Below are 288,358 nucleotides of genomic sequence, written 5' to 3' on the forward strand. Positions count from 1 at the left end.
AGCTCCCACTCCTCTCGTCTAACTGCAGTGCAAAGGGAAGTACGAAAGAGACCCAGAAAGACAGAACATAGAGCTGACAGTGAAATGGGAGGAAGGACACATAGTTGATTCAAAAACAGCTGCAGCCGTAGCACCAGACAGCTAACACCTTCAGAAAATTAAGACCCCAGATATGGAGAGAAGATGAATGAAGGGATAACTTGGGGGAGAGGGAAGAAGACAGAGAGCTGAGGTCCTTAAGGAAGACAGCACAAAGAAGGAGTGATAGGAAGGGAATTAAAGAGACTGGAAGTTTGGAAAGAGGAAGGAAAGAATAATGAGTGGAAAGGAAACACTGGAAGGACCAGCGACTGTAAGAATTTTTGGGGAGGCTAGAGTGTGTGTAGAGTCTTGTGAAACTGGAAGGAGGTACCAGAATCTGAAAAAAGGGATACAGAAAAATAGGATTTGGAACATCAGCCAAGGACTGCTACTGGAGACACCTGGAAAACAACAGAAACTGAGAAGTTCAAAGATTGTTAAGAACACTAGAAGAAGCCCAAGCAGAACATTCAGACTCAATGAAAGGAGGAGGGAACTCAATGCACAGCTTGGGAGCCTGTTAGTTTCCCATTCTTGCTTCCCCAGCCATATGGAGCGTTCCTGGATCTCAGGAAACTGAAAACAAGGAAAAACAATGAGGAGTCCTTGTGGCACCTTAGAGAGACTAACTAATTTATTTGGGCATAAATTTTTGTGGGCTAGAATCCACTCCATCAGATGCATGGAGTGAAAATACAGGAGCAGGTATAAATGCATGAGAAGATGGGAGTTGCCTTACCAAGTGTGAGGTCAGTCTAACAAGACAATTCAATTAACAGAAAATTAGTATTAATTTGCAAACTGGACACCATCAAATTAGGCCTGAATAAAGACTGGGAGTGGTCGGGTCATTACAAAACCTAAACCTAATTTCCCCCATACTTATTTCTCCCTACTGGTACTCCCATCTTCTTGTCAACTGTTTGAAATGGGCCACTCTCATTACCAGTACAAAAGTTATTTTTCCTCCCTTGGTATCCTACTGTTAATTGAATTGTCTCATTAGACTGACCTCACACTTGGTAAGGCAACTCCCTTCTGCCCATCTGAGCTGGCAGCAACAAGGGCCAGGTTCAGTATCTAGGGGTTCCGTTTCAATAATGCAATGCAAAACCGGCTTGAGCCTCCACCCAGTGACCTAGGACAATTACATACCATCCCCAGGCGCCTTTAGGAGGCAATACTTCCCCTCTTGCAAGCACGGAGTCTGAGTGTAGCAAAATCCTTTTAATAAAGGAGGGAAACAATGTGGCATTATGTTGGGGAAACATCGCAAACAGGATTCATAACACAAACCATGAGCAAAAGACCCACCCCAAGTAAGTTTGGTGGTATCCTTTTCCCCTCAGGGTCTTAAGTCCAACACCCCAAAAGTCTCTTGAGTCCAGCAACTCAAAAGTCACCCAAAAGTCCAACCCAAAAGTTTCTGCCCCTGGTCAGTGCAGCCCCTGAGTTTGAAAGTTTATCTGCAGGTTTTACATACACCTCCAGGCTGGGTGGAAATGGGGTGGGGAAAGGGGCATATAGGGTGTTAAGGGGGCACCTTACATGGTCCGAGGCCGGCTGCAGCAGAACCGCATGGAGAGCCGCTCCACTCCACCAGCCATCCCACAAACTGCTCCGCTCTGTTATCCACTTAGCAATATATCTTCAGGCTCCCACAGTAGTTAACACAGCACTCAGTGATCTCAGCTCTTAGTAATTTTAGCTCTTTAGTCATTTCAGCTCTTAGTAGGGGAGCCCTAGTGCTGGTGCACCATTGGCCCAAAGTGAATTCAGCACAGCAGCCTCTAACTAGACTCTTAATGGAATAAAAATTAGCTCTGCTATTCAACAGTGGAGAGAGGAGGAGCAGGAGGAGGTAGTGGTGGTACAGCTGGCGTTTCAGGCCCTCAAAAGGGATCCATACCATAAGATAAAAATACCTGTCCCCAGCCTCTCTCAATTCACTGGGTTTTGGAACCCATATCCCTTGTCTAGCGAGTGCTACTTAGTTGATGGTGAGTCCCTCTGTCATAAAACAGTTCCATTGGCCTTGATTCACATAATCAGGGTAAGAACACTTTATTCTTCCTGCCCCAATAACAGAGAAACTAGGGATCCCACAGCAGCCAAAGTTACCATTTGGGTGGCTATGGGCTCATGCTAGGCGGGATGGGTGTGCCTATACAAACAAGACTAGCCCCTGACGGTCTTTTCCACAACTCGCCACAATTCACCACCAGATGTCAGGGTAGAGCTCATCCTGACTCTGCTTACACATATAAATCAAAGAAAGTTTAAGAAAATTTACACAGAACAACATGAGTTTACAAATATCAGAGAGCACTGCAATGAAGTATGGTTTATCATAACTAGTCTGTCCTTCACACTTAATACTTCAAGGCTAAGATTTTTAAAAATGAGACTCTACAGTAAAACTACAACTTCCATATTTTAGCACCTAACTAAGCAGCCTGATTTTCAGACGTGACGAGCACCTAACAGATCCCTCTGACATCAACGGGTCATTTAGGTCAAATACTCCATATATCATTATTGATCCCCTGAGTCATCCAGTTCCCCAAAATGCTGTATAAAAAAAAAGTATGGTAATTATAGTTCCATTCAAAGCAGGCTGGAAAATGTGTGAAGTGCTGAAGTTCATATAGTGTGGTTTTTAGGCAGACTAACTTATTAAACAATTATCTGACATTAAAATAAAAATCATGTGTAATTCTTACCATGGAATTTTCTCCTTCTCAAGCATACAATCATGCTGCAAACATAAAAGATAAATTTTACTAAGGCATCTTGGTCAAATGCATGTTTTCTAATGTAAAAGGTCACTAAACTTTACATTGCAAGAGGGCCATGTCAATGTACATAAACATGAATTTGTTTTTACCTGCTTTAAAAATAATTATAGCTAATGTGTCTTTGGAACTGTGTAGATCTCAAATATATATGGACTCTAACATCCTTTCAGTTAAATAAGATAAACGATAACCAACCCTAAATAAGAGCCTTTTTAAAAAAAACTTCTATTAATAGCTGTTCCATACCACACCAAAAATTATGAATAAATAATGTTAGTACTCAAAAACAGTCTTTGTCAATACAAAGGAATACCAATATAGATGCCATTTTATACACATTATCTATTACCCAATTTTGTAATGTACCTTTCACACAGTTTCTCCACTTTCTTCAAAAACATGAAGCAGACAGGGTAGGTTCTCCCTTTAACTTTGCTAATTGCTATTTGAAAAACCTCCTCATATAAGAGTATATTCTCTCAATGACCCTGATCATGTTCACAGAGAAGTGTGTGGCAAATTTCCTATACACACACATATGCATTTTACCTTTCTTCTACCTATCTGCCAGTATGTTTCACTTCCGTCATGTCTTCTTTTCTCCCAACTTACCTTCCCTACTCATATTCTTTTTCAAAATGTATATGCCTGCTGCAAGTCACCTTCCAATCCTCCTGCAAAGTCTCCCAAAGTCTGGGAAATCCAACATACCAAGCTCCAGGAAAAGAAGATGCATAAGTCTTAATTCTACCAACATATAACCAGGTAAGAGAAAATTTATCAACTCATGCTTTTTAGTGGACATTAGAATAAAGAAACACTGCCTTTTATTTTTAAATCAAACAACTATTAAATGCTGCTAAAAAAACAAAATCACTTATTAGAAATGACACAGAGGTGCATAGATCAATTTACTTATCTAGTTGATTTAGTGTCAAAAAAAGTTTTTTGAATACCATGCAATATACTGGAACAATCTGGCTTAGGAAAATCAAGATGTCCTCTATGTGCTTTTGGATGATGATGTGTGAAACAGATAGAGGACAGCTTGATTTTAATGAGGTAGTTTGACCCTCCAGGACTGTACATAGCTAAAACCTGTACATACCTTGACTGATAAATGAACTAGCTTGACACTGGTTTAGAAATAGTATACTACTTTCCATTATTATAAAAAAGAGTAATCCTTTTCAAAGATACAATCTGGTTATCTATTCAGACCCAAGATTCTATTCATATTTGACAATTTTCAGTCATACAGTACCTGTTGAAAGGAGCTTTCTATCTTTACTTCCAGCTCTTGAATGTGATGAATAGCTTTGTTAACACATGGAGATGGAGTATTTACCAAAGCACAACTGCGACGCCTGGTGGGGTAACCTAGGAGCATCTCTTTATTCTTATCTGAAAAGAAAATACACACCAAAAGCCACATGAAATTTAACTGAAAAAATGCTGACATTTGTAAGTAATACATTTTGGTTTTATGATTAAGAAGACATAGCAACTAGCTCTAACAATGTGATTGCATTTTGCACAAAGTTCTAGCCATTGTCATTTACAACAGCAAACATCACATTTCAGATTTTAAGAAACTGCAAGCAGAAGTTGGCAGAGGATTAAAAATACAATCTAAAAGATGAAAGGAGAAACTCAAGAAAGTATAGAAAAATACAAAGAGGAAGAAACTAAAAAAAAAGAGAGAGAGAGAGAGAGACAAACAGACAGACAAGACAAAGGAGTTTGAGGCCAAAAAGCAATTTAATGCGTTCCTCCATCTACAGCCCATTACAAGTGAAATGAGTTTGATGGTTTATTTCTTGCTCTTAGTGGATAATTGTCCAAATAAGGAAAATGACAATGACAAGTAACAGGAAACAAGTGCCAGCTTCTGCTCTAGAAAGGCCCAAAGTGGAACAGAAAAGGTGAAAGAATATCTCTGGTGGACCTGCTTGGCAGCTTTGCATATACTACCCCTAGCTCTAGCCAGTGTATACTTTTACTTTTTGGAGGAATGAAAGCATAGAACAATCCTTTTTCATAAGGGGAATTAGCTCAAATGGTACAGCGCTCACTTAGCATGTGAGAGGTAGCAAGATCAATGCCCGCATTCTCCAGAAGACTTTTGTGGGGAGGGATAGCTCAGTGGTTTGAGCACTGGCTTGTTAAACCCAGGGTTATGAGTTCAATCCTTGAGGGGGTCATTTAGGGAACTGGGGTAAAAATCTGTATGGGGATTGGTCCTGCTTTGAGCAGGGGGTGGGACTAGATGATCGCCCAAGGTCCCTTCCAACCCTGATATTCTATGATTTTCATTTTGGGGCAGTGAAACTATCCCAGGAATAAATCATTTTAAGCAAACATATTAAAAAACTATAAGGTTTCCCTGAGTCCCCTACTAAATTCAAATGCAGCAGTACCTTATCAACCTGCTGAGTAAGGGTACATCTACACTACACACTGGATCGGCGGGTAGTGATCGATCTATCGGGGATCGATTTGTCACGCGTAGTGTAGATGTGATAAATCGATCCCTGATCGCTGTCCCGTCGACTGCTGAACTCCAGCAGTGTGAGAGGCAGAAGCAAAGTAAACGGGGGAGACGCGGCCATCGATCCAGCGCTGCGAGAATGCAAAGTAAGTAATTTTAATTCGATTTAAGATATGTCGACTTCAGCTACGCTATTCTCATAGCTGAAGTTGCATATCTTAGATCGATCCCCCTCCCTCGCAGTGTAGACCAGGCCTAAGAGACTGTACAACTTAAGGAAGGGTATCAGATTCTGACCCAAAATGTCATCTATTGAAGAAACCAGGAATCATGCCAAGCTGCTGAATCTAAATGAGAGTTTTGAAGAAAATATAGAGAATGCCATGTGGCTGTCCTGCAGGACTCCTGGATATAAACTGATGTAAGGCTAGCTACTGTCACTGATGTACCTGAGACTACATATACCTTCATATGCTCCGAAGATTCAATAAATCAATAAATCAGATTAAGATGCAACAATGAATATGATACAAGACAGCCATTTATATATAATTCTCTTGGAGTAAGTTTCACTTAATCTCTTGGTGTCAAATGAAACAAAAATGTTATAGACTTTTCTAATGACTGTAACCCATTCCAGATAAAAACCAAGGACCTTTTAACCAAAATTTGTGGTGAAGGGCATTATCAGGATAGGAATGATACCCTGCAGAAAATGTTGACATTATAATTGACTACAATAAACATCCAACACTGCCTCTGGAAGGAAACACAGATGACTGTATCTGGAGATAGCTAGCTAGCCATACCCCTACCGCACTCTCCTAACCAGTAACGCAGCAGTTGCTCTCCCTCTATGCTCTGAGGCACAATCTCTCTTGCAGGTCCCTCTGAAGTACTGCAGTTCTACATCATGCATAATGTGGGCCAGTACCTAAAAGGCATTATCTGGCTCAAAGGCTGCACAATTAAAATGGAAAAATACCAGGAAATGCAAGAGTTAAGAGTCCTAGAACAACATTATTTCTAATTTATTGTAAATACATAGAATCTTCTATTCCCAATTTCTTTATTAAAACTGTACTAGATTAATCTTTTTGAAATATATTTCCAAAGACATGAAGGATATGGCCAAATTAATATTGCTGTGAGCGTTGCAGTTCCTAATTTTCTTCATATCACTAGTTTAACTGAGCAAGCTCACTTTTCCTTCTTATTTTTTAAAAATTGGATTCTTAAATTCTTTTATTTTATTAGATAAAGAAAATTACCCTCTAACTGCTCAATTTTCTCTTCAATAGATTGTAACCATGGGTTACAAGCAAGACTTCACAAATCCACTCACTGGTGGCAAGTAGGAAATGTACCTTGGTGAAAGGCGTCCCACTCATCATTTTCTGCAGAATTTAAAATTTAATTTAAAAGGACACAATCTCAAATCTAATCAATTTCAGTTTTTCCAGACAGAAGAACTGAACTCTAACTTCAGGGGAAGAAGAGCTAAGAGTAGGTAGTAGCTTGAGTTTAGGCGTTCTATAGCACTCCCTCCACAACAGGATTGTGAAGCAGCACTGTGGGCATAAGGAGAGCTAAGCAAGCAAAAAACATATTAAGTACAGTTAAAAAAAAATAAAATAAAGCAATTACTTAAATCTTGTTTGAAGGCTTAAAGTCTGAACCAACTGAAAACTGTACAATACAAAGTATTTATAGGAAACTTACCACGTGATGGCTGACTACCATCCTCAGAAGAGCAGGAAAGTGACTCCATTGCAAGCACTGTTGCCAATATTACTTTGCAGCCTAATTTAAAAATTATATATTATTTATTAAAAACAAATACATTTATGTCATCAGTACAAAATTTATTTCATTCATATTAACTAGACATAATGTTGCTCAAAACCACCAAGAGATTTTTATTATGGGTTCAAATCTTCTGCCAATAGAAAAGCATGTGTGAGACAGCTGATGATATTACAAAGCAGCAGATTAAACCATTTTAATTAACAAAGTTTATTAAAAATAGTTATAAAGTTTGTGAATAAAGACCAAACTATTAACTCATTATTTATATGACCTGACTTTCTAAGCTGTGCATGCTATTTTGCATTCAGACATGATAACAAAAATTATCAAGGACTGTAAAGCTTTAAGAAACCAAATGGATGACCTACAATATAAATTCAATCCAAAGAACAGACAGTTGATGATGGTGCCTAACTGTGTAAAGTCAGAAACAACTGAAGAATTGTTGTCTGGATGAATAAAAGACACTCAAAAGAAAAAACTACTTACTTAATCCCATACAAGTTTATAGTTAAAGGTTACTACAATAAATAATATATACATTTTAAAAATAGCAAGAATTGAAAATAACTCAAATGACCAGTTAAAGTAACGTATTTCAATATTTTGTTACACTTACAGTTAATATATTCAGTTGAATAATATCAACATGTGAAAATTCACCTTATCTATTCCAAGAACAACCCATTAAACAAATAAATAAAAAGGCTAAAGAATGCCATCACACATACACATAAAACGGATATATATTATTATATTATATAAAAGTAGAGGGAATCTCAGAACGTTAGAGAAAGAAGAATCAGACCACTATGAGCTAAATACTGGACAACATTATGCAACTGAGTTCCAGGCTCAAAACTCTTTAGTTGTTCTCCTGCAGACTTTCTGCACACACAGGGCACAGTGATATAAATAATGGAAAAATGCAGTTACAGTTCACAGTTTGCTATTTGTTGTAAACTGCATGGTAACTTTTTATACAAACACCCCTTATTAGCCATTTGTGCAGATACTTCATTTGCCCATTCACAGATTTACTCATCTAATATTTTTGAAATCCCTGAAAGGATTATCTCCAACAATGGGCCTCAGTGTTTCTCAAAGGAAATTGTCAATTTGACTAAAGCACAAAATTTTAAATACATTTCTGACAGGACCTGAACAGCAGCTCTGTGGGTATGTCTACACAGCAAGGAAAAAACAGTGACTTGTCTCCTGCCAGCCACTAGGGTTTGCGGGGCTCGGGCTCTGTTTCATTGCTGTGTAGACTTATAGGCTCAAACTGGAGGCCAAGCTCTGGGACTCTTACACCCTACAGGGTCCTAGCCCAAGCCCTTTGAAGTCTACACAGCAATGAAGTCCCACAGCCCTAGCCTTGCAAGACCAAGCTGGCTAGCACCGGCTACCTGTGAGTGTCTAATTGCTGTGTAAACATACCTTGTGTGGCTCGAAAGATTCTCTCTCTCATTGACAGAAGTTGGTCCAAAAAAAGGTATTACCTCACCCACCTTGTCCCTCTGACAGCTGCTGGAATCCTACAAAGTGATGCAGAGCTATTCTGCTAGCTAACTCTGGCAGACAGACCAAGTTGTCCAGACTGAGGCCATGTCTATAAATCTGGCAAGGACACGCTATGCAAACAAGAGAGAGCTCTCCCATTAGCATAAAAAAAAACATCTCCACAAGCAGCATAAGCTATGTCATGCAGGAAAAGCTCTCCTGCCAACCAGGGCCAGCTTTAGGCCGATTCCCCTGATTCACTCTGTGGAAATACAGAAAAAGCTGACATGGATTTGTAGGGGATCTTAATGCATGACAGTCTCTGTTACCCAGAGTTAGGCTAGCTGTAACCCTAATAACGCGAGATTTGTAAAAGCAAGGATGTGTGAGGCAAGTGGAAAAGAACTGTGTGAGAAGTTGTTTTTCGACCTTGTGTAGATAATACAAATATGCAGACTGGCGTCTCTTAAGTGAGAAAAACAAGATATCAGGATGACCTATGTATAAACAAAATGCAGCTGTTGCTTATTATTGTCTATAACAAAAGTATAAATGCTTGCTGTAATTGTTTACCTGTTGAGAGACCTGTCTAGGAAGGGGAGACCCTATGTTCTAGTGCACTCTCTCCCTGTTGTAGCTGCTAAACAGAATAAAGTATCTGACTCTGCTGCACCCAAACAAAAAGCGAGAACTGAGTTTTTCTCTGACAACTCGAATCGGGCCCTGAGCCTAAAAGGGCCCTGCGCCCTAAAGAAGAGTGCCTAACTTTTTAATTTTTACTCACCTGGCGGCGGTCCCGGTCTTTGGCAGCACTTTGGAGACAGATCCTTCACTCGCTCCGGGTCTTCGGTGGCATTTCAGTGGCGGGCCCTTCAGTGCCACGGAAGACCCAGAGCGAGTGAAGGATCTGCTGCCAAAGTGCTGCCAAAGACCCAGACCGCTGCCTGGTATTCGAATGGGGCTCTGCACTTCCTAAAGCCGGCCCTGCTACCAATGTAACACTTATGTCACTCGGGGGGGGGGGGTGAGGGGGGAGGTAGAATATAGTGTAATGTAATGGAATATAGTGGAATACAGTGTAGTGTAGACAGCCTGAGTGTCTCTCTGACTCAAAGACAATTAGGAGTAGGGGCAGAAGGGATCACTCACGGTAAAGCAAACCAAGGGATAGCTAAATTCAGGACACAGTTTAAATTGCCGCTGTTTCTTGCTATTAAAGATAACATTAAAGGCAAAACACAGAAAAGGGGTGGGGGTGAGACACTATGTGTACACTGTGTTAGGAGCAGGGTTTGAATTTTTGAATTCCAGGTACTAACAGAAAGAACAGGAATACTCTTATCCTCAAAACAATGGCCTTATTGAAACAACTGTAAAAGTGCCCCAACTGTAAAATTCATATTTGATAAATCCAAGGGGGTTGACAAAAACTATTATCTCGCTCTGAGATTTTCAAAGGAGCCTAAGGAAGTTAGCCACATAACTCTTTTAGGCACCTCTGAAAATCCCAACCTCAGTCTATTCAAGAACTGGAATACACACGTTCACGAGTGTAACTGACCAGCTACTTCTGAGCTGCCTTCTCTTAATACTACCATGCACAAAGAAATAACTAAAACTTGAAGCAGAAAATCTCGGCCAGATATATGCTAGTATGAGAGGCAAATCAGCAACAAAAGAAGTATTACTATACAAATCTGTTAAATCGCTCAATACTTAACACTTCTACTTCTGTATGAGACAACACTACATGATTTGCAGAGACTCAAGGCAATTTGTGTTACAATATTCATTGAAGTGACACATGAAGACAAACACCACATTGTAGCTATTACCACAATATATCTTTCTGAAGTCACTGTATATTACTCCACAAAAAAAAGTAAAAATAATGGAAAACCACTGTGGATGCTTAGCTTCATCAGGTATACCATGTGTAAATTCTTCTACATTCTATTTCACAGCTTATTAAATATGTCTGAAGCTGCAGTTCACATATTCAACTTTTTAATTACTTTGTTGGTACTTTAAACTACAGTAACAGAAATAATAATTTATCAGGATAGCTATTAAAGACATCAAATTTATTACAGCAACATCTTAAATGAAAGGACCAGAAATTCCTCATGAAGAACAAGGACATCATTTTACACACTTGAGTAAAATTTAAAGTCAATTTTTTTAAAAAAAAATTAAAATTAAAGAAATTAGAACTCTAGTAATTATAATTACTATCCACGTAATGCAAATAATGATTAACACTTTCCATTATAAATCCCACCCACATCAAGGCTCTAGGATGCTCTATAGTTCATTTATATTATATATGTGGGTGGGATTTATAATGGAAAGTGTTAATCATTATTTGCATTACGTGGATAGTAATTATAATTACTAGAGTTCTAATTTCTTTAATTTTAATTTTTTTTTAAAAAAATTGACTTTAAATTTTACTCAAGTGTGTAAAATGATGTCCTTGTTCTTCATGAGGAATTTCTGGTCCTTTCATTTAAGATGTTGCTGTAATAAATTTATTTTTATACATACATTATAGATATATATATATATAACATTTTAAAAAAATAGTAAAGTTGCAAATAGCAAATACAAAATTCAACAAATGCTTCTTTATTCACTACATTCCCTTTCTGTCTTATACTACATACCAAACCACTACGCTCTGGTCCATTGGAGGTCCACACATGTCCTTAGTTAAAGCAGTGTAAATCTCTCTATGTGGTAGGTAAAACAGAATTTGGCCAAAATTAAGGAAAACATCAGCAAAACTATCTTCTCATTCTCAACATATTCCTGCCTCATTCATTGTGTACCATCCAACCAGCACTGTGAATGAGATATGATCTTGAGCAAAAACAAATATGTGGTCATGTAATTAAAAGACTCTCTAATAATGCATACAGAAAAGGATGTAGAGTTGAGACAACCATCATTTGTTAATGTGGGTATTTCCTGACTTTTGAGTGCTTCATTTTTCAATTTCAGCATTTAACCTCATTTTTAGTAGAGTCCAGGATTTATTGAAAGAAAAAATGTGCACTCAACTGAGGCAGAAATGCCTTTTATACATTGAATGAAGCAAGGCTCCAGCTCATTTAAAAAATATTAACAGATCATATAGCATGAGACAAGGATCCTCTGGGGTTATTTCCATAAACTTCAAATAAACTAGCTGTTATGAAGAATTACTTAGTCCTGTTTAGACAGTAACTCATGGCCCTCTTAATATGTGAACAGGGTAGCCAAACTTCCACTGACAGAGAATGAGGCTTGGGGGAAATGATAAAGGTATGGCTTGGTTGAAGAGAAAAATAGGGATAATCTTTGACAAATATCTGAGCTGTTAGCAAGAAGACCACCTTGTACTTATGGAATGATATATATAATGGGTGTGCTATTAATACCTGAATCTCGGAGACACTCAAGATTATGTGATCCCAATGAGACATGCTGCATCAAACATGCTGACAATACTTCAAACAGTCGTTCCATTAATTTGTTGAGTACTACATTTAAAGTCCAAGGACAGAGGCTGCTTCCGAGCAGGAGGCAATAAGTGAAATAGGCCTTTTAAAATTATTGTCATTGTAGGCTGAAGGAACATAGTCAAACTGATGGGTGAAAGGCCAAAACTGTAGCCAGATGCACTCTTATGGAACTGAAGAAGAGACAATACTGTTTGAGATACAGCTGGTAATCCAGAACAAAGAAAATGGAAAAGTGTTAAGAATCAGCTCCTTTCTGTCATCTAAATGGAAAACCATTTCCATTTTACAGAGAAGTTTTCCTGCTTTTCCATCAGAATCATCTAGCATTCTACAGAGCAATTGTGATCCAAATACATCAACCAGCCAGCATTCAGACTATCAGAATAACAAACTTAGAATCAGTAAGCAGAATCTGACTGTGCCTTAGGGACATTAGATCCAGAAAATGGAGAATCTGCTGCCAGGTTCGACAAGCCAAGGAATCAAAGCTGACAGGCCCAAATTGGGGCTAGGGATAAGGGACCTGGAGGGAACACACAAGAATGTTTGGCTCAACTCCAAGAGAAATGGATCTTTCCATCAGTTGTCCTGTACACAGATTCTGAAGAGAGGGGTCCTTTAATCAAGTAATGCTTTGCTGAATGAAATGAAGGGGACACCTCTACCAGCACATTCTGGTTTTGTCCACCACAGACAAATGAACAAGCACAGGAGGCAAAGATGTCTGAATATCCATATTGTTTAGAGGGGGAAAATTCACTGTTCTTCAGCTTTGAGTCTGAGGATGGGAATGACATATGCAAAAATAAATAAATAAATAAAAATTTAAAAAATTGACCTAGCAGTCAGAGACAAAATCTGATAGCTTGTCATCATCCTCTATTGCATGGGGCACAGAGTCATTTGCTGGTTTGAACTACAGTAAATGCTGGTTTCTCTGTAACTTTAAAAATCAAGATTTGAGGACTTCAGTAACGTAGCCAGAGGTTATGGGCCTAAAACAGGAGTGGGCGGGTGAGGTTCTGTGGATGGCAATGTGCAGGAGGTCAGACTAGATGATCCTAATGTTCCCTTCTGGTCTTAAAATATATGAGCTGTCTGAGGGTTTGATTGAGAAAGAGAAATTAAAAGACAGAAAAAGATGTATTAAGTCATCTGCGATATTTCATCACCTTGACAAAGGCAAGAGAGTTCCCTCCAGGATATGCTCCATTAAAATTGTGCATTCTACCTTCAAATGCCTCATACTACGGGGCTTCCATCTCTTTCTTTGAAAGAATATTCTGGGTGTGAAAGAGTAGAATTTTAATCAACTTCCCCAATGAACAATTTCACAAATAGAGGGAACAGCAATGCTCTCTAACAGATCTTTTACAGTCCAGTGTAAAGGATCTCTACATATGTAACCTGACAACAAAAGGGCAAAAACTCTTTTGAACATTTTATATTTCTTGAGGTTCAAAACAAGTGCAGTGTTGATCTTTAGACAGCTCAACATGAAGGAAGTCAACATCTAGAATATAAGATTTCAAAGTACATGCTGAAATCACTTACTGAAATGTATTAATGTAAACCTGTGTAAAGTAATGCCTGGTCTACACTATGGGGTTAGGTCGAATTTAGCCGCATTAGGTCGATTTTAAAATCCAATACATCCACACAACCAACTCTGTTCTGTTGACTTGAAGGGCTCTTAAAATCGACTTCTGTACTCTTCCCTGGTGAGGGGAATAGCACTAAAATCAACCTTGCTGGGTTGAATTTGGGGTAGTGTGGATGCAAAAAAAAGCTACTGGCCTCCAGGATCTATCCCAGAGTGCTCCAATGTGACCACTCTGGAGAGCACTTTGAACTCCAATACACTAGCCAGATACACAGGAAAAGCTCCGAGAACTTTTGAATTTAATTTCCTGTTTGGTCAGCTTGGCAAATTCAGCAGCACAGTGACCATGCAGTCCCCCCAGAATTGTAGAGCGTAGAATGTTTCCTCTCAATCTCTCACACGGCATGAGCAGGCCAGCTTCCAAAAACAAAGATTTGGCAGATTCAGTATAAAGCTTTTTGTAAACAATCAGCACAGAACAGAGGAATAAAGCAATAAAGAAGTTATAAGTAAGGCTACGATTTAGTCACGGGGGTCACGGAAGTCATGGAATCTGTGACTTCCAGAGACCTCCATGACTTCAGCCTGCAGTGGTAGGGAGCTGCAGGGTCCCCTGCCACCCAGGAGGGCAGGGAGATGCATGGTACCCCCGCCACTTCTGGGGCCTCTGGAGCTCCAAGCTGCCGCAGGCAGTGGGGAGACCCCGGAGCTCCCAGCTCCAGCAGGTGGCAGGGAACCCCACAGCTCCTGGCTGCTGCTGGCAGCGGGGAAACCTCTGAGCTCTGGGATGCCATAGGCCTGCAGAGCTGAAAACAGCGGGGGAACCCCGCAGCTCCCAGCTGCCACGGCTTGCAGGGGACTCACGGAGCTGTGGACCACGGGGGTACCCCGCAGCCCCCAGATACTGCAGGCAATGGGGGCCCTGCAGCTCCCAGCCCTGGATGCCAGGGGACCCTGGAGCTCTGACATCCAACTCATGGTGGCGGCCCCTGGAGTTCCTAGTCACCGCGCAGCTGCCCTGCTGCAGGCGGTGTGGAGACCTGCAAATTCCCATTTTGTCTCAGATATTTTTATTAAAAGTCGGGTACAGGTCACGGCTTCTGTGAATTTTTCATTATTGCCTGTGACCTGTCTGTGGCTTTTACTAAAAATATCCGACACAAAAATCTTAGCCTTAATGATAAGTAATAGCTGGAGAAATAAGTTTAAGTATTTTGTCTTTTTCCCCACTCTCTTTGACTGTTTTCTATTTAAGATTGTAAATTCTCAGATGATGTGCTTCAGGCATGTCACCTGAGACAGAATCACCACCTTATAGTGTGATGCTGGCAGACCAAGAGCCAGCTCACGTTAAGGCCCATACGCCTCACTGAATATTGATAAATGCATAGCTGGAAACCAGACTGACTCACCTGTGTGTTAGTATTGTTAAAACAGGTACTAGATTTATAAAGAAGTGTTTTAATGCTTGTAATTTATTAAATGCTTGTGAGTTGCTGCATGCATTAATCTTACTTATAATATCAGTATTCCATGTCATAGGGTAATATGTAACTTTGCTTTATAACTATAAAAGTGCCTGCTATGAAACTGGAAAGCTTCAGAGTCAGGATATTAGCATTACTAAGTGTGAAATAGTAATTTACCATTAGAGATATCATCTCCTGTCCAACAAAAAAAGGCCTGTAGACACCAGATGAACCATTGTGGAACATCAACTGACAAAATATTGTATTAATTGCTCCCCCATATCCATTAAAAAAGGACATGCACAAAGCTTCACCCCATCACCGTTTGAACTCTGGGGGAAGCAAATAAAAATCCCTGACCTGAATGATCTATATCACTATACTGCTTGGAATTTGGAGAGGGCAGTATTTCTAAGCATAAGAAAGGGATCCCCAAGCTGCTTAGCTTGGGTTAGCCCTAAAGGACATAAAGAGCTTGAATATTACAGCAGCTTCTATTACTTTTGGAAACCTATGACTGTAACTCATTTGTGTGTGTGTATGTTCACCTGCTTTAACCTTGTAAATAACTCTTTTCTTTTTCCTAATAAACCTTTAGTAAGTTTAACATAGGATTGGCTACAACCATTGTCTTTGGTGAGATCTAAGGTACAACTGACCTGGAGTAAGTGATTGGTCCTTTGGTTTGGTAGTAACCTGAATACTGTTGTGATTTTTGGTGTAAGGGGCCATCTGACACAAAAGCAGGCTTGCCTGGATGGCAAGATAAACTGAAGTGCCCAAGGGGACTGTCTGTGATTCCATGTTAAGGCTATTATAGTGCTTGAGGAGTTCACACTTAATACTTGGCTGGTGACTTCTAATTATAGAACACACAACCAGTTTCAGGTTTGTGCCCTGATTTGTAACAGTCTGCCTTGAGATTGGCACCCACGTTGGTGAGCCACTCCAGAAAGCGTGACAACCAGACAGAGCTATTTTGACACCATTTGTTAGGAAGACAGGAAAGCTTATGAATCACAAACCCTAGAACACAGCAAAGCCTTTGTATTACCCAGAGACAAGCATGGAGTTATGTACAACAGGGGTGTACTTTTGTGTATCCCTTAGAGTTTCACATTGTGTCACACAGCAAACACTAAATCCAAATCCCATTAAGACATTTGGGACAGGAATCTACGTCAGTTTAGCAGCATAATCTAGAGAAGACGACCAGCCAAATGATTAGGGTGTTAGCATGGAACTCCAGTGATCTCAGTTTAATTCCCTTCTTTTGTCACAGGCTTCCTATGTGACCTTAGATAAGATACTTAATCTCACTGTGGCTCAATTCCCCACCCCTAAAATGGGGATAATAGTACTTATCTAGCACACAGGGATGTTGGCAGGATAAACACATTAAAGACTCTGAGGCACTTGGATATTGTGGTAATGGGGACCATTTAAGTACCTAAGGTATATAAATAACATTGGGGTAAAGATGCTACTGCAGTACCTGTCTTCATTTCCTTCCCAGGAGTCCTGAGGCCAGAACAATAGCACCAGGGTTATTATTCTCTTCTCTGTTCCTCTGAGGTCAGGAAGTCCTAGCCGGTAGAAGAGCACTGGAGCTACCTCAATTCTATTGTTGGTATTGGATAGTCAAATATCCTAGTACTCTAAGACTCAACCAAAAATATTTTTAAAAGGATGAGTACAGCTGATGTTCATTCTCTCAGGCACACTGATTATCTGATCTTCCTCCCTACATGTGATTAAAAATAAACATCATGTAATTATTAGAGAGACTAGGTGGGTTAGGTAATATCTTTCATCTGACCAACTTCTGTTCGTGAGAGAGACAAGCTTGTCTCTCTAACATCCTGCAATCAACACAGCTACAACTCCACTACATATCATGTAACATTTCTATTGAGTAGAACAGCAAATCTTAAACTGACTCTTTCCATTCTATTTTATATGTCTAAACGAAATACAGTGAATACCGGTTACCATAGTAACGACAGAATTGAGGAAACTTAGTTTCAGTATAATTGCTCCATATGTTTGTACAAATCACATCTCTTACTCTGAGCATTAAAACTGAAGAGCGCTTTTGACCTCAATTTTTTAAAAAGAAATAATGGTGAAACACCATTACAATAGTTTATATACCTGGAAGATGATACACTGTTATCTTTCATTGATATATTGTTTTATATTACTGTATAATTTTTGTAACCTGCCCCATTCAATTATTTTTCTATTTGTTTATTGTAAGCAAGCCAAAGTCTGATAAAGTTGCAATTTCAACATAATAAAGTATGAGAGCAAGGCCTATTGAGTTTCTTTTCATTTAATTTGGATGAGGTTTATTTTGGATGCTGGACAATTTGTTTATTTAGATTTAAGTAATAGGGAAAAAGATGACAAAAGTTCTAAGCTTCCGGACACTCACCTAATCTTACAACAGCATGATTTACCCAGCAGCATAAAAAACAGGCATCCAGCAGGAACGAATTAACTCAACTCAACCAGCTAGTGAATCAGCTACACCAAACCTCTTTTCCACCCCCCTCACCACATCATCTCCTGGAACATGCCATAAATCTTCTCCAAAACCCGATATTAAATGAATGGCAGAATATTGAGATTTTTATAGCTGCAGTCTAATGCTGGACTTCATTCAACTATACTGCTTTATTTGCTAAACATTTTTAGGTCATTTTTGTTGCTGCAGAGATCCGAGTGGCTCTTTGGCATCTCCCATCAATTATAAGTTATTATATTATAACAACGATGGCCATGATATCAAAACAAAACAAAAAAGCAATTTACTACGTCTAAATATTAAAGCAATGTTGGTCCTGTATAAAAAGGACCCCAATTTAGTGAATAGTGTTATATACCTTTGGCGGTTCTATCAATGTTGATTACATGAAAATATATAGTGCTCAGCTTCTCACCATCTAAGCAAGTATAATGATTTCCTAATAGTTTTAGGAATAGGGTAGTAGCAGGCTGGCATCCCTATAAATTCCTTGAGTCTCACAACAAAGGGGAATAAACCATTTCCCTTCCCCCTCCTCCCTCCCCTCCAGGTATTCCCTCCCTGGGCTCCTGGAGAGATATACAGATTCAAGCTCCATGAATCTAAACAAAAGGATTCTCCCTTCTCCTTTCTTCCTCCCAGATCTTTCCCGCCCTGGGTACACTAGGACATCACCGTGATTCAAACTCCTTGAATCACAACACAGAGAAATCAGGTGGGTTCCCCCCCATTTCTCTCCCCCTCCCTTCTCCTTCCCTGTTAAGTACAGACTCAATTCCCTTGAGCCTCAACAGGGGGAAAAATCAGACAGGTCTTCAAACCAAAACTTTTAATAAAAAAAAAAGAATAAAGAAAATCACTGTAAATTCAAGATGGAATATTACAGGGTCTGTCAGCTTATAGACACTAGAAAGAAGCCTCCCCCCCCCCCGCCAGCAAAATACAATTTAAAATACTTCCAGCAAACTACACATTTGCAAATAAAGGAAAACAAATAAAAAGACTATACCGCCTTTCTACCTTTGGTGCTCACAAAATTGGAATAGAAGATTAGAGATCCTGTAGGTACGTGTGGTCACTCTCAGAGCCCAGAGAGAACAAAGCCAAACCCAAAAAACACAAACAAAGGCTTCCCTCCACCGAGATTTGAAAGTATCTTGTTTTCTGATTGGTCCTCTGGTCAGGTGTTTGGTTCCCTGTTTGTTAACACTTTACAGGTAAAAGAGACATTAACCCTTAACTATCTGTTTATGACAGGCACTCCTAGCAGCATGGGGGAGATCCTACCCACTTTCACCTCCTGGAACATCCTCTAATTGCAGGAAGCTTGGAGGCTGCTGCCTAGGCAGCACAGAAGTGAGGGTGGCAATGTTGGGACCCGACCCTACAACAACTTTGCAATCCCCTCCCCCCACAATCCCATTTTGGGTCTGGACCCCCAGGGTCACACCACCATGAAATTTCAGACGTCAACATCTGAAATCAGGAAACTGACCAATTTTACAATCCTCTGGCCATGAAATTGACCAGAATGGACCTTGAATTTGATAGGACCCTAGTGATATGTCCTGGCTCCACTGAAGTCAATGGCCAGACTCCCACTGACTACAATGGAGCCAGGATTTAATTCACTGTGACTTACAAAATACATATACTTTACATTTTATAACTCTATCAACCAACATCACCCTAGAAAACCCAACAAATCAGCAACAAACTGTGTATCACAAGACTGAAAACAACTAAGCTTTCATTTTAATCTTACAATTTTTTCATATTAAACACTTTGACAATGTTTTCAGCTGGCATTTTAGGTGTCATTTAAAGGGTCTGTGTGGTGTTATACTTTGCTAAAAGTAGTTCCTAGCCACAACTGGCCTAATTGTGGTGTGCTGAAAGGCTAAAATCTTCCTAATATGATTGTCCTTCAAAAGTGAATGAAGGACAATCTTTACAGACCTATTTATTCTATAAAGCAAGACTTCATTTTAAGGCATTGATCTTGCAAACACTAGCTTGCTTAACTTTAAATATGGGAGTAGTCTCATTAAACAAGTCATCCCATTGAACTTTAAGTTAAGCACCTGCACAAATCTTTGCAGGATTTAGATCTAAAAAAATATGTTTGTTGTTCAGACAAAAACAGTTCTTTTCAAGAATATTATAGTTTAAACAGAGTCCTTGTTTCCCTTTTATGAAGATACCAGTATTGTTTTCTAGTTCTGAATGAAGCATGATTATTGCAGAACGTTATGTACTATAATACAATACTGTTCTAAATAAACAAATCAATGAAAATCAATATTTTAAATACAGAGCCATCTCTATTTTAATTTCCCATTTTAATTTTATTTTGTATTTTAAAACTTCTATGTGGTTTGACAGAATAGGCATAACTTATTTTTACATGTGTTATAGTTACTTAAATTGAGTTTAGCTGCAAAAATTACAAAAATTAAATGAGATAAAAGTTTGGCAGGAACACAAGATATTTTAAAAACAAAAAAGAAACAGATCACACTACTAAACAGCATGAAGTTGCATCTCTGTGTGTTATACTAAGTTTAATTGAACATCCTTAGCCAAAGACCACATCAAGTGTTGAGTAACTATAAACATATTTCTGACTCCAGCTGAACATGAATATTTTGTAGCAGTATTCAGATCTCGGAAACTAATTATTTCCTGATGCTGTGTGAAATTGTTACATTAGAAAATAATTTTAAAAAAAATTTTTTATTCTTCTATTAAATATTAAATTATGATACTGGCTTTTGCATCATGAGCCGTAGCAAGGTAGAGAGTAACTCAGGCTGTTCAGTACAACTAATGTCGAAGAATAGTATTATTTGACATCGACTAAATTATACTCTTAGAGCAGGGGTGGGCAAACCACAGCTCGTGGGCCAGATCCGGCCTGTCAGGGCTTTCAATCCAGCCTGTGTGATTGCCAGCCCCGTGGCAAAGAGGGGCTAAGGCAGGCTCCCTGCCTGCCCTGACCCCAAGCTGCTGGTTGAAGTGGCCAGCACCACATCCCTGCAGCCCCTGGGGGAGGGAAGGGGCAGAGGACTCTGCACACTGCCCTTGCCGGCAGGAACCACCCCCTGCAGCTCTCATTGGCCGGCAACGGGGAACCGCGGCCAATGGGAGCTTCAGGGGAGGTACCCAAAGGCAAGGGCAGCACACGGACTCCTCTGCTAGCCCCCCTCAGGGACATGGTGCTGGCCACATCCAGGAACAGCGTGGGGCCAGGGAGCCTGCCTTAGCCCTACTGCGCACCGCAGCCACTGCGGAGCCACTCAAGGTAAGCAGCACCAGGCCAGATCCTGCACCCCAAAACCCTCCTTCACTCTGCACCCCAACCCCCTGCCCTGAGCCCCTCCTGCATGTGACCCTCAGGCCAAAAAATTTGCCCACCCCTATCTTAGAGGATAGAGGAGCAAGGCGGATGAGATAATATTTTTTACTGAACCAACTTCTGTTGGTGAGAGAGACAAGCTTTCAAGCCACACTGAGGTCTTCTTCAGATCTAGGAAAGGTACTCCAAGCCTCACAGCTAAATTCAGAGTTATGTTAGCACATATTTTAAGGACCATTCAAGGCAACTACACTGCATACTCTTACAGGAGGGAAGCTGTAAACAGGGCTTTGAAGGGGCGGGGCAGGATTAAAACAGGGAAGATAGTGGAGGAAATAATCAGTATCTCAATAATGACTGGAGCAGCTGAAGGCAACAAGCTAACACTTCCTTCTCTTTCCCACATAAAGCCTGCCCCCAAAAAACAACATAGGCACATGCGCACACACCACCTCCCCCCTAGTTACAGCATAAAATGCAGCAAGAAGAAATGTTGGGTTTACTGTGTTTGTGCTCCACAGCTCAATAATTCAAATTAAATAACTATTTTCAACTGCATTCAAATAAAAGCACTTTGGATAGTTTATTGAAAACATCCAGAAAGTTTTATTTGATTAATTTAAAACGTATCATTTATGAGTGCAGGAAAAGGAGATTGTTTTTAAATTGTTAGATTTACAGGGTTCTACATAACAATACTTATATTGAACACTAATGGACTCTTGGTACTATACAAAAAAACAGTCAATGCCACAAGGAGCCTATATACATTACTAAATCAAACAAAGACAACACAGTTCAGACACACAATAAAAAGAGTTCCGTATTTAGGCCTGGTGTGCACACCATTTTTGTATTGGCATAACTATGTCGGTTAGGGGTTTGATTTTTTTTTTTTTTTTTACACAATATAGTTATCCTGGTATAATACTCCAATCTCCTTCCTGTGAGTCAATAGCTAAAAGAGTAAAAAACACCTTTGTATACTGGTATAAATACCAGTATAATAATAATGCTTTAATTATATCAATATAGTTAAAATGGTAGACAAACCACTTTGGAAGTAACATTTTGTGCAGACAAGCCCTTCGGTATGGTGAGCTTAAAAGAAGCATACTATTATCGATATTCAATACTAATTGTTTCTTGCTCATACTTCTTAAGGCAGAAGGTCTAGAAATCTAGAAATTTTATGTAAAATTATGCAATACCCTACATTGGTGCATATGCTTTTTTCCAATGAACAAAACTGTTTCTATTTTCTATTCCTACCCCTAAGCCCTACATGAGGCAAACTATAAAAGTCAATAAAAATAATTTATTATGACATTTAAGTCACTTTAAATCCTAGTAAAATTGGATATTAAATACAAACTAAAGTTAAATGTTTGGGTTTACCATTGTCAAAAATATACTTTTACAAATTTTATCTAGTATGAAGGACCCCAAACTACAGGAACTACTTAAGGCAGATGAATCCAGATACCAAAACAAGAGGGGGAAGTACTCTGTCCCACTCAAACCAAGAAAAATGTTACAAGTCTGTCTCATCTTACGCTGGGGTTACGTTCCGCAGTCAGCACATAAAGTGAAAATCGCGTATAGTCAAAATTACATTGAGTGTAATGGTGGGCGGAATCACCCGCACTACAGAAACAGTATTTAAAATTGCTATTTTTCTTTTTTTTTCTTGTTTTTGCTGACCGCGTAAAACTGAAATCGTGCATGTTAAATGCGCCTAAGATGCGACAGACCTGTACACAGTCTACAGGACCCCAGGCAACAGGAGCCCTGGAGCTTCCAATTCCTTCAAGGGGAGACATTCACACATTGACTCTTTTTCTGGGGGGCTATTTCAGACCTGCCTACTCAGGTCTGTGATGAGACATTGAGATTGAAGTCCATCCCCAAACAGTACTCTGCCATTGCTGCCAGTCATGCCCTGTTCCTCCTCTCCCACTTAACTCCGCTTTGAAAACCCCCCTGTGCACAAGGTGTGAGAGACACTTTACTTCAAACCTATAGTCTCTATGTGCATTTTTTCTGACCAGAAAGAGGGATCATAGGACTGGAAGTGACTTCCAGCCCAGGGGAACGATGGGATGCAGAGCTAGGACAGAGCAGTGGGATGGGTGCAGAGCCTGATCCAAAGAAGGAGTGCAGGTGCAGCAAAGTGGGGTAGAAGCAGTGGGGCAGATGCAGTGCTGGCGGATGGGAGCAGAGGGGGAGGACGGGGAGTTCAAACCTGGCAGGAGAAGCGGTAGGATGGGTGCAGTGTTGGGGAGGGGGGCAGAGGAGCAGCACAGCCTGGCTAGGGAAGGGGGGTGCATGCAGAGCCAGGAGTAGGAGCAATGTCAGGTACAGCGCTGAGGGGTAGGAGGCGGTGCAGAGCTGGGACACAGCAATGTGGCGAGGGTGCAAGGCGGGGACGAAGCGGAGCCTGCCTGGGCGAGAGGGGCGCGGCGCGAGAGACCGGGAAGTTACCTCCCAGCCCAGCCAAGTCCTCCGCGCGGACGCCAGAGGGCTAGTCACGGGGTGCTGCCCCGACCCGAGCCGCTTGAAGCCCGCGGCCACCAGTCACCTGCGCCCGAGGCTCCGTCTCTGTTCAGGGATCCGCCCATTCCCGCTACTCACGTGCTGAGTCCTCCCAGCGGCAAGGCAGAGCAGGGCCGGGCTCCGGGCTCCGGGCCCCGCCCGTTCCCGGGCCGCGGACGATTCCTGCTCCCCCTGTGGCGGTTGCGGGCGTTGAATTCTCCTCTCGGAGTTCGTTAGTGCCGTCTCCAGGCAACGGCAGCCAGGGAGCGTCTGCAAATCCCCCCTCCCTGCCAGGAGGTGACCCCCTGCGCGCCGAGGGCGGCCCAGCCCCATGTCCGGGGAGCGGGGTCATTGGCAGCTCAGCGCCGAGCCTCCCTTCCTCCTCCAGCGGGACATTTGTTGTCATCCCAGCCCTACTGGGCTCGGGAGGGGCCCAGGGCACTGTCCCCATGCGGGCTCCCGTCGCTGCCTGTCCCTTGCTGGGCTGCCCCTGCCCTGGGATGGCTGCGTGATGTTGCTAGTGCCTAGTGCCTCATGTTGCCAAGGCGGGAGGGCCAACATGAGGCACTAGGGCCCCAAATTCCTCTCCACCAACCTGCACCAGCTACGGTGGCCAACATTCTAATCGCACAAAACCAAACATCCCTGTCTTACCCCTTCCCCGAGGCCCAAGGGTGCAGGAGGGGGCTCCAGGTAGGGGTGCAGGCTCCGAGATGGGGCTGGGGGTGACGGGTTTGGGATCCAGGAAGGGGCGGAGGATTGGGTTGTGGGGGGATGGGGGCTCCAGGACAGAGTTTAGGTGGAGGAGGGGACTCTCAGGTGGGGCAGGAGGTTGAGGGGGCAGGATCCCAGTGGTGCTTACTGTGGCTATAAGGAAGCAGCCGCCATCCACTGCCCCTGCAGCTCCCATGGGTTGTGATTCCCAGCCAATGGGAGCTGCGGAGCTGGTGCTGGGGACAGGACACAGAGCTTCCCTGGCCACCCATGCCCCAGGGAATACAGGGACCTGGTGGCCGCTTCTGGGACCCTGTGGTGCACGGGGAGACTTTGGCAAACCAGTGAAGTGCCTGAAACCACTATGGCTTATTGTTAAAGACAGCCTAGTGAGCAAGCTGTTAAAAGCAAGTCTCAGCTTGACCAAGGCAGGAGGGGAGGGGGATTTAGGGTGCCACCAAAAAAGCAGCTTGACCCCACGTCCTTCCTGATAAGAATTGGGTCAAAATTTGCTTATACATGCATTGTCAAAGAGTAGGATATGCCCCAGGAATGTCTATTGAGATCTCAAGGCTGCAAGTTCTGGAAAAACCCATGCCTGGTTAATCAATAATCAGAAGGAACCTCTTGCTTGAAACAGCTTACGTAACAAGGTTTCTTTAATTACTAATGTATAAATAAGGGGGAAAAACTTGAAACAGGTGGGACTCGTTTCAGGACTGGCCTCTCTCTCTGGATACATCTTGTGTTCCCCAGCGGCAGACGGACTGCCGCTGTATTACTCAAAAGCTACACTCAGCTTTGGTAATTATCAAAGGTTGGGGGTGTTTTACTAACTTGTTGCGGACGTGTGTAAGTGCTTGAGACTAAGTAAAGTTTAGCTTTAAGTGAAAGCACTCTTGTGTTGTCCTGTTTGTGCCAGCCATCTATCAGTCGGACGGCCGTGTCTCCCCAGATTTATTTCCTGACACCTCCTCGCACAGAGTATAGTTACCAAGAGCTTTGGGTTGAAAGAACCCCAGGTAACAGCAGGGGCAGGCACAGAGCCTGCCTGAGCCCTGGGCCCCCACTGCGCCGCCAACCTTACTTTTAACAGCCTGGTCAGTTGTGCCAACTGGAGCCGCCAGGGGCCCTTTTCGACCGGGCATTCTGGTCGAAAACGACGCCTGGCAACCCTAGCACCAGCCTAAGCATCAGGACTCCAGGGTTCTCTTCCTAGCTCTGCCACTGATCTCTGAGGCTCTCAGGTTTTTCAACTGGGGATAATGATACTGACCCATCTTTGTAAGGCACTTAGAATTCCAGGGCTGTAAAGCACTATACTGTGCAAGTACTAAATACTGTTATTTTACATCTCTGTGTCCAGCATTTGACACACACGCTTTGTATCACCTGCTTGTCACTCTGCGTGTTTGTGTCCCTCCCTTGCCTGCTGTGCTGCCAATGCACAGCCTTTCCAAATAGCAGAGTTATGTCTAAAACTTGGTGCTCCAGGAATAGAAAGAGATTAATGTTATCTTTATCATATTGAAACAGAATTGATTTTAAATAGGCACAGTAATACTGCCACTGCAAGTGATCAAAAGATCATGAGTCCCCCTCCCACCCCTGCAATTCAACAGATTGATTTAAAAATCATGAGGTTTAAAAAATAGTGTATTTTGAGTCCTTTTTATTTGCCCTTTGGTTCTTCAGCCTTTAGGGTTTGTGGTTTCAAGCTTTTTTGCCACAACTATGAGGCTAGAAATCTGCTTTAAAAAAAAAAAAAAGGAAAGCTGAGTGTCTTGGGTACTCAAATGACTCCTGAAGCTGCAACTTTTAAGAAAATGTGAAATATTGTGAGACTTAGAATAAAACTGTGAGAGTTGGTAACACTGGCAAATCAACTTACAAATAATTTAGATAACTTAGTTTCCTTGCCTATGTTGTTTATAACACTTTATATTGTTAAACATGATCTATCCTGGTTTTTAGAGGTAGTGAAGGGGATTTCTAAAAGTGCAAATACTGGTTTAACTCTGCTCCCACTAAAGCCTTTTTTTGATGAACTTAAAAGTTTGGTTGATAAAGATGGATGTAATATCCTCAACCTTCTAGAGCATCAAGCAGGTGGGTGTAACGTGCTCCCCAGCCCTGGAGCACCTGGTGGGCAGCGCACGCTCCCCAGCCCTGGAGCATGAGATAGACAGTGGGAGCCCCCGCCCCAGAGCACTGGGTGGTGTGGCACCAGCATCTCCAGCCCTGGAGCGCTGGGCGGCATGGCCCCAGCCACCCCAAGTCCCAGCCACTCTAGCTCCAGAGTCCAGCCTCAGCAGGCTTCCCGGAACTTGGATCAGCCTTCCTGGGCTGGGACCAACTAGCGGCAAACAGGAGGGGGTCTCAGGGGCAGGGCCACACAAAGCTGTTTGAGGAGGCACAGCCTTCCGCAGCCTATTATATGTACCACCCATGGAGAGGTCACTGATACAGAGCATTATGCTGGTAAACTGGGCACAAGCAAACAATATGTATTTAAATATAATCAGATGTAAAATTACACATCTATGAACAAAGAATACAGACCATACTTACACGTGGGGGGACTCCATCTTGGGAAGCAGTGACTCTGGAAAGGACTTGCGGGTTGTGATGCTACTCCCCATATTCTTCATAAAATATGATACGAATATGGCATATCTAAGATGTATTTTATGCAAGATGAGTCATCTGAGATATCATTGGAAAGGTTATGATTTACTGAATATGATTATCCTATTTACATGCATGTATCATTTCTGTATCTGAAGTTAGGAATATGGACTATGTATCAATTACAGAAGTGTTTGCATTTTTTCTGGTGGGCATTCCCCAGGTGCAATCAGTCTGGCTGGTTAGTCAATGGCCTATCAGTTAGAACAATCAGACTTTGAAGATGCTCATCTCCCACCTTCCTGAGTAGCTTCCTGGAATGCTGCTTTGACACTGCAGTGTCATGTGATCATATCACCTGGTATTGGACCCTATCTTGGCCTACTAGTATTTTTCCACTAATGGGGGGGTTGGGACCAAACTGGGAAACAAAGAATTCCCGCTATATGAAAATCCAATATAAGGCAGGGAAGTGAGTTGATCTAGGTCAGTTCTTCACTGAATCCCTGCTCAAGAGGACTACTGAAAACACCTAAGACTGATCTGGGGAAGAAAGGACTAGACCCAGGCTAGAAGGTGTCTGGCCTGTGAAAGGAATATTTGGAGTTCTAAGCTGCAAGCAAGAGCAGTTTGTCTTCAAGAAACTCAGCAACCTGCTTAAAACAACATTTAGGGTGAGAAATTATTACTTGTAGCCAGTTTCTTTAGTGTATTAAGTTTAGTTTGTGTGTTTGCTTTGTAACTTTAGCGCCCTCGTGGCCAAGATGGAGTCTGCTCTGAAGGCAGCTCTGGCCAAGAGAAGGTGCACGCAGGAATGCAGCAGGAGAAATCCCTTCCAACCCAGGGGCATCTATTCCAAACCCCCCAGAGTGAACACACCCACCCACAGGAAAAGTACAATGGATATAACAAAGGGAGGTATTTATTTACAGAGGGATGAGAGGAGAAAAACAAGGGGAAATATAGGGGAGCAGTAAAACAGGGCTGCATCCAAGCCAAGGCCCAACGGGCCCAGTGGTAGCACAGTCTGGAAGGGCAGACACTGAGCAATGTGTCTGTACACAGAGTTCAGGAGTCCTGAGCAAAGTTCCAGTCTAGTGGTGAGTCTTGGGTGCTCCTGGTCATCTTTGGCACCAGTGAACTCTCCCCAGCAAACTCCTGTGGTGCCCTCTTCTGCTGCCCTCTGCAAAGCCACACAGCGCAACCACCTCCCCACTTAACTAGTTACAGCCTCCCTCCTTGTTCACAGTGCAGAGTCACAAGCCCCAGTACTCGCAGCTCTGAGCAGCCGTGATACGGGGTCCAGCTCTGGCCTGTCCTTCTTGGTCGATTCCTCCCTGGCATGGGGCTCCTGTCCTGGGCTGTCCCCGATTGAGCCTGTCCTGCTCAGACCTCTGGCAGGTTCTCCCTGCTTCACCTTTCCAGGGCCTGATGACTACCTCTCTCCCTCCCTGGAGCTCCAGTGCTGCCCCCTGGAGTTTCCCTCCTTTTTTCTCACTCTCCCCCTCCCCCGTAGGAAAAAGATTTAAAGGGGGCATGCTCTCTAAACCCCAAAGGGATTACAACTTTATTTGCTCAGTAATCTGCTTTGATCTGTTTGCTATCCCTTATAATCACTGAAAATATATTGTTTCTAGTTAATAAACTTGTTTTGTTTTCTCTTAACTAGTTTGTGCATGTCAAGGTTTTTTTCCCACTCTGAACTTTAGGGTACAGATGTGGGGGACCTGCATGGACCCTTCTAAGCTTAATTACTAGCTTAGATCTGGTAACACTGCCACCACCCAGAATTTCAGTGTCTGGGGCACTTTCAATCCCCACAAAACTTTCCCCTCCCTGGGTTGCCTTGAGAGGCTTCACCACGTCCCTGGTGAAGACAGATCCAAACCCCTTGGATCTTAAAATAAGGAGGAATTAACCATCCCCCCTCCTTTCCCCCCACCAATCCCCGGTGAGTCCAGACCCAATCCCCTTGGATCTTAAAACAAGGAAAAATCAGATTCTTAAAAAAAGAAAGCTTTCAATTAAAGAAAGAAAGATAAAAATCATCTCTGTAAAATCAGGATGGAAAATGCTTTACAGGGTAATCAGATTCCTATAGACCAGAGGGACCCCCCGCCCCAGCCTTAGGTTCAAAGTTACAGCAAACAGAGGTAAAAATCCTTCCAGCAAAAAGAAACATTTACAAGTTGAGAAAACAAACATAAAACTAACACACCTTGCCTGGCTAATTACTTACAAGTTTGAAACATGAGAGACTGATTCAGAAAGATTTGGAGAGCTTGGATTGATGTCCCGTCCCTCTCAGTCCTGAGAGCGAACAACAACACAAAGAGCACAAACAAAAGACTTCCCCCCACCAAGATTTGAAAGTATCTTGTCCCCCTATTGGTCTTCTGGTCAGGTGTCAGCCAGGTTTACTGAGCTTCTTAACCCTTTACAGGTAAAGGAGACATTAACCCTTAACCATCTGTTTATGACAGTGCAATTCATAGGGTGGGGGGGGCAAAAAGCTGTGCATACCGTTCTCCACGTTGAGGGAGGGAGCAAATTTCATAAGCTTACGCTGTACAATTTTCTGTGCAGTGCAAGACAAGACAATTTTGTGTTTACACTCCAGAGGGGGTGTGCACTTTGAGTGCTAGGCAATTCCCGAGCTGAGTCTTCCTACATAAAGCTGATCTCAGTGTCTGTGTGTTTCTGCAGCTGGGTGTGGCCCTACCTGCATGCGTGCTGGAGGAGGCTTGAGGGCCTGGCTCAGCAGGGCAGCGTAAGGGAACCCAGACTGGTGAAACCGGCGAGCTCAGTGGTACCCCAGTACATCAGATGGCATCCCAAAGGAGGGGGAGGTAACCCATCACTGTGGGGTCATGATGGATAATCAGCTGAACATGAGCTCTCAGTGGGGCACTGCAGCCAAAAGAGCTAATATGATGCTTGGATGTATTAACAGGAATATTGAGAGTATGAATAGGGATGTTATACTTGGGGGGTCACACACTTGGTATCTTGTGTAGGTGAGCTTATTGCACACATCTGGGGCTCCTTGGATCCCTCCATTTTCCCACTTCTCTTATAAGCTTCCTTTGTGCCACCCTTCCATCCCCTTCTATTTCAGGTACTCCCTTGAGGTCCCCCCATTCCCATCCTGCCAGGGGTTCAGAATATCCCCCATTCTTCCTCTCCATACCAAGGCTGCCTATTCTCTGCCCGCCCCCAATCCCCCACACTTGCCAGAGGCTGTGTGCCCATCCTTCTCCCAATCTCCTCATTCAAGGGTGCCCCCATTCACCTCCCCATGACAGGACCTCTTTGTGTGCCTCTATTGCCCTTTTTCCCTCCATGCCCACCCCTTCTTGAACTGTGGACACCAGAACTGAACGCAGTATTCCAGTAGCAGTCACACCAGTGCCAAATGCAGAGATAAAATAACGTCTCTCTTCCGATGTGAGATTCCCCTGTTTATGCATCTAAGGATCACATTAACCCTTTTGACCACAGCACTGCACTGGGAATTTATGTTCAGCTAATTATCCATCACGACCCCCAAATCTTTTTCTGAGTCACTGCTTCCCAGAAAAGAGTCCTCCATCCTGTAAGTTGGGCCTACAGTCTTTGTTCCTAGATGTGAACATTTACATTTAGCCATATTAAAATGCATAGTGTTTGCTTTCACCCAGTTTACCAGCCAATTCAGATTGCTCTGTATCAGTGACTTGTCCTCTTCATTATTTATCGCTCCCCCAATTTTTGTGTCATCTGCAAACTTTATCAGTGATTATTTTCTTTCTTTTTGGTCATTGAAAAAAAAAAGTTAAACAGTGTAGGTCAAGGACTAATCCCGATGGGACCCCACCAGAAACAAACCTTTGGTTTTGTGGAACCTTGTTTTTTCAATATTTAAATTTTGGTTTACATTAGAATTGACATTTGCCTTTGACTTCTGAAGTGCTGTGCATAAAACATGGGGCCCTGGTCCTGTAATCAGATCCACATGGTGGATCTTTGCAGTCATACAGAGATTTAAGTCAATGGAGCTCTGCACAGCTGCAGAAGTCCACTTAGACATGTCCAGTTGCAGGATCATGCCCATAGTTATATGATCCCCATATCAAATTGTGATGAAATTAAAAGTAGCTATGCCTACATTATTTAGTTTTCAAAGCATTGAGTTTCTATATTTCTTAAATTCTACATGCGCCTCTTAAGTTAGGCCAAAGTTACATGATTGTGGCTTCCAACAGAGCCCCAGTTGCATGACACTCTTTGCAATAACTGTTATCTTCTATTTAATTGCCTGTAAAACTTGCTGCTAATAGAACATTAAATATTACTATAAATTATAGTCTGAATTACAATTTAAAACACTACTAAGTATAATCTTCCTATTTAGCTGTCAATTTTCAAATTTAATTGTCTTCAAACCAAAGTCAAACATATGGGATTAGGGTTGCCAGGCATCCATTTTTCAACCAGAATGCCCAGTTAAAAAGGGACCCTTGTGACTCCAGTCAGCACTGTTGACTGACCTGCTAAAAGTCCAGTCAGCGGTGCAGCAGAACTAAGGCAGGTTCACTGCCTGCCCTGGCTCCGCGTGGCTCCTGGAAGCATCTGGCACATCCAGCTCCTAGGCGCAGGAGTCAGAGGGCTCCGTGCGCTTTCCCCGCCCCAAGCACTGGCTCCGCAGCTCCCATTGGCCAGGAACCATCTGAGGTAAGCGCCACCAGGCCAGAGCCCAAACCTCCTCCGGTACCCCAACACCTTGCTCCAGCCCTGATCCCCCTCCTGCACTCTGAAACCCTCAACCCAGAGTCCCTTCCTGCACCCTGAGCCCCCCATCCTTGGCCCCACCCCAGAGCCCACACCACCAGCTGGAGCCCTCACCCCTTACCACACCCCAAACCCCTGTCCCAGGCCTGTGAAAGTGAGTGAGAGTGGGGGTTAGGGAAGAGCAAGCGATGGAGGGGAGGGATGGAGTGAGAAGGTGTGGAAAAAGGTGTGGCTTTGGGGAAGGAGTGGGGCCTTTGGGAAAGGGCGTGACAGGGCCCAGGGCAAGGTTGTTTGGTTTTTATGCAATTAGAAAGTTGGCAACCGTATATGGGATAAATGCCTAAAATGTCCAAGTTTTAAAAGTTAGCCATTTTCCTTCTGAGTTCAACAGATCAAACATAAACAAATTTGTTGGTCTAGTCCAGTGGTTCTCAAACTAGGGCTGCCACTTGTTCAGGGAAAGCCCCTGGCAGGCCAGGCTGGTTTGTTGACCTGCCACGTCCGCAGGTTCGTCCAATCATAGCTCCCACTGACCGTGGTTTGCCGCTCCAGGCCATTGGGGGCTGCAGGAAGCGGCGCAGGCCAAGGGATGTGCTGACCGCCCTTCCTGCAGCCCCCAATTGGCCTGGAGCGGTGAACTGCCGCGATCAGCCAAACCTGCAGACACGGCAAGTAAACTGGCCTGGCCCGCCAGGGGCTTTTCTGGAACAAGCAGTGGCCCTAGTTTGAGAACCACTGGTCTAGTCTAAGAAGCTAAACAGCTAAAACAAATCCAATTAAATACTGCAAAAAAATTAAATTTTAAACATTTACTCCTACACTGGCAGTTTATATGCCATGTTTCACCCCAGAGTTAATTTTTTATGACCAAGTTGCAAACCCTCAAAAGGAGAATTTATAGTAAGTGTAAGTCACTGTTTCAGGATGTTGGACAGCAGCTGTCAAGACTTTTCCCACATTATTTCCATTTATAATCTGGAGGCTGAAAATAAGTGTCACTTGATTGTTAATATGCCATGTCATTTGTCTTACTCTTTTTTTTATTCTGCTATCTCAGTACACTTTGCTTACTTGCCCTTTAACCTAACTGCAAGATTTACTGCATCTAGAGAAAAACATTAATTGACAGAAGCAGTGCCTTGGAGACTAACTGGCACAGTAGGTTAGTGCCCAAGCCTTTCACATCTGGAAACCTACAGTAAGTTCAAATTCTGCTGGGGTCACAAGTGACAATAAACTTGACTGAATATTTGTCACATCACACACTCAACACACAAGTCGCTATAAGTGGCCAGAATAGGACTGGAATACTAAGTTGCATTGCCAACCTGTTTTGAAAAGAAGCAAGAATAGCACCTGGCTGCGCCTTTCTTGACCTTTTTATTCAGTCACAGATTAAGTAGGATTTAATAATAATCACAGTGCACATTAAAAATTTATATGAAGAAAAGGTTAATAATTAAATTCTAGTCCAAGCACTTGTCGTCTTGAGTATGTTCCTGCAATGCTCTCAAAATCATTTCGTCACACTTCATTCAAGTCCAAAATCACGTAGCTTATTCTTCTAGCTTTGCCTTATTTGCAATGTCTTTCACAGCATTTTGTACCAAAGTTGCTAAATATAAATTGAGGGGGAGGGGGAATCTTGTGCCAATTTCTAAGCAGTCAAGAAGGGTTTGGACTCCTGGAGTAGGGTAATTCTTCACTGGATAGGAAATGGCACTGACTCAGGTCTTTCCTAATGTCCTTACAATATATAAATAGGTTTTATTAGTACTTTAAGCAAAAGTGGAAAAGCCAAGTATCTCACTCATTTTTCTCATACAGAAGTTGAAACTGAACAAACACACGTAAAATATCATTTTCAACATTCTAAAAGAAATTATATTAGTCAGCATGTCAGAGGAAGATTTACGATATTTCTCACCTTTTCTTTGCTGCTTTTGGCAAGAAGTCAGGGTAATTAATTACTACAGCTTTTCAAAAACAGTAAAAGCTGTGTTATCTGGCCCTTTACCAACAGGAAAGCTCTAGAAACTGAAGATTTGTATTGGGAGATATCAGAAATGCCAATCTAGTAACCAGGACTAATGCTGAAGTTATTTGGGACCTGAGTATTTCCAAGAGCAGTCGGACTACGCTCGAGTTAGTCAAGAACAGAATGCTGTTCTTTGTTTATATCTGCCATTGTGATTGGTGGTTTATTACTCAGTGTATTGTCATGTTTTTATCATAAAATATCAACACCACCATACCAAAATACCAACGAAAAGCAAAGGAGAAACACATAAGAGTTATGTTGACATTAAAACAGAAAATAAAAAGATATATACATCCTGAAAAAGGCAAGAATATGAATGTTTATTGATTTTATTGTATTCTAATTCTTTGAAAATTGGTAATCCATTGGTAAGTATAACTCTTAGTTAACTTGAATTTTTGACTAACTGGCACCCCCTATTCCCCCAACATGCCGGATAACAAAGCATTTACTGTATTGGTTTACACAAGCTTGGATTATTTTATAGCTATGGTAAAACTATGAACATAATCATGTCCAGTGGTAAATAGTTTCTACTCTGGTCTTTGATGAACTATTCCATTTGCTAGTTACCTTGCAATGTACTCTGATTACCTGCTTCTGAGAGAGTATCTTGGGAGTTAAACTAGAAGATTTTGTGAAAGTGATCAGTGTAAAGGTTATTTTGTTTCACCATCTTAAGTGAAATGTTTTAATGTTTTTCAAAAATTGGCATGAAAAAGACCAGTTTTAACCAACTTTATTAAATACTCCAAATGGTTTATACCAACCAAGTGGGTATTTTACCAGTAAAGTAATGTCTATCCCTAAGAGGGAGGAAAGCCCTATATATAAAGACTTCAGTTCCTGCCTGCCTCCAAGGAGACTATTTCCCAGAGCAGTTATGAGCCAGCACCTAGCTTCTTTCATGCTCTGTATCTTCTAGGGCAGCCGTTCTCAACCTTTTTCTTTCTGGGGCCCACCTCAACATGCTATGAAAACTCCATGGCTTGTCTGTGCCACAACAACTGTTCTGCATATCCAGTAGATTAAAAGCCACGACTGGCATTGGGGGTAGCAAACAGGGCAATGGCCCTGCAATGCTAAGTTGCTCATGCTTTGGCTTCAGACCCATGTGGCAGGGTTCAGGCGTCAGCCCACGCAGCGTGGCTCAGGCTTTGGCTTCCTACCCTGGGCCCCAGTGACTAACACTGGCCCTGCTCTATGGTTTATTTTGGTGGACCCCCTGAAACATGCTTGTGGCCCCTCAGGGGGCCTCGGACTCCTGTTTGAGAACTGCTATTTTAGGGGTCGAGTCCAATCCTTCCCACCTTAGTTCATTAGAAGGGACCTAATTTTATACAGTTAACTTCCTATTCACTAAACTGGCCTCCAGCACCCTCCAAGTTTGCTGTCAACTCAGATTATTAAGGTCTTGATCCTACACGTTCTTGCACAAAGCATATAATGGTGTGCAAGGTTGTTGTGCTCAGGTGTATGTAGGACTACTTGTAGACATAAGTGAGGTTAAGTGTAGGCTTAGTCCTCCATGCTGAGAGGTAGTAAGCATCCTGTATGCCCACTCCCCTACTTTCAAGTACATATAGTAAAAGTGGATTGCATATGTAGAGAACAGGTGACTCAGAAGAGACCTGGGTGTATATGTAATCCTCAGTTATCCCTTTTTCCCCCTCGTAGGTCTTATGCCTGCTGCTAGGCAACAGAATTTTGGCAGCCAAGTAATAGCTCATTTAGTAATGAAGAATCAATTTCTTCTGTGCTCCTTGTCCACCTCCTCATTATTTACCTTTTGTTTACATGCACAGCACTCTATACTTACACTGTGCAGGTTCAGACCTTTAGGCTATGTCTTCACTGCAAAAGAAAAAAAAATGTTTACATCAAGATAGCCATCTCAAATTAGCTATTACAATGTGAAACCTTACTGAAGAAAAGTGGAGGGCATAGAGTTGACCTTTACTAGCCACATCAAGGTAAAAACTACCTGTGCCTTCTTTCCACTAGGACTTTGCATCAAGACAGCTATCTCACTGTAAAAACAAAAAAGCCACATCTTTTTAGCAGTGAAGATAAAGTCTGAGTGATTGAGAAGTTCCTAAGCAACAACTGACAGAAGATGCAATGCCACATTCTTAGCAGTATTGTAGGCTTATAATTCACAATCTAATACTGATTTTACAAATTAAACATAACTGAAGAGCAGATATAGCTTTGTAAAAGACATTCCTTCTTTACTCTTATTGACTACTTTCAGGTCCTGAAGTCCCCACCTGTATGATCTCTTCGCTCCTTTGGATTTGTCAATACTTTTTGGCAACATATGAGCTTCAAATTCTTCTTGGCACCTAAGCAGAAGAGATTAAGAGCGGAGGCAGTGAAGAGGGCTCTTTTCTGTCAGAAACTCTAGTTTGTGACAAGTTATAATGTTACTTGATATTTTACGTGTTTGAATATATGTTTATATATTGGTCTCGGCAACTATTGTGAGGCAAAGAGGACAGCGACAAGTGTAATCTTTTAACTACCATCATGGAAATTCCATGTTTCCCACTAAGATCATAACATTTCTTTAAACTGGTTGTTATAAATGCATTTAGCTTCAAATATACTGGTAGATTTACCATTCTTTTAGGGGTGATAGTAAAAACTTACTTACCAAAAGGTTGAGTATCTGTTGTAGTTAACATTACAATTTATTCATGAGTCTGAATAAAAGATGTTATAATAAAATGGATTCATGAATATTTTAATAAATTTCAGTAGAAAGTGGCTGAAGTCTGATGTAAGTGTTTTTAGAATATCATTTAGATTATTCTTCTTGTTAAATACTTGCAAACATAGAATCCAATTCTGCACCCATTAAATCAATTGGAATTCAGAGGGATTCTGTGTGATTTCCACACATACATGAATATAGATGTAAGTTTTTTTTTAAACCTATAGAATTATATGCTTATATGACCAAGCAAGTTGTGTAGATTCTCTGATCTCCATGCTGTCTAGAGATCATCAGCTCCTAGTGTGCTACCCCACAAGTGTCTCTGGTGAAAACAGTACAGCCACCACAGAGCTCCAAGAGACAGGAGCTTATAAGCGTAAAATAATTCTTGGAGATTTTATTCCATATTTCAATTTTGATTAGTTTTTACATATTTATTTTTATATCTATGGGATATAAAATGAGACTATTTGAGAAAATGTTGCAAAGTACACTGTACTCTAAAATGGGAATTTTTATTGTCCTATAGGCTGGGTCCAGTGTCCAAAAGTGCTCTGTGTTTTCTCTGTTCTTACCAACAGAAAGCATCACATACAGTAGAACCCCTATTTTATGAACTAATTGGGATTGAGGAGTTCATAAAATTGAACATATCAGAATTACAGTAGGTACAGTGCACAATTTAATTATCCAATGTGTACATACTGATTGGAAACAAGTGTATACAGTGAGCTAGTACAATTTTGCCAATATACTGCATTACATCCTACAGTGCTATAGGTGCGTAATATGCTATAGTGTCACAGTAGTCACTGTGAAATAAATAACTGATTTTCTTTTGTTTGAGACAGCTGCATCAATTAGTCTGATACTTTTCTTGTCTGATACTGAGGCACTTTCACCAGAGCATGGGATGGTTGATACACCCATGTACTGAGTTTGTGTGGCCTCTGCTCACTGATTACATTATTGATTCAGAGATTAAAATGGTTCATATAACTGGTTGTTCATAAAATCAGAATTCTACTGTAAAGCAAGAACAGATGACCTGCAACAGGTGTACATGTTGTAGAAGCGTCAAAACCAGAAAATAGTGGGAACTTTTCTTCCTTCTGCTCCAGCCCCTATACACTGCTTCACTGGATTCAAGAAATGTAAATGAGCTGCAAGAGTCCAGGGGAGAATGCCCCCCCAATGCAGAAGCAGCTTAAGGCTGATGTAAGCAATAGCATAAAGCATGGCAGTGGGAATAGCCAAAGTTCTCAGCACTACAGAGATTCTGGGCTGCAGTTGCATGCTCTGAGGGAAGGTACATTTATTTGACTTTGCATTCTGTAACATAAACATATTGCAAAATGTCGGTTGTGATGGGGTGTTTACCTCACACGTGCCATGAAAGGGTTAATATGGACCTGACAGGGTGGGCAGACCTACTTAGAAATAAAGCCCAGCTGGGGGAAAGCTGGGCCTATTTCCATAAAGAGCTGAGTAAGCACAGTTGGGAGAGAAGAAATTCAGAGAGTAGAGGTACTCTTTCTTGGAGGAGCTGGATGGAGGAAGGTTGAGAAGGGGAAAAAAACAAACAGCTCTTCCAGAGGTGAACTGGAGACCTAGCTGGAGCTTTCCTGCAGTAAAGGGAGAAGTGGGCTGGAACCTACAAGGTAGGGTTGATTAAGATACAGGATAGTCTAAAGAAGTAGAGGCATGCTTGCAGTGTGGAGGCTGCTAGCTACCCCAGTTGGGCTGAAGATTTGGTTTAAGTACATGTTACTTAAGACTTTGGTGTCTGGAGGGCGAAGACACACCTTTGGCTGTACTACCCCCAAAAGAATGTGGGGATGATGTGAGCCAAAGTGTTGCACTGCCCCCTTCAGCTAGGAGGAGGGCATTGAGGTGTTCTTCCACAGTAACTCTCTAAGGCACGCAATTATTCTCCTAGTAGAGGATGAAAGAACACTCGTGACTGTTGATCACATTGGTTGAGACATTAGAGAAAGGCACACCGTGATGGATATAGTACCACATGCTGAAATAATAGGCAGCAAGGGAAAGGCTGCTACAAGTTAGAGCAGCCATGAGAAATGTTGTAACTTACACTGATGTCCATTTCAGGTTTCAGCCCATTCTGAAGGCTGGGTGGCACAAAGATTGAATAAAGCCTCCTTCTTGGGGCTACATCTCTGTGCTGCATCTCTCAGGCAATAGAGCACAGACTCTGATCCATTATGCTTTCAATACAAGGCTAGATGTGCCCTATGTCAAAGATGTTAATAACTGAAGACACCCTTTATTTTGTTTTCTTTCATATCATCACCAATAATAGAGGCAGGCCAAATTATGTCCGTAATTAAACATGTGCACAGGTGCAACTGCTTGGAACTTATAAACACTTCTTCATGATGTACTAGGAAAAATGGGATCTTTCCCTCTCTGCAATAACAATATGAATGAAAAGCAGAAAAATTTAGTCTTGAGACATCCCATATGCCTCAGTACATACAAGGTAAAAAGCTGTGTGTTTGTTTTGAAACAGGGGTGCTGGAACAATTTTTATAGTGGGGGTGCTGAGAGTCATTGTAAATCCTGTGTATAATGGAAACCACATCAAGCCAGGGTGTGCTGCTGAACCCTCAGCACCTCTAATTCCAGCACCTATGTTTTGATATGCATTTTTCAGAATACAATGGTCCTGTCTTAGCAACTACACAGAAAAATAAACAATGAGCAAGATTCACCTACCCAAGTCTGCTTTCCACTATTCAAGTACTGCAAAACAGACTCAATTCCAGCTTAAGCAGCTATCTAAGAATTTCTCTGCCAGGGGTATGGTGCTGTTGAAATGGCTTCTATACCATGCTTACCTTACAGCCACCATTTAGGAGGATGTTTTGGGGAAAAGCAAGCATATCCTAGCAGTTGTTACAGTTACCATAATGACTTAATGGGGCATTAGGCAGCCTGAGTAAGCTGGCACAGTCTTTGGATCCTAAAGAGCCCTATAGTAAAAGCCTAAAAGTTTTTAATAAAAGCTCATAGAAGGCTGCAAAACAGGATTTTTCCCCCTGGAAACCTAATCAGCAAATTAATCTATGCTACAAAGTGGTTTTGCCAGTTCTGTAGTGAAATTCTGTAAAGATTCAAAAACTCATTAAACCTGATTAAACACAATTAAAACTACATTTTACATTGTTGTAGAAGCCTTTCTTAAATTTTCATGCAAGCCAGTATACAGTAGTAGTGTGGAATAACTTTTGAAAGGCAGCAGTTATGATATTCCTGGCTAGTATTCTTTCTCTCAACACAAGGACATTTGATCTTCAGACATGGTGTCTTGGCTGCCTACACTCTCAGCCATGCATTAGGATGGTAGTATATTCGGTCAGAAAGTGAAATTGACAGTTTCTAGGGCACAAGTGTCCAGCAGAGACATGTTTAGACAGACTGCATAATGCTGCAAATGATAGCTTTTCTGCAATATCTGTCTATAATAGCCATTCTGTATGGTTACCATGTGCCCCTTCACTCCTAATCAATTGTTGTTGATTCCTGTAAGCCTAAAAGTAATGAATTGTCAATAAAGAAAAATAGTACTTATAATAGCCAAGTCAGATTGTACTGCAGTGGGCATTTGAGAAATACATTAAGACTATATGACTGATATAATGACAGACATTGTTTTCCTTCTATTGTGAGTTATTCCTGTGATGAGGTTGTAAATAACACAAAAGCTGTTTTGAATTTTTTTTTAAATTTCCAGACCAGAAAAACAAGGTGAAGTATGTGAAGACAAGACACACAAATATATCAGAGGCATACCGTATACCAGTTGTTTTCAAGCTCTTTACCATGGTGGGCTGCATACACAGCTCTCTATGTATTATGTAGGCCACATTGACAATACATATACTACGTGTATGGCCCTGAGGATGTCACATGGGCTGCAGCTGTGTGTTGACTTGTCCACAAGCAGCCCAAGGGCCGGAGGTTGAGAACCACTGCTGTATACAAAGTAACTTAAAATAGACAATAACAACCAGGGTATCAATAACTGATATTAAGTTTATCCACATGTGCCCAGGAAAGGATTATTTACAAAACCATGAGTAATCCTCTACCTATCTAAAGGTATGCTGCCTGGATTTTGGCAAACTCTGTCTGGGCCTTTAATGTGAAGCAAAAGTCAAAGTAAGTCTATGCATGTAAAAGAAGTCAATGGAGCAACACCAACTTACATGAGTTGAGGGTCTGACTCATTGTTTCTGCCTTAGAAACATCTGTGTGGAGAATAAGAAATATTAAAAATACATGTGTCCCAGCTACATAATTTAGAAATAAGTAGGTCAATGTGTGATTGTTAACACCATGAGCTAGAAATTATCCATTAGTAATTGACCCAGTGTTGTCTAATTACCTTTTTAAAGATGTCTATTCCACAGCAATATAATACCAATTTTCTATATGAACAATAGCAAAGTTTCCATTGATTCAATTAGCTTTGGCTCAGGCCTTATGAATGTATATACATACATGTGGGCAAAGAGAAAGTTCCTTTGAATTTTATTTAAGTGATTCTGTAAAACTTAATATAGCACAACGTAAATGTTCTGTTCTATTTCCTTCCACTGTAAGAAATAGCACATTGCAGTGGGACAACTGCCCCACACCCTGACAGTGTGGGCTACAGCGGGCCTGTGCAGATGGGCAGCCAATTAGAGAAGAGCTTATTGGGAGCCAATTGGGGCCCAGATTGGAGGCAGCCAATCAGGGCCAGGCTCATCCCTATAAAAAGGCTGCTCAGGGAGGGAGCAGGCAGTCTGTCCCAGGCCTTTAATATGGGAAAGTATGTTGCCAGAGCTAGAAGACTAGCACCTGGGACAGTGCAGTGCTGGGCAGGCCCGGGGGGAGCAGAAGGGAACTCCAGCCTGGTGTCTGCCAGGCTGCAGGCCCTTAGGGGAAGGGCCTAGCCAGTGTGAGGGGCCGAAGGGGACGTGGCCCAGGGATGTGGACAGATGGAGGTAGAGAGGAGGGCAGGAGGGCTGCCTCTAGAGAGTCCCTGGGTTGGGACCCAGAGTAGTGGGCGGGCCTGTTACACACATGTACAGGAAAAGACACCTTGCTGAACAGTGACATCTAACCTGTTTTCTTCTAAACAGCAGCTGACTTTGCTAGCCATCAATAAACCTCAGTGCTGAAAGAGCCCCCCTGCCTGCCATTAAATGCTAGTGCTCTCAGTGTCACATCACCTACCCTTACAAATGGTTGAAATTATTTGAGTAAAAATGTTTGTCAAATAACAGCCTTTTTGCTAAATCAAAAATCTTTTAATATTTTAATTTAATTTTTTTAATAAAAGGAGAAACACAAGTAAAATCAGCCTGTTTGATTTTTTGGGGGAGGTTGAGTTTTCATATGGGAGGCATTTGATTTTCTTTCTTCTGGCTTCTCCTTTTAAAAAGGGATGAAAAATACTATTTCCCCCGCTTCCCCCCAAATAAAAAATTTTAATTTTCCAAAAATCTAAAATGTTAATAGTTCCTGAAAAAATTGAAAATAACAAAGTTAGTCCATTTAAAATCTGTGAAATGAAAATAATTTAAACTTTTTGACTTATTTTTGCTTTTTAAACCAACTTCACTATCCACCATCTGCTTTGCCTGCCACACTATTGTGTGGAATTTTGCCCTTCCCTTCGCTCCAATTCAACAGTATCAGTATATGAAACAGCCTAAGGTACAGTAGAGAGAGAGCACAGTGGAATTGTCCCTGCCACTGAAGCAAGGGGTGGTGGACAAACACAAAAACATATGCCTCATCACATCCCAAATACAGAGTATCGTAATTTAGCATTAAAGTATTTCCAAAATACACAAAAGTACTATTCAGTCAATCAGAACTAGTGTAAACAAAATACATATTGGAACACACAAGAAACCAGCCTCCTTACCTGTGGTCTTCAGACATGGACTCCCAGAATGCTCCGGCTTCCAGCATCTTCTGGGAGCATCTCCTTTTTCTTTCTCTTCCCCTCAGTGCAGAGAATTCTGCCTTCACTCCTTTCCCAGTGGTATTGAAGAGGGTCCTATGGGGTGAAAGAGAAGAGACTTCCTACTCACCCTTGTTTTGCAACAGGGTTACCAGAACTGCATTATATGAACTTGGCCACCTGGAGGGATTACATTTCCCAGAAACCTGCTTTCTTGGCTAGAGCCCAGTTGGGGACTGCCACAAACCAGCAGTTTCCATTCCAGCTCAATGTGCTAATGCAACTCTAGCCTTGACCTCTGAAGTCAGTAAAGAACATAGACCCTCTCACTAACCTCAGAATGCTCCCTCAGTGCTGCTACTTCTCATCAGTGACCCTGTCCCAGGAAAACTTGGAACAAAGTAGTACTGGACAGGAGTTGTTCCCTCGTATAACCTACCTAAAGAGCTGGTATCATGGGCACCAACTCTGTGGGTGCTCTGGGGCTGGAGCACTCGTGGGACAAAATAGTGGGTGCTCAAACCCATCAGCAGCCCTGTGGTTCAGCTTCTCCCCTTTCTCCCCAGTGCCACACACCCACTGGGATCAGCTGTTCAGTGGTGTGCAGGAGGTGCTGGGGGGGTGAGAGGGAGGATTGAGGGCAGGAAGAGGCAGGGGGAGATGGCAAGAAGGGACGGAGGGTTGTGGAAGGGGTGGAGTGGGGCAGGACCTGGGGCATACTGGGGGGTCAAGCACCCCCCAGGAAATCAGGAAGTCAGCACCTCTGGCTGGTATATTCAATCACAGTCCAGGATATGGTAAATGGTTGTAAGAAAAGCCTCTGCAAAAAACTAAGAAAAACTTGAAGACTCTGTCTGTACTAGTCTTCAAGTTTAAATCAAACATGACAATGGAGAACTAACAGACTTGGATATCTTCTGAGGTATAGTTCTGTGGGTGGGGTCTGTAAAAAAAAAAAAAAGTTCTGTAGTTTATAATTTGTCTAAGAGTTGTAAAATTATCCAGAATCTTTTACCTTATGCCCAAACCTATGATGAGCAAATAACATTTTAATTTTTATTTCTTTGCTATATGGTTGGGGAAAAAAAATTCAGTGTTATCATTAGGAATGTACTGAGACAGGATAAAGAGAACAAACAACTTTAGAAAATTATTGTAATACTGCAAGGGGCAGTTGATGTATCTGAATATGAGTCTTCTCTTTTTAAAGTGCTGTTAGAAACTTTGCACAAGGTCTCTGGTTTAAAAATGTTATATCTTTGATGGAGTTCAGTACTGGAAAACAGATTAAAGATCTCACTCTTTACTGTCCCGTAAGAAAACAATCTTGTCTTTAGACCATAAGCATCTCAGCTATAGAGTGAAAAGATTTTTGTTTTAATCAAATGAATACTGACATAAGCACAACTGCAACACAAGTACTCATGGTAGAGGTTCTCATATATCCTTGATCATACATTATAGAGTGAACTCTTATTAAAATAACCTTCCAAGGAAAAGTGAGAAGAAATCCAATAAAGAGAGAGATTATTTTTCAGAATATCAGAGATCTCTATCATAGCATCTAAATTAATCTTTAATCTAGTTAAATCTAGTCTAAGATTCATGTTGTTCTCTTGATAAAATTTGTTTTCAGTGGGAAAAATTTATTTATTACTTCTTCACATTATTGCTGTCAAAGATTATTGAATAAAGAAACTGTGAAGTTTTTACTTATAGCATATTCTGATACAAGAGCATTTGATTAGTGGGAAGAACTAAATAATATATATGTAACAGATTTTGGTAAAGCATTCTGAAAGTTCTCATGCCATTATAGAAGAAATTACTTCAGAAAATTCTTTGCTTTATATGTCTGTTTTATTCATGAATGATTTTACCAAGTACCTAAATTCTCCAGTGAAAATACATGTACTCAAAGAGGAAATGTGGGCCCCTTTACCAAGTCAGTAAGTACCAGAATATGCCCCATGGTATAAACTCTTACTTTGCTATGATTATTTTTAATCATTGCTAATCCTGTACAGAAAGTGCCAGTTAAATAAGTTTAACTTTATAAAATGAAAATGTGGCAATGTACATGTGATCAAAACCAGTACACTACACATTTTACAGAGATATTTTGTTTTTGTCAGTTACAGAATTAGAGATGCACTGATATTTGGCTATATGGACGTTACCATTTTCAATATCCTCCAATCTTCCTTTTTATGGTTAAGAAGGTCTTGGTGTAAAACCACCTCAGGACATCTGGTTGTAAAAAACACTGCAGCAAATGTAGATTAACACAACAGTTGTTCTAATGTATAATTTAAATAAGACAGAACTAACTGGCTCAACATTTGGAAATTACACAAACTGTTCATACTAAATACAGTTTGACAATGGAAATATTTTCTGTAACCTGTCTACTGGTGTGTGTGGAATTTTCAACTAGAGTAAAATGCAGTATCTTATCACTTGGATTTCTTCTCAATTCTCTTGGAGGTTGAGTAAGAAGGATTAATCTGCAGGAAGCACTGATGGGTCACCTGCAGTAGTACATGACTGGTGAAAGAGTTACCTGAAAAGATGCCTGATGTCAGAACTTATTGTAAATCAGAATTACCGTTCTTGGGAAATATCAGCATTAAACAAAAATATTCCAAATCAGAGCAAAAAGTCAAAATTTTGAAGCTTGCTGTGAAACAAAAAAACTCTGAAAAAATTCTGTTTGGAACCACTGAAATATTTAATTTCAATAAAGTACAAACATTTAGTTTCAACTTTATCATTACATTTAGTTTTAGCCTTTATAGTGTATTAAAATATTGAATAGACTATTAATATTAATTAATAACCCCCTCAGTTTCTTCTAACTGCCCTTCAGCAGAGTCAGAATTGATTTGTGTTCTCCTTAGCTAGTTACAGTTTTCCATATAAATTATTTAATTCATGGGTAATCTATTTTTGTCAAAGTCCAAATTTCTTGGTCAAGGTATAGTCAAGGTCCAGACTTCAGAAAAAAGAACAACAATAATGATAATAAGTAAATAAAAAGATTTCAGGGTCCATTCAAAAACATCTGACAGTCAAGATTTGGCCTGCAGTCTGCCTATTGACTACCCCTGATTCTTCTTCGAGTGATGTCCCTGTGGGTGCGCCACTTGAGGTGTCAGTGTGTCCTGGCGCCGTTAATCGAGTTTTATGGTAGCAGTGTCCGTGTGGGTCACGCCTGTGAGTAGGTGTCTCATGGTGCCATTGGTGTCTCATCTAGCGTGTGCACGACCTGACCCCTCTAGTTCCTTCTCAACCATCCTCTGTCTGAGAGGGAGCTCTGGGGTAGTGTTCACTGCTCTTCACAAAAAATTTAAAGATACATTTAAAAGATAGTCACTTAGAAAGCAATAGTTACCATTAATTTTGTTTAGATAGTAAAAAAAAAATAGTTCTTAATCCCGGTTTTCCCTTAGTTTCCCCACGGGGGGGGGGGGGGGGGGGCTGTCTGTTTAACCATTGAATGATGCCTGGCTTCCCAGACTTTAAGAGATGTGGCTCATGCCACGAAGTAGTGCCCATTTCTGATGGACACTCGTTATGTGTCCAATGTTTCAGTGAGGCGCATATCCCACAAAAATGCACCCACTGTAGTAATTTGAAAGCAAGCAGGCAAGACCAGGATCTTTGCTTGAAAATGATCCTGATGGAGAAATCTCTCCAACTGGAGACGAACAATGAACCACCTCTTTGGGCCCCTCCTGTCAGCAAAAGCGGACGTGCCTTCCTCTAAAAGATCGAGAGAGGAGAGCACAAACACTGCCACAGAGAGCACTACAGAAACAACAGCTGTCTCCTGCCAGGTAACTACCCCCAATGCCAACACACGCTCGGGTGATTCACCTATGATGTTCTGGGCACCTCCGCCACCACCAGTCCTGAGATAAGGAGACAGAGTCGAGGCATAGAAAGAGGCATGCTTCCTCCATGGCATCGATCTCACCTGTGAGGGACTCAATGCCGAGATTCTCCCCAAGCACCATGTCTCCGCCTCTGGCACCGACATCGCAGTGGGCACCAATAGAGAAAGCCAAATCAGCACTGACTGCACCAATTAAAACACCATAGCATTTTCCGGTGCCAGCACCAGCACTGAAAAAAGCACCTCCATCAGCATCAGCGGTACCAACACACTATGCCACAAAAACAACTCATGTATGTGTTCCCACCAATTCCCTGGATACCACATATAATACACAAGATACAAATAGACAAGGCCAAGGTCATCCTGATAGTTCTGACAAGGCCCAGACAAGCCTGGTACTCTTACTTGATGCGAATGGTGATACGCACACCTCGAATTCTCCCTCGCCGACTGGACGTGCTTTCACAGAACAATGGTCACGCTCTTCACCAAAGTCCGGAGAAACTCCACCTGCAAGCGTGGCTCCTGCATGATTCTATCATGGCAAACTAGCCTGCTCAGAACAAATCAAACATGTACAGTATTACTAAACAACAGGAAATTGACCACACATAATACTTACCTTCAAAAATGGAAGAGATTCGCCTCATGGTGTCAAGAGAAATATTTGATGGCCATTACAACACTGTTACTGATAGTGCTGGAATAACTATTGGAGCTAAAATGCTTGGTTTGGCAAAAAGATTGATCAAAGTACATCTCACGGCCATTACAGCATTCTGTCAAGTGATCGAAGGGACCTTGATCTTCACACACCCAACTACTAGACATTCCTCACTGGCCTCCAGAACATTTACCCAGAGGTTCACCCACCTATTCCAGTCTTGGATCTAAACCTGGTTCTGAAATGCCTCACCAGACCACCATTCAAACCTTTATCCACCTGTTCCTTACTACGTTTGTCCATGAAAGTGGTATTTTTGGTTGCTATCACTTCCACCTGATGTGTGAGTGAAATGGGGCCCTCATGGCTGATCCCTTCTACACAATATTTTTCAAGGACAAGGTCATGTTACGACCACAGCCAAAATTCCTACTGAAAATATAATCCTTTCATATGAACCAACCAATTCATCTTCCCATATTTTACCTAAAACCACACAGAACTCCAAGAGAAACTGTCTTGACATAGTCACTTAGAAAGTAATAGTTATAGTTAATTTTGTTTAGATAGTAAAAAAAAAAAAAGAAGTATTTAATCCCAGTTTTCCCTTCCCCATAGTTGGGTCTGTTTAACCATTGAATGACCGAGAGACGTTACACATGCATTAGCATTCTACTTAGAAAAGACCAAGCCTTTCTGAAACTCCCCAAAACTTTGTATCTACTACCAAGCATTCAAAAGGACACCATCTAAATGGATCTCCACATGTATTCAATAATGCTATCGAATTCAGAATACTGAACCTCCTGAGACCATCAGAGCTCATTCCACAAGCTCATTATCAACCTCGGCAGCATTCCTAAACAATGTACCTATAATAGAAATATGTAGAGCGGCCACTTGGGCCTCTGTCCATACATTCACTGATCACTATGCAATCACTCAAGGTTCCAGATCTGATGCCATAGTCGGCCTAACCATACTTGCCTCTACAGCACAAATGAACTTGAAGTCCCTCCTAGCCTCTGAGAGGCACTGATCTACAATCATCTGTAGTGGAGCACCCACAGGGACATCACTTGCAGAAGAAGAGAGTTACTTACCTTGTGCAGTAACAGAGATTCTTCGAGATGCGTGTCCCTGTGGGTGCTTCATTACCCATCCTCCTCCCCTCTACGTCAGAGGTTGCAGTAAGGACTCTACAGTAGAAAAGGAACTGGAGGGGTTCGTGCATGTGCTATATGAGGCACCAACGGCACCACGAGACACCTACCGTGCACACACGACCACATAGACATTGCTACCATAAATCTCTGATTGCACTGGGACGCACTAACACCTTAAGTGGAGCACCCAGAGGGACACACATCTGGAAGAACCTCAGTTACAGCACAAGGTGAGTAACCCTCTCTTTAGTCTTTCATTAGTTAGTTACTTAGTTTATTTAGTTACTTTAGTTTCGACTGTTGACCCATTGGCTTTACTAAAATTATATATAATGTAGAGCTTCAGAACAGGATTGAAATCCCATCTACAGCCTTAATGTCAGATTGTCAATCACCAAGGTTTAAATTATGCCCTTTGTGTCAGAGAGTTATTCCCCTCACAAATGGACACTATCTCTGCCTATTTCATTTAGGAAAATAGTTCCTTCAAGGTGTGCTATTTGCAGAACTTTTTTAAAAAGTCAAGTGAGCGAGACCAATGCTATTTCTGATGGAGAAATCAGTGAGATCTCAATCTGATGCTGAACATCAACTGTGGGAATCCTCAGGATCAATAATTGGGGCCTAGCTTGTCAGTGCCTCACAAATTATTGAGGTAACTCCAATTGCTATATCCCCTAAGAGGCACTGTTCTTCAAAGAGCTCTAAGACTTGTTTGTTAGAACCATCAATTACCCCTGCTGGCCATGAAGATAAGACCTGATCTGTTAAACCTTCTGACCAGAGCTGGTCACCTTCCCGAGTACTGCGAGAGAAGAGAGCAGAATCCCACAGATCAAAGCAGCTGGAAGTAGGCAAGTCTGCTCTCCAAAGGAATGTGGTACTGGAGGGATCTGCCTCTGCAACAGCCCCAAGCCTCAAAGAATCCTTCAACATGGGCTTAAATGATACTGTGGCAACAGTCTCATCATACCCCAGCATTGACAAACTCTGGCACCAGGATGCTTACAGCCAGCTTCCTCAGTCCTGACTCAGACAGAGTTGGAGATATCAGCCTCTGTAGTACTGAGAGTACTTCCTACTGATAAAAAAGCAGCTAGCAGATATGGCACTGAGCCTTTCCCCCTCAAAAGTGTAGTACCCAGAAACTCTTCAGCCATCTCCTTTAGGGACACAGCGGATATCAGGATAATCCCTGAACTGCTGTCTCCTTTGTTGGAGAAACAAGATGGGCAAGATAATATCTTTTATTGGACCAACTTCTGTTGGTGAGAGAGACAAGCTTTTGAGCTTACACAGAGCTCTTCTTCAGGTCTGCGAAAAATGCTCAGTGTCACAGCTAAATACAAGGGTGAAACAGATAACGGATATTGCAAGAAACTATTCAAGGTGAAGTGACTATTCTCTTCTCTTAGCTAATCAAAGTCACCATCAGGGCAACCCAGGCACTTATCATGAAAATTTCACTAGACTCCCATATACATAGACATCACTTTCACCTCTGTTGATTACAGCAGTGAATGAATAATTCAAGCAGGTTTACAAGTCAAAAGAACCAAAGAAACTGGATTTGCTTGGCCATAAGATTTATTTCTCTGCATCTCTTCAGGTCATAACTGCAAGCTACTTGATTATGCTGGCCAAATACAATTACATATAATGGGATAAAAATGCATATTTTCATGTTGTGATATATCATGTACACAAGATATTTCTTCATTTCCAAGTGCTACATGATCATTATCAGTGCATGGTCCTTCTGTCTTGCCTCTTGACTGCACCTCAAGTGTTTAATCACAGTGCTTGATTGGCAGTAGGATCAGCAATCTGATTTTTAAACCCAACAGCAACAGAGCTGAGACAGAGCCAAAGCCAGGAATTGGAGCCAGGGGTCAGAACCAGATTGCTTGGAGTCAGGGAAAGCAGAAGCAGAGCTGGCTCTGAGGTAGGAATGAGGCTGAGAGAACTTGAACAGGGCCAGATATAGGGCAAGGTCTAGGCTGGAACAGAGCTAGAAGAAAGGTGAGCACAGGAAGATAGAGAATCCACAGGTTTGTGTGTGTTGAGCAGCCAGTGCTCTGCTGTTGCTGCTGGTTTATAACTCAGATTGCTGGTCCTGCAGCCAGTCAGGCACTGTGATTAATCATGCTGTTGCAGGGCAGTGCAGCTGAGTCTATTAATTTACTACCAGTAAAGTTAGCAGAGGAGCAGGCTAGCGGCTGGTCTTAGCTGGCCTTACCTCTGACAGGGAGTACATCTGGGTTGATTCCAGATCTGTGGACTCCTGCTTATCATTCAGATTGCATAAATATGTTGGAACTGAGAGAAATTCATTTGTCCTGCAAATTTTCTTCCTCTAATAAATCATACAGTACAAATGGCAGACATTTCAATGATGTATTATATAAATCGACAGGGGGAGCAAAATCAAGCCCTCTCTGTCAAGAGACCATATTGCAATGGGAGTGAAGCCTCAAGCATAACATAGATCTGATAGCCGTACATCTACCAGGGGAATCCAATGCATTAGCAGACTACCTAAGCAAGACAGTGTCCTCTTCTCATGAATGGTCCCTAAAGGATACAGTACAGCAAAACTATTTCAAACTTGGGGATCCCAAAAATAGATTTTTGCAGCCAAGGACAACAAAATGTCCCTGGTTTTGGTTCTCAAAGAGGTTGGAATCAAGGTGCTCTAATAGATGTCTTTCTAATCCCTTGGTTGGCTCATCTGCTCTGTGCATTTCTTCCTTTGCCCCTAATCCTCCAGGTGCTCAAGAAAGTGAGACAAGACTGGGCTGAGATGATCCCAGTGGCTCCAGCATAGCCATGGAAACTTTGGTATCAAGACCTACTGCAACTCTCCATTCAATAACATATAACTCCTACTCCTGCCAGACAATCTCTCAGCTTCTGGCAACATATTCCATCTGGATCCAATGTCTCTTCACCTCATGACATAGAGGCTTTCTGTCTAACTTCCACAGACAGAAAATGTCTTGATGAGGTCCAGAGATTTATTATGGAACATAGAAAGCTATCAACCAGGAAAGCATATGCTGCTAATTGGAAAGTATTTTCCTTATGGATGAAGGTGAAACAGATCAATCCCCTACAAGCATCTGTTCCATTAATTCTGGATTATTTACTATAATTTAAATCATTCAGTACTCTTGTTTAGTTCAGCCAAAGTTCATCTAGACTTTCCTCCTCCTCTTCAAGGTTCTTTGGTAATTTCCCATCCTACAGTCACAAAATTTCTTAAAGGATTGTTGCACACCTTTCCACCAATTAGGGATATGCTACCTTCGTGGAAATTGATCTTAGTTCTCTAATCATTAATGGCACCTCCATTTGAACCTCTTTCACTTTGCTCCCTCCACCATTTTTAAATTAAAGGGCATTTTTGGTAGCTATCACTTCTGCGCACAGAGTGAGTGAGATGCAAGACTTATGTCCAATCCTCTGAACAGTTTTCCACACAGAGTAACTATGTGATCACATCCCAAATTTATCTGAAATGACATTTCAGACTTTCACATTAACCAGTATATATACTTACCTGTGTTTTTCCCCCCCAAGATCTCATTAATCCCTGATGAAGTAGATTTGCAAACACTGAATGGCAGGGGGTCTCTCTCATACTATCTTAGGAGCACAAGACAATTGAGGAAGTCCCCTAGACTCTTTATTGCATATGGCAGTGTTTCAAAGGGCAAACCAGTCTCCTCTCAAAGATTATCAAGATGTATTACAGACTGTCTAAAAATGTCTTAAATAACCCTTTTGTCAAGTGGAGTTAGCCGCAACAAGCATAATCCAATAGCCCAGCTCAGAAACGCTTTCAGACACTGGATGACAAGAAGGAATTGAGAGAGTGAATGAGGTTGTGCTGTCCTTCATACTCTTAGGGTGATGGTGCAAAGAAATGCCCAAAGAGATCATTTTGGCAAAGAGAAATGCCCAAAGAGATCATTTTGGCAAAGCAGCTCCATCATGCTGCTCACCTCCGCAGAATAGGCATGTCTACACAAACATGATTTGTTTCTGAAGTCTTTTTCCCCAGCTCATTGCTAGATGGCAGGGGACAGCTCAGTCAGACCCTGCTTACACTTTGTCAATAATCTACAGCAGGGGTCAGCAACCTATGGCACGTCTGCCAAAGATGGCACGTGAGCCGATTTTTAATGGCGTGCTGTTGCCTGCCAGGGTCCCAGCTGCCAGCCCAGCTCAGTCCACTGCTAAACCCAGGCCGGCAGCGGGCTGGGTGGGACCGGTGTCCAGGACCCCGGCAGGCAGCAGCGTGCCATTAAAAATCCTGCCCGGTCCAGCTTGCTCTTCTTCACCCCCCGCCAACCACTCTCTCCTGCGGGGGCAGGGGGCAGAAGCTTGGTCCTGCCGGCTGCTGCAGCAGGGCAGCATCCACCAGCAGCCAAGCTCCCTCCTCCCCCACCTCTTCCTCCAGCGTGCTGGGTTCTTGCCCCTCCTCCTCTCCATTCCTGCGGCAGAACAGCTGATGGCCCTGGAGAGGGAAGGGGAGAAGCAGAACCGGAAGCGGAGCTGCAGCATGCTTGCTGCTCCGGAGAAGAGGCGGGGACGGGGCCTTGGAGAAGGAGGGTGGAATCAGGGCATATGCCCTCCAGCCCTCTGCCATGAGCTGCTCAGGGCAAGGGGCTGGAAGCATCCCCACGACTCCATGCCCCCTGCCCTGACTCCTGAACCCTCTCTGCCCTGAGCCCTGCACCTCACCCCACCCCCCAGGCTCCTGCCCTGACACCCTCACACATAGCCCACTGCCCTGACCCCTGCACCCCCCCACGACCCCAGCCCTGACTCCAGCACCCCCCCACATGTCCCCAGCCCTCTTCCCTGACTCCTGCACCCTCCTCACACACCTCCATCCCCCTGCCCTGACTCATGCACCCCCACACATACCCAGCCCCCACCACTTCATGCCCTGACTCTTGCACCCCCCACATCCCCACCCCCACCCTGAGCACCAAACGGAAGCTCCTGCAGCCCCCCCCCCCACATTCCCACCTGCAGCCCTCACACCAAATGGGAGCTGCCCAGGTAAGTGCTCCACACCCAAACCTCCTTCTCCAACCCTGAGCCTCCTCCTTCATTCTAGCTCTTGGCCAGACCCTACACCCCAACCCCCAGCCTGCTCCTTCACCTCCAGCCCTCCCCCAGCCCAGTGAACTCCCACCCTGAGCTCAGTGCAGAGATAGAGGAAGAGAATGGGCTAAAACCAGGGAGAAGGTAGGTACCCACTCTATACGGGCAGGGCTGGACCCCAGACTGGCAGCGGGCTGAGCGGGACCGGGACCCTGGCTGGCAGGAGCTGGTGGACGGAACCCCATACCAGCAGTGGGCTGAGCCCCCCCACTGCCGCTCTGGGGTCCTGGCCGCCGTTCCCGTTCAGTCCACTGCCGGTCTGGGGTTCTGGCTGCTGGCTCCTTGCCAGCTGGGGTCCTGGCCGCAGGCACCACTCAGCCTGCTGCCAGCCTAGGTGAATGGAACCCAGGCCAGCAGCGGGCTGAGCAGGCTGGTGGGGTAAGATCATCATTTTAATGTAATTTTAAATGAAACTTCTTAAACATTTTAAAAACCTTATTTACTTTACATACGACAATAGTTTAGTTATATAATATATAGACTTATAGAGAGACCTTCTAAAAAACGTTAAAATGTATTACTGGCTTCAAAACCTTACATTAAGGTGAATAAATGAAGACTCGGCACACCACTACTGAAAGGTTGCCAAACCCTGATCTACAGCCTCCAGTTTGAGTAACTGCTCATTCCACTAGATCACAAGCAGTCTCAGCAACATACTTTAGCAGGATACCAATTGCCGAAATTTGCAGAGCAGTGATTTGGTCTTCAGTGCCCACATTTATTAACCATTATTCCTTAGTATCAGCCTCCAGAGCAGATGCACAAGTGGGAAGAACATTCCTACAATCTCTATTTAAATGAGCTTCTAGCTCCCACCACCTGAATCACCACATTGCTTGTTAATATCTGTGAGTGGGAGCCACATAAACAGAAACATGAAGAAGAAAGAACAGTTACTTACCTTATAGTTGGTTTTCTAGATGTTCTGTGCATGTGGATCCCATAACCCACCCTCCATTCCCACAGCTCAGAAACGCTTTCAGACACTGGATGACAAGAAGGAATTGAGAGAGTGAATGAGGTTGTGCTGTGCTTCATAATCTTGGGGTGATGGTGCAAGGAAATGAAGGTCATGTGCTTTTGAAGCTTCTGGATGCTTGTGCTAGAGGGGTAATCATACCATGAGTGGGATCCCCAGGCACAAAACATCTCAAAGAACCAGTTATTGTAACATAAATAGCTATTCTTTTTGACAGGTTTCAGAGTAGCAGCAGTGTTAATCTGTAACGGCAAAAAGAACAGAGTACTTGTGGCACTTTAGAGACTAACAAATTTATTTCAGCAGAAGCTTTCGTGGGCTACAGCCCAGTTCATCGGATGCATAGAATGGAACATACAGTGAGAAGATATTTATACATACAGAGAACATGAAAAGGTGGAAATACCCATACCAACTGTAAGAGGCTAATTAATTAAGAGAAGCTATTATCAGCAAGGGAGAAAAACTTTAGAAGTGATAATCAAGATGGCCGCTTTTGGACAGTTGACACGAAGGTGTGAGGATACTTTAACATGGGGAAATAGATTCAATTAGTGTAATGACTGAGCCATTCCCAGTCTCTGTTCAAACCTAAGTTAATGATATCTAGTATGCATATTAATTCAAGTTCAGCAGCTTCTCGTTGGAGTCTGTTTTTGAAGCTTTTCTGTTGCAAAATTGCTATCTTAACGTCTGTCACTGAGTGATTAGATTTCAAAGTAGCAGCCATGTTAGTCTGTATCCGCAAAAAGAACAGGAGTACTTGTGGCACCTTAGAGATTAACAAATTTATTTGAGCATAAGTCCACGAAAGCTTATGCTCAAATAAATGTTAGTCTCTAAGGTGCCACAAGTACTCCTATTCTTTTTGAGTGATTAGAGAGGTTGAAGTGTTCTCTCACTGGTTTTTGAATGTTATGATTCCTGATGTCAGATTTGTGTGTTTATTCTTTTTCATAGAGACTGTCTGGTTTGGTCAATGTACATGGCAGAGGGGCATTGCTGGCAAATAATGGCATATATCACATTAGTAAATGTGCAGGTGAACGAGCCCCTGATGGCATGGCTGATGTGATTAGGTCCTATGATGGTGTCACTTGAATAGATATGTGGACAGAGTCGGCAACGGGCTTTGTTGCAAGGATAGGTTCCTGAGTTAGTGTTTTTATAGCATGGTGTGTAGTTGCTGGTGAGTATTTGCTTCAGGTTGCGGGGCTGTCTGTAAGCGAGGACAGGTCTGTCTCGCAAGATCTGTGAGGGTGAGGGATCATCTTTCAGGATGTCTTTTTGACAATGTTGAAACATTTTATTTAAATTTTGACCTTTTTAATTAAAAAAATTAAAATAAATTAACTTAAATTTCTTAAATAAATTGTTTCTAACAGAATATTTGAACATATTTTGAAAATATCAAAATGAGACTTGACAAATACAAAACTTTTTTCAGTTTTTCCAAATGGGAAATTCATCAGAACCAATCTTTTCCTCAAAAATGTTTCAATTCTGACAAATCAGAATTTTTTTATGGATAAATATTTTGTGAAAAGAATCCTGACCAGCTCTAGTCATTAGTATCTTCTTGACAACAGGAACTGTGACATGACTTAGGGATTGTCTATATGGCACATTATTGCATAGCAACCAGAGCGTAACTCTACAGCGCACCAGCTGGCCACACAGTAACATCCCAGTGCTACAGCATAGTGAAAGTCCCGGAGTGTGGCTTAACACACTGTAGTAAGATGAGACCCTGAAACATAAAATCTTGTACCAGAGGCCCTGAGGCCTGATGCCTGAACTAGAGTAATAGTCAAGACATTGTTAAGCAAAGCTGGGCTGTGAGCCAAAGGCAGGTCCTGCTCATAGAAGTTGGCAAGAAGAGCGCTGCTAGAAGTACATATTATTCACTAATAAAATGAACATGGAGCAAGACGGCACCAGAACAGCTGGGTACGAACACATCCCGCACATCCCACACAGATAAAGAACAGGTATACTTAGCCTAAAGACAGCATAAAAGGACAATATGATGGATAGACAATATGAAAGAACAATACGACGGACAGACAGGATGATGGATGAATAGTTTGTTCAAACCAACCTGTGTCAAGGGAAAGGCAACCCTCTAATAGAGGGGCTGTACCTCAGTACGTTCAATGATGCGTAACCTGTTTGTACCTGCGTATAAAAATACATCCCTGAGTGGATGTCTTTGTCCAGTCTAGAGGTTAGTGGAAAGTCCTGCCACTGACTGAGCTGTCCATTGTCAGGGGGAACATATTCGTAGTATGTCCTGTAGAGTCTATAGGAAACTATTACTGTGCTTCGTTTGACAATAAACCTGGCCTGGGTGCCTTTGTATCTTATTAGAGTCTGTGGTCATTGGGGGTTCTCTCAGGGTCTGCTGTGCCAGTGATCTGCAGAGCCAGGGCAGCACACAGAGGGAACACATGCATGTAGCCAACTGATATCAACACTGAACAGAGCAGAGCATCACACTGGTAGCATCTGACAACACATAATACTATTTCAAAGTTTGCTTGGAGTGGCGAACGGCGGAAAGGCTAACAGAGGGATTTTGACTGGGAGTTTGCCTGGGGAGAGCCCACTGAGGCTTTCATCTTGCAGGCTTTTCTTAGTAGTTAATGCAACAGCTGAGGAAGCTCTTAGGAGGAAGGTAATATGGATGGTGAGCGATCAGCTGCTGTGACCTGCACAGGATGTGCCATGAAGAGAGGTGAAGAGCATCTTTGCAAGCAGGCTGGCTAACCTAGTGAGGAGGGCTTTAAACTAGGTTCACCAGAGGAAGGAGACCAAAGCCCTGAGGTAAGTGGGGAACTGGGATACTGAGAGGAAGATACTGGGATACTGGGAGCAAGACGGGAGGACTCCTGCCTCATACTGAGAAAGCAGGACGATCAGCAAGTTATCTTAAATGCCTATACACAAATGCAAGAAGCCTAGGAAACAAGCAGGGAGAACTGGAAATCCTGGCATAGTTAAAGAACTATGATGTGATTGGAATAACAAAGACTTGGTGGGAAAACTCACATGACTAGAGTACTGTCATGGATGGATTTAAACTGTTCAGGAAGGACAGGCAGGACAGAAAAGGTGGGGGAGTTGCATTGTATGTAAGAGAGCAGTATGACTGCTCAGAGCTCCAGTATGAAACTGCAGAAAAACCTGAGAGTCTCTGGATTAAGTTTAGAAGTGTGAACAACAAGGATGATGTCGTGGTGGGAGATTGCTACAGACCACCAGACCAGGGGGATGAGGTGGACGAGGCCTTCTTCCGGCAACTAACAGAAGTTACTAGATCACAGGCCCTGGTTCTCATGGGAGACTTTAATCACCCCGATATCTGCTGGGAGAGCAAAACAGTGGTGCACAGACAATCCAGGAAGTTTTTGGGAAGTGTAGGGTAAAATTTCCCGGTGCAAGTGCTGGAGGAACCAACTAGGGGCAGAGCTCTTCTTGACATGCTGCCCACAAACAGGGAAGAATTAGTAGGGGAAGCAAAAGTGGATGGGAACCTGGGAGGCAGTGACCATGAAAATTTGCACTCTGGACTTCAGAAAAGCAGACTTTGACTCCCTCAGGGAACTGATGGGCAGGATCCCGTGAGAGAATAACATGAGGGGGTAAGGAGTCCAAGAGAGCTAGCTGTATTTTAAAGAATCCTTATTGAGGTTGCAGGAACAAACCATCCCGATGGAATAGAAAGAATAGTAAATAAGGCAGGCGACCAGCTTGGCTTAACAGTGAAATCCTTGCTGATCTTAGACACAAAAAAGAAGTTTACAAGAAGACTGGACAAATGACCAGGGAGGAGTATAAAAATATTGCTCAGGCATGCAGGAGAGAAATCAGAAAGGCCAAATCGCACTTGGAGTTGCAGCTAGCGAGAGATGTTAAGAGTAACAAGAAGGGTTTCTTCAGGTATATTAGCAACAAGAAGAAAGTCAAGGAAAGTGAGGGCCCCTTACTGAATGAGGGAGGCAACCTAGTGACAGAGGATGTGGAAAAAGCTAATGTACTCAACGTTTTTTTTTGTCTCTGTGTTCATGAGCAAGGTCAGCTCCCAGACTGCTGCACTGGGCAGCACAGCATGGGGAGGAGGTGACCAGCCCTCTGTGGAGAAAGAAATGGTTCAGGACAGCTTGGAAAAGCTGGACAAGCACAAGTCCATGGGGCTGAGGGTGCTAAAGGAGTTGGCGGATGTAATTGCAGAGCTATTGGCCATTATCTTTGAAAACTCATGGAGATACAGACTAGAAAAAGGCTAATGTAGTGCCCATCTTTAAAAAAGGGAAGGAGGATCTGGGGAACTACAGGTCAGTCAATCTCACCTCAGTCCCTGGAAAAATCATGGAGCAGGTCCTTAAGGAATCAATTCTGAAGCACTTGGAGGAGAGAAAAGTGATCAGGAACAGTCAGCATGGATTCATCAAGGTCAAGTCATGCCTGACTACCGTAATTGCCTTCTATAACGAGATAACTGGCTCTGTGGATGTGGGAAAAGCAGTGGATGTGTTATTCCTTGACTTTAGCAAAGCTTTTGATATGGTCTCCCACAGTATTCTTGCCAGCAAGTTAAAGAAGTATGGGCTGGATGAATGGACTATAAGGTGTATAGAAAGCTGGCTAGATCAGGCTCAACGGGTAGTGATCAATGGCTCCATGTCTAGTTGGCAGCCTGTTTCAAGAAGAGTGCCCCAAGGGTTGGTCCTGGGGCTGGTTTTGTTCAATATCGTAATTAATGATCTGGAGGATGCCGTGGACTGCACCCTCCGCAAGTTTGCAGATGACACTAAACAGGGAGGAGTGGTAGATATGCTGGAGGGTAGGGATAGGATACAGAGGGACCTAGACAAATTAGGGGATTGGGCCAAAAGAAATCTGATGAGGTTCAACAAGGACAAGTGCAGAGTCCTGCACTTAGGATAGAAGAATCCCATATATTGCTACAGAATAGGGACTGAATGGCTAGGCAGCAGTTCTGCAGAAAAGGACCTAGGAGTTACAGTGGATGAGAAGCTGGATATGAGTCAGTAGTGTGCCCTTGTTGTCAAGAAGGCTAATGGCATTTTGGGCTGTATAAGTAGGGGCATTGCCAGCAGATCAAGGGAAGTGATCATTCCCCTCTATTCGACGTCGGTGAGGCCTCATCTGGAATAGCGTGTCCAGTTTTGGGCCCCACGCTACAACAAAGATGTTGAAAAATTGGAAAGAGTCCAGCAGAGGGCAATAAAAATTATTAGGGGGCTGGAGCACATGACTTATGAGGAGAGGCTGAAGGAACTGGGATTGTTTAGTCTTCAGAAGAGAAGAATGAGGGGGGATTTGATAGCTGCTTTCAACTACCTGAAAGGGGGTTCCAAAGAGGCTGGATCTAGACTGTTCTCAGTGGTAGCAAATGACAGAACCAGGAGTAATGGTCTCAAGTTTCAGCAGGGGAGGTTTAGGTTGGATATTAGGAAAAACTTTTTCACTAGGAGGGTGGTGAAGCACTGGAATGGGTTACCTAGGGAGGTGATGGAATCTCCTTCCTTAGAGGTTTTTAAGATCAGGCTTGACAAAGTTGGTGATTGGCCCGGCTTTGAACAGGGAGTTGGACTAGATGACTTCCTGACGTCCCTTCCAACCCTGAGATTCTATGATTTGCTGTAGAGTCACTTGCTGGCTTGCAGCATAGTAACTTGCCCTGAAAACAAGCCTGTAGCAGAGTGGTATGTTCAGTCCACATGCCTAGTGTGCTGGGTCTCTGATTCCAGTCTCTGTTAGTTCAAGGTGTCCCTGTCCTCTGGATATGAGGTCTTAGCTCAGGGGTGAGCAAACTTTTTGGCCTGAGGCTGGGTATGGAAATTATATGGTGAGCCATGAATGCTTATTAAATTGGGGATTGGGGTTTGGGAAGGGATGAGGGCTCCAGCTGGGGGTACGGGCTCTAGAGTGGGGCCAGAAATGAGAAGATTGGGGTGTGGGAGGAGGCTCTGGGCTGGGGCAGGAGATTGGGGTGTAGGGGGGGAGTGAGAGCTGGGAATAAGGAGTTGGGGGTGCAGAAGAGTGCTCTGGGCTGGGACCAAGGGGTTCAGAGGGTGGGAGGGGGACCAGGGCTGGAGCGTGGGAGGGGGTTAGTGATGCAGGCTCTAGGCAGCGCTTACCTCTAGAAGCTCCCAGAAGCAGTGGCATGTCCCCCCTCCAACTCTTACGCAGTGACACGGCCAGTTGGCTCTGCGCTCTGCCCTGTCTGCAGGCACCGCCCCTTCAGTTCCTATTGGCCACAGTTCCTGGCCAATGGGAGTTGCGGAGGTGGCGGGGGCAGCGTGCAGAGCCCCCTGGCTTCTCCTATGCATAGGAGCCAGAGGGGGGACATGCCGCTGCTTCCGGGAGCCACGGCACACACGGAGCAGGCCAGGCCCCGCAACCCCACTCCCTGGCGGGAACTTGAGGACCGGATTAAAATGTCTGAAGGGCTGGAAGCGGCTTCCAGGCTATAATTTGCCCACCTCATCTTAGTTAGTCTCACCTGTTTGATGGTAAGCCCTAACTCTGCCCTTCTTGGAGTTAGGAACATAGCTCCAAGGTAGATAGGAAGCTTGGGCCCTCCCTCTCCACCAGATCCTGGTTCAGGGCCCTGAGAGTCAAGTTGTGTGCACCAGCCCAAGTTCAGCCAGCCAACTTCCTACCACCACTGCATCTCAGTTTGGGGCATGGTCACAGTGGGCTTGGAGTCTTTACTTCCAAACCCCCACAGTCTAGGGCCAATGCCTGTTGACTTCTTGAGCCCTTTCCCACAGTTCTCCCTCCTGTGGAGTGTTTGAGTGAGAGGGAAGACACTCAGCCAGGTCCTTTTGGTAGAATCTTCCACTCCTGTTGCTGCAAAGCAGTATTCCTCCAGAAAATGGCTTCTTTCTCATCCACCACCCCAGGGTCACTGAAGTTCGCTTTATCCTGGTCTTCTCCCAGGAGCATGCTCAGCAGTGCTGGAGGGGCAGGGCCTCCCTGGCCTGGTACTGCTCTAGCCCTCCCCATCTCTGCCATAGAGTGGGATTTATAAATCCTGTTGCAATGCCCTTAGGATATTAACTTATTTGATCCATGCATAATTCAATAGCTGAATGCAAATGGAAAGAATTTTAAGTAATCACAGGAACAGGGTGTGTGTGTGTGTGCGTCGATGATCTCAAGATTCATGTGTCTGAGGGTACAATACAGATGGATACAGAGTATAAATCTATAGCTTGGTTAAACTTAAATCAAATGGGCAGAGAAACAGAGTGTATTATAACAATTTCCTATGAAAGAATTTCATGATCAAAGACACACAAGAATTTATAACTGTCTTACTGAGTGAATAATTATTATAACAAAGTTTTTCAAATGTCCATATCCTGTTATTGTCTGATTGTAACATTGGTTTTACTTACTGAAAGGTAGCTAATCACTGCATTGTTCTACATCTCATTTTTCAGATGTAGAACAATGTGCTGCCTGATAGTCATATTATTTTAATCAAAATACAGAGAACACAGGAAGTAATCACTTAAGTGTGGCAGATACATTTTAGCAATACTGAAGATCTTAGAACACTTATGTTATTCATTGAAATATTGTCTTATTAATCACTGTTAATGATATTTTGTTCATTTCTGATGAAGAAAAATGAGCAATTACACTAAAGTTGAAACTATCAATCTCTGTGTTTGCCTCTGATACACATTTTTCTGTGGTAACATTATGAAGAAACAATTTAGCAATTGACACTCAATTTAAATGAGGAATTAGTTTAAATAAATTATCTGTGTTCTCCTAAAACAAAATTGTCCATCTAAATAAAAGGGGATCTGTTAATTATGTTTACTGCTCTCAAAAACCTCAATAGTTATTTTTAATTATATTTTTAGCCACTCATTTCAGAGAAACACAAATATGTTGATTTTTGCTGATATTTTTAAATGAACTACTTTTCCAAAGTGATTAGTCATGTCGCTTCTGAGAGAATACTGGTCTTAGATGATGAACCACAAAATACAATTAGACACATAAACCATTTTACATTGGTGGTGACATGCATTAATTGTGATTTCATTTGCTGATATTGCTACCACTAGCAAATTCTAAGAATCATGCAACAGTGACTGTACATTATGGAAAAAGTGAATTACAACAACATGTTTGAGAACAAAAATCTCAGATCTGAATGTGGATCTTAGATGAAATTGGAATTCCATTGAAGTTAATGGCAAAACTCTCCCTAATAAAACCAAGATTTTGCCCCTTGAGTCTGATATTCTGTTATCTTCTTTTTGTGATGATTTCAGTTTAAAATTCCTTGTGATGTCCTTTTAGTACTTTGCCCATGTTTCCAGTATAAGTGGCATTTCTTCTTAATTTAAAAGCATTTCATGAATAAAAATTATTCAGAAATCATGAAGGAGAAAATTTATATATATAATGAACAAATTCCTAAGAGACTTATCCAAAAATAGTCAAAGACTCAGCCTTACTTAACATCCATTGCCTCATGGGCAAGGGAGAAAAGGTGGGCCTTAAAGTGTGCCCTGAATACTAATATATATACTAATATATATATGCACTATAAGTGTGCAACTGAATTTGTATATAAATATATATTATTTATTTTTCCTGTCTCAGCAGCAAAAGAGAAAAAAAGAGAGTGAGAACACTTGCAAAATGAAGTAAACTTTGTGATCAAACCGGATGGTCATAAAAAGATAACATTTTAAAAAGATGATGTATTGTCACTTTCAACCATCATTTTTTCACATTTTGTGGAATGTTATTCTTTTTAATTCAAAATCTCAATATTACTTCAACACTGTCAGTAAAAATCCCTCTAACATTTTGGATTTTCCACTTAGAGAGTAATATTCCATCTGGAACTTACAAGTTTTGACCTTTTTACTAAAGGTCAGCTTTCAATAACTTTCAATGGTCCTATAATCCTCATGGTATATTTCTTCCACATTTTAACAGCTTCAGTGTGTTCCATAATTGGTTGATTAAAAATGTAGGCGGCTGTGATTCAGAGCAGTCATACACCTATGGTATTTATACTTCAAAGTCAAGAAGTTTCCTGACATATTTTATTGGGAAAGTGACATGTTCTCCTCCCAAAGAAGCAATACAGGCAATGTATTACAATCTTGTAAGTTCAAAAATGAAAGGCATTACTATTCATAGAGCTGTTGTTATGCCTGGTAGCAATTTATGGATTGATTATGACCATATCTGAGGTAGTACTATCTGTTTCTTAGAACTCTAATTTGGGCTCATCCTTAACATCCTGACAATGCTGTAATTCACACATACTGTACAGACTGAAAACATTCAAAGCCAGGCAATTCAGTCCAGATGATTAAACATACCAAAAAATAACATAACTTTGGAGCTCACTTCCTCCCCAGATCTATAGCAGTCCACGTTTTGTTAGTATTCAGGGCACACTTTAAGGCCCACTTTTTCTTCCTTGCCCATGAGCAATGGATGTTAAGTAAGGCTAAATCTTTGAATATTTTCTGGGTAAGTCACTGAGGAATTTCTCTCTCTGGTTCTCTCTTTCATTTATATATATATATAGAAACTGAATGGTTTGTACCTCTCATTGGAATCACATGTTAAAAATATAATGTAAACCCATTCTTTACCTCTAGACTTTCTAATCAGCATGTGTGGTCTTAATACTACAAGGCCAAGAGCACACTACATTGGGCCCATAATATCCTACTAATGAAGTGAGAGTTAAAGATGAGGATGAATTTTTGTACAATAACCCTATTTTCAACCAGTTTTAACTTTGACAAAGTAACAGTTTCAAGTTAAAACTTTGCAGGTTGGTCTGAATTTGGTGTCTGTGTGGTTTTGTTTGTTTGTTTTTTTGCCAAATTTAAGAATGTTTGGTTTGGTTGTTTTGAGTTACAAAAATGTAACAAATGAAAGAGTTTGCGTATAAGACAATGGGGCAGATCTTGAGGTGGTGTAAGTTGTCATAGTTCCATTGAATTCAATGAAGCTATGACAATTTACATCATCTAATGATCTGTCCCTGTGTTCTTAATGATCAAGTAACTGAAAAATGGCTTTGTTTTAAAAACTGACACTGGACGTGTTCTTAGTTCTTTTATTTAAGAAAACAATATAAAATACTATGATGGAGGCTACAAACCCCACACTGGGCTGGAAGGGGTTAAAGGATAGTACTGGCACCAGGAAGACCCACCCTTCCTACCCTGAAGAGCTTGCTCCAACTGGAGACAGAGTTGACAAGGGAACAACCCAGCTTAGAAAGTGGGAGGCTGGGGAGATGTACAGACATACCCAGAAGGCTCCTGAGAAAGTCTCCCTAAGGGACTAGAACTTTATGCTGAGCCCCACTGATGTTGGTGGTTTGGTTTCTTCTCTCCCGCATCACCCACCCTTTATCTGTGACCAGAAGCTGAAGGAGGAAAGCAGTGGTAGGAAGTAACCCAGAGAGGGTAAATCAGAAGGGCCTCTAGGACTGACCCTCTGTTGACCATCTTAGGATACTGGATTGGAGCCCAGTGGAGTGGGTGGGCTTGGGCTCCCCTACCACTGCCCCTATTACTGGGTGGGTGCTAACCACTGGGCCACCAGGGATCCTTTTACATTTGGTGGAGAAGGAGGGCATGACAGTGACCCAGGCCTGATAGTAGGCCATAAAAAGAGAAAAACACACACAGAGAACACCAGGGATGGATAGTAAGAAACTGCTAACATGGGTTCTCAAAAACCAACAGCAGCAGGCTGCCCAGCAGCAGCAACAGCAGAGACAGCTGCTGCAGTAGCTCATCACCCAACAGCAGCAACAGGTGGCAAAGCAGCAGCAACAACAGCATTCGATTAAAGAAGTGATAGCACAACACCAGGGGCAACAACAGTGGCTCATTCAGCAGATGGCAACACTCCTACAACCACCCTGAGCAACTTGAGTCTAACCATTGGAGGAGGGGGAGACAGATCCAACCCCACCCATCCCAGTAAAGCTGACCAAAATGGGACCTGCAGATGACCTTGAGATGTTACTTGTCACTTTCAAGCAGGTTGCTGTCAGACCGATGGCCCAAAGGGAGCTGGGCCACCTTATCAGCCCTTTACTTGACCCGCCACATCTTGGAGTCTTGATGTGATGAGTGTCCTAGACTACACGCATGTCAAAGTAGCCATCTTAGACACCTTCAGCATCTCACCAGAAACCTAACAACACCAATTCTGCCTTGAGAAATTTACCCCTGGTACATGGCTATGGGTGGTTGCTCAGAGCTTGAAAGAACACAGGCGGTAGTGGCTCCAGCCAGAGGTACGTACCGGGATTCAGGTGGCAAAAAAGATCATCATGGAATGAGTCACTCAAATCCTTCCAGCAGGGCGATGCAATCCTTCCAGTGGTTGGTGAGACATCAGCCAGAAGCAGTAGCAGAGGCAGTGTCATTTGCAGAAAACTACCTGATGTCCCTCAGGCTAGTGGCTGAAACACTAGAAGTTGGGCCTGTGTGCCCTGGGTCCCTGTGGAGCACAGACACTCGAACACCAACAAGGGTAACTGGGAGTACTTGGACACAACTCTAGTGGGATGGAACACAAAGGCCAAGAAAAGAACCTGGAAATGCCCCCTCCCAACCATCATGGCCCTTCCTGGCCCAGCCAAGTGACTTTATTCAAAGGGATTCGATCCCTTGGGAGAACTTACTAAGAGACCAACTCCTCCCACCAGGAGCTGTTTTGTGTGTGGCCAGCAAGGTCATTTCAGAAAGGACTCCTTATTCATGGACTGTAATTACAGGCAGACCTGGACAGCCGATAATAGGGCTTGAAGGAGGTACCCCGGGAAGATGTTGATCCCAGTGCAGGTGAATGGAGTAGCTGTACAAGGGCTGATAGATTCAGGTTGTAGTCTGGGAAAGGCTGGTGGAGTCAGGAGATAAAGCTGGGGACATAATCTACTTCCAGTGTATCCACAGGGACATACAGCCCCATCCAATGAAAGGAGTATGACTGACCGTGCAAGAACACATGGAAATGGTACAGGCTGGAATGGCAAAAAACCTGGCCTACCCAGTCATACTTGGGTGTGCCTGGAAGCTCTTTGAGAAAGCAGTTAAAGGGCAGCAGAGCCCTCCTGTGGAGAAAGCAGAGCTGGGGCCAGAAGCCCCAGGAAATCAAGATATGGCCGCAGTAGCTGAGAGGGAGCCTCAGACAGAAGGGGGCTCAAAGGAAGAAGACGACTTAGGAGAAGGACCTTCCTCATGGGTGAAGGATCCATTGTCTGAACCTGCCCAGGGCCATAGTGGCTTGCCACCACCTGTCAAAATATACTTGCTGTACAACAAGGAGAACTTTGTGGAAGAACAAAGAAACAATTCCACCCTGAGCAGGGTTTATGAGCTGCTTGCCTATGCAGATGATAAAGTACTGGAACCCTAGTAGATGAAACAGTGACCCCGTTTTGAACTAATAGGGGAGAGGGCATACTGGCTGATGAAGAATTTTGGGATGGGAGAGGTAAGAATGCAACTTCTAGTTCCTAGGAAGTTCTGAAGGGTGGTACTACAATTTGCTCATACAGTCCAGTATGGGGTTCACTTGAGGAGAGAGAAGACACTTGACAGGGTGACCCTGAGGTTCTACTGGCTGGGCATCCACCCGGAGGTATGAGATTATTGTGCCAAATGTCCCGAATGCCCGTGCACAGGCCACAAGAAGGTTCCAAAGGCACCTTGGTACAATTACACATTGCACAAGTTCTCTTCAAGCAAAGAAGTGTAGGCATATGGGTCCACTAGAGAAGTCGACAGCAGGGCACAAATACATCCTGGTAACCTTGGACTATGGCACCAGATACTCCAAGTCCATTCCCATCCAGTCAGCAACGGTGACTATTGTTGCTAGTGAACTCATAAAAATATTTTCCTGGGTGGGGATACCTAGAGAAATATTGACAGATCAAGGGATGAATTTCACCTAACAACTGATGAAGAAGCTATGTGGCCTACTGAAGGTCAAGTCCTTAAAGATGTCAGTTAATTCCCCCTCCCAAAAAAACAAACAAACAATGGGCTGGTCAAGTGGTTTAGCAAAACGTTGATGAGCATGTTGAAAACATTTGTGACCACTGAACTCTGACACTGGGATGTGCTTTGTATGCCTGACTCCCCTGTCTCTTGTTCGCCATCCACGAGGTGACTCAGGCATCTATAGGGTTCTCCCCATTTGAATTACTATACAGGAAGCAGCCAAGGGGGCTTCTAGACCTCCTCCGGGAAAAATAGGAAGAGCAAAACACCAGGACAAACATTGTAGTGAGGTATGTTATACAGCTGCAGGAGAAATTGAAAATTCAGGGGGAGCTCGCAAGAGAAAACCTACAGAAGGCAGAACATGTCCAGAAACAAGCTTATAAAAGAGGCCCCCACCTACATGGGTTCCAGCCCAGAGGCCAAGCGTTACACCTACCACCACCTGGAATCCAAGTTGTTGGCTTGCTAGCAAGGTACTTTTGTGGTGGTGAAATGGGTAGCGGAGGCAAAAGGGTAGGGAAAAGGCAGTCTACCCAGGTGTATCATGTCAAATTATTGAAGACCTGGAAAGGAAAACAGGGCTTCCTCGTCACCCTGTTTCCCCGCGATCCAGAACTCGGACCTCAGGCCTCAGCACCACAAGGATATGCATCAGTACTAACAGGGAAAGATCTGTAGTCTAAACAAGAGCAACAAACACACCAGCTGGTTGAATAATTCCCGAGCTGTTTTCAGCAGTACTCAGATGGACCTACCTGATGTTCCACCATGAAGACACCAAACAAAGGCGGAAGGTACACAAGAGCCTACAGGCACTCCTGAGCAAGATGTTGAAGATGGAACAGGAACTCCAGGCCATGATAGAACTAGGAGTTGTCAAAGAGTCACACAACAAGTGGAGAAACCCTGTTGTGCTTGTGCCTAAGCCAGATGGGTTGATGTGCTTCTGTACTGACTTCTAGAAGATGAACACCATTTCAAAATTTAACACCTACCCCATGCCTAGGGTCAACAAACTGCTGGAAAGACTGGGGGCTGCTAAGTATATATCCATCCTCGACTTGACGAAGGGAAACTGGCAAATCCTCTTGATGACTGAATCTAAAGAAAAAAATAATTTCTTCACACCGTGGGGGCTATACTAGCTTAAAACCATATCTTTTGGACTTCATAGGGCTGGTGCCACTTTGCAGAGAACAGAATACTACGGCCACACCAGACATATGCAGCCACCTACATTGGCAATAATGTAATCTACAGCAAGAGCTGGGCTGAACATATGAGCATGTGGCTGCAAGGGGGCTTTCAGGGGGCAGGTTTGACAGTGAACACCGTCAAGTTCCAAATGGGCACCCAGAAGTCACCTGCCTAGGGTATGCCATGAGGGGGCAGGGCCAACTACAACCTTTGGTGGACAAAGTCCATGCCCTAGCAGGCTGCCCTATCTCTTCCACAAAAAGGCAAATTTGGCAGCTTTGGGGATTAGCGAGGTACTATTGACAGTTCATCCCTAACTTCACCACTATCACTGCCCCTTTGACAGACCTGATAAACCACACAGCACCCAAAAGGGTCCGGTGGACAAAAAGCTGTGCATCGGGGCATTAAAAGACTAATTGATCTGGGAACAAATACTATTCCACCCAGACTTCTTGTAGCCCTTTATTCTCTGAACAGATGCCTCTGATGTTGACTCAGATCAGTGTTATCTGAGGAATTTGGATGAGGAGAAAAAAACCCTGTTCTCCATTGTAATAAGAAGTTATTCCCACAGGCAGTAGCATACTCAGTCATTGAGAAGGAGGCCCTGGCAGTGAAATGGACTGTAAATGCCCTACGATATTACTTGTGGGGGCAGTCCTTTTGCCTTGTAATTGATTATGCACCACTCCACAGGCTGAATTCAATGAAGGCCCATAGCCAACACATTATGCAGTGGTATCTCTTGCTCCAGCCATATAGCTTTCAGGTGATGCATCGAACAGGCATAAAAAATAATTACACAGCTTTATATTCATGGGATGGCGGGGACATGGACAGATCACAGAACACCACAACCCAGGGTCGAGGGGGAGGGTGTGTGATGAGTATAGAAATCCTACACTGGGCTGAAAGTGATTAAAGAATGGTACTGAGCCCAGATAACCCTGCCCCTCCAGTCCTCCAGAGCATGCTCCAACTTGAGAAGGGACCAACTCAGCTCAGAAAGTGGGAGGCTAGGAAGCAAGACAGAGCTACCCATAAGGCTCCTGGCAAAGGTGCTGAAGACGTCTCCCTGAGGGAATAGGATTATATGCCTATGGGGCTGACAGTTTGGTTTCTTTTTTCCCTTATCTGGGACCAGAAGCGGAAGCGGTGGAGGACTTCTGTGCCCCTTCTCAGTTGACGGGCAGGCCTTTAGTTTTAGATGAGCTTAGGTCTGCCCACCCATGATACAAATATTCGCCTTGTCTCTGCATGATCAGTAAACACCACATGGAAAAGGAGTAAAAAGAAATTAAGAAAATACCCTGAGTGGAAGAAATGAGCAGTTAAAAGCTCCACCAGAGCTGAAACTCTCTAGATATGTGGAAGACAACTGGAAGTTAAAACAGCATTTCACTCTGTATCTTCAAGATAAAAAGTAAAAAGTGAGTAAAAAGGAAGTCATTCAAAAGGTAGCCTTATTTTTGACAGTATTTTTATTTAGCATGTGCATAGTCACCTAGCCAAGCAATGGCATCTTCAGTGGCATGATGCAGTTCTAGGCCACCGCTGGACCTAGTCAGCAGGCATTCCTCGACGACGTGCGTCATCGTCTGTGTTGTTCCGCAGCTGCACAAAGGAGTGTAACAAAATCCCCAGCGATACTGGTTGGCTGCACAGAGACCTTGCCCAGTCTGGAACCTGTTTAACAGGGACCTTTGGTGAAGGGGCAGGTCAAAACCAGGTGGGCAAATTGTGGGGTTGGCAACGAGGTGCTGGTTGGGGATTATAACAATATCCATTCCTCTCACCAGAGTGTTTCCGCCCTAACATCCTGGCGTGGTGGATGAGACCATAATGGGTGATGTGACGGCAAATGTGCAGCTGCTGCTTTAAAAAAGGTCATTGTGCAGTGGCAGGCTTGGGTTGGCATCAGGGCCATCCCTAGCCATTTGGGTGCCCTACACAGCCCCTCTGTGGGGGGGGGGGGCGGGGAGGCTGTGCGAGGCCCCAGGACTCCCTGCCCTAGGGTCTGGGAGGCAGGAGCTGGGGGGGGCACTTTTGGGGGCTCCACAGGCCCAGAGTGGCCTGGGGAATTAGAAGGGGGCTGGGAGCAGCCCACTTAGCTTCCCTCGTCCTGGCCCCAGCCGTGTCGCTTGGGGAGAGGGGACTTGGGGGAAGGGATCCTCCATGCAGTGGCAGGAAGCAGAGCAGCCCGCCCCAGCCTGCTCTACTCTGCCATCTCCCAGCCACGGCACTCTGCTTCCTGCCGCCGATGAGAGCTGGGGGTGGTCCTTTCCCCAACCCGAATGACATGGCTGGGGCCAGGGCAAGGGAAGTGGACCGGGGTGGGGGCAGAGCAGGGGGGAAGGGTAAGAGGCAGGGCGAAGGGAGTTTTCTGGGGCCCCACACCCCCCTAGGGATGGCCCTGCCCCTTTCAGGGGGGGCGGACCGAGGGATAGGGCTGGTTGCCGGGGCTAATGCTGCTGCGTATGCAGCATGCAGCTGCCCAGGGCACCATGAAATTTGGAGCAATCTGGTGGTGCCCTAAATTTCATGGTGCCCTATGTAGCTGTGTATGAGGCGTATGCCTAAGGACGGCTCCGGTCGGCGTATACTTTCTCCAGTAACTTGCCAGTGGCAACCTCTCGTCTGATATGAGGAGCAGCAATATTGCTCAGAATTTTTGATAGTGACTGATTCTGAAGGATTTAATGTATTCATTTTCAGTTAACTGAGGTAGTTGCATGCAGAAATCTGAGACAGCATGCCAGCTAGGCAAGTCTATTGATAGGGAGACTGGGCCCAGGGAGTCTAACTGGGTGACTTTGTTTGAAGACAGAACCTGAAGACAAGGATGGAGTCCTGCCAAAAACTTGCCAGACAACACTCTTTTTAGTACCTTGTTTTCTTTTGTTTTGGGACTTTTATACAGAAGAAGGGATGGAACTGGAGAATGGCTTAGTTGGAAGGCTTGGGTTCCACAGTACTGGACCCTGCAAGAGGCAGTGGCCAACCATTAGAGAACCACTGGAGCAGTATGAGTAGTGTCATACTGGGCTGAAAGGGGGTGCTGCGTATGCCATTTGGTGGTATGGGAAGTGCATGAAGAGATCAGAGGCATAAAGGCACATAGAGCTTAGAGGCAAAGTCAAACAAGAACAGCACAAGGAGCTGCAGCTGCTGTGGCAACCAATGCAAGCTAGGATAATGCCCACCATATGTAAAAATGCAAGAATTACAATGGATTACATCACTTTGAAAGAGTTTGCAAGTACCTGCAGTCTGTGCATAGTGTGGACAAAGGGTATCATGATAGCACCATTAGCTCAGCGGCGTAATGGACTATGCTGAAGCACAAGATGAATGAACTATCGATCTGAAAACAAATGGGACATTTATTATTTTTAAATTGGACACCAGTCCGACAGTAGAAATACTGCTAGTAACTCTCAAAGAAAAGCCACAGACAGTGAAGGTATATGGCTAAAACATGTGGTCTTCAGTGGTGAGTTTATTCCCACTAGAGGAGTATGTGAACTTCATGTACAGGTAAATAACAAACTGAAAAAGATACAATCTGTAATAGTACCAGGGGAAAGAGTATCCATTGTTGGGCTCAAGATGGGTCAAGCCCTTGGTTAATTCTTGTTAATTCTTTTAGGAGAATTTATATAAAGGATGTGTTTAATTTCATTTGCTTTTTAAAATATATATATATATATATATATATATATATATATATATAAACTTTAAGACAGAGTTGGAAAGTTATGAACATACAATACAATGAATTTAATTAGAATGTTGTAGTTTGAAAAATAAAATTGAAAACCAGACAATTCAGAAATAAAATGCTCCAAACAATTTCTATACCTTACTATCATGTATACTGTCCACATAACATCATTATGGGTATATGGTAAGCATCATAGCTACTTTTCAATTTTTAAATGACTAAGGGAAAATACTGTATTACACTGTAAGCTTATCCATTCAGTCCCCTGTGTGGAATAAGCAATCCAGGAGAATATTTCCTACCATGAGCATTACTGGTTATGATTAGTAATTCCAGGATTAAGTTCCCCTGATTCTGCAGATACTCAACTATTTGTTTAACCCTCACTGCAAGTAGTTCCATTGTTTTCAAAGGGATTATTCACATACTTAGAATTAAGCTTGTGTGGAAATCTTTACAGGATAAAGGCTTTTGTTTATCGCCTGTTTTAGTATGAGATACTTTGGGACCAGAATGTGTAGCTTAGATGGGTTAGGGTGGATATCAGTCCTGTGTGTGAGTGGTAGAGTGAATAATAAATTTATAGTGATGTTGCTAGGCTATTGAGAGGATGGGGCAATATATAAAGTAAGACATGAAAATGTTGTGGTATCAACTATTGTGGGAAGATTTATGCAAGGTAAGAGGTGAGATGTTATCGTCTCTGCCTTGTAAAGGGCAGGTGAATAGAAAGACAGTATTTGATTGAGGAGGTGGTGAGACTGCTGATGGTTCATACATTGGGAGATAGAACATAGGATGGCAGAATGGAGGTATGGTTGTGCTAGGGGAAGTGCAGCAGAGCTACACTGTGTGGATGTAAGTGTGTCTCAGGGATCTACATGGATGGAGGCTGTGGATGCAGATTTTAATTTTTGTAACCTACACTGTTCTGATTCTTTAAAATGTATATATTGCTTGGCAATAGCCCTAATAGGTTTGGTGGGATTTAAAAATAAACATTTTATTTTATAATTGAAAGCGCAGCAAGCCAGCTCTAATAGGCATCACCTTTAAATAACCACATTGTCATAGTGCCTAGCAGTCCCCCCCCCACATTATAATAACCGAGCGCTGCCCCTCCTATGACAGACGCGTATACAAGTTTCTGGCTTTGCCTAGCAATTTTGACAACAGCGCGCAGCGGGTTGCCACGCTGCCTAGGGGAGACTACACTTCCCATGGGGCAGTGCTCCAGCTCGCTCCGCCGGCTGGCTGCGCACTGCACCCTGGGATGTGTAGTCTCCGCTTAGCGCCTCTCCCCCCCTCCCATTGGGCAGGGGCAGCCGCCCACACAGCTCTCGCGAGGTTTTTGAATCGCTCTGGTGTCGCGCGCGGTTTCCTCGCGAGGGCGGCCGCCTTGGCTGGGATGTTTGGTGCGGTCGCCATTCCCCTGTGTGACGTCATAGTGCATTGTTGTGAGAGTAGCGGAGCATCCCTCAAGCTGTCAGCTGTGCTGCTGCTGCTGCGGGAGCCCGAGCCCGAGCCGGCCCAGCCCCCTTCTCCTCCCCCCGCCCCGGGGGCTCCGGAGCTCCGCGCCCGTGTAGCCGTGTCTGTGTGGAGCCCCTCCGGGCCCCCCGCCCCCCGCACGCTCCAGTCCGCCCTCCCCCCTCCCCCCTAGAACCATCTCAATGAGATGCAAACATGAAAGACAAGAGGAAGAAGAAGGACCGCACCTGGGCCGAGGCTGCCCGCCTGGTAGGTGCCGCGTTCGCATAGTGCGGGCGGGCGAGCCCCCGGCGAGTGGAGGGGGCGGTCAGCCCCGTACAGACCCTCCTCCCCGGCTTTGTTGCAGTCAGTAGGGGATGTTGGAGTGAGCGTGCAGGGCTGGGTGAGCGAAGCGATTGACTCTTCGGGCGGTAGCGGGTGTAAGTGGCTGTCCCCCCCCCCTTACGTGGGAGTGTGAGGGGCTAAGGGGCTAGCCAGGTGAATCCGCCCCCCCGCCCCACACTGCGTGTGAAGTTCCCTCATCCCCTGGGGGCGCCTCCTTTCCCCTGGTGTGCGTGTGTGTGAAATTACCAGGGTAGCCCCTCTTGTAGTGTGTATATGTGAGAGAGACATAGCTCTCCCTTTTCCTTGTAATGTGTGGGGATATAGCTGCACCTTTCTTCAGTGTGTGTCGAAAAATATCCTCTGTGTGTGTGTGTGAGAGAGAAATTCCCTTCTCCTTCTCCCGTGTATTTGTTTCAAATATCCCAGAAAAGTCCTCCCTCCCCCTTTAAAATATATGTAAGTGAAAGATCCAAGGATTTCCCATCACTCCATTAGTGTGTGTAGGAGAGAGAATTATCCAGGGATTCCTCTCCACCCATCTGTGTAGAGAAATAGCCCAAGCAATCAATCCCACCCCTCAGGAAGCTATCTGGCTTTAAAGACTTAATGTGTTCCCAGAGGGCTGGGGAATTATTTGTCGCCTTCTCAGTATCTGTTTTATGTGACTTTGTTTTATTGTTCACTAAGTGTGTTAGGACACATCATTTACTTTGTGCTTCAGGACCCTTTTGTGTGAGTTCTCTCCATTCTAGGAATTTCACAGTGTGTGTGTACAATACAGCATGTGTGGTTGTACACTATAGTGCGTATGCCTTCCCTGAAGATGGGGTTGTTTCATGATTAAATGCGGTTATAGAAAGAGGACAGCTAGAAAGATCTGCTGCTGTTTATATTGAGTGGGTTTTTTTGGTTATTCATATCAATTTCATATTTTACTGATTGTTTCAACAATTAAATTAGTATCAAAAGAATGTGATCCTTTTCTTATGGTGCTAGTGCATGTCTGTTTTATTTATTTTTTGTTCTTAGAATGGCTGTGACGCACAGTCCTTCTTGAAAGGATGTGTCTTGTGGGACTATGGAGCATTACATAGGAATTTCAGCCTTTCAGTCCTTCCACTGCATAATTTATATCAAAATAAGAGGCAGTCCTAACTATAGATGTCACTGCCAGTGCCTCATAGGAGTCTTGCATTGATTGAACATATAAGGTTCATTGGACATGTGGCAAAAAATTACTACAGTTAGTTCAGCTTTAGCAAGGGTGGTCTGATGTAGGCACTTTTAGAGTTGAAAAATATGCCTGTCTAAAACAGGAAATGTGCCAGGCCCAAGGTTCTTACTTTCTCACTATTGTTTTTCCTTAACTCTGTGGATCCTGGTAAAGGAGTAAGAGTATTAAGAAGGCACTCTCTTCCCCAAACTAATGACTGGAATAGATGTTCCCAAACTCATTAACTTTATAGCTCTTTATGGTTGTTTGTGACTGTGGCTTGTGGCTGGCTTTTGTTGTATTGTAAGCTGGTAAACTTCATTAAAAGACGTTTAAAATACTTGGAATTCTATCCTAACATTAGTTTTGCATGTAAGCAATTGCTGTAGCTGCCACAGGGAATATAAGCCATCATGAATGGGAAAGGAGGTGGTCTGTGTAAGCAAGGAAAATCTCTGTTAAGGTGTAGTCAACTCTGTGGAAAAGTTCAATAGCTTCTAGAACATAGATTGATCTGATGTAAATAGGGAAACTCTCTCTGTTTGAGTCGCATTCTTTTTCTTACTCGGAACAGCCTTGATTGTGTAAACCTACTAGGACTGGTAGTTACTTTATATGAAGAGTGAGTGATGAAGCACGTTGCCTGTTGTACAAAATGTTGTTCAGCCTCCCAAAGTTACTAAATTATCCAGAAGCTTGTCTATAATCTGTTTTCTATATTACTTATTCACAGACTGCGTGCTTTGACCCTGATTATGCATCTGGATCTACTAGTGCAGGGATTCATGCTCGCAGATCTTTATTGAGGCCAAATCTGTGGAGTACTTATAGTATTTTATGTAAAGGACCTGATGGTTCATTATGATTCCATTTTCTTGGAATACATCAATAATGTATTACTGCAAGGCTTGATTAAATCAATTTCTTTCCAACGACAAGTAAAGAATGAAGTGATTGATACATACTCACAAGTAATGACTCAGGAGCTAGCTAGATCAATATATGTGTTATACAATTGATTGGCTTCTGAATTTCTTTATTTTTAAGAATAGGAAGGTTGAATTAATAAGTTATAAATACTGATACCCATTTTTTATATTTCCTATAAAAAGACTACAAGTGTGTTAAGCTTGTAAAGTGAATTACTCCCAAGTTATGAAATAACAAAGTTAAGATTGTAAGATAACCTTAACTCTGCTCCCTTGTGTGTGTTTATGCATTACAGTACAGTCTCAAAATGATATGTTCATGCACTATTTTTTCCATAGTACCTCTAGCTGACACAATACAGAATGGGGACAGTGCTCAGTGAATGAAATAGCTGTTGAGTTTTTCACTTTGTCCTCTTTGTTCCTCCCATGTGTGGCCTCATGCTTCATGTACTGCACATTTTCCAAACTGTGGACTAACTAAAATGTTTTTTCTCTTATTTGCTTTTATTTGACACTCATCACTGTAGTACCTGAGAGCCTTGCAAATGTAAATTGATTTAGCCTTACAACACGCTTGTGAAGTTAAGTATTATTATTATTTATTATTTTACCTATGCAGAACCAAAGCACAGAGAGATTAAATGTGTTGTGCCAGTTTGCATAGGAAGTCTCTGAAAGAGGCAGAAAAAGAATGCAAATTCCCTGGGTTGCAATCTAGTTCCTTAGCCCTAAGCTATACACTAGTCATGGTAGAAGTGGATATAGTGGTGTCCTTAGCATCCTCACTTCAGACTCATATGTCCCATACAACAGTTACATAGAATAAAGCAGGGTTAATCTGGATCCTGAACCCATATCATTACACAGCCCTGTCTTATTCCTTGTTCAGCATGCACAATGAAAGAGGCAACAGTTCTGCAGAAAAAATTGTAAATTACTTTATAATAAGACTGTTTTGTAATGCATATATCCAAGTGATCAGGCTTAAGTTTGATAGGCAACCTTACATTTATCATTTCTTGATACTTGAATAAATCGTCTTTGTCATCTTGACATTCTTGTAATGTTTTCTGTATAGAGTCTTAATGGAAGAAGAAACTAACAAATGCGACTATAGTGAGCTGTTCTCTATATCACATTAAAATGTTTTATACTGTGCAGTCAATAAGGCAGGAACCCTGGAGACATTCCTTGACCTGTATTTTTTGGAGGATGGCAGGGTTCCTTTGAGGTCTAACTTCTTTCCATATGTAGCACCCCACCTCTTTCCTCACTCACCTCCACTAATCAGAGAGAAAAACATAGCACTTTATAAATGAGGGAGGGAGGACAGAGGAGGACAGTACAGCTGAACTGTTTTGGCTCATATATTCTTTAAACTTAGTTGTTTGTTTGCTCAGAGAGAGCAAACCTGCCAAATTTCAGGAAAAAGCTTAAAAAGAGTGAAAAAGTTAAGGCAACCGAAAATGACACCATTGAATGGAAAAGCTTGTGCCTCCTCAGTTGTAGGTGTTCTTAAGACCAATATTATAAGTCTTGTAATATTAATTTCTGTCCTATACTAATTTGGTGCCTTGAGTTGGATTTTCCAAGTTCATTGGTTGCACAAGACATACGCAGTACAGATGCATCACAAAAGAATTGATTGTAGACCAGCTGTTAATATGTTTAGTAGATGTCATAAGCCATCAGTTCTGGTAACTTTTGTCTCTATGTAGTTTCACATTCTGACTTCATCAGTCACTTTAAAATTGAGGAAGACTCTAAAATAATGAAATGAATGTAGATTTATAAATGCGTGGCTGTTGGGAATGAATGGATCACTTGGAAAGTTTCAACACAAATTTGAAGTTAAACTGAAGGGGTTTGTTCTTTTGAGGTTCAGTCCTTCAGTGGTATAGATCGGAGTTGTCATAGAACAACACTCAGCCATTAGTTATGGCTGCCAGGCATACTGCTTTACTTAAGACCCAGATAAGTAAAATAGGCTTGAAGGGAGCAGATGCTGCAGGCCGGTAAACCCTCAAGACCAGTGTGGCCAGTATATTTCATGAGGCATTGAGCATCTGCCTATAAAGGATGGTGTTTTACCAGAACTGTTTGAAAGAATTTCTGTGAATAACTTGCCCTCATCACTGTCCTTTTTGTCTTTATTCTAAGCTCAGCTCTAAAGCATACTTAAACTATAATTTCCACTTGATAGTGGGAGTATCTGAAAATTCTGAAACTGGTAGATATTCACATCACTTACGTTCACTAGATTACCCTCTGCATGCCTGCTTTTCCTCCTCCAAGCCCTATTCATAATTAAATGAATGTAGAGGTTTGCTCCAATTGCTTAGCATTGTGCCTGTTTTGCTGTATTATGCAGAATCTTCTTGGTGCAGGGGATGAGCGAACTGGGGTGTTCTAGTGTTTCGGTTCTGAGTATTTCTTTTTGTGGCTTCCTGGCACTACAGGTCTTAGTTAAGAATAAATTATTGTTCCTACGTAATAGTTGAAATTAAAAGACTTAAAAAAGAAGTAGCAAGTTTGTATGCCAATTAAAGAATTTGCTATTTTAAAAAATAACTACTTTGGAGATGTGGTTGTTAGCCTGTGTGTTTACATTTAATGTGGCTGCCTGTCCAAATCTGCTTACTGGTCACTTGTCCTCTGTTCTACTGAGAATGTGTAGTTGAAGTAGCTCATACAGTGATATGGAATTATATTGCAGTGTGTCTTTATATTTGAAGCCCACAAATGGGACCAAAAATCAGAATAGTAACATGTAATAATGTCTTTTGATTTTTGTCTCCAGTCTTCACTCTTGTTACTATAAACACAGTTTAAAACGTTACGAAAGGAAGTTCATGCATTTCTAAAAATGGGGATTTGACATGACTTTGTTTTACTACACTAAGGGTTTCTTTGTTGTTGGCTTAACAGAGACCTACTGTTATTTCCATATTTCTTCTAAGTTCATTCTTTTTTAGACATGCAGAAATATTGCTGCTTCGGGAGGTTTTGATGGCCTTTCACTTTGATCCACAATCAATGTTGCTTTGAAGATCTGTGGGTTTTTTTAATGTTATTTATTTGCCCTAGAGCTTTCTCGGATTTCTTTTTTTTTTATTCAAAGCAACTGCTGCACTTGTTAGGTAGCACAACTCCTCCATCTATTTCTTTACCTTCTGTGGTTGCATGTACATAGCAGCACCACTTTTTGTTAGTATTGAGTATTCTAGAGATTAGTAGATTAAAAAAAAGATTTAAAAAGGTGAACTGCAAATAAGATGTAAATTTAATGTTCTTGTCCAATATGTGGACAGTGATCCTATTAATTAGAATGAGAGACATTAATCTTATAAACAACTAAGCCTTACCTTTTTCTCTGAGATGTTCTGAAGACATGTCTATCTTAATCAACTGTGTTGCCTCAGGTACCAATGAGGTACTCTAGAGCCTGGAGCCAAACCTCTGAATATAGATATTGAAGGAAAGAGGAATATGTTATATGATTTTAAAGTAATTTGGAAAAGTACACAAAGCCCTTGAAAGAGCCTCAGCTCCCTATAGATGGGTTCAGTGCTCCAGAAAGCTTCCTTAGTAGTTGTAAAAAGAACAAGAGTACTTGTGGCACCTTAGAGACAAACAAATTTATTTCAGCATGAGCTTTCGTGAGCTACAGCTTACTTCTTCAGATGCACAGAATGGAACACAGAGACAGGAGATATTTATACATCCTGTCTGTGTGTTCCATTCTGTGCATCTGAAGAAGTGAGCTGTAGCTCATGAAAGCTCATGCTGAAATAAATTTGTTAGTCTCTAAGGTGCCACAAGTACTCTTGTTCTTTTTGCGGATACAGACTAACACGGCTGCTACTCTGAAACCTTAGTAGTTGTGATATCAGAGCATGGGGTCCAATGGAGTATTGTAGAGAATCAGGAGCCAGATGTCTGTGAATTCACAAGACTCATAGACTTTAAGGTCAGAAAGACCTGAAATAAGAACAGAAAAGGGCAAATTTGGATTGTGTATGGGTGCAATCCTGCAAGATGCTGAGTTCCTGTCTGGAGTGCTTTCAGTTTCCTTTGTTGTGATTTGGAGTGGAGCCTGCTCAGCATCTCCCAGGAGGTCCTCTGCACATAGTCTGATCTGGCCTTACATGCTGAATGCCTATCTTTGCCTTTTCAGTGAGGGCATTCAATCAATATGTATTACTGAAGTCAATGGAATTTACTTTTTATGTTTGCAGGTCACCTTCAGATAACACCCATGCGCTAAACTATTTCCTGTTACATACAGCATCTCATTTCCTCTTCTAGTTTTCTGACTTAAAATCTAGTAATGTCATCTCGCATTATGTAAGGATAAACATACTTTTATAAGCAGTTGTCTACTCCCCCATCCCAGATGTTGCATTCTGAGAATTTTATATATATATATATTTATATATATAATAAATATATATATATATAAAATTCTCAGAATGCAACATCTGGGATGGGGGAGTAGACAACTGCTTATAAAAGTATGTTTATCCATATATATATATATATGCTATTTGATAGCAAGGCAACAAGAAAATTGTTTTTTTTTTTTAAATTTTGTCTGTGTTGTGTGATTCCCTGAAGGCCCCAGTCAGTATCAGGGCTGTATTGTCTAAATGAAGGCGTGATCCCTGACCCGAAAAGGTTAAAACTTAAATTGAAAGGAGGCACAGGTGAGTGTTTTATAAAACAATCAATGAGGGAAGGAGGATGAAGTAACATTGGCTAACTGTGAACAGCTTGATGATTCTGAATCATTTGGATATTTTTAGTAAACAAGCTAATATTAGCCATCCATGATGTAAGTGGTCGATAGCAAAAGATGGTTTTGAGGTAGATGTTGTAAAATTGTTCTGGTTAGTTCTGGGAAGGCTTTCCTTGCACAAAGAGTAGTGTGTAAGAAAGCAGAAACGTGGAAGAAGTAAACAAATGGGTGGTTTGTGGACTGGCATAACTAGTGAAATAGGAGGGCAGGATACAATATAAGTGATGAGGAACAAACAATAGGTAGAGATGGATAGAGTGAAGGGCATGAGGATTAAATCAAGGTATAAATGTAATGCAGTTGAAGATAAGACAGAGGACAGGTTAAAAAAAGGATGTGATATAGAGCAATGGGTTAGAAGATTTTAGTGGCTACGTTTTGTATGGATTGGAAGGTGATCAGCACATATCTGAGCCAATGTATTTATCATTTGATGAGCTGATTTTTTTGGAAAAAAAAGAACTTCAAGCTGCTTTCTTCTTTTCACTTTAGTTGGCTCTCTAAAAATGGATCTTCTTAATTGTTTTTCTTCAGGCATCTGTTACAGTTAGTGTATTTTGGAGTTACTGTCTAATGATAAGAGTAGATGTGTTTGAAAAAGAACAAAGATCCCGTCCACCCATTCATGAGGTTTTCTGCCATGCTTAGGTGCCGCTTCTGTCTAATATACCACCATCAAGATTCTTTATATTACTAACATTTTAAGTGATTAAAATGTGGGTTATATTTAAAAATATTTTTCACCATCTATACATTTTTCTGTTTTTATTTTGGTTAGTTGGGCTATGAAAATAAACTGGTTAAGTTCACTGTTGTTCACATGCACTAGCAGAGTACTGCAATGTCTGAGTTGCAAGGCCTTTAGGCCAATGTTTAAATCTGGAAAACAAAACAAAAGAAAAAAAATCCCTACTGTCTAAACTTTGGGCCTGACCTACATAAATGTCCCTGTAACAGAAAATGAAGTTTGATGCCTGATGTGTGTGTTAGGAAGTGCTCCTGAAAGTCACAGATGCAGAGAGAACTATTGGTTTAAATTTAAAAGAACACTGCACCTATCTGCTCTTCTCAGCATTCTTAAAGCTTGCATGTTAAGAAACCCCTTATGTATTACTTGAAGTGCCATTAAAGGCTGAAGTTACTCAGATATTGAAGTAAGTGTGTGTGTGTGAGAGAGAGAGAGAGAGCGCTCTGGGAAGTCTAGAAAACTTCCGTAAGTACTAATGTTCCAAAAACCTGCATTTAGACATATATTCATACAGAATTTGTTTGTGGTAGGCATATTATAAAACCTGTTTAAAGTATTCTGTATTGTTGTATTCTGCCACATACCTATCTCTTATCTCTTGAACTTTAAAATGAAAACTAGCATGCCTCTTCTGTGTGGGAGCAGAAGTATTGGCAAAGGGTCAGGGAAAAGTGGCAGAGAGGACTTGGAGAACTGCAGTGGGGGAAAAGATGCAGAGGTGTGCACACACAGTATGAAGTGGAACAAAAAAAAATAATTTCCCAGGAGGAAACCAAAATTCCATGATAAGCGAGGGAGAGAAATGGAAAGAGAGCGAGAAATTAATTCTCATAATTTTGGGAAGACACTTTTTTGGACTGTCAGCTACTTATTTAAGTGAAGTAGTAACACAATGATCTCAAATAAGACTTCCCTGCTAACTTTTTGTTTTCTTCAGGTATTTGGTATTATGAAGTATGGAGATTAAAACAAGAATCCTGTCCTCTGTAGAAACTATTGTGACACTCTGTACCTCAGGGGAACACGCTGCACCCCCATGTTCATCCTTATAAAATGATTGTGTGGTATCCAATGTAAAGTTTGTCATGTCGGGTGTCTTTGGAAGGCTCATGATGCACTGAGCATTGTTGTTTTAGTAATGTTATAGGTTGTAATTTCATGTATATAGTTATGAGGCTCAAAATGTCTTCTCATGTCTTAAAACAAGCCCAGGCAAAAACTCCCCCAGAGCAGAGGGGCAGTTCACACCTCATCAGGGCATGTGTGGAACAAACTCAGCCCAGCCTCACAGGAACAAAGCCAAGAGGGAAGAAAGAACATGATAAAAAGGGAGAGGGACATTTGCCATACTCTCCCTCTCTTTCACCTCCATCTACAGACACCACCACCAAGTGACTGAAGGGCTGCTCGAACGGGAGAGTCTGGCTGAAGAGCAACCAGTTAGCCTGTGGTGAGACGCATCCAAGTTTGTAAGGGCACTGAAAGTGTTAAGATCAGCTTACAATGCGTTTTGCTTTTATTTCATTTGATCAGATCTGACTTGTTGGGCTTTGGCTTATAATCGCTTAAAATCTATCTTCATAGTTAATAAATCTGTTTATTCTACCTGAAGCAGTGAGTTTGGTTTGAAGTGTGTCAAAGACTTCCTTTGGGATAATAAGTCTGGTACATATCAATTTCTTTGTTAAATTGACAAACTCATATAAGCTTGCAGTGTCCAGCAGGCATAACTGGACACTGCAAGACAAAGGTTTCTAGGGCTGTGTCTGGGACCGGAGATATTGGCTAGTGTCATTCAGTTGCAGAATCCATGCAGCGGCTGGCCAAAAGTGCTCACTCACATAGCTGGGAGCAGCTTACATGCCAGAGGCTGTGTGTGAACAGCCTAGGAGTGAGGGTTCTCACAGCAGAGCAGGGTAAGGCTAGCTCCCAGAGTCAAGGGTTGGAGTGACCTAGTAGATCACAGGTCCAGATAACACCAGGGGAACGTCACAACTGTAATTAGAACTTTTTTCTGGGAAATGAACTACTGTGTTTCTTATTACATCACATTCCAAGTAATTTTAGGATAATTTGCCTTATCCATTTCAACTAAGAGGAGATTGGAAAAGTAAAAAAAGAAAATCAACCAGCCCTTTAGAAATAAATGAAAAGACCCACTTGTCTTATGAAATATTTTCCTCTCCTTTGAGTGATAGGCAATCCTTTCTACTAATGGAATTTTCAGAGTTGGTGTCACCTGATCTTGTTCAGATTGCTTCTAGAAAAGCAATGCTTATATGTGTACCTGTCTTGGAATCTCTTTTGCAGGATGAGACTACTGCTGATTTTTGTTTAATAACCAGAAATACTGATGTATTTTCTTACCGTTGAAGAATATAACATCGAAATGTTCCACAAATATATTTGTATTTATGGGTCACAATATCTGGAACAGTTTAAGGTAAAAGGCTCATCTAGCCACTGCATTTTACTGCCTTATAGACAGAAGATGAACTGGATAGCTACACTGGAGGCCAGTGCTGATGCATCATAACCTTTGTGCAAAGTGACCTTTCATCTTTTTGTTAACAGGATTTTTTAAGGAAACATGGTTTTCTACAACCACAGTCATTGGAACTAAGACTGCAGGCTGTTGGGGAGTCTGTGTAACTTGCATGGGATTTTGGTAATGAATGTTTTGACTCTATAGCTCTGATGCATGTTAGAATTCTTTTCAGAGCTTTTGTGAATAGGCAGGGGCCTTTTCTTTTCTTTTCTTTTCTTTTCGGATACCAATTTTACAATAGTGTTCCATATCCTTAAAATAAAAATATTCTGAGATTGCTCCATTGAGCAAGAGAGTTCATTTTGTGGTAGAGCACCAATAGAATTGAAGGATAAAAGACAGTTAAATTTTTTCCTGTGGACTGCAGTTGATTTTAAATCATCATCCTTCCCATGCTATCATATGTCACTTAGGGCCTGAGCAAGGCTCCTCTATAACTGTCTATCCTGAGCCACACTGTGTATGTTCTCTATGTTGTTAGGTCCCGTAGATTTCCTGCTTTGAGTAGTGTTCGATGAAGGTATTCTTTCACTTAGCCCCTTTTGCATGTTCTTTCAGCTGCCCAATGGCACGCTTGCCATGGCAGATGCTCTGACTTTATTCTTAACACATGTCCTTTGTATTTCCATCTTTTCCCCCCCCGGATAACTTTAGAAATCAGGAGGTGTTAAACTCTTGACAAATTTTGGCATATGGTATTTCATTTACTATCTTATATTTTTCTAAGGTATTTGCTTTCAAAGACATGTAGACATCTGTCTCTGGTGACTTTCCAGCTTTCACATCTGTATGTTAAGATGGAAATAACTCAATAATTTTGAATTGAAGAGTCATAGTTTGGTTGATAAGATAAAATCTATAAGTTATCAGATGTTGTGGAAATTGGTGAATGCAGTTGCTATTTTGCCAGTTGGTGATATTATTTCCTTCTGGATATCCCCCTAGGCTTTCAGGTTACTGAGCTGACTCATTTGTTTAACCCCCAACTTGTAGGACCAGTGGGCTGCTTTTAATCTGAACCTTACCCTTTGACCTGTATGGCTTGGATGGCCCTACCAGGAGTAACTCCTCCTGGCAAACTTCTCAGGGTCATCAAAACACTCAAGTCTTCCACCATGTCACAGTGTAGTATCCAGGTAAGGCCACATTATTGAATCCACCAGAGAAATTCCTTGATTTCCTGGGACTATGAAAAAATAAAAATTCATACTGAGCATTCAGAAAAGTCTTAATTAAAATGTGAAAAGACTAGTGCTGTGCTGAGAGTAGGAGCTGCTAATGTTTACCTCTGTGGTTCCAAAAAAGGGCTTACTTTAGGATAAAACTCCCCTCACAAAAGGCAGATGTATAGTTCAAGTAGGGCAGAATGAATCTGCTATTGAGTAAATCATATGTTAATTACCTAATGGACGTGTTTTGCCCTTTCTTGGTTTGCTTTTCTTTGATGCTTTCACCTGCCAGAAAACAAAAAAGGCCTTCGCTGTTCAAAGTAGAATGAAGATAGGACATTGAGAGATAAGGCAGTAAACTAGGAGAGCCCTAAAATAAAGCTCATCTCTTGGTTGAGCAGGAAACCCAGTTGTGTGAAAATGATGTACCTATAACCTTCCCGGCCGTAAAAGAAAATCCTACGTACCCCCTCATCTACAAATTAAAATATCTACCTTGTTTGTGATTCATAGTTTTGTGGCATGCAGGCTGATTTATTGCACCTCAAATTTCCCATTAGTGTGTGCCGAGTTCTTGTTTGATCTGATTTTCGAGTTGAAGCAGGCTTATGGCCTATGCGAAGAGTAATCCTTCCTGGAGCTCATGGCTGCCGACAACTTGTGACCTATCCTGAGTGCTTTCAGGTTTTACTCAGATAGGTAGACAAAATGTGCATCTTAATTTTGGGCTTAGGGTTACAAACTGTTGGTATAAGAATCACATCTTTATCTCTGTCTCACTATCACCTCTGTAATTCTGAAGTCAGAGTTCATCTTTGTTCCTTGTCCATGAGGCCCTATTTAATTGTTCTGGCTATTGAAGATTGATAGCTTTTATTGAGTTTAAATCTCTAAGGGAAACTTCTGTTCAGCTGGTAAACCAGTCTGTTGATTTTGCTTTGTCAGCTATGTCAATGCAATGTCTCCCAACCATACTGTCATGGTACATCCTCCTCACAGTAATGTTGCCTTGTTATATGGCTGATCTGTGTAAGTTACTGATCACATCAGAGAATTTTTGAAAACTTTATGCTTGAGCTTCCTGAGGCCCTTATCGAGGATAGTGTGGATAAAGATATGCTCCCTGTGGAAAACTGGTAATGCTTATCATTTCGTGTGTCCCAAAGGCAAAAAATTATTTCCTAGAATTATTTTTTGAGCCACAGATTAAATGATAGGTGTGGTCTAGCAGTAACCAGAGAAGGAGAACTTCTCCAAAAGAACCCGGCAATTCACCTCCACAAAACAAATCTGCTCCCCTTCATCCAACCTTGTGATTACCCATGCATTCCAAGCACTTACAAGTCACCACAATTGTAATCAAAAGGATTTTCTGCCGTGAGGAAGAGTGGGAATGGGAAAATACCATACTCTTTGTGTGTATTATAAACAACAATCAGCCCAGAATGAACGAACAAACAAACAGAATAACTGCTGGTATAAGGTGCCATGAAAGGTTTTGTTTTTTTTTTAATTGCCAGCAGTTTGGGATGGTCAGATTAGGGTTGCAAACCCTCCAGGATTGTCCTGGAGTCTCCAGGAATTAAAGATGAGTCTTTAATTAAAGATTGTCATGTGCTGAAACCTCCAGGAATCCCTCCAGCCAAAATTGGCAACCCTAGGTCAGATTGTTCTCAAATAGAAAAGTTGTAAGTTATGCAGGTCTTCCCAATAAAACCTTTAGGGCATTTCCCTGTTATATAGACACACCATCATGTGTTCTATCTGATCTATTGGTACCTTGCCAAACTCTTGTTCGTAATGGGTTTGAAACAACACATTATTTGCCAAACTTTATACGAACATCCCTAGGTTCCACCCAAATAGAGCCCGTTTCTGTTACAGCTAGTATACTTTAAAGCCAGGTGGGGGAAGACAGTAGGAAGATTAGAATTAAAAATGAACAAGGTATGTGACTCGAACAAAATAATCATGGTTTGGTGTGGTACAAAATACTGATTCTCCCTTGCTTGAGAACCTTGCATGAGTAACTGACAGCTGTACCATCTGCGAGTAAGATGATGTTCCCCAACTCATGGCAATTAAAACGTCATAGCATCCCACACCGTCATGTATTTTATTTTATATCCAGCTGGTATTGATGACTAATCTCTTAAGACTTTAATTGTCTCATGAGGAGAGGTGGAATAATTCACAGTAGCCCTTTCCTTTCCTCACTCATAAAGATAAATGTCATAAAATGATGGCTGATCATTGTTATGACACTAACCATTTTATATTTAACAAAGATAGCAAAATCCCACTGGCAGCTAACAAAAGAATTCTCTCTATATATGTGGCGCGAGAAGGCTATATTTCTCTAATTCAAAAATGTGACTTTCTTGTCTACTTTTGGAGCATTTAAAGTATTATAATTTGATTGTACCAGTGAATTGACTAAATACAGGGATATGATATCACAATTCAAATTGATTTCAAGTCAGTTTTGAACATTGTTATCTTGAAAACCCCCAAAGTCCCTTTCATTTGTAATATCAGCTCCCTCGAAAATTGAATAATTCCCCCCTGAATAAAACCAGATGATGGCTTTCATTTCACTTTTCTTTGGAGGGATTTTCCTGATGAGGGAATTCAGATGCTTTATTTTTTTGGTGGGGGGAAAAGTCACTTCTTCCATCCTGGTTTTAGGGTATGTCTACATCTACAATTTTGCAGCGCTGGTTGTTACAGCTGTATTAGTACAGCTGTATAGGGCCAGCGCTGCAGAGTGGCCACACTTACAGCAACCAGCGCTGCAAGTGGTGTTAGATGTGGCCACACTGCAGCGCTGTTGGGCGGCTTCAAGGGGGGTTCGGGGAACGCGAGAGCAAACCGGGGAAGGAGACCAGCTTCGCCGCGGTTTGCTCTCGCGTTCCCCGAACCCCCCTGCAAACCGCAGGGAAGGAGACCTGCTTGCTCGGGGGTTCGGGGAACGCGAGAGCAAACTGGGGAAGGAGACCAGCTTCACCGCGGTTTGCTCTCGCGTTCCCCGAACCCCCCTGCAAACCGCAGGGAAGGAGACCTGCTTGCTCGGGGGTTCGGGGAACGCGAGTGCAAACCGGGGAAGGAGACCAGCTTCGCCGCGGTTTGCTCTCGCGTTCCCCGAACCCCCCCTGCAAACCGCAGGGAAGGAGACCTGCTTGCATGGGGGTTCGGGGAACGCGAGAGCAAACCGCAGGGAAGGAGACCTGCTTGCTCGGGGGTTCGGGGAACGCGAGAGCAAACCGCAGGGAAGGAGACCTGCTTGATTACCAGAGGCTTCCTCAGGTATGCTGGGATACCTGCTTATTCCACGGAGGTCAAGAAAAGCGCTGGTAAGTGTCTACACTTGATTACCAGCGCTGGATCACCAGCGCTGGATCCTCTACACCCGAGACAAAACGGGAGTACGGCCAGCGCTGCAAACAGGGAGTTGCAGCGCTGGTGATGCCCTGCAGATGTGTACACCTCCTAAGTTGCAGCGCTGTAACCCCCTCACCAGCGCTGCAACTTTGTGATGTAGACAAGCCCTTAGTTTTCCTTGTCCTGACCTTCTGTGTTGCACCTCAGCCATCCATCCTCCAGGCACACACACTTTGGTCATCCTTATAAGGATAAAACCTACCAAAGCATGAACAAAGGTTCACTCTCTACATCAGTAACAACAGTTTAGCTCCCCATCTTTTCATGTTAGCCGACAGGCAGCAATACAGGGAACTGTACTGTGTAGCTGGCGATGGGAGAGAAAGAGAGAAAACACTAAGTCTTGCAAGGATAAGGAATCTCTTTACAAAGACTGAGAGAATGTAAATAAACTTTTCATCCAGGCATCAAAATCCTGTACAATGAGGATAAATATTATATCTGTTTTACAGATGGGAGAACTGAGTCACAGAGAGGCTATGTGATTTGTTAACGGTCACGCAGTACCTCTTTCTATATTATTATTATTTATTATTATTATTTATTAATAGATGTGGTATAATGTAACAATCCTATTATTTATAAATAAAACCTTGTTATAATCAGCCCAGACCATGGCTATAAATCCTTAATTGTATTCATGCCTCACAATGTACCCATATTAGTCACAACACAAAATCTGCTTGTTTTATTAATTTCTTGGATAACCCTGATCTAGGAAAAGTATTTTAAAAGCTGATAGGAAGTACGTGTTTAGCTGCAGTATGTACCCCTAAACATATTTTATTCTTAATCCTATATGTTATAGTTTAGTATTTTTTCTCTCTGAAATCCTAGGTCTGTATCTGTAGGACACCATCTAACAAGATAACTCCTTGTAGGAGAGGAGTGGAAAGAAAACTGGCATAACTGTCTCCTCTTGTTAAATCTGGTACATTTAGAGAGCAGCCAGTAGGAATTCTGTTACTCACTTTGAAAGTACTCCTTAAACATTACATTTGCCTGAGGAAAGTAAGTGATGGAAGTGCGTGCACACGCACACGATTTCAGAAGACTCCCTCTTCACGTGTTTTGATTCTGACCATGTTGAAACATCAGTAGTACAGTAAACCTTTCAGTGTCTGAAAAAAAATCTATATTAGTTTGCGTTAGAGTGATATAACATATACAAAAAGTGAATATATTTAGGCTTTTGCGTGCTATTTTTCTCTCCATCACTCACATAGCAATCAATGTTAAGTCCCAAGCAGCCTGCGAAGATCTGCAAAAGGATCTCACAAAACTGGCTGACAGGGCAACAAAATGGTAGATGAAATTCATTGTTGATAAATGCAATGTTTAAATGCACATTGGAAAACATAATCCCAACTATACATATAAAACAGTGGGGTCTAAATTAGCTGTTACCGCTCAAGAAAGAGATCTTGGAGTCATTGTGGATAGTTCTCTGAAAACATCTGCTCAATGTGCAGTGGTAGTCAAAAAAGTGAACAGAATGCTGGGAATCATTAAGAAAGGGGTAAATAATATGACAGAAAATATCATATTGCTTCTATACAAATCCAAGGTACATCCACATCTTGAATACTGCGTGCAGATGTGGTCGGCCCCATCTCAAAAAAGATATAGTGGAATTGGAAAAGGTTCAGAAAAGGACAACAAAAATGATTAGGGATATGGAATGGGTTCTGAATGAGGAGCGATTAATAAGGCTGGGACTTTTCACCTTGGAAAAGAGACGACAAAGGGGGGATATGATAGAGGTCTATAAACTCATGACTGGTGTGGAGAAAGTAAATAAAGAAGTGTTGTTTACTACTTCTCATAACACAAGTACTAGAGATCACCAAATAAAAATAATAAGCAGCAGGTTTAAAACAAACAAAAGGAAGTATGTCTTTACACAATGCACAGTCAGACTGTGGAACTCCTTGCCAGAGGATATTGAGAAGGCCAAGACTACAACGCAGTTCAAAAAAGAACTAGATAAGTTCACAGAGGATAGGTCTATCAATGCTATTAGCCAGGATGGCAGGGATGGTGTCCCTAGCCTCTTTGCCAGAAGCTGGGAATGGGCGATGGGATGGATCACTTGATGATTACCAGTTCTGTTCATTCCCTCTGGGGCACCTGGAATTGGCCACGCTCAGAAGACAGGATACTGGGCTAGATGGACTTTTGGTCTGACTCAGTATAGCTGTTCTGATGTTCTTAATTTGTTCATAGTGTTTCTTTAGATAACAGAGGGGAAACAATATACAGCATAAAATACTGGCAGCTGATGCAGGACACAAGCTGTTGGAGTGGAAAGGAACAGTCTCAGTCACCTAAGCATGGTCGCTTTCTCCCCTTGTACAGGGTGTCTGCTCCAAAGAGGCATTCACCTCCCTTATGGATGCAGTTAAAGATCATGGCCATGAATTCAGGGCAGTTTTTAACCAATCTCTGATATGGTGGTGGGGTAGGAGGGCTATCTTTTTCTCTTTGCTCTCTCCACAGCAGAGCTTCATCCCAATGTAATGATTCATAGCCACAAACTGCATAGCACCCATGTTTGTCAGCTAACCGCATGCATATGTCACAGACTAGAACTCCCATCCTAAAACTCTAAACTCATAGCCCTCTGTCACTGGAACTAAAGGAACTCTCTGGAATAGTAACAGAGCTCATGCTATAGTAGAAATGGAAACAAAGCTCAGTGTTCATCAAGATATTTGCCTTTGACCCTGATCTTGCAAAGCAATCTGGTAGCATGGACCCTCTGCCTATGCAAAATCCTGTTATAGTCAGTGGGATGTGCCAGGGTCTGTGATAGCTCATCCCAATGCTGGTTCAGGATCTTAGTCATTTAGATACTTATCTTGTCTTACTAAGTAATAAAATAGGAAATGTACCCTCTACCTACTAGCCTGAGGGTTGATTTTACTCATTATGACAAAAAATTTTACTTGCCACAGCCTCTGCAATTTAAATGAATAAAACAGTTGTGCTGTTCCATTGTATATTGTATTTAATTGTGACATTTATTTATTTTGAATTCTAAATGCAAGTATGCCATTTATTTTGATTTTTCAAAGAGCCCTAGCTTCCATTACATGAGTTAAAGTGTGGCATTATAGAAAAAACATTATACTCAAAACTGATCCAGTTATCCCAGTCCCCCCAAAAAACATTAAACCAGCCAATCAAAGCAGCAGAACAGAGAAATCATCCATCCTACCGGAGAGCTTCATTCTCTGTCTTCACCTTCATCAAATGCCTAAGAAATTGGACAGGCCTTCCATGGCCTGAGGGTCAGAATACTGGAGCAGTTTCAGACCAAGATGGGGAGTACGTTCCACAGTTGATATTCTGACAGAAAACTATCTGCCAGCTGTTTGCCCCCAGGGCAACTGAAGGGATTGCAGCTCATGTGTCTCTGCCGACTATGGTGTTGTCTGTCTGAGCTTTTAGGGTGGCGTATCCTAAGTCACTAGGTCTTTATAGAAACCAATAGGGAGCCATAGTGGATCACGATATGTATGTGCAATGTACCAATCAGTTGTTAAACTTTGTGTTTGATATACTTGGAAACCTGAATGTACTATATATATATCTCTCTATCTAATTATGTTTTTATTACATCTTCATACTCTTCTTGGCTTCATTCTACTTTTTCATTTCTTTCCTATAATAATACAGGATTTCTCAATTTTTTTCACAGTATAGATCACATCCTTTTAAAAAAAAAAAAGAGTCTCTCAGGGACACTTCCCTTCCCATTCACAATTGTGTAACATCCCTATGGTAATTATAATTGTCCTTATGGAAAAGTAATACTAGGAAAGTTATTAATATATTTTTAGTGTCTTTTAATGCAGTTTAGCAGCTGGAAATGAAGAGAGCTAATATCATGTGACCAGTCAGCTATCTGTAAACCACCAGCAAGCAAGTAATCGTGGTGTACCTTCCTTTGTTGTCTTCATTCATCTTTTCCTCCTTTTACCTTTCACTCTGTTACATTCTTTTTTTCACATATTGTGTCCTCTATTTCTTCCCCTTTGTCTGTCTCTTCTTGCTTCTCTTATCCTCAATTCCAGCCCAAAATATTTCTCAAAATCTCTCTTCTAATCAATTTACTCATCAGTCCTCCCCTCACAACAGAAGGCTTTGAAGTTTTAGCAGAAACCTAATAGCCAGAAGGCTAAATCTGCTGACCAAAAACCAAAATGAAAGATTTGTGTGGGGCCTTCCTCCCTCCCCTACCCCCCACACCGCCGCCTGTGGCTGTTTAGAAAAAGGGCTAGGTAGTATCACTTCTACCTCCCTCCCAGCCTGTGGTGTTTGGGTTTTTTGGATGGTCTTTCCTAGTGTGTTGCTCTATTGTCATTGTGGTTTCTTGGACTGTAGCTTTGCCAAGCAGCAGCAATGAAATATATCTGATTCTTTTCAGTTTAGCTGCTGTTCACAGGGATCTGGATGTATCAGTGGAAAGCTTGACAAAGCTATGAGCAGCAGCAGAGCCGTGGGAACAACCTTGTCTGCTAGTTTAGGAGGACAGCACTGTATCGGTGTACGTTGGCTTCATGTTAAGAAATCTTTTTTCTGCAAACATAATGGCTGGATTCTACAGAAGTGGATGGTACTTGTCTGCGAAAGCTTCCTGCTTGCCACTGGAGAATAGTGTTCTTGAGTTCTGTGATTGCTAAAACTGTAGTTTGCACCACTGTCTGTTTTCTCTGTTTGTGTTGCTCCGTAATGGTTGAATTGCAAACAGTTGAGCAGATTTGATTATGTGCATTGAGGGCCAATTTTACACATACATTTAAAAAAACCTGGTGATATGTTACATACAGAGATTATCTCCCGGTTTCATTACTGCCAAACAGATTATAATGGTACAAAGTTGGGAGGCATTGTTAATACAGAGAAAGATTGGAGCTTTATACAGGAAGAACTAGATGATCCTGAAGACTGAGTAACAGAAATGGAATGAAATTTAATACTACAAAGTGAAGGGTCAGGCACTTAGGGTCTAATAAGAATTTTTGCTAAAAGATGGAGGTTTGTCAGTTGGAATTGACAGAGGGAGAGAGACCTAAGTGTGTGGTTGAGCACAGGATGTCCGAGAGTCACCAATGTAATGCAAAGAATGCAAATTCTATCCTAGGATGTATCAGGCAAGGCATTTCCAGTAGAGATAGAGAATTATTAAAGACATTGTGCAAGGCTCTGATAAGATCTCATTTGGAATATTGTGTACAGATTCTGTTTACTGTTATTCAAGAAAGACTAATTCAAACGGGAATAGGTGCAAAGAAGAGCTAGTAGTGAGGTTTGCTTGCTAGGATCATGTAGGTATCTCATACTTAATTCCCTGCCATTGCAGCAGCCTCAAGTATTGGTGCACTGTTATCCCTCCTATTCTGTGCCTTTGGCAAATAATAGTTTAATCTCCTTTGGGCTATGATACTTTAGTCTAAATTTGGTTGTTGGGTTTAGTGTGTGGGTGCTCTGACTGTTGGTCAATAGTATACAGGAGCATAGGTGCTGACTCTCTGGGTGCTCTGGGGCTGGAGCACCCCTGGGGAAAAAATTCAAAAGTGCCAATTTGTCTTCTGGACCATTAATGTTTATTAATAAGTCTGTTTTCTACTAGTATCTCTCAGAAGTGCTATGTGATAGAACCTGGGTTTGGTTCAGAGTCCTGGTCTCTTCACTCTCCAGATCAGCAGGGTATGGGTAGACTACTCAAGTATCTTGGTGACCTCTGTACTGAACCTTCAGTGATCTTAAGGATCTTCTTAGTAAGGGGTGAGCAACCTGCGGGCTGCACATGGTCCGTCAGGGTAATCTACTGGCGGGCCGCGAGACAATTGGTTTACATTGACCATCCATGGGCATGGCTGCCCACAGCTCCCAGTGGCCGCCATTTGCCATTCCTTGCCAATGGGAGCTGCACGTCCCTGTGGCCCGCGCTACTTCCTGCAGCTCCCGTTGGCTGGGAACGGTGAACTGTGGCCACTTGAAGCTGCGGGCAGCCATGACTTCGGATGGCCAGTGTAAACAAACTCGCAGCCTGTGGGCCGCACATTGCCCACCACTTTTCTTAGTCCTGCTTAGATGGTGAATTTCATTGCTAGTTATGCCTAATGTGGAAGAACAAAGGTAGGATACTCAAGGATACAGTGCAAATCATTTCCTTACTTCCGCGCCCTTAAGAAAATATGTTGGGTATATCCCAAAGAACTAGGGACAGGAAGACTCCTATTTTTCATGACTGTAATTTGACTTGCTCTGGGGTCCTAACTATTAACTATAATCCCAGCATTACACGTCATTGCCTAGGTCTAAGTAAATTCCCATTCAGAGGATATGAATGTTGGAGAATGGAGTTGGGAAATAGGAGAAAGATTTAAAACAGGTAAGGCTTCCTCCCTTGCCCTTCATTACCTTGTCTTATCAAGGTGTTCATAACTGCATTAAGCTATTGTCTTTTATTATTTTACATGTCTTAGTGGACAATTACTAGTTCAATTTTAATCTTTAGCATTATTGTGAAAAATCATGGAAATAGAATTTTTTTGTGGGGTGGTGGGTGCGCCGTGGAGGTATGCATTGTTGGTGCATGTATAAGTTCAGCCTGTTTGTTAGCTCACAAGCTTCTTGATAATATTGCTGTATGTGTGGTGTTCTGTACTGTCACCTCATCCTGTTTTCCACAGGTAGGTGGGGGAAATCATAAACCTTCATTGAACTGTTTCTTCAACTAATCACTTTTACTTTCTTCAAATAAGGTACTTTAATTAAGCCTGCTTAGTTTTTTTTCCTTACACAAGAAATACAGCCTAGTTACTGTATTTAGCTAAAATAGTCTTCTTAATAGTTATAAAAAACCCCAGACATACAGAAGACTGACATCTCATTCAATAGTATTCTAAATCAGGAATGTTTGCTCTTCACTTAAGGTAACTTTTGTGGTGTGTGTGTGTGTGTGGGTATTTGGGTGTGTGTGTGTGTGTGTGGGTGTGTACGCGTGCTTATAATATAGATCTGTTCTAAATGGCTAGATGAATACAGTTACACTTGTCAGGATATATGAAACCACAGCCCACACTGTGCATCCAGCGATTAAACCATTTCACACAATGGGCAATTGTTCATTCCAGCACATTCAGCCTTTCTAACATATTCTCCATTTTAGTATGTCGTTATATCCAGAATGTATTTGCTTCATACTTTGGTGTTTAAAAGCTGTCTTGTGAGGTTAATTAAAATCTCTGTAGTGTTATACATATTGCTTTGTCAGTTCCTTTTTTGTTTTGTTTGTTTTGTTTTGTGAAGATGATCTTCTGTATCCATGTGTCTGGCTATTGTTTCCACAATCCGTTCAGTGCAGCTTCCTCAGCACATACTGCTCTCTCTTATCCCACTTCCCCAGACAGGGTGATTTCTGATGTTTTGCGTAGCTTTATTGTTTCCTTCCCACTGTCATCAAATTCACACTGTAATACTTGGCACTTTTACTTCCTTTATAGAGTAGGATGTGATGTCATAGAGAAGGGGACAGGGCTACCCAAATTTTCTCAATTGCAGGGAGGAGCTGCCCAGGTGTGCTGAGGGGCCTGTACTCAGGAAGAGAAACAGGGAATCCTCCACAGTGAGTAACCCCACTTTCAAGTGCACCCAGTTTCCTTCATAGCCATGTCCAGTACAGTGTAGTTTCCTCTTCTGCCCTTTCCAGTTTTACCCAGTTTGCCCTCTGGAGTGTTCCCAGTTCAGTTCAGTTTCCCTTTTTCCCCTCCATTTTACTGCATATTCATTTTACTTCATCTTTTTCTGTTAACTCGCCTCTCTTCCTTATTCCAAAGGTTATATTTTCCCTTTTTGCCTTTTGATGTTGTTAACTTCCATCATTCTAGTCTTAATCTTCACTCACGTTGTCCTCTTTCCAGTGAATTAGACTCTCCTGTTGCTACTATTTCCTGTTTTGTCTATAGTTCCTCTCCTCTCCCTTGTAATAATCTCTTTCCGAGATCCCTCTTCGCTGATCCCTTTTGCATCTTTTAATTTCTTTCCTCTCTACTTTTCCCCCTTTCAGGTCACCATTCTATTTTCCTTTCCTGAAAATTCCATGTATAATCTTTCCTATTTATGTACACATTGTTATAAGCTCAGTTCAGCTCCCAAACCTTTGTAGTGCAGCCCTCATTTCTGCATTTTTCTTTTGTAGAACTAAAAGGTAAAGAATAAGCTTGTCTGATATGGAAAACAATATGGGGCAAGGGATTTGGTAAATAGTGTTCTGAATTGGAAAGAGGAGAACAGGAAGCTACCAGAACTGTAAAGTGGCAGGAGGGGTCTGGGGAGCTCAAGGGATTGGTAGAGGGTATGGAGGCTTTGGCTCCTCTAGGTCACCTGCTTGAATTACAGCCCTGATTAGTAGTGATTGAAAATATTCACCATCCAGTCTTCGGTGACTTACGTGATATGTTTTGGTGGTATGTTTCTAGTTCCTAGTGGACAGGTGTCCACGTTACAGTAGCAACCATCACAATTGGCATTAATTGGTAACTAGTAAAGAGAGGCAAAGGATTGAATGAGCATGGAGACCAAACTAATTTCTCATTTGCCAGAGGTGGAAGTCCAAGTTGTTACTGAGTCATGTTGGAAAGACACTGTGGGGAAGCTTGCATTGCCATTGCCTGTGCTGTACCTTTTCTGTTGTAAAGGATTTCAGTTTCCAGGGCTGTCAATCTGGCACCTTACATGAGCAAAAAAATGGCAGAAAGAGTTAACTGGCTAAAACTGAAAAGGGACAAAAAGCAAACGACAAACTAGAAAATTCCATGTCAATTGGTCTGAATTGGAATGAGGAGTGTATTAATTTGGGCTCAATTGGAAAAGGCAAAAAAGTGGAAAACTGAGCTGAACTGGAAAACATACTGCACTTGAGTGAGTCATGTGGCATCTTGTGTGCTTCTGTGAGTTTTGACCACTTAATTTTTCGTCTTTTTAAAAACAAAAAGCATTTAAAATTTGAAACCTATCATGTCACTTCTGACAGTGGCTCCTCCTTTGCAAACAGAAGTTTTTAGACTTCTTTTGTTTCTGAGGTCCTCATAAAATGTAAGCACAGTACTTCAGTGACCTCATACTGTTTTTAAAGTAGTGAGCAAAAACTGGCAATCTCTCTTGCTCCTCTCCCCCGCCCCACACACCTCAGAGAAACTGTACTGCCGTATTGGTCTCCTCAAATAGGTTTCATATTTTAACTCTTTTTAGTTTATTTTGTATCTTTGGAAGACTCTTCCCATGCATTTCAGCAGATGATGCACACAAGCAGCAAGTAAATCTCACTTTTTCTGCAGTGTCCTGGACTATATCTGGCCTTCCAACAGATGGAGAACTCCAGTCTCAACACTGCAAACCCCCCTCCAAAAATAATTAGGAAAAAAGTGCATGAACACATAACCTTTCAAATTCACAGAATTATTGTATCTTATTTACACATATATATCATTTCTTTTTAGGCATTGGAAAAACACCCCAACTCACCAATGACTGCAAAACAAATACTGGAAGTCATTCAGAAAGAAGGATTAAAAGAAACAAGGTCAGTATTTATATGTTCAATATCTCTTAAAATTTCTTTGAAAACAATGAAACCTAGCAGTAGTGAGGACTGTATGCCATTCCTAAAGTAATATGCACTGGCTAAATCGGAATGTCAGCGCATGGCAAGCTTATCTGACTTTTTTAGTTTTCAGTGTTGTAGCTGTGTGTTGGTCCCAGGATGATAGTGAGAAAGAGTGGGTGAGGTAATATTTTTTATTGGACCTACTCATGTCTTTCATCAACAGAAGTTGGGCCAATAAAAGAGATTACCTCGCCCACTTTTTAAAATAATCACGTGACTCAACTTATTGCAAGTGACTGGGATGCAGAAATGGATTGCAATGGATAAACCCCTGGAGGATGAGCAGGTTGGGGTAATGGGGTTTGATCCAAAACCCAATGAAGTCAGTAGCAGTCTTTCTATTGGCTCCAGTGGGCTTTGGGTCGAGCTTCTGGTGGACATACAGCTCCTTATTCCTGAATCACAACTGTGAGGTGATCTAAGCTATAACTGGGAGCTTGGACATGAAGACAAAATGACAGATTATTCTAATGGGAAAGGAGAGATTAGTTTGGGGAGGAAAATAATGATGCTCAAATACAGGGTACATTTTCTTCTTCTATGACTGGTGTTGAGGGATAACAGCTCACAGGGAATTTCTCTTCAAAGATACTGTGTCAGCAGGTGTTGACCTGCGGCAGCAAAATAAGGTAGGCATTTGCTTCTATTTTAATTATATCCTTTTACTGTGATGCTTAACATGTAGGGCAAGTGAGCTTTTAAAGACTAGTCTAGTAGAATAGTACTGCATTATATCTGTTATTTCTGAATTTATACTGTTTACCCAAAAGAATCTTCCCTAGGTACTGTTATGTTTCTTGTCATTCAGAAACATTTCCTAAGAAACAGAAGGAATAATGCAGTGTAGAGTCTTTCACAGTATATAACCATGCAGCTTACTGGTAAACTAGATACGAGCATATTGTAAAACATAATAAGTGTGTGTTGGTGGAATGAACAGCAGCAGGGATAGTATTATGTATGAGTGGAAGCTGCATTTGCCCCCTAAAGCTCTGCAAAAGAAGTTGCTGTTCAGAAATCATTTAAAATGTTTAAAAGGAAGAAGGAGAGAGCTTTAGAAAATATATGTCTGAACTTAGGATCTGTGCCACAAGGATATGGAAACAACAGAAAAGTCTCAGAAAAGAAATCACTTGAAAATTGTATATTAAGATACTCCACAGCAACGAATGAGCTGCTGATTGTTCTTTCTAGTCTTGTGATATGATGCTACTGCACTCTGACTTACAATGCTATTCTAATAATTCTTGTTATAATAACAACACCTCTTCATAATTCTTAGAATGCTTTTCTCTCTATCATGGCGTATTAAAGAGGAAGCAGTATACAGAGACTGGGTAGGGAGTGAAGCTAGCTCTTTAATATACTTAAAATACCTAAAACATGAAAACTCCCTTTGATGATAAATATAAATAAATCATACAACAGGAAGAAGAAGCTACTTAGCGGAAAATTAGCCTTGTAGTAATGCATGAACTCAGAGTGACAGGCAAGAAAAGGATCGACAAGTGTTCATTTCTGTATGATTTGTGTTGTGGTTCAGTATGTATGTTCTGTAAAATGAATGCAGCACGTCTGGGTAATTAGTAATAACTAACTATATGGAATGTCATGTGTAGTGATGAGCATTCCTACTATTGAAGGCAGGACAAATCTCTGTATTGTCTATTTAACTGAGTCCCAAATTGAGGAGCCTAAAAATTGATCGTTGCAGTTGTCTGGAAATTGTGACTTTTTTTTTTTTTTTAGAATTGAGTTTAAATTTAAACAAAGTTTGGATTAAATGTTTTCTACTGCATTGAAAATAGTTGAAATTAAGGCTCATGAAAGATTTTTGACTGAGAATGTTGGTGGTTAAATTCTTCTGCTAGAGCAGCAGGCTGTGCAAACTTATTCTATTTAGCCATGCTACTTTAACTGTAATCTTCAGGGGACCATCTCTATGGTTTACAAGGCACTCTAGTCTCCATGCTGCTATCTACTGAGACTTACAAGTAGTGGTGGATTTTGTGATGAATAGTCAACCTGTAACACCCCCTCAAATCTCCCCTCCCCCTCCCCAAAAAAAGAGCTGGAATGAGACCACCCAAGTGTCTTGGACCACTGAACAGCCTTCATTCTTTGGTGACTTTCTTTTAACTGGACTGGATTTGAACCAGCAGTGAAGGGTTATGTATCCTATTCCCTCTTCCTTATGCTGATATGTTTATCAGCAAACCTGTAGCAATTCTGGGTGAAGTTCTCCTAGAATTCTCTTCCAGCCTTTCCAGTGTATAGTGAACAATAGGACTGCTTAGTTCAGTCATTTTGCATGTATATTGCAAAAGTAACTAAGTTAAAATTTCTTGCTGTATTAGCTACTCAGAATTAAAAACTTCTAAGTTTTGGCATTTTTATTGTTGCCATTAGCGGCCAACCTTTAGGAGGACTCTGTCGGCCTTTTAGGGCCTTACATTTATTTCTCTTTGATGTTATAAGATTTGGAATTCCCCAACAGTTTGGTTGTTTTTCTACCCAAATTAAGTCCAGCAGGGAGAAAATTTAAAAAACAAAAACACTTCCACAAATCCAGGTGCACCTCAAGGGAAAAACAAGCAAAACTATGGTCATAAGCTGTGCTGGAGAGTACACTTGCACAGATTTATATCATGTTGAGATGCATGTTTCAGTTTTGTTTTTGTTTTGTTTTTTAAATATCTTTCCTGCTGCGACAATCACTTGTAAAAAGATCATCATCTGGCCAATCCTCCTCTCTGTACCTGGAAGGAAAACCAACTCTTAAGGTAAACAATTTTGGGGCCTAAAAGTTTGACATTTTTCTTAACTAACGAAAATAAATTATGTGTGTGTCTAAATGTAAGTGTTAGCAAACTGACCTCCTTGAGACTGTAGTCTTTTATCTACAGAGCAGGTGCGATGCATGCAACAATAGTGCAAATGTCAAGTTTATCTTTCGTTGTACCTCAACCTTATTCTGAAATAATTGCTTTTCTTCGAGACAGAGTAGTTTAGCTATGAGCCTGTTTAAATACTGGCCTCTCTGCTGAGATTACAAATGAAGGTGTCAATTGTGCACCTGGCCATTTTTAACTGGATTGAGAACACCAAATTATTTCGCATAGGCCACTAAGCAGTGGTTTAATGATAACAATTTTTGGATAGTACTGACATGAGGCAAATTTGAACTGGTGATTAAGAGAGACTTCCTGCTCCATTACCAACTTCCATAGCTTTCCAACCTACTGTTCTTCTCATAAAAACAAATCAAATTCTGTATGTAATTGGAGATCTTAGTTAATTTTTTTTCCTGTATTTGCTATAATGTTTTTTATAGCAGGCTAAGTCAAGAGGGGATAATGAGAAAGATATATGGGTTAATTAAAATAAACACTTATGTTCTAATATAATTTTTTAAAAATTGAGATAAAATCCACAATGATTTTAAGGGTAGATGTTTGATTTTGAGAGATGTCAGAATCACTATAAAAATTACATGGTAAGAAACGTCAGTTTAACGTCTTGTAAAGTTGCAAATATCCAGGTATGATTAAAAATATGTGTTCATGGTGATAAGGACCTGTTATGTGTTAGTAGGTTTCTTCTATGTGAGAATTTATCAGGCAGTTAGAAAGATAGAACAAAATTTATGTTCTGGCAGCCATTCACAGGGATGACTTGTAAATGGAAGTTAACTTTGTCAAAAGTTGTTTGGCTTCCATGTTTTCTAGTTTATACAGTTTTGCTGCATGCTAATTTAGAGTCCAAGCGATATAGTGTAGTGGGGAAGGACTTGTGAGAAATCTTTGGGCAGAACCTCTTCTGATTATTTCCAGTTAAAAAGAATTATAATGGTAATTTGCGAGAGTGTAGGATGGCAAAAAAGGATTCTGAAAAGAATTGACTCACTTGCCAGCAGCAGGCAGTTTTATTATTAGAGAAATGTCAGAGGAATTGAAATAATTACCAGAAACCTAGTAGCCAGATATGAAGTGATAGATGAAAGATGAGTAGGGGTATACCACTCGTCATGATCAAGGGGAATGCCCTGATGAACAATTCAGCCCGCCACTATCCCCAGCTGATGGGAGAGGGAGTAGGTGTTGGGATTTTTACAGTGGGTATTGATCCTGAGCTACTTTCAGTGCTTGTTCTCTTTTATTAGTCTCAGGATAGTAATTGTCTGATATGTATGATGCTCCATTACCTCTGTAGCTGGTGGTTGGATTTTTGGCACTTCCAGAGGCTCCTGGCTGATGTGAAGGGAGAGAGGAGACAGCTCTTGGCTACTGTACCCATCCTGTTGCCTTGACCTTTTTCTTTTTTGGCAGGTGTGGGTGGGTCTTCTTCTGGGAATAACTCCACACTTGCTTTTGCTGCTTACAGGTTTCCTAGGCAGCATCATCAAATTGACATGATTTGTGACAGCTTCGCTGCTGCTTACAGGGTTCAGAACAAGAGTAGGGAAAATGAGCTAGAGCCATATAAATTCACTCTGCTGCTGTCTGAGGAAGCTATGAACAGCAGCAGAGGCAGTGGACATCACTGTCTGCAGACTCAAGAATACAACACTATGCTGGTTTATATCAGATTGACATTTGAAAGGGCTTGAAGTTTTTTCTTCAAGTGAAAGTTTAAATTCTGCCTAGATTGATAGCTTAGACTCCCATACCCAGTGGGGAGTACTTACCCACTGGCCAAGGCCAAGTAGTTTTTTTTTTTTTAACTCCCGCAGTGCATACAGGATTCCTTACAGAATGCTCCAGGTGCTTTACATAAAGATGAACCATCAAATAAGTATGTTTTCATTTTTGTTGAAAAATGGGAACCACTTTGGCTTCCCAGAAATGAAAAGGCAACTCATTCCATAGTCATGAGGTATATGTGCTAAAGGTACAAGCTTCAAATATGTCTGAATTATATTTAGGATAGGTAGTGAATCTGCAGACTTTGATCTAGCAGTATGAGTTACTTGTTTTAGTTAAAAACAAAACAAAAGTTTCCCAAATGAAAGATTGGAACATTATGAATCACAGATACTCCATCTCCTGTTCTTTCTTGTTATGCCTCTGGTCATCTACTGATTGTCACTTTGTGACACTGCAATTTTTGTTAAGCCTTTCTGGAGCAGTACAAAAGCTATCATAATGTACGAAGCTATATCTGAATTCTTACCCCCAGATAACACTTACAGTATTAAACTGCACACAATTACTATGTCCCTGCTACATACAGACTTTCCAAAGATGCAGTTCTTCTCTGAAGAGTGTGTTACTTGGTGAAGAGACACTTACAGCCACAGTGGAACACAAAATTAAGGTCCTTGGGAAGAGGAGAAGAAAAAAGACTAGGGTTTCAGAGTCTTACTGTAAAAAATTAATGATTATTTTAACATGTATATATTTTTGTTTCATTGCAGAAGGTATCTTTGCGTCCAATGGATGAAAAATACTATTAAATGACACCTCCCACCCCCAGATAGTAACTACCCCCAATAATAGAAAGAACAGCAATAATAAATACTGTAGAACCTCAGAGTTACGAACACCTCGGGAATGGAGGTTGGTTGTAACTCTGAAATTTTTGTAACTCTGAACAAAACATTATGGTTGTTTCAAAAACAGCTTTAAAACTTTACCGTGGGGAAGAAAAATGCTGCTTTAACCATCTTAATTTAAATGAAACAAGCACAGAAATAGTTTCCTTACCTTGTCAAATCTTTTTTTAAACATTCCATTAATTTTTTTAGTAGTTTATATATAACACAGTACTGTTCTGTATTTGCTTTTTATTTTTGTTTTTTGTCTCTGCTGCTGCCTGACTGTGTACTTCCAGTTCCAAATGAGGTGTATGGTTGACTGGTCAGTTTGTAACTCTGGTGTTCATAACTCTGAGGTTCTACTGTACAAATGAAAAACATCATAGGCCTACTCTTTGGAATGTACTATGAAATGTTAACACATATTGGAACCTGAAGTAAGTTATGTGATTCCCTCCCATTTGAATCCAGAAACTGAAAACACGGAAGTATCAGTCTGCAGTTCTTATCACATGAGTTTTTGGGGAAAATCTCCAGTCAAATTGTGCCAAAAGTTTTGGTGCTGAGGATTCTTGTTCATGCCCTGTTTCTCCCTAGTTTTGTACTTCTCCCTCTGCCTTGCTTGGTAACACTCAGAAATTTCACTCCTACTCCTTCCTCTCTAGAATAGATTAAAGAAAAAGTGAATCTACGGGAGTTAAAAGGGCAATAAACCAAGGAAAGGGGGACAAGAAATGTTTTAACTTTTAGAATGCAACTTTAACCCACAGGTCCTGTATCTCTTTGCCCTCCTCCTCTGTCACACTCAGGATTCTGAACTCTGGGGCAAGATCATTCCTTACCCTTCTTGCTGTTAAGGAATGTTTGACCTGAGTGTATCTTCAAGTAACTGTGACTGGCCTATTATTTTTAGTATTATTATTTTAGAACAGTGGTTCTCAACCTATTTACCATTGTGGGTCGCATCCAATACTACCTGTATGGCCCTGAGGATGTTACATAGGCTGCAGCTGTGTGCTGATTGGGCTGCAAGCAGCTTGTGGGCCACAGGTTGAGAACCACTGCTTTAGAAGAAGTAAGAAATCTTGCTCTCTCTGCTACTTTTACTGCATTTATAACTTATCCGTAGAATTCTTAACCCTACCTCTCTTTCCTTCTTGACTTGGCTTCCCTCTTAATTACTACAGGAAATGTCAATTCAAGTCCTTCTCTCTCATCCCCCTCTCCTCTCCAAAAAGCACATTGGTTCTCGTGCAGCTGTTACTCTGCCCAAGGTCATGCTGTCTACACAGGATCAGATAGATTCTTATGGTGATAATCTTCTTTGGGAAGACCAAGAAGAGATATTTGTCATAGGTAACAAAGCTGGCTCAAACCTTTCTGCTTCTCATCCTCAAAGGTGATAATAGCCTTTTCTCACCTAGCTGCTGATATTGAGATTTCAGAGCCTGAGGAGGCGCCAGAGAAAGACTGTGAATATTCTCAAGATTTTCTTCTAGAGAATTTATGCGATTTGTGCAGAAATATTACACCAGTACGTTGCCTGGAAGTAACCCCATGACTTCATCTGTTACTTGAGAAGAGCCATCAAAGGAGAACACCTAACCGTATGCAATTCAAATTTGTCCATCGATAAATGACACCCTCCCTGGTCAACCTAAACAGTATGCTCACCAGACTCTTTAAGCTCCCAGCTTCTAAAGTGAAACAAATGGAGTGGATCCTGAAACTTTTTTCACTGCACCATTTTTGTGTACAAGAACCTGTCCATTCCCACCCCCAAATGTCTTGAAACATAGACCTTGTCCTAGGAGGTAGTGTCTCTGACCGTCATTCTTTTTTTGTTTTTTCTGGCTCCAATTCCAGTACTGCTGTTGTGTCCTACAGAAGGTGTACTTACTGAGTATCCTGATACACCTCTACCCTGATATAATGCTGTCCGTGGGAGCCAAAACCTCTTACCATGTTATAGGTGAAACAGCATCCTATCGAACTTGCTTTGATCCGCTGGAGTGTGCCGCACCGCCCCCCGGATCACTGCTTTACCGCGTTATATCTGAATTCGTGTTGTATCGGGTCGTATTGTGTCGGGGTAAAGGTGTACATTGCCTCAGTCTTGTCTGTTTATGGTTTCAGGTTCTCCAGCGGTTTCTGATCCTCTCTGGAATCAATGCATCAGAAACATACAAGACTCTTTTCATTCCCCTGTCCTTGTGGAAAGCCTCCCTATTCGGTTAGTTAATTAAGTCACCTATTAAATGGATCTCCTGGGTTGGTAATAGGGACAATGGACACTAAAGGCTTTATTTTGAGTTCAGAATGAGCCTGAGGAAATGATTCTTTTCAGAGGAAAAAAAATGTACATCAATTTCCTTGAGTATAGGGCTTTTAGGAAGGCACTGGTAGCGCTCAGGGACTCTTTGGAATCTCAAGGGACTCCATTTGGGTCACAGCTCTGAGTGCTCTGTCTCATGTGGTCATTTATCCCTTTTCTCTCTGTTAAAACTGTTGGATAAAATTTTAAAAAGTGCTGAAGTCCCATCTAAAGTCACTGGGATATGGCTCCTAAGTGATGTGGGTGCTTTTGATATTTTACCCAGTGCTTCTACATCCCTTGATCTTTCTGCCAGTTTCTCTTTAAGCCTTTGAGTTCTATGTCTGTGGAGCTGCTGACTTTAAAAGCCCTTTCCCAGTTACTGCTTTTCTGCAAATACGGTAAATGAGCTTGGCAGCCCAGTTTTCTTTACTGCCAACGTATTTCTGGTTCTCCACGGTATAAGGAGGCTTTTCTTCCCTTCTCCAGTAGTTTCAAGGTTTCTTCTTGGTCAAGAAATACTATCATTGCCCAGTTTTATTCTTCCACTCAGAATAAAAAAGAATGCAGGATGTGCCCTTTGACTATTATAGAACCTTAAAATTCAGCTTTGGAACAACAAAGGATTTTTGGTCTTCCGGTTTGTTTTGTTATGGGAAGAGCCAAGGATGGGGACCAAAACCTCTACGGTTACTCTAGTCTGCTAGATTATATTTGGGAGACCTGTTCAGGTGAAGGAGCACATTGTTTTTTTTCAATGTCAGAACCTATTCTGACTTTATGTAGTCAATCTTTGGGACAGAGAGGGGCATTTTGGTGGAAGAGAGAAATAAAGCTCATGTGCATTTTTTTTCACCTGGTATGACTCAATTACTGCATATGCATCATCTGTTGATGCAGTTTTTGGCTATGGAGTGATGAGAGCAGTTGTGTCTGAGTAACTTCTACCAATTCTTTCAATGAAAGACTGCTAGAAAGATCCCCTCTCTGGTCCTCCTTCAGGTACCTTCTCAAAACTCACCTCTTCCATAAAATGCATATTATGGCAATGCAGGTGGACAGTTGCAATCACTGTTGCTAATCAGCCAAGAATGGTGCATGTCATGTTATATTTGCTACTCTGTCTCCACCACTCCTCTCTTGGCCCTCTTGTTTGTCTCAGATACCTGTTACTTGTCTTTTTACACTGTAAGGTCTTTGGGGGAAGAGACAGCTATAGATTATATGTTTAAACACAGGCATAATGGAACTTTGACATGGTTGTGGTCTTTAAATGCTGTAGCACAGGCCTGCACAACTCGTAAAGTGGCGACGGCCATATTACTCCAAAGAAAACAGCTGAGGGCTGAACCCCCCTGGCCCTGCCGAACGCCCCCCCAGTGCCACCAAACCCCCCCCAAAACACAACACACACACCCCCCCCAGTGCCCCCCGAAATACTCCCCCCCGAGCACTGCCCACCCCACGGAAACAAGCCCTCCTTCCCCAGTGCTGCCCCACCGAAACAGCAGTATTAAACCTTGGTAATATGTTATAGCGGGCCCCTAAGGTAGTATAATTAAGGTAAAAGAAAAATGTCTTTTTGCTAAAAGTAGAATAAGATTTTCCCCCAACTTTGTAATCAATTGCCCTGTTTAATGAATGAGGTGTGACTGAGGAAGGCGTGGAAGGCAGCACCTCCAGACAGCTGCAACCCTTGGAGAGGGGATGGAAGCCGGACCAGATCAGTAGAAAAGGTCAGCTACTGACTCCTCGCTCGCCTCCTCAGCCCCCCACTCCCTCGGCTTGCCTCCTCAGCCCCCACCACTGCCCGCCCACTTGCCTCCTCACCCCTCCCACCCCCCTGGCTCGCCTCCTCAGCCACTGCCGCTGCCTGCCCGCCCGCCACCACTGCCCTCTTGCTCACCTCCTCAGTCCCCCACCCCCTTGGCTCGCCTCCTCACCCCCCACCACTCCCCGCCTGCATCTTCAGTCCCCCTCCCTCACCTGCCACATGCCTATTCGCCCCCTGCGGGCCGCACAGTGAGCCCACGCAGGCCTCATGTGGCCCAGGCCTGCTGTAGCAATATATGTTAAACAATAAGATCTGTTGCAGGCAAGTGAATTGGAGGTTTCAGAGACTACAGTTTTTATTTGTAAATGTTTCTGAATCTTGGATATACTATTCTGGACTGATAATTCTAAAATTCATAATATTTAGGCATACTTTAATGTATCATATTTTAGCTACTGATGGCTTGTTTTAGTTCACGTTTATGTAGAAACTATCCCTAATTGGTATATTTTAACGCTGCTTCTCTCCATTTTGAAGCACCATGGAAGCTTTGTCAAGGGACTTTAAGGGACAGTACAGGAAAATAATGTTTCCATGAGTGTTTTTGATGCAGTTGGACTGTTGCTTCTGCTTGTCATATAAGAAATAATTCAAATTGGTGTCAATTTTATGTTTCTCTCAGATACACATTTAAGTTCAAATTTATTATCATGTGGGTTAAATTTAAGAGGGAGTTGAAAAGACCATTGGCATTACGAATTTGTATTTATAATAGTGGATTGGGACCCCATTGTACTGGGCCCAAACACGTAGTGTGAAACAGCTTCTATCCTGAATATCTTACTATATAAAGTGACAAGGCATAGGATGGAGGGGCAAAAGAAGCATGGAGACAGGTGGAGTGACTTGACCAAGATCACCCAACAGATCATTGGCAGAGCTGAGAATGGAACTCTAGTCTTGTGACTCCCAGTTAGTACCCTATCCACTAAACCTTTCTCTGTGTGTGCACATATGTGTAAATATATAAAATAAAGAGGATAAAATACAGGCACCCTATAATATAATTTGTATCCTGTTGTAAACCGACTGTATGTAGTAGCTGAGTGTCTGCAGATATTCAGATTTCGTAACTAATTTGTAGAAATAAAAAACACCAATCTAGTCACTCCACTTCCCTTAGATCTTCAAGAGTTTACGTCAGTTACAATGTTTTTTAAGGGTTCTCCTTCTGCACTTTGGTGCTGATCATCAAGGAATTTAAGCATGTGCTTATGTGCTTTAGTGAACTGGGGCCTTAGAACAGTTGATCCTCTTACGTAAGGTGATTGATTTTATTCTTTTTGATTAGTATATTTGCTTATAAGTTGTTCAGTGCTTCATTTCTCCACCTCGTGAACTCTGTAATACTACGGTCTGATGTGTCTAGGTGCAACAATGTGTGACATAACTTCTGTGAAAGTTAGATAGGTGGTTATACAAAATACTGTTGCTTGGTTTTCTAAAGGGTCAGCAATAAAATAGTTTATTTTAAATCAAGGAATAACACTGGAAAGTACTTCACTATGAAGACCGCGAAAATGAGAATGTAATCTGTATGAGAAGCTTGCTTTCCTAGCTATAATGAAAATATATTTTCGTTTTACTTGTATAGTTATTCCAGTTTTTGTTTACCCATTCTGTTTTTTCCCCAAGGGCTAGATAGGAGTGTTAAGTGCTTGAAGGCCATTTAAAGGGAATATGTGCTTTATTGTAGTTATACTGTGAAATTATAGCACATACAGTGAAAGTGAAGATTTTACAGTTAATCCATGTTTAGTTGTAATGCCATCATTTTAGATCTGTAAAGCAAAATCATTTTGTCTTTGAATATGTCCAAGTCTCCATTGTTACACTGGAACTTGTTGAAATTAGGATCCACATTGTGTATTAGTGCCATATTGCAGAGGTTACTTTTTTCTAAGTATGGAGGGAGGGACAGTAAACAATTGTTACAATGAATAACGACTAATAGTATATCGTAAATACTTGATCATAAGCCGACCCCCCCCCAAGATGGATAAGGAAGAATTGAAAAGTTTTATGACCCATTCATAAGCCGACCCTATAATTCAGGGGTCAGCAAACTTTGGCTCCTTTGCCATGAGGATAAGCTGCTGCAGGTCCGAGATGGCTTGTTTACCTCCAGCATCCGTAGGCATGGAGGTAAACCTAAGTAAACAAAGTGTCCCAGCCCATCAGGGTAAGCAGCTGGTGTGCCAGGACAGCAACTGGTGGGGAAATTTTTTTTTTGGGGGGGGGAGAAACTGGGAGTCAGGGAAGTAACCCTTGTGATCACTCCCCACATGACCCTACCCCTAGCCTGGGACCCCCACGCTCTTCCCATCCCATCCCTTCCCACCTTATCTGGGGAGGACCAGGGGAGGATGTCTCTGGCCTGGCTGGAGTTGCTTCAGCAGACCGGGCAGTGTGGCCGCAGCCTGCTCCGGTGGGCTGGGCCGGACGGTGTGGCCGCAGCTTGCTCCGGCGGGCCGGGCCGGACGGCGTGGCCGCAGCCTGCCAGCCCCGGAGTTGCAGCTGCCTTGGAGGCTGGAGGGAGAGCAGCATGGCCAGAAGCAGAGACACTCTATCCCCGCCTCTTCCCTTCTGGCTCTGCTGCCTCTCCTTGCTCTGTCTGTTGAGGGGAGGGGCTGTGTCTCACCTCTCCCTCTCTATACCTGTTCATAAGCCGACCCCCTTCTCTGGTGCTTCCTTTTTTTTTACTAAAAAAATGCAGCTTATGAACGAATATATACAGTAATGTTGATAGTCTTATTTGTGATATTTACCAACTACATTGGGTACAATAAAAATCTACACTTCTTATTGGTCCAACCCACCTACTGTTTGTAGGTAGGAAATAGGTGTCAGCTGTGAAAATTAAAGTTGTGTCATCCTTTCTACAAATTCCATGCTCAGCATCCTTTTCATAGTGAAAAAGGTTTAATGTTCTATATTTTTGATGCTTTATATAACAAAGACAACCTGTGTTCATCTATCCTTTGTCATAGTTAATACAATTCAGCTGTAGAATTTTTTGAGAGACCCAAATTAGTAACTAATAAAACTTGTGTGGAAATGGAAACTAGAGTATTGGAGTCCCCAAATGCATATTGTCACTTTAAAACTTACACAGGTTGTGTCAAGAACATCTTTCAGTGTTTTTTTCTGGAAAGGTGTAGCCTCCCTTTGGCAATATAGCAGCAAAAGTAGACTTTTATAATTCTTTTCTTTAAGTAAAAAAATTAATCTGCTTTAAATTTTGCATCTTTTTTTTTGAGAGAGAAATTAAGATTTCTTACAGATGTGTACAAATCCATTCATACACACCTGGAAGTTAAAGGGCGGGGGTGTCTGACTAGATCACTAATCGATTCCCCTGGCAGTGCAAGTTTCTTCCCTGTATCCAGTGGTTTCTCCAGATTGGTTTAAAATAACTCATGTGGTTTTTCCCCCTAATTTAACAGATCTTCCTTTTTGGGGAGCAGTTTCCTGATATTCAATCTTAGAATTTTCCCTTCCTTAATTTAATCTTTTTACTTATATCCAGTCAAAGTATGTGTTCATCTGAACCCTTGTTAACTTAACCACTATTGTGAAAAGAGTGATAGGTTCTCTGAGGTTTGTCTTAATCAGCCAGCTTTGCCAACATCTCCTGGTTAAGAGGAGGGAGACTGTAAATTGGTTTTCTAATAATATAAACCCCTTATTGTCCAGAGCTCTTAGCATTTTATGAAATCTTCAGTTCATTGAGGTTTGGTGGTAGATAGAGCTTGTGAAGGACTATACTCAGCTAAATGGGCTGTATGTAATGCAATAACTTTAACTTCTTATCCAATCAGTTCAGAATTTCAGACAATTTTTCAGGCCTCCGTGGTCAGAACTCTCTGCTGCTGTTAGGGAAAATCTGGAAACTGAAAGGGGAAAAATGGGGGACACATGGAACCCTGACAGTTGATTAGCACTACCACAGCTGTAAACACCTCTGTAATTGACTATAGATAAAAGGACTAGTTGGTGGCACCCATTAACGTCTGCCAACATAACAATACTCAATCTCATCTGTTGTCCTCCTAATAGAGTTTAACAGGTTGATACCCTCAATGATCTATATCTCAGAAAGAAAGAAGACAAATAACTTGGGGGACTAGGAGGAAGTGGGGGCAGAATGGGGAAGTCCACACAGTCCCTGACGTGGGGGAGCCTCATATGGGGGAATGGGGAATAGAGGCATACAGAAAACCCTGGCAGGGGAAGGTTAGTGATCCTGATGAGAGGATGTGGGGACACTCGCAAACCCTCTACCATGCAGGCCTATCTTAACCAGTGTGCCCTCGGGACACTTGCACAGGCAAGAAGGTCCTGGGGGCAAGTTGCTATGCTATGGGGTGAGTGGGGAGTATTGGGAGGTGGCGTGTGTGGGGGCGAGTGGAGCACGGGTGTATGTGTGCGGGATTGAGGGCTGGGATGTTGAAGAAGGGGATGTTGGAGGTTATGGCCAGTATGGCTCAGGTGCTGGGGGGCTGTGGTGAGCATGATATATTACAGGGCTGCTGGGATGTGTGTGGAGGCTGTCAGGCTAAGTGGGAGCTGGTAGAGAGTTGTTGAAGTGTATATATGGGGTAGGAGGGGCATTCTATGGTCTGTTTCTGAGATATGTTATTCATACATTCGTATATTTTAACTTCCAAAACATCTCTGTGTAGAAATAAAACCAAAAAATGACTGCAAGACTTCTTGGTACAAGGATTTTGACATAGATCAAGTATAACTCTTCAGGAAGGCATATAATAGACACTTTAAATGCAGCACCTTTTATTTTGTTTAAAGGTAATTTGTTCTGTTTTCTTATAATTTTCTTGATTCCTATACCAATCTTTAAAGTTACTGTGAGATCAAATTACTTTGTCCAATTTTCAGTGTGAAAGCAGAATGAAAATGAAAAGCAATTCGTATGCTGATACGGAATTTTTTCTTAGTTCATTACATGACATCTGAAAGAAAAAAGTGTACAACTTAATATACTGTTATTTTTTGGTTAAGCCACATGAAAAATTCCCATTTTCTGCACATAATTCACATACAACTCAGTATTTATCAATACAGATGACTTTCTGAACACTGAAGTCTCAATAATCCTTTGGCTGGCAAATATTCAAAGTGTAAATGGGAGGAATTGACAAGTACAAGCCAATTTTTTACCTTTGTGAATAGGATAAATGAATTTTTTAAACAAAATTTAAGGACATTAACATCCTCTGATCTGTAATTATTCAAACAGTAAAGATGGTATGAGAAGATAGAATATGTTCTTATAGAGTGCTCTTTTGAGCTATTTGCCTTGATAGATAAATGAGACAAAACAGTTTCTCTTTTCTCATTCATAATGGACTCTACTTTACCTGCAGTTGGAGAGCAGACAATGGAATTTGGAAGTTTATCTGGTAGAAGATGCTTGTTCGCTAGATGGAAACCAGAAAAATGTGTAGCTTCAAGAATATCTCCCTCTTAGTATATAGCCTTCATGGATAAAATTTTAGCTTGTACCTGTTTCTTTATGAGACTGCTTCAGTTATTACTGAGATCAGTTTATCAGCTTTTGAGAATCCAACCAAAGGCTATCATAATATTTTTTGTCTGTTAGAAGAGCTTGAAATGCTTTCATGTCTATCGTATTATACATATCTCAAGACAATTGTTCATTTGTACTGAAAATAACCACTGTTGTTTTCCACTATTTATGTTAATTTATCTTTGTTTGTGCTACCAGTCCATCTCTTTGTTTAATAGATCATTACAATATTTTAAATATCTGAGTCGATTAGAAATTGAACCACATTATCTGAAGAATGACATCCTTCCTCTACAACTACCCCAGCCAAAAAGCAAGATAATCTAAGACTTGAGAGGGTGAAAAGGCTCGGAAAGAAACTTCCAAAAAATAAATGCGGTTGGCTATAATCTTTTCTCAAGAGCTACTAAACTTTGGTTATGTTATGGATTGAGAGCAGGTGAAAATCAGTCCAGTTTCAACCTTTTCATATATGCTAAATGTCGAAGAAACTTTTTGTTTGTTTGTTTGTTTGTTTTTTGTTTTGTTTTGCAAGACTGTTACAAAGTTATAAACCTAACCAGCTATATCAAAATATCATTCCACTAGATGATGTATAGAAATGCATGAACTAAGGCAGTGATATTATGGAGAGAGTTGCTGTCCATAGATTTGCACTAGACTGGTAAAGATTAAGGAGATCTTAGACAGACATCAAAATACTGTGAGGGTTGTGTGGCAACCTGGTCCATAATCTTAGCTGGAAAAGGAAGGTTAGGTAATTGGCCAGATTGTGATTATCAAGTGCTGATAATTTCCTGAAGAAAAAGCTCTTTATGACAGCAAAATACCTTTTCAAAGGGAGGCATTGAAATTTTTTCGGTAGTACTGTACCCATTTTTCCATATTAGTTCTTATCATCCAGAAAGACATGGATCCAAATAACACATTGTGACCTGAATCGTTCTGCTTACCTCTGGCCACTGACACTCTGATGCCAAAACGCAGCCAGAGAAGTCTTAGTTTTTGCCATATGTGGATGTCCTCTTGTATCTGTGAGATGCAGTGTGGTCCAAACCCATTCATTTTTTTTATCCACAAAGTTACTAGGAATTTCCTCACAATGAAGAGAACTTGAATTGGACATCAAACTTCAGTTTATCAACCAAAACAAATCTGGTGGTTGAAAATTTAAGGCCTTATTGGGGAGGTGAATGACGTTGCTTTGTCTGGCCACCAACAGGATAGAAGTACTCCTATCTCAAACTGTAGGAAGGAGGGGTTGGTCCCCGACATCAGTTAAGTACCACAGGATTGGCTTCAAAGGCTGTTTATGCAACTATACCTCCCTCTCCCACCTAGTGTCTCACTGCCCAGTGTCCCTATAAAGGTTTTGAGGGGAAAGGGAGGCAACTTTTTCCAGCGAATAAGTTTCATACACCAAAAAATTCAGAACCATCAATTTCTCCTATCTTGTGGTAGATCTTGCCCCCATCACTTGCCAGCTCTCTCAATTTTATCCTGAATCTCACAAAACTTGATATTTTTTTAAAAGCCCTATTTCATATGACTGCCTGAGAATCTCAGGTTTTAATTTTTAACAAAATTAGTTTCTAGCTGTCATGGTTGTGGATTAAAGCTTGAAAATATGAACTGTAAAGCCTCAAAAATCAGAAAACAAATAAAAAGAACCAAATATATATATACATCTCCTGATTTTTAAACCAGTCTTATAATTTTAATGGGCCAAACTTTTTGTTTTTTTAACACTTGGAGTTGGCCCTACTGGAAAAAATAGTTATGTTTTACACCACAATCTAAAAGTAAGCCCTCAAATCTGAGTGTGTTGTTGGGCGTTAGTTCATGGTGAGTTAATAGGGGAGGGCACTTGTCTCTTGCAAAGTATCCTGGTTGGTTGGAAAAAGGGCCAGAAGGCAGGCCTGAGCTCTGTTGTTGCACAGGCCCCCTGCACTTTTTACCATTTTTTGGAGTTAATGTTGGCTGTGTTAGGTACGCATATCTAACATACCTATCTGGTGAATCTAGATACATTTTCTGTTGTGCAGTGGTAGGCTCTGATATTCACGAAGGTATTTAAGCACATGCCTATCTTGAAATCCATATGCACATTCAGTGAAGTGTGTATTTGCAGGATCAGTGTCGTACTTATACCATGAATACATAAGGTAAACGTTAAATAGATTCTTACTGAAGAATACATAAACAATATTCTCATTAAACATGAATTAGAAATACTTACCAAACTTTCTACTCTGTTGATAAATATATTATCCAATAATGTTTACCATTTAATGGTATTCATCCAAAAGGAAGTATTTAGACACTGAAATCAAGGTAATAATAAATAAATATCCTAACAATTGTTGGGTAAAGGTTAAGATTGTTTTGTGATGAAATATGCATTTCTTTGTAATTAGTGGGTAAAATCTGTGACCCATTTAAGTTAATGGGAATCTTTGTCATTGACTAGGAATCAAGATTTCACCCAGTAAGAATAATGTGCTTGTCTGTTACGAGAGCAATATGAGATTTATGATTCCCTTAATTATTCTTTTCTCCACAGTTTAGTGCTGGGATCTTGCAATTGATGTGATAGGTAATATTATTATTGTCACCTAACAACCTTAACTGGTTATAGAATGAAGTTTTGAAAGTACACTGTGATTTTACCATATGCTAATCTTAAAAAACACTCTCAGAATTAATAAACCACTCAAGGTCAAAAAAGAACTAAGAAGAGCTAATGATAACATAACATGTAATAGTGGAATCTGCATCTGGGCCAAGTTAAAACATGAAGGTTCAATAATCTGCCTAGTACCTTGGAGGAAAGAAAGGAGGTTTCTACAGTGGAACACTGCTAACTATAACTTCTTCAGCATAGTGATTCACTGTGCATATTCCAATCCGAGCAGCATACCTTCCATATTTAAATGTGTGTTTCCTCAAAAACACAATCTTAACTTGAACCGGTACTCTAGGCCATGTAAAATTTGATTTTTTCTTAATTATATATACCATAACAGCAGGCTGTATATTTCTAGTGTTCCGTGATAGATGAGAGTTGTTAACAAAAATATTTTAAAGACATTCTTGACTGTGCTGGGCAGCAAAACCTTAGCAGTTATATTTATTTTGGAGTAGTCAAAGGCAAGCAGATAGCCTTCTGCTGATATTTAATTCTGATACCAAGAAGTATTACTATAAGATCACTATTTTTGGCTTTCCTTGATAGCCAGTCGTCTTGTTTGTGACAGTGTCATTTCTCAGTATTACTTCATAGATGTTTGAGTTGAGGGTATTTAAAGGGTAAATTACTACAGAAAGAGAGGATTTTCTCAACCCAGCTTTTATTATAGAGGACAGAATCTTCTTTCTGCTGTTCTACTCTAATATCTCCCAAAATAGATTTTGTTTTTTAAATTTGTATTTTTTTCATTTATTGTTTAAATATAAATGTTTATGTAGAAATAGGATGATACTTTCCCACACTTTATCTCTTTTCCCCCCCCCCCATTGTAAAAATTTGAGATACTGAGACTTAAAAATGAAATTTTTTGGAGGGGAACCCCACTTGATGTTCAGTGTCAAAATTGTAAACTGTCACTCTCTCAAAACAAATCAAATGAAAAATAATGACCTATAAAAAGCAGAGTTAAAAATCATGAATGCTTACAAGGAGGGAAAAAAGCTACTTTCCTGCATTTTTGATATTTTAAAGGAGGAATAAAGGGTGCTGTCCCTGCAGAGTTTTGCACAGAAATAGGGGAACATAAAATGAGGCTTAACTAGGGTTGTTAGGTTTAGATCAGAAGTCACTGAGTGATTATCATCTTTGACTTCCAGAGTACTTTGTGCTAAAAAGATTTTATTTCTAAATGACTGATTTAAATCCACTGTTCTCTACACTCCTTTGCAACTAGTCAAGACACCTTTACATTTAGAGTGTTGGGGTTGTTTTTTTGCCAAGAAGTTTTCTGTGTGTCTTTTCACAGCCATTGTTTGAGGTGCTCATCCTTCTGGTCAGAGATTTGAATTGGACTCCTTTCAGAATATATCAGTGGTGCTTTTCTCCTTGCTGGAGGGGATCGCTGAAGACATGTAGCTTCATATCTCATAGCGCACTGGTCAGATTTCCTTGCATCTGAGAACAAAACTGATAATTGCAACCCAGCCCATTCTTAAAGATCCATAAATGTTTCATGGATCACTTGGGTGGGGGGAAGAGGGAGAAATCACTGTAGTAGGTATGAGTTCTGTTTATATCATCATCATTTTTTTCTCCCCACCCCACCTCCACCCTCTCATTTTCCCCCCGCCTCTGTTTTGTTACTAATGACATTTCCATGAAAACATCTTTGTTCCTTGGTTTATGTTTTCCTGCTGTTTTTCCCTCTTTTGAAGTCAGTTTTCTGTTTTTTACATCACATTTGCTGTATTGATGGCTGTGACATCACAAACAGGATGTGAGGAGACAACATGAACTGTTAGGGAATAAAGGTCTTATTTACACTGATATCCTTCCTAGGGAAGAGAAAAAGGCCAGGTGAGGGGGAATGAAGTTATGGAATAGGGTCAAAATTATTTCCTAGTAGAGTATATTTCAGTGCTTATAATAGGGTCGCAAAAGCTCTTTAAATAAAAAACTGAACCATCATCACTGTGGTCAGGGAAACTATATTAGAATGCTTTTAGCAGCAGAATCCAAATGTATATGTGATTGAAGCTAGCAGTGTTGTGGCCACTATTCAGTTGGACCTAAGAACTCATCCTTGTTAAGTAAAAAACAGTAAAATCGTTACAATATTGATATTCCTCTGACTTGATGTAAAGGTAGAGATTGGGCATGAGGTGAATTTTGGATGGAGGAATAATTTCCTCAGAAATTTTAAGCAGGAATTCCAAATCTTACTAACTCAGAAAAGTGTGTGCTAGAAACTGCACATTTAATGTGGCAAATTCAAACGGAACAGCATCTTGGCAATTTGTCAGTTTTAAAATACTGGATTAAAGGAATAAAATAATTAAGATCAGCTAAACATATTGAGACTTCTGTTAGTGAAAGCAGCTGAAAGAAAATCTGCACTATTTTTCTCTCCAGCATATTTGTATTAAAGCTGGCCCTCTCAGCAGAATGTGAGATTTTCATAAACTCTTTCTGTACATAGATCCTTCCATTTCATATCACATTCTGGCTTTCAAACTGTCAGTAATTTTTTTTAGTTTTTAACAATTTCAGAGAGAAAAGATACATCTGTAAACATCCCTCAAATAAATGAAAACAAAATCTTCACATTCAACAATTGCCAGTTATTTCACCAAATAGTGTTTTTTGGACTGGTTTAAAGAATGATTAGATATTGGCATAATTTAACACACTTTTCCTTTACCTGAAATATGTATTTTTTTATTTAGTAATTGGATTTTTGGTATTGGATTTTTTTGCATAGCTGTAAGGGGGAAAGAGGGCTGATATGTGCTTTATTGCGTCTTGGGTGTTCCCTTGATCTGATTTTAGTAACATTTTGCATTTGTCTTTGCAGCGGGTGTGACTTCAAAAAATTATTTTTCTAGACTAGCTATAAAAATAAATATAGCTAATTTCTCTGGAGCTGTAAGTTGGCTCAGTTCCATTGAGTTAGATCAGTGGTTCTCAAACTTGGGGGCCACCCCCATCTTTGTGTCTGTAGTCATTCACGCTCCCCCTCCCTCCACAAGTACATATACCGCCACCCAGCTCTGAAGGCAGAGCGGAGAGCAGCAGCTCCTGCTTGGCGCCTAGCTCTGAAGGGAGCACTGTGCCAGTAGCAGCAAGAAGTAACGGTGGCAATGTGAAAAAGTGATATTCATCAATATCACTTTTCACAGCAAACTTAGCGCCCCTGTGCCACCTTTGCTTCTGCGCTGCTGCTGCTGCTGCCACCCCTCCAGGTGAGGGATGCGGGGGATAGAGAAGAATCTGAGCCCAGGTTGCCTCCCTGTGAGGGAATGGGAGGCGGGGGAGAAGGACAGCCTGATCCCACGTGGCAGGGCTCCAGCCGATAGCTCATTGGTTTGAGCATTGGCCTGCTAAACCGAGGGTTGTGAGTTCAATCCTTGAGGGGGCCACTTAAGGATCTGGGGCAAAAATCAGTACTTGGTCCTGCTAGTGAAGGCAGGGGGCTGTACTCAATGATTTTTCAAGGTCCCTTCCAGTTCTAGGAGATAGGTATATCTCCAATTATTATTATTAATCTCCTCCTGGGTGTGCACGGCCCTCCTGCAGGAGCCCCAGACCAGCCATCTGGGGCTGACAGACAGAGAGCTCTAATACCCCCCGCCCCCAGGCACATCTTGTGGTTCCCTTGACACATTCCCGTGCATCCCGTGAGAGGACTGCCCCATAGTGAGAACTGTTGAGTTAGGTGGATTTTCACAAGCAGATAGTTTGTCCCTTCTCTTCTGCTTTGTGTGTGATTTTGATACAGTCACTTTCAAACACTGTAAGTGCTCCTTTTGGTGGTTACCTTAACACATGAAATTTTTTCTTACTTTGCACAAAAGTGTGTCAGTCTGCTCCTAAGGTTCATATTCTTGTGGAGCTGTGTTTTCATGGAAAAACACAATTAGTATTATATTTCTTTAGGACATTTTACCTTGTAAATTACCACTTGGCTAGCCAATCAAATTCTGACCACACAAAGAATAAAGCTAGTTAGAAAAGGAAAAGGTCAGTGTGTGGTATTTTCCCAAAACAACCCAAAGAGGTTTTTGGGGGGGAGGCTAACCATTTTAAGATGGCTAAGTTAAACAACAGAATTAGTAATAACTTTCTGTGGTTCCCTAGTGTGGGATTAAATGTTAGAGAAGGAAGGGGATTAAATTAATGCCAAATGTCTCGTCTGACACGATCATTTAGTTTCAAACTTAATTTTTTGTTGAAGAATGAATGACATACAATTGACACCCAAGTCAAAGGATAGAGATTTGGAAGCTAACTATTCATTATGTGTTCACACATTTTATAGCTGTTTGTCTTGTGTTTATAGCATTTCTAATTATAGCATAGTAATATTTTTTTCATTTTCTAATCAAATACATTTAAAAATCACAAGTGCCTGTGAAATATGATATGAAAATAAGACTTTCAGTACATAAAATGCATCAAAACCATAATTTCTCAAGCAGAAAGAATAGGTTTATTGGCTTTGTGGGGGGAATCTCCTTTTATGACCTTTACCTCTTCTTCCATGGCTTGTTCTCCATGGCAACAGCCCATGTGTTTCCTCTTCCCCTAATTTTGTTCTTCAAGACAACCACTAGCATTGGAGCAGAAACAAAAAAGTAGTTATACAATTAGTTATAATTTATTAATAGGCTACTTTGTAATGAAAAAAGTGAAGAAAAATCACACTTACTTGCTTATTGAAGAAAATGACCATCACAAAGTTACATACTCTTTTAGTGGTTTAAGTGTGCCTTGCTCAAAGTACTAAAATACCTGCTCATAGTTTATACTGAATGGACAGGAAATCCTATGTTTGGGGGGATGCTTTAGCTAATGTCTTTGGCAACCATTTTAGCGCATGTTGAGTTCTTCCTGCTTCAGTTTCCATTTTTATTCTGAAACAGTTTTTGATGAGGATTTCAAAAAGTGCTTTTTTGTTTCTGCCTGAGTTTTGTAAGCATGCATTTTAAAAATGTATCATCATTATTAGCATTAGATTATTTCTATATTCTGCATACTGCAAGTACCACATTGGAAAAGATTGCTCAGGATAGAAATGGGCTTACAATATAAACATAAGACTGGCCATACTGTGTCAGACCAATTGTCCATTTATTTCAGTATCCTGTCTTGCGACAGTGGCCAGTGCCAAATGCTTTGGAGGGAATGAGCAGAACGGGCTATTATCAAGTGGTCCAGTCCCAACTTCTGGCATTCAGAGCCTTAGGTATAGGTATACCTAGAGCATGGGGTTGCATCTTTGACTGTCTTGGTTAGTAGACATTGATGAATTTACCCTCAATGAATTGATCTAATCCTTTTCTGAACCTAGTTTACTTTCGGCTTTCACAATATCCCCTGTTAGTGAGTTCCACAGGTTCACTGTGCATTGTGTGAAGGAGTATTTCCCTTTTATTTGTTTTTGTTCTGCTGTGTATTAATTTTGTTGGATTCTTGTGTTATGTGAAAGGGAAATAAGATACTCCTGTTCACTTTCTGCACACCATTCATGACCATTATAGACCTCTATCATATTCTCCCCTTAATCATCTCTTTTCTAAGATGAACAGTTGCTGTCTTTTTAATCTCTCCCCATATAGAAGCTGTTCTATACTCCTAATCATTTTTGTCCCCTTCTCTGTAACTTTTCCAATTCTAATATATATTTTTTGAGAGAGGGCAAGCAGGTCTGTACACAGTATTAAGGTGTGGTGTACTGTGGATTTACAAAGTGGCATTATATGTTCTTTCTCATTATCTATCCCTTTCCTAATGGCTCCTAACATTCTGTTTGCTTTTTTGTCTGGTGCTGCACATTGAGCAGATGTTTTCAGAGAACTATCCATTAAGACTGCAAGATGTCTGTCCTGACTGGTAACAGCTAATTTAGACCCATCATTTTATATGTATAGTTGGGATTAAGTTTTCCAAAGCACATTGCATTGCATTTATCAACATTGAATTTCATCTGCCATTTTGTTGCCATGTCACCTAGTTTAGTTAGATCCCTTTATAACTCTTGGCAGTCAACCTTGGACGTAACTATCTTGAGTAATTTTGTGTCATCTGCAGATTTTCCCACCTCACTGTTCACCCCCTTTCCAGATTATTTATGAATACATTGAACAGCACAGGTCCCAGAACAGATACTTGGGGGAACCTGCTTTTTACCTCTCTCCATTGTGGAAACTGACCATTTATTCCTACCCTTTGTTTCCTGTTTTTAACCAGTTACTGATGCATGAGAGAACCTTTCCTCCTGTCCCACGATTGCTTAGTTGGCTGAAGAACCTTTGGTGTGGGACCTTGTCAAAGGCTTTCTGAGAGTACAAGTATGCTACATCAACTGGATCACTCTTGTCCACATACTTGTTGACACCCTCAGAATTCTAATAGCTGTGTTGACTCTTCCCCAACAGAGCCTCATCCTTCCTGATTGAACTAACCTCATTATCTCTAGCTTGCTTGCATATCTATAGCTGCCCCTGAAAATTTCCACTACATGCATCTGACGAAGTGGGTATTCACCCACAAAAGCTCATGCTCCAAAACGTCTGTTAGGCTATAAGGTGCCACAGGATTCTCTGCTGCTTTCCCCAACATACTGTGTTCATCTATTTGTCTGATAATTCTGTTCTTTACTATAGTTTCGACTGAATGCCTAGTACTGAAGTTAGATTTACCAGCCAGAATTTCCTCTGAAGCTTTTTTAAAAATTAGTGTTATATTAGCTATCCTCCAGTCATTTCGTACTGAGGCTGATTTAAGCAATAGGTTACATATCACAGTTAGTAGTTCTACAGTTTCATATCTGAGTTTCTTCAGAACTCTGATTTGCCACCTAAAATGAATGAATAAGATGTTGGAATCGCCCTTACGTTCTCCTCAGTGAAGATTGATGAAAAAATTCATTTAGCTTCTCTGCAACATCCTTATCTTCTTTGAGTACTCCTTTAGCACTTTGATCATCCAGTGGCTCCACTGGTTATTTGGCAGGCTTACTGCTAATTATGTACTTAATTTTTGTTGTTAGTTTGTGTGTCTTTTGCTAGTTGCTCTTCAAATTCTTTTTTGTTCTGCCTCATTATATTTTTATACTTGACTTGACAGAGTTTGTGTTCCTGTCTATTTTCCTCAGTAGGATTTGACTTCCAATTTTTAAAGGATGCCTTTTTGCCTTTGTCTCTTTGACTTTGTTGTTTAGCCATGGTGGCATTTTTTATCATCTTCTTCCTTTTTTTTTTTTTTTAATTTGGGGAATACATTTAGTTTGAGCTTCTGTTATGGTGTTTTAAAATAGTTTCCATGCAGCGTACAGGTATTTCACTCTTGTGACTGTTCCTTTTAATTTCCATTTAACCAGCCTTCTCATTTTTGTGTAGATCTCTTTTTTTAAAGTTATGTGCTACTGTGGTGAGTTTCTTTTGGTATTTTCTCTTTCTACAGTATGAGCATGTCTCATCTTCTTGGTTGTTTTTTCTCTCTACTTTCCCACAAATGCAGAACAAATTACAATGAAAGCATGTTTTGTAAAATATTATCATCATTTCCTTTCTGGTCAAGGAATGCTTATTACTATAAGTGAATGTTATCTAAAGGGGGTTTCTAATGATACAAGCATATTCTTTAAAACCTATGAATATTAGAAATATACAGGGTGGTATTTTAAGCACTGTCTGACAAAAGGGCACATCAGTTAAAAGAGAACAAGCATAGCTATTTTTAAAAAGTGAATGAATGTAAGATGTTTTATGGAGGATAATTGAACATAGTCAGATTTCTTTCGTCTCTGCTTGTGGAGAGGTAATTTAGTTAACCTGCAGGACCTGCAGAGGCAGCTCAAAAGCACAAAATACAGGATACTTTTTGAGGGGAGAAAGGGGAAGGTTGCCCTGGTAAATGGAAGTTTGTGTGCATTTTAGGAGGAAGATATCTCACAGTGTTTAGGAACTTGTGTCTTTCTAAATCATAACAGTTTTAGAAAACAGCAAATTTTGCATCCTAAACTACTTGACAATATCTTTTAAATTATCAAAAAGTCGTAACACCTTTTTGTATTGGAAGACTAACCAATTATTCTTTTTCTTCTTCTTTTATATGTGGTTGCTTCGTGCCTTCCTATCTCCTTTATAGGAAGTAAGTATCTTTTAAAATATTTTATACTTTTGAAAGTATTTTCTAAAAGTGCTTGTTTTTTGTGTGTGAGAGTAATCAGTTTTCTTGTGGTAACAGGAAATACCCACCTTAAAGACACACAGATGAAAGTACTCAAGAATGTTTTTCATAATAACAGAATAGTTTTCCACACAGTGTAAAATGTAATTTTAAAATAGGGTGACTAGATGTCCTGATTTTATAGGGACAGTCCCCGTTTTTGGGTCTTTTTCTTATATAAACTCCTATTACCCTCCCACCACATCTCAATATTTCACCTTTGCTGTCTTGTCATCCTATTTTAAAATGTAAAATAATTTTCATATATGCTGATTTATAGTAACAAACTTTTTTCAATATGTAGGTTTAAAACACGTGGCTCTTTTAGAGTCATAAATACCAAGGCACGATATGCAACTCGGTCAAAATTGAACTGATTCTGATACAGTTTTACCCAAAGTTTTTTGGTATCTTCTGTTTAACATGCAAGGAATAAAATAGTGGCAGGAGAAGTCACAAAATACCTAGGAAAGACCTAGTGAAAGGGGAAAACAGCCGTATAGCTTTTTAAGATACTCGTGGGCAACTGCAGCCTTAACTCTCTCTACCACAAAGACGAAAGTGTGGTAGCCTGTGAAAAGAGGAGTGTGGCCTTCAAAGAGGAGGGAAGGTTGGAGTGCTCATTATATGTTTCATGCATCCCTAGCAAACTAGGGTAATATTGAGACTCAGTTCCACTCAGCTGACAGCACACTGCATGATTGGATGATTGGATGCATGATTGGATCGTTGGTCATCATTGGGTTTTCAGGATGCAGACTGGTGCTTTCTGATGAAGTACGTGGCAAGTGTCTCCTGAGAATTATACAGTTCAACTTCAACACAAAGAGAATTGGTCTGATCTCCACTTCCCCCTCTTGGTGGTCTACAGGAGGGGATCTAATATAGGGATTGTTGAAGTTGGCACATCAGATACATGTACTTACTGCTCAGTAGCTGACATGGATTTCTTTGTACTCGGAAAGTTGTTACTATTGTCCGTTTAGCAATTGGCCATATTTGAAGATTAAGATACCTGCTGTGAGAACAATAGTGGCCATGGGGAGAGAGTTCTATATTTTGAGTTCATTTATTTTGTATTGTAATTGCCTAATGATGAGATACCTAAACACAAGTGTTATGACCAAAATCTCTCTAGATGGACCAGCAGCAGAAATTAGAAGAAACATGCTAAATGCAAACTTGAGTATTATATAGACACACACACAACTCCATTTTGTTATTCCATGCATAGAATTCAGCTGCCTTTGCAGTTAGCATCTTCCTGTCAGCATCCTGCTGAAATAGTCTTCATTTTTGACAGCTTCACTAAATAGAAGCTCCAAGCATCTGACATAATTATCAGTATCTTCAAGTTATATATTTTACACTGCTCTACAGCCAAAATGCTTCTGAAATAAATGTAGTCCAACTTTACTAATTCTGGGTCACTGAGAACGAAAATGATGCTTAAAATTGTTGATTGGCTGTAGTTTTCAAATTATGCTATTGGGTCAGTATATATGACCCTTGACTTGGGAATGGCAGAGGATAAGTGAGTTATAAAGGGAAGGGATCTCAATTTAAACCAGAAATGACTAAAATACATCTTTGACTAGATCTATGAATAAATCTATGACTGGGTTTGGACAGTACTTGCTTTTTAGGCAAAGCAATGAATGATGCAATCTGAAGCTGGTATTGCATCATACATGATATGAATTGCATCATGTTATTCCTAGAAGTCATGGATGATGCAATCATAACGAAGCATACATCACTCTGCTGAACAAATGGCCCTATATCAGCTCTAGAAATCATACAGTGTCGTGCTCTTTTCTTTGTCGGTGTTTGATTTTGCAAAGGGACACATTTCTGTTTAGCCAAAGTGAGCAGAGATGCCTCGTACTTGTGTGAAAAGTGCAGATAACTTCTGCTATGTTTGTGGTGAAGTGACTTTTGCATCACAAAAGCGCAATATAACCACAATGGTTAAGAAGCCTCTCACCTTTATTTTGGCTGCAAAATTGGAGATCAGGACAAGAGGTGGGCCCCACACATATGCTGCATCACTTGTGCAACAAATCTTCGCCAATGGTTGAACAGGAAAAGGAAATCTATGCCTTTTGCAGTGCAAATGATTTGGAGAGAGCCAACAGATCATACCAGCAATTGTTACTTCTGCATGGTGTCTCCAGTTGGGAAAGGTGTGTCAAAGAAGAAAAAGTCGACTGTGCATTATCCAAACATTCCATCAGCTATCCGCCCAGTACCCCACGGAGAAGGACTGCCGGTTCCTGATGCACCAGAATCATTCTCACTTGAGTCAGAGAGGAAGAGGAAGAGGATGAAACTTCTGGTCCTGAACCATCAGTGTCACAGGACCCACATTTTCTCCCATCCTCCTCCTCCTCAACCACACCTCATAACACAAGGTGAACTGAATGACCTTGTTGGGGATTTGGAACTCCCCAAGAGTAATGCAGAGCTGTTGGGCTCCAGACTACAGCAGTGGAATCTCCTGGCAGGCTATCAGGGCAAATGGAGCCCATCAATGCTTGCAGACTATTGCTGGACAGTGACAAGAGATGCTCCATTTAATGACTACAAGAGACAAGCCAAGAAGCGCCGAGTAGACACTGAATAGGACTAAACTATGTACATAATAGTTTTTTGCCTTTTGTTTCATAATAAATTTTATTTATAGAACCCTTTTGCTGATTTTTAAAGTGTTACATAAACAGGACAGGTGAAATATTATCATGTAAAGCAACCATAAACACATGAAAAGACCTAGGTTTACAATTTATGATTAAAACTGTACTATCTACACAATATACATAGACATAAAATGTAAAAACTTAAATATCTTAGAAACAGTAGCCAATCAGTTGTTTTAATTGTCATATTTGAATTCAGCACATAAATACATAATAGCACATTTTATCTCTGAAGCAGACGACTTCTCAAAAATTGTAGACTAGTGTTATCAGCTAAAAAATGTAACTTGAGAAAAATGGTCTTGCATTGCTCAGTTAAGTGCCATATTTCACTGTATGTGAACCAGTAATTCAATAAGAACATTTCTAGAGAAAAGCGTGCATCTTATTTGAACTGTGTTCACTGATCTTCAAACAGTAACAAGACATTTTAATATATTCTACTTTACAGCTAGTACAATAACTTTACTTGTAATTTACTCACATTCCTAAACTGATCACACAGTAGTATATCAGCTCAAAATCACATGTAGGATGCTTTTTATTTGCAGGAAAAATATTTTTTTTAAAGAACAAATCCTTTAAAAATGTTATGTTGTATGTTTTAAAATTTACCATTTAATATCTGACATGAAGCTCTATAAGTCACAGTTTTAGCTGTATTATTAGTTTTTAATGAAGAAGCAGTATGTACACTGTCTGAAAGTCAATACAGAAGTTGATATTGTGGTAATATGGTACTTTAAGTAACCTGTAATAAATTATATTATACAGCTGCTCTGATATGAGGACACCTTATAACTAACTGCTTGTGAGCTTTTACTGGAACAACAAATAAATGATCATTTAATCCATCTTGTCAGAAAATTAATGTACACCTCTACCCCGATATAAGACTGTCCTCGGAAGCCAAAAAATCGTACCGTGTTATAGGTGAAACCCGCGTTATGTTGAACTTACTTTGATCTGCCGGAGTGTGTAGCCCTGCCCCCCCCGGAGCACTGTGTTATGTCCGAATTCGTCTTATATCGGGGTTGAGGTGTATATATATTATGGACAAATTCTGCTTTGAGATGCAACCATTGAACTCATTAGGGACAGTGTGCACATCAGAGGACAGAATTTAGCTCCTACCAATAAAATCTACCAGAAACAGTTTTGAATAGGGACTAGAATAATTAAAAATTGTATAATGGACTCCTGAACCATAATTCCTACAGCCTTTTAGTATTGTCTAACTGAAGCACATTAGTTTCTGATGGACTTTAGGTTCCAGGCTCAGTGTTTTGCTGGTATATGCTCAGTCCTGCAAACAATCATGCATAACTTTGCACACATGACTAGTTACTCTTAAGTCAATGGGACTGTTTGTGGATAAAGTTAAGCATGTGTGTTTGCAAGATTGGAGTCTATGTGAAGAAACACAATTGAAAGTTCAGTCTCTAATAATAAGTATAGCAATGTGCATGGGGAGATGGATACAATGACAGTACACCTATAAACACTCTAGTTAATTTTAGTTGTTCCATTAATATGAAATAGGATAAGTTTGTGAGCGCTCCCTACGCCCTCACTATCCCCCAAATTAACTTTTCAGAATAATATGAATTTAGCTGGAGCAAAAATGCATGCTTTGTTTTTCTCTTGCATGTAAAATGTAGCCCTGTGTATACATCACATAAAGATATTTGTACAAATTAAACACAGTGTGAAGGTGTTGATTTTATTTGACCATTTTTAAAAGGTACTTTAAAGTTCATTTCAATAGGATATTGCATATAATTATTGCTCCACTAAAAGTATAAAATATATGTGTGTATGTTTCTATAGTAACTTAAGTTGGCCATTTTAGGAAAATACTGTCCTAAATAATTTTAACTCCTGTAAGTTTAAATATGTTCTTCCTGGGCTCTTTATTATTATTCTTTTATTGCCTTTCATCCTATGGGATGCAGCTGCCCATGAACTTGGTACTGTTTTGATCATTCATGTGCAGCAGCCACATTGTCTGTAACATTTTGAAAATGAGGCTTCATGGTGTTATTTGTGAAGTAATTTCACATAAATATTTGGACTTCGGTTCCTTTAGAATGTGGAGCTGGTTGCTATATGAAGAAAAGCATAATTATAATTCACAGACTTTTTGCCTGAAGCCTAGGGGACAGATGCATATGATTAAGTTTGAAACTGGCCTGTTATTGTAATGTAGATGTTTTCAAGGTTGGGAGAATTTAAAAAAAAAAAAAAAAAAAGCAAGGCAAGCATGGGTTTAAAAAAAAAGAAAAAAGAGGGAATAGTTTTACAAGAGGCACTCGATCTTGGACTGCTTTATTTTTGCACAATTTTATTTTTCAGTGGAACCTCTCCATTAGCTTGTCTGAATGCAATGCTTCATACTAACACTCGTGTAGGTGATGGAACATTCTTCAAAATCCCTGGGAAGTCAGGACTCTATGCTCTCAAAGTAAGTTGAATTTTTGCATATAGAAAGTACATAAAGTGGATTAATAGCGCTATGTATGTCTCAATAGATATAAAGGTAAACAAATTAGATTCTGTGAGGAGTAGATGAGCTGAAAGTCTTTTTCTAACTGTTTTCAGATGTCTTATAATGAAAGTAAACAGTGAATGTTTTATCTCAAAGAGTATACGTGTTCTTGAATTTGGCGTATGGTAAGAAAAGCATGCTGTAGAGATGTTAACAGAAAGGCCTTTGTTTTATAAGCAGCTAGTTCAAGAAGATCACTGACTTTCTCATGAAGTAATTGTGTTAATATTTAATTTTTTGAACAGTGGAAGACTTTTTCAGGTTCAGTGTAAATAGCTTTTAAATTGCAACTTATTTTAAATCAGGAATATAATTACAGTGATAAAATCCTGAGTGGTTTGATACTAAGTGGTGGTGATGGTTGTAGTTGTGGGTTTTTTCTTGTGTGTTGTGTTTTTCTGTGTTGTGCTGGTTAAAAACATTTTTTTTCCCCAATACCCATGATCAAACTATAGTGGCTTCATACTGGGAAGGAGGGTGAAGTAGGGGCAAGAAAACAATAATGTGAAATTACATGTTCTACAGACTAGATTTAATCTATTAAAGTTTTTGGGGAAATTCTTTTGATATTTGTGATAGAAAAATAATTGTGCACAGTTAAAAAACAATAAAAGCAGTATGGATTATGCTGGTCCTTAGAACTAAAAATACACTATTTTTTGGTTAACAATGAATGGATTTCAGAATAATCATTTTCTCATTTGCTAATGGAAGAATGTTTAGTTTGGTCTTGTTTTAAACCTGAAGAGATCCCTGGCTCGAAACCAGGTATTTGCAATCATTCCCATGGCTTGTGAGTTCCAGGTTGCTGCAACTATTTGAATTCAGGAAACAGGCACAGGCAAAAGAGAAACATTAAAGGATTTGTGTTTCTCTTACAGCACTTAGGATGTTCAGCTAGATGACTAGAATTTTTAAGTGCCAAACAAGTCTGTTCAAACACAAAAAGCGAAAGGAAGTGCATTTTGATTTATAACTTTTCTTACAAAAGTCTAAATTGTGACTTTTTACAGGATAACTGGAAAATCAAAAGCTAAAAGAGCTGTCTCGTAAAGATCACATTTTACTTCTTTTCATAAAGTAACTCATATACAGGAAGCAGATTAGTTTTTGAAATGTAGACACCCAAATGTGTTGCAATAGTTTTACCTTTGGGTAAACCTAACAGTAATATAAACATTTTTTGTGGCTGGTCTTGCATTATTTTTCTTTTCTCTCTCCTCTCCCTCCCCCCCATTTTTTTTTTTAACTGCAGAAAGAAGAATCTACATGCCCAGCAGATGGAACATTGGATATAGGATGTGAATCTGAGTTAGATGGCACTGAAATGGCTGAGACAAACAATAGTAATGGAGAAGAAAATGGAGGTAGGTATTCTTAATTTCACTTCACAGGAGCTACTATGGAAAGCATATATACCAATTAGGTTCATTATTCATGTTTTCAAAATAAACTATGGTTGTTTTTGCAATTAGTTAAAACACTCTGAGAAACAACGTCCCGATTTTGTTCTTATAAAGGAGTCAAGGCCACATGAGAAAAGTGGCTCTTTTGTTTTTAAAAGACAGGTGTGTTATGGGGAAGCTATGGAGTATTTACAATGTTCTGAGTAGAACTGTTTTTCATGTACTATTTCCCTGCTTCTCCTTCTAGTATATCGCTTGCCTTCTTAGGCCCAATCTTGTAGAGTGTAGGTAGACTCTGTCCTACACCTGACTGGAGCCCCATTAACTTCAGTGGGGTTTTGCATGAGCACAGGGTTCCTCCAACACAGTTCTTTGTGTAGGACAAGGTCTTAGGCTTATAATGTCTTTGGGGCAGGGATCTTACTTTGTGCTGGTATGGTACCCAGCACAATGGAGGCAGTGTGACTTAAATCTTAAATACCAATACGCTGAACAATGGTACTTGAAAATGCCACCCTTAGAAATAAAATGTCTTACTTTTAGGAGGTAATAAATACGTATAAAGAGAGAACCTACTCCCTCAAATTTTAATCTCATATAAACCCGTAAACCAACTACTGACAATTAGTGGTGAATGCTATAACTCTTGAAGATTAATCAGTAAAGTGTTTATACTGTGCATACTTTACAGTATATTGGAAGTTTTCATGGCAATATGCCACTGAAATTGCCCTTTTTGAGCATTTCTGTCTCCTGCCTTCCCTCTTGAACCCTGACCAACTAGTGGACTTGTAGCATACCCTTTTGGATCTTTCTGAGGCATAAGGGTGGATGAATACCCATTATTGGATTTATATAATCTTTGTGGATACTATTACTCAGATAAATATAAGGAAGGATAGAATGAGGAAGGATGTTCCAGTGGTTTGGGCACCAGCTTAGGATATGGGAGTCCTGGGTTCATGTCCCTGGTCTGCCACAGAATCCCTGTATGATCTTGGGCAAGTCACTTAGTCTCTTTGTGCCTCAGTTCCTCATCTGTAAAATGGGGATTATGATATTTATCTACCTTGCAGGGGTGTTGAGGATAAATATATTAAAGATTGTGAGGTGCTCAGAAACCATGCTTATGGGGCCATGTATATACTTAAGATAGAAGGCATTTGTGAGTTGAATTATGAGATTGTGAATCTGGGTAGAGCTATAAAGGGCATGTACTGTTAGATGGCTGAACTTTTCATTTCCTTGCTTTAGAGACTTTTATTGTAGATATGTAATGTGTGCAGCCTTAATTGGCACATAGTACAGGAAGGACTTTTAAGAAGTATTTCAAGGGCAAATGAAATCCTAGGAAAGTCATAAATCCATTACTAAGTTGGTATGGAAAAATTGTCAATGATGCAAAGAAAGCAAAAGCATTGAATAAATATTTCTGCTTTGTACTAGGAAAGAAGCTGGGTGAAGTTTAATGTCTAGTTTGTTTCAGTCTTCACTAAAAAGGATAATGATGAGCAATACTCAACAAAATTAATATTAACAACAAAGGGAAGAAATGCTAGCTGAAATAGGGAAAGAACAGGTTAAAGAATACTTGGGTAAGTTAGATGTATTCAAGTTGGGCAGGGTCTGATGAAGTTCATCCTTGGGTGCTTAGGGATCTAATTGAAGCAGTATTGGAACTGTTAGCATTTATCTTTGAGAAGTCATGGAGGACCAGTGAAGTCTCAGAGGATTAGAGGCGGGCAAATATAATAACTCACCTTTTAAAAAGGGGAACAAAGGGGACCCAGGAAATTATAGACCTGGCAGTGTAACTTCAATACCTGGAAAGATGGTGGACGAAATGATTAAACAATCACTTTGTAAGCACATAGAGGATAAGAGGGTTATAAGGAACAGCCAGCATGGATTTGTCAAGAACAAATCATGCCAAACCAATCTAATTTCCTTCTTTGACAGGATTATTGGTCTAGTGGATGGGGCAAACAATAGGTGTGATACCTTGATTTTAGTGAGTCTTTTGACACAGTCACATATGACATTCTCATAAGCCAACTAGGGAAATATGGTCTAGGTGAAATTACTAAAAGGTAAGTGCATAACTGGTTGAAAAAACATACTCAGAATAGTCATCAATGGTTTGCTGTCAAAGTGGGAGGACATATATAGTGGAGTCCCGGGGGGGTCTGGTACTATTCAGTATTTTCATTAATAGTGGAGTGAAGAGTGTGCTTATAAAATTTGCAGATGATAGTAAGCTGAGGATTTGCAAGCACTTTGGAGGACAGGATTAGAATTCAAAAGGACCTTGATAAATTAGGGCAGGGGTCTCAAACATGCAGCCTGCAGAGCTCTTCCCTGCGGCTCGCCAAGCTCCCCGCGCCCCCCCCCCCACTTACTTCCTGTCACCACCAAAATCCCCTTAACCCTGCCTCCCCTGAGTTATTTTCTGTGTCAGCTAAGCTCTCTGCACGCTGCTTCCCAATGTTTGGGTCCGAGTCTCTCCCGTGGCCACACCTGCCACCCCCACGGACCTCCTATCTCCCCCACTTGCTGCCCCCTCACTGCCCCGAGCCTGCAGCTCACGCTGACTCTGCTCCTGCTGGCTTCTGGCATCATCAGCTGCCGCGGGGTCCTGGTGCCTCTCTCACTAGGGCCAGGGCAGGCTGCCCTTCCCCTGCCCTTCTGCCCTGGTCCTGAGCCTCTCCAAAGCCCCGAGCCTCTTCAGTGCTCCAAACCCCTCATTCCCAGCCTCACAGCCCTCACCCTGCGCCCCCTTCTATCCCCAGACTTGGTCCCAGAGCCTGCACCCCTCACCCCCTCCTGCACCCCTACTCCCTGCCCCATCCCAGAACCTGCACCACAGACCCCCTCCCCCACCCAAACTCCCTCCAGAGCCTTAGGCAGGTGGGGGCAGAGTTTGAGGGGGGGCAGGTTCTGGGCACCACCAAAATTTCTACGAACCTACCACCCCTGGAAGAGGCAGAGCTGAAGTGGAGTGGTGGTGCAACCCAGTGCGGCGGGGGGTGGGGGGGTGGGAGGTGGTAACAGAAGTAAATCTAGCTAAGTGCGTATTTTGTCCTTTGAGTGAGGTGCATTACTGAGTGTATATATTTTATTAAAACCGCTTGGAAATGACTTAGTTGAAAAAAAGAACACTTATGGAAGAAGAGAGTGTTTTCCAAAACACAGTGGAGAATTTATATTTTTTCACAGAGGTAAAAGATAAAATTTCAATGCCTTATTTGTCAGCAAACGATTGCTGTTCCCAAGGAGTATAATGTGCGTCGGCACCACGACATGATGCACCATGAAAAATATGATGCATTCACCGAAAAAGTCTGAGAGGAAAAAGTTCAGCGACTTAAAGCAGCATTTGCCAAGCAAAGAGATTTCTTTTCGGGGATTAACAAGTCTAGCAAAAATTCAGTAACAGCAAGTTTTGTGATAAGTGAAATGATAAGTAAATCATCATGACCTTTTACAGAAGGCTTATTCATAAAAGAATGTCTTATGAAGGGCAGCAAAATTTTATGTCCTGATAGGAAGAGAGTTTTTGAATGCATAAGCTTGTCTGCCAACACAGTTGCCTGCAGGATAACAGATTTAGCTGATATTGTGCAAAAACAATTGATTCAAATGGCAAAAGGCTTTGAAGCATTTTCAATTGCTCTTGATGAGAGTACAGATGTTTCAGATACCGCACAGTGTGCAGTGTTCATTAGAGGTGTGGATTGCAATTTGAATATAACTGAAGAATTGCTAGATTTAATGCCACTGAAAGGTACCTCAATGGGACGTGACATATTTCAAGAACTGGAAGAGTGCATTGAAAAAGCTGCTCTGCTGTGGAACAAACTCGTATTTTTGGCTATGGACTGTGCACCATCCATGTGCTCTGAAAACATTGGTGTGGTTGGATTATTGAAGACCAAACTGAACAGCCTCAATATACCAGGAATTAGCTTCACCGGTATACATTGTATTTTGCACCAAGAAGCCCTGTGTAATAAAAGTCTACAAATGAAGGAAGTTATGGATGTATTTGTTAAAATGGTTAATTTTATATGTGCACGAGGTCTGAATCAGACAGTTCACTTCTTTTCTGGCAAGTATGAACAGTGAATATGGGGAACTTCTGTATCACACTCAGGTTAGACGACTGAGTCTTGGAAATGTTTTGAAACGGTTTTTTTTTGCACTTAGGAGATTGATTCCTTCATGAAAATGAAAAACAAGGAGGTTCCACAGCTTCAATGTGACACCATTTTGAAGCAGAAGTATACAGATGTTGGAATTCCAGAATTCTACAGGTTTCTTTCACAAGAAAGATTTCCTATGTTATTCTCTGCTTCCGCAAGGATAATTGCAGTGTTTGGAAGTACATATATGTGTCAAGTATCAGAGGGGTAGCCGTGTTAGTCTGGATCTGTAAAAGCAGCAAAGAATCCTGTGGCACCTTATAGACTAACAGGCGTTTTGGAGCATCAGCTTTTGTGAGTGAATACACATGCATCTGACGAAGTGGGTATTCACCCACGAAAGCTCGTGCTCCAAAACGTCTGTTAGTCTATAAGGTGCCACAGGATTCTTTGCTGCTTATATATATATATGTGAACAGTTTTTCTCTTCCATGAAGATTAACAGATCTGTGTTAAGGTCAAGGCTCACTGATGAACATTTGAAAGCAACACTGAGATTGGTTTTGTCTCTGGATATCAAACCTAATACTGATGCTCTGTTTGATGCAAAACGCTGCCAGCTAAGTGGCCAAAAATGAAATGACTGTCAAAATTGGCACTGACTTTTCACATTATCATTAAAGAAGTTTAATAAAAAAGTTAATAAATTGACTTTTAATAGCGTGCTATATTTTAATACTATACTACATTACTCTTCTTTTTTTTATTTCTGCCTACCTCCAGATGCTTCCCACCACCATTCGAAGATAATGGCCAGTTGCCCTGCAATCACATCCGCCAACTCCTTTAGCACCTTCGGATGCAGCGCATCTGGCCCCATAGACTTGTGCTTATCCGGTTTTTCTAAATAGTCCCAAACCACTTCTTTCTCCACAGAGGGCTGGTCACCTTCTCCCCTTACTGTGCTGCCCAGTGCAGCAGTCTGGGAGCTGATCTTGTTTGTGAAGACAGAGGCAAAACAAGCATTGAGTACATTAGCTTTTTCCACACCCTCTCACTAGGTTTTCTTCCTCATTCAGTAAGGGGCCCACGCTTTCCTTGACTTTCTTCGTGTTACCAACATACCTGAAGAAACCCTTCTTGTTACTCTTAACATCTCTTGCTAGCTGCAACTCCAAGTGTGATTTGGCCTTCCTAATTTCTCTCCTGCCTGCCTGAGCAATATTTTTATACTCCTCCATGATCATTTGTCCAATCTTCCACTTCTTGTAAGCTGCTTTTTTGTGTTTAAGATCAGCAAAGATTTCACTGTTAAGTCAAACTCGTTGCCTGCCATATTTACTATTCTTTCTACACATCGGGTTAGTTTGTTCCTGCAACCTCAATAAGGATTCTTTAAAATACAGCCAGCTCTCCTGGACTGCTTATCCCCTCATGTTATTCTCCCAGGGGATCCTGCCCATCAGTTCCCTGAGGGAGTCAAAGTCTGTTTTTCTGAAGTCCACGGTCCATATTCTGTTGCTCTCCTTTCTTCATTGTGTCAGGATCCTGCACTTGACCATCTCATGGTCACTGCCTCCCAGGTTCCCATCCACTTTTGCTTCCCCTTCTCTGTTTGTGAGCAGCAGGTCAAGAAGAGCTGTGTCCCTAGTTGGTTCCTCCAGTACTTGCACCAGGAAATTTTCCCCTACATTTTCCAAAAACTTCCTGGATTGTCTGTGCACCGCTGTATTAATCTCCTGTCAGATACCAGGATGATTAAAGTCTCCCATGAGAACCAGGGCCTGCGATCTAGTAACTTCTGCTAGTTGTCAGAAGAATGCCTCATCCACCTCATCCCCCGGTCTGGTGGTCTATAGCAGTCTCCCACCATGACATCATCCTTGTTGCTCACACTTCTAAACTTAATCCAGAGACTCTCAGGTTTTTCTGCGTTTCATACCGGAGCTCTGAGCAATCATACTGCTTTCTTAATGAAATACTTTGTATTCAGACATTTACTAGACAGGATGTTAAACAGCAACTGCTATGGATAAACATTTTAAATCTCGAGGTCCTGATAATGTGCAACCAGGCATTTTAAAAAAAATTGGCCAAGGTGTTCTCTGAACTAATGGTGCTGATTTTTAAACAAATCTTGGAATATGGGGGAAATTCCAGAGGACTGGAAAAAATGAATGTTTTGCCAATATTTGAAAAGGGTAAATAGGATGAGCCTGGTAACTATGGTTTGGTTAGTATGACATTCCTGTGCAAAGTGAAGGGAAGGCTAATATGGGATGCAATCAGTAAAGAATAAAAGATTGTAGCATAACTAATTCTGTCAATATAATTTTATGAAAAATAGGTCTTATCAGACTAAATATCACTTTTTGATGAGAATACAAGTTTGGTTCAGTAAGTGCTGATGTAAGGCATTTAACTTACTGCACACAACTGCTTAAAAAATGAGCAGTGCAGAAGATCAGTGTTGCCCATATTAAACAGATTAAGAACTGGACAAATGAGTGATCTCAGTAGGAATCATCAGGCAAAAGGAATGCTTCTAGTGAAATCTTCTGTTCTTGGCCCAGTGCTATTCAATATCTTTATTAATATTTAAGAAAAAGTGTATAAAATCATTGGTGGTGAAGTTTATAGATGACCAAATTGATGGAGTGGTAAATAATGACAAGGCCAGGTCAGTAAGGCAGATTGGTACCTGGACTAATTTGGACAACATGCTTTTGATTACAAACAAATGCATGTTCATGCATCTAGGAACAAAGAAAGTAGATAACACTAATGGGATGGGGCTATGAATCCAGTAAAGCAGTAACTCTGGAAGATACATAGGGATCATGGAATTAAATGTGAGTTTCCAGTGCGATATTCTAGCTAATTAGGCTAATGAAATCTTTGGACATATAGACAGGGGAATATCAAGTAGGAATAAGGAAGTGATATCACCTCTGTATACAGCATTGGTAACACCATTACTGGAGGGCTATATACATTTTTGATGTGTAAAAAAAAAAAAAAAAAAGTATATAAAAAATTCAGAGGAGAGCTACGCGAATGATTTGCGTTTTGGAGATATACCTTACAGCGAGACCCTTAGGAAGCTCAAGCTATTTTATCAAAGAGAAAATTAAGAGGTGATGTATCATAATTGATAAGTACCTATATGGAGAAAAGATTTCTGGTAGAAGAGAGCCCTTTTGAATCTAGCAGACAAAGGCTTTACAAGGTTCAGTGGCTGAAAGCTGAAGGCTCGATAAAATCAGGTTAGAATTAAGGCACATATTTTGAACAGTTTACCAGAGTACGTGGTGGATTTTCCATCATTTGAAGTCTTTAAGAACTGATGTCCTTTCCCCCCCGCCCCTAGTTTCTAACTCAACTGTAATATATGGGCTTGATGCAAGAATATTGCATAAAATTCTTTGGCCTATGTTTTAAAGGAAGTAACACTAGAAGAACATAATTTCTTTTGCCTTAAAATCTACAAATCTGTGAAACTATATAATGTTGGATATTGTCCGTTTTCTTTTCTTTTCTTTTCTCTTTTCTTTTCTTTTCTCTTTTCTTTTCTCTTTTCTTTTCTTTTCTTTCATCAGCAGCTCCATGTTTTTTTATTTATTACATGTATTTCAATCATGCCTAGGAGCCCCAGGACCCCATTGTGGATGAGGACCCTGTTGTGCCAGGCATTGTACAAACATAGAACAATAAGGTGGTTCTCCGCTCGATAGACGTTGAACGTGTGACAAGCCAGAATAGAAACTAGAAGCCTGTGAGGCCTTGCTAAAAGTAAATAAGCAATTGGCCTATTTTACTTTGTGGGTTCTCCCTTAAAGAAAGGAATGGAGCCACCTGAGTGATTCCATATACCTTTGCTTGGGTTGTAAATGTGTCAGCATAACTTCATAGGCAGCATTGTCGGACAGTCTGAAAGAATGAACATGAGTACCTGTATCTATTGCCAGAAGAAAGTCACCAGCTGACACAAGTATAATCTGGGTAATGTACTGAATGGGTCAGAAGACTTGAGAGTCCTAGATGTTGCCAGAATGGTTCCACCCATCCTCCTTGACAGCCTTTTCCCAAAAGGAGGATTCAAGACAGGGTGATAATTGGAGCAATCTTCCATCTTGAGAGAGTTTGTTGAGCAGGAACGGGGTATGTGTGAGTCTAACAATATCTTCTTTAAAAGTAGGTGTTACCCAGAGGGGAGCACTGATAGTTAACTGGTCCCAGTGTCTTTCCACTTGTCTTTAAGTCATAGCCTTCAGATTTCTCAGTACCTCAGCAAAACTCTGTTTGAAATTAACATATAGAAAAATCTGCTCCTCTTCTCTTCCTTTTTCCCTACTTTCCCCGGTACAGTTTTGCCAGCATGGGTGCAAACTTCTTGATCTGGATCTGAGCAGTTTTTTTAGAAATTTTTTTTAGAACTCCTCAGTGATAAACATGTGATTATTTCACTGAATGCTGTGGTAAGAACTTGGATTAATTAGGTTGACGACCATCTGGAATGGTTGCACATCAGGATTTCCCATACCATCATGGCATATGTTAAAAAAAATTATTCATGCTCCAGTTACCTAGTTTGGAATGAGAATTCCACCAGCAGCCCTCCAGCAGGCTTTCTTATCATCAGTTGTAGGTCATCCAAGTACCATGCAAAGATGAAGCCATACTTAGTGTTTAAGATCCAAAATGATAATAGTCTAGGATAAGAAATGGTTATAATATCCTGCTGTGCGTGGCAGACCACAGTAGTGTGGTTTGTAGTCAAAAGAGTATCCATCTCTAGATTGTCTGAAACCCATTGGGTTCCATCTGCCAACTTGGTCCTTCATTCCAATCAGAGGAGTGCATCATGATCTCAAGATGGAGATGGTAGTGATCCATAGAAAGGTGTGACTTCCACTTCCAGTCTGTGACAAACATAGATTCTAAAGTGTGACTAGCTCTGAGTAGGGCCTCATCTACACTAGGAAATTAGGTCTACATTGCTCAGGGTGTGAAAAATCCGTACTCCTGAGTGACGCAGTTAAACCTATATAACCCCCAGTGTAGACAGTGCTTGGTCGGTCAACAGGAGAATTCTCCCATCAACCCATCTACCGCCTTTTAGGGAGGTGGAGTACCTATGCCGACAGGCGAACCCCAACTTCAGCTTTTTAAGTGTAGAGTAGTCCTAGGTGACCTTACTACTTCCTAACAAAAACTACAGTTCCCAGCACTTCTTAAATTTAAAACTTCTTTAGTTGTAAAAGTGAAACTGACTACATTGTGACAAATTCATCTCTAGTGTAACACTAGTGGACATGGTAGGTCAGCCATCCAGAAGTTGGAGGATCAGATTCATCTTGAGTCTTGAAATTTTGTCTTTGCAATTGTTAGTCCATTGAAATTCTGTGTGTTTTCTGGGCTAAGAAACCACAAGGATAACTCTTGACTATGGAGCTAATGTTCCTCTTCCTTTGGCTATGAAGTATCCATTGAGGCTTTCCATACTCTTCCTTCCCAGGAATGGAAATTTTGGCTCATTCGAGGCAGCCTGTGACCTATAGCAGTTGGTCTCTTGGGAATGATGCTTAGCGATTCCTCTGAATATGTTTGGTATATATTTTGATACTAATGTACAGTGTTCCCCAGCAGAAGTTTAATGGGATCACAGCCTGAACATATGGGGCTCTTCCTCAGCTTACAGATTGGACAGAGACCCAGCTTTTGATTTATTTTCTTCATTTCTCCACCAGCAGTTACAAAGGAAAATTATCTGCCCCCTCCAGGGCAAGATTGACTACCATTTGCTTCATTGCTGTGGGTGGGAAGGTCCCAACTACTGAGGTGGTGCAGTGTGAGAGGCTGGGAGCTAATTGGGTGAGGTCTCTAGGCTCTTTTATTCTCTGCTATAGAGCAGAATTAGTGAGGCCTTAAAGGGCTGGGGGTTGGTTAGTAACAGATCATACTTCTCTGATGAAAAAGATCCCTTGCTGTGGAAGGAGGATCTGCAGTTTTCTGAGATTAGTGGAGTTCTTAGGTTCCATTCATTTTGTGCTGCATTTGTTACTTTAACGTGAGCATATCATGTTACAGGGCTTTTTTCTGTTTTATATTTTCCAAAAAAATGTGTTTGAGCACTGTTACTCATGTTTTCACAATACTGCTATTTCCCTTATACAAAGAACTATACAATCACTTTACCTCCCAAACTATATTTTGTTTGATAAAGAATAAAGCTAACAGATTGGAGATGTGAACTGTTCAGATTTTGCAAGTTAAGCTCTGCAGATGAAAATGTGACTTAGGTGAATTGCTTGACATATCAGTGTTGACAAGCCATGACCAATTATGTCAAAACAAGTATATATCTATGTCACCCAAAGAAAATGTATAGAATTTTCTGGGATATTTTAGTCAGAGATTTGTGTTTTTCTGAGGATGTTTTCTGTATAGTTTAATATTAAAGAGTGTGGGCATAGATTTTATTCTTGAGGTAGATTACAGTTTTTAGCATATGGTAGTAATATTAATTTCTTTTACTAATAGCCATATTTCAGACACACTTTCTTGTCTGCTGTGGTTACCATATTAGGGAAGGAATTGTACCACTGTTGATTTTTCTGGTCTGATTTTAAATCAGTCTGGCCTGTCTGAAATCAAAATCAACTGTTCAATATATTTTGGAAAGATAGGGCTTCTTAATGCATTCAGGGAAATTTTCTGTAGATCATAAACAAGTCTGCTTATTATTATTCCTAATAACTTTCAGTGCTGTAGCTGCATAGTCATTTTGAACTATGTTTCACTAAACATTTTTTGGTGTATAGATATACTTAATATTGATATCCTAAGCCCCATTTAATTTTAAGGTTTTGGAGAAAGTTAGTGAACCATGCTGTCAAAGGTTGGCACGTTGATTTTATGTTTTGTTTAAAGAAAATCAACAGATCTAACAGTTTATTGTCTCGCAGCCACTTTCTTCTCACTTCCTCTACTGGGTCCTGTACCCCATATAAACTAGAACTCAGTAATGCTAATCATCTCACTGAATGAAGTGCCTCCCTTGTCTTAATTCTGCTTGCTTCCTTTCTCTTCCCCTACTTCCTCGTATCACTAGTGGTGAATAATTGCTGACTACCCAGATATTTCTCCCACTCTGCTCCATGCTACTCAGAACTTTTTGCCTAGGCAGTCAGTTGTATTGCTGGTGCTGTTTTATAATCCAGAGAGAACAAAGGATCCCACATTTCTGATATAGGGTATGTGTGCATGTGGCAGTTCCATCTACTTATCATTGATGTATATGGACATGTGCCCTGTTACTTCTAGCCCTTCCTGCTTATAGCTCTATCTTCTATTACACTATTCTTCATTCTGTTTTGCACATTGGAGCTGACTGTTTTGTTGCTGAGTGTTACTTTTCTGAATATTGCCATTCCCATTAGAGTATTTCTGTTGCTTCTACTCTTCAACTTTTCCCTTTAGTTTTCCTTCTGTATCACTTTTAATTCACAGGAAGTAAGATAATAAGACTCCCCCCCTCCATTCTTTAGGGTTACAAATATTGTGGCTTTGTCCTGAGATTTTCTGCATCAAGAGTTTGACATTTGCTGTATGACTTCTTGCCATTTGGATGATGATACAGCATCACAACATTGTGAACTTGTATCATCACAAAAGTAAATTAAGGACACTTGGGTTTATATCCTGGAAATTAGATCAAAATCGGGCCTTTCTATATAAGGAGTGGGTGGGGTTCCCTGTCACCATGGAGGAATAAAATATATGCTTAGTGACAGGATATGTTGCATCTTACTTTCTTATGAAGGACATTTTGTGGCTCTCCTGTCATATTTTTTCTAAAATTCATTTTTTTATAAGATTCCACTTTTCTGCCCTTTCTTACATTGTAGGGTTTTATATACATAGAACAACTCCTGCTTTTCCTTCAATTCTTTGACCCCTTTGTTTTGCCAACAAAACAAACTGGCTACCTAATAGAAATGTAACAATCCGTGAAAATTTCTTATTAAAAACAAAAAGGGATGTGGAGACAGAAGCTGAGCAATTTAAAATACCAAGTTTTTGTTTTTGGATTATGTGTTTTGTATCTTAGGTGCCCAAATATTTGCAGAGATGAGGTTAAATAAATATTTAGACTAGCATGTTTGTTTGCTGCTGATACCTTCTTTAAGTTGTCTCTTTGATAGTGAGCTTTGCTGATCATGTGAAAAAGACTCTTATCCAAACCGTGTGATGCAGTTGAGTTCAAGTCATTTTTTTGCCCATCAGCTCCCCGAGGTATTGAGAGGCATAATTTCAGCATAAGCAAAAAAGAAAAAAGAGACAAATTTCACTTATAAAGCTTCTGGCAAAACTCTCTTCCCAGTCGACTATGAGAACTGTATTGACATAATGACATAACTGTGAAAAAGTAGTTCTTTCTCTACCGTTTGTGAGATGAGTAGTGACTATTTTTTGTTCCCAAGATGAAAACAAATGTTCAGTGTGTTACCAGTTATGCCTCATACTGGCAATGAATTATTGGCAAGTAAGTTGTCAGAATTCCATACTTTATCTTATAAATACAAAAAAAAGTTTCAATAATATTAATGGTGGAAGGCATTACCAAAGACGAAGAAATTGAGTGGCACTGAATTCTCTGCTCGCTCCACTGAGCAGTAAAAAGGAAAACCACACAGCAAATCAGGATAAAAGTATACGGCCAAATTCACAGCTGACATATGCCATTGCAACTTTTTTGAGGATCCCAAACCTGCTTCTATAGATGTGATACACCCCATTGCACATTTTGGAAAACCATCTACTGGATTGTTTACACATGCATAGCACTATAGTAGATATTCCAAGATATGTGGCAATCTTCGCTGTGTATCTGAGGATTGAAACCAGTTACTATGTGAGCATGGGGAAATTTACGCAAAATTCAAACTGGTTCTAGCACTGTTTTAGCTACACTGGTGGTTGAAATTTGATGGAAATAGCAGTATAGACAAAACATCAGAGTCTGCAATCATTTTTACAGCCGTTTTACTTTTATCTGCTGAAAAGTAAGTGTAATGGAATGTTTTAGCTGTTTTTGCAGTCTTAATATTGTTTAAACATAGTTGGATTTAAAATATAAATTAATTTACGTGGCCTTTTCTTTTTTTTTTGTCTTAGACTCTCAGACACACACACATTCAGGCAGCTGTTTAAAAGCAAGTACTGTAATATTAACTCATTGAAACATGTATTTTTAAGAGACCTGAAAATTAGCAACATATATTTGCCTGAGAGACCAGAACTCTTCTTTGTGAGCTATTCCAGTCCATCACTCAGATGAGCATGTGTGTGTTCTTGGTTTACCAAACATTGGTTACTTGATAGACGGGGATGGCTTCTTAGAAGCCATTACAATCTGTTATGCAGTTACATAGTTATAAATATTTTTAGAACACAGGGCCATCAGTGTCTCTCTTCTAAATATATATTCAGACATGTAATCTTGTTAAACTTCCTGGGGAAAAAAAGTTACTGTCTACTTCAGGGGTAGGCAACCTATGGCACGCGTGCCGAAGGCGGCACACAAGCTGATTTTCAGTGGCACTCTACTGTCTGGGTCCTGGCCACGGGTCCGGGGGGCTCTGCATTTTAATTTAATTTTAAATGAAGCTTCTTAAACATTTTTTAAATTATTTGCTTTACATACAACAATATTTTAGTTATATGTTATAGACTTAGAGAGAGAGAGAAAGACCTTTTAAAAATGTTAAAATGTATGACTGGCACGTGAAACCTTAAATCAGAGTGAATAAATGAAGACTCGGCACAACACTGCTGAAAGGTTGCTGACACCTGGTCTACTTCTATTTAGAAAACGTGATATACGTAAAATATTTCAATTGCCACATCAAGGCTTGATCAGATGGAAAATACCCATGAGCTCCTGAGCGGTACAGAAGGGCACAGAATTTGGTTCTACAACAGACTGGTTTATTCAAGAGAGAAGTTTAGTTTTCTGAATTGGAGAGGTAGCCCCAGTGTGGTGGGGTGACATGGAAAAGAGCTCAGTATATGTAATTGAGCTTCCTACACTCCACAGCTTCTGTCCTGGCCAAGTCTCTGTTGCCACTTAGAGCTTGGATGTCTACAAGTAGAGATTTAGCAATATAATTAGACTGCTGTAGTTATACTGGTATAACTCCCAGTGTGAACATTCATATTCTGGAACATAGCACTCATCTCTGTTCAAGTCTAGGGTTGAACATGATTAGAAACAAACATTTGTGAAGCAATGCATTAGATGTTAGTGTGTGGCTGAAAATTCAAGTCTAGCAGATCCTGAGACTCCATGACTTTCATGGTTCATCAGCCGTGGAGATTGCTTTCTGGTGACAGGGTCCCTTATTCCATTTGTAGGATCCTCTTAAGACCTCAAGTGCCTAAGCAATGGTATTAAAATCCTTTTTTTTTCTTTTTCATAGTTTGTCCAAAGCAGATACCTGAAGAAGCGTCTTCCAATCGAGACTCAAGCCTTACTAACACACCAGTGCAAAGCAAGCTAGTGTCTTCCTTCCAGCAGCACACCAAAAAGGCACTTAAACAGGTAAGCTGATATTTATTGGTAGTCAGGTGGCTTTCTTTTTAACATGTTGCCTGACTATTTAAACAAGAAATCAATGTAGAAACACCACAGAACAATGTTAAGACACTTCTAATAAAAGTACCAGCAACTTATTTAGCTGGACATTTTTTTCTTGATCTGTAAACATCTGCAATAAGAACAACTGTTGGGGGGGGGAAATTTTGAAGCTTTTGTGTTCTGTGCATTAGTGTTGTAATCCTGCTTATTATTGTATACTTGCGGGTTTTTTAAATAGTTTCTATGCAAGCAAAAACGTTTTGTGTGCTTTATTGTTACTTCCCAAGATTTGTTTTTATAAACACTTTTGTTGACAAACTTTTTTTAAAATAAATTTTGGAAAACAGACTTTGAGAGGTTGTAGCACTGAGAGATGAATATAATTGCTGTTCAGTTTCTCTATAGACTGTGTGTCCACATACTGTATTTAATGCAAAAATACAGTACCTGAGAGTGTCTTTGTTTTGAATAAACTGAGTTTGGATGGGTTTGGGTTGCACAATAAATAATAAAACTTAGAACAGGTGACTGAATATTCATGGTCTGATGTAAACTGAACAGTATAATAATGTGAAAAATTTGCTCAAAACAGTGCTAATCAATTTAATGTCAGAGCAGAGTGAATGAAAAACCATAGAAATGCTTGTTTAAAAAACATCACTCTAATCCTGCTGTCTATTTGCCAAAGGCAGAAATGGTTTCCATTTCTTAAAGATTTTATTTTATCAAATAAAATAAAATTTTGTTAAATATTGATGTGATAAGGTTGTGTTGGTTAATATTTCCCTTATTTTGTGTCTAGGTTACATTTAGCAAATACGAATGGTAGTTGAAGCCAACTACCTCAAACACTAGGCCATTCCAGAGTTATTAACTTAGGCCACAGCTCAGCAAAGCACCGAAGCATGTGCTTATGTCCATCGCTGTTCAGCAGAACACTTTAGCACTAAAGGTTAAGTCCCATTAAAGTCAATAGGATTTAAGCATGTGCTTGAAGTTAATTTTAAGCACATGCCTACATGAGTTGCAGAATAGGAGTGGTTTGCTAAATTGAAGCCTTCAGGCTTCTGGGTCAGCAGAAGTAGAGCGGTGGGTGCAGCAGGCTTTACTAATTGTGTGGAGTATCGGTGAGTTGTGAGTGAGGCAAACAGTGTCCGGAAACTTCATTTAATTTAGATTTTTTGTAATATGTGAGTGTATGGAAATTTGAGTAAGCCACTACTGTTTTACGTGAACTCCTAATCTTTAGAGCAGAAAAGAATCAACGTGTATCTAAACACTTAGGGTCAGATTTATCACTTACTTGCTTTTGGGGGAGTGAAGGGGATGGAAAATACTGAAAACAAAAATAAAACAAATGAGCAGAGACCAAAAGCAATTACAGAATCTTAATTAACATAAAAATTCATATCCGAGATGGAAGTCCTTGTAAAACTGTCCATAGGGCAGTAGGTTTGCAAGAACACCAGAATGCTAAATAGTCAATAGAAAGAATGGAAAGCAGCTGTAATTAAGATTATGGTAATTAGATCTTATGCTTCAGGTTGTGAGTTTATTATTGCAGCCGTCTGTGAAGAAGAATGTTTTATCCCATGTACAACATTGTACAATTGGTTAGGTGTATTGAAGTGATGAGGTTTTTTGCACTTTTTTTACTTGCCTATGAAGCATCGAGTATTGGCCAGACAAGATGCTGTATTTGATTTAATCCAGTATTGTAAATCCTATAAGATAGGTGAATGAACTTTCAATAGCAATTTTATTCAGAAAATTGCTGTTGAAAGTTTATTCACCTACAATATATCCTCTCTTCAGGGTTTCTATTGCTGTTATGGACACATAATGTGTCGTCTTTGCACAAAGAAGAGCCTGCAGTATGTTTAAATACACAGAAACTTTAGGCAATTGTATGTGACACTCCACCAACTGATATTAACGTACTGGTTCTCGTCTGCAATAACAAGAAGCTAAACCTTTATTGTGCTCTTATTAAGAGCTATTAATGCTGTACAATGTCACAGTGAGTACTTGCTTGGTTGTACATTTATTTTTTCTTTAATAAAACTGTTCCTCACAAAATGACAGTTCACAGAGCATTCTTTCAACCATTTTTTCTCTTCATATTAAATAAGGGCAAGACTTTTTAATTAATATGGATCTTTTGCTTAATTTTTGCCCACTAAATGTAAGTGAAAGTCCAGCTGATAATGTGAAATATTACTTGAAGATCTGAGCTCAGGTGGAGTGGTCTGCTCTGTTAATATAGTTATTAAACCAAACAAATCATATGAAGTTGGCTTTAAAGTATTATGTTGGAGTTTAGGTTGTTTTTTATAAAGATTTCTAGAAATCCTTTGTTTTAGACCACTAAGGGTAGGTTTAGCTTCCCCTGCGACATTCTGCATCTTAGGACGATTCCCATTATGTACTGGGATTTGTTCCAGTATCACTATGCTTCTGCGGCTATGCCTGTAGTGTGAGGAGGAGGGCACTTTTTGAGCCCTGGGTCCTGCCCATGACTAACTCAGAATGGCGGTGGGGGATTGGAACTGTTGCTTAGTTATTACTACGCTCTGCTTTTCAGGGATAGGGGAGGTTGCAGTGCTCGTCCACTCTAAAAGTCTGTGTCATAGCTCATATCTCATGTTCTCATCTTGCAAGGCCTGTATTAATGTCCCAATCCCTGAAGCTTTTTAGCATTGCCACCCTCTCTTTTGTTACACTTATGGGGCAAGTGTTTTGAGTATTTCAGTCTTGGATGTGTTTCCAGTATGTGGCACATTTGTCTCCCCTTTTGTGGAGGGTGCGGGATTTTCACCACCTGACTTTGCTCTTGATTATAACTGAGTGGAGGGTTTAACAACTTGATCCTAGTTTATGATGTCTTGCTCCAAAATAGTTCCTGAGGTAGAGCTCCCATTTATGTGTAGCTTCTGCTGGCAGGTTCTCCTTTGCTAGATTCTTATTTCTTTCTTGCTTTTGGAGGCAGGTGTGTGCCACACAGCTCTTCTTATCCAATACTATTGGGCAGGGGATGTGGCATGCATTCCCATGTTGTTTTGCCCTCTATGATCTTGTCTACACTAGAGGATTTCGGCCTACTAACCAGTGTGAGGATCTTCTACCATGCAAGTAACAATCCACACACACAGTTGCTACCAATGGAACATAGGTGATCATAGCACTATGTAAGCTGCACTTGCTGTGAGCAAGGTTAACTCAAGTACAGACCTCAAGTTCTGGCATAGCAGCTGCAATGCGCAATTACTCCATCCTCCACTGTGCCTGTCTGGTAAAATTTCTGTTCTGTTGATCTGGGTCAAGTTTTCTGCAAGTCCCTCACCTGTACTGAATGAGATACTATACCCACTTCAGATCTCATGGCACACACGTTCTCACCAGCATCCAATTCTTTGTGATTGCTACATTTACCAAACTGCTCTTGGGGCATTTCTCAGAAGAAGCCATCATATGAGCATATCTATCAGCTGGTCTGATGCAGATGACACAGGGTGCTTGTGAACCACTAAGACGGTGAAGTGATAGTGTCTGCTGAACTGTGTTGTGACCAGGTGTAAAAGCATTTTGCCCAGGAGCTTATCATTTGCTCCATGGGAGAGTGCCAGGAGAAGATCAAGAGTCTGAAGCTGCAGTGCAACAATGCCTAGGGTGCCAGTAGACCTTCCAGGCAGGGAAGAAAATCTGCCTCATTTTTTGGCCCTTTCGAATTGAAGGAGCGGAGTTCCTTTTTGACAGCACCAGGGCACCCAGCAGTGTGCTGTGGGGAGAAGAAGAGGAGGATGCCATCATCCAGGCCTAGAATCAGAGTGAGGGCCAGGACATCTGCAACTGTGCTGGGGCCTCAAGCCCTCTTGATTGAAACAAGTTCCAGAGACAGCAACCAATTGGGTTTGGGAGAATGTGATGCTCAGAAATAAGGGAACCTCCACACAAGGTATGTTGCTGCTGCTGTTTTTACTGCTTTGGGCTTTATCTGCATGCTTGATGGCTGGGTTCATCTGAGTGTTGCTATAACTGTCGTGAAATGGGTAGATGCAGTCTCTCGTGAGGGAGGAAGGAACCCCTCCACTTGCTTTGTTGTGTTCCGCCACACTGCCCTCTCCATATGCCCCATGCAAAACACCCCTTTTGTCAGCTACACTTGCTGTTCGAAGTAAGGATACAAGTACTTGGCAAATTCTGCATAGGTGTTTCTGAGCCATGCCACAAGACCAGTCTCAACAGGGTGACCAAGCAGGGAAAACTAAAAAATAAAGTTATAGAACCACAGATACATTGAAAATGGCAAAACGAAATGCTTTCAGAAAGCTCCATGATGGGGACTATGGCTTGGTCCACATGCTGCTTTTGGGTAAGAGGGCATAAAGCACTTAGCTATTTCCAACCACATTTCATGTCGTCTTTCTGTCACGTACATGGGACACAAGCTTAAGCTATTATCAGGTAGCAACCTGCTTTAAAGCAGCTATAGGCCAGAGCAGTGAAAGCATCGCTCTATCAGATAATGGTGTAATTTAGCCCAAAGTTTCCCAAATATTCCAAAAAATATTCTGGTAAAGACAGTTCTGTAGACATTCATTCTTAATTCAGTTTCCAAACTCCCTGGCCCTCATATAAACTCACTTCACTTTCTTCAGCTCCATTGCACATCCTATGTTACCAGTTGAGAAAATAAGTATAGCAAATATATTAGCTTCTCTTCCCCCTACTCTCTCACGCTCACCTTAATAGCACTCTCTTTACTTCGCTACAATCTAATGCAGAGGGTCTTTCCAGGCATCTTGCCGTCTGCAGTAAGTAACCCAATATGAGTCTCTCTGTACTGCAATGTTCATCCTTTACCTCCTACCAGGAACGCACTCAGACCCCTTGCACCTAACCCAAAATTTCATCGGGGAACAAAAATAAATAAATGTTAGGGAGACGATCATTACCATATCTAATCCTAGCACAGGGTGTCTTCCTTGAAGGCTTTGGAATTCCAAAGTGAACTGAAAAAATGTTGCTTGTATTGCATTCTTGGTATTGTAAGGGGTCTAGTGTGTTAATATGCATATTAACCATTTCCTTATATTTAATTTTAGAAACCATCACTGCATCAAGGCCACAACTGGGAAATGCTAGCTCAACATAAGTGGAGAGTGATCAGACATTTGGCAACACAAGAGGCAGATTGCTTGACAAATCTTCGTGTCAACAGGTGAAAAATGAGAAAGATGAATTGTTTCTTTATCTTCAGGGAAACATGGAAAGGGACAGTGATAGAATTTACTAAATGCAGCCAAGAAACAGAAGTGTGAGGAGGACAAACTAAGTTGCTTTTTTGAATGCCAAGACAAATAGGAAAGAGAACTGAGAGATCATGACTTAAAATTATCATGACAGGAAAATGAGGCTGGAAGCGCAAGTGTTCCAGAGGTGGTTCTTCAGGCAATACATGTAGAGCCCGAGAGCAAACTGCACGGTGTGTCCTTTCACAGGTCCCTGGGTGTGGACACCAGCTCCTCAACACAGTGCCATAGTATGGGACAGTAGCAGTATTTATAGAACTTGCCTCCTGGTCATTTCCATGGTACTCAACCCCTGCCTATTGTCAGGAAAAAGAGAACAGGAGTAGGTTCATTCTCTGTTCATATTGTGTCCAACAACTTAACTATGTGTGGGGTTGTGGCTAATTGTATTGGGTGCTTATTGCAGCTGGCCTGCATGTTTTGTGTTTTAATAAACATGGTTTTCAGGATTTCTTTCTCTAAAATTTCATTAAGCAAAATTTTTTGAGCTTGAAACATTACCATATTAAATCCTTCTGGGCACCCCTCTCCTTTACCATCACACCCAAAATCATAAAAATGTATCCTTGTATTAGCAACTTCCTCAGGTCAAATCCACCACTGCTGCATTGTTGGGGTCAACTTTTGAGACAGAGAATAAAAGATCTCCTTCTTTAGAAGTTCTGCAGCCACTGCTGCTTCTCCAAAGTCTCGAACAACTCTGTCCACCAGTTGGTGGTGGTCTTGTCCCAAATGTAGCACTTGGCTTGACAAAATTCTTTTTTAAGTAACTCATGGAGTCATGTAGGCTAGGATGAGGACGGATCGAGCTTCTCTCTGACAAACAAGTTGCCCCATGTTTTCCATGTACTGCTCATCTAAGTTTGCACTGGAGTGTCCCCTGCTGCCTCTCCTGGGCCACATGTAATGTCTGGCCATTAATTTTTATGGTCTCCAGCAGAAAATACTCCCTAAGCAAAGAATGAGCAGTGTCCATTCAGACTGACCACCATTTTGAAAATATTTTGCAGAAATGGCTGCGTTCCCAGGGAGATACGGAAGTTGGACCACCTTCTTCCATGACTCCCTTGGGTTCCAAGAAGCCTTTCCAAATCTCTCACAATCCATTACTTTAGGGAGTTATGCTGGGAACTGTGGGATAGGTACCCAGATGACAGTGTGCCTGCACTGTTGACTGGCATGCTGTGTGTGGGCATGGAGCAGATCTGCAGAGAAGTAAGATGCATTGCAGAATTGCTATTTATATTGATGCAATGTCACTAGTTCAGTTAAAAGTGGTATGATACATGTTTTATTTAGGGAAAACAGAGAATCTAGCTGAGCATATCCCTTGTGTGTTCTATGCACCATGGTCAGGGAGTTTGGTTTAAAAGAAAATGGTGATTTGGTTTTTATTTTAATAACAAAACAGCCTGCATGGCTCAGCAGTTCAGACCATGGGGCTGTAAATTGCAGCGCATACTAGCATGCTGCACTGCACCATGTAGACCCTGCAAGTGCAAACTAACCAGATCACATTAATATAGTCCAGTTTTGTTATTAAAATAAAAACATGTGACACAAGCTGCTTCTCGTGTAGCTTGTTTGCTTTTTGCTAAGTTGGAAGAGAGAGTGTTTTTCTCCATAGAAGATTTTTCAGTTGATCACAGTTAACCACTTAATACTACACAAACCATTTTTGTCTTTAAACAAACTCTTCTTTTTTGAAAGTAAAATCATTAGTGAGTTGATGCACGTGCCACCCTTGTTCCAATTCTCATGCAAGTCAGAATGGTTATTTAACGCAAACATCAGCTCTTTGGTCTTTCCAGTTTCTTTGTGCTGTTGAAAAGCAACAAAAAATAGATTTGCTTTTGTACTACAATGGTCTATGGAAATTGTACCTGTGAATGTATGATCAAGCTTTTTATAGAAGAAGTAATGCTGGTTTAACACACACATGCTGCCGTATGTTTTAGTACATTTTACCTCCATGCCATCGCTCGTGTACACAATGTCCAGTTAATTTGTATTACAGTAGCATATAGAAGCCTGACCAAGAATGGCACCCCATTTTGCTAGTCACTATACGAACACATTCCAGAAGAAAGCTCTGCCCCAAAGAGCTAGCAGTCTAAATGGACACAACAAAAGGTGGGAATCCAAACAGATACAGCAGACAAGTGGCAGAGATGAGACTAGAACCCAAGTCTCCTGAGTTCAAGTCTAGTACTCTATGGACTACACTGCCTCTCAAAATTGTTTGCCATTACTCTTACATACATTATTGATCCTGGTCCACAGGTCTAGCATGGAATAAATAAATTCCTTCCATGTATTTGGATCTTACTCTTATATTCTGTAGCCATTTTCCTAATACAGTTTACATAATACTGTTGTACAAGGTGCTTAGTGTTGTACTTATATATTTATAATTCAACATTTTTAATGTGTGTTAAAAATCTTAAGCATGTAGCAGCCTCATAAGAATGTTGGAAGTATGTTGTAATGCTCACTGCTGTGGGTTTCTTTAGAATCTGTGAAAGAAAGTTTTCAGTGAGATTTTAATTTAATGGAGGAATAGCAGTTATACTTTTTAAATTTGGCTAGCAGAATAGAGGTAAGCAAAGGGACAAAGACAGAATTTATGGTGATATGAAATGAATTGGTGATACAGTATAAATCTCTGTTTCCTCTTTTCCAATTTAGAATCCATGGTCCTGGTGTGGACTCATTATTTATTTTGTGTAATAGATTTTCTTCAGCATGTCGCAGATCCTGTTTTTCATATGTCAGAATAGAAAAATTCCATAGCCTAACATTTCTGATCCATAATGTGTGAAATTTCAAAGGTTATGTTTCGTGATAGAAGTTTCAGAATGTAGACTTGACATTTATAGAACAAAGTATCAATCCAGGATGATGTTGCCTGATGCAACCAACTGTTACATATCTGTGTTAATAACTGTTTTTTTGACGTTCTGAGCATGTCATGCATTTAATCTCAAGTAGAAGTGCTTTTCTATATCCATTCTTTATCTGTGTGCTGCACTGTTTCTTTATGAATTGTAGAGATGTGAAAAAAAAATAAGTCACACAGATTTCAGAGCAGTGTAAGGTACAAACAAAAAACCTGACATTTTGCTCTTCTGGGTTTGGAGGGGAATTTACACCATCTTTAGGGTGCATGGTTTTTCTTCTCCCCAGTTACTGTCTGACTTGATATTCCTCCAGTAATGGAGGCTTTGTTCAGTTGTTAGCAGGGAGAACAGCCATTTCCCCACCTGGGTGAGAGAGTGTTTCCAACCTTAAAATCAGTTAAATATAATTGGCCTGTATTTTAGGAAATACCATGAAACCTCCAGTGCACTGCTGCTCTCTAGTGGGGGCAAAAAAAAAAGCAAGCTTTCCTTCGTGACTAATGGAAATCAGTTGGGAATTAGAATTCTACAGTTAGTACAGTGGGCTGTGTATCAAGAAATTTTTCTCTTCTGGACTTTGCCTTTTACAGCCTTTTATCCTAATTAATCTTAGGATACAAGATTCTTCCGACGAAGTGGGTATTCACCCATGAAAGCTCATGCTCCAAAACGTCTGTTAGTCTATAAGGTGCCACAGTATTCTTTGCTGCTTTTACAGATCCAGACTAACACGGCTACCCCTCTGATACTTGACAAGATTCTTCTCCTATCCTACAGTAGTCTTGTATCCTAAAATTCATAAACCTCAGGCTAGGTGTATGGAGGTAGAGTCTCCGCATTACAAGAGTATCCACTCGCTTCTTTAGTCCACACTTACTCTTTCTGGAATTTGGTTTTACTGGTTACTAAAGTAACGATAAAAACATAAACCTCAGACTGAGATTTCGTCCTAAGCTTGTCTCTTCCTGCGGTTTTCTTGCAAAAATCTGTCAGTGCTAGACCTTAGCTCGCACTGCCCAAAGGGCCTTAAATCCAGTGTGGCGCTAACAAGCTCCATCTGCCATGATGAGTCAGCAGGGATTAGCATCCCCAGCAAACAGGGTGGGCTGACAAAAAATCCCAGACATTGCCTTACAATAGATATCAATTATTCAGTTGTTTTTTCCATATCTTTGCTTTGGGAGGTTTGAGGGAGGACAGGCATGGATTGAGTTAGTAGTTAACATTTTTTCCTTGCTGGAAACCATATTCTTCATTGGTACTTTTGTAACTAACTCAAGTAAAAATACAATGTGCATGTAGCTTTATAGCTTTCATTATCCTAGGGCCCAGTCCTGCACGTATCCACATGTACGGACCCTTACTTCACTTCCTCCAGACGCAAGGAAAGGTCCATGCATGGCAGTAAGTTTCCAGGATCATTCCCATAGTTAGCTGCTTGATTGTTAAATAGAAGACCAAGGGTCTCAAAAAAATAAATTATGAACATTTAAATTAAAAATAAATCTGAGTGACGAAGAGAAGCGTACCTTTGTATTCAATGCCTAGATATTCTGGTTATGGGTTCATTAGAAAATGCCGAAGTTAAATCAAAATAGACTAAAACTTCTTGTGGATTGAGAATGCCCCATCTCTTGCCCAATCAAAGTGATGCAAATATGCTTCTGTTGCATTTTCTGTATAGTATATAGGAAATATTGGTTGCCATCAGGTGCTGATGTCAAGTTTGAGGTCCATGATAGAGGTGAGTAAGAGTGCTCCCGAATGGCTGTGGTCAGTCTTGGTAGGGGGTGGACTCTGGTCATGGTCACCTGCTGAACTCCACTTTAGGGTTCTCCCCATAGGAGATTGCAGGTTTATAATCTCCTCTCTCTGCAGTTCAACACATATATGAATCTGCTAAGGGAGTTAATAAAGAGAGAATGGTTGTGGTTACATATATGTGCTGACTGATATCGCACAACTTTGCTTCCTTTTGAATTAATCCTTTATTGGCTTTTAAAAAAAATTTACTATCTAAATGACATTGTTATTTGGGTAAGTGACCTCTTGGTTTAATTTTAGCCAGGCAATACTATGGATTGAGGGAAATGTTTTGAGACAGTTTTTGGCACTGTGTACATGCTGGTATGTCTGGTGAGGTGTGAAATTTGGGATTGGTCTTGACTGTTTTGGTTTCTGCTTTCGCTGACTTTTGGGATAGCTTCAGGTAGATCTGAGCAGCTTCTCTCTTTTGTTTGATTTCCAGTTGTTTTATTTTGGTTTGGATTGCATGGTGCTTAGATGCCTTTGGATAAGCATCCTATAAATGCATTAATGAAATAGTTTAACTATATTTTTATGTGGCTGAATATATTTTATAGTGTTTTATTTAAATTAAACATAATTGTTTAGGTTTTTGAAATTGTTCTACCTATGTGAAATATTTTGAGTGTCCTACAGATGAATTACAGAATTAACTTCATAAATCAGGCACTGATGTTTACTATGAATAATCCCTTTAGTCGTTAAAAACATGTCCTCTATTTGAGTACCATCTAAAAAAACAAAACACAAATCAGAGAGGGGAAAAAAAATGCAATATTAAGATTACAGAAAATTAGAAGATTAGAGAAGATCAGTATTGAGTCCAGTCCATTCTGACTTGTTCCAAACTTTCAATTCCTGTAAATATCTTAACTGGCAAAAGTTCATATTCATATATTTTTAAGACCTTTGACTCTCATGTCTTTTTCTGTATAAAACAATCTGGCCGATATTCACTGTTTCTAAACTTTTTATATTACATTAATAACCCCTGTAGCTGATCCATTTATAAAACACAAAGCAGTCTCATTTGTAGAGATTTATTCTTGTATCGTTTTTCCCTGGATTTGCCAGAACACCATCATGTTCGTGTTCTGAAGGTTAATGCCCAAAGTCAAGCAGACAGAAGCCAAGTGCTGCAAGGTTTCCAAGATTAGGACTGATTCCCTTCACAGAAATAAATGATTCCTGCCATGTTCAGTGATTTTGTGCAGCGCTACTCACGGCTGAGTGAGTGCGTCAATACTGTAATCCTTACATGCTGTACATACTGATGACACTCTGTGTTAACTTGATTGACTGAGCAGTATACTGGAGAGGATGCACCTGCAAGAGATGTGCAGACACACACATTTTTATTCTGGTTTCAAAACATTTATTTTACATTTATTTTATTTGGATGTCTTAGTTTCAAATTCCATGGGTTATCATGTTGTGCTGCTAAGGTAGAGCAAACGGTTATATGCTTCTTTGTTGTCAAAACTGTATTGGAAAATGATCTAAGGTGCATCTTCTTTATCTTTAAAACCAAAAGCCTGATTTTATGCTTTTAAAAGAAAATGACATAAAGGGGACTAGTGTGAAGTCTGAAAAATCAGTAACCATGTAAAGTAGTTATCTTAGGAGGTTCAGTTTAATGATAGGCAAATGTCTCATGTAATCCACTTAAAAGCAGTATTTTTGTTGCATTTTTGTTTTGTTATTTTTATAGGCTTTAAGACAACAGCAGAAAAGAAGAAATGGAGTCTCAATGATGGTAAACAAGACTGTTCCTCGTGTTGTTTTGACACCATTAAAGGTGTCTGATGAGCAGTCGGATTCACCTTCAGGTAAATAGCTAAAGGACTGTGTGAAATATTAGTTCTAGTCACAAAGCCTTCCTCTGAATGAATCTGTAGCATACAAAATTTAGAATTGCTGCAAATAATGATATTTCCACATAGTAGATTTGTTTAACTTCTTTATTTTCTTACTAAATCTAGTGAGTCAAAGATTTTTTTCTTTCATTTATTATTAAAGAACTGAAAGTACATAATAAACTGACAATTGATAGCAGCAGCAGCTTTAAGGGAATGCAAAGTAACATTTCTGTTTGGCTGTGGAACTCTAATGGAAGACCACATGCTGGCATTCAACGCCATCAAAAAACAGTTCCTCTGTGAGAGTGAATTTGTGTCTGTTCTCCATTGCAATACCAGAGATCTTTGCATTAGCTTTTTTGTTCTGGCAACATTCTTATCATCACGGTGCAACCCTGACCTTTAGTTCTGGTTGTTAGCTGCTTCATTTTAAAAGGATCCTACAGAGATGTATATCCACATTTATAACAGATGGATGATTGTATTTTCCAGGTACGCCTCTTTTGTAAAAGTTACTTTGCAAAGAAATTATTTTTTTCTCCTTTGATTGCTTTATTACTCCATAATATGGAGCTTAATTATTTTTAAAGATATTTCTTGAGTATCATAGCAGAGCTCTATTTAGACTGGATTAGTGAACATCTTGATTGACTGCAGTGTTCAGCAAATTTTAGTTTTCATGACTTACTTGATTTATTGAACTTTTCCTTCCATTTCCTCCAGTGCTCAGGAATCAAATTGTGGCCAAAAAAAAATATTACCTTTCAGCAAGTATCAGATATAGTAGATATTGCTCTTGATTTAAAAAAAAAACCTATTTTTGTTTTGAAGGAGGAAGAAAGTACATCCCTGTAATTTTTTATTTATTTGTTTTTATTTTTAAGGATCTGAATCTAAAAATGGTGAAGCAGACGGTTCTGATAAAGAAATGAAACATGGGCAAAAATCTCCAACTGGAAAACAAACAAGTCAGCACTTAAAGAGATTAAAAAAGTCTGGTTTAGGTGAGTAGGACTTGGGATGTCTAAAGTATTTTATTTGTTACTATAATACTAAACTTTTTATAAACCATGTAATCTCCCTTTAGAGAGTTCCCTTTGTCACTGTAATATGCTGATGCTATTATCAATGCAAAAGCAGGCTCTTCCCCAGTAGCATACCTCCTTTGATGGCTACCTCATCCCTGTGAACTCTGCAAGGTTGCCTTCATATAGGAGTCTTTTTCCTAGCATGCCTTTCTGCAACTGGCCTTTTAAATTTGACAGAGCCAAGTAGTTGCAGCCCAAAGAGGCCATTTTGTAACTAGCTACTGCTTCCTACATTAACTTTTTTATTAGCTGGAAAGTATTCTCGTCTCCTGTTATGTTTCTCCCAATCTTCTCTTTCTTATTCCCAAAGAGAGTGGCACATTCTTACTACTTGTCAGGAGAAAACCTGTTAATTGAATAACTTTTTCATATTCTATCCCGTAATGAGACATGATACCCTCATTTTTATGTTGATTTTAGGACTCATGCATTATTTTGAAGCTATATGGCTGTAGTGCTAAATACCAAATATTTTTCACATTCAGTTTAGTGGATGATGATCTGTAATTAATGTAAAATCTGGTCCTAAGAGGAGATAAAGTAACTTTTGAAAAGCCACACCTTCCTATTCTGTTGTGAAGGGTTTCTGTTCTCTGGAGAGCAGTTTTCTGTTCACATACAGAATAGGGTGTTCCATTTCTTCAAATTCTTGGCTCATCTCTGCTCCCATCTGCAGTTTAGAAGCATCTGTTTGCAAAATAAATGTTTTTGTTTTCAAAGAGTGGGCTATGTAAAGTGGGGTAATAACATAATTGTTTCTTTATCTCCACAAAGGATTGTTCACATTCAGCAGTCTGAGACCTTTTGACATGTATTTGATGAGATCTGTTAGTGAAGCAACCATCTCAGAAATTAGGAATAAACTTTCTGTAGTAGCTGGCTAACCTTTTAAAGGAGTTAAGTTTTCCTTTGGTTGTAAGAACCTTGGTCTCCTTTAGTGTCCTGACTTCGTCTTGTTTTAGTTTTATGAATCCATTTTCTGAAAGAGAGAAAAAAAAACCCCACAAGATATTTTCTTTCTTTGTTTGCTAAACAACATGTGTTCATATCGATAGCTACAAGAAATTCTTAGGCTACGTCTACACTACCATGGTAAGTTGACCTGTGCTACACAACTCCAGCTATGTGAATAACGTTAGCTGGAGTTGATGTACCTTAGCTCAAGTTATCGCGGGGTCTACACCATGGGGAGTTGATGGGAAAAACTCTCCTGTTGACTTACCTTACTCTTCTCATCGGGAGTAGAGTACAGGGGTCGACTGGAGAGCGATCTGCTGTCGATTTGGCGGGTCTTCACTAGATCTGCTAAATCGACTGCTGGTGGATTGATCTCAGAGCGTCGATCCCAGCTGTAGTGTAGATGTACCTTAGACTGCTGCTCATAGGTGTACCAGATTGTTCACCCAAGTCTTGCTAAATAACAGCCCACATCGAGTTATGTGACTCAGTTTCATGCATTGTCTTTCAGCAGACTATCCATCAATCTTTAAAAAGAGGCTAGTGGGCCATATAGACCAAATAGCATTGTTGTTAAATAAAAAAAAATCCCTAGGGTGTTGGAACTTCTGTTTTACCATGCTGGGTTTAGAGGGATCTTGCAGTATTTTTTGTCTAGATGTACGGTTAAGAGAGATATTCCATGTCCGTTTTCTCCGGTATTTTGTCAACTCCTGGCATTGGATAGTTATCAAATGTAGAGATAGCATTAATTTTTCTGAAATCTATACAGAACCTAATTCCCCTGTCTTTTGGGGGCACGGTAACCACTGGGGAATGCCATGGGCTTCTGGAGGTTTCAGGAACCTTTAATTTGAGCATGTTTTCTTTTTCTTCCTCTGCCAAAGGTTTCATCCATTCAGATATACGCTTGAATCTTTGTCTTATGGGTTTATGGCCCTCGATATCTATTGTGTGAGTAAGTATCAGTGTGTTCTGGGGTTCTAGTAAAATAATTGCTATATACCTTTAAGAGTAGGTCTAAATCCCAATGCTATGCCTGGTTCAATTCCAGACATTGCTTAACTATCTCAATTCCCAGAGACTCTCCTGATCTCCCATATTTCTTCTATTGCACTCTCTGATTTACTTGTGGTATGCCCTGGAAGAAAACCCTTTTGACTACTTTGGGGTTCATTCCACCCGTTTGAATAAATTCATAGAATATATTTTTGCCCTTGTTTCCAGCTGTGGTAATTGCATAATATATAGGACTTATCAGTCTCATGACTACATGGTCCTTGCCATTTTGCTACTAATTTAGTCTCACTGCTGTGGAGCAGAAGGAAAACTTTTTCACCTGGTTTATATTTAATTCCCATGCCCCTGTTATCATACCATGTCTTCTGGTTTACTGGGACTTGTGTTAGATTCTCCTTTGCCAGCTCAATAAACTGAATGAGTTTTTCTCATCTTTGGGGTGTATTCTATAATTGCAGGGCTCTATTTTTGATCTCACCTCACTTTCCAGTTCTCTGATAGCTATTGGTCCCCTAGATTGATGGTCATAAAATAATTCAAAAGGTTGTTGCCTGAGGTACCTCTCTATAAGCAAAGAAGAGAGATATCATCTCATCTCAATGTTTGGCATCCTCCTGAACACATTTTTAAGCATGTCTTTTTCAAGGTTTCTGCCAAGAATATTCTACCGGCACTTTATTCTGGGGACGATATTTTGTCTTGTTAAAGCAATTATTCCCACTAATTCATAAGGTCTCTGCAGTACTACAGAATTGAAGTTGATAGCAGGGTGAAGGCGCCAACACAGCATGTGTATACCCCAGATCTGTGAAGATGAAACCTGATTTTTCTATAGCTTCTTGGTCTATTTGCAATTTCAAGACATCACACCCTCTGTCCACCTCAGAAACTTTCATTCTAGAGGAGATACTATGGTAGCAACTCTGCAGTATAAAACTCATTTTTAGTTTTAGGAGCATCTTTTCCCTTTCCATGAGGTTTTTCCATCGAAGGGGAAGATATTAGCGAAGGAGAACAATTTTTCTCCAATTTGCACCTAAAACATGAAGACAGATGCATCCTACATTATTTAAAGAAAGGAATGTAAACATGCGTTTAAATCATATACATCATACTTACTCATATTACACTTGGGAATTATGTTTTTTCTGCATGTATAGTTAGTGGGTGGAACAGATGGTGAAGACAATTTAATGTGATACACTCATTAAAATGAGTACTTCTTCCACATGGTTGTCCTTCATAACGGGGGGATTCAATGGTTTTAATGGAGTTTTTGCTGTATTGAAATGCAGGATGTTCAAAGCATATGTTGTATAAGGTTACACTATGCTGAAGACAAACTAACCCTTATCTCATTCAGTCAGTATTGCTTGTTGAAAAGTAACAAGAAATTGCAAGAAATTTATGGGAGGCTGTGAGTTTCTCTATTCATTCAAAGGGGGAAACTATTGAACTTGCAAATTGGCTGCGAACTTTTCCCTTTCCATGAGGTTCTGAACACTATTATAACTTTTCAGCAGAGACCAAATAGTAAGGCTCTTAAGAAATTCAGAAAAATTAAATTGTAGTACTTGTATTCATATTACTCTTCATACCGAGTGACATTCAACAAGTCTCTAAAGGTCTCTTTGCCCAAGTTTCCCAATCTGTAAAATAGGGATATCAACCCTCCTTTACAGAACACTTGGAGATCCTCAGATGAAAGGCCCTGTATAAGTGCTGCGTATTCTCATTATTAACAACAATGACAACAAATTCCAGTGAACTCTCTTGGAATTTGGGCATGACTCACCTTGTTGCTTGGGTGTGATCTTGCTGAAACATCCCTTTGCAGGACCTTTGAAATATCAAAAGTCCAAGCAAACAAGAATCTCAGGTGGTTGGCCTCAGCAGTTTCTGTCTTGCACACTTCTACTGAACCTTCTGGGTACAAATCTATTCTTTTTTAATCTCACCTGGAACTTGCATGTTCTTTTGGACTTGCTGGGACTGGTCAGCTAATTAATTTAATGAGTCGTCTTATCCCATTTGGCAGATTCTTAGTGGGTTAGTCTGCAGTTGCAGTATGCTATTTACATCTTTTAGATTTTATGAAAATTCAGAAAAATGTTAATTGATTTGCACAAAATTAATATCACCAATAAATTAGACAGTCTCTCTGTGATCACGTCTCAAATTGTGATAATGCACTGAGGGTTTTTTAAGAGCAAATGAAAATACAGAAGAGTGGTAATACATAGAAAAAGCAAATGAGTAGGATAGGTGGACGACAATGTACTGCAGGTGCAGGAGCACAAATAAAAACTTCACTCTGTGTAATAAAGTTTCACCCACTTGGGCCTCTTCAGGCAGCCACATATGTTCTAACAAATATTCAGTCTTGTGTGAGCTAATTTTGCTTAGCAGTAGATGCTTAAAAATATGTTGGTGATATCCTGACTTCTAGTTCAAAAAAGAGAATATTGGTCATGGTGTAGAGTGGAACATGGATGCTGTGAAAGGTGAGGAAGTGAACATTGGGATGTATAAAAGGAAGCTCATAGAATCCAGGAGAAAGCTGTATTTCCCCTTCACAAAGCTCTGTCTTATTGACATTCACTATACTATATAAAATATAAATAACTTTTGAGAAAAATTATTGTTCCTGTTCCCTCTGTTATCTGTTGTAAAGGTAAATGTGTTGTCGTTTTACTCCAGGACATTTGAAATGGACCAAAGCTGAGGATATTGACATAGAAACACCAGGATCTATTCTAGTGAACACTAACCTGAGGGCTTTAATAAACAAACACACCTTTGCTTCCTTACCTCAGCATTTTCAACAATACCTCCTGCTTTTGCTTCCAGAAGTAGACAGGCAGGTAAGTAGAAACATAAAACATTTGCTTCCTTATTAATAAAACTTTTTGTGTTTTGGAATATTTACAAAGTCTGACTTGATTCCACTCAGACTCATTATAGAATGAAACTTGTAAAATAATTGTTTTTCTTAGCGATTCTACATCAGCTAGTTTTAATTAACATTCACTCGTGTCCAGATCATGTCCTGCCTCCCTGCTGCCTCCATTTCTATGTCCTCCCTGAAACCCAAGCCATTCAATTACAACCTGTCCAAAATGCAGCTGGTCAGACCATCTTCTTAACCAGTTGAATCCCTTTACTGGCTCTCCTTTGCCTTCTATAGCAAGCTTAAACTTTCAAAGACCCACACAATCTCACCCCACATGTCATTCTTTGCTGTGTTCCCCTCAGCCTCTGCACTCTGCCAACATCATCAGGCTCAGTGCTTAATTTGTTACCTTCTCTCACTCCTGTGTCCATGCCTTCTTCCACACTTCAGTCTATTTTGGAACAGATTCTCAGTTCCAGTGCACGAGGCCTCCTCCCATCTCATTCATATCCCTGTTAAAAGACTCACTTCTTGCATGAGCCCCACCAGTGCTCACTTCATCTAGTCATACACCCGCTCCACTGGAGATAATGGAAGTGGGCATGGGAAGAGAAGATAAATTTTTCAAGTTATTAGTTCAGGTTTCCCAACGTGTGTTGTCCTCTCTGTATCTGTCCTTTAGACTGTAGGCTCCTTAGGGCAGGGGAGCCTCTCTGTATCTTAGAACAATAGTAATTTAGGCTAGGTACTTAAACATTTGCCTAATTTAAACGAATGTATAGTCTTATTGACTTCAATGGGACTACTCATGTACTTACATTTAGTTACATGCTTAAATACTTTGCTGAATCAGGACTTTACGTTGTAACTCACTGACTATTTGCATACATTTCCTCTCTGTTCTCAGTCCACAAAGGATTTGAGTCTGTTACAGCCCCAGCTACAGAGTCCGTCTCTTAGATCAAACTGTTGTGACTCATGGCTTTCGCTCTTGAGGTTCTTGGCTCATTCTTCAGTTTTTGTGAAGATGGTAGATGCCACAAAAACACAACAGAAAGATAGCGAGAACAATATAAGCAATTGATTGACTCAACATCTTAACAAATTATATACTATATTTTAAGGACTCTTCAAACTATATGCTTTGTCAACAGGGAGTATTTTAAGTTGAACATTAAAAGCCAGATCTGCATCAGAAGTTATGTAGAATTATTTATTCTCATTCTCCTCAGATGCACTTAAAATTGCTGTCAACAAAATTAAAAAGGACAGGTTTTCATGAGGCAGAAAACCAGTTAGATTTAAATTTGTGATGCAGTTAAAATTTTATTGATAGCTTTCGGTTATCTAACAGCCTTCAGTTAGTGATTCAGAAGAGATAAGATTGTTTGTTAGATATGATCCTATTTTCTATCCAGTCCAGTCTGAGCTAAACATTCACACTTCAATTTGTAAAACTACTGGCATTATTTACAAGCCTCCTAACGTAAAGATTATAAAAAGATAGGCACCACAGTACTGAGTTACTGCCTTACCTTCATTTAAGATAATGTATTCAATAAAAACTGCACTTATGCTCAGTACCATGGAAAATTGATTTTTTTGAGTTTTGCCTGGCTTTTGGCATGAAAAACAAGAATGTTTGTTGAACTAGGCCCTAAATTATTACGAATTTTTTCAAAGACATTTCCTTTTCATTCTTGTTTCAATAAACTTTGATATAATACATATGAGTGCAACAGGCACAGTACCACAAAACTAACCTCAACTCCATGGCCAAGAAAAGTAGTTACTAAAAGAATACACTGTCCGCCTCATACTCTTACAGCAATATTTTTTCTTTAGTCTCATGTTTTCCCTATGCCTCTTTCTGTCTTTCATGTGTCTGAACAGAAACCCAGGCTCTTTTTTTTTTTTTTTTTTTAATATGCGTTTGGAAAGCCGGCGTGAGGCACATGTTTGGGAATAGTGGGCAGATTTGGTGGCTGGAAGAATGATCGTTTCAGGGCTTCTTGTCTCTTGGAGGATGGAAATTCTGGGGGCCTGTCCCTGACCTTTACTTTACAGAGGTTGTAATACCACATGTGGGTGTTTCCTGATGTGAAATCTGAAAAGGTGCCCCATAAGGCATCCTCCTGGCTGCGAACAGGAGTGGGTTGATCAAAGTAACGACACTCTCTCACATCTGCCTGTTTGGGGTGAGTGCTGATCATTGATACACCTCCTGAGGGCGGGAAGGAGTGAGACGCAGGGCCTGTCAGGTTTCTGATTTCCTAATCTCTCCCACTGAGGCAAGCTGGACTTCTCTTGGCAGGCTCTTTTCCACTCCCGGTACCAGCATGGCTTTTCTGAGCTGAGCGCTCTCTGTGTTTTCACAGGCCACGCTCTTGTCTCAGTCTCTTCCAACCCCAGAACCAGGAAGGGTATGTCTGTACTTCAAGCTGAATGTGTATGAGTATAGCCGTTACACTTCTATTTTTAGTGTGCTATCTCAGCCACAGCTAGTGTGGGTGCATCTCCTCAAATCACCGCTTACCATCTAGCTCGAAGTATGGACATACTCAGTGAATACCAGGGAAGATATTCCTTTATCCCACCCTCCGCCTGGGAGCGAGAGGGGTAAGGATTTTGAGGAGCCTAAACAGACATAGTCTGAGGGTGTCCATGTGTCATTGTTTCAGAGGGCCACCTGCTACCAGGAGCAGAAAAGCTAGAGTGACCCTGCCTTTCTCTACTGGGGAAGTGGGAAATTGGAGCCCTGGTAGCCGCTTGAGCAGTATCTCTTGCTGCCCTCATGTATACCTGATTTCACCAGTCTCTCTTGGAAGCTTTGTTATTTGGGGATAGGAAAGCTTTAAGTGCCCAGTGACCATGTCAGCCCAGCAAATGCCTGCCCATTCCCTACCCATCTCTGGGAATACCTGTACACTTACTTGCTAATGCTGGAGAAATCCAAACTCCACAGATATTTTTTCCACAACTTTTTGTCTGATGATTTCTACATGGAATTATATTTTTCCCGTTCTTATACTATTATGCAATCAATAGTTGGCTGGTGTCATACTCCCTAGAGATGGCTGCATTTCAGCAGTGCTATATGGATATGCTATATGAAGTGCTGTGATGAAAGAAGCTATGTAAATGCAATATATCAATACTATTTGTCTTCATGTATGGTGATCAATGAAATATAGCGCTGAGTAAGTGTAAGCTCAATTACGCTTTATTACTGCTCCAGACAGAAACTATATGATGAATGGTCAATTGTCATTTCTGTCACAAATGCCATTTTTCTAAGTTATATAACTCCACCTTCTTAAATGGCATTGGGCTGAAACTTGTCATGCATTTGTTTGTACAAATCCAAACATTTTTAGCAACCATTACTTAAGTGAATAGCCTTTTTTAGTAAAGCAAGCCCTCCCCCCCGCCAAAAAAAAAACTAACTCAAGATTTAATTGTGTTTATATCAACCTCTTGTTCAAAAAAGGCTTAGGACCAAATCCTGCACTTTAGAATAGATGTTCTCAATATGGAGATGAGCTGGTGTTGAGGAGTCACAACCACCCCACCCTTCCCATGTTGCTAAATGGGAGCAGAGGCTTAGGGGCGGGGTCCCTGCATGGAAAAGGTTGGACACTGTAACGCTTTTGTTGTGTGTGTTCTTTCCTATTCTCACTGGAATTTTTGCCTGAGTACTGTATGATTGTTCCCTACATTTTAAAATCATCATCATCTTAACATCCAGAATGTTTGTTAGAACTGTATCTATGCGTGAATGCCATCTGCTATTCACAACCTATATGTTTGAACAGCTCCAAGTTTCATGTTGATTAGGTTCTATTTCAGCAGAAAAGATGCTCATGAAGCATTCTTTGTGTTCAAAATATAATGAAAAGAATTTGGAACTAGAGCTGGGTGGAAAAATGTATTTCCATTGCCCAGAGGATTTTGTTATTTTGAAATTAGTTTTTTCTGTGATTTGAGGTGGGGGGAAACTAATATTTTGAGATTCTCCATGAAAGGGAATGGAACCCTGGCTCTGGGGCAATCTGCCTGGTGGGCTGTTCCAGAGACTTGGTCCCAGAAAACACTTGTGTCCCTGACGTATTGGCAGCCTCCTTGGCAAACTGCTCAGGAGTAGGGAACCTGGTAGGTCTGGGACCCCCAGTCTGCATTGTGGGGCTCCCAGGGCTTCTGTGCTGCTGTTAAATTTTAGTCAATTGCTTGACCATATTTTGGTTTGTTATGAAATATACTCAAGGGATCTAATAATCAATGTTAGTCAGGTTATTAATACTGCACAGGAAAAAGGTATATGCTACCAGACTCCAAGGAGCTGTCCCTTGCAGCAATGTTGCATGTACCTCACACAGAAGGTGTGCTCCCCCCAATTACACATTTGATGGTATTATTTATATGACTTTACAAATTACACATCTCTTTACAGATCACTAAATGTAACCCATGAGTTCCTTCCTTATCTTTGTTTTGGATACTAGCATTCCATGTACTGGTCACTGAAGGTAGAGCAAATGTATCTTGATTTTTGACAAGGTTCTTATCTGCTTATGTCAAATGCTTAGTTTAGCAGATGTAAGGAATTATGGGATACTTAGCATAAGTGAACAAGATTATTATATGAGCTAGTTTAAGCTGATCAATTACAATATTTGTGCTTACTGTTGTTGGTGCTTAATGTATACCTGTGTGTGTATAATATCTATATATGAGAGAGAATAATACATATTATTATAATACATATTTCTATGCTTGCCAGCATGTATTAGTCAACAGATCTTATCAGCTCCAGAGCATTTAAGACAAAAATGAGCAATAGCAAATGGCCTAGCAGAAAGTAAGTCTCCCCTAGTCACTGAAATGGAAATCTCTTGATTTGAATTCAGGTCACTTTTACCGTTTGCGGCAACAGCTAGGTAGTCAGTAGGGCAAAAAATTCTACATTTAAATACTGTTAGGAAAATACATAAATAATATAATTCACGAGCGCATGTGAATATTTAAAATTAATAAAAACAAATCCTTGATATTAGACACTGCATAATATCTCCTCTTAAACAAAAATTGAGAATCAAGACCTTCCTTAAGCACTTCTGTTTGTAGATTAGTGACACCAGAACTGAAGCCTGTCTTGGGAGTCAGTGCGAGTAATAGCGGTCTAAGAACCTGTAACATCCTGTCATGTTCAGGTCAACTTTACCTACAGAATATTTTATTTCTGTTTCACATCATTGACCCACTCAATTGGGTTAATGTTGGCACTTCACATCTAGAGCAAGTCTCCATGCTAAAACTCCTTTTGAATTCTTTATTGAAAAAATGTGCAGATCATTTTTTAAATGAAATAAGTTTGATTTCATATATTCCTTTCAAATAGGCATCGTGATTTAGGGAGCAGTCACCTACAAAACTTCATTTTGAAAACTCTGCTTTCGCTTAGCTCAAGACAAATGAACATCTATAAAAGTAACTTCCTTTTTTTTTAAGCCTGTTTTTTCTGTGGAAATTGCCTGTGCTTAGGTTGAGATACTCAAGTATTTCAGCAGTGTTGAGAGAAGGTGATGTATAGTACATATCAGCTACAATATTTGAGCAGAACAAGGTGAGACAAAGATGGTTTGGCAGCTCTCACTCTGTCAGCTTGTTTTTGTCATTTTTATTAATACTTTAATACTGTTTTAACATACAGCCCTGCTATGTTAGGAGAGAGCAAGTTCAGCTTCTTTTTCACACTGCGTTTTTTAGTAGTACAACCCATCATTTTGATGGCTTTCTTTGCAGGATCTGTTCTTCAGGCAAAGGCTTTGACATTTTCTGCAGTGCCTCACAAACCTTGCTGTGTTATGACATCTTTCTATTCAGAATTCATCTTTTATGTTGTATTGTTTTCACATGATTCATTTTACATTTTTCTCTGTGGAATTATTGTGTAACAGATATCTTACCCCAGACACCATCCCAATTTGTATTTGTTTTTAGCTGGATGTACTGATGCTCTTTTTTTTTTATTGTTCTTTTTCAGTTTTTTATCATTGGGTAGGTACTGAGCTTTCTGTTGTTCATTATAATTGCTCATGTAAATGTTTACCCATTCAAGAACTACACTGAAATAGTTTTGAAGTTGTGATGGAAAAACACAAGCTAGGAGGAAAAATTCGTAGTACAGGGTGAAGTGTGCCATATGTCTTGTGTACTTAGGCACAACTAGGCACATTAAAAAAGCCTTAAAAATGGCACCCCATTGTGTCCAGTAATTGACGGTCATATGGTATATTTCTTTCCTTAACTGATTTTTGCCTTTGATTTTATTGGTTAGTGTGAAAAGCTTAGCATTTTTTCAAGTTTCTTTATGGTACAATTTAGTTTCATAGTGCATGATTCATGTACAATTTCTCAATTCACAGCAGTTAACAAAAGTGGAAAAATTCAGTTTTGTATGGGTGTGTTTCTTCATTAATTTTATGGAATATTTTCAAAAACACAATACGTTGAAAGTCAATTGACAGGTTAATGCAGGCCTGCACAACTTGTAAAGTGGCGAGGGCCACATTACTCCAAAGAAAACAGTTGAGGGCCGAAACCCCCCAGCCTCCCGGAACCACCACCCCCCCTGGACCTCCCAGCCCACGGAAACACCCGGCCCCAGCACTGCCCAGCCCTGCAGAAACAAACCGTCCTTCCCCAGCACCGCCCCACCAAAACAGTTGTGGGCCAAAAGGAAATTTGGGGGTGGGGAGGTGATACTTGATTTTAAATCAACCAGGGGCTCCCAGCTGAAGAGGTGACTGGGAGCTGTCAGAGGCAAATTAAAGGACCTGGGGCTCCAGCGGCTGGGGGAACCCGGAGCTTTGCGGGGCTGGGGCAGGGATTTAAAGGGCCCAGAGCTCCTGCCAGCAGCTCAGAGCCTTTTGAATCCCGGCTGTGGCTGGGATTTAAAAGGCTCTGGGCTCCCTGCGGCTACCGGCAGCTCAGAGCCCTATGAATCCCGACCGTGGCTGGGATTTAAAGGGCTCTGGGCTTGCCGCTGCTGCGGGCAGCCCAGAGCCCTATGAATCCTGGCTGCGGCTGAGATTTAAAGGTCTCTGGGCTCTCCATGGTTGCCGGCAGCCCAGAGCCCTATGAATCCCGACCGTGGCTGAGATTTAAAGGGCTCTGGGCTCCTTGTGGCTGCAGGCAGCTCAGAGCCTTTTGAATCCTGGCCGCGGCTGGGATTTAAAGGGCTCTGGGCTCCCTGCGGCTGCAGGCAGTCAAGAACCCTTTGATTCCCCGCCACGGGCCGCACAGTGAGCCTCCGCGGGCCACATGCGGCCCGCAGGCCGTATGTTGTGCAGGCCTGGGTTAATGGGATTTAGGCTCTTAAATGCCTGTGCCACTTTCAAAAATGTGAATTAGGTTCCTAAGTCAAGTGGGCACTTTTGAAATGTTTACCTTACGCTACAGAACAATGTAGTGGCTGCCTTAAAATTTAATTTGCTGATCCAGTGGTCTTAATCTCAGTACATACTTATCTCTCAATGGCTATTGAAGTCAATTTGTTGCTAGTGATTTCACACCTGATTGCTTTTCAGTGTTCACAATATTTTGACAGATTTCATATTTCCAACTTGCTCAGATCACTGTTAAGTGGCATGTTGGAAAATATACCCATGCTCCGTCTAAACTAGTCTTCCCACTATTGCTCCCAGTAGTGAAGTTCTGCTAGCGACGGTGCAACTGTGAGAGATTTCTCAAAACCATGCTAGTGTTTTTTTGTTTAAATGTAAGTGAATGGAAAGGCTTTAGGAGTTGGCTCAAACTCTTAACTGTGATGATTGTCAAGTTCAGTGCATTTCAGCTAAGATGAACAATGCATTAATGGCCCTCTTGCTGCTTTTTAAAAATTATTTATTTATTTATATTTCATTTCAGTAGAGGCCCCGGTCAGGATCAGGGCAATGTCATGCTAGGTGCTGCGCAAACACCATGATATGAAAATTTTGTTTAAATACCATGTTTTTTGAGTCTCTGCAAACCTATTCACAGTCATTGAAAAGTGTGAATTGATGTTTACTAGCGCACACAGGCTTACTGCTGTAGAAGCTGTTCACTCTGTGCTGGGTTATTAAAGTCCTTGTTGCAAGCTGTCCTCACGCTTCTTTGTGACATGTCTCACATCCACACAGGTAAGTGCTTGCTGCAATGCACAGGTCTTGACAGAACTATTGAAATTGCTCCTGTTGGAACAAGGCTCAGCTTGGTTATAGCCTGCATTGGGGCACTGCAATGTTACAGTGTTAGCTGTAGACTGTAAGTTCATTACTAAAGATGTGCTCTTGCAATTGGTCTTGCCAAAGTTGCACTATCCTCCTACAGGATATCAGTACAAGCAACCATTCTGGATAGTGTGCCATGTGTCCTGTACTTCTGATTGCTTTTTTTGTTTTGAGCTGGTGCAGCTTCTGTCATTTTATGTATATGAGTTTTCTGTTTCATGCGGGGCAGAGCAGGCAGTCTTGAGTGTCTTCTTTGAGTGCTTGCTCATATCCAGTCCATTATAGGTGTGTGTGCTTGCCCCAGGCACCAGTGCTGGAAGTTTTTACCTTTAGTGGTATCCATAGGGGACTGGCTTTGGCACCCCCGGAGTGGCGTGCATATGCACCGTATAAGGGGCGCTACTGGCCCCTTCCCTCCCTTAGTTCCTTCTTACTGCCAGTGTCGAGGCTTGAATGCTGCTCTTGCTCTAGTAAGTATCAGAGGGGTAGCCGTGTTAGTCTGGATCTGTAAAAAGCAATGAAGAGTCCTGTGGCACCTCCTACACTAACAGAAGAATTGGAGCATAAGCTTTCATGGGTGAATACCCACTTCGTCAGACGCAATGTTGGATCTGATCACACAAGTCACCGCACACCCGCTCACAATGTGCTCCTATGTAGTCCGACATGCAAGGCTGCAACTAAGGCCCCTTCAAATGTGGCTGTTGTCAGTCTATTCCCCAGCCAGATCCCTTTGAATGGGCTCCTCATCATCCTGCCCTGGGTACTCACCTCCCTCCAATAGTGGTCCAACTCGGTGATGGAAAGTATTCCATTTGTTCCTTAGTTGGAGAGCACACCTTGGTGCTCTCAAGACTCATGGGCTGTGGTTATGAGAGGAGTTGTCACTCCACATAAATGTCAGAGAGCTCAGGAACATCCGCCTAGCTTGCGCGGTGTTCCTTCCCCATTTGTCTGATTGCGTGGTACAGGTGCTGACAGACAACACAGCCTCTATATTCTACGTAAACAGACAGGGTAAGCCCAGTCATCAGCACTTTGTCAGGAAGCCCTGTGCCTGTGGGACTTCTGCATCCAGCATGCGATTCACCCGGAAGCCTCTCATCTCTCTTCCATCTCTCCAGTGTTCGGAACATGATGGTCGATCGCCTCAGCAGGTCCTTGTTCTCTCATGATGAAGTGGTTCCCCTACTCGGAGGTCATCAGGATGCTCTTCCAGAGGCTCCCCATGTGGACTTCTTCACCACCAGGCAAATCAGAAAATACCACCAGTTCTGTTCTCTGCAAGACCTTGACAGCAGCTCACTATCTGATACCTTTCTCCTGTCATGGTCGGGCACTCTGATGTATGCCTTCCTGCCAATTCCACTGATCAGCAGGGTCCTTTCCAAGATCAAGAAGGACAAGGCACTTCAGCAGCATTGGTTTGGCATGCTCATAGACTTAGCAGTAGCAGCTCCTTGGCCTCTTCCTGACCATCCGGACCTGCTCTCAGGATCATGGGGGTGGTTGCTGCACCTGAACCTCATGTCTTTCCCCCTCACGGCGTGGATGCTGCGTGACTGAAGTCCGAGGAACAGGCCTGCTCCACTCAGGTCTAGCAGGTTTTTCTGGAAAGCAGAACGCCCTCCACTAGGGCTTCCTACCTCGCAAAATGGAAGCACTTTTCCTGCTGGGCATCAAAGCAGAATCTCTCTCCAGTAAGCGCATCTCTGTAATCCATCCTGGATTACCTCCTGCATTTAAAGCACAAGGGCCTGGCCTTTTTGTCAGTCTAGGTGCACTTGGTGGCTATATTGGCCTTCCACCCTCATGTCCACGATAGCTCGGTATTCTCACATGTGACAACAGTCAGGGTCTTGAAGGGCCTTGAGAGACTGTTTCCTCTCGTCCAGGATCTGGTTCACCAATGGAATCTCAGCCTGGTCTTCTCCAGGCTCATCGGTCCTCCTTTCAAGCCTCTGTCATCTTTCTATCTCTCACACCTGTCATGGAAGGTTGCATTCCTTCTAGCTGTTACCTCAGCAAGGCAAGTCTCCGAGATTAAAGCTCTTATGTCAGAGCTCCCATACATGGTGTTCTACAAGCATAAAGTCCAACTGCGTCCCCATTCTGCCTTCCTGCCAAAGACGATGTTGCACTTTCATGTCAACTAGCACAACTTACTCCCAGTTTCTGTCAAAAGCCCCACAAATACAAGGAAAGGCGTCTACACACCCTACATGTCACACGTGCCCTGGCTTTCTACCTTGAGCGTACTAAGCCCTTCCTCAGATCAACTCATCTCTTTGTTGCAGTGGCTGAGAGAATGAATGACCTTCCAGTGTTGGCTCAGAGTATATCATACTGGATCACTATCAGAGGGGTAGCCGTGTTAGTCTGGATCTGTAAAAGCAGCAAAGAATCCTGTGGCACCTTATAGACTAACAGACCTTTTGGAGCATGAGCTTTCGTGGGTGAACACCCACTTCTTCAGATGCATGTGGTGGAAATTTCCAGGGGCAGGTATATATATGCTAGCAAGCAAGCTAGAGATAACGAGGTCAGTTCAATCAGGGAGGATGAGGCCCTGTTCTAGCAGTTGAGGTGTGAAAACCAAGAGAGGAGAAACTGGTTCTGTAGTTGGCAAGCCATTCACAGTCTTTGTTCAGTCCTGAGCTGATGGTGTCAAATTTGCAGATGAACTGAAGCTCAGCAGTTTCTCTTTGAAGTCTGGTCCTGAAGTTTTGCTCCAAAACGTCTGTTAGTCTATAAGGTGCCACAGGATTCTTTGCTGCTTTTATGGATCACTATCTGCATTCATACCTGTTACAAATTGGCACAATTGGTGCCTCCACCATTAATAACTGATCATTCCACAAGGATTCAGGTGTCATCGACCACATTTCTGGCCCATGTTCCCATCCAGGACATCTGAAGAGCTGCAACATGGTCTTCGGTACACATCTTCAAGACACATTACGCAATCACACAGCAAGCCAGAGATGACACTGGATTTGGCACAGCTGTGTTCCAAATGACGCATCCATGAACTGCTACCTGCCTCCGAAGATACTGCTTGGAACTCACCTACAATGGAATGGACATGAGCAAGCACTGGAAGAAGAAAAAACAGTTATCTTTCATAACTGTTGTTCTTCAAGATGTGTTGCTCATGTCCATTCCATGACCCATGCTCCTTCCCCTCTGTCGGACTTCTGGCAAGAGGGAACTGTTGGAGGGAGGAGGCTGTCAGCGTGCATTATACTGGCGCATATGTGAGCCTCTCCAGAGCACACCAGAGCCGGTCCCCTACAGGTACTGCTGAGAGTAAAAACTTCCAGGTATGGCAAGCACGGACACCTACAATGGAATGGACATGAACAATGAATCTTGAAGAACAGCAATTACAAAAGGTGAGTAACCGTGTTTTTTTTTTCTTGTTTAAAAAACAGGGATTTTTATATGGAATATTGAGTCAATTTAATTGTACAAAATATACATTTACATTGGAAAATATTAATTTCATGTTTAAAGAAAAAAATTGATACAACACTTTTTTCTAACTGAGAGATGCTCTTCCTACAATCACCCTCTTAAGGGACCCCTGCTGGGAACTGTGGAATAGGTCCACACAATGCACTAGTACCACAAGAGTAGCAAGTAGTGGAGTGGAGCACTGCATAATTGCAACTTAAAACAGATGTCAAGTCTCAACAGCATGCTAGTACCAGAACAGCGAAAGCTACTCTACATAACACTGTCACCACTTGTGGAGCAGCATTGGGGCTAGATCATTGGTTCTCAACCTACTTGCCTTTGTGGTACGCATATGCAGCTCTCTCTCATGTGGGCCACATCCACACACTATATATAGATTCATAGATTCTAGGACTGGAAGGAACCTCAAGAGGTCATCGAGTCCAGTCCCCTGCCCTCATGGCAGGACCAAATATTGTCTAGACCATCCCTAATAGACATTTATCTAACCTACTCTTAAATATCTCCAGAGATGGAGATTCCACAGCCTCCCTAGGCAATTTATTCCAGTGTTTAACCACCCTGACAGTTAGGAACTTTTTGCTAAAGTCCAACTTAAACCTCCCTTGCTGCAGTTTAAGTCCATTGCTTCTTGTTCTATCCTTAGGGGCTAAGATGAACAAGTTTTCTCCCTCCTCCTGACACCCTTTTAGATACCTGAAAACTGCTATCATGTCCCCTCTCCATCTTCTCTTTTCCAAACTAAACAAACCCAATTCTTTCAGCCTTCCTTCATAGGTCATGTTCTCTAGACCTTTAATCATTCTTGTTGCTCTTCTCTAGACCCTCTACAATTTCTCCACATCTTTCTTGAAATGCAGTGCCCAGAACTGGACACAATACTCCAGCTGAGGCCTGACCAGTGCAGAGTAGAGCGGAAGAATGACTTCTTGTGTCATGCTCACAACATACCTGTTAATGCTTAATGCAGAATCATGTTTGCCTTTTTTGCAACAGTATCACACTGTTTACTCATATTTAGCTTGTGGTGCACTATAACCCCCAGATCCCTCTCTGCCGTACTCCTTCCTAGACAGTCTCTTCCCATTCTGTATGTGTGAAACTGATTGTTCCTTCTTAAGTGGAGCACTTTGCATTTGTCTGTATTAAATTGCATCCCGTTTACCTCAGACCATTTCTCCAATTTGTCCAGATCATTTCGAATTATGACCCTATCCTCCAAAGCAGTTGCAGTCCCTCCCAGTTTGGAAATAAGCGTATTTAGAAATAAGCTTACTTTCTATGCCAGTATCCAAGTCATTGATGAAGATACTGAACAGAGCCGGTCCCAAAACAGACCCCTGCCAAATCCCACTTGTTATACCTTTCCAGCAGGATTGGGAACCATTTATAGCTACTCTCCGAGTACGTTTATCCAGCCAGTTATGCACCCACCTTATAGTAGCCCCATCTAAGTTCTATTTGCCTAGTTTATTGATAAGCATATAATGCAAAACCGTATCAAATGCCTTACTAAAGTCTAGGTATACCACATCCACCGCTATACTATGTATAGCCCTGAGGATGTCCCCAGGCCACAGCTGTGTGCTGATTGGACTGCAAGCGGCCTGCAGGCCACTGGTTGATAACCAATAGGCTAGATTGATGGAAGAACAATACCCTAAAATTCTTGGTTTTAACACATGTAGGACATTATAAGCAGGATGATTTTGGTGGATGATGGAGCCAAACAAACCCCTACCTCTTTCCTAGCCGCCCTTCCTCCTCTCATAATAAAAATACGGTATGTTACAATAAAGGGTTGGGTGTGGGAGAAAACAGCATTTACTGTTGTATCTCCTTTATTGTTCTCTCCGCTGATTAGCCCCTCCGCACACTGTATTTTTAACTGAAAATTGGAGTTCGTCTGTTTATTTTTTTAAAATCTTTGTCGAGTGCTACTTTATTTTTTAAATTTCCTTTTTTGTGTCTACTCCTTTTTCTTCTGGATTGTTGACCTCATGTTTTCTGTGTCATTTTTCTCTTTTCTGTGGGAACACAATCTCCTTATCCTTGTACGTAAGGAGCCAATGTGATCTAATGGTTAGAGTAAGAGACCATGGAGCAGGACTTCAGACTACTATTCCAAATTCTGCCATTGACTCTGTGTGACATAGGATGACTCACTTAATTGCTTTTTCTGTGCTTTCCTTCTGTAGTTTTATAAACATGGGTGTTGTAGGTCTAATTATTATTTGTAAAATATTTGAGATTCCCAGATGAAAAGTGCTTTAGAAGTGCAGGATATTACCATTGTTCTCTCGGCATTGGGTGAATGATAGCATAGGATTTGGGATGTTTTTGTAGCCAGAGTTGAGACAGTATTTCCATTTTGAATCCCTACAATCAGGCTTTTATATGCATGACTAAATATTTGTACCTGGACAGTGTGCAAGGTCTTCACAGTAAAGCATTTTTATTTTTAAGAATTTTGTCAAATACTCACTTTTCCTATTTAACTTAAAATCACTACAGTGTCATGTGAAATTGTTTACTTGTTTAAGATGTTTATCTGTAATACTCTACAATTCTCCTGTTTTTCATGGGGAGAGGTATACATGTTTTATTTTTATTAGCGGGTAGTTCTAAAGGCATTAGCTTTACACTTATTTTTCCCCCTCCACCAATTCCTTTCCTCCTCTGTCTTGCTTGGTGACTGCACCATTTCTGATCTTTTCAAATTCTCAAAGCCTATTAAAAAGGCTGCTCTTCATTCATGCTTTTGCTGATCACAGCCTACAGCTGATCTTCTTCACATTGCCATTATTTTTTGGGGTGGAGGGTGTCTTTTAACTTTCCTCATTGTATTATGATCTTTATAAATGTCTCAACTTTGTAACTTGTTCTGAAGCATTTGGTAGTGATACTTGTATGACAGATGCTATATGAAAATAAATTTAGTTGTACTTGTTTAATATGTATGCAATTAAAAGATGCTGTTTGTTTCAGATGTTCTTTTTTTCTTTTAATTTGTTGTAGCTCGCTTTTGAAACTTGCTTTATCTTTTCATTTTTCCAGATTTATTATTCTGTTTTAATTCTTCATTTAGCTCCTTGCATCTCAGCTCCGCCAGGTTGGATTCCATTGTCGCTTTTGACACTACAGTGTATTAGAATTAATATAGCTATCCCAGTTGACTGCTTGATTTAGACAAGGTCTAAATTAACCAAATCACGTTTCACTTTGAAAATATATGTTTGTACTTCTGCGGTCTTACTTGGTTATTTCCTACATTAGTAGTGGGGGGGAGGGAAAGAGTACCTTCGTTTTGTCAATTTTTTTTTAAATTCTGTAAAACACTCTTACCATTTTGTTTTGGTGCATTATAGATCTTGTGGAACAAACAGTTTTCTAACAGAAGCTTTTCCTTAGTTTTCTTTCTAGATCTCCCCTTCGGATTTAGCTTTTTAGATCAAGTAATATATTTAGCATTATTTGCAGACTCTATCTATCTCTTCCATATACAGATGCAGCCCATTTTTCTTGTTTTACGTTGATGCTTACTTGGGGTTGCTTCCTGTTCTGCCTATGAGATAATAATCATATTCAGGGCTGAATAAACTGTGGCTGAAGGCTGAGCCCTCTGTAAAAGACATTGTTACTGAGTAAACAGTAATATTCGGATTATTGTTACACCAGAATTTCAGAGTTCTGAGGCATAATTTGCAATTGTTTTTTTCTTGGCATCTAGATGAAATGCGAAGTTGAGGTTGGCTCTGTTTGTGAGCAAAAAGATACTGAGTTCTGAGAGTAGTGAAGAGTCATCTGCATAGATTTGCATATAGTATGATTACTGGCAACTACCTTCGTTCTGAGACTATCTGTTTTGGCATTCTTGCACTCTTCAGTTTTAATGTAGTATGCTTTATTGTCAAAGAAATGTCCTGATTAGTCACACATTTCCATATGTTCGGTTTGCGTAACCCTCTGATTTCTCATTATCTTTTTTTGAAACACAGAACTTCCCTCTCCTTCTGAGACTAACAATACTTATTAAATATATTTTGACAGTCTCTAGAAAAATAGGTTTATCTTCAAATTCCCAGACTATTTTCTCTGTATCATAAAAACCCACGTGTTTGTGTGTATGTATAACTACACACAGCTTCGCTTCTGTGTTTCAAATTAACCTCTCCTAACATTCCTTATCTTCAGTCAACGAAATACAAGTTTCTGCCCTTCTGTCTCTGTTTTTGGCAAGTCTCACTGTTTATAAAATGTTCTGTAGTTTCCAGCTGCCATCATATCTCTCTCATTTCCACCATCTGAGTCCTTGAAAACCTGAAATGTGTGTTTTTTGTTATACTTCATAATTTTCTGCTCCTTTATTGTTTATTCCCTATTTTTATTGCTCATCTACATATGTACTTAGCTCATCTACATATGTACTTAGCTCTTTCTTTCTCTGCTTATTTTCATAGGATGCATTATTCATTTTTTTTGAAACAACAAACAATTGATGATGGAGACAGCGAAGTGTCATAGTGGAGTTGCATGATGAATGAATTTCAAAAGGGCATTGGCAAGATTGGTGGGTCTAAACTTGGCTCTGCCAGCTGTGTTTGATCTGTATACAAATGCCTGCTGTTGCCATATGTTTGCACCATTCTTGTGAGCAAGGATGTAGACTGGTGAAGGGGCTTCATTACTTTTTAATTTTATTTTTTTTCTCTTCTATCTATGTGATTGGCGTTTTCTTTCCCTACTAACTCTAGCTACTTTGCTTTGAAGTGATACACTGTGAAGGCTGGAGTTGGCTAAACCACCTTTCTACCAAAAGGCACTTGCTATATTAATTTGGTCTCTGGGCATTGTGAGAGGATGACTCAGAATAAAATCCCATGAACATTGCCAACCTATTGCTTAGGACAGAAGTGGGCAAACTTTTTGGCGCGAGGGCCACATCAGGGAATTGAAATTATATGGCTGGCCATGAATGCTCACAAAATTGGGGTTGAGGTGCAGGAGGGAGTGCGGGCTCTGGAGTGGGGCTGGAGATGAGGAATTTGGGATGCAGGAGGGTGTTCTAGGCTGAGACCGAGGAGTTCAGAGGGCGGGAGGGGGATCAGGGCTAGGGCAGGGGTGTGGAAAGGGGTGCAGGTTCCAGCTGGCGGTGTGGGCTCTGGTGTGAGGCTGGGGATGAAACGTTTAGGGCACAGGAGGATGCTCCGGGCTGGGATCGAGGGGTTTGGAGAGTGGGAGGGGGATCAGGGCAGGGGCATGGGGAGAGGCTCAGGGAGTATAGGCTCCGAGCGGCACTTACCTCAAACGGGTCCTGGAAGCAGTGGTATGTCCCTTCTCTGGCTTCTATGCGGAGGCGTGACCAGGTGGCTCTGCTCACTGCCCCATCCTTGGGCACCACTCCTGCAGCTCCCAGTGGAGTACGTAGGAGCTGGAGCGGGGCCATGCTGGCTTCTGGGAGTCTCATGGTGCAGCCCTGCCCTGGATGGAGCAGGGCTGAGCCGCGTGGTGCAGCCTCGCCCCGGCCGGAGCGCTGGAGTAGTGCCGAGCTGCTGGTGCAGCTCGTGGGCTGGCTTAAAATGGTTTGCAGGCCGGATATGGCCTGCGGGCCGTAGTTTGCTCACTCTGACTTAAGATAAAGAGGCTTATGGCAGAAAGTGCCTTCTGAAGGTGTTGTACATCATATGGGGCAGGTTAAAGAATCTCACTGTAAGGACTGCATTTTTGCCCATAGTAGCTGGGTTATCATAAACTCATTTTGGATTTCCTTGCATCTTTATTTATTTAGTTTGCTTGCATGTGTTCTGTGATGTTGATCGGTGTCCCATGGGAAACTCACACAATAAATGTCCTCGAGGTCTATTACAGCAGCCCTGTACTGAACTACATCATATCCTGAAAGAAGCAGATTATCAGCATAGCTCCACATCAACTAGTATGGGAGCCCTGCTCTTGGGAGGTCTGATTCTGCAAGGTGCTTAGTGTGTGCAAAACTCAGAGGTTTAAATGGGCATCGCAGGCATTCAGTACTTTTATAAGGGGTGGTTTTTCAGGAATGGGCTCCAAGTCTACGTGAACAAAACCCGTTTATAAATTTAAATATCTTGTCTACTAACAGCACAAAGTAAGGAGACAGAGTAAGAGGTTAGGCCCATATAAATATACAATGACCACAAGCACTGTGAGGATAAATACTGGGATGCTCCAGGGATTCAGGCAAGGATGGATGTTTAATATATTAAACAATCCAGAAAAGCAGTTCTTCGAGTGATTGCTCATATCCATTCCAGTTAGGTGTGCGCCGCGCGTGCACATTCGTCGGAAAACTTTTACCCTAGCAACTCAGTGGGCCGGCAGGTCGCCCCCTAGAGTGGCGCCGTCATGGTGCTCGATATATACCCCTGCCAGCCCACCCGCTCCTCAGTTCCTTCTTACCGCCCGTGTCGGTCGTTGGAACAGTGGAGCGCGGCTTAGCTGACCTCCACTTCCCTAGCTACTCGTAGTTCTCGTATATAGTTATGCAGTTATAATCCTTTTTTATATATATTTGTATAGTTATACGTTTTTTCTTTGCTAACATAGTTAGTTTAGTAATAGTTAGCGGGGTTCAGGAAGTAGCCCCTTCCATGAACCCGGCACCGGAGCTCATGCACGGCTCACCGGGTTTTAAAATGGGCTCGGTCTGCCAGAAGCCGATGCCGAAGAGCCACACGACTCCTGTTTGAAGTGCCTCAGGGAATCACACTTGACAGCTAAGTGCCCCATTTGCAAGGCTTTTAAGCCGAGAACAAAAAGGAGCGGGACTTTCACTTACCCCTCCACCTTTGGCGCCGAGCGATGATCAAGCGGCTGGCAGAAGCGCCTCCTCGGCACCGGACCCCGCCGGTACCGCCAAGGCCTTTCGGCACCGGCCGTCGCCGGCACCGAAGTCGACTCGGCACTGCTCCCTTCCTCCGAGGTCGAGAGAGCCTACGATTCCTGCTGGTGCCGGACGGCTCCCCGGCACGCGCCGTGGTTGAGCCCCCTGCTCCTGCTGCTTCCGCGTCACCTGCATCGCAGCCAGAGAGCTCGTCTGAGTTGGACTGCCCGGCACCGACACCTGCAGAGGCACCGATGACATCGGCACCGTCGATTCCAGTCCCCCAGGGCCATCGAATCCAGTGCCTGACAGCTCCCCGGCACGCACCGTGGTAGAGTTTACTGCTCCCGCTGCTTCTGTGCCAACTGCACCGCAGCCAGAGAGCTCGTCTAAGTCGGATTGCCCAGCACCGACACCTGCTGAGGCACTGACGACGTCGGCACCGTCGATCCCGGTCCCACAAGGGCCGTAGAATCCGGTGCCTGACGGCTCCCCGGCACGCGCCGTGGTTGAGCTTATTGCTCCTGCTGCTTCCGTGCCAACTGCACCGCAGCCAGAGAGCTCGTCTAAGTCGGATCGCCCGGCACCGACACCTCTGAGGCACCGACAACGTCGGCACCGTCGATTCCAGTCCCACAAGGGCCGTCGAATCCGGTGCCTGTCGGCTCCCCGGCACGCGCCGTGGTTGAGCTTATTGCTCCTGCTGCTTTCGTGCCGACGGCACCGCAGCCAGAGAGCTCGTCTAAGTCGGATCGCCCGGCACCGACACCTACCGAAGCTCTGACGACCTCGGTACCGTCGATCCCGGTCCCACGAGGGCCGTCGAATCCGGTGCCTGACAGCTCCCCAGTATGCACTGTGGTTGAGCCTGCTGTTCCCTCCATGCCGGAGACATTACCAACGGCGAGGGATCTCATTGCCATGACAGAGTCGATGCTGCCTGACCCCGGCACCGCCAGTGCGGGTAATACAGTCTTTTCATATGACCGTTCTCTGTCAGCACAGCAGAGCGGCACCGTTCATGATCACAGTCCCGCAGACACTCCAGGTCCCGTCGGCACACCTGACACCACTTGCAGTCCCGGTGCCGTTTTCCTCATCAGTACTGGTCGCACTCGCCGCACCGGTCGGTATCCCATTCGCCGACCCGCTATCGGCACTGTTCCAACTCCCGGCACCGCGACAGGTACCTTGACTCCTGTAGCCTCTCCCCGAGCCTCGAGATCTCGGTCGACCTCCCGGCACCGTTCTGGTTGCAGGTCTGGATCTCGTTCCAGGTACCGGTACGCCTCCCGGTGCCAGTCCCCGGTGCCGAGTTGGGCAAGGTCAACCTGAGGTGGAGGAGGTCCCAGAGGTAGAGGACCCGGTATGGGGCCCTCTAAGGGGTACGACTACTCGTCTGTCCGCTCTCCTCTCTGCTCACTTGTCTTTCAGTCTGTTAAGGAGAGGTATTGGCATGGCCAGTGGGCGCCAGCCCCGAAACCGAAGGAGGCTTGGCGAATGAACCTGCTGGGCCGCCAGGTGTACTCTGCAGAGGCCCTGCAGCTCTGGGTAGCAAAGCAACAAGCCTTGCTTGGCTGCTATAATTATAGCACCTGGGTGAAGGTAGTTTAGTTTATGGAGTTTCTCCCTCAAAACTCCTGCCAAGAGTTCGCTGCCGTCTTGGAGGACGGGGGAAAAAGGTACCCAGAGCGTCCCTCCAGGCCTCGTTGGATGCAGCAGACTCAGCAGCCAGGACTCTGGCCTTTGGTGTCGCCATGAGGTGCATCTCATGGCTTCAGGTTTCAAACCTCCGGCCGGAGCTGCAGTATGCCATTCAGGATTTACCCTTTGTTGGTAAAGGCCTCTTCGCGGCAAAGACAGCCCCAGGCTGTGAAGCCTGATGGACAATAGGGTCCTAATGCGCTCTCTCAGCATGCATATGCCAGCGACCAAACGCAGGCCTTTCTGTCCCCAGCCGCCATACTCTGTGCCTAGCCAGAGACAGGACTTTGGCAAACGGCGAGGCCAAGGTGGTCGCAGACAAACGTCAGGACCCCTAAAGAGCCAAGGTCAAGGTCCCTCGCAATTACCACTGGGACCAAAGACGAACCTTCCAAGGTGCGCCTGAGGGCGGTGTACCAGTCACAGGCCGGGATCCCAATCCCGCTTTCTCCTGGCGTGGCCCCAGTTAATTTCAGATCGCTGGGTCTCCAAAATTTGTGGAGGGACAATAGGGTTGAGGTCTGTTATTTTCTCACCTCTGTATATTTATTTATTTATTTATTTAAAAACATGTTTCCTGTTAACAAGCATTTTATCTCCAGAGACACAAATCCACTGTTTGAGAACTGCAAAACCAAGCATCTCTGATGGTATCTTCTAGACAGAGCCATTGGGTCGATAGAAAGATTAATCTAAGTAATCTATACAGAAGCCTCTGGAGCCCCATAAGATTGAGTCCCTAATCTATGAGCTATTGGAACTCATTTAGAAAACTTTTCTTAAAAATTACATGAATATATTGTCTCATACTATAGAACTAGAATTTATAATCCCTATTCCATGATGAGAATCTTTGAGCAATAATGTATCTTAATTAAAACTATCTTTAGATAGGTTTTCTCCTCAAAAAGCACTTTATCAAAAAAATCCAATTTTTAAATTTTTTTTTAATTTTTTTTAATCATTGATTTTTATCCACCCTGGTCCAGCATAGGGCAACAGAAGCAGTGAGAGGTATGAAAAGAGAATAAGATGGGAATCTCATTTGAGAGGAGAGAAATAAGTGATGACGTGATAGAAGAATGTAAAATAATGAACAGTGTAGGGAAGGTAGATCAAAAGCTCCTCTTCAATCTTTTTTATAATGCCAGAATCCAATGAAATTTAAAAGGCAACAAATATAAAATTTTATAAAAATTAAGTACTGTATATTTACACAACTAATACATGGAACTCCCTGCCATACCACAAGATGGTATTGAAACCAAGCCTTTATCAGCTTTCATTTAAAAAAAAATAGATACTTATGACAAACAGCATGTACAGCGACATTAAGTGGGTGTAATATATTTATAAGAGGTTAAAAACCCTCGTACTTCTAGGCATATGCCAATTAATTCCTGGCATTAGAAAGAAACCTCCGTCTATCATAGCTTGTCTAATAATTGGCCTTTGTGAGGTCTCTTGCACATTCCTCTGAAGAATGAGCAGTCTGATTCTTGCCGCTTGTCAAGAACGTGATACCAGACTTGATGGACCACTGGTCTAATCTGGTATGACCAACCCTATGTTCTTACCTACAGAGAAATCCAATACCTTTGCTGTTGGTAGGTTCTTTAGCAGGAACATTGGCATTTTATCACTAATGCAACCATTGTTTTGGAGAACTGATAGATTTTCAGGGGCAAGTAGAGAAATTTAAAATAAAAACCACTATTTCAGGCTTGCCAATCATGACCGTGACCTAGTCATCTGCTTCCATTTGTTTCATTCTGGGACCCCGGAATGGGTATAGTATCAGTGGCAGAGTGGCAAACTATAGACAGGTGAGATACAGAATATTGCAGTTATTTCGTATACTAGTTAGAAAATCATGGAATTGATTCTCCAACTCCTTCTTAGTCTGCAGGTGTCTTATGCTGAAGATACTTTTCAGATGGATAAAATGTAAAGTTTTGTAGTAGCTATCCCTTGCTTTGGTATGGAGGGCTCCCTGACAAAACTGGCTCTCGGGAGATTTGACCAAAGTGAAAGACAGGGAAGATCATTGCTCTGCATTACTGTACAGAGCTCAAATTAAAGCAGTTGAAGCAAAGCTGGTTAGGAATTTCTGAAGACTGAATGTCGATCTGATTGTTAAACAGCACAGAGACTGGCAGGAGCAAATATAGAGCTTGAAATATTTAGGTTCTGTTTGCATAATGAATGCTGTGTTCTGTTGCACTGGCGGTATATTTATTTTTAAGAGTTGGAGTGGGCAGAACAGGTGAACTGATCATAATGCTCTACACAGCCATGCTTGAGATCTGAGATTCAATTCCTAATATTAGTCTTTTGCTTCCCAGTCTAGCAGTAAGGCAATACTCTCAGGCTCTGGCACAGGAAGTATCTCACCTTGCTCTTCGATGACCCTCTCCAGCCATAGAATGAGAGGTATTGTCATACCATAAGCAGGGTCCATCGCACCCATTCTCAGCCAGTGGGATAGTGAACAACCATTGTGAAGAGTATAAAGTTGAGAAAGATCTCTTGTGTGAGAGAGAGAGAGAGGCAGGATGGAATTCTGAGGAACAACAGGTTGCATTTGAGGGTGTGCACTTTTGCAATTTAGGGGGCAAAGTGTGATGATCCAAGTAGTGTTTAAACAAAGCCAGAATAGTGTCTTACTGAGAATAATATTTTTTAAATATTATATGATCCAGACAGGTGCTTCTGAGATGATTCAATAGCTTTAGTGAATTGCATTGTAAAGCAGATTGTTATATAGCCTGACAAGAACCAGTTGGGTACAGTGACTTGACTGGAAGGTAAACTGAGAAGTTGAAATCAATAATGAAGCAAATGGGCATGAAAGTGGAATGCTACTACCTTCTCAAGTACCTTTCTTACAACAAGGAGATTTAGCAACTGGTCAAAGGAGCGATGAGAGTAAGCGTTTGCTGTTTTTTAACAGTAGTGTAATGGATGGCAGTTTTATAGGCAAAGGACTGTGATGGGGTGTATGGAGCAAGCAACAGTAGTATATTACTTTTCAATGGGCTATTTAGTCAGTTTTAAGGAAGAATTAAGGGTTGTATCTGAATATAGTAGAGACCTGACAGGGAGCTTTTCTAGTCTGGTAGTATATAACTTTGGTACATTGTGCACTTATACATGAATCTTGTACTTGGAAAACAAGCAATTGCACATGTTAAATGAGTAATTGTGCATGAAATGATCAGTTTAACAGATCCAGTACTCGTTTTCTATATGCTACTTTAGAGGCTTTAAAATATGTGCCCTCAGTGTCCATCACAATTCTATGACTGCATTGTGGCAGTCTCCTCTACTTCACCAATGCTTCATAAGCACCTTTTCACTTTTCTTTAAACTGCCACTTACGTATAGAATGCTCTCTTTCTCATCCACAAAGCAAGTACTGTCCTCCTCAAGACCCATCTGTAGTATGATGCCTGTGGTAAGACTGCTAGCTGGTTTTGACTAGATGGATGGCCTGTAGAGATCCATTAATCTCTTCTTTTGTGCTATTTTTAACAGCTTGTCTGTTCAACCTCATGAGCCCATTACTGTTATGCTCACTTCCCTTGCATTGGAAAGAGGTGCTGTCATAAACAGATAGCTAAGGGTTAATGTCTCTTTCACCTGAAGCACCTGACCAGAGGACCAATCAGGAAACCGGATTTTTTCAACTCTGGGTGGAGGGAAGTTTGTGTCTGAGTCTTTTGTCTGTCTGCCTGCTTTCTCTGAGCTTTGGAGAAGTAGTTTCTACTTTCTAGTCTTCTGTTTCTAAGTGTAAGGACAAAGAGATCAGATAGTAAGTTATATGGTTTCTTTTCTTTGGTATTTGCATGAATATAAGTGCTGGAGTGCTTTGATTTGTATTCTTTTTGAATAAGGCTGTTTATTCAATATTCTTTTAAGCAATCGACCCTGTATTTTATCACCTTAATACAGAGAGACCATTTGTATGTATTTTTCCTTTCTTTTTTATATAAAGCTTTCTTTTAAGACCTGTTGAAGTTTTCTTTACTGGGAAATTTCAGGGAAATTGAGTCTGTACTCACCAGGGAATTGGTGGGAGGAAGAATTCAGGGGGAGATCTGTGTGTTGGATTTGCTAGCCTGATTTTGCATTCCCTCTGGGGGAATAGGAAAGTGCTTTTGGTTTCCAGGACTGGGAACAGAGAGGGGGAGTCACTCTGTTTGGATTCACAGAGCTTGTGTCTGTGTATCTCTCCAGGAGCACCTAGAGAGGGGAAGGGAAAAAGGATTATTTCCCTTTGTTGTGAGACTCAAGGGATTTGGGTCTTGGGGTCCCCAGGGAAGGTTTTTCAGGGGGACCAGAGTGCCCCAAAACACTCTAATTTTTTGGGTGGTGGCAGCAAGTACCAGGTCCAAGCTGGTAACTAAGCTTGGAGGTTTTCATGCTAACCCCCATATTTTGGACGCTATGGTCCAAATCTGGGACTAAGGTTATGACAGGTGCATCTTGCAGACATCTTTTCTTCATCTAACTTGTGAGCTCTCTGAGACAAAGGAGTGTCTACTTATGTGTTTGTACAGTACAGTAGGACCTAATCCTGACTTGGGAGAACCTTGGGCATTATGGTAATAGAAGTAGAAGTAGTAAAGGGCGATAATAAATTAATTAGCTAATAAACCATCACTCACTGGCAATGATCTTCTTAAGTACAAGTCACGCTGTTATCTGTTTTTTTTTAGAAATGCTAGTAAATTGCTTTCCCTAATGGAGTTATTGGTGCTTTGTCAGTAGTGGTCCTCAGTCACTAATCAGAGAGTAAGGATCTAATTTGACTATGGTGGCACAGATTTCCTCCTGCACACGCTGAACCTGTGCATGTGAGACAAGCTCAAAATCAGTCAGGACAATTGGTGTGCTTTACTCCTTCTACTCTAAATACTGCTTCAACAGGGCTTGGAGAAAATGTCTCGCCTATAGTCAATATTTCCTGTGAAGTGGGCTGGTTATTCTAATTAGCTGAAAATGTTAAGATCTGAAATTGGGAAATAGTAGTCTAAGTAGTTTAGGCAGTCTGCTGTCTTAAGAGCTCCAGGACCGGCGCTAGGGGTTTGAGCGCCCTAGGCGGACGGCAATTTCGCCGCCCCGTGCACTGGTCCCGTGGCTCCGATGGAGCTGCCGCAGTCGTGCCTGCGGGCGGTTGACTGGAGCCGCGCGAGGAGCCGACCGTCCGCAGGCACGGCTGCGGCAGCTCCACTGGAGCCGCGGACCAGCAGACCCTCCGCAGGCACCACTGCAGCAGCTCCACCGGAGCTGCCTGCCACCCCCTCCAACAAAATGCCGCCCACCAATTATTTTGGCGCCCTAGGCGATTGCCTAGGCTGCCTAAATGGTAGCACCGGCCCTGAAGAGCTCCATAGGCAGAGACTTTGCAGAAACTATAATGGAAGTGAAGTCTGTCTTAGTATCACTCACTGCCATAGTATAGGTTCTAAAGTCAGATCTGTCCTTAGATGATGAAATTCAGATTTGTCTTTTCCAAGTAATGTCATTGTGATTTATGGTGATATTGTCATGTGAAGGGGCTGGTGCCTCAATGACTCTTATGGCAAATGGTTTCAGGGTCCTACCAGCCTCTCTGATTCATGGTCTAGTGTTTGGTCATTGATTATCAGCAGGAAATTATGGAAACATGGGATCCATGAGCCTCTGAACATGGACTGGCATAGATGGCCCACCTCATGTGGGCATGAGAGAAGTGGAGGAATTGGTCAAACCAGTAGTTCAGGTCCAGGATGTGTCTGGCCATGTGCATGGGCCTGATGACCCGTTGGTAGAACACCGTGTTTGTCATGATGGACGTAAAGTCCTGATCATCATGTTGGAGAAGTCTGTCACTATCCCTTTTTACCAGATTTGGTAGCAACACTCATTCCACTGGGAATTTTGTGGAGCTATAGGGCATCCTATACACTGCAAGGTACTTGTGTTGATTTTGTCCTGAGACTCATGTATGAATGAGTCCTCTCTTGTAATGGAGATTGGTTGTGGAGAACATAGACACTGCTCCTCCCCTGACAACTTTGTTTATGTTATGCTTTGTGACCAGCAAAAATAAAATGAGTTTGGTGTGTCACGTCGTCTAACCAAATCTGATACAAGTAATGTCAGGTGTTGGACCTGAGATTGAAAGGTATTGGTCAAATAGCCCCATTTGCACTCCAGGTCCATGGCAACTAGGTCTGCTGGATCCATGATTTATAGATTCCAAGGCCAGCAGGGACCACTGTGAGCATCTAGGCTGACATCCTGTATACCACTGGCCATAGAACTTCCCCAAAATAATTCCTAGAGCAGATCTTTTTATAAAAACAGCTAATCTTGATTTAATAATTCAGTGATGGAGAATCTACCATGACCCTTGTTAAATTGTTCCAATGGTTAATTACTGTCTCATTAAAAATGTAGGAATTATACATTAAAATTATTAAATTTTAATGTATAATTAAAAAATTATTTCCAGTCTGACTTTGTCTGGTTTCAACTTGCAGCCCTTGGATCATGTTATACTTTTCTCTGCTAGACTGAAGAGCCCATTATTAAATATGTTTGCCATGTAGATACTTATAGACTTGTAATCAAGTCACACCTTAACCTTCTCTTTGTTAAGCTAAATAGTTTGAGCTCTTTGAGTCTGTTGCTATAAAGCATGTTTTGTAATCCTTTAATCGTTCTTGTGACTGCTCTTTGAGCCTTCTCCAATTTATCAACATCCTTTTTGAATTGTTGACACCAGAAGTGGATACAGTATTCCAGCAGTGATTGCACAAGTGCCAAATATAGAGGTAAAACAACCTCTCTGTTCTTGCTCAAAATTCCCCTGTCTGTGCATCAAAGGATTGCATTAGCCCTTTTGGCCACAACATCATGCTGGGAGCTCATGTTCAGCTGGTTATCTACTGTGACCCCCAAATCTTTTTCAGAGTCACTGCTTCCCAGGATAGAGTCCCCCATCATGTAAGTATGGCCTACATTCTTTTTCCTAGATGTACACATTTACATTTAGTTGTATTCAAATGCATGTATTTTTGCTTGCGCCTAGCTTACCAAGCAATCCAGATCACTCTGTATCAGTGACCTGTTCTCTTCTTTATTTACTACTCTCTCAATTTGTGTGTCATCTGCAAACTTTATCAGTGATAACTTTACATTTTCTTCCATATCACTAGTAAAAATGTTAAATAATATAGGGAGAAGAACTGATCTCTGTGGGACCCCACCTGTTCAGTGATGATTCCCGTTTGCAACTACATTTTGAGACCTTCAGTTAGCCAGTTTCTAATTCATTTAAAACGTGCCATCTTAATTTTATATGTTTCTAGTTTTTTAATCAAAATGTCACTGGTACAAAGTCAAATGCCTTACAGACGCCTAAGAATAGTATGTCTATACTATTATCTTTATCAACCAAATATGCACTCTCATCACAAAGAGATTTGATAGGATCTATTTTCCATAAACGCATGTTGATTGGGATTAATTATATTGCCCTCCTTTAATTTCTTTATTAATTAAGTCCTGCATCAGTCACTCCATTATTTTGCTCAGGATCGATGTCAGACTGACAGGTATGTATTACCTAGGTTGTCCCATTTAACCTTTTTAAATATTGGCACAACATTTGCTTTCTTCAAATCTTGTGGAACTTCCCTGGTATTCTAAGACTTACTGAAAATCAGCATTAACAACAGTCCAGCGAGCTCCTTTGCCAGCTCTTATAAAACTCTTGGGTATAAGTTTTCTGGACATACTGATTTTAAAAGGTCTAACCTGAGTAGCTGCTGTTTAACATCCTCCTGAGATACCAGTGGAATGACAAGTGTGTTATATGATATGACTGCGTCATCTGTGTTTTCTCAAATACAGAACAGAAATACACAGAAATGTATATTGAACACTTTGCCTTTTCTGCATTATTACTGATAATTCTACCATTTCCATCTAATAATGGACCAGTAGCATTGTTAGGAACAAGTCCAACCTTTGTAGCTGGTAGCCTGTGTGATGGTAAGCATTTTTGCAGTTTAAAAAAGTGTGTGTTTCTGAGCATTCACAATTCTGTTGCTGTGCAGGATGGTGGTCTTTAAAAGCTGGTGCCCAATTTGAGGGTGGTGGTAGAGTGACTGGAGGCCTTGGACTTTAAGGCACAGGAAATGGCAGCAATAGTGCAGAGCCACTGGTTAATTCTCTCTGCATCATATTTTCCACTTAAATGCTGAAAGGTATCATTGGATATTGTGGGTATATATAAATATGTAGGTAAACCCTGATTTCCCTTTCACCTATATTTGGTTGAAAAATATTGAATTTTAATAATTTTTGTAGGAAAAAGGGACATTTTTTTTCATGAAAAATTTTGCAGAAAGTTTCTCCGTTTTTCCAACCAGTTATCCAAAATGCCTTTTTCCACAGTCTCATGGTAGAGTATTTTATATCCCTACATATTTACAAAAATTGTAGCTGTCCTCACAGAGAGCTTTACTTGTAATGTAATATAATATATAATTAATTTTCTTTTAAAAATTTGAAGCTTTTATTGTCACCTAAAACTGCTTGCTTCTTGTTAGTATTAAGTGCTTTCAAAGCCAGTGTTACACCTCAATGAATAAATAAAGATGACAAGATGTATTTTCTTACAGACCCTTGTCCTCTTGTATGTAATTCCTTTTAAATACCTTTTGGGAACTCTATAAATTATAGGCCTGTTTTTCCCTCAAGACAAAAATAAAAGCACAAAAGGAGTTGAATAATGGTTCATAACAAATGTATAATTATGTGACATAATGCACTTAATTTAGGAGAGCCTTCCATTTTAAAGCTGTCTCCTTTTTTAGTAATGTGAGATACTATTGTCAGATCATACAATGTGTTACTTTCTCAGTTAATTGTGCTTGGACATATAATTTTGTATTTAAGAAATATATGTGGTACTGCAGAGCAGCTATGTAGAAATTATTATTAATAGTTTTATAAATAAATAGAAATAATGGATTGGCCAATTCAGTGCCTTCTCAGGTAACAGCAGCTGTGTAGAGCAGAATGCACCCATGTGAATATTGCTGTGTCCCTCCTGAAGTGTCAACAACATTCGCATTCTAATGGAACTGCAGAAAACATAACCAAATTTTATTGCCATGCAGATTCTGCAGTGGGGGAGCCATCAACAAAGGAGTTAAACTAGACCTTGGTAGAAAATTCCTAGTCAGTTAAGCTTTGTGTTACTGTTTGCCATTAGCATGTCCTGTTATGAAAACAACCACTGAGGTGTGACAATTATTTTCTTAAATAAAAAAAATACTCTTAAAGTTTCTGGTTTGAAATTCTTCATAAAATAATTTTGTTTTAGACTTACCACTGCCATTATGCGTAATCAGACAAAACAGGAATTCAAACCCTAACAGAAAAAATATAAACCTTTCAAGAACTGTTTGGAGTTCCAGTTCATTAATGCACTGTCTCTGTTGGACAACATTTCTTAAAAACCATAAAAATTAATAGTGTATTTAAAAAGTGCTTTATTGGCATGTTTCTCCAAATTCTAATTTAGCTCTAGCTCTTAATTGTGCTGTCTCCATGGATGAGATATAGAAGTAAATACTCCCTTTGGCTTCAGAAATGTAAATTCTTTCTTCTTATGCTTTTGCAATTCACGTTGAAATTAATCCTCAGAGATATGCAATACACACAAAGGTTTAGATGCATGATGCACAATCTGCCACCTAACACCTTGGGACTGAAGGACTCTTGGTCCTCTTTTTAGATATGGTAGAACATAGGAAATTTCATTCTGATTTCACATGCCTGTTATATTGATAGGAGAATTTAAATATTTTTTTTTCCTGTCAGTGTCACTTGTGACAGTCTTTTATTTGGAACTAGAATATTGGTGAGAAGAGGGGATGAGTAACCTGAATTTTTTTCCTCCTAGCATTTGGATTCTTCCTTGTTCTTGGTTTGCTCCATTGAAATGGGGGAAAGTTCAGTGTTCTAAAGCAGGACACTACTTCCTTGACCTGCTGCTATCCTTGAATCCATTTCCTTACTACTCTTAATTAAAGTAACAATAGCTGATAGCAGGCTTTCTTATCCATAAGAAATGGAGATGGAAAGCGACTTGGGCTGATTGGAAAATAATAATTCCCTTTCACGAAAATGTTGAGGTTTTGGTATATATTTCCATTCTGATATGGAATGAAACCAAGAGCTTTTGTGTTTATATTTTTTAAAAATGAAACCCCAAAAACCAGAGTGGGAGATGGAACACAGAATAGCAATAGACCAGTGATTCAGGCACTCAAGTGGAATGTGAGACACCCAGGTTCAGGTCCCTTCCTGCTCTGCCTGATTCACACCAGGGACTTGAACCTGCATCTCCCACATCTCAAGTGAGTGCCCGAACCACTGGGCCATTGGCTATTCTCTCTCAATTTTCCTGATGAAAGTTTCACCAAAACTTAAGTTTTAAGGGGGGTGCTCTGCCTGATTTAGAGCAGGGATCTGGCTCTCCCACATCCCAGGTGAATGTCCTAGCCACTTGTCTATTCCGGGGCATGTTCTCTCTTCCCCTGGTCAAAACCGGGCAATCTTTCCCAACTAAACCTGTGTTGGAACCAATATGCTTTGGAAAAAAGTTTCAATGTCAGCAAATCTCCGTTTTCAGACTAAAAATGTTATTGAAAAGTTCCCAACTAGTAATAGAAATGACTGACATGCTCATCTAGTCCTTTTCCTTGGCAGTATGGGATTGTTTCCTACAGTAGATACTTTGTCTAGCTAAGTTTTTGTGTGAGACAGTGTCATATAGAATACAAATATAATAAATCTGGTGCTCACTGTTTACTAATGTTGTGATTTTTGTCAAAGCATGACTAAATCTTAACAGACATATTTGTAAATGCTTTTTACTTACTGCTTGTAGTTATTTTCCTTCTAGAGACTGAATCCCACACACCTTGAAGTCAGATGGGAGTGCTGCCATGGCCTTTAATAGATGCAGGGTTCAGCTCTCAGACATAGTGATTTTTTTCCCCCTGTAATAATTGATCTATTATTTTACTAGATATAGCAGTTAGATTTGGGTAATTGTCAGGATCATTTTTATTTCCTGTTGGGAAAATCTGTGTCACATTTACTTTTCTCCAATGTTTACTCCTGAGGGCATTCTGTGCCAAAAAATAAAAAGTCTGTGCACAATATTTTAAAATTCTGCAAAATTCTGCAAATTGTATTCATCAAATAAATGTAGAAGCTCCAGCATGGCATTGGGGAGCATAGGCCAGTGGCTACACAGAGGTGGGAGATCACTGTGCAGCTTCCTCCTGGAACATGGACTCAGTGGTGAGGCTGCAACCCTGACACAACGCAAAGACCAGCCCTGTCCCTCTGTTCCAAGGTGTGGGCAGGTGGGATCAGCAAGGCGGAATCCAAGTGTGGAGGGGCTTAGTGTTGGAGGATCCAGGTGTGGGGTGAGAAGGTTCTGTGTGGGGTAATCTGGATACGAGTGACTCAGTGGAGGGATCGGGGGGGTGGTATCTGGATGTACAGGGGCCTTTTCCGGGGTTCTGGGTGCAGTGATAATGGGACTGTACAGGGGGGTCCAGGTGAAAGTGGTTGGGGCTCAGTAGTGGGCCATGTCTGAGTTGTGGGGGACAGAGCTCGACGGGGTCTGGGTGTGGGAGGCTTAGTGGTGGGTCCAGATGCTGAGGGAGTGGGGCTTGTCAGGGTGGGGCTCTGGTGCAGGGGGGTGAGGGTCTGAGTATGAAGGGGTCTGGATGCACAGGGGTTGGGCGGATGGGGGAGCAGATCCCTGTACAGTGATCCCTCCCCCTGCAGCTGAGAAGTGAGGGGTGCAGGAAGCGTGGAGGGGCGGAGTTTGCAGAGCTTCCTACAGCCGGTGGAGAAATCTGGGCGTGAGTCTGACACAGCCCTGGATGCTGTGCAGGGGAAGAGGAAGTCCCAGTCTCCCCAGCATCTTCCGCACTCCGTCTCCTGTCCCACAGTGATTTACCTCTCTGCTGGCTGCCCTGGGCACCCAAAGCATACTGCTGGGGAGAGTCACTTGACCATTTCTGTGGCTTCACTTTGCTTCCCCATCAGAAAGTCATTTTTCTGTGGGGAAGCAAAGAAATCTTCAGGGGACATAAATTCTGCGCATGCACAGTGGCGCAGAATTCCCCCAGGAGTAAATGTTTCAGCATAATTAGATTCAATGGTTAGAACAGCAGTCGGCAACTTTTCAGAAGTGGTGTGCCGAGTTTTCATTTATTCACTCTAATTTAAGGTTTCGCGTGCCAGTAATATGTTTAAATGTTTTTAGAAGGTCTCTTTCTATAAGTCTATAATATATAACTAAACTATTGTTGTATGTAAAATAAATAAGGTTTTAAAAATGTTTAAGAAGCTTCATTTAAAATTAAATTAAAATGCAGAGCCCTCCTGACCGGTGGCCAGGCAGCGTGAGTGCCACTAAAAATCAGCTCGCGTGCTGCCTTGGCATGCATGCCATAGGTTGCCTGCCTCTGGGTTGGAAGTTAGAATTTCAGCCTTGAAATAAGATGCAGTTTCATAATATTGAGGGTATTAAACACTGAAACAGCTTACCAGGATAGATGGTGGACTCACCAGCTTTAAGTGTCTTTTAGACAAGTTTATATATCTTTTTAAAAGATTGCTTTAATCCAGCTTCTGGGGGAAAAATTCTATTGTCTGTGTGCACAAGGGTCAGATTGGGTGGTTGTGATGTTCCCTCCTAGCCTTAGAATGTGTGAGTCCTGTTTATATTCTCTCACTTCATGGTCCATGGAGAGAATAGGAAGCTATACATTGCTCTCATCATGCTCATGCCATTTTCAGATCTGCATTAAGACAATCACTATAAACAAATCTTACTTCAGGGCTTCAGCTGGCTGCTAATTGGGGTCAGGAAGAATATTTTTTTCCGTGGCTGAACAATTGACCGACTGCATATTGGTGTGTATGGTGGTTGAAGTTTTGTGGTTTTTGTTTGGTTTTTTGCCTTCCTCTGAATTATCAAGAATGGCCATAGTTGGAGATGGGACCCCAGACTGGGGACCAGTGTTTAAGATGATATAAAGAATCTGCTTTCTGAAATGGTTGGCTGGTGTATTTTCTGCATATGCTCAGGGCTTATCTGATCGCCTATCTGATCGCCAGATTTGTGGTCAGGAATGAATTTTCTTGCAGGTCAGATTGACAAGGACCTTGGGAGTTTTTGCCTTTCTCTGTGGTATGGAGTAGAGATCACCTGCTCGGAACACCTGAGTATCTCTTATCAATTCCCTGCCATTCCAGGGACATCAGACATTGGTGGCACCTTGGTCGCCTCTGTTTTCTGCCTGTGGCATGTAGCAGTTTAGTCTCTGAGAACTGAAATGCTTTAGTCTAACCCAATTTACTGGTTCAACACAGAATTGTGGGTGAAATTTAATGGCCTGTGATTACACAGAGATCAGACTAGAAGATTTTCTAATGATCCTCTCTGGCCTTGAACTATATGAAATCTTTGTGTATAATTTTTCAGTAGCTTCTGGGTGCAGTAAATTTGTTTAATGCATTTCCTGTATGCTATAGGCTCTGTGTCATTAGATCAGATGATTTGCACACCGTGTGTTCAAATTTTTCAAGTATTCCATTATCTTTGTTCTTTTTTAATAGCTAGTTTTACAAGATCTTGCTTCTTTTTTAAAGTTTTCAGACTTCTCTATTTTTCTTCTTGAATACAGATTTTAAAAGGAGTTTAATACATGTCAGGTATTTTGTACTTCTTATTAGTTTAGCCTCTCTTATTCACTTTAACTTCTTTGGTTATCATTAACTCACTTTGCCTTTCTGGCATCCTCCTTTTCCTTTAAAGCTTTCACTGATTGAGTCCATTCTTCCTTTTCTGTTCTCAGTACAGATTTTCTTTAACCTCAAACTTTTGAGTGTATTTTATAAGGTCACAGAAGCTGGCCAATTCTTATTTCTTGTATTCTTTTTCAAAAGAAATTTTGACTGCTGTGCCTTAATTATTTTGGGCCAGATCCTCAGCTGGTGTGAATCGGTGTAACTCCACAGTGAAGCTATGCTGATTAACACCAGCTCAGGATCTAACTTGCTGTCTCTTAGGATTCTATGGCCTGTAACCACAGCAGTGGACTATAGTGCTTAATCATATTGTACTTTAGTAGATTTCTCAAACCCCCAAAATTGGCTTACCTGATATCTGTTCCTCCTGCATTATGTCATTCCATTCCATTCCATTCCTTAATAATGTGAGTCTAGATAGTGGGCACTGATTCAGTGCTTCCCTATTGTTCTTTCATTCTCAAACAGTTCCTTCAGATTAGTTAAAAATATTAAATCATGGGCACCTTCACCTCTAGTTGGAGTGGTTTCACTTTCTGGATCATTAAATTATTTTCTGTGTAATTTAGGAACTGTTTGTTTAATGTTTTAGAGGTTTTTTCTTCTTTTTTTTTTTTTTTTTTTTTTTTTTTACCCAGCAGATGTTTCTTAAAATCTCCCATTGGCACTGGAGCCTAAGAAACTAGTCTAGGAATTTTTTGTTCTCTCTCCTGTCCTCATGATCTCTAAGTGGTGTCCACAGTCACTTCTGCTTTGTTTTTCATTCCTTTCATCTTTACCCACAGAATTTCTGCAACATATATTTCAGGGATTTTCAAACTGGGGGTCAGGACCCTTCAGGGGGTCACAAGGTTATTACACAGGGGGTCGCAAGCTGTCAGCCTCCACCCCAACACCTGCTTTGCATTCAGCATTTATAATAATGTTAAATATATTAAAAAGTGTTCTTAATTTATAAGTGGGGGAGTCGTGCTCAGGGGCTTGCTATGTGAAAGGGGTCACCAGTACTAAAGTTTGAGAACCACTGATATATTTGGTCATCTAAGTGTATCTCTGTAGTAATATATAGAAACTAAATTCTCACCTTCTTCATCAGTTCCTCTTTCTTGGATGTAGGTCATCTTCTCTCTTTAGAATCTCCACTTTGCTTCACGCTAGACCCTTGAGCTGATCAAAGTAATGTGTGACTCAGACCCTTGGTCTCTTTACGTGTGTTATGTAGAAGGTATGCAGCAACAGTACATTAAGCTCTGGAGCAGAAGAGGAAGTAGCATATTACTTGCCAGCAACTGCTTCTGTTGTATTGACTTTGCAGGGAAATGCCATTGCTGTGTTCAGACAAAAAAGAGAAGCCACTTAAGGCCCCAACCCTGCAAAGAGAACCACCCAGGCAGACACGTGTCCTCACTGAGCCCCACTGAAGTCAGCCGGGGTCCTTTATAGTTTTGCTTTCAGGATTGAGGCACCCAGCTCCCAGACTCCACCTTGATCAGTCTTCCTGTTTTCGCTACTTTGCATTTTAAAACTTACTCTTGTGTTCTTTAGTTCATAAAACAGAGTATTATGGGTTACTAATCAGCTGTGAAATGATTAAATTTATAAAACTGTGCTGGAGAGTGAGAGCAGCATTAGCTGTAAATCAGGAAAATAACTAGGCAGATATGGTTAAATATTATTAAATGTGTCTGTGACATCTGCTCCCTTCTCTATTTCCAGATCTGGGATGGAGGAGGGCAGTTAGAGTTATGTTCATAGTTAAAATTAGTGTGCTGTCATGCTGAGAACTGTGACGCTTTGCGCTAGCAGATGACAGAGAAAGCAGTCAAACGTTTATCTGTTAGCAACCTCAAAGGATGTATAATGAACTATCCTGAGCACTAGGTACCTTTTGACCTGAACAAATTAGCTGCTGCTAAAGCCTTTTCTGTCTGGTGTTTTTATCTTTTTTGTTGTTGCTGTTATAGGAAAATTATTACAGATGTGATGTGACCTGTAATGCATTTTATTTATTGATTTTCTGAGTTGATAAATTATCTGCATTATTTCAACATGCATCCATGAAATGAAAAACGAAATGTGTCCAATATTCCATAAAAAGAGACTCAATACTAGAATTGTTTTAATTACTTATTGCAGATGAGGTAGTTCAAATAATATTTTAATAATAACTGTGTTTTACATATGTAGAAAGTAAAAATAATTACTATTTTAACACAACCACCATTTTCACCCTTTTGATGCCTGTAAAATTACATTTACAGGGTTTTTGCTGCTTTTGTTTTTATTGATAATGTTATACTATTTTTTTTCTTTCTTTTTATGTTTTTGTTAAGGAAAATTATTTTTTTCCACCCTGCTTTCAGCAAGTAGGGTATAGTAGATGTCATGGGAACTAGGTTTCTTCAGCACAGAGAAATATGCTAGAGTTACTGCCTTCATTACATTTAATTAATTTGTTTCTGTACTGTATTCCAGGAAGTACAATAATGATCTCGATTTTGTGTACAACGTTCTAGGCATATTAGGCTCAAGGTATATGGCTGTGATTAAACCACATCAATCAATTGTAAATTGTGTGATCATTGGTAATACTAATGATTTTTGAAGTAGGCACGTAGATGCTGGATTAGGCCACTTGCATTTACAGTAATGACTATAATGAAAATGCTGTTGTAATACTAGTAGTTGATTTCCTTTGTTATTCCCACTTCCTATCCCTTCCCATTCCCCTTAATTGGAACTCTATTCTTATGTAATCTTAGTTGAAGCTATTTCTGACAGTGTCTTCTGCTACCATCGGCTTATTTTCTAGATGGGAAGTGATGGAGTTTTGCGTCTCAGTAGTTCCGCTCTAAATAATGAATTCTTTGCATATGCAGCACAAGGGTGGAAACAACGATTGGCAGAAGGTAACTCTCTACTTGTTCTCAGATTTACCAAATATTAATTTTTATGAACGATGCCTTTTTTTCTTAGCCAAAATTAAAAAAAAATGTATATTTGAGAAATACTTTTAGAATGGAAAATGCAGTACAGCAGAAATTCAGCAACAGTAATTGCTGATTCAGGTTTGAGTTTATTCTAGAGAATCTCTTTTCAGTTAATAATTCTATAGTTCACTAGGGCAGCTTATTTGGACAGTTTAAAAATAACTAGATAAGCATTTTCATCACTATCAGCTTTGGAAACATAAATGCATGTGACTAAATGCCACCATTATACTTTGGAAATACCAAAGTTATATGCTAATTGCAGTCTTGCAGGTCACAGTCACCTTTGTTTTCCATTGAATTAATATTTGGATGGTTATAACAAAGAACAGTATATCTGTGTATCTTTGTACAATATATAATGGTCCCGTATTAGCGTAAACCTTGACAACTTTTATTCAATATGTTAGTATTTGTTTTTTAGGAGAATTTACTCCAGAAATGCAGTTGCGCATCAGACAAGAGATTGAAAAGGAAAAGAAAACAGAACCTTGGAAGGAAAGGTTCTTTGAAAGGTTTTATGGTGAAAAGTAAGTATTGGGCCAAAAACCATTTTGTTTCATTTTCTTTTAGAAGGAAATGAAAATATTGTTCTGTGCTTAACATAGAACAGTCACATATGTTGTAAAACTTAATAAACCAGTTATCAAAGGCAGTAGTTCCCCTGTATAAGAAATTGTGGGTAAAATTATAGTGGCATATCAGCATTTACATTAAAAACGCATTTTATGGGGTTCAGAACTCATCCACAAAAATTCATTCTGTCAATATTTAAAACAGAGTCTGAACATGGGAATAATTTTTATTTTAAAAGTATTATAATAAGCTAGTTTTTGCCTGGAAATTATAAACAAAGCTTTTACAAAACCGAAGACCAAAAGAGATGTTTCTATGACATTTTTTAAAAAGTCAGTTTTAAAAAATTAGTCTCCTAAGCTGTTTCTGACCCAGACATTCCAGCATTGTGCTAGTGCACACAATAGGTAGGTGAAATTGATTAGAGAATAACTTTACAAAAGTGAAATTGAGTAGTCTAATTTAATTTTCTGAGATGAGGTACAAAAACAAAACAAATTTCAGAAGAGGAGTAAAGTCAATTAGATGTATTGGACCAAAGGTTCAGCTGGTTTAAGTCATCATAGCTCTGATGTCAGTATAGCTATCCCAGTTTACAGGAGCTGTATACAGTCTTTACATTCATTCTGTTTTAAAAATCTAATATAAGTAAGGAAATTGGTTAATGTTTTCTAAACCTGCGAATGCCCTTTTAAATGGCTTTTAAAAAGTCAGTCCAGTGCTCTGACGTATGTAAGTGTTAAAATATAGAATATTGAGGTTTTTGGTTTTTATGTAATTTTTTGTGCACTTCTAACTTTAAAGTGGGTTCAGTTTATAACTTAGATTACATCTTATGTAAAATTTTTATGGATAATATATGTGTTTAATAGACAGAAAAGACCCAAAGGAGCCATTATAATGTGTGGGATTGTTTATATTTTATTTATTTTACAACAGCTTCTGTTTCCTTAAGCAGTCAAGGACATTCAGAGACCAAAACCTACATATACATAAAGTCAGGATTATGACAGTAACTAAAGCGTTGTGCCTGGACTTAGTGCATAGGTGCTACCTTGCACAATCCATTGATTTCACACCACTGCAGTATTTCAGTGAAACAAGGCAGCAGATTAAAGGACTAAGTTTCAAGTTTAACTTTACATTTCCTTGCTAGTAGCTTTCTCACAACATGAGCATTATTTGAATACCATTTTATCTGCTAACACTCTGGGATGCCTTAGTATAACAGAACTGCTCTTTTTGATCAAGTGGCAAAGCGTTTTCCTTGAAAGCCTGGAGACCAGGGTATAGTCCAACTGTAGACCTCTTCATTTAAATATATGTAAAGCTAGCCATTTGTTTATGGAGTCTAATGGCCTTTAATTGTGCATGGTAGTATACAAGTCAGAGTTACAGAACTCTGCTCTAAGAGGAGGGCTGTTTTGAAGGGTTGCTTGGGACTTTCTGCTGTAATTAGAAGCTTAAGCACAAACTAAGCAAAATTATTAGCATATTTTAAAGGAAACGGTGTTCCAAATGCACTGATGAGTAACATGTCCATAGGGCATAGTATTAATTATGTTAAAAGGAACCAGCAGTCCTACCTTGCTAACTGAAAGTTGTGTGCTATGGCCAACAGATAACGTTCAGTCTGCAATGACAGTGTCACAGGGCAATACTGATGGTATGTTTTTGAGATCCAGATAGTAATGCTGGGTGTCATAATACTCAAAATTTCTTCTGACCATTAGACTGAAGCTGTTTTTCTCCACCTGTTCTGTTTCATTGACATGTTTCTTATCTGGCTAATGTGCGGGCACCTGCTGTTTCACCCCTCTAGATCTCTCTACTGCTTGACTTGTCTCAAGTGTTGTTTGCTTGGTGGACTACTGTTTGTCTGGCAACATTTTTACTAGAGTTCAGTCTACTTGCTGCTTACTACCTTGTTGTGACTTGGATTTTTTAAATTTGTTTTGAATACGGTTTGGATTGAATGCCTTCAGATACTTTGATTCCATTGAAATGGAAGCTCTTGATAGATCCGATTCTTTATGAGCTGTTTCTCAGGTATGTTGGCAGCAAACTGGATCTCACCTTGGGATCTGACCCATGTTCCTCTCCAGTCAGTTTGGAGATTTTTTTGTGGCCTCAGCTGAGGTATCTGCTTATAAATATTCCATTACCTGGCTCTCAAGTTCCATCATCTACCTGGAGATGGATCTTTAATAAATTGAGAATCTTTGGGATCACCCTGATTAAACCCCCTTTCAAGTCATAGCTTTAGACTGTGCCCAAGAGCCGTTCCATCTATTTGCCGGACTCTGTGTATTATATAATACATTGCAAGGTCTCCTTCCTATTGTTCACATTCATCCATTTTATTTTCTGTTTTCTCCATGTTCTCGTACTTTGAAATAGTAAACCTTTGATTAACTGATATACTTAATCATGACCAGATGATGTGCAATTCCAGATATATTAACTATTTGCATTTTTAGAAAAAGCATGATTTTTACTTGATGAATCTGACTCCAGTGGTCTTATACTGTGGTGACTATCTCTGTTCCCACTCTGAGATTAAAGTGGCTATGGTGATGCTAACAGGCTGTTACCTCTAGGCACTGGCATTAGACCGATATTCTCTGAATTTTAATGCTGTTTAAAACTCTTTAATTAAATGCCAAAATAGTCTCACTGATTTCCCTTTAATATGGATACTGTATCATCATCCGTGTACGTCTGATGGTGTCAAGGTTCCTTCCCCGCTCTGAACTTTAGGGTACAGATGTGGGGACCTGCATGGACACTTCTAAGCTTAATTACTAGCTTAGATCTGGTATCGCTGCCACCATCCAGAATTTTCAGTGTCTGGATCACTTCCTTTCCCCCCAAAACCTTCCCCTCCCTGGGTACCCTTGAGAGACTCCTTCACCAATTCCCTGGTGAGTCCAGATCCAATCCCCTTGGATCTAAAAACAAGGAAAAATCAATCAGGTATTAAGAAAAAGACTTTTAATTAAAGAAAAGAAAGGTAAAAGAAAACTCTCTGGGAGAGATTAGCATACCAGCTACTCTCACAGACAACAGATTTAGTTACACACAAAAAAAAATAATACCCAAATACCCAATTTGATTCTACCTCTAATTGCATAAGACAGGTTACAAAGAAATAAATATAAACCTATTTGTTCCTTTCTAAAACTTACTACTCTGATAAGAGGCTAGTTCCCTAATCTTTTTCACTCGGCTGAAACTGAAACTCCAAACAAAGGAAAAACTTCCCTCCGTCCTTTTGAGACATCTTGTTCCCCCATTGGTCCCTCTGGTCAGGTGTTAGCTAGGCTATGTGAACTTTTTAACCCTTTACTGGTAAAAGAGACATTAACCCTTAACCATCTGTTTATGACAGATGGCTGTATTTAATTTCAAGGCTGGCTGTCAGACTTCACCAAATAATTCCACACTAGCCAATTAAAAGCACTTTCAGTACAGTGAACACCTTTACCATCAGTCTAATACTTTCCATCAGGGGTCAACAACATGTCTGTACACAGAAAAATTTTGAGGTCCGTGATAGTTTTTCAAAAAACTTGAATAACTGAATGACATAATCTCTTTCCCCCCCGGGCCCATATCTGTCACTAAGTAGGGTAGTTTTGTCAAGTGTCCGTCATACAACATGGTGGTGCTGACCCCTGCTTTCCGTGTAACTGCAGTCTTGGTGTCTTGCTATCTTTAAAACAGTGGAAAGACCAGCCAGTTGTGCAGGCTGTTATCTTAGACCCTTGTCATAACTGTCTTACTCAGATCTGAACCTTAGAGTTCAGAACATGAGAAGCTAGCATGAAACCTCCAAACTTAATTACCAGCTTGGATCTGATATCGCTGCCACCAGCCAGAATTCCAGTGTCTGGCTCACTCTGGTCTCCTCAAAACCTTCCCTGGAGAACCCCAAGACTCAGATGCCCTGAGTCTCACCACCAAGGGAAATAACCCACTTCCCTTCCCCCTCTTTACCTCCTCCCAGATTTCCCCGCCCTGGGTTCCCTAGGAGATTCCCTGCTTCAAGTCCTTGAAACACAAGTACCGAGAGATCAAATCTCTCTCTCCCCTCACCCGGAGGGTATGCAAAGTCAGGCTTTGTAAATTTTAACACAAAGAGATGTTCCCCCTCCCTTCGTTTCTTAGCCTTAACCAGTGAAAAACACTTAAACAGGTCTTTAAAAGAAAGCTTTATATAAAAAGAAAGAAAAAAGACATAAAATGGTCTCTGTATCAAGGTGACAATATACAGGGTCAATTGCTTAACAGAAAAAATGAATAAACAGCCTTATCCAAAAAGAATACAATTTAACACATTCCAGCAACTACACACATGTAAATACAAAAAAACAATATAAACCTATTGTCTTACTATCCTTGTACTTACAACTTGGAAACAGAAGATTAGAAAGCCTGGAGATAGAAAGATCACTCTCAGAGCCGAGAGGGTCACCGAACCAAGACAAAGAACAAAGAACTCACGCCCAAAACTTCCCTCCACCCAGATTTGAAAAAGTCTTGTTTCCTGATTGGTCCTCTGGTCAGGTGTTTCAGGTCACTTTTTTTTAACCCTTTACAAGTAAAAGAACATTAACCCTTAGCTATCTGTTTATGACAACCCTATGATCTTAAGGTTTTCCTTTGTTGCAAGCTTCTTCATCCACTGTTCTCTGAGCCCATGGGAACATCTTTAAGTCATAATATCAGAAATGTTATTGCCCTATGCCTTTACTGAATACATGCCATTAAAAGGGCATTGTCAGATTAAAAATAATGGGGTAGATTCAGTGTATTAATCCCATCCCATTTTTATTTCCATTGTATGTCTTCCCCTTCATTGAAATTATTAGGACACCTGGTTTTGAGTATCATTTCTGTGCTGATTATGTTCAACTTTCTCTTGCATTTCCTAATTGTTCAGCTGATATATTTTTTCTATATTACAATATTTTTCTATTATGTATTCTATTTTTCCTATATTCAGGAGTGCTGGAACAATTTTTATAATGGGGGTACTGATCCTGGAAACCATGTATTTGGGGTCTGTTATTGCTACTTCAAGCCAGGGGCATGGCAGCAACCCCAGCACCTTTATTTCCAGCACCACTACCTGTATTACTAAGTGATTGGTAGACATTTTATGTCGAATGCTCTTATTTAACAAGGCTAAAAACAAGATCCTCTTACTGGCTTTCAGCTGTGCAGTACCTTTCACCTGCTCCCATCCCTTTCTTGAGACTGGATTTGCTTCTCCAATCAAGAGACTAGGAGTTCTTTTTGGTTACTGATTATAGATTGATTATTGTTTATAACATGATTGTTATTGCATAGTCAACAATGCCATCTATTCAGAATTACTAAAGTGTGCTACTAAAAATGTTGATTCATTCCATGATTATTCCATACTTGGAGCTGTTACAATGCGGAGCTAAATGAACTTCCTATTTCCTCTGTCCCCTCTGCAAATTATTCAAAACCATTGCTTGCTCAATTTCCTGATATCCTTTGTTCTTGCACAAAACTCACTTGTTTATTCAGTTACATTGTCTTCTCATTAAACTGAGGATGGAGCTCAATCTTCTGTTATTGGCATATGATTCTGAAGACCATCATAACCCTCCTACCACCACAGCCTAGAATTTGTCTTCTCCAGCACTCTGAAGTGTCACATTGCTGCTGGTGTGGTCACCCATGGCCCACTCCAAAAGGTGCTGAGTATTCTTCGGACACGTTGTCTTTTGTTCAGAAATGAGAGTGCAGGATCATGCCCTTTTTATATTTTCTCTCAGTATCTCTTCTTTCTAAATTCAGTTGTCATTTTTCAACCTAAACCAATGACTTTTATAAATTTATTTTACCAATTGTCTGCAACTCTTAGCTGTGTTTTAGTTTTATTTGTCTGAAGCAATAGAATTATATGTAAATTAAGACATAATATTTTAGGTAAGAAAGGGATTAAGAAAACATCCTAAAATAGAAATGTAAGCAAGGACCCACACTGTGACTTTTTACACTTCCATCACTTAAAATACAAAGATTATAAACGCCTCATTTATTTTGTATTTAAGCACATTAAAGGGTTTTTTTATTATAGAGAAATCTGATGAGTTGTGTATGCATAGGCCTAAATATTAAAAAACTGAAAGTTTGTCATAAAATAATGCTGCTTTATATGCTTCTGAAATAGAATGGAATCAAAAACGTGAGCTTGCCACTGATATTTTCTTACTTTGTGTAGTAGACTCTTGATTGGAAAATAAATGAGGATGAAATGGGATTTTTTTAATCTTCATTGCAAAAGCACATGAAATGATTAGAAGTTTGTAAACAGAAAAGAAATAGTTCATCAGCTGGAGGCAAGAATGAGTTTTTGACGTTCAGCTTTTCCTGCTAATTTAGGCAACAGTGATTTTAATAGAAATATTTTTTCTGAACTGTTTTTAAATTTCAAATGAAAACTGTTTTCATTGGATTTAAACAATTCTCCTGCCATACTTGCAGTGCTACTATTGCAGCACTGTGCTGGCATATGAAAATCAGAAAGGGAAATGGAGTATAAATAAAAGTGAAACCAAATAATCTGCATTTTATGAGCAATTTGAATAAAATGCCAAAAGGTTAAATAATAAAAAGTAAATTGCATTTTTAAAATTCCTGAAGTTTTACTAATCAAAGGTAATATAAGTAATACAGGTAAGGAAATTTGTTTTCCTAAATATATAAAGCCGGATCCTCAGCTAGTGTAAATTGGCATCACTCTGTTGAATCTACCCCATTATTTTTTATATGTCAATGCCCTTTTAATGGCATGTATTCAGTAAAAGCATCGGACAAAAATCAAGTCATTGTTTCATTCTGTCTGTGATTACATGACATTTTAACTTAAGTGATTTGTATTTTAGGTTGGGAATGTCAAGAGAAGAATCTATGAAGCTCACTTCAGTACAGAACAGTGATGAAGATGAGAGTAGTTTGCTGTGTGGATCTTCTGGTATACCTGGTCCTTCTAAAAATACAACTTTTGAGGACCATGAACAGAAAAGCGTGAAGATTCCACCTCTTCCTGAAAGAGATTTCTGTCAGTCTCTTTGTAATGTGGAACAGGTTCCAGTCAAGGATCTAATGGCGGAATCAGATTCAGAGGGTATATTGGTACCTGACGAATCTGTAATTCAGGAAGAGATTGCTGAGGAGGTTGAGACAAGTATCTGTGAATGCCAAGAGGAGAACCATAAAACAGAACATGAGTTTTCAGAGGAGCCAGTAAGCCCAGCTGGTACTAATGAAGAAGTAGAAGCAGTGCCACTTGCAGACAACTCAGCATCTTGTGTTGTAATGAATGATGTAGTTGATACTTTGTCGCACATTGAAATTAAAATGGAGTTGAAATCAGAATGTCCTCAGGAAGAAATGTCAGTTGTGATTGATCAGCTGGAGGATTGTTTATCACCTGCTTCTTCTACGACCTCTGTCAGCGATGCAGCAGAGAGAGATTCTGAGTCTACGAAAGAGCTAAGTGCTCCAGAAACACAAAACTCTGCTTTAGAAAGCTCATTGTTCACTGATGGAGGCATTGCTGTTGATATGGAGCTACAGAGTGACCCTGATGAACAGTTATCTGATAATGCTTGTATTTCTGAAACTTCCTTTTCCTCTGAAAGCCCAGAGGGACCTTGTATCGGTATTGCCTCTCCAGGAGGTGACACACAGTCCAATTCAGAGGAACCCTGTACTCCAACATCTCATGAAACAGCTTGTTCATCTGAGGCAGCCAGCAGTGAAAATACTGAACCTGATAGTCAGCAAAAGACCATTGAAGAAAGCCTGCACACACCTTTAATGTCAGAAGTATCTCCAGTGTCCACTTCACCTGTAACCTCAGAAACATCTCTGACATCAAACTTACCTTTGACATCAGAGGCATCACCAGCTTCTAATTTACCTTTAACATCAGAAACCTCTCCGATGTCTGATTTACCGTTAACATCAGAAACCTCTTCCATGTCTTCTGTACTTCTAGCTTCTGAAACATCTGTGGCAACCAGTTTACCTTTTCTGTCAGAAACTTCTCCAATTTCTAATTCCCCACAGAGTGAAAGACTTATTCTGCAACAAAGGAAATCACCATGTTTATCTGAAGAATCCCTCTCCCCTTTAAAAGAAGAAACTTCAACCATTCCTAAGGCATCTCAAGAGGAAAATCTTATTGCGGAAGAGAAACTGATTCAGTGTACAACTGAAACTGTGAAAATGGGTCCTCTAGCAAATATACCTGAAAGTTCAATATTGGAAGAGCCCCAGAGCAAAAATCTTACTCCTCAATCATGCAAATCACATACTGAAATTGAGAAATCTTATATTGCTTCCATTTCAGAACTCTCTTCTCCAGAAGTGATCAAAATTAAAAATCATCATGTTCAGCAAAGAGTGGAAAAGAAAGGTGTGCTCTCGCCATTAGAGATATCTGTCGTATCAGAAGGGACAGTGGGCAAAAGCACTGAACTCCTTCCAGTTAAACCCCATGATAAAGTATATACCTCATCTCTAGAAAAGACTTCATTCTCAGAAGTGTGCAGAAGTAAGTCACACAAACAGCAAAGCAGTGCACAGATCCGGCTGGAGAGTTCCCATTCATCTAAGTTATTAGAACCCACAAAATCACCTGAAGTAAGAATTGAAAATAGAGATGCAGAGATCCCAAAGAGGAAGACTGCAGAACAGCACAGTTTTGGAATCTGTAAAGAGAAGAGAGCTAGAATAGAAGATGATCAGTCTAATCGTAATGCTCCATTGACAAGTCCATCTGAGAAAGAGCAGCCACCTAGAGAAGAGCCCCGAGTCCCACCCCTCAAGGTAAAGTAGTAGTAAAAGCCTACTGAGTCAGAAGGCTAAAGATGAGGTATCTGCTGATTGCTTCTGGATTTGTTTCTGTTTCTCTTAAATGTTTGGTATAGGGACAGAAAGATAAGCAATTTCCAATACCTCTCTTTCTGTGTTGCACAGTTCGAATTACCCCTTTTTTGTTGCAAAGGTACTTTCATGTAAGGGAAAACAATCCAAATATATATGACTTAAAAATAAATCCATGGACTTTTCAGTTGTTTCTTAGTATATTTGCTAATTCCCCAGTCTACAGTATTCAAGATTAATCAAGGGCTTGCTCTCTCTTAGTCTGTTTTTCATTCTAGTTGGCTTCCCCAGGGAAGTTGAAATAGTGAACTTGTTACATCAGTGTCATTTTTGTTACAACTGGTCAAATCCTCAGTCCTGCAGAGGGACCCAGATTGAAGGCAGAGGGGCTCTATATGGAGTCCACAGTGTGCCCTTGTTGCTAAGAAGGCTAACAGAATTTTGGGCTATATAAGTAGAAGCATTGCCAGCAGATCGAGGGATGTGATCATTCCCCTCTATTCGGCATTGGTGAGGCCTCATCTGGAGTAGCATGTCCAGTTTTGGTCCCCACACTACAAGAAGGATGTGGAAAAACGGAAAAGAATCCAGTGGAGGGCAACAAAAATGATTAGGGGGCTGGAGCACATTACTTATTAGGAGAGGCTGAGGGAACTGGCATTATTTAGTCTTCAGAAGAGAAGAATGAGGGGGGATTTGATAGCTGCTTTCAGCTACCTGAAAGAGGGTTCCAAAGAGGATGAATCTAGACTGTTCTCAGTGGTAGCAGATGACAGAACAAGGAGTAATGGTTTCAAGTTGCAGCAGGGGAGGTTTAGGTTGGATATTAGGAAAAACTTTTTCACTGGGAAGGTGGTGAAGCACTGGAATGTGTTACCTAGGAAGGTGGTGGAATCTCTTTCCTTAGAGGTTTTTAAGGTCAGGCTTGACAAAGCCCTGGCTGGTATGATTTAGTTGGTGGTTGGTCCTGCTTTGAGCAGGGGGTTGGACTAGATGACCTCCTGAGGTCCCTTCCATCCCTGAGATTCTATGAGTAACAGCGTGTGCTTGCAGATCTTTTTGCAAGACTGGGACACCTGATGGCTTAAGTACAAGATTTCCCTGTACAGTTAAGAGGCAGAACCTTAGCTGTAAGGGAGAAAGTCTTTATGAGAATGCACATATCTTTACTAGCAGCGAAGCAAAGGCAGCAAAATACTGGCTAGATAAATTGGTTTGTACACATTTGTCTTTTTTTTTTTAAAGTTAGCTCAATTTGGAAAGTAGTTCTTTTTAACATGTGAGGACAATAGATTTATTTAGTCTATTTCATGATGTCTTGTCCGTCTTAGTTTTGTACGTGATGACATTGGCTAAAACTTAGGTCCAGTCTACTTAACTCAACCTATTGGCTGTGCAGTGAGAGTTCCCAATTATTCAGAGTCGTCCCATTTTCCCATTTATTTGTAACTGCTATAGTCATTGAACGTTGCTAATCTCATCAGGAAGGCAAATACAGTAAATATTTCAATCATTAGTACTACAGCGTGGACTAGTAATAGTAGCTGATAAGCAGGAATACAGTTGGAAGCTAACCCACTCTAACTTTAGTGGTATTCTTGTCTTTTTTGGGAAAGACTCCAGTGTCATGTATGGAATTCTAATCACTATCTAATTACAAAGAAAAGTAGATCAGTAGGGAGAAAAAGGTATCATAATTATAATTTAAAAAATTCACAATCAAACAATAGTTATCATTTTATCAATATTGATGTTGCAAAGTAGGATTGAAAAAAATCTGCTTTTGAGCTGGAAAGCAAAATGTTTCAAAGTAGTGTTTTAAAGTCGCAGTGTACTTTAAGAAATGTAAGAAATGTCTTAGTGTAAGTGTTATTAACTCAACTATTAAACTATTCAATTTTTAAAAAAAAATTGGAGGAGGAACAAAATTATTCAAGAGATTGGTTCTGGATGATGGAACCTTTTGTCTGTAGGTTGCTAGTTCAAACCCAGATGAAATCAGTAGTGTGGATTTTTGGTCACTATCTGCTGGATATTCATTGATATATGTGAAATTAGTTTGATCTCGTTCCATTTCCCAGCTGAGAAGTTTCCATGTTACAAAACCACCACCATAACTAGCACTAATTGGCAGATTGGGCAGACAAGCTAAGAATTGAATTGGCATGTACAATGATGCTCTTTCCCTCAAGGTCAGGGTTGAGGCCCATTGACAGAGCTGTGTGGGGAAAGTTATACTGACACTGTCTGTGCTGTACTGTGGAGATAAATAAAATGTATATTACTACAGCACTGGAACTTGGAGTTCCACCGCTTTCTAATAGAAAAACAGACTCTTTCAGTCCCATACTGCATCATCAAATTAGTCCCTTGCTGGGAAAATGGCAGCTCCTACCAATAGAGTCAGCCCCAGAGACATTGAAGGGATACTGAAACAGCAGCAGGCTTTTCTAAAATTTATTTTGGAAAATCATATGTTAATAATATCTTTATTTAATCAGTATTTACCTCTGTAAGATGGTGTCACTGATAACAGCTACCTTTCCTTATAAGAATGACCCCGCCAATGTCCCAAATAATAAGCAAAGAATCCTGTGGCACCTTATAGACAACAGACGTTTTGGAGCATGAGCTTTCGTGGGTGAATACCCACTTCGTCAGATGCAAATAATAAGGGCTGTTTTGTAGCTTTGACTTCCCTTAACTCACATTTATCACATGGCTACTTCATCTCTCTGCTACTCTCCAAAAGAAAGTCACCTCACTGATCACTGAGGCCCCACTTACCTGGACAACTGAAAAATGTGTCCATTTTAAGAGGTTAAAATACTATTCTGCGTGGCTTGATGTATTTAATAGAAGTGCATTCCACTGATTGTTGTTGGAGCTTGTCTTGGATGTGACTTCATGACTCTTACACTTCAATCCTGCGAACACACGTACATGTGCTTGTGTTTACATATAATATGAGTCATCCCATTGATTTCAGTGAGATCATTCATGTATGTTCATTAAACACTCTATAAATATTTGCAGGATTGGGGTCTCAATACACAGTAGTGAGCAGGTGATGCACCAGAAAGATACTACGGTAGGTGTCCTAAAATTAGAGCGGTATGGAGGAAAAAAGAAATTTTTGTGATTCACCCCTTTTAAGTCACAGTCAGGGATTGATCCTTGGTATGGTATGAATTACAGACTCATAGGAATTTCAGTCTTCTCCTAGCTGGAGGAAAAGTTTTTTTGGTTTCATTTGATATTACAATAAATGTTTGGTGTAACGAGGGAAAGGTTAGGTAGTTACCAAGGTTTGAATGCCTTGGAGTGAGAAGCAAAACCACTATGATTATTTTTCAAACATTTGCAGTAGGTGTTAACTAGGAAGCCCTTTTCCAGTCCCATTGCACTGGACAGATAGATCTCCAACCAGATACAATGGAGATTAGGAAGGTGTGATAAATTATATCAGATAAGCATTATATTTTATCACATTCGGTCAACTTTCCTTCTCAACAAAAGGGTAGGTCTGTGGAGGCAAATTCAAGTACTCATTCTGTTAGAGAATGACAACATATTAAAATGAACATATCGTTAACTTTTAGCATTTTCCTATGTAACTACCCTGCATGGTAATTCTAATCATGGAGTTTAAGGCTAGAAGGGACCACCTGACCATTTAGTTTGACCTCTAATTCGCTGTCATGCTCTGAACCTTTTAGGAGACATCAGAGAAATTTAATATGTATGATACCCCATTAAAATTGTTTTCTTGTTTCTTCTTTTAGATTCAACTTTCAAAAATTGGGCCACCTTTTATTATCAAGAGTCAACCTGTTTCAAAACCAGAACCTAGGGTTTCCCAGAGTACCTCAGTCAGCAGCGGGAGGAACACTGGGGCTAGAACTCTTGCAGATATCAAGGCAAGAGCTCAGCAAGCTAGAGCCCAGAGAGAGGCTGCAGCCGCAGCTGCTGTGGCAGCAGCTGCAAGCATAGTCTCTGGATCAATGGGGAGTCCCTGTGAAGGTGGGAAGACAAGAACACTGGCACACATCAAGGAGCAAACAAAGGCCAAACTATTTGCAAAGCATCAAGCCAGAGCCCACTTACTCCAGACCAGTAAAGAAGCGAAGTCGCAGCTCAGTTCAAAGGAATGTCCTTCGTCCGTAGAAACCTCGACTCCTTCTGACACAAAGATTGAAGTTTCTACTGGTGTCATTATAGTTAATCCTAACTGCAGGTCTCCTAGCAACAAGTCTGCTCACTTCCGGGAGACTAACACTTTACTGCAGCAGTCACTTAACACAGCTGCATTGCCAGAAACTGCTACGGACGTATCTGTGCACAGTTCTGATGAAAACATACCTATGTCACATTTGTGTGAGAAAATTATCTCATCTACCTCCACTGAAAATAACAATGTGCCAGTGCTTTATAGTAAAAATTCAGTCTCTGCATCTGTTTGCAGCACTGCTATGTCGGGAACAATTCAAGAACTTCCCTTTGCAAGTTCTCTTGATAAATCCTCTGTTTTAATGTCTGTTGACAGTACAAACACAACAATTTCGGCTTGTAATGTAAACATGCTGAAATCCACCCAAGGGATTGATACTCCATGCATTGCCATTGTACCAAAATGTATTGATAACACTATTGTTCCAGCCTCAATAGACAGTACAGTCTTATCAAATTCAAGTGATGAGAAAAGGTTGCCAGTATCAAGTAGCAGTGCAAATAATGCAGTCTCCAGTCAATATACCACTGTGCCAACTTCGTCCATTGCAAGTAATTTGCCAAATCATCTCCCAGGTAGTTCTGTATTGATTCCCCCAGTGGGGACTACTACTAGATTTTCTTCTGATAAGATAGCCATAACTGGATGCAGTGAGCAAAGTACTGTATCCATTAACACTACTGTTAGAACAGCTTTAAGCTGCAGTGATGCGGCTGCAGTAGTAGATTCTGTTGCAAGGCCACCCATTTCAATGTTTACTGGTAATATGGTGACAATAAGTTCTTATGACAACACTGCTAAATTAAGTGCTGACAACTTGGAAAAAAGTTCTGGACTACGAAACCGAATAGATGTGTCCAGTAAATCTCAGCCAGTGAGCTTTACACAAACAGCCATGAACAGGTCTATACCTTGTAAAGTCATTGTTGACCACACTACGACATTAAATACCAATTTGTCGCTGGCTGCTTCCATTGAAAATGCAGAAAACAGCATAGATCTGCAGAGCAGGCTTGTGAGGGCAGAAACTGCCTTACAAAATATAGCATGTCCTCAGGTGTCTGTAATAAGCAGGCCTGAAATAGTCAGTAATGAAAGCCTTGAGCACACTTCCAGCTTCATAACTGTTACAGCGAAACAAGAAGGCAAAACCTTGCAGGCAGCTTGTACAAGTCTTCAAGAAGTGCCTCTTACTCCTCAAGATAAATTAATTGACGTTGTTGCCCCCAGCCAAGGTTTTGTGGAGCAGTTACGAGGTCCTTCAGCCTTTAAAAGTGAAGCAGATGCTGCCTGTGTCAATCAATATAACACTAATAACAGAATTTGCTGGCATGATGAAGAGGCAATGCACACAGACCAGCCAATGGTCAGCCATCTTAACCCAAACAAGCATAAAGAATATACAGAGCAAAACTGTTTAAAAAATGTCAAAACTGAACCTTCAAGTTACACGCAAATGTCAGAGTTGCAGTCAAGGAGTCTTATGACAAGCATTGCTGTTCCTGTTAAATCAGAAACTACTGAATCTGACAAGTGCTTTAGGATGGACACTGAGGATTTTACCGGACCTAAAATGCCTAGCCAGACTGCAGAAATAGCCACAAGTGCACAGCCAACACAGACCTCCAAGGCATCTGCTACGGATTCCATGGAGGACTCTTTGTCATTGTCGACAGAAACCCTAAAAAGAGTAACAAGTGCTGGAAGCTCTAGCTGTCGTTTGTCATCAGTTGAGGCTAACAATCCTCTAGTGACACAGTTACTGCAAGGCAACCTGCCTTTGGAAAAAGTGCTGCCGCAGCCCAGATCAGGAGCCAAACTAGAAATTAACAGGCTTCCCTTGCCTTTGCAAACTACCTCAGTGTGTAAAACATCAGCATCTGAGAGAAGTATGGTTGAAAATCCTTCCAGCTCACCCAATCCAGATGGTAAAGGATTTACAGCAGGCAGCATAGCCCCACTACAAATTAGAAAGCGTGAAAACCATCCAAAGAAGCGGATGGCCAGGACTGTGGGGGAGCACACTCAAATGAAATGTGAGCTTGGGAAGGTATCAATGGACACAGATGTTAAAGTGGCTTCTTGTGTGATCAGTTCCAGCATGAATCAACTAGGGCATGGTCAGCCATTTAAACAAGAGTGGCTGAACAAACATGCAGTTCAGAACAGAATTGCTCACAGTCCAGAGATCAAGCAGCAGAAGAGGCCACTGCCTTCATGCAGTTTCCAACAGAACTTATTTCACATTGACAAAAACGGCAGTTTTCATGCAGAAGCTAGTACCTCACACAGGCAGCATTTTTACCAAATGTCCATGGCTGCAAGAGGCCCCATTCCTACGGCAGCTTTGTTGCAAACTACTTCAAAAGTCCCATCTGTCTGCAATGCTTTTGCTTTCAGTAGGCACCTGGAACAGAAGGGTTTGGGAGAGGTCAGTATTTCTGCAGCAGCTCACCAGCTGAGGCTAGGAAGTGTTTTTTCCCCTAATATTCAAATTAAGGAAGGTGATGACATTGCTAGTGCCTCACAAACTCTCCAGAATAAAACATTAGTGCATCCTCTTCCTCCTCCCCCTATTCCAAACGCAGAAGTCCCATCTGATCAAAAACAACTGACAGTTACTATGGAAACCACTAAAAGACTTAGTTGGCCTCAGCCAGCAAGCATCTGTAGCAATATAAAATCTGAACCTGTTTCTTTTGAGGAAGGTTTAAGCAGCAGCTGCGAACTAGGCATAAAACAAGCTTCCTACGATCAGAATGAAGTAAAAGAACAGTTAAAAGCATTTGCATTAAAAAATGCAGATTTCTCTTCCTATTTACTTTCTGAGCCACAGAAGCCTTTTACCCAATTAGCGACGCAGAAAATACAAACACAGCACCCACAGCAGCAGCAGCTCTGTGGAAGTTATCCAACTATACACTTTGGTAGCACAAGCTTCAAAAGGGCAGCATCTGCGATTGAAAAATCTATTGGAATTTTGGGAAGTGGCTCAAATACTGCTACAGGTCTGTCTAATCAGAACGTTCCGATTCCGGTTCAGAAATTTGCTGACAGCAGCAATGCAGATGAACTGGAACTGAAATGCTCTTGCAGGCTGAAAGCCATGATAGTGTGCAAAGGCTGTGGAGCCTTCTGCCATGATGACTGCATAGGCCCTTCAAAACTGTGTGTAGCTTGTTTAGTTGTACGGTAGAAACTGAGTCAAAGATGCAGTATCCCTTCTCAGCATGGGAGAACAGAACAAAGAAGTGGAGAAATTGTAACATTTTAGGCCATTTTTTTTCTGGTGATGCTTTGTTTCAGAATTTAGTTATTTCTGCTTGCATGACATTCCCTGGAAAGAAGAAGAAACTGTTAGAATTTCTTTAAAAAAAAAAAACAAACTTGTTACTAAGCTACTATGAGCTTCCTTGCTGTCTAAAAGAAAAGATATTAACATGTCATTCCTAGCTTCTGTTTGTTTGCACACAGTGCAGCACACTATTTCCCCACTTATCTATTATGATAGCAGACCCTCTAGGTTAAGAATAACAGGTTAGTTGTATTCTCATGATTTCTAACTGCTGGGGTACTGCAGGTGCGGAGATAACAAGATGACTAACAAATTGAGTAAAGACTGCTTTGGGTAAAGTAGCTTGGTGTTCTGTTACAAATCACCTTCAGAGCTACTAAATTGACTTGCAATTTTTCAAATGATTGCTTTCTTGAACCCACCTTTACCATCCATAACTTATAGACGGTCAACCTAACAAAAGAAAGAGACTTTAGACAGATTTAATTAAAGGAGTTTGCTCACTCCTACACAAAGCATTATGGAGGTAAAGTTTTAATTGTCAGCTGTTCTTGTTGATTCCCTGAGAATTAGATTTGTAAATGTGGTTTGATTAGCTGGACCATGTCTAGAATCTTCTTGGCTTTAATGGAGTGTAGAGGAAGTAACGACTTCTCTTAGAGAACTGAGCAACCTCTCCTTTTCCCTCTTCCCCAAACCTCCCCTGTACGCCTATTGAGCTATCTATCCCAAACACATATATGGGTCAGGTCTAGGTAACAAACAGGTTCTGGATTTCAATAGCATTTCCATGGCCTAAGGTTGATCCTAAGGTATAACTAATGATTTGAGGACAGATTATAATTGTGTGTTGAAAATCAGTTATTTCCCCTCCTATATGATTTACTATCTATTTAAATATGTTTAAGTTTTGACTTTTTTAAAAACTTATTTTCAAAAATGACTTAACACTACCTTTTTTTGTTAAAGATTTCAGACCACTTGTAGTATCTTTTGGAGAGTTGGGAGTAAAGAGGTGTTTTTTTTTTAAAGGGATACTGCATCTTTTAAATAATCTTCAGTATTTATCCAGTACTGTATTTATGTTGAGGACCACAGCTGCATTCCAGGTGCAATAGTCACCATAGCATCAGAGGACAACAGCAGTTATTTTGAGGCCCTGTCCACCTAAAAGAAAAATATTATAAAGGGATAAAGCACATGCAGCTGTTGGGGACAGGAAAAAAATCTTGCTGTTTTTTACTCCAGATTCAAGAACACAATGTGCAGTCCGAGTACCCCCATACGCTGACATGCGGCTGACAACCCAAACAAATATGAGCATAGAGAGCAATGTAATTTTTACTATTGCAGTAGAACCCCACTAATACATACACCTTACCATCTGCACAAAAAACAGACGTTCTCTCCCTAGTTCTCAGTGAAACATGTAATAGCAGTGAGTTGAGGTCTCGTACTCCTCAGATTTTAGTATTTATACAAAACATATAACACTACACATTTACTGGTATATCCTGAAGTATTAACATGAACAATAAAACTGTCAAATGAAAAAAGTACACTATATGATCCATTATACTTGTTTATTTATGATCTTTTCTTGCTTACTAATTTATAATTATTTAATTTATCAGTCTCCCTGGCATCAGTGCATATTAGTGAGGTTCTACCGTATATGCAAATCACATTTATTTTCTTTTGGGACCATTTTCACAAACACAAAATATACTATTCCTTTTGATTGTCTTTAAAAATTCGTTGGAACATTGTAGGAAGTACATTCCTGCCATAAGAAGTTCTGTGGTGCAACTAGAGTTCTGTTTTACTGTAGTAGTGACATCTAAGTATTAATTTTCGACGCCATGTGATCCAAAGCTATTAACGATTCCATTAACAAAATTGTTGCTGATACAGTAATATATTTTCTGTATACAAAAGCACTCCTTTATGAAAGGTCAAAATCCCACAGATTTTCCACTTTTTCAAGCCTTTCTGTGGAATGAAAAACAAATCAAAAATAAACAATTGAAAAGTAATTTCCAGTGGTATGCTGATGGCTACCCAAATGGGAGCTATGATGGTCACATGGGTAAACATGAGTATATTGTAGTCATGCATACCAAACCATATTTAAGGAGACTTCTGTATTGGACTTATATCCTGTTTCATTTACATATGGTAGAAGTAGAATTTATTCCATTAAATAAAAGGATTGGCCAGTTCTTAGAATCATGATAACCTGTGTTTATATGAACCCTCTGAGAGCTGGGAATCTTTTTACTTCTGGCTCAGAATCCCTTGTCCACAGCATGTATCAGTATCTGTTTTTACTTGCAACTTGAAATATATTCTACCCATGACTGACATGGTATTGAAAGAAAATGCAGCATCCAAAAATGTTTTATTTTGAATGACAGATGAGAGAGTAAATAATATGATGTAATACGAATTCATATCAATGGCATCTTTGTACTGTGGTTGCAGTTTGCATATTTGAGATAAGATAAAATGTTATATAAAACTGCTTTGGACAAAATGATGCTAAATAATATAACACAACTGGCCAAACCCCTTCACGGTGCTGCCATTGCACTGACTTCTATTTGACGTCAATGGAGTTGCTTTAGGAATGAATTTGACCCACTATTTAGAAACATCTGGTGAATGATGTAAGTGATTTATAGCCATGGTGTAAAATTCCAAAAGCACCTAACTGACTTAGGAGCCTGAGTCTCATTGACTTTTAATTTGAAAATGAGACTTACGTTCCTAAATCATGCAGGTGCTCTTGAAAATGGTACCCACCTATGGGCTTGTCTACATTACCGGCTGGGTCGATGGGCAGCGATTGATCCAGCGGGGGTCAATTTATCACATCTAGTCTAGACGCGATAAATCGACCACCAAGCGCTCTCCCATCAACTCCGGTGGTACTCCAGGGTGAGAGGGGCAGGCAGAGTCGACGGGGGAGCATCAGCCATCAATTTACCAGTGAAGATACTGTGGTAAGTAGATCTAAGTATGTCGACTACAGCTACGTTATTCATGTAGCTGAAGTTGCATAACTTAGATTGATTCCCCCCGCCCCCTTAGTGTAGACCAGGCCTAAGATTATAACTGAATTTTGGATTGCTCCTGGTTTTGTCTAATTTTGTCCCAATTTCAATCCCCATATCACTCTGGTTTATTAGTGATCGTGCAGTTTGCACTGTTAAACATTTAAGATTTATGCACTGAAAAGTGGTGAGAATAAGCATTACTTAAGAAGACACCTCCGTGTATTTGCGTGTGTCAGTCCATCCATCCTTCCTGCAGGAATAATTTACACATGCATTTTTGGAAAATATCCAAAGTTTTTTCCCTAGTTGCAGCACTTTTGGGAGAGAGGACGAAATACTTTTGTGCTCCTTCCTTCCTTTTTTTTTAATCTGCTTATTTTTGAGGTGTGTCGTTAACATTAGGGCATTTGTAGTGTGTATGTTTGTCTGTTCCTGTGCAGAACTAATTTTCCAGTCAGAAATTCCCTTAGTTGAAATAATATAAAAAAATTGGTGAACTGGGCACTTCATTTCAGCATTCTGTTTACCTGCTGAGATTTAGCACGTGAAATGAATTAACGTAAAAATAAGGTTGAGCCATAAAGCAGAATTATATCCCTTTTCCTGATGAGGGCTCTGTGGGTAGGGTAAGCTACAGAATGTTCATATTTTTTTAAAGGTCCTGGAATTCCTTGCACAGTGTATAAACTGGTGCATATGGTGCTTTGTAATGCAGTTTCTGAAGTAAAATTATCTTATGCTGCACCTCCCTTCCCCTTACAAACACACGCACAATTTCAGAATAGTTATTGTAGCCTCTGGTTTAGCAGTTTTACCAAGGTGTGGTGAAGTACCAGGATGAACACTCAAAAAGCTCAAAAATGTCATCTAAAGGGATCATCTTAGCTGACACATGCGAACGGCCCTGCTTTAAACACTGAATGACTTTCTACAGTTTTGTGAAAGCAGCACAGCATTTTTTTCTGTGTTTCTGTAGGACTTTGGGGGAAAGCAAAAAATAATATTCAGTGTGGATAATCATGGACCTGTGTAGCTAAATGTTTCTGAATCTAAAAATCCTGTTGTCTTCAGTAATCATGCTTTTGTCACTGTAAAACCAACAAAAACATTTTTAGTCTAATTTAAAGGAGCTGCTTCTTTTATAGCACATAATATTTCTCTTTGTACTATATTTGATAGTTACAGAATAATTTAGTCTGTAGAATAACTTTGTCGTATTTGTACTGTTCATGAATGTTACAAGAAAAGTGCTTTACTTTGTTGCCATAATTCTCTTGTACTGCTGTAAAATATTTCTTCTGCTTTACAGAAACCTAACTCAATTCACAATTTCAGTACAGGGTTTTTTGTTTTTTATTTTGGTTTTGTTTTTTTTAATTTGTCAGTATTTTGAATGTTTACATCTTTTTTACATTAGCCATTCAATGCCTTTTTAGGGCAGTATTACTCCTGGAGTGTAACAGCAATGTGAAATCAACCCATATTTAACATGCATGAGAAACACAGATTTAAGGGGGAAATCCCTAACATGCATAGATTTTTTTTTTTAAATCAATATATGGAGAAATAAAAACCCTCCTTCAGTCCTCTACCAAAGAAAACATTATTCCCACAGGACAAGCTCAGAAATGGTTCTCTGAATCCTTGGAAGGGGGAGTAGTTGATTTCAGTGGGGTTACTACAATTTAATACTGTTATGCTTGCTTTGTTACCTGACTAAATGTGACTGAGTGCAAGAAGCATTTTAACAATTTTTTTTAAAGACAGTGTTTTCTTTAGAAATCAGGGATCATGCTTTCTTTAATGGTGCTCTTCATTTTTTATTTAAAAAAACAAAAACAAAAAACATTTGTTGCCTACAAAAATGACCACTCACAAAACCATAAATTAAATACATTAAGTTGTCTCCATATTTTCTCTCTTCTCCCTCCCCTTTTTCCCTTCCTGCTCCCCTGAAAATAACAACATGGGCTTCAATATTAAACTATTCTGGAAAAAATAAAAAGATAAAATATATTTGCCATATGTTTTTCTTTTATGTTCAGTGCGTTATGTGGGATATTCTGTTTGGCTAGTTCATTGAACACTCCAGTCAGTGAAGGAGAAACAGAAGCGGAAAATCAAAAAGTTGGTGATCATTTATTGTATGATTGAGACTGAGCAGTATCTGATATAGGATAGGTATGACCATATTGAAATAATGAAAATAAAACTGGGTGTTAATACTTTGAGTTTTAAGTAGAAGATTTACAGAACATAAAGAGCAGATTAGCTGCATTGTCTTTCAGTGAAACTCCTAGATATGTACTATGTATTTTGGGAAACCTGACTCTGTCAGCACATAGCACATCCTCTTGTGATCTCCCCCTCCCCTTTCCCACCAACAAAGAACAACTTAAAAGTCCATACCTCAGTGGCCCTTTGATAACAGGTTCCCAATTCAAGCCTGTTATCTAGTGATGAACCCAGAGTTGTCTTATAAACTGTGCTAGACCAACAGGAGATAGAAATAGAGTGGAGAATTAATTAAATTACAAACAAAATGTTTCTAGAACTTTTTCCTTTGAAAGAGCTTTGCAAACATAAGCCAGTTGTTAGGGTTGAGGGATAAGAGGGTGGACAGCAAGTAATTTTTTCACAGGCCTGCTCAAAAGTGCTAAGGCCAGCACTTCCTGAATCCCCAACGCCTTGCTGCACCTTTCCACAATTATTATTATTTGATTAGTGGTAGCACTTCAGGTCCTAAGTCATGCGTCAGGGCAACATTGTGCTAGGCACTGTACAAACAAAACAACAAAAAGACAGTGCCAGTCCTAAATAGTTGTTAATCTAATGACAGTTACTGTGATTCCCCCACCCACCTGACGTGCACTCCCACCTCCAGTTGTGCTTTACAGGTTATCCAAGTCTGCGAAGGGTCTCAGCCAGGGTCTTGCAAAGCTTGGGGCTAGCCGCCTTTTATTTAATACTAGTTGTTCAGCCATAGGCTGCAATAGTTTTTATCTTAACTCTTTAGGTGAATGGAGAAATTCAAATCAGAATTTCTGTACATTTTAAGAGCTACTGTACGTGTTTACTGTTGCAGCTATGTTAATTTAAAAAACCTTCTAAAATAGCTTTCTGCAAAATTTTATTTAAACTTTTTTAAAAATAACATTTTATAGTATTTTGTATTTCTAAAATGTCTTCTGTCTGCACATCCCACTCAGTGTTCCCCAAACAGTAATAAATTAGTCTTCACAACACTCTTTTGAATTATCCTCACTTTTACAGTTGGGGAAATTGAGCCCCAGAGAAATGAAATGACTTGCCAAGGTCACACAGGAAGTCCGCAGCAGAACTGAGGGAAAAATCATGTATCTTCTGCTTCCTAGACCTATGCTTTAACCAGAGGATTATTCTGTATAAGTTTAAAATAAATTATGGATCGTTTTAAAATAAAGGACAATGGGGCTTAATTGTCTGACATAGTTAGTGGTGGGGAAGGGAGTGAGAAGGAAAAACATTTGACTTTTAAAAAGCAGCAGTGCAGTTTAATATTCCTGGAAAACTCGAGGAGCGTGGGGCACTTCCACTGGAGCATGGGGCATTTGCAGGTTCAAACTAGTGTAAATGGTAGCTTCTTTGTAACTGTAAGTGTTTAAATCATGATTAGAGGACTTCATTAACTCAGCCAGAGGTTAGGGGTCTATTAAGGAGTGGGTGGATGCGGTTCTGTGGCCTGCAAAGTGCAGGATGTCAGACTAGATGATCATGAAAAGTCTGAATCTACAGTGCAGCAGAGGTTAATATTTATCCTGATTCTTCAACATTGCTTTCTATTTATTCATAAAGAGATCTGTACTACCAGCAGATGGAGACAGGAGAAAATCTTGTGCAGATTGTCTGGGCAAGTAGAGTGCTCTTCTCTGAGTGCGTGCTCATGCTGATTCCATTTTAGGTGTTTGCACACCAATGTGCAGTCATTGGAGAGTTTTACCTTAGCAGTATCCATAGGATTGGCTGTGGCGCCCCCTTGAGTGCCATGCTCATGTGCTGATATATTAGGCACCACCATCTTTATACCCTCTCAGTTCCTTCTTACTGCCCGTGACAGTTGATCAGAGCACCTCATCTTGCGTTGCAAGAGCCTTAGCGGTTCTTTACAGCCCATCATCATGCAACAGGCCAATGCCTACTAGTGACCCCCCCCACGACAGCTATTTGAAGTGCTTAGGGCAGTCCCATAGCAAGAACAAGGGCAGAATCTGTAAACTATGCTCATACTAACATAGTGCATGCTAACTATTCACAAACAAATCACAGTGAAAGGGGGATTTGGTGGATGGGAGAAGAATGCATTAATATTTTATAGGAATGGCTGAGATGCTCTCAGTTTCCTGGTGAAAGGTCTTACTGGGATAAAATTTAGCGAAACAGTTTCCTTACATCTCAGACCTTCCTGTTCTTTGCTTGTCACGTAGTAGTATAGCAACCTGTGGGCTTTAATACTTTGGTCTCATTTCTGTGGTTGGATTTGATGTGCAGATGCTGAGTGGCATCAGTGCCCTGTGTTGTAAAGAAGGTCAGTCTAGATGAGTTGGTGGTCTATTCTGGCTTTACATTCTATGACTGACACTGTAAATATTAACATAATGGCACAACTTCTCTGAAATACACGAGAGGCTGTTCTTCACACAGTCCTAAGCATCCGAGCAAAATTAGCTGAAGAAGTAACTATAATAGAGCCATTAAGTAATTGTGATCATAATACAATCAAGTTAAACATTTAACTAGTAGGGATTGTACCGAAAGCTATCGCACCAAACTTTAGGAAGACTACTTCAAAAAATAAGGAAGTTATGAATTAAGTGGCTGAACTGCTAACAAAAATATGCAATCTGTCTTTAAAATTTCCTGATATACTGATTTTAAAATTAGCTGATAGAGGACTGGAGAATAACCAACATTGCATCTGTCTGTTAAATAGGCCCTAGTTGTAATTTTGGGAATACATACAAGTCATTTCAGTATCAGATAAATTAACTGGAGGTGAGCAATGAGGTGACATACATAATCTGTGAACAATACAAAATTAGGTTAGTTGAGATTATAGAATGTTTGGATTTATAGAATAACCTAAGAAAGCCTTCATATATATATTTCTCAGTCACAACAGCAATATGGGTCTGATTCACTGCTGCTTTGCACCTTATGTAGTTATTGACACTAGTGAAAAGTGGATGTAAAAGGCTATCGGATCACAATAGTCATGCTTGATGTCCACTTTGAACTCACATTACGCTGGTGCAAATGACTGTACGAGGTGCAAAGGAGGGTGAATTGGATCTTCATACTTAGTGATGTGACTTCTGGGCAGCTGATGCCAAAGGATTGCAACTTAGAAATAAAAAAATAATACACAGGTATTCAGAGAATCTACTAAAAAAAAATTGTGTGTGTGTTTTGATTGACTAGCTGTTTGCTTACAATGTGCTGATGTTGGATTTCAATCAGAATGACTGTGCAGAAGGAATACATAATGACCAGGAATCTCTGCACACTTCACCGGTCAACCAAAGTGCAGAAAGATCACACTCATGCTGTTGATAAAACTACAGTGCAGTAATGCCCCCTGTCAACTGGCCAAGGAGCAGCTTTTGCTGAAGAAGAAAAAATTATCATTACCTAAAAGAGCAGAACTCAGATTTGACAGAAACTGTGTTGTAGAGGAAATGAATGTAAATAATACATTTTATAAATCATTATCTTAAAAAATCATTCTGATGTTGGATGCTGAGCATTCCCAGTAAATGTAAGTGCATTTTCAGGTATGGATTTTGTTGTCAATTTGTATTTTGAAATTATGAATAGTGAGGAAAAGTTTTATACAGGGCCTGATTGTTAGAGACAGTTTTTCTTTGGGTGTACTCAGTTTGGGATTATAATGTCCTTTTTAAAAATTTTAAATGTCCCTAGTGAGCTGTCTGTGTTTGCACCCACAAAGTAAGGCCCAGATTGTAATGCCAAAGTGCACTCCATGAGTAGTCCTATTGAATTAAATGGGTATGCCTCGAATAAGATGTTACCCAATGTGAGTGTGTGTGCCACAATTCTATCCCTAAGAAGTTGAGTGTCCACTCATCTTTATTATTAACTTCTTGCAGTTGCATTTGGATGTGAAATTGACTAGCAAAGGGTGGGTTGAAGCCTGGCTGAAAATCAGACCCATAATGCTGGACATATATAGCTTAGGTTCAGATCAGTGGTAATGGTCTAAATCAACAGTAGGGATTTTATTAACCCTGTGATACAGGGATATGGATTTCCCTGTATATGCAGAAAAACTGGAATTGCAGGTCTAATGCAGCTATGGTTTGATCATCTGTTTCATTGCATTTCTCATTAGTCTTGTTGTTTGATTACTTGTCAAGTTCATTCTCTGAGCACAGAAACAGAAAGCTTGCTGCTTTCACTGTTTTCTCCAGAGTTACTTTTTGCTGTCTGTCTTACTGGTTCTTTTTTCTTCTCACTACACATGCAGTATCTGTTAGTCTTAAGTCTAAAATACCAAATTCTGCCTTAGAGTAGACAGGGAAAAAAGCAGAAAACTATGACTGGGAGAGGAATTGCTGACCCCACTGTGACAGGTTGCCCCCCCCCCCCCCCCCCCCGGATGCCACCTGATGTACTGGAATACCGTTGAGTCCACTTGTTCTGCCAGCCAGGACATCCTTTTTACCTGTCTTTGCTGAGCCAAGCTATTAAGCCTCTTCCAGTCCACACACAGGCAGGGCCACACCCAACTGCAGAATGACACAGACACTGAGATCAGCTCTGGGAAGACTCAGTTTAAGGGACTTGCCCCAGCACTCAGGTGTCCACCTCTCTTAGAGTGCACACCCAAAGGTATATTATGAAATCCACCTCCCTCAATTTGGAGGAAGGTATGCACAGGGTCTTGCCCTCCTTCCCCCCAATTATTAATTGCATGAACAGGGTTATATCAGCGGTCAGCAACCTCTGGCAGTTTGTTTACCTGCCTCGGCATGTTCGGTGGACCGCGGCTCCCACTGGCCATGGTCTGCCTTCCCAGGCCAATGGGAGCGGCAGGAAGCAGTGTGGGCAAGGGATGTGCTGGCCACCGTGGGTCCTCAGGGCACTTCTGCAGCAGGTCCTGGAGCAGAAGGACCTCCTGCTGCTGAATTGCCTCCGAAGACATGGAGCAGAAGAAGCTCCCGGGACCTATGAGAGTTTTCCGGGGCCCCCAGAGTGAGTGAAGGACCCCGCTCCAGGGGTCCCCAAAAACTCTTGTGCCCCACATGCCCACCCCTCTGGGCAGCCCTGCCATATCATAAGCATATTTTCATAAAGAATATGGAGTGAAACATCACATTTGTTTTCTGCATAATCTAAGTTTGACTTTTTCATGAATCAAAACATTCAAAGTATAAGTACTTCCACAGCGTTCTTATTAACGCAGCCACTTCTCATGTCTCCTTTCCTTGTCTGCTCCTCTTTCCTCTCTCTCTCCTCCATAGCTGCTTTTCACCTTGCTACCCTTTCAAACTGTGGCCACTTCTGTATATCTTCAGCGTGTGCCGTGAGCCTTTTCTGTTACATATGCTTCAGCTGAGCTGGTTCCTCAGATCTGTTTTCCAGGTTTGCTGGCCTCCTCACTGTCACTCCCATTCTAGAAGTGGCGGAGGGATTTTGGTCTTTCAGAGTATGTCCACACTGGAATTAAAAACTCATGGCGGCCTATGCCAGCTGACTCTGGCTCAGGAGGCTGTTTAATTACAATGTAGATGTTCAGGCTCAGCCTGAACCTCTGCTGTGAGACAGGAGGGTCCCAGAGCTTTGGCTGGAGCCCAAGCCTAAATGTCTACGTGGCAATTAAGCTGCCCCCTAGCCTGAGCCCCTCAATCCCAAATCAGCTGGCATGGGCCAGCCGCAGGTGTCAAATTGCAGTGTAGATATATCATACCCTTAGGGTATGTCTATACACCGTTTTGGAACCCACGAGAGCAAACCTCCCAGCCTGGGTCAAATACACTCCAGCTAGCAGGTCTCACTGTGCACTCTAAAAATAGCTGTGGAGACACTGCTTTGAAGGTGCAACTCAGGCTCTGAAGCCTAGAGAAGGGGGTGGCCTTGGCTGGGAGGTTCACCCCTGCAGGCTCAAAAATGCTGTGTAGACACATACCTTTAGAGTATATCTTCATGGTGAATAATTCAGGAATAGCTATTCCGGATTAACTCCTTCTGTGGATACTCCAGAATAAAAGTGTCCATATATGAAGTTAATCCGGAATAGCTATTCCACTTTAAATTTACACCCTATATCAATCTGAATTAATTGATCTGTGTAGATAAACCCTTAATATAGGTCCCTACGATCACCAGTCTCTCACTGCTGCTTATACTTAAAGAATGGTAGGTGGAAGCCCAGAGCATGGTATTTTGGAGAGCAGAGATGGTTCCTATATGGACTGGTGTGTTAAACCAGTAAAATAACCACTATGCACACCCACGTATGCTGTACCATCTTAGCTTGAGCTCTGGTTACATAGTTTTGTTTCCTGAGAACTGTCATATGACACTGGTAAAGAATGTCAAAAAATATTGCCAGTTGGTGATTAACCGACTAGCCAAAAAAAACCTAACACCATTTGCTTGAGCTTGAGAATGATGTATGATATATCCAAATAGGGTCAGTCAGAATCATTATTTTTCAGTGGATAGGCAGAGGGTTAAAGGTTTTATTATAAAAATAGAAAATTAATTTAGAATTTTGATAAGTGTAAGTTTCTTGGGTAAAACTCACTTAACATAATAAAAGGCATATAACTTGAGGGAAAACTATTTAATTTACCCTTAAATGACTTAGGCACCACATAGGCATCTGTAATTGCTAATAAGGTTAAATTGTCTTTCCTGAAGTGCATGCTGAATGAGACAAGCCTCCTCATAATTTTCACTTCTTTTTGATACCTTGCTATAGATGTGGCAGAGGTGACTGGACTCAGGAAGGTTTATTTAAATAGAGATGCAGATATAAAAAGCAACTTTTAAATGGCCAATCACAAGTTATCTATAACTGGTTCTAAGTAACCTAGTCCTAGGGTTCTCAATTTTATCAAGACATTTGGAATTAGAATTGCAATATTAAAATAACATCTCAAAATCAAAAGTTTTACTGATGGAGCGCTGTCCTGGACTAAAGATATCAGAAGGCTGATAGTGAATACATTTGATATCCTTAATTTTTGTGCTCCTTTTCATTACTTTAGCTATCTGTATAAACTTAATAAATCTCCCTTAATAGAATAAACATGAAGAGTTTTAAATTGATGGCTAAATTTACCAGTTACATCATTTTTAGATGCATATATCATTTTTAAGCACATGGCTTGCTTGCCCTGCATTTATCCATTTTATGGACTAAAATGTGCTTTCAAAAATGGCATCTGAAGCTGTGCCTGCAAAGTTATTTGTACACATAATCTGTGTTTATTTAAAGAAATGGACATTATCTCATGTAAATCAAGTAACTGCATATCTAATGTAGTGTACAAATGCTGGTTTCATGCAAAATCTGCAGGCATAATCCTAAAAGCCAATTTGAAAATCTAACTCTTCAATATATTACCATTAAATTTACTAATGTGTATGTTTTGCTTGTTTAATAAATTACATGCATCTTTTACTGATAATATATAATACTGGTTAGATAGAAACTGGTGCATATCTAAAACAATTTGTAATAGGATCACAAAATAATATATAATATTAAAAAGGAGAAACTGATAACTTTAATGTATATTAATTGCTAGGAATTGTAGAAAATTGATAAGGGAAGCAAAAGGACACAAGGCAACATCTATGGCCAGCAGAGTTGAGAACAATAAAAAGGAATGTTTAGCTGTATTAAAAACAAAAGGTATCCTAATAATAGTATTTATAACTCAATGAAAATGGCAGGTAATCCATAAACGGCAGAAGTGTTCAATAAATATTTCTGTTCTCTGTTGGGAGAAAAAGTCAGATGCTATATTAATATCATGCAATAATACTCATTTTGAAATATTTTCCATTCCAACAGTAACTCAACAGGTTGTTAAACACCAGCTTCTGAAGTTAGACATTTTTAAATCATCAGGTCCAGATGACTTTTAGTCAAGAGTTATAAAGGAGTAGGCCTAGGAGCTCTCTGGATTGTCAATGTTGATTTTCAATAAGTTTTGGAACACAGGGGAAGTTCCAGAATACCAGAAGAAAGCAAATTTTGTGCCAATATTTGAATCATGTAAAAGGGAATTGTAGGTCTATCAGCATGATGTCGATCCTAGGCAAAATAATAGAATAGCTAAAAGGGGATTTGCCTGACAAAACAAATTACGGATGACGAAATATTTATTGCGAATCAACATGAGTTTATGGAAAACAGATTTTGTCAAACTAACTTGATATCTTTTTTGATGGTATTTCAAGTTTGATAAAAGTAAAGTATTTAGACTTCTGTAGGACATTTGACTTGTCATTGTATGATATTTTGATGTAGAAACTAGAACTATATAAAATCAGCATGGCATATATTAAATAAATTAAAAACTGGCAAACTGATACATCTCAAACTATAACTGTAAATGGGAAAAATTTATCTAACGAGTGTGTTTCTAGTGGGGTCCAGCAGGTTGGTTCTTGGCCCTAGGCTATTTAACATATTTTTTCAAAGACCCCGAAGAAAATATAACATGATTACTGATAAAGTTTGCATGTGACACACAAATTGGGGAGAAGTAAATAATGAAGAGGACAGGTCACTGATATAGAGTGATCTGGCTCACTTGGTAAACTGCAAGCAAAAAAAAAAATGTTTCAATGTGGCCAAATATAAGCTTATACATTTAAGAAGAAAGAATGTAGGCTATAATTACAGGATGGGTTATTTGGGGGTCATGTGGGATAATCAACTGAACCTGAATTCACAGTGCAATGCCCTTGGCCAAAGGGCTAATGTGATACTTAGGTGTATAAACTGGGGAATATTGAGTAGCAGTAAAGAGGTTATATTATCTCTGAGTTTAGCACTGGTACTGGTGTGACCACTATGGGATACTGTGTTCAGTTCTGTTGTCCACAATTCAAGAAGAATGTGATAAATCATTGAGTTTTCAAAGAAAAACCACAAGAAAGATTAAGGATTGGAAAACCTGCCTTATAATGATAGTCTTAAAGAGTTCATTCTAGTTAGTTTAACAAAGAGAAAGTTAAGGGGGAGAAGAACTGGAGTATTTGTGGCACCTTAGAGACTAACAAATTTATTTCAGCATAAGCTTTCGTCGGCTACAGCTCACTTCTGCGAAAGTTTATGCTGAAATAAATTTGTTAGTCTCTAAGGTGCCACAAGTACTCTAGTTCTTTTTGTGGATGCAGACTAACACGGCTGCTACTCTGAAACCTGTCATTAAGGGGGAGAGTTGATCACATAAGAACTTACATGGGGGACAGAAATTTGATAACGGAATCTTCAATCTAGTAAAGAAGGGTACAACGTGATACAATGGCTGGAAGCTAAAGCTAGACAAATTCAGATTAGGAATAAGTTGCTTATTTACTTTCTCCACACCAGTTATGATTTTATACTCCTCTATCATATCCCCCCTTAGTCGTCTCTTTTCCAGTCTTATTAATCTCTCCTCATACGGCAGCCGTTCCAAACCCCTAATCACTTTTGTTGCCCTTTTCTGAACCTTTTTCAATTCCAATATATCTTTTTTGAGATGGGGCAACCACATCTGCATGCAGTATTCAGGATGTGGGCGTACCATGGATTTATATAGAGGCAATATGATATTTTCAGTCTTATTATCTATCCCTTTCTTAATGATTCCCAACATTCTATTTGCTTTTTTGACTGACGCTGCATATTGAGTGGATGTTTTCAGAGACTTATCCACAGTGACTCCAAGATCTCTTTCTTGAGTGGTGACAGCCAATTTAGACTCCATCGTTTTACATGTTTAGTTGGGATTATGTTTTCCAATGTGCATTCCTTTGCATTTATCAACATTCAAGTTAATCTGCCAAGTCACCCAGTTCTGAGAGATCCTTTTGTAGTTCTTTGCAGTCTGCCTGGGACTTAACTATCTTGAGCACTTTTGTATCATCTGCAAATTTTGCCATCTCACTGTTTACATTTTTTTTCACTTTTTTTTTTTTTACCCCTTATCTCATGACAGCTTACTTTGTGTAAGAGCCTTTGGTGAGGGACCTTGTCAAAAGCTTTCTGAAAATCTGAGTACACTATGTCGCCTGGATCCCCCTTGTCCACGTGGTTATTCACCCTCTCAAAGAATTCTAGTAGATTGGTGAGGCATGATTTCCCTTTACAAAAACCAAAATTAACTTACATCATTTACAGGTTTATAGTTACTGTTTGGTGGGACAGACATCTGTTAAATTCTCCAGCTATCCTTTATCATTACTAGTAGTCTGCACAGTAAAACAAATACGAGCCTTTTGAGATACCAGGGAGAGAAGCGTTATGGGGAAGCAGCATTGTGCAATGGTTTGAACAAGGGATGGAAAGCCAGAACTTCTGTATTTTATTCTCACCTTTCCCTCCAATTCACTCTGTGAGCTTGGACAAGTCATATGTCAGTTTATCCATCTGGAAAATGGATGCAATACTACTTACCTGCTCCCATTAAAGTTAATAGCAAAACTTCTGTTGACTTCAATGGCCATATGCCAATACTGTGTTCGTTCATAAAATTTTGAGAATGCTAAGAAATTCATCTTTAAACATCTCAGACTCATAAGAACATAACATAAGAACGGCCATGCTGGGTCAGACCAAAGGTCCATCTAGCCCAGTCTCCTGTCTTCTAACAATGGCCAATGCCAGGTGCCCCAGAGGGAATGAACAGAACAGAGGGTATGAACAGAAGATCAAGTGATCCATTCCTTGTTGCTCATTCTCGACTTCTGGCAAACAGGCTTGGGACAATCCCTAAACTAAGACCTCAATTCAACAAAGCACTTAAGCACATTTTTAACTGTCTTACTGAAGAGGGACCCACTTAAGCACATGTTAAGGGTAAATTATATGCATACATGCTTAGTTGAATGGAGGGCTCAAATCTCAAAATACATGTTTGAAATTGTGCTCTGAGTTTCTGAAATGAGTTGCTTCCTGACAGCCGAGGGCCAAGTCCTGCAGTCCTTATACAGGCAAAATTCCCACTGGATTCGGTTGGAGTTTTACCCACACAAAGACTCTACACTTTAGGATTTGGCTTTGAAACATTATCTTCTTGAAGTTCTCTTTGTAAATATTTAATAAAACAATTCAGAGCATGGAAGAAAAACATCGGCATCCTCCGGCATAATGTTATTTAGGAACCTGATATATGATTTAATTTCAAACTGCAGATTAAATCCCTGATCTGCACCCAGCTTCACAGAAGGTTTATGCAATTATCATTAATGTGGTGTTGTTTATCCGTGTGTGGATCCAGCTCAATTTTAAAATTCAGTACCATTAAAAATACATGCCAATTAACATCATTTTTTGGAAGAGAAATGGAAGAAATATCCATATTCATTTTAATTTGATTTATTTCTTTGGATTTTTATTTGCAGCAGCAATATTTGTAAAAAAAATCCAAAGACAGAATGTTGCTAAGGGAAAATGTTTATATCCAATTATTTTTGTGCCTCTGGATCTGGGGGTAGCAGGCTTTTTGTCTGTTAAATTCCACTTGGCAGATCTATCACCGCACTTTCCTCCCAAGGGCATTCTGCACCAAAAAATTTAAAAAACTGTGCACAATATTTTAAAATTCTGCAAGTTTTATTTGTCAATAAAAAAATGCAGAGGCTCCAGCATGACAGGGGGGAGCTTAGGCCACTAGCTTCACAAAGGTGGAAATCACCCTGCAGCCTCCCCAGCCTGGGGACACAGACTCAGCTGTGAGGCTGCACTCAACCCTGACACAGCACAAGGCCTGGGCCTGCCCTAGAAATGCCACGGGGCTCCAGATGCAGGGATTGAGGTTCAGTGGGGTGGGGATTGGGTATGGAGGGCTAGGGGGTTCTGGTTGTAAGGGGTGAGGCTTGGCAGGGGGTGTCTGGGTATGGGAGGTGCAGATGCACTGGGGTTGGGTGGATGGGACAGCAGCTCCCCTTACAGTGACCCCTCCCCCTGCAGCTGAGGAGCCGATGAAGGCAGGCAGCAGGGGAGGATGCTGAGCTTCTTGCACTGGAGGAGGATTCTGGGGGTGGATTTGACACAGCGCCAGCCACTTCTTGCAGGGGAAGAGGAAGTCCCGTCCTCTCCTGCCTCCAGCCCAGCTGAGATTAGTAGCTGATCCCGGCTCAGGGTAGGAGCCACTGACTGGGATGCCCCATCCCTGCAGTGATTTACCTCTCCACTGGCTGTTCCGAGTGCCTGAAAGGATGAACCTGTGCAGCTAGGGAGTGATGCGTTTTCTGTGGAAAAACAAAGATATCTGTGGGGGACATTGATTTTGCACATGTGCCGTGGTGCAGGATTCCCCCAGGAGTAACACTTTGGTCACTCGGTTATTTTAAAAAACAAAAAAGCCCCAAACCCAAGCACAGATAGTGTGTCTTGTTGCACTATAACTATTTCAGGCACTTCATGAATCACCTGAAGAGGTAAACCAGCATCTGTTGATTTTATTTTACTGGAGTTATTGAAATTAACTGTGGCACTATCAAACTCTTGCCTACCCTACAATGAACTCATTCCCCAAGCCCACTATTTATCTTGTTCTGTTATGTGAGCTCAGTCCTGGGAGATTGCAAATGTCTTTGGAGGGTGCACAACACCTCTGAGAATAAGTATTTAAGTGAACCCAGGGCTAGTGGTTGAGCGTGTGCCAGTGGACAGATGGTAGATCACTCGAGGCTTAGATTGTCACTGCTGGCTAAACAGGAGTTTGTACGTATACAACCTTTTCAGTAATAATACTAAAATCGGTTTTGCAGTGTTGTAGCCATGTTGGTCCCAGGATATGAGACAAGTTAGGTGAGGTAAAATCTTTTACTGCCCAACTGCTGTTGGTGAATGGTGCAAGCTTTTGAGCTACTCAGAGCTCTTCTTTAGGCCTGGGGAAGGAAGCAGAGTATCTGAGCTAAATACAAATTTGGAGAGATTGTTAAACAGAAGGAGTAAGGAATGCTGGAGGTGAAATGAACAACTGGGAGTTAGATTGTTATGCATGAAGGGTTTGAAGTGGGAAATTAAGGGTAGCAGGCAGTATGGTGAGTTACAAATTGTTGTAATGAGCCGATAAGCCCAGTGTACTGTTGTGTCAGGCTTTTTGCTGTCTAGCAGAGTTATGAATTTTAATTGCCAGGCTTGCCTTTTAAAGGTGTTGTGCAGGTTTCCTTTGAGGACTAGTATTGAAAGATCAGATATGGAGTGATCACTTTGCAAAACCTGTTCTCCTTTGGGTGATATGATGTTTTTGTCTTTTACCATTATTCTGTGCACAGTCATTTGAGAGTGTAGTGACAGTATCCTGTGATACAGCATGGCCAGAAGGCAGCAGGAGAGGGTTAGAAGGGAGCCTTATTCCCTGTAAGCGGAAGAAAGTTTGCTATAGATTAACTAGAGCACCTGAAGCCAATTAGAGCACCAGCAGTCAGTCACATGATAAAAACCTCTGCTTCAGTCAGACAGTGCGGGAGTTGGAGCAAAAAGTGCTGGAGCAGAAAGGATTGGTGTTGGAGCAGAGAACAGTTTGAAGGGAAGCAGAGGAAAGTTTGGAAAAGTGCTGCGGTGGGCTAAGAAGTCCAAGACCCTAGGTAAGGGGCACCTGGCTTGTGCAGAGGGAGGGCAGGAAGCCCCCCCACAAGCTGAAGGGCAGGAGAGGGAAGTAGTCCAGGGGAAGGAACTGTCAGTTCAAGTGGTTCACCACTATCCTGAGGGCCCCTGGGCTGGGACCTGGAGTAGAGGGTGGTCCCAGATCCCTCCTTCTCCACTCCCCTCCTCTAGGACACTAGTGTGGCAATTTAATATTCCAAATCAGGGGCAAGAAATGGAGCCCTGAACCCCTCCCCCAAAAGAAGAGAGAGTGCGAGACCCATCATAATAGTGCTGGCAATTTGCCACAATCTCAATATGCCAACGTCTTCATGGATCTCCATGAGGAAGAATTCTGGAAAAAGGCATGACAAAACCAACGGTATACCTGAGATATATTCAATTATATTTCATCCTCTGGACAGAAGACCTAAACTCCCTCAGAGATTTTTACCACAACTTCAGCAACTATCTGTAGAACACTCCTACACCACCATAAACTTCCTACAAGCCACAATTAGTTTAAACAATGGAACCCTACAAACAACTATATACAAGAAACCAACCAATCACCACGCTTACCTTCACAGATCCAGCAACCATCCCACACACATACCAAAAAATGTTATCTACAGCCAGGTGCTTAGATACCACAGAATTTGCTCTAAAGAGAAAGTGCAAGGTTCATACACAAAACACACACTTAAAACTGCCTTCGCTAAACATGGATACTCCACCAGAGTAATAGAAAGGACACCTAAATATCCCTGCTACAATACAGAAAGAAAAGAAGAAAACACTGACTGTACAACCCATATTTGATGGGGACTTGTGATGGGGTGGACTAGGTCCAGAGGACCCCACTGCAGGCCCCGCAGTCCAGCCTCACCCTGTCCAGAAAAGAGCAGAGGAGAAGTCCTCCAGGTGGCCTACAGTGGCTGCAGGAGAAGCAGCCAAGGCGGGCTGCTGGAGCGGCCACTCAGGGACCAAGAGGGCCATAGAAAGCTGCAGAGACAGAATTTTCAGTTGCTGCCTGGAACTGGAAGAGAGAGGACTGGTTTCCTGGCTGGCTGGAAGAGCATCACGACCATGGACATCTCAGTGCTGAGTCCAGGGAGGGTTGCCGAAGCCTGGGAGAGCTAAGGAGGAGTGCCTGGCTGGCTGCATGAACCAAGAAAGGACCAAGCCTAGGACCTAGCCAAACCAAGCAAGGGTTTACCACAATGGGCCCTGTTGGACTGTTACAGAAAGCAGTGTCTCCAGGGAGGAAGCCTTGGTGAAAGGTAAAGACTGTATACCCTGGAAAGAGTTTGTGCTGTTTCACCTACAGACAGTGTGTGTGTGACTCAGCCAAAGGGCTGAGTCACTGAAGACCCATCAAAGAAACCATCGACCAAGTAGGGGTGCTCACGAGAGATGGGTACCACCTCCTTCCAAGAATTAAGAAACAGCAGGCTCACACCTGACCAGAAGGGGGAGCTCACAAGAGGTGAGGGCACCTCATTACAGGACAACATCTTGAAATAAATCTTTTCTGAATCCCCACTTCTGGCCTTAAAACAACCCCTCAACCTTGCCTAGCTCATCCAGAGACCAGGCCATACCAACTCAAAGTGGCACCAGACCCTGCCATAACAACAGATGCAAAACCTGCAAACATATACCCATTACTATGATGATCAATACCACCCACAACATACCTTTTAAGACCTGTTGGTCCTCCACATGCTTATCACAATATGTGGTGTATTTCACCAGTACATCAAATGCCTCAATAATAAGTGTGTGGGTGAAACCACACAATCACTATGTTCTTGAGTGAACTCTCACAGAAAAATAAGACGAAAAACACCATATCATCCATGAGTGAACAGTTTTCTCAGTGATCACTCCATATCTGATCTTTCAATACTTGTCCTCAAAAGAAATCTGCATACAATACCTTCAAAAGGTAAGCCTGGGAACATAAATTTATAACTCTGCTAGACACAAAAAAGCATGGACTTAACAGAGACACTGGGTTTATGGCTCATTGCAACAATTTGTAACACATCCCATGACCTGCCACCATTAATTGCCCCACTTCAGACCCTTCATGCATAACAGTCTAACCCCCAATTGCCCACTTCAGATGACTGCCTCCAACGTGCCTTCTGCTTAACAATCTCTCACAACTTGTATCTAGTTTAGACTCTCTATCCTTCCCCCAACTGAAGAAGAGCTCAGTGTAGCTCAACAACTTTTACCTTCCACTAGCATTAGTTGGTCCAATAGAAATATTACCTCACTTACCTTGTCAATAATAATATCTTACATTTACTGTAGATAGCATGTTTTGTAAATATTCTCTCTCTCCTTCTTACAGATGGGGAAACAGAGCAAGTGAGGTGGTGATTTTCTGAAACACACAGTCAATCGGTAGCAGACCTGGGAATAAATTCTTGTAATATTTTGACACCATGTAATCTTTTTGATTGTCTGCCTGCTTATAAGATATAAATTTTTAACAGAAAGGGTAATTAACAATTGGAAGTTTGCCAAGGGTCAGGTTGATTCTCCATCACTGCCAATTTTTAAAATCAAGATTGATGTTTTTCTAAAATATATGCTCAAGGAATTATTTTGGGGAAGATCACAATGGTCTCTTCTGGCCTTGGAATCTATGAACCTGTAGACAGCAGTTCTGCACCTAAGAAATTATTCATTTGGTAAGACTAAGATAGTGAAATCTTTTACTGATAATATCTTCAGTTTCTTTAAAAAAAACTGCACTACAACTAACAAGCAACATTTCACCATGATCTTACTCTTTCAGTCAAACAGAACTTATAAGGCTATCTGTAATATTGTCAACAGGTGAAAATCAGTAATCCTACAATCATTATTCCCACTACTGTGCTCTAACAACTAGACCATATTTCCTCCCACAAGGAAATGGAAGACTGAGCTTAATGAAAGGATGCCGAAAAATTAACCTAGTGCATGTTTACAGACACATTTCAACTCTGTCTTTCTTGTTTTAAACCTCCATCACATCTAATCCAGCCTGAAGGATTTCTTATGTTCTGATGTTTTCTATTCTGCTTCTCAGTAGTGAAGTGGTCCCTTTACTTACTGGAATGGAAGCTACAGCTTCCTCCACTTGGAGGGAGAACAAGATACAGAACATTTATTCTCACTCCATCATATGGATCTGAATTAAAATATGTTACTTAGGGGGACCATTAGAGTATTTGCATAATTGGGGTAAAGGTAATGCAGCCATAGTGAATATTTTTCTGTTTGTTTATATGTTTAAGCACTTGAATGAGTGATTCTGTAAGAAAGATTGGTAATGTATTTCAGTGCAGAGAGACTTGCAGTGTTGCCAAGTGGCTTGTACGTATGTTGCTGGAAGAGAAACATATTCTGTTCATTAAGTGGATTCATGCCAAGTCTTCTAAGTGGGAGATTATTTAGTTTACTATTTTTCCAGCTCTCTGTTTCATTTTAAAGATCCATCTTGTTGGCAAGGACTGTGTAGTAGATTGAGGTCTTTTACTAGGACTGGAACCATATTTGCTCAAGCAAAGCACCATTAGCAAAAGAAACATAACAGTACACTGCTGTATATAAATGGCTGTACATGTCTTTAGCTCTAATAACAGCACTTGCAGGGCATCAGATTATTTATTTATTTATTTATTTAGTGAAAATAGTGTTAGAGTAATGGTGGTAACGGAATACACGATACTGAAGTATTGGGGAGTGTATACATGTTTTCACATTCCCCATAAAAGAATCAAATTTATGAGGGCCTGGCCAAATCTACTTCAGAGGATCTGACATATGCACAATACTAAGGATGGTACATGAGTAGGTAAGAATACTCTTTTGTCTGGAGAGAGAAAGCACCCTCTCAGGTCAGACCAGGTCCTGGCTGAGGTGTTTCTTTGTGTTGCAGAACAGCTATCCACTCTATCATGATGTCTGGGATTAAGAACAAGGGAGGCTGTGCAGTAGGAGAAGATGGAGTTTGGACAAGGAAGGTGGAGGAAGCTTAGGCCAGAGTTTAAGGGCTAGAATGCTGGAATTGGGCAGAATTGGAATAAAGTGCTGGAATATAGGTGTTCCAGCTCTGTGAAGCCTTGGTGAAATGTGTGTGCCATTTTTGTGCCCGGTCTAAATGGCCTGTGTATATATTAAGAAAAGAGTGGTCTATGCAGTAATATTCACATTCTTGTCGGCCAGATCCAGAGCCCATTGATGTCAATAGAAAGACTTCAATGGGCTTGGACTCAGGTCCTAAGTCACTAATTTGTCTCCAATGAGGAGCCTGCCATCTCTAAAGTCCTAAAATCTACCTAACTGAGCAGATGGGATGGCAGGACCAATGTGAATTTAGTCAATATAAGGCAGCATTCCCAGTGGTTTGGGAATCTCAAATATACAATCAATTTGTCAATAAGTTTTATATTATTTCTTGTTTCGGTGACCAAGATCTAATAGCTTAATCTGTCTTTGCATGCCTAGAATTTACCAGAGTTGTGCGTCCTAAGAAGCTCTCCTGATCACCAAGTGCTAAATAGAATGGTGGTATCTTTCTTATTTAAGTAGCCAAATACTGAATAAAAATAGAATTGTATAGCTAGTATAAAATATAGTCACACAGAGAAAAGTCTGGGAGTTTCAAATAATGGTTTAATTTCCAACTTTAAATAAAGATCAGACAATCTTTCAAGGGAGCAGTTTTATGAGTCAACTTACCAAATCATTAATGAATAATTTAAAATTCATATTAGATTTAGGGAAGTGGAACTGTATTAGCTCAGAAGAAAATTAAGAAAAAATAGTAACCAGTAAATCATGAGATAAAGCTAGATTTTATTTCTGCACTCTCAGTGCAGCAATTCTTGAGTGATGGGTTGGTTTCCTTTCTCAGAACAGAGAAACAGATGGATCAGTCAGGGCTAGAGAAATATTGGGTCATTTTTTATCCCTCTGGCGACAGCTTCCTTGTTGGGTTTTGTTTTTCCTCTGTCTCTTAAGAAGTCAGTTGCAAATTGCAGCTGCTCTGATTTTTTTGTTTGTTTGTTTCTAATCATTGGGATTCTTTGTCTTTATTGTTTGTTTGGGGTTTTTCTTTAAAAACACTGGCTGCTGTGGGCTAAATGAGAAAGAAATGTCCCACTGCAGCTGCCTACCTGTGGACCAGTCTGCAGCTTTGGTACATTATGGCTTTTCCAATCACCAATAAGAGAGCAAAGGGGAAGCAAGTGTACAGTAGGGTGGCTTATTCAAATGCTACTTAAGACTCCTCTTCAGTTAGGGTTCAGCACCAAAGCTTCAGTTCTTAGGCATTTTGAAAGCTGCCATTACCATAGTGTGAGTATGCAAGTACTGTTTCTTGAAAACTACAGCAGGAAACTAGACAGGTGAGCAGCTGGGGACGATTCTTGTCAGAAGCTCTGCAGTGAAGCACAGAGAGAAGCAAAGTAGCTTTAGGGATAATACTATTTTCCTTATTCTGATTAAGTTCCTTGTTTAGTGTTACAAGAACATGATTTTTTCTGTGATTCTTTGTCACCTGGCCCATGATATCTAGGTGTCAAATCAGTCTTGGTGACCCCTGGTAGAAAGCATTTGATTTTTATCCTATTTTTCTTTGCAGAAACAGAAGTTTTTGGTGATTTTTGTCTGTCTTGATCCGTAATAGAATTGTGAGGAAAAAAGGGAAAGAGTCCAAAATCTTCTATGTACAGAGAGGCAACAAAACTAACCAGGTTTCTATGATTTTCGGAGCCATCCTCTAATTCTAGTAAGTGAGGAAATCCCATCACCAGAACCCAGGTCTCCTCACACTGAAGGAGGATTGCTGTTAAGTGGAGTTCAGGAAGGCTAGCTCTAAACTGCTTACTGTTAGCCAAGAGGCTATACTAACCAAAGAGTCAGACTTCAGCAGTTTCTGAATGTTGAACCGGAGGCATCAGAATCTCATACAAGGGATAGTTCCCTGCTTCTGCAGTAGAGTAGCTCAGCAGAGCTCAGAATGAGTGGTGGGATGGCATTCTACATTTTGGAAATGGTTCAGGTGGACCACAGATCCCTTTTCAATCAACTGCTAAGAAATTCTTAGCTGTCTGAGATGCAAGAGATTTCTGCCAGAACTTTCTACTGTGCTGAAGAATAATTTTACTATGGTCAAAGACAGCCTGTACTATCTCAACCAATTTTATTCCAGAAAATATTCCCAGGGCTTCATCCACAGCACTGGCAGAGGCCTCCCCTTAATGGGCCAGTTTCGCAGATGACAGATGCCTCCATCTGTGAAGGCAGTCTGAGAAAGCTGTTCATCCCAGTAAAGAGGAAGCTAAAATTGTTGGACAAAAGAACATTTCTGCAACCATGTTGAGTACTCAAATAGAATCTGCTCATGTGTTAAATCTATTGTCAGTAGGTAAAGGCACAGGCTCTATTTTTAACTCTCCCTGGAAGCTTTTCTGTTCTGTATTTGATTTCTTCAGTCTTATATCCTCTGGCTTGGCCACTCAGCATTCCTGGTTTGTGTGCAGTAGCGGGCGGGTGGGTTGGTTGGTTAGTTAGTTGGACAGTGTTCAGAAGACACCTGTTTTGGAAGGATAGGATCAGTTAGGGACTCTTTTTCCAATTAAGTTTTGATAACCTATTTCATTAGTATCATACTATATATCATGCTGCAGTTCCCCCATTCACCCCACAATCCTTTGCCCCTCTATATAGCCACTCCCTGTCCCTCTGGGCTTGCTGAAGCACTGCTGTTTGGTGTCCCATTGGAGCTAAGGGACTGTGGGGAGCCCTGGATGCTCCAATTCCTTAGGCCTGGGCTACACTAGTGGGGGGGGGGTTCGAACTAAGATACGCAACTTCAGTAGCTGAAGTTGAAGTATCTTAGTTCGACTTACCTGGCTGTCCTCAGGGTGACGAGTCAACCGCTGCGGCTCCCCCATTGACTCCACTTACTCCTCCTGCCAAGGTGGAGTACAGGCATCGATCCAGGAATTGATTTATCGCGTCTAGACGAGACGCGATAAATCAATCCCTGGTACATCGAACATTACCTGTCGATGCAGCGGGTAGTATAGATGTACCCTTGGTATTGCTGCCACAGCTGTCCTACATATGAATGTGATTGGGAAAAACTGAGCTGTGGTTAGAATTGAAAGGGAGCATGTTGTGGAGCCAAGGAATCTGACTGTATCTTTGGGTACTATGTTGGTCCAGTGGCGAGAGCACTAGCCTAGGATTTGGGAGATGTTGGTTCGTGTTCCTGCTCCACCACAGACTTCCTGTAAAAGCTTGGGAAAATCACTTAGGGTATGTCTACCCTACCCATGTTACAGCGCGGCCATGCTGCCACGGCAGCGCTGTGACGTGGGCAGTGTAGACACACTTTATCACTGGGGGAGAGCTCTCCTGGCGATTTGAAAAAAAAACAACACCTCAAGTGAGCAGTGATAGCTCCCGGCGATAAAGCACTCTCTCTATGCTGGCTCTTTTTGGTGCTAAAACTTTTGTTGCTCGGGGGTGTTTTTTCACACCCCTGAATGACAAAAATCTTAGTGCTGAAAGTGGCAGTGTAGACACAGCCTAGATCTCTCCCTGCCTCAGGTCCCCATGGGGATAGTAGCACTTCGCTTTTCACAAGGGTACTGTTCAGATAAATACTTTAAAGATTATTAGATACTCAAATACTGTGGAAAAGGGCCCTAACCAAATACCTAAGACTGATGATGTTTAAGTGGTAAGGTATATTAACTGAGGTTGCGGTGGATGTGAATGTTGGCTTAATTTGAGATTTCCTGGGTTTTTAATGACTATGTTGCCAGGGAATATAGTTGAGCAATCATAACCAAAGTTTAATGTGTTTTGTGGGGGATATGCACAAAGAACGACAGGCAATCCTATCTGTAACTTGGGGAAAGAAATAAATAATTACACCACTGCAAGCAGCACTAAAATCCAGTTTTAAAATGCAGCCATGTAAACCTTTATAAAACATAATGCATGTGGATCTTTGTATTTTACTCCGTTTCCAAGTCAGTGAAGATGTCAGGATATATGGGAGTGTTCATTTCTCTAGAGCAATGAGGAGCAATGTTTGCTACTACAGGAAAGGAGATCGCTATTGTTTTGCGGCAGTCAATGGCATTTATAGCCTGTAGTAAATTTAGACAGTAAATTACACCTTACATTCTATTGATACCAGCTTTGTGCTACAATATGTCCTCTGGGTTATTCTACATGGTAATAATAGCATGTGCTCTATCTTGTACATGTTAATTTTAAATTATGTTTACATAATGTGTGAATGTAAATCAATTGAAGCTTGACATCCCATTTCAGAGTAGGAATAGCTAATCAATATGCGCTCATATTATTGATTGGGCTATTTGTGTGTCTGATATGCAAACTGTACAGGTAATGAATATCAATATATAAAAGCCTGCACAAATATCTTACTGTCAAAAGTATGAAGAGTTCACTAAAAGTGAAAGCCAGTCTTCCATGTTGAAAGGCAGCTGCCATATTTTGGTGCAATACATTCCTCTGTCAGGTAAGTATATAAAAAAATGCAAAATACTCAGGGTTCAAGGGAAGACGGGATGATTCACAATATGCTTCTGAACTGCAAGGGTCTCTCAGCTCAGCATTTCTTTCTTTTGATCAGATGCATGCTATGTGGAAGGAATTTGTGATAGAACTTCACTGGGGTTGGAACCCAGGATATAGCTTAATTTACTAGGAAAAACCTGCCCAAGAATTGGATGGTCTGTCATCATTCTAAGTCAGTGGTCCCTAACGTGGTGCCCGTGGGCTCCATGGCGCCCGCTGGGACATTTATGTGCGCCTGCCTAGTGCCCAGCAGGGGAGACAAGCCACGACCCAGCACCTGCCAGGGACAGAGAACTCAGGCTGCAAACATGGTGTTCTCTGTTCCCAGCAGGCACAGGGCCCACCTAGTGCCCGGCAGGGGAGACAAGCCGCGACCCCACGCCTGCCGGGGACAGAGAACTCCAGTGCTGCAGGCTGTGGGCACCGGTGTTCTTGGTCCCTGACAGGTGCGGGGCCGCAGCTTAAGCCAGAGAGAAGCCACGGCCCCGCGCCTGCCAGGGACAGAGAACTCCGGGGCTGCAGGCTGCAGACGCCGGTGTTCTCTGTCCTCGCGGCTTCTCTCCAGCTTCTCTCTTCTCTCTGGATTCATATATTATGTTATATTAAATAATATGAAAAAATCTTATTTAATGTACAAATACAAAATAAGCCTTGAAAAACTGTTGGCGCCTGCCACACTTTTCTGAAAACATGAATGTGCTACTTGCAACAAAAAGGTTGGGGACCACTGATCTAAGTCACGCTTAGGGTTCACTTCTCCTTAATTACAATGTGCACAAAAGAAGAGGCCAAATCTGTTACCGATAGATAAATATTAAGACTCTTACTATGGGCTCAGTTTTTGACTTTGCCACAAACCCTGAGTAAGATGCAGCACATAGCTGCACTGCCCCAGGAGCAGACCAGAAACCAGAGTGTGACTTTGAGAATCAGTTTGGTTCCTTGTTTCCCCTTGGTTTCTAGAGTCATTAATTTTTTCCAGTCCTACACCTAGTGCTAGTGTCTTCCCTTGATGTTGCCAGCAGTCTCTAGACTGCACTTCCTGGCACGTGTGATGGTGGTCATCCCCCTGGCTCTATCTACCTCAGCCTAACAGAACAGTTATCTGGAAACTGCAAATTAAAAATTGGAATATATTTCTGAGTTTTTTCCCTATTAACAGCAAATTGATCTGAGATACAGGTACTATGGCAGCAGGCCACCAGGGATAAACACAACTTTGAAGAAACTGTGTGGATCTGACTTTGCTCAACCTGTTCTCAAGCTCTGCATGATTATACAAAGTGCAAAGCCATGGAATCGCAGGCCGTGTATTTTTATGTGCTCTATCACAAAATAGACTGCAAGCTTCATTTTAAAAGAGACCCCAGAGCTACAGATGAATGCCTTATCTCACCAGCAATATTGCTAATATGGTTCCATGTTACCTGGTGTGGCCATTTATCTTTCTGAAGTACTAGAAGATTAAGGAACAAGCAGTTTTATTTTTAATTAGTATGCTATGGCCAGCATAAATACTGAAGCACTTTGGATCCTCATGTGCCTACCGAGTTCAACTGGCAGGCAGAATTACAGCCTTTTTATATCACTGCAGACAGAAAATCTGGAACACAGATGAAAATATTGATTTTCTGGAATATCTGCACTATTTCTAAAGGAGAGAATAACATGATAGATAAATTCATCACCAGAGTCCTAATTTTTATAGTTCAAAATATCATTACAATTTTAACTGTTCTTTTGTGTTTGTCCATTTTGTCACATTATTTTGCCTGGCTCTGTGTGTGTGTCACTAGGCCCAGCTCTGTAAAATTCTGGAGGAAACATGCTACATAAATAAGTAGATTAAAAACTGTAATTGGCAGGAATTTAGTACCTTCTTATCCAGGCTAGCAAAATATTGGAGGAAAAGTTTATTCTGTGTTTTTTTCCAAAGGGGAAAAATAAGGATTGTGTGTGTGTGTAGTTAGCAGTTGCTGGTGTTTCCAAAGTTTGTGTGTGTGTGTTTTGGGGGGGGGGTGGTTATGTACAATGGTATTCCAATTGACAGAGAATCTGTTATAGTGATTGCTAAGGCCTGGTCTACTTAAAATTTAGGTTGACATAGCTATGTCAGTCAGGGGTGTGAAAAATGCCAACGTAACCCCCAGTCCACACACAAAGTTAGGTCAATGGAAGAATGCTTCCATCAACCTAACTGTCGTTGCTTGGGGAGGTGGAGTTCCTGCAGCAATAGAAAGCCCCCCTTCCATCTCGGTGGGTCATGTCTACACTACGAGGTTATGCTGGCATAGCTGCGGTGCTATAGTCCCCATAGCGTAGACGTAGACTAAGCCTATCCCAAGTGCATTCCCCATATTTATCACAGCCTGATTCAATTTGGTCTGAGTGAAAATGGGTTTTCTCTTATAGGGGCCAATCCTACCAGGTGCTAGAAACTCCTGCAAAAGGCTTAGTAACATTTGCTGCCATTCACGTCAATGGAAGTTGATGGTACTCAGTACCTTTCAGGAGGTTCTCGTTAACAGATCCATGGGATCATATTAGTCTGGAATGTTTTCTCTTTGTTAGTTATTTCCTTTCTCCTGCACACATTCAGGAGGCATTTGATTAAAATAGAGTATTCACTTTTCAGTCCCATCTATTTCAAGGCATAGAAGCAGGATGGAAGTTGCCAGTAAAATTCTGTAGCACCTATGTTGCCTTTCAGTGTCCTCCATTTCCAAGTAACAGTTTTTTTAAATTTAAATCATATCAATTGTTTAAAAGAATCCTTCCATTCACCAATCTTTACACTGCGTTTGCAGTCTGGTCAGCATGTGACTCCTCCATTTCGGGAGGTTGAGTGTGTCTGAACAGTGGCCCTGTCCCTGCTTGGCCTCCTCCCTCCAAAGTCCTGCCCATGTTCCACCCCCAGCCTGCTCGTCCCCCTCCCTTGAGGCCAGCCCCTGCCCACCCCTTCACCAGAGGCCCCTGCCCACCTGCTGCGCATGCCTCTTCGTCCCTTCCCCAAAGCCCCCACCATTGCACACCCCTCTTCACGCACACTCCCAAGGCCCTTGCCTGGCTGCTGTGCATGCTTCTTTGCCCCCTCTCCTGAGGCCCCCCCGCCTGCTAACTAGCCACTCACCACTCACGCCTGCATCTTCACCCCCTCCCCCGAGGCCTCCATGTGGGCAGAGCGGGGATGGGAAGAGGCAGAGTGAGAAAGAAGATGATGAGTGGGAATGGGACCATGGAGCGGGGCACAGGCAGGGCCATGGCCTGGGCACCCTTTTGGCAGTGGTGTGCTTCAAAGGTGGCAGGCCAGCTATATGGGAAGGCTTAGCCTCCTCGGGCCTCTTATGCCTGCCGCCCATGTATGCAGTCCTGTGCCTCCCAGCTGCTTAGCATGCGAGGAGAAGTGTGATCTATGCCTCTTCAGTTCAGAAATCTGGCAATGAGTTGGACAAATGCAATCTAAGTCTTACTTCCAATCCAAGAATTTCCAGCAGTTAACACAGTGCAATAATTAGGAAATTCAAGATAAATAATTTAGTGGAATTGTAAGCTTTTTGGGGCAGAGACTGTTGTTTTTGCTACATGTGCATGTAGAGTGCATAGCACAATGTGGGGTCTGGCTTCTTGTCTTCAGTACAAAAAAAATGCGTATAAAGGATGTGGCAATTTGGCATTTTAAAATATTGCATTGTTAATAATCCTCTGCTGTATTTTATTGTTTAGAAATGCTACCTAGACTTCAGTTGCAAATTATAAATACAGTTATTCACACAGAGACACATAGCATGAGAGAGCAGAATTGCAATAATAATACAATTAATATATAAATGACTTACATGGGAGTTTTGGATGTACAAGAATGCAGGACCTAGCCCCAAGTATCTCTCTGTTTACAGTATATTGCACCACTCAGTGTAAAATGGCACCAAATACAGGAGTTCTAAACTTGAGTATTCTTTCCCATCCTTAAGGGTTAGGGGAGGATATATTCATGGTGGGGTTGGTGTGTTTTGTGTGTCAACAGCTCTACTAAGAGTAGACTGATGAATCTTGCCTTGTTTCTTAAAAGTGGATAATCGTGTTCATTTTTCTCTCCTGAGGCAGAATTCTTTAGCTGAACACCCCTGGTTGAGAATACCTTGACCCCAGCTCTTGGTATCAGCAGCTGTACTATATCTGATGATCACAGGTTTTTAGGGTGGAGTGAAGAAGGAGATGGTCTTTCAAAGTAACTGGATCTTAGTCAATTCAGGACTTTAAAGATGAGGGCCGAGACCTTGAATTGAAGCCACTGTGGAATGGGGAACCAGTGTTACATGTTGGAACAAGGTTCCTCTGTCCAGAGAAGTTATGCAACCCTCTAGTCAGTGTGTTATGTGGACCCCTCTGTGCCTAAGCTACGGAGCATGTGAGTGAGTTACAGCCCCCAGCTATGTGCCTAGCATTTTAGCTCAAACTGTAGAGACTTTTAGCTCCTATTCAATATTCTCCTGTTTATGTAGCCAAAAATCACATTTGCCCTTTTGGCCACAGTGTTGAACTGGGAACTCATGTTCAGCGACTTATCCACCATTGCTCCATATTTTTTGGTTTTTCAGAATCCCTGCTTCTCACAATAAGAACCCCCATCCTGTCAGTATGGCCTACGTTCTTTTCTTCCTCTCTCTTCGACTATATTTGGCGATACGGAAATACACGTTGGTTGCTTGCACCCAGTTTATGAAGTGATCTAGATTGCTCAGAGTCCGGTAACCTGTTCATTATTTACCACTCCCTCACTCTTCCTGGCACCTGCAAACTTTATCAGTAATTTTATGGTTTCTTCTGGACCATTGATAAAAAAGTTAAACAGTGTAGGGCCAAGAACTAATCCTTGTGGGACCCCTCTAAAACCACACCCACTCTGAGAGGATTTCAATTTACAATTACATTTTGAGACCTGTCAGTTAGCCAGTTTTTAATACACTTAATATGTGCTATGTTAATTTTCTATCAGTCTCGTTTCTTAATCAAAATGTCCTGCAATGTCAAGTCAAATGCCTTACAGAAATCTAAGTGTTATACAAACACTATTACCTTTATCAAGCAAACATGTAATCACCTCAAAAAATGCTATCAAGTTAGTTTGACAAGATCTATTTTCCATAAGCTTGTGTTGATTTGCATTAATTATATTACCTTCCTTTAATTCTTTATTAATTGAGTCATGAATCAACCAAACCATTATTTTGTCTGGGATCAATGTCAAGCTGACAGACCTATAATTACTTGGGTGACAATTGCTGGCAATTAAACCTGTTGCATCTCACAATGTTTCCTGAAGCCTCTGTGTGATTGTGCTTTTGGTGAAGGGGAGAATCTGCCCATCATGACCTTCTGAGATCTGTCTCAGAGAAAGGAGCAGTACACTTGATTCCTGCTAGGCACTACAGAGAGGCTTAATAGTACCAGTGAAATATCGTGTGCAAGGAGCAAGAAAGGTCCATTAAATACAATATGAATCTCCTACCACTGTCCACGGCCATAAGGAGACCATCTACTAATGCAAATGGATTCAAGACTGGACCGTAGCTAGCAAGATCATTTGCACCCATCAGTATTTTTGAGAATTGTAAAATAATGCAAAATATGTTTTCAAATATCTTAAACAGAATGAATGACAGTCCTTAAAACTGCAGTGTCTGTTCCTGGAGGTCAGTTGAGCTTGGTACTGAAGAACTCTTCTCGTTTGTGCTATAATTATAATTTGGTGATACGCTGAGACAAAACAATCATTTGTCCACCTTTTCTGTCACTAGATTTCCCTCACTCTTCCCTCAAGGTGCTTACAGTCTCTCGTGACTTCTTGCTCCTTTTATTCCATACAGTTGTAAACTTTTATTGTCAGTCTTGACAACTCTTGCAATTATCTTTTTATTTTCCTTAGTTCTATTGTAACAGGCCTTGCAGATTTCACTTACCGTCATATTTTCTTCCCCCGCCTCAGCTGATGATCAATCTGTATTCCTATAATGATTTTGCTTCTAGTGTGGCTTCTAATTTCCAGCCATAATTCTGTTTCCTCTACATTGAATATTGTCACCTTCTACTTTTCTCCCAGTCTTTCTTTGACATATAAAACTACCCATTTTCCCAATCGGTGTCCTTTAAATAGCCTATATAATATATGTATCTCATAGAGCTGGAAGGGACCCTGAAAGGTCATTGAGTCCAGCCCCCTGCCTTCACTAGCAGGACCAGGTACTGATTTTGCCCCAGATCCCTAAGTGGCCCCCTCAAGGATTGAACTCACAACCCTACATTTAGCAGGCCCATGCTCAAACCATTGAGCTATTCCTCCCTCCTAATCCCTCAGTGTTTTCATGCACCACCCTGCATTATATTTCACAGATACATCTTAGTCACCATTTTCTGCAGATATTTTAAATTGCTGTTCTCTGGCATTTGTGTATAAACAGTTTAGGACTCCCCCAGCAGAGTACGTTTGTTTTATTTGCTATGCTAGGAACCCCTTACTTTGTATTATGCAGGAGGTCAGACTAGATGATCATAATGGTTCCTTCTGGCCTTAAAAACTATGAATCTGTGTTTCTTCTTCTACTTTTCCCTCTCCCTGTCACTTTCCACACAATCACTGATTTAATGCACCTTTACCTCGATATAACGCTGTTTTTGGGAGCCAAAAAATCTTACCGCATTATAGGTGAAACCGTGTTATATTGAACTTACTTTGATCCACCGGAGTACACAGCCCCACCCCCCCCGGAGCACTGCTTTACCGCGTTATATCCAAATTCGTGTTATATCGGGTGGCGTTATATTGAGGTAGCAGTGTATTCACCCCACTCGTATTTAGCCTTCAACAGTACATTGTGTTCTTTCTTGTTCAGATGAAGGCCCTCCTGTTTGTGAGTCCCATCTGTTTTGAAGGATGCCTCAATGTCCCAGTAAGCTAACCTCTTCCAGAAGCTACTGTCTTCATTTCTGTTCTGTCTTGTTTTGTTCAATGGGTGTTGCAGGGTGAATACTTTTGAGAAAATGACTCCCTCTCTTATTCTTTCCAATAAGACTTCCATTTTCCCTCTGCTTGTGTCATTGCTATCAGCATTTATGACCACCACTAATTTCACCACTTCCCTATGTGGAGTCTATTCATCCATACTGGGCTCCAGTTGGCCAAATTCTGCCAGGTATAAGCAGACACAACTCTGATTGGCTTAAAAAATAAACAAACAAAAAACCCTTTGCCCACTAAAACAGCAACTCTTCCCCCATCCTCACAAACTTTAGAATTTGAGTGTGTGTGTTAAGGAGCCCCATGTCCATCCTAGAAGACAGATTCAGGACTAAATTCTGCCATTAACTTGAGAGGCACTGAGAAACTACAATGATAAGAACCATATAAGTACCTAGATAGATAGACCATCCCGCCTCTTCCACTTCTCTACTTTTCTTTGTTTCATCAGTCAACACTTTTTTCACTTCCTTTTTTGCTCTGTTTTCATTATTTTTCTCTCTCTGTGCTCATACACTAGAAGCAGGAAATGTTTGTAGAGTGTTAGGTCAGCACTATGCGGGAGGAGCAGCTTTACTTCATATTTTCTATTTTTTTTTGGCCAAAAAGTGGAAGATCATGAGTGTCCTGGATGATGTCTACGACATGTCCCTCTGTAGTGGGTGGTCCCTGTAAGAGGATAAGAGACTGTTAGTGCTATCAGATTATGTCATTAATTCTTTTACTCAAATTCTTTTAGTGCTGGAGGTCTCAGTTTCAATCTGTATTGATGATCCATGTTGGGGGGAGGCATCATTGTACTTGCATAACTGATAAACTTCCATTGTTCCTGCTTTACAAGTCATTCTAGGGATCTAAAAATATATGAAGATTAGTCCTAGAGGGCACTCAAGTCAAGCAGTCATATGAAGCAAAAAGGAGAAAGAGGGACTGTTACAGTATACCCCATGCCCAAAAGTATGCAGAGCACTGTTCTTGGTTGGCCATTAGTAGCTCCCACAGAGTACGTCTACATTACAGGATTATTCCAATTTTACATAAACCGGTTTTGTAAAACAGATTGTATAAAGTCGAGTGCACACGGCCACACAAAGCACAATAATTCAGTGGTGTGCGTCCATGTACCGAGGCTAGCGTCAATTTCTGGAGCGTTGCACTGTGGATAGCTATCCCGTAGCTATCCCATAGTTCCCACAGTCTCCCCTGCCCATTGGAATTCTGGATTGAGATCCCAATGCATGCTGGGGCAAAAACAGTGTTGCGGGTGATTCTGGGTAAATGTCGTCACTCATTCCTTCCTCTGTGAAAGCAACGGCAGACGATCATTTCGTGCCCTATTTCCCTGGATTGCCCTGGCAGACGCCATAGCATGGCAACCATGGAGCCTGTTTTGCCTTTTGTCACTGTCACCATATGTGTACTGGATCATGCTGACAGAGGCGGTACTGCAGTGCTACACAGCAGCATTCATTTGTCTTTGCAAGGTAGAAGAGATGGTTACCATCCCTATTGTACCGCCTGCCATTGTAAATTGGCGATGAGATAACGGTTATCAGTCGTTCTGTACCATCTGCTGCTCCTGGCTGACCTTTGCTGAGGTCGGCCGGGGGTGCAAAGACAAAAATGGGAATGACTCCCCAGGTCATTCCCTCCTTTATGTTTTATCTAAAAATAGTCAGTCCTGCCTAGAATATGGGGCAAGTGTACTAGAGAACCAGTGTACCAGAGAACCAGAGAGCACAGACGCGCCGTGTCAGATCCCACAGAAATGATGAGCTGCATGCCATTCTAGGGGGTGTTCCTGCAACAACCCCACCCGTTGCTTCCCTCCTCCCCCAACCCTCCTGGGCTACCATTGCAGTGTCCCCCCATTTGTGTGATGAAGTAATAACAAATGCAGGAGTAAGAAACACTGACTTTTTAGTGAGATAAAATGAGGGGGATGCAGCCTCCGGCTGCTATGATAGTCCAGGCAGGACATTAAACGGTGGCAGGGGAGAGGAGCCCAGCCTCCCGCTGCTATGATAGTCCAGGCAGTACAGAATCTTTTCCTTAGACATGAAAGGGGGGGGGCTGAGGGAGCTCAGCCCCCAGTTGCTATGATGAAGACGGTTACCAGCCGTTCTGTACCATCCGCTGGGAATGACCGGGAGTCATTCCTATTTTTACCCAGGCGCCCCCCGGCCAATCTCACCGAGACCAGCCAGGATGATGAGGACGGCTATCAGTCATTTTGTACTGTACCGTCTGCCACCGGGGAGGGGAGGGGAGGGGAGGGGAGAGGATGCTGCTTTCAGTGCTGCAGGACCGAGTCTACCAGCAGCATGCAGTAGACATACGGTGACATTGAAAAAAGTCAAACGATGTTTTTCCCTTTTCTTTCACTGGGGGGGGAGGAGGGTAAATTGATGAGCTATACCCTGAACCACCCTGGACAATGTGTTTGACCCTACAGGCATTGGGAGCTCAGCCAAGAATGCAAATACTTTTCGGAGACTGCAGGGACTGTGGGATAGCTGGAGTCCTCAGTACCCCCTCCCTCCCTCCAAGAGCGTCCATTTGATTCTTTGGCTTTCCATTACACTTGTCACACAGCACTGTGCTGTGGCCTCTGTCTATCATAGCCTGGAGATTTTTTCAAATGCTTTGTCATTTCATCTTCTGGAACGGAGCTCTAATAGAACAGATTTGTTTCCCCATACAGCGATCAGATCCAGTATCTCCCATACAGTCCATGCTGGAGCTCTTTTTGGATTTGGGACTGCATCGCCACCCGTGCTGATCAGAGCCCCACGCTGGGCAAACAGGAAATGAAATTCAAAAGTTCGCAGGGCTTTTCCTGTCTACCTGGCCAGTGCATCCGAGTTCAGATTGCTGTCCAGAGCAGTCACAATGGTGTACTGTGGGATACCTCCGGGAGGCCAAAACCGTCAATTTGCGGCCACTCTAACCCTAATCCGACATGGCAATACCGATTTCAGCACTACTCCTCTCGTCGGGGAGGAGTACAGAAACCGGTTTAAAGAGCCCTTTATATCGATATAAAGGGCCTCATTGTGTGTGGACGGGTGCAGAGTTAAATCGGTTTAACGCTGCTAAATTCTGTTTAAACGCATAGTGTAGACCAGGCCAGAGAGAGTTAAAATCCCTCATGACCTCTGTATCTAGTTACATATACTAACCTTGGTCCTATTGTTCCATGTTGTAAGAAATTCTCCGTGCTGTTTGACTATGGGGCCAGCCACTAGAAGGCAATGTAATCACACAAACTAAGCCAAAGTATCACATAAAACTCCCACTGAAGTAATTAACCTGAAACCAACACTTTTCTCCCAGTAGAAGGATTTTTGTTACCTGTGTGTGTGATAGGGAGGATGACATTAAAAACTGAACATTTGTGTTTCTGCACTGCTTTCAGTATTGTGATATTTCCCAGTCTAAGTATAGGAAGATACTGTGACTATTGCAGGTACCTGGACATTTCAATGCTGAGTTTTTAACAGCATCTAGTGTATTTAATTTAAAAACAGTTCAGTATTGTGTTTGCAAACTGACTAGCTTATAACAATTTACTGAAAAATAGTCAATTGCAAGTAATAACATTTATGGAGTATTGTTACTCGTTTCTCCGAAGTGCAGCTCTGAGAAAAAAATAATTGGTTCTGTAGAGTTGCTTCCTAGAATCATTAGTAATAAATAAATAACTTCCCCATCCGGAAGTTAATGCAGCCTGAGACTGAGTTCACAGCTACAGATTTCTATGGGGCCAAAATAACACAAACAGGTAAAATGCTCTGTTGTTTTTGACCCAAAGCATAATTTGGATCTGTTACTATCAGAGTTAATACATCCCTGCATCTTGGATTTTTAAAACAGAAAACAGGCACTATGCTCCTGTTTCATTCTCTTTTCATAATCTGGCATATCTAGTCAAAAGTCCCAGTAGATGGTCCTTTCTGTTGCAATTGTTGTATGTAGGCTGCTTCTAAGAATATTCTTCTTTTTAATTTCCAATGAAACATTTAAACAGGGAGAAATGGGGGAAGTCTTGCTCCATAAATCAAAAGACTGCAGCCAAATTAGCATGATTTTCTATTTTATGAAGAAACTGAGTGTGTTGCCTGAGAGTAAATCTATGTGGATAGTCTTGATATTTTGTCAACTGTTTTTCTGGCTGTCACTTGGAATGCCTCTCTCTCTTTGCCTTACCAAGAGTTCCTCTCCCACAGTTTGTCCTTTGTCTCGCTATTGCGCAGAATGAGGATCTTTGCATGTATTCTCCTTTTTATTTGTGGTACATGTGCAACACCAACAGGCACCGGTCACTAGTTGAAATCTGAAATAGATGCTGCTGTGTGGCTCAGAATGTTTCATTTCAAAGAGTGAAAGGGGGCAGGGGAGGAAATCTTCCTTCAGCTGGTAAATAACCTTTCCCTTGGTGCTACAGCTTCATTCCTGATAATCCTGCTGGTTTCAATTAGTTCATGGATCGAAACACCTTTACTTGTTGTAGAAACTCATTCACCAGACATTATTTCATTTAACTGCCCCTAATTGTATGGGGAATTAAAAAAGAATTTCTTCATAGATTTTGAGACAGCTCCTTGTTTGGCATAAATCAGCATCGCTAGCTCCATTGACTTCAGGGTCAGTTTACACCAGCTGAGGGTCTGGTCTTTCCCCCGTTTGTCCTTGAAAAATAAAGGCGCTACCGTTCTTCAAACGGATGGGTGTTCAGAAACACCTTGTGGCCGTTCTTTGTTCTATCAAGGCACCCTACAAAGGCTTAAGCAGTTGGATAGTGTGCCTTAGTCATTTTTTCTCACTACCATTGTGCCTTTATGTCTGGGAGTTTGTGTGTGTGTTGAGAGAAGAAAAATTGGCCATAAAACAGAAATCTAATTAGCAAGATTTTCACGTTTCTTGCCTGAATAGAACACACTCAAGAGAAAGGTAGGGCAAATCATAGCAGAGAAAGAACAAATCAATGCTGATAGACTCCTACTAATCCCCAAGGCCATTGTGTATGAGGGCAGGCAGGCAGAGTTACCTGAGAGTCTCCTGATTGGCCAAGAGTGAGGTCAGGGTTTTGTTCAAGCAGGTGCAGAGCCTGTTGTTTATTTAACAAGGTTGGCAGCTGTTGCTTCAGAGCAATTAAAGAATGCGTTGTTGAGTAGGATGTTGCCAGGTGCTGGCTGTCCTATATGCTATGACAAGTGGGGCAAAATTTCATGTAAACACCTGCCAGCATCCCAGGCAAACCTGTACTAACGGTCTATTATGTACCTGCCATTAAACTGTTTGTGGGTTTTGCTCACAGCACATTGTGCACACTAGCTATCACAGTAAGGGTTTGAAAAGATAAGATATGCAAGTGCTTCCTTACTTTTGACAGATGCATGACCAGGATGCTTGTGAAACCTAATGATCGTTTCAGATGTTACCGTTTTATACCATGAGAGCCAGATTCTCAGCTGTTGTAAACTGGCATGATATCAGTGGAGCTACACTGATTTACACCTCCTGACAATCTAGCCCTGAGTGTGCACTGCAGTGAAGACCAGGTGATCAGCCCTGGTCTCCATTTTTGGGGCAGCACGTTGGTGCTCAAAATTGCTTGTAGTCCTAAATACTAGCAGTTAGACATCTAACTGATTGGCAGCTGCGATATTTAACTGACATGTAGGCACAGGTAAGTATTTGTGGGCACAAGGTCATGACTGAAAAAACAGAGGTCTCTGTTGCAATTTTGGCCTTTCACATACCTAAAGATAACGCTTAGGCTGAGTAATAAATAAACTTTTGAGCGTGCTCTGTTACGTTTCTTATATTAACCTTGCAGGCTGTCTGCAGCATCCCATCTCCACAGGATGTAAGAGGAAGAGTCGATGAAAGAGCCAGTTGCAGGTCCCTGATTCTCTGGGCTGGTTCTGTCAAAGTTTAGAAGAGCCTCGGGGCACTCTGTGCTGTCCCAGCTATGGCAATCAAAGGGGTTAGCCCCGCAGTTGAAAAGAGCTAAAGCTCAGTAATGCTTTGGCCCCACCCTTCCTGATCCCAGCCAGCCTATTCGCTGAGGTGAGGGTGGTGTGATGTTGCGGTGATTTAACAGCGAAATCTGATGACTCTGTGTGAGCAGAGGATTCCTGTATACTGTAGAATTCCCTGCTTATGAGATCTGGAGAGAATCTGGCCCCAGAAATAGCAATAGCTTGACAAAAAGTCCAAACATTGACTGAAACATGAGGGAGGAACTGATACCAAACAGAAGTAATTGACTCTTAGGCTTTTCAATTCACTGACACTAAGCTGATCTACATCAAAGCCTGAAGAGTTTTCTATAGAGTATGAAGGGCTGGTATACGAGATATTTGGCAATAAGGTGATTACATTCTGAACCGTATTCTTCATTACAAAACAAGTACTACCCAAAAGTTGGGTAGAGGAGGGGATTTAGGCCACTATCACTTACATAACCAAGATTTATTTTTAATCAAAAGTTAAATCAACACAATCTGCTCCTGCTTTTGCAAAGGTGTGATTCCACACACAAAACACACCATTGTCTGGTACCCATCTATATGTACAATTACTCAAAAGTGTGTTTTGTGCACGCTAGCCTGCTTGCATGGGTGCTTGTGTATTTTGGGGGTACAATTGAACTGCAGATATTTGAAAAAGTAAATGATTATATGCAAATTACATTTGTTTTGTAGCAAAAATCTCTCAAAACTGTTATGTATAAATACAGCATGAACATCATAGCCATATTTCTAGATGGGGAAGGAAATAAGTGGGGAAGAGAAGGGATTCATTTTGTGCGGGGCTCTATTTTCTGTGAACGATGTAGGTTTGCAATGAATTCAGAACCGGCAATTACTGTGTACACACTTTTCTTGTTTGATAGGAAAACCTACAACCTTTTTGCCTTCTTTAGTGAAATGTAAATCACTGATTCCTCTTGTGAAAAAGTCCTTGCATTTTATATCATCTCTTGTCTTGCTTTTTCTCTCTTCCAGGAATGCAGTTCACAGCTATTTGACTCAATTTGCTCACATCTCAAAGTTAGTTTTATTAAGATCATCAAGTTCCTGCGGCCTTCAACATTCTTGTTTTATCTGGTGTAGGACTTTCATTAATATGCACCATTTGGGATTAAGGTAGCATCTAACGGACTATCGCAGAGTAATGCAGAGGTTAGTACATTTCAGACGAATCACTCTATTACTTGCCCATGAAGTCCAGATTTCTGCTGTGACCTGCATTGCTTTTACTGAAACTGATTTTTAAAAAGTGTTAAGGTTTCTTTTCAATCAAGGAAAGTGTTATGATACAAATGTGCCTTTTCATATATGACTTCCTGCAGTTCCTGAGCATGGGTGGGGGAAAGATCCAAGGGGAGAACTTTTCACATGAAGGTTGGGGCACCATATGAATTTCAAATGGAAAAAAAATAAATGTTCTTGAATATAAAAATTTATTTACTCAGCAGTAACTGAATTGTTTCCCTCTCCTAAGCTTAGAGCATAAATGTGTTATCTTAGTTACTCCATTGTGATAACAGTGAGTAAATGCTGAATCCTTTAATGGTGCCTGCTTTACATTGCAATTTGAAAATAGAGTCCAAAATGGTATTTTGGAGATACATCCTTTGGGCAAAAATTAATTTAAATAACAAGCAAACAATAAAAGAAAGGAGAAAATAATAGGCATCAAAAATGATGTACACAGGTAATAAATCAAAGAGGAGAATGAAAAGGGTCAATAAGAAAAAGACTATAGGATAAAAAAGTCAATCAGAGGAGGGATAGACAGGTTGATCAGGGGTGGTGTAAATGAAGGACATAGTAGGTAGGCTCAGTATTGTCAAGAGGTGAACAGGAGCCATGGGCATCAGTGAATACAGCAAAAGATTCAGTATACATCCCATGAGGGCCAACACTTTGACTTCATTCCGTTTCTATTGCTAGCATGGTTCACAGGATGCTGCCTTGTGTGTGTGCATAAGTATTGCAGCCCAGCTAGGGCGATGAGGCAGAGAAGGGGCAGCTGAAGTTGGTTGCTTTGGCAGATGACTGGGCTTCTGGATAGCGGAGATTGGCATCCCATGGAATGGCAAATATCAGAGAGAAAAAGTTGGGACGTCTCTGATCCACTGGAACATGGCCAGAAATAATATGTCTGACTCAGGGTAGGAACCATGGTTAATTCCATAAAGAGTTGGACCAAATGCTCAGCACTGACTCGTCCATAGAGCCCCAGGTACTATTGTTTTTTAGCTACCTAGCAATACAGGGGTGAGGAGGAGAACACCAGCTCCACAGAGTGGGCAGACGAGCACAATGAGGTCCCAGGCTGGGAGAGAGACAGACATGGCTGGGATCTCAGATCCTAGTTGTAGGGACATGGGATTTAGTAACTGCAACAAAGATGGCAGTTGAGCCAGTGTGGCTGGAGGAAGAAGCTAAAGGTCCTTCTACACCAGGTCTGCAGCTGTTGATCATTAAATGGGCTGATTTTGCAGGCTTGGATAAGCGTGATCTTGTGAATACTACCATTAGTGTCTGTGAAAGGGTAGCTCTAGCCTCACACAAGTGCAGAAGTATCCATTGAACAACAGGCTTTGGACTTTCCAGGTGAGCAGGCTCTGGCAGCAAGGTAGAGAAAGCACGTGGAGTAAGAGGGGAGAAAGATCCATGAGACTGAGCAGGAGAAGACCGTGCTAAGAAAGGAGCCATGGAAGGGGTGGAGGCAGATGCAGATAGTGGACTAAGCAGTTAGGTGAAAACAGATCACAGGAGGGTGAGGAGACAAGGAGCATAGGAAGAGAGAGGGGACTAAGGGGGAAGAAATGGTGGGGAAGAACTGGAGGAAGTGAATGGGACATGAGAGAAGCTAGAGTTGCTTCTCTTCCTCCTCAGACCCTACTCCTTTGAGATACCATCTTCACTTGAAAACTGAATGGGCAAACTATCCCTATCAGGGAATCGCTTTCCCTTTTCTCAACCCAAATTTGTTTGTTTAGTGAAAAATATCAGATAGTGTCCAAGTCACTCATTTTTATAGATGTGCTAATGTGCATACCTATTTGCATAATTTTACATATTTGAATACTGGACCCAGCCACCATCTCCCCCTGCAATGTAAAATTCCAGATACAGTTAGAGGCCAGTAGATAAGTGCCATCCAGCTATGGGCTCAGTTGTTTTTTGCTGGTTAACATGTTAGCAAATGGTTGGAGGTCACATATAGGGAGATCAGTGGTAGCTAGTGCCCAGACTAACTGAGGGGCTATGCACATCAATCTGTTCCCCTTTCCCCTGCAAGTTTTCAGTGACAAGTGGAATGCTGGGCTGGAAGGTTTCCCAGGGAAGTGACTTGGTGGGTGATGATGGATGGTAGTGGGGAAGTGAAAAGAGGAAGGGTCACTCTCTTCCTCCCCCCTTTTCAGAGTGGAAAATTAGAACACTCTACAATAAAGGGCGGCCGGGGGGGGGAGAAACAGTATTAAGCCTTCAGGCTTGCCTAGTTCCAGCTTCTCCCCTTCTGCTCTAGCTCCCACTCCATCATTGCTCATCCCACCCCTACACACTATCAAATAAACATAACCTCCTTGACCAATTGACTCATTTCCCCAGGCACTCCTACCCTGCCTGTCCTCCTCTCAGAACCTAAAAGACTAGGGTTTTTGAGGAAAAAGAAATCAACTGCTGACTCAGGTAACACTGGTCATAGAGAAATGCTGTAACAGTTGCTTTGACATGTTCACTTTAGAAAGCGTGGCATTCAAATTCAATGAAATGAACTGTACATTCTGATAATTAAATCCGCTTTTCTTGCAGTTACATCAATTAGCATATAACACAGTTAGGGAGAAAAGCATTTGTCAGGATTTTGCCTTCAGCAAGCAATACAATATGTTAAGCCATCACATCTATGTGCAGTTTTTTTTTTTTTTTACAGAGCACTCAGAAGAAATGCAGAAGAACCCACCATTAAACCTCTAGCAAAGAAAAGCGAGTCAGAACTTTAAGGAACAGGGGCTGTGCTTCAAATGTACCTTTTATGCTGCTAAAGAGATCCACAGTGCTGTGACCAAAATCCCATTAAATGGAGCCGTTTCTATTTAAATCTTCCCATGACGTTTTCTGATATTGCCCTACAAGCGAGGCACAGAACTGTCAGGCTTAGAGACTGCTCTTTTCTTCTTCCTTGAGCGGGGCTGGAGATTCAGACTGTCAGTTTCAGTTCAGACACTGAGGCTGAGTGCTAAACTTTTAGGCTGAACAAGGCAATACATCTTCTTGTAGATGAAACTTGAGCTACTGTACCTTACCTGGAAAGAAAATGTAGGCTTAATGCCAGGGTCAGAAAAAGTAGCCTTTCAACTCAAGGAGAAGGCAGATTCAGAAAAAGACCCTGTGCGCTAGAGGCTGGGAGAATGCTGGCATCAAATAATGTGTAGCCCCTTGAGAGGGAAAATGTCACATTGGCTTTAGTGGATGACCTACAGAATACCCTTATTGGCAGGTGCATAACTTGTTCTCAGCTGCAGGAAAGGTTTCTGGCACCATTGACTACACCCAGTGACCAGAAATGATTCAAATGAGATGCTGTTGGTTGCTGCTGTTATAATAGTGTCCCCTTTGGGCATGTGAGGCATGCTGTGGCTTCTGAAGTGCACAATACTAGCTTCTTGTATATTGAATGAAAAGCAATCATAAATTATATCAACTGTAGTGGTTGCTATTAAAATCAACCTTCACCCACTGTTAACAAATAGTATCAGAGGTATCCCATTCTATGAGGGAGATTGCAGCATCTCAGATATCAATACATGGGAACTGTTGATAAATGCTGACTCTTAATTGCAAATGCTGTATCTCCACAAGGCATGAGGGTCCTTCAAAAGGTTCAGGATTTGATGGAGAGAAGCATGCAACTGGTCAAATGCCTTATTGCCTCTTTTTTAAGCCCTGTCACCCAAACCCACGCCATTACTGACATAACATTAATAGTTTTAAATATTCCTTCTTAATTCCTCTTAACTTCACTTAATAGTTACTGCTTTGTCCTCTGAATGCGTTAAAACAATATTCCTTATAGGCAGGCAAAAATTCTCTTTTTTTCAGTTCATATGCTATAGAGTAGGTGTGATTTATATAATGTAGACAACTTTAGCCCCTTTTCATATTGACTTGGACTGTGAAGTATGTGGGAAAGTAATGTACATTTAGTGCTTTCTTTGTTGGCATAATTTATTTATATGTATAGCAGGATATCGTATCAGTAGCTCAGCTGTGTTTAGTGTATTAGTTGGGACTATTTTTGCAATTTCCTATATTGGCCTGATTTTTAGATGTCTTGCACTGGAAGTTGTACCACCAATTTTGCTTCAGAGGATGGCTTATATGCCTGGTAATGGAAGCATATGAAGCCTCTCACCTCTGTGTTCTTGCTTTAGTCCACTGTCCAAGTCAATAATGCCTGAACAACGGTACCAGCTCTGGTAGATATCCAGTAGTTGAGGGTCCACTGGGAATTTGACTGAGACAGTGTCCACATCACAAACTTCTAGCAGGGTTGGCAATTACAGCGAAAACACCAAGGATGAAATAGTTAGAGCAAATGAACTGCCCTCTAACTCCCAAAGGTGGTATCTCTATGTCCAGGGTTCAGCCACATTGACTGGACAATGCAGAGGCGCTTGTACTGCTGACCTGTTCTGACTCAGTCAGACTCCAGAGTTGTCCATTAGGCACCTTACACAGGAAGAAAATCCAGTAAATAAAATGAGAAATAAATACAGTGAATGGGGGTGTGACAGGACATCTGGGCCACGACCCCTACCTCCTCCCTTTCTTCCATGACCACAGACTGCTCTGGGACCTTCTTGCTTGCAACCACCGCAGCATAATTTGTTTGTTTTAATCCCTCCACAAACAGGTGCTGCCACACCTTTACACACTGTATCTTAACTTTTTAACTCACCCTCTCCCCTTTTGAAGAAGAAGGTGAGGCTACTTGGAGGCCTCCCTTTGTCAGGCTCTCCTAGCTTTGTATTTCTCTCCTTTTCTTTCCCCTTTTCTACAGCTTCCCTGTTAAGGGACACATGGACTCATTAGCCATAACGTGGCCTGGTAATAAAGTACACCTCTGACTAGTTATGGGCAGGGGCTGCTCCAGGCCCCAGCACGCCAAGTGCATGCTTGGGGCGGTATGCCGCAGGGGGCGCTCTGCTGGTCGCCAGGAGGGCAGCAGGTAGACAGCCTTGGGCGGCATGCCTGTGGAGGGTCTGCTGGTCCTGCGGCTCCGGTGGACCTCCCGCAGGCGTGCATGCGGAGGGTCCGCTGGTCCCGCGGCTTCGGTGGAGCCGTGGGACCAGCGGACCCTCCGCAGGCACGCCTGCGGGAGGTCTACCGGAACTGCGGGACCAGCGACCAGCAGAGCGCTCCCCGCGGCATGCCGCCATGCTTGGGGCGGCGAAATGTCTAGAGCCGCCCCTGGTTATGGGAACCTAATAAATACTAATAGCAGCCACAGTGCTGGCTCAGGTGTTAGTCCTCAGTCACAGGGGGAAACCTTTGAAACATGGTATCTCTTAGGTAACTGGGTCCAGAGTTTTTTTCAAGTGTGTCCAGTAGGTTTCCTTGCCCTCTGTTACTATAAATCAAAGCTCTTTGTTTAAATAAGGCCTTGCTGCCTCACAGCCAGTCTGCTTGATCCTGCAGTTAAGTCACTGTGCTGGATTTAAGACACAATAAGAATTACCACACACAACTAACTGATGCCAGAAACACACAGTTGTGACTAACAATACAGAAGCAAGCAGAAAGAGATGATAGATGTTAAGGGGGAGGAGGGGAAGTCTCATATTCAAACAGGAATGTTTGCAGGGTAACACTGAAAACCACTGGCAGCGTAAATAGCGTATTGTATACGTGTCTCTTCCAAGTTTGCGCCATTGTAAGACTCCCTCCCAAGGTACAATATTGCTATGCTGTAATGCACACAGAGAACCAAACGCTTAGTTGTAGCAAACAAAAACTCATCTCTTGCTGGGGCTTAAAACTGTAACTTTTATTAGCAACAAGTGACTGCAGTTTAGCCGGCCTTTTTCTAGATGATTACATTCCTAAGCCGATTGACTGTGTTGACTAAAGGTGGCTGTGGAGCCACACTTCTCTGTTACACACACAATGGCACGTGAAGAAAAGAAATGCCAGATTTGGTATGTGCAGGATAAGCTTAAGATTTTGATTGCCTGATTGGATGTGAGAAATTGGTTACTGTCTCCCAGGAGCTTGGGATCTGTAAGGGCACAATTTCCACATACATGCAAAAGAAAGTGAGGTTGTCATATGTTTGATAACCCAGACTTGAGATTTGCTCTCCTTGTACCTTTCCCCTAGATCACTGCTCTCAGAGGTGATGGGGATACATGTTCCACCTTACACAGGGTGATGCACCATGTAGCAGAGCTGGGATTTCAAGGTCACCTTGCTCCTGAAGGAAAAATACAAAGGTTGGTGAATCAAATATAAACAGCTTGTAACATTTCTAAAGTGTCTAATAATACGTAGAAACATGTAAATCTAACTAGGTTTTCACCAGTGAATCAGTTACCTCTTTTGCAGCTGCTGCCATCCAGGTCTTTTCCCCCCCTTTATCAAAGCAAACACTTTTTTCTGTATTCAACAGCCATCAGCAAATGCCCTGACACTTCTCCAGTAGCCATCTTGTCTGCTTCAATGCAAGGGTGCATCATTAGTGAATAGGACAAGGCTCTTCACATAAAATTGAAACAGTTCATAGATCAATTGATTGAACCTGTGGGTAATGTTTTGAGCACCTACTCTGGAACAAAGAGCACTGCTACACTATATGGTGTCTGGATAAATTGCTCTTTTCTGTTCCACACACCAGGAATATTTGAGTGAGGAATGTACTTGTTAAAAAGACACCAATCCCTGTAGAATGAACAGATTTAAGTAAGCTGACTTGCATTTGAATTTGTGCACAAGGGTACACAGGAGGAAGGGCTCCAGTGAAAGGGATTGTACCAGGCAGATTGATTGTACTATTTGCATTTCGTCTGAGGAACAATGTTCTTCACATCTCCTTTACCTTATCTGGCATCATATTAATGGAGAAAAACATTTCCTTCAAGAAGGATTTATAAGGGGAGTTTTCTGACTCAGCATCTGTTGATTGGGCTTAGTGCAAGGTAAATAAGCACGAGTTGTATCAATTAAAAATCTCTGGAGAGGTGGGTCTAGTGAGGAGCCTGCTGCAGCTTTTATGCCTCAGAAGCAATTTGATGCTGGAAAGTGTACACCAAAGCAAATTCTGTAATGATGGGTCCCATCTTACTCTCTGATCTTACACTTGCAGAAAAAGCAAGTGAGGAATGATGGGACAGTTGTTATACAAACACAATCATTCCCCTAGTTTTCAGCAGTGATGGGTCCAACCTACAAAACTCAGTGAGAAATTGCAACATTTTCCCACCTTGACAAAGTCATGGGGTGTTTGGATGCATTCAAGGTCATCTCTAAAGCATCTGGCAAGCACAATGTTCTGTATTGAGCAATTCCAAAGTACATATATGTATGTGTAAACCAAACAATGCTTCCAAGCTGTGATTACAGCTTTTCATAATTCAGTCTCTATTTAAGTAAGCGTTCCATAATTCTGGCTGACTTTTATTGGTCCATAGCAGGATTTCTCTAATTTCATTACATGAAGACACCTTTTTGACAACAAAAATTACTATACGACCCTGGGAAGGGGGACCAAAGCCCAAGCACTGCTGCCTCAGGCAGGTTGACCAAAGCCCAAGCCCCCCTGCCCTGGGGTGTGTGTCCAAAACTGAAGTTTGAGGGCTTCAGCCCTAGGTGGGAGGGCTGTAACCTGAGCCCCACTGCCCAGGACTGAAGTCCTTGGGCTTTGGCTTCAGCTGCAGGCCCCAGCAAGTCTAACAGCAGCCCCGGTGACCCCATTAAAATGAAGTCCTGACCCACAGTCTGAGAAATGCTGGTCCACAGTAATTTACTGTAGTTCTGAGGTTCTGCCATCCTCTGACTTTTCCCTATGAGAAGAACAATAGAAGAGAATGTGGAACTGTAGCACCTGAGTGGAGATTTCCTGTGCAGACAAATGGCTCTGTGAGGGTTGCATACTCAGCCATGGCCCTTACTTATCATGTGCACTTTCCCCTACAGCTGCTGCCAGATGAAATTAGAATATTTCAAAGTTGCTGTGTGGCAAATTCTTTGCATCCAGTTCTTTGTTTGAATCATAAAATATCAGGGTTGGAAGGGACCTCAGGAGGTCATCTAGTCCAACCTCCTGCTGAAAGGGAGGCCAATCCCCAAACAGATTTTTGCCCCAGATCCCTAAATGGCCCCCTCAAGGATAGATATATGGAGATATACCTCTTTCATAGAGCTGGAAGGTCATCAAGTCCAGCCCTCTGCCTTCACTAACAGGATCAAATACTGATTTTGCCCTAGATCCCTAAGTGGCCCCCTCAAGGATTGAACCCACAACCCTGGGTTTAGCAGCCCAACACTCAAACCACTGAGCTATTTCTACCCCCCCACCCTTGAGTTAGGCCAAGAGCTGTGATACTGGCTGCTGAACTTACCAGTTCTCTATGTTACAGACTTCAGAATGTTTAAGTAATTTACTCTACTTTGTTGCAGTGTTTAAAACCTCTTGGGTATTATATGTGAGTTTTCCTTTAAAAGGCTTCACAAATTGAAGTGACATTTACATTTTTTCAAAGACAGTATGTGCAAATGAAGAATAAGGCAGCAAATTTGTCAGAGCTGGTGATTTTCTTGCGACAGAGTTACAAAGCTGAGGAAGAACATCCAGTTCTGCTATAGGCTGTGTAACAAATTTAAAATTACTATTCATTTCATTCAATCCTCCTTGTTTGAGATTATGCTTTTTTTGCCACTAAGAATATTTTTTTTAAAGGGTAAGTCCTTCATATTTTAGAGCCTGGCCTATGACCCTTCCTTAGGTGAATAACTGATTTCATTCAGGCTACTCACATGAGTATGGGTTGTGGGATCAAGCTGTGTAAGAAGACGAAGCTTGGAATTCAGACTTGTCTGAAACTAGATAGAAAGGATGGCTCTCATCCCTAGGAACACTTTTACAAATATATTTGGTCCTTGACAGTCCCACCTAGAGCCCTAAATCCTGATTGGCTTTATTTGGAATTTGTTACTATTAAATATTTAGGGCCTGATCCAGTGGTCACTGAAAGCAATGGAAAGACCCCATTGACTTCAATGGACATTGGAACACTCCTTTAATTAGAATAATTTTTCTTTTCTCTCACCTTTTAGTTCCAGTGCTCTAGGTGGGGCTGGTCAAGGACCAAAGAGAAAGTTACTCACCTTGAATGAAATTTTATTCCTATCAGTCCTTTTTCTTGTTCACTATTAAAAGTAAAGGATAGAGAATGCATGTCACTTACTATAATTAACTATTTGAATTTCATCAACTGTTTGACGTAAATATTGATTAAGAGATCAAGATGACTTTCCCTTAAAATTAAGCAATGTTGATTGTAATCAGAAATACACCTTTTTTAGACACGTATACGTCCTTCCTTCATATCAAAATCTGACTGGGAGTGCTGCGGAACCCATTCTGCCTAACTAGCCATGCACCTCCAAATGATTAAAAACATCAAATGGTACAAACTCAATTTGAATGAAAAATTCCATTTTCTAACTAAATAGGTCACACACACTCAAATGGTTGCCAAGTGCTCTCTGTGGTGGTATGTTCATCTGCTCTAAATGCCTACTAACTTCCCTGTGAAAATAATCTTTGACTTTGATCCAATGAAAGCAGGATGGAAAAGCTCACCCCCCCCAGAAGACCTAAGACATGATGGCTGGATGACATAAACAGACACCTGTCCCTGACAGGCACTACCTCATAACATGCCAATTGTGCTCAGGACAGAACATCACAGAGGAATATTATGCATTCAGTGGTCTCTACACTGGCCAAGCAACAGCACAACAACTAACCTAACCAGTCCATCCAACTTTTTTGACTGCTTCTTGGGCACTGGTGAGGGATAACGGTGCCAGACTGAGCCTGGTGATGGGTGCAGTACAAGTCCACAAACTGAGGCAAGGTGCTGGGCCTAGAGTCCTGCTGAGACTGCTGTCCTGCACCAAGTGGAGCACAGCCTCCATGAGGAGAGAACTCAAATAAATATCACGCTCCTTCTGCATGATTCCCCCAAACACTTCTTCAGGCAGCTGCTATGGGGGTCACTCATAGGCTTAGGCCTGCCTGTTGCAGGCAAAACACAGCAGCAGGGCTTAAAACTCAGACAGGGCCGCCCAGAGGATTCAGGGGGCCTTGGGCAAAGCAAAATTGGGGGCCCCTTCCATAAAACATTAGCAATACTATAGTAACATGTATTAGGAAATGTAAAAAATAACTAGTGAAATACATTCCAAAATTAACTTGTAATAATTTGAAAATACACTAAATACATTATTTAAAAACATTAAAAGCTGTAACGGTCTATATACATTTGCAATTACATAATGGGCAGATGATGGGTGATTGTGATGGTTGGTACCAATGGGCTGTCGCTGCCTGGGGGTGGTGCTGTTGTTGCCCAGGGCTGGGTGGGGAGCTGGGCTCTGGGTTCAGGGGTGCCCAGCTCATAGGGGCTGGGCTCAGGGATGTGGGGAGATAGGGTCAGGGTGGTGTCCACCTCAGAGGGGCTGGGCTCGGAGCTGGGGGTCAGGGCTGTGGGGGGGATGGGGTCAAGGGGGGTGCCTGGGGGCACTGGGGCAGCTCAGCTCTGCAGGCTTCTGTTCTCTTGAGCCGCCCACATACAAGGGGAGCAGGAGCAGGGACCAGCCAAGGACCAAGGGGGCAGGAGCACAGGCGCCTGAGGCCGAGCTCTGGGGAAGCACTTGCTTACCTTGCCCAGCACATGAGCGTCAGGGTCTTCTTTCTTCCTCCACTCCACCAGACCACCACTGAGGCTCTTTTCTTCTCCTGCCCCTCACTGGGGCTGATGTGGAGGCTGAGCCAGGGGGCAGCCCCGTCATAAACAGATAGCTAAGGGTTAATGTCCCTTTACCTGTAAAGGGGTAACAACAGTAACCTGAAACACCTGACCAGAGGACCAATCAGGAAACAAGACTTTTTCAAATCTGGGTGGAGGGAAGTTTTGGGTGTGAGTTCTTTGTTCTTTGTCTTGTGTCTGTGCCCTCTCGGCTCTGAGAGTGATCTCTCTCTATCTCCAGCTTTCTAATCTTCTGTTTCCGAGTTGTAAGTACAAGGATAGTAAGACAATAAGTTTATATTGTTTTTTTGTATTTACATGTGTGTAGTTGCTGGAATGTGTTAAATTGTATTCTTTTTGGATAAAGCTGTTTATTCATTTTTTTCCTTTAAGCAATTGACCCTGTATAGTGTCATCTTATTACAGAGACTATTTTTAATGTCTTTTTCTTTCTTTTTTTTATATAAAGCTTTCTTTTTAAGACCTGTTGGAGTTTTTCTTTAGTGGGGACTCCAGGGAATTGAGTCTGCAGCTCACCAGGGAATTGGTGGGAGGAAGAAGTCAGGGGGAAAATCTCTTTGTGTTAGATTTACTAAGCCTGACTTTGCATACCCTCTGGGTGAGGGGGAGAGATTAGATCTCTCGGTACTTGTGTTTCCAGGACTGGCGTCCAGGGAGGGGAGCCTGGGAGGAAGTAACAAGGAAACAAGGGGAGGGGGTTATTTCCCTTTGTTGTAGGACTCAAGGCATCTGAGTCTGGGGGTCCCCCAGGGAAGGTTTTGGGGAGACCACAGTGAGCTAGGCACTGTATAATTCCTGGCTGGTGGCAGCTTTACCAGGTCCAAGCTGGTAACTAAGCTTGGAGGTTTTCATGCTAACACCCATATTTTGGACGCTAAGGTCCAGATCTGGGAAAAAATGTTATGACAAGCCCCCGCTTTCCTCCAGAAGCCCTTGTGTTGCACTGTCGCAGGGCTCCTACCACGTGTGCTAAGCGGAGCCGCCTGGGCTGCCGGCTGCCCAGCTGCAGCCGCCCCCCCCATGAGAAAAATTGCATAGGCTGGAGCTCCTGCTCTGAGAGGGAGAGGGATTCTGATTTCCGAGCCTCTGCTAGCAGCCCAGGGATTCCCCTGGGTCAGTGTGCCGCTGGCAGCCTGAACCTCTGGGCAGTCGCAGCGGCACCCTGACCCAGGGGACTCCCTGGGCTGCCGGCTGCCTCGGCAGCACCCTGACCCAGGGGGCCCCTGGCCTGCTGGCTGCCATGGCGGTGCGCGCTGACCCAGGGTCAGTGTGCCTCTGCGGCAGCTGGCAGCCCGGGGTTTCCCTGGGCCAGGGGATCCCCTGGGCTGCCGGCTGCCGCGGCGGCGCCCTGACCCGGGGGACCCCCTCTGGGCTGCCGGCTGCTGCAGCGGCGCCCTGACCCGGGGGACCCCCTCTGGAGGGCATGAAGAACGAGGTTAAGATTCCATGTAGCCACTGTTGGGTGAATTTCAGGGTAGAGATTTTGCAGGCCCATGAGAAAGCGTTTAATGGTGGGGTGTGTAAAGAGTGAGTACCCATCCAATAGGTCATGGAAGGTGGTAAGCGCCGCCAGGTGCACTTTGATGGAGCTGAGCAAAAGTCCGTCCTGTTTTAGTTTCAGGAGGTAGTCTAGAATGTTAGGGAGGGTCACGTTATTGGGTGCTAAATGTTTATGTGAGCACCAAAGAGCAAAACGCTTCCACTTCTGCAGGTAGGTTTTACGAGTGGAGTCTCTCCTACTGTGCAAGAGGACATATTGGACTTGTTCAGAACAGGCTAGTTCATGGGTTTGGAACCATGAAGGAACCAGGCTGTGAGGTGGAGCTTTTGGAGCTGGGGGTGAAGAACTCATCCGTTGTCCTGGTAAAGGAGGTCTGGCCTGTTGCAGAAAGAGCCCATGGATGACGGGAGGACATGCAGAGAAGGTAGGGTCTGTCTTGGCCAAGCTGGGGCAATAAGGATGACCTGGGCCTTGTCGTCCGTGATCTTCCAAAGAACCCTGTGTAGCAGAGGGATAGGTGGGAAAGCGTACAGGAGGTAGTTGTTCCATGGGATGAGGAATGCATCCCCTAGGGATGCAGTCCCAAGTCCCGCCCGGGAGCAAAACGGGGCATTTTCGGTTTTGGGTCATGGCGAAGAGATCTATTGACGGGGTGCCCCAGTGGGAGAAAAGCTGTTGGAGTATTGTGGGGTGCAGTTCCCATTCGTGTTCTGTCGAGAAGTGCCTGCTGAGTGCGTCGGCAATAGTGTTGTGGCAGCCTGGTATGTAGGAAGCGATGATCTGTATTCGATATCGTATGCACCAATTCCGTAGTCGAATGGCTTCCATGCAAAGGGAATGTGATCCGGCTCCCTCTTGTCTGTTTATGTAATACATACATGCTATGTTGTCTGTTAAGACTCGCAGGTATTTGTTGTTTATGAGGGGAAGAAAGTGAAGGCATGCTCTCCTCACTGCTCTGAGCTCTAAGAGATTTATGTGTAGATGCGTCTCCGATGTGGACCACCGGCCTTGTGCCCTGTGTTCCCCCTAGATGCACTCCCCAACCAATCAAGGAAGCGTCCGTGGTGAGCATGAGCGTTGGGGATCGTTGCTGGAAGGAAACCCCCGTGCAGAGGTTTTCTGGACTTGTCCACCATTGTAGGGAAGTTATAACATTGGGAGGAGGAGTTAGCAGCATGCCTAAGGGATGTCTGCTGGGTTTGAAACTGGAGTTGAGCCAGCCCTGGAGGCATCTCATATGTAGCCTGGCGTGTTGAACCACGAAGGTTGTGGCTGCCATGTGACCAAGGAGCTGTAGGCAGATTCTTGCTTGCGTCCTGAGACGAATAGAGAGCGTGTGTATGAGCTGGTGATAGTGAGGAATCTGTTGTATGGGAACGAGGCCCTGCTCTGGATTGAGTCGAGACGAGCTCCAATAAACTCGATCTGTTGCGTAGGTGTCAGGGTGGATTTTTGGATGTTGATTTGGAGGCGCAGGCTGTGAAAGAGGGATATGGCGAAAAGCGTGGCTTGAAGTGTCTCGCCATAGGAATCACACTTGATGAGGCAATCGTCCAGGCAGGGGAACAGTGTGACCCTGTGTTTGCAGAGGTGAGCCACAACCACGGCTAGGGTCTTGGAAAAAACTCTTCGAGCTGTGGAGAGTCCAAAAGGAAGACCTCTGTATTGAAAATGATCCTGACCGATTGTGAATCGTAGGAAGCGTCTGTGAGCCGGATGAATTGATATATGGAAGTAAGCATCTTGTAGGTCGAGGGCTGTGAACCAGTCCCCTTGATCCAATGCAGGTATTATTGTGCCCAGTGTGACCATCTTGAATCTTTGTGTCCTCACGAATTTGTTCAGTAGGCGTAGGTCTAGTATAGGCCTCCAACCCCGGTCTTTTTCTGCGTTAGAAAGTAATGAGAGTAGAAACCTGTCCCTTGGTGTTGCGTCAGCACAGGTTCCACTGTGCCTAGTTGCAGAAGATGTGCCACTTCTGTGCAAAGTAATTGGTCGTGAGAAGGGTCCCTGAAGAAGGACGGGGAAGGGAGAAGGGTAGGATATGAAAGGGATGGAGTAACCGGTCTGAACTATTTTGATGACTCAGCGGTCCTGTGTAATCTGCTGCCAGGCATGTTGGAAATTCTGGAGGTGGTGGCCAAATGGGCAAGTAAGCGGTGGAATCAAGGGGTGGTCGTGTAGACCCTCGACCAATGTTTCAAAACTGTTGTGTATTGCCCGGTGGACGGAAGGTGGTGGCTTAATTTTGATTTTGTCTGCATTTGGGGGGTCTAGTATGATTCCTAGTTGTGTCGTATGGTCTGGGTTGAGGGCGATAGTATTGATGTGTGTGTGGTCTTTGGTAGGATTGGTATCGTTGTCTCCTGGGAAGAGATGGGTGAATGCCCAGGGTGTGCAGTGTCACTCTCGAATCTTTCATGGTGTGGAGGAGTTCATCAGGTTTTTTTTGGAAAAGTTTGTCCTTATCAAAGGGGAGATCCTCCACTTTCGTTTGGAGTTCTTTAGGAATGCCTGACGCAGACAGCCATGAGGGTCTGCACATAACCACAGCAGTTGCAGTGGTACGGGCTGCTGTATCCGCCGCGTCTAAAGACGCCTGTAGGGCTGTTCTGGAAATCATTTGTCCCTCAGACAGGATTGATTTGAAGTCTGCTCTTCTGTCCTCTGGAATGTAGAAGGCAAATTCAAAAAGCTTATTGTAATTATCAAAATCATAACTGGAGAGAAGAGCAGAATAGTTTGCAATCCTGAATTGTAGTGTAGAGGATGTATAAACCTTGCGGCCCAGGACATCAAGGCGTCTGAGGTCCTTGTCTTGCAGGGTGGATCGATATTGTGACTGTTTGGTCCTCTGTGCAACTGCATCCATGACAAGAGAGTTCGGTGGTGGATGAGAAAATAGGAAGTCTGCATCCTTTGCAGGAACGTAGTATTTATGTTTTTGGCCTTCTTTGCAAGTTGGTACTAGAGAAGCTGGGGTTTGCCAGTGTGTGTCAGCTGGCTCCATGAGTGCTTCGTTTATAGAGAGCATGATTTTCGAGGGCGCAGACAGTTGAAGTATTTTGAGGAGTTTGTGTTGTGTCTCCTGAACCTCTTCTAAGGGGATATCCTGACTGAGTACAACACTCCTAAAAAGTTCTTGAAATTGTTTGTAGTCGTCCATGGTCTGTGGAAGTGAAGGGAGGAGGGCTTCATCCGAGGCTAGTGGAGAGTTAGGGTTAGGTGAGTCAGGATATGGTGCGTAGCTCCCAGTCTCAGGAGGGGGCTCAGGCACCCTAGAAGTGGACGGAGCAGGAGATTGAGGCACAGAAGGAGGATGATTGGTAGGAGGATGTTGCCATGGGTACCACTGAGGCCAAGGCATAAGGAGGAGAACCCAGGTGCCGCCCACGGGGGGGCAAAGTAGGGAAACTGAGGATGCTGAGCTTGAGCCATGACCTGAGGTGGTAAAGGCGCCTGTGGAGGAGAAGCAGGAGGGGAGAACTCCACTTGCTGCTGTAACTCAAGGTCACCGTCAGTGAAAGCCAGTTCAGGTGGAGAGAGTGGCGGTTCAAGAAAAGAGTCTCTGTATCTAGGAGAGGAGAGTGAGGCTCAGGTGGCACTGAAAGGTCACTTTGAGTGAGAAGCTGTTGCTCCTGCTCCCTGGGCTGAGCTAAGCCTGCTCTCTGCTCTAGCTCATTAGTAGGAGAGTGTGACAAAGAGTGTACTGTTGTATTGAGCTTAGAGGTGCCCTGCAGGGGGTCTGCTGCTGGTGCGCGGGTAGAAGAGTGGCTGTGTGCCAATGCTCTTCTTGGTGCCGAGGCTGAGTGCGCTGTCGGCACCGCAGCTGTTTTCACTGCTGAGGCAGAGCGCACTGTCGGGACCGCGGCTGCTTCTGGCGCTGAAAAAGTCGGTTAGTCACCTTTGTAACTGTTGTTCTTCGAGATGTGTTGCTCATATCCATTCCAGTTAGGTGTGCGCGCGCCGTGTGCACGTTCGTCGGAGACTTTTTACCCTAGCAACACTCGGTGGGCCAGCAGGTCGCGCCCTGGAGTGGCGCCGGCATGGCGCCTGATATATACCCCTGCTGGCCCGCCCGCTCCTCAGTTCCTTCTTGCCGGCTACTCCGACAGTGGGGAAGGAGGGCGGGTGTGGAATGGATATGAGCAACACATCTCGAAGAACAACAGTTACAAAGGTGAGTAACCGTCTTTTCTTCTTCGAGTGCTTGCTCATATCCATTCCAGTTAGGTGATTCCCAAGCCTTACCTAGGCGGTGGGGTCGGAGTGAGAGGTTGCGGACGGCAAAACCGCTGCGCCAAAAGCGGCATCGTCTCTAGCTTGCTGTACCAGCGCATAGTGTGATGCAAAGGTGTGCACAGAAGACCATGTGGCCGCACGGCAGATTTCCTGTATGGGGACATGAGCCAAAAACGCGGCCGATGAAGCCTGAGCCCTGGTAGAATGGGCGGTCAGGGGTCCCGTTGGCACACTGGCCAAGTCGTAACATGTCCTGATGCAGGACGTGACCCAGGATGCGATACGCTGGGAGGAGATTGCCATGCCTCTCATGCGTTCTGCTACTGCCACAAACAATTGTGGTGAACGCCGGATGGGTTTTGTTCTCTCAATGTAGAACGCGAGAGCTCTTCGGACATCCAAGGAGTGGAGCTGTTGCTCTCTTCGGGATGAATGCGGCTTTGGGTAAAAGACTGGCAGGAAGACGTCTTGGTTAATATGGAAGGCGGAAACGACCTTAGGGAGGAACGCCGGGTGCGGTCGCAGCTGTACCTTGTCCTTATGGAACACCGTGTACGGAGGGTCCACGGTCAGAGCCCGAAGCTCGGAGACTCGCCGGGCCGATGTAATAGCGACTAGGAAGGCCACCTTCCAGGATAGGTACAGCAGCGAGCATGTGGCTAAGGGCTCGAAGGGGGGCGCCATGAGCCTGGTTAGAACCAGGTTCAGGTCCCAAGTAGGGGTAGGCCATCTGACCTGGGGGCAGAGCCGCTCCAGGCCCTTGATAAATCTTGACACCATTGGGTGAGAAAAGACGGACTTGCCAGCCTCGCCTGGGTGGAAGGTGGATATAGCCGCGAGGTGGACGCGTAGAGAGGAGATCGCCAAGCCGTGCTGCTTGAGAGACCACACGTAGTCCAAGATGGTGGGGACTAGTACGGCGAGCAGCAGAAGCGTTTCCATTTCGCTAGGTAGGTTGAACACGTGGAAGGCTTCCTGCTGCCCAACAACACTTGTTGTACTGCATCGGAACAGCGCAACTCGGATTGGCTTAACCAGCCAGGAGCCATGCAGACAGATGGAGGGATTGTAGATCTGGATGGCGCATCCTGCCGAAGTCCTGCGTGATCAGGTCCGGCCAAAGAGGTAGGGCAATCGGATTTGCCAGGGAGAGATCGAGCAGCATGGTGTACCAAGGTTGCCGCGGCCACGCCGGAGCGATCAGGATGAGGCGGGCCTTGTCTCTCCGGACCTTGATCAGGACTCGATGGACGAGAGGGAAGGGTGGGAAGGCGTAGCAAAGGCGACCTGTCCACGGTATGAGAAACGCGTCCGACAGGGAGCCCGGGGAGCGGCCCTGCAGAGAGCAGAACACCTGGCATTTCCTGTTCGATCTGGAGGTGAACAGGTCTATCTGGGGAAACCCCCACCTCTGGAAAATGACATAGAGGACGTCCGGACGGATGGACCATTCGTGAGACAGGAAGGATCTGCTCAGGCGATCCGCCAGGGTGTTCCGCACTCCCGGGAGAAAGGAGGCCACTAGATGAATAGAGTGGGCTATGCAAAAGTCCCACAGACGTATTGCTTCCTGACACAGCGGGGAGGACCAGGTCCCGCCCTGCTTGTTGATGTAATACATGGCCGTTGTGTTGTTCGTGAATACCGCAACACAACGACTGTGCAAATGGCGTTGGAATGTCTGGCATGCTAGGCGAATGGCCCGTAGCTCCCGCACATTGATGTGAACAGTCAACTCTCTCTGTGACCACAGGCCCTGTGTACGCAGGGTCCCCAGGTGCGCCCCCCAGCCCAGCGATGATGCGTCCGTTGTCAGGGACGCTGATGGCTGTGGGGCGTGAAACGGGAGGCCCGCACACACTTGGGAGGGCATTGTCCACCAGCCTAGGGAGCCTAGAACATTCGGTGGAATCGTTACAATTATGTCTATGGCATCCCTGCGTGGTCGATAGACCGACGCTAGCCAGGTCTGCAACAGGCGCATGCGGAGTCTTGCGTGTCTGGTGACGAAGGTGCATGCAGCCATGTGCCCCAGGAGAGCGAGGCACGTTCGAGCAGATGTGGTCGGGAAGGCCCGCAGGCTTGTGACCATGGACACTATGGCTTGGAATCGGTGCCGGGGGAGGCTGGCCGTCGCGAGGTTGGAGTCCAGCACTGCCCCTATGAATTCTATGCTCCGCGTAGGCACCAGAGTGGACTTGCCCGGATTGATGGTCAGGCCTAGGCTCGCAAACAGCTCCGTGATGATGGCGATGTGTCCGGTCACCTGCTCTTCCGACGTGCCTCAGATGAGCCAGTCGTCGAGGTAAGGGAAGACATGGATACGACGACGTCGCAGGGCAGCAGCAACGACCGCCATACATTTGGTGAACACCCGGGGGGCCGAGGAGAGCCCAAAGGGGAGGACCGTGAACTGGTAGTGGTCCTGATTCACCACAAAGCGGAGATACCGTCTGTGCGGGGGGAAGATCGCAATGTGGAAGTACGCATCCTTCATGTCGAGAGCGGCGTACCAATCTCCTGAATCCAGGGAAGGAATGATGGTTCCTAATGTTACCATGCGGAACTTAAACTTTTTGATGAATTTGTTCAGGCCTCGCAGGTCCAGGATGGGTCGTAGGCCTCCTTTTGATTTGGGGATTAAGAAGTACCGGGAATAAAACCCCTTGCCCCTTAGCTCCCTTGGCACTTCCTCTATAGCCCCAATGGACAGGAGCTTGTGAACCTCCTGGACGATAAGTTGCTCGTGAGAGGGGTCCCTGAAGAGGGACGAGGAGGGAGGATGGGAGGGGGGTGGAGAAACAAACTGAAGATGGTAACCAAACTGCACCGTGCTCAGGACCCAATGATCCGAAGTCAGCTGGGACCATGACGGTAGGAAGTGGCGGAGGTGGTTGAGGAAATGAAGTGGATCCAGAGAGGGGATTGGTAAGCTGCTCTCGGGCGCACCTTCAAAAGTTCGCCTTGGGTCCCTGCGGTGGCTTTTCGGACCCGGAAGTGTTACCCCTTTGAGGACCTGACTGTCGTCTGCGATTTGGCCGGCCTCGCCTCCGGTTGAAGTCTTGTCTGGGGCGAGGCGGGGGGTAAGTGAGCTGATGGTAGGGGCGGAATGGCCTTCTCTGAGTCTGGGGCGTGCGCATTCCCAGAGAACGCATGATGACCCGGTTATCCTTTAGGCTCTGTAGCCTGGGATCCGTCTTTTCAGAGAAGAGGCCCTGCTGATTGAATGGCAGGTCCTGGATCGTGTATTGCAGCTCCGGCAGTAGTCCGGAAGACTGCAGCCACGATATATGGCGCATGGCTACGCCTGACGCCAGAGTCCTCGCTGCTGAATCTGCGGCATCTAAGGACGCCTGTAGCGAGGTTCTGGCGACCCTCCTGCCCTCTTCCAGGAGAGATGAAAATTCCTGGCGTGAGTCCTGAGGGAGCAGCTCTGCAAATTTGCCGACAGCCTCCCAGGTGTTGTGGCTGTAACGGCTCAGGAGGGCCTGCTGGTTCGCCACACGGAGCTGAAGGCCTCCAGCAGAATAAATTTTACGTCCCAGCAAGTCCATGCGTCTGGCTTCCCTGGATTTTGGAGCAGGAGCCTGTTGGCCGTGGCGTTCCCGGTCATTGACTGACTGTACCACCAAGGAGCAGGGAGCGGGGTGTACGTAGAGGTACTCATACCCCTTGGATGGTACCATATACTTCCTTTCCACGCCGCGGGCAGTGGGTGGAATGGAGGCCGGAGACTGCCAGATGGTGTCCGCCTTTGCCTGGATCGACTTAATGAAGGGGAGGGCTACCCTGGTCGGTGCCTCCGCCGAGAGGATGCTTACTACCGGGTCCTCTACTTCCGGGACTTCCTCTACAGGAAGGTTTATGTTTTGGGCCACTCGCCTCAAAAGGTCCTGATGTGCCCGGAGATCGATCGGCGGGGGCCCTGATGAAGACGTGCCCGCTACCGCCTCATCCGGGGACGAGGACGAAGACACCCCAGGGAGAAGCGGTTCTTGTACTGAAGCCTCCTCCAGAGGGGCCTCCGTTTCCCGGGAATCCTGCTGCCCCATGGTATCCGTGGGGTCTTCCTCCGTACCTGAGGGGGGGGGGCAACTGATTGTGGCCTCTGGTGCACGACGCTCCGGTGGGTTGGAGCGAGCTTGTCCCGAAGGTTCGCCCTGGGCTTGGTGGTATGCCCAGGGCGTCCAAAAGGACCATTGAGGTGGACCCTGGTCCGTGCGGGCGTGCACATCTGAACCCCCGTAAGAGGCGCTGTCCATATGGGACGAAGCGGATGAGTGCCTCGAAGGCCAGGGAGGAGCCGCCGATGACTGTGGCAGGCCTCTGCGCATCCCGACGTCGCTGCGCAGTGCCGGTGAACGGTACCAGGAGTCATGGCGGTACCGTGATCTAGACCGGGACCTGCTACCAGCTCGGTGCCGGGAGGTCGACCGGTGCCGGCCACTGCCATGCCGGGATCGGCTGCGGTATGAACGTCGGTGCCGCGATCTAGACCAGTGCCGAGAGTAGTACGACGGCGACCTGGATCTCGAACGGTGCCGCGAGTACGACCGGTGCCGCAGGTAGCGGTCTCGGGACTGCGAGCGGCGTCTAGATCTCGAGCGGCGACGCTGTGAGTGGTCCCTCGATTTAGATCGGGACCGCTGCTCGGTAGTGCCTGGCGAATGCGGCCGTACCATGGCGGGCTTGCCCAGCGATTGTATAACCCGCACCGGCGGTGCCGGGGGTTGGGGCAGCTCGGGCTCTGTCAAAGCAATGATGTCGCGTGCCGCTGAGAAGGTCTCCGGCGTGGAGGGCACGACGAGCTCGACCCCTGTCCTCACCGGGGAGCTGAATGGCACCGGACTCAACTGCCTCTGAGGGGCCGGAGTCGACGGTTCGGCGACGCTCGGTGCCGCGGCAGATGACGGTGCCGGGCGGTCAGATTTTGAGCCACGCTCTGACTGTGGTGCAGTTGCAGGCACCACAGGAGCCCTGTGCTTTTTGCTCCTCGGGGAGAGGGAGCGGTGCTGGCTAGGGTGCCGGGCCGGTGCCGAGCGGGAAGTTGGAGCCGGCGCCGGGCGCTCCGGAGCGGAGGCGACACTTGGTCCCGGTGCCGGAGTCGGTGCCAACGGTGGGGGGAGTCAGCGCTGCCTCCATCAGGATCTGCTTCAGGCGACTGTCCCGCTCCTTCTTAGTTCGGGGCTTGAACGCCTTGCAGATCCGACACTTGTCCACAAGGTGGGACTCGCCTAGGCACCTCAGACAGGAGTCGTGCGGGTCTCTTGTTGGCATCGGCCGATGACAGGCCGCACAAGGCTTAAAGCCGGGTGAACCGGGCATGGGCCCCGGCACCGCGGGGAGGAAAAAGGGGCAAACCCCCGATCCTCAGTATAACTATTTACAACTATACTTACTTAACTTTATAACTACAACTAACACTATAATAACTAAACTATATACACTAGACTACAGAAGAGTGAAACGCTAGGGAGGTGGAGAACGGCTAGGCGTGCTCCACAGTTCCAACGACCGACACGGGCGGTAAGAAGGAACTGAGGAGCGGGCGGGCCAGCAGGGGTATATATCAGGCGCCATGCCGGCGCCACTCCAGGGGGCGACCTGCTGGCCCACCGAGTGTTGCTAGGGTAAAAAGTCTCCGACGAACGTGCACGCGGTGCGCGCACACCTAACTGGAATGGATATGAGCAAGCACTCGAAGAAGAACTGATCGCACTGTGGGTACCGCGGCTGTTTTTGTTGGTGATGCTGAACACGCTGCCGGCACCGCGGCCGTTGTCGGTGCCGAGGAGGAACGCGGTGCCGGTGCTGTGGCCGTTTGCGGTGCCGAGGAAGAGTGAGGTATCCACGCCACGGTCGTTTGCAGTGCTGAGGGGACCGAATCAACAAATACCTTCCTGGTGTGGGAGATCATATCCCTGCCTCTGTGCTCTGTCAGAGCCGTTGCTGAGGCATTAGAGGAGACTGAGGCACCTGCCTTTCGTGCTGTCAGCACAGAGGGTAGGGATCTCGCGGGAGACCCCCTACCCTTGTTAGAGTCTCTCCTGTGAGACTGTTGTGCTTCTTGCCTCCACTCCAGGGAGGGTGAAGCAACGCTCCCCACTGGTTCCGATCTGGCTGGGGAGTGTATGGGAGCGGGGTCAACCTTTCCCGTCTCCAACAGTGGCTGCAGAGATTTTTCCATCAGGATGATTTTGAGCCGCAGATCCCTTTCATGACAAGCTCTTGATTTGAGACTTGCACAATGGAGGCACTTGGCGGGGATGTGGGTGTCCCCGAGGCACTTCACACAGTGTGAGTGCTCATCTGACCTTGGCATAGATTCCTGACAGGAGATGCAACTTTTAAATTCTGAAGCTCCTGGCAATATGAATTAGAGATGGGTGAGGAGAGTGTCTCACCGGGAGACAAGCCGGAGGGGCTTTTTTCTTTTTTTTTTTAACCAAGTAACTAACTATACTAAAGGAAGGGAAACAATTGAGAAGTAATTACTAATTATTTCTATGTTTTTTGTTTCCATTTCCTATAGAGACCAGGGAAGAAAGGCAGCACTGCCCCAAGTCCCATCTTCAGCCTAGGATGGTTGAGAAGAAACTAAGGAGGGTGTGGGGCGCACGCACTCAGGAAAATTCCAACTAGACGGGAGATACCATCTGGGTGTGTGCACCCCAACCAGGCACTGCTACCGAAAATCTCCGATCGACAGCACTGGGACACACCATCATCTAGAGTGGAGCACCCATAGGGACAGCACTCGAAGAAGAATATATGTTTTTATATTATTTCTAGAGATGAGAGCCATCTTTTAGATCTAGTTTCAGACAAGTCTGAATTCCAAGCTTCATCTTCATAAGTGCTAGTTCCATGAGGAAATAAAAATTATTCTGTGATTCAAACTGTAAGCTACAAATATGGCTTACAAAAAGAGGCATAGTTTCTATTAGAAAACTGTCCAACCTCTGATTACTGCCTCTGAACTTTAATATGCAGTGGCTCCTTTACCATGCTTCAAATAATATAAGCAACATTCAAGTTCTGGATGCTGGCACCCTCTCTACTTTAAGAAACAGAGCTGGAAAAAATAAAAAGTAAAATTGTGGCATAAGATGATTATGCAATTGCTGTTGTTTGAGAAGAATTGCCCAAGCCTACTCAGTAAGCTGTGGGAGAAGAATGGTTGATTCTGCTTTGTATAATATAGAAATGGATTTATGCAAGTTTTAAGGATCCAACCATGACGAAAAGTGGGTGCCTGATACCGTTGCAGCAATTTAATAAGATAAGAGGGCAAAACCTAGAATAGAGCTCAAAAGCTTGAGTAGACATAGATAACAGCTCACTGGTAAACCATAATCTGGGGCCTGAAACTGTCACCAATGTACAACAGATAATATCTATCCAATAATGAAATAGGAAAATACACCAGTAAAGCAGAAGACTTTCACCTTTTCAGCAGCTTTAAAAGCTGTACAAATGTGGGTCAGAGTAGAAGCAAATGGACAAATTTGAAACAGGCTGGTAAGAGTGGGTACTAAGGAGCCTGAATTTAGAAGTGGAGAGATATTGTACACATATATAAAAACGCACCCCATAACATTTCATATAACTTTCTAAAATGGAATTTCTGTATAAATTTATCACATATAAAATAAATGGTGCTGGGCTGTGGTATAATTGACCATCTCAAATTGATGCCAGTAAAGCTTTCCCACCACACAATCCTGTTTTCTGTATATGTTTGTGCATGTTTGTGCACCAAGAATAGAAGCCAGTATAAAGGGAATGGATTAATGTAGGTAAACATAATTGTAGGGCCCAGTTCTGCTACCCTCAGTGAGTGGTGCCTTAATTATTTTCTTACACTGTTGTTATTTTTAAATTAATTTTAAAACACATTATCCTGCACAGAATAACCCTTACCCAATCACAAGGTAAAGTTGTGGAAAGCAATAGCTTTAGTGGTCAAATGTCTACCATTTCTTTGTTGCGTTTGTCAAGTTAGAACTGTATCTTTTACATAATTATTTCTTCTCCTTTTAAAAGGAAAAAAACCAAAAGTGCAAATGTAGTTTGCGGGAAGGGAAAAAACACAAGCAACTTAAAAACCTGTTTCTTGATTAAGACTGAACAGTGTAGCATTATTCAAAGAATTATACTTGTTTCTATTTTTGGTTGTCTCTGCCAGTAGGTGTCATGATACATCAACCTGTGAAACTGGTCCATATTCTCAAGGGTTAAATAGCTAAATTAAGACTAATAATTACCACTGCTTCCTAAATTATTAGCTGGTGATGGTTAAAATAGTGGTTGATTTTCTTAAGGGCCCCAGTGTGGGATTTTATTGTCTGGGGATGCTGTGTTACAGATAAAAACAGCTGTCACTACTGAATAATTTTCTTTGTAATGCCTGTGTAATACAGTCATTTCTTCCTGTACTAGGCATCTGCCCTGGCAGTTGGTGGAACATCATAAAAATAACGGGGGGGGGGGAGGGTGTAAAAAAATGGAGACACAACATCCTACATCCTTTGTATTAAATAGAAGAGTTTAAGGAGAGGTTAAAGATTAAATACACAGATACACAGGGCTGGACACTTTAGGTGCCAAACTCCCAGAATCAGGCCCCACTAGGCTTCACAAAACCCTCGCTTGATGTCCCCCAATCCTTGTAGGCACCTAAACTCACTGGACAGCTAAATGTATGAAGTGAAAGTTCCCCCGGTTTCTGCCTTTGCAAATACCTACCACTGCCCCATGCCAGGTGTCTGAATGCTAAGCCCCAAAGCAATGCAAAAACCAGAAGAATGTTTCTTTGCCTAACTCACCTGGGGGACTGGATCTGGTAAGCAGGCTCCAAGCTGACCTGCCAGATTAGGCCTCTATAGATGAGCTTACACAAAAGGGCTTGGGAGTTGAGGGGGCAGGTTACTCACCTGGGGTATGGGAGAGTCCAGTTCAATGGTTCTTTATTTAGCAACAGTGTAACAGCTTCAATGGTGGACACATGAGGATAACACTGTAGCCTGCTGGTTAGAGTGCTCACCTGGGAGGTGGGAGACCCAGGAGCCAGGCCCCACTGCAATGACTTTTTAAATTATTTCACCACAATGGAACAGTTTCAACAGTAGAGACAAAGGGACCCTCACACCAGAATATCCCACTGGTTAGGACACTCAACTGAGAGGTGGCAGATCCCAGTTCAAATCCCTTCTTGTACTCAACTGGAGGTGGGATTTGAACCCCAGGTCTTCCGCATCCCACGTGAGTTCCCTAACCACTGGGCTAAAAGTTATGAGGGAATGCCTGCTTTTCCCCCATCCCATGATTTCTTGGAAAAACAGTGCAGGCACCTACCACTAAAGAGGGGTTGCAACTGAGAATCCCAGCCAGAGAGAGGTGCTGTCCCACAGCCTGGACTTAGGTGCCTGCCTCAAAGAGGGGGGCAGGGCTTAACACACATACACACACCACCACCCACCCTTGGCTTGACACCTTCCATTGGTTACCTTAAGTGAAATGCCTCCTCGCATGCTGGCTTTTGTGAATCCCATTCTCAGGCACCACTTCCCACCCCCACTGTTAAGGGAGTCAAGGTGCCTAACTCAGACTTTGTGAATCCCAGTGATTTTCTATGCACCTAAACGTTAGGTGGGGTGACACTGAGAACCTCCATTAATTTGACTGAAATCAGTGAGGCTGTAGGTGTAACTGAGAACAATTTGGCTATCTGTGTACACAGCTGCATGTCATATTTCCCCCTGCTCTCCCTGCCTTCCCAGATGGATGGGGAAAATAATAAAGTTACATGGCTGCAAGTGCTGGGAGAATTTCACATTTTACTGCCTGTGTTCAAGAACAAACTAGATGAGCAGCGCATAGGGAAATTTTTATATGAACCTACACCCTTGCAGGTAGAGATATTGTGAAACTGAAAGTAATTCACAACACTGGGCACTCAGTTATCACTTAGTCAACAGGGCTGGCCTTACCATGAGGCGAACTGAGGTGACTGCCTCAGGTGACAGACTGGGGGGCGGGGGTGCCACTAGGACCCAGAGTGTAGAAAATTGTGTCTGCTGCTGATGCATATGTATTGTCTCTGCTCTAGATGCACAGAAATGGTGGAGTGCTGTGCTGGAGGAAGGAGAACACAAGAGATGTAACAGGCAGGCAGGAGAAAAGGTGAGAGGGAATAACAGAAAGCAGCAGGAGCTGCAGGGAGAGAGAGGAGGAGGAGCCTCTTACGTACCTCTGTAGCACCCCCAGGAGCCTGGACTGATTAACACCAGCTTCTCAGGGAGCTTCCTGTTTCCTGCTGCTTCCCTGAACCCACTTGAGGAGAACAGGCAGTCAGCTGAAGTAGGAGGAGCCAGTTAGGCCCTTAAGACACTGATATCTTCCCTCACTCAAGCCCTGCAACCAGCCTGCTTATTTGTCCCCTTCAACTGAGTGTTGAGAGCCACTATAGCTGGCACAGAACAGCAGTCTTGAGTGAAAGAGGAAAATCCCCCTCTGGGGCAGCATTCAGAAAAAGGAAGAAAGCAAAGGAAGCTTTTCTATCTAAGCAGGAAGGAGCTCTCCTGAGATACATAGACACAAATGTTCATGGTGAGCCTTCTGGCTCCAGTGAGGATGTGAGTGGTGAGGAGATGCATGATCTTCCAGCTAGTCAGAGTGCAGGTGACCTGGCAGCTACTGCAGCATCGATATCTCCATCACAAATGGATGTAACCATGCATATTCCTGAAGAAAAGTGTAGATCAGAGAAGCGTGTGGTGGAGGCACAAGAAACAGCTGCTGCTGAGTTTAGTTCCTTAAGTCTAGATGATCCAGGACTGTGGACCCATTTGAGCAGTAGCCGGAGGGACTTCCTTGTACTGCATGGGCCACAGCAAGTGAAAAACTTCATGTTCCCCAAAGACAATGAAAATAGAAGTTTCAATCAAAAACATTACTGGTGTGAAATCCCCAGTGGTCACAAAGTGGAGAGGCCATGGCTTATGTACTCAAAACACAGAATGCTGCATACTGTTTTTGTTGCAAACTCTTCCAGTCTAATGTTTCAGCCACGTTGAGTTCTATAGGAACACAGGACTGGAAAAATCTGGCTAGAAATCTGGCATGCCATGAGAAGGCAGCAAATCACCAGAGAACATTCCATAGGTGGAAAGAGCTTGAGATGAGACTAAGGTTAAAGGCCATCATAGATAATCAGCCTCAAGAGAAGACTGCATCAGAGTCTCTTTACTGGCAAAATGTTCTGATAAGGCTCATTGCCATTGTGATAATGCTTGCTACCCAAAACTTACCACTGCGTGGTACTTCAGATCGGCTGTATGTGCCAAACAGTGGAAACTTCTTTCAAATTGTGGAGCTAATGGCTGAGTTTGATGCTGTACTCCAGGATCATCTAAGAAGAGTCACCACCCAAGAAATGTACACACACCACTACCTTGGAAAAACAATTCAAAATGAGATCATACAGTTACTGGCAACAAAAGTCAAACAAAAGAGTGTGGCAGATCTGAAGTCTGCAAGATATTACTCTGTTATTCTGGACTGCACACCTGACA

The 288,358-nt window shown here is 41.8% G+C and overlaps 2 protein-coding genes across 10 annotated transcripts in view; one reads left to right on the plus strand and one right to left on the minus strand.

The window, feature by feature from the left end:
- LOC127044711 (coiled-coil domain-containing protein 178-like) overlaps positions 1–23,718 on the minus strand; it is a 268,745-nt gene extending 245,027 nt beyond the window's left edge. The window contains exons 1-4 of the mRNA XM_050939779.1: positions 23,633–23,718; positions 7,093–7,173; positions 4,144–4,283; positions 2,805–2,839 (exon numbers count right to left, since the gene is read on the minus strand). Coding sequence (XP_050795736.1) covers positions 2,805–2,839; positions 4,144–4,283; positions 7,093–7,141 — 224 coding nt within the window. The 5' untranslated portion in view covers positions 7,142–7,173; positions 23,633–23,718. The remainder of the gene's footprint in view (positions 1–2,804; positions 2,840–4,143; positions 4,284–7,092; positions 7,174–23,632) is intronic.
- A 50,086-nt stretch (positions 23,719–73,804) lies between these two features.
- Positions 73,805–223,485, plus strand: ASXL3 (ASXL transcriptional regulator 3). Of its 9 annotated transcripts, XM_050941901.1 has the most exons (13): positions 74,093–74,151; positions 96,651–96,714; positions 98,588–98,670; positions 129,965–130,073; positions 131,413–131,524; positions 146,190–146,311; positions 158,077–158,194; positions 159,109–159,228; positions 163,990–164,153; positions 201,216–201,312; positions 201,818–201,923; positions 208,896–210,846; positions 214,689–223,485. In XM_050941901.1, exons 3-13 carry the CDS (start codon positions 98,615–98,617, stop codon positions 218,328–218,330), a joined length of 6,597 nt encoding a protein of 2,198 aa, XP_050797858.1. In that variant the 5' UTR covers positions 74,093–74,151; positions 96,651–96,714; positions 98,588–98,614; the 3' UTR covers positions 218,331–223,485. The 9 variants fall into 9 exon arrangements, with proteins under 9 accessions (XP_050797857.1, XP_050797858.1, XP_050797856.1 ...); XM_050941900.1 differs by lacking the exon at positions 96,651–96,714 and having other exon boundaries at positions 73,805–74,151; XM_050941899.1 differs by lacking the exons at positions 74,093–74,151; positions 96,651–96,714; positions 98,588–98,670 and having other exon boundaries at positions 128,669–130,073.
- The last annotated feature ends 64,873 nt before the right edge of the window (positions 223,486–288,358 follow it).

The sequence above is a fragment of the Gopherus flavomarginatus genome, chromosome 2, assembly GCF_025201925.1.
Source record: "Gopherus flavomarginatus isolate rGopFla2 chromosome 2, rGopFla2.mat.asm, whole genome shotgun sequence".
NCBI classification, from domain to species: Eukaryota; Metazoa; Chordata; order Testudines; family Testudinidae; genus Gopherus; species Gopherus flavomarginatus.

Excerpts from the sequence above, each read along its gene's own strand:
- ASXL3 (XM_050941899.1), top strand. The coding sequence starts at position 129,819 with ATGTTTTCAAGGTTGGGAGAATTTAAAAAAAAAAAAAAAAAAAGCAAG. Across the intron at positions 159,229-163,989 it reads ATTAAAAAAGTCTGGTTTAG|GACATTTGAAATGGACCAAA; the intron begins GTGAGTAGGACT and ends GTTTTACTCCAG. Across the intron at positions 201,924-208,895 it reads GAAAGGTTTTATGGTGAAAA|GTTGGGAATGTCAAGAGAAG; the intron begins GTAAGTATTGGG and ends TTTGTATTTTAG.